The following is a 288,358-nucleotide window of genomic DNA, read 5'->3' as shown; positions in this document are numbered from 1 at the left end:
CAGTATTTTGTTGAGTTCCTAACATTAGCAGTACACTGGCACAGTCCCGAGTGAATTTAAAGACAGAATTTTCACAAATAGAAGCATGTTAGAAGAATCACGTAACAATGAGACAATCTATATTCTATGAAAGCAGAACACAACCTACCAGAGGGAATGAGAAAAAGGTAGGGGTGGAACCCAGCCCAGGGATCTTTTGCCAAGAGGAGAAAAATAAATAAATAAAGGCCAGAGAAGAAAATGCAGCAGGTGCGCACAGATTTGATACCTGGTCGACCGCAGTAGTTCCCAAAGTGCCACATTCCAATAGGCTTTTGGAGAATCGTGGTCAAATACATCTGTGAAATGATCAGCTAAACAAAGTTTAAAACGTCCCTTTTTACTACACCACGTTTTGACCCTTTGCCAAAGGGTTTTGTAACTTTCCAACAGGGGTCTTTGATGACAGAATTATATGTTCATATGTATGTGTGTGTATAATTTTTTTTTTTTTTTTGAGATGGAGTCTTGCTCTGTCACCCAGGTTGGAGTGCAGTGGCACAATCTTGGGTCACTGCAACTTCCACCTCCCAGGTTCAAGCAATTCTCCTGCCTCAGCCTCCCATGTAGCTGGGATTACAGGCATGCACCATCATACCTGGCTAATTTTTTTTTTAAGTAAATACAAGGTTTAACCATGTTGGCCAGGCTGGTCTTGAACTCCTGACCTCAAGTGATCCGCCGACGTCAGCCTCCCAAAGCGCTGGGATTACAGGCGTGAGGCACCGCGCCCAGCCGATGTGTATAGAATTTCAATGGACATGTCTAACATGAAACATATCATGGAAAAAATGTTAATCCAAACACAGCATTGTAATAGGGTGCTCTGAGGCTAGACCTCAGCTGCACTGAACGACTGGCAGCTCTGAAGCTGGAAGATGTCTCTGGGTCACTTTCTTCTGGGTCATCTTGACTGACAAGTGCATGTGAAAATGCTTAAGTGTCTACTCCCATTGATCTCAGAGCAGAAGAATGACACAAGATTCAAGCAGGTTTGTCAAGGATTTCAATTATTATGGGCCGGTGCTTCTCTGCAAAAATTATATTCATGAATGTTTTGGGATTCCTCCAGGAGAACCTAGCTACGGGGAGTTGCAGGGATGTGGGAATTCCAAGAAAGAAGACATGATATAGAGAATTCTGGAGGAGATAAGCGGACCCTAGCAAAATGGCCATGGATTAGGGTTATGAAGAAAAATAACCGATAACAAGCCTAAGCAATAGGAGAGGCCAAGGAATTTTAAGATCAGAAAATTTTAATTCTAAGAGCAGATATCAAGTTGTAAATTTTACTCTCTTTGCGGTAATTTCTAGAAAAGAGTACCTCTTCTTAGTTAAGTTTGTGAAAGATGACAGCTTTGAGATACCCACGGCTGATAATCTTAGAAAGAAAACCAGCTGATAGATGAAAAACCTGGTTCCTCCCAACCATCACACTTGTAACACTAACTTGCCTGTGTAATTGAGGTGATGTAATGAAGGGAAATCTAAGGGTACTCTGAATCACCCCCAAAACCACAGGCCGATTTTCTCTAGGAACTTCTCTTGCACTGTTAGCTAGATTCTTCTGTAAGGATTAAGTGAATATAAACACCTATATGGCACTAAAGCATAAGTAATCTGTCAACAATTTAGGCAAACAATGAGATACAGTGCACGGTACTCTGGGCAGAACTACTCATGATTAAGAGAGAGTGTACCTGAAAAAAATTTACACCAATACCAGCTAATGCAATAGGTTGCAAAAATGTGTTAAATTTCTCATCCCAACCTCAAAGAAATAACTGAAAATAAACAGGAAATTCAAAAGAAAAGGTGGTATTAAAATTCAGAGAACAAAATTATTTATCACTTGTAGTTGACCTTTTAAAATTTTTTTTTTTTTTAGTTTTGTAGAGAAAGGATCTTGCTGTGTTGCCCAACCTGGTCTCAACCCCCTGGCCTCAAGTGATCCTTCTGCCTCAGCCTCCTGAGTCCCTAGGGCTACAAGCATGAACCACTGCATCTGTCTCATGCACTAACCTTTCTTAGTGCAGAGATTTTCTTTGTTGATTGCTGTATATACCATCACCCGTATTAACACCTGCCCAAAGTAGGTGATCAATAATTATTAGTTGAATGAATGAATGAAGGTGAAATTATTACTGAGCATCTGCTACATATTAGGAGCTGCATAAATCACAGTGCCTATGGAAAGGTTGCTATTATCCCTGTTTTGCAGATGAGGAAACGTGACTTACAGAAGTAACTTTCCTAAATTCAAAACCTGGTAGGTGGCAAAGACAAATCCAGAATCCAGGTATGACCTAAATGCTTATGCTCTTTCCACCTCATTCCTATCAGACCCAATGTTTTTTTCTATAATAAATATTTTAATGTGTCCTTTACTGTCGTGACATCAATTCAGAGAACATATCTTTGCATACATAAGTTCTGAAAAATCAATGCAGTGTCCTTACTGTAAAATAAAACATAAAAGGAATGTAACTTAAGACAATGAATACTCAGGTATGATCACAGCAGAAGACAATGAAACAGATCCTCGCCCTCATCCATAGAATCTTCCTGACTGTAGATCTGAAATGCAGAATGATAGAAGTGATAGGTATTGGGTATTCAAACACCTGAGTGCACTGCCGTTGACTTGGTAACATTCCAAACAAAACAATATGCAATTTTCTTCATGTATGCTGTAGTTGAACTTCTGGAAAAGTCATTGTATATTAAAACAAAGTAAAAATACTGGACACAGAATACTACTTAAAAAAAAAAATACAGTAAGGTCTCACCATGTGGGCCAGGTTGGTCTTGAACTCCTGGACTCAAGCGATCCTTCCACCTTGGCCTCCCAAAGTGCTGGGATTACAGGCGTGAGCCACTACGTGCCTGGCCACAGAATATTTCTTTGTTGAACAGAACTAGCTCCTACCCACTCAATGCCAGAAGTGCCTGCTAGTCTGGTGAACAAAAAAATCTTCACACATTTTTACAATTCCACGGAGGAGACAGTGCCACCTTCTGCCTCACTGGTCTTCAAGAGCAATGAGAGGCCAAAGGAAGAGACTAAATACTTCTATTTGTACAAACTTACAAAGCACATGAGAAACTGTATAATATGTCTATAATGCGTAATGACCAAGCCATGATGTTTAGGGTGTCCAACACCCGGGACAATACATTTTTCTTAAGCATAGTCATCCTACTCTGCTATTGAACAGTGACTTTATTCCTTCTATCTTACTGTATGTTTGTACCCTTAACCAGCTTCTCTTCATCCTCCACCTCCTCCCCACTCACCTCTCTCAGCCTCTCTTTCCACTCTCTACCTCCAGGTGATCAAATTCATTAGCTGCCACATATAATTGAGAACAGGCAATATTTGTCTTTCCGCACCTGGTTGATTTAACTTAAAATAATGACCTCCAATTCCATCTATGTCGCTGCAAATGATATGATTTCATTCTTGTTTTATGGCTGAATACTCCGTTGTGTATGTATGTGAATACTATTACATATATTACATATATGTATACATACATATATACACACATATATGTCACATTTTCTTTATCAGTTCATCCATTCATGAACACTTAGATTGATTCTGTATCTTGTCTATTGTGAATAGTGCTGCAATAAACATGTGAGGATGGGTATCCTTTGACACATTGATTTCTTTTCTTTTGTGTAGATAGCCAATAATGGAATTGCTGGATGGAACGGTGATTCAACTTTTAGTTTTCTGAGAAAGTTTCAGACTGTTTTCCCTTTGTGGCTGGACTCATTGTATATACGAGTTCCCTTTTCTCTGCAAAAAGGAAGAGACTTTAATTCAAACTGCTCATCTGGGGTTGAGAGATCAGCAAAGGCTCCATAGTGAAGGCAAAATATAAGCTGAAGCTTGTAAACTCGGGAGGGTATCTCCAGGCCAGAAAGCTTAGAGCACTTTCAGACAGACCTCCTCACATACCCAATCCTGCTGATGGAGAACTGGAATACAGTAGAAAGTTTCAGGACATGTCCTATTGGTGTGGGGGAAATGTAATTAATGACGTGAATAGATTGTAATGACCTCAGCAGGAACTAGGGAAGCCACGTACTTACCTCAGGGCTCCATAAGGATTTTAGCAAGTGTATCCGACAAAACTGGGTCATTTGTGGTGGCGGTGGTGGTTGTTCTAAGCCTCCTTGTGAGCCTATTCTGTGATACGGTTCCTTGGTAACATTTTGAGCACCGGGTGGATTAGGCTAGAGATTCAGAAGAAAAATGATGCTAACAGTGTGGTCTGTGTTTTTTCTGTAGGAGCTAGACTGTGTGCCTCTGACATTTCTGGATCACATTTTTGGTTGGCTGATACCTTGGGCGATCTTAATCACGATGCTATGCTTAATAAATGTCTCTGTTTGATTTGAAGTCTCATCTCCTCTATTGAATCAACATAGCCCTGCATTTGTGCCTGCATGTGTCGGTGATGCTGTTCAAGCATCTGTCCAAATTAGTGCACTTAGCTTCATTTCCTTCCTTGGGGGAATCCTGTAATTTTTCTTACTATAGAGTTTATTAAGAGGCCTTAATTGTTTATATTCCCTGTTGCGAATGAGTCCCTTGGAGCTGTTAACAAATGACTCATAATAAGGTTGACTAGATGATCTCTAAACTTCCCTCCCAGTTCCAACATTCTATGATTTTATAAGTGGAACATTAATTTCTCTCATTTGTAGACAACTTAAATGTCACAGGCAGATATTGAGAACATAAAGTAGATCTTGGTGAACCATCACATACTTGTACATGCTGAATACAAGACAGAGTGGGAAGAGTGTTTAGGGACAAAGAAATTGTTCCAGGGCTTATGGTGATTAGACTTGGGTGGAACTTGAAAAGATTCTACAAAGTAGGTTTATCTTTTTAAGTGTTTGGTCCAGGGAAGAATGTCATGTATTGGAAAAGAGGCTTTAAAAAGTTCTTTTGGAAAAGCGAGATGAGGCTGAGGGCAGTGGCTCACACCTGTAATCCCAGCATTTTGGGAGGCTGAGGTGGGCGGATCACTTGAGTCCAGGAGTTCGAGACCAGCCTGGGCAACATGGTGAAACTCTATCTCTAAAAAATATATAAAAATTAGGCTGGGCACGGTGACTCACTCCTATAATCCTAGCACTTTGGGAGGCTGAAGTGGGTGGATCACGAGGTCAAGAGATGGAGACCATCTGGCCAACATGGTGAAATCCCATCTCTACTAAAAATACAAAAATTTTGTAATTTTGTACAATACAAAATGTGTGGTGGCATGCGCCTGTAGTCCCAACTACTCAGGAGACTGAGGCAGGAAAATCACTTGAACCCAGGAGGCAGAGGTTGCAGTGAACCTAGATCATGCCACCGCAATCCAGAGCAAGACTCCATGTCAAAAAAAAAAAATTTATATCTATCTATATATATACACATACACACATATATATACATATACATATATATAAATTAGCCAGGTATGCTGGTGCATACCTGTAGTTCCAGCTACTTGAGAGGCTGAGGTGGGAGGATCGCTCGAGTCTGGGAGGCAGAGGTTGCAGTGAGCTGAGATCGTGCCATTGCACTCTAGCCTAGGTGACAGATCAAAACCTCATTTCAAAAAAAAAAAAAAAAAGGCGGGATGATACAGAGAAGGAAAAGAAAGTACGAGTAGTAGACATTGACAATTATCTTCTATAAGTAAGACTTCTGGGGAGTCTAGGTAATTTTAAGCTTAAAAAAAAAAAAAAAAAGAACCCGAGATTGTTTTCAAGGCCCTCACAGTAAGCTAGCTGCCAGTAAGTCCATCATAGACCCTAAGACCGCCATCTTGGGGTCTGAAGAAGATGATCTATGAAAGAGGGTGCATGTTTGAAGCAACACACCATAGTTTCACAATATTGCCATTTTCTATTTTTATGAAACATATATTCTGACCTGTTACTTTGAGTTTTGTTATTGAAATATAAAACTATGTGTACCTTTTTGTCTTATAAAAATATATGTCACCATTTTCACAGGTCTACCCTCATTTCTCTCTCTCTTTTTTTTTTTTTTTTTTTTTTAGCAAATTCTCCCAGATCCTGATACTTCATTTCTGAGGACTCCATCTTTACCAAATCTTTCAATCCAAAGCAAATGAATACTGAAAATTCATGTATCCAAAGCAAATGAATACTGAAAATTCATCTCGAGATGATCTCTAAATGTAATTAAACAGAGATAATGTAATTAAAATTAGAGTCCTCTTCTCTAGCTCATCTTCACCAATCTGTACTGGATTTCTCTATCTTCTTCATTTCTGGCTTCACTTCCAATTTCTTCTTTCCTACATTCATCTTCAGTCCTGTCTGTTTCTATTTCATTTCTCTAAATGAACATTGGTCCATTCTGTTTCATGCTTTTTCATTCACCTCAGAAAATCTCCTTTTCCATTCATGTTCAGTTCGAGGAGGTTTGCATCATTGCCTGTCTCACCGCACTTCCATTTCAGGACCAGCCACATCTCTTCAGTGTTCTTTTGTGCCACATAACTTTACTCAGGGAGTTGTTTTTTATTACTTCAATTTATTCTATTATTTTCAGTAACCCCTCTCTCTTATCCTTTTCCCTCACAGATACACAGACACACACATCACAACCCAACCGCCACTGCCACCACACTCCTCATTGCCAGTCCCTTTGTCTCTCAATTCCATTTGTTATCCCAAAATAGAATATGTAAATCCCTCATTCTTACTCCAATTTCACTTTTATCTCTCCTCCTGCCTCGTAATTCAACTCCCTAACTCTTACATATCCATCTATTCTCCCCCTTTTCTCCTGTCAGGAGATCATTTCAGTAATGTTTATGAGAACAGATTGCTTATTTACCACTTCAGTGAAAACAAAACCCCCCAAACCACAATTCAAATGTTAGGACAGAAAACTGACTAAAGTGTTCTTATTCATTTAGCAAACATGCGCTGAGTGGTGTACTGAACTAGCTCCGCTTTTTGGAAAGAGAATTATCAGACATGACAATGACCCTCAAGGAACATTCTCCTTCTTTAAAAATCATAAAATCACAGACTAAATGTGATCGCTCTAGAATGTCTGAAATGGAGGAGCTGACAAGAGGTCTAAGATTTATATCTAATATGTTCTATGAAGGTCAAAATATTTCTAACAGAGGAGGCATCCTATAGCAAATGGGAGTTTTCATTAAAGATGCAAATATATATCCCACAATGAAGTCACTGAAGATAGAAAAGAAATGAAGTGAGGGCAGTGAGGTGGCTCATGCCTGTAAACCCAGCACTTTGGGAGACCAAGGCAAGAGGATCGCTTCAGCCCAGGAGTTCAAGGCCAGCCTGGGCAATATAGGGAGACTCTGCCTCTATTTTTAAAAAAGGAGGGGAGGGGAGAAGAGGGGTATGGGAGGTGGGGGAGGAGAGGTAGGAAGAGGAGGAGAGGAGGAGGGGGAGGAGAGGAGAAGGGGGAGGAGATGAGGAGGGGAGGAGGGGGAGGAGGGGGAGCAGGGGAGGAAGGGGAAGAGGGGGAGGGAGAGGGATGAGAAGGGAAAGTGAGGCAAGGAAAGGGAATGAAAGAATGCGGAAGAGGGGAAGGAGGAAAGGGGAGAAAAGGGAAGGGAAAGTGATGGAAGGAAAGGAGGGGAACAGGAGGGGAAGGAAAGGAAGGGGAAAGAAAGGGAAGGGAAGGAGAGGAAGGAGAAGGGGAAGAATGGGAAGGAAAGGAAGGGAAAGGAAAGGGAAGGAAAGGGGAAGGGGAAGGATAGGAAGGGAAGGGGGAAGAATCTAGGTAGGATGCTATGGATGGATAATGTAGCTTTTAGGAAAAGAAACAAACAAGCAAAAAAAAAAAAAAACCCTACAACTATACCTGAGTACTTTAGAATACAGAGCAACACACCCAAAATATCCTGATAATGAGTACTGGGACTTTGGACAACAAAATAGAAGGCTCAGTAATTATAGATGAGGAGGCTTTCAGTAACCCTATTTGCTGGAGCCAGAGCAGCTAGTTTCTATCTCTTCAATGCTAATCCTCCCAAGCCTCAGAGGCTGTTCCAAAAAGAAAGTATATTCACCATGATTAGCTTCTAGGGAGCCACTGTGACCGTGGGCTCTCAGAACTGAAAATAACTCAGCATTACACCTTTCCTTCTTCCTACGTGACAACCCATGCACAAACTGAAGTTTTATTCGTGAACTAGTTTCTGGAGAAGAAGCTGACATAATTACTCACAGATTATTCACAGGATAAAACTTCTCGGCGCTTCAAAAGGATTCTTGATACACTCATTCGTTTGAACATAGTTACTCTTCATACCTGGCATGGAAATCTGGCAAACTGAAAACTGGCTGTAAAAAGGATATTTCCAGTGAAACACAGAGCAAACCCTGCAGAGACTAACTTTCCTTCCCCAGAATTCCCGTGGCTCTGGATCTCACCCAGTTAACTTTTGTTGCTGGTACTGAAAATTTACCTCACCAAACTATCAACTGTAAGTTTCTACAGGAAGATTCTTGCAGTGTAAAGGGATCAGCGAGCAGAAGTATTCATCTGTTTACATTCTTCCATTGCAATTGACAAAATAAGAAAAAAAAAATGGACTCTATAAAAGAATCTGCAATAGCAAAAAATTAGAACATTGCACTAAGTGAAAAGAAAAAACACACTGTGTTAGATCATTCTCACACTGCTATAAAGACATACCCAAGACTGGGTAATTTATAAAGGAAAGAGGATTAATTGACTCACAGTTCTGCATGGCTGGGGAAGCCTCAGGAAACTTACAATCACGACAGAAGGTGAAGGGGAAGCAAGGCACCTTTTTCACAAGAGATCAAGGAGGAGAATGAATACAGGAGGAACTACCAAAACACTTCAAAACCTTCAGAGCTCATGAGAACTCAGTATCTTGAGAACAGCATGGGGGAAACCGCCCCCATGATCCAATTCCCTCCTCCTGATCTCTCCCTTGACATGTGGGGATTATGGGGGTTGTAATTCAAGATGAGATTTGCAGGGGGGCACAAAGCCTACCCATATCACAAACATTTAAAATAGATTTGTGGGACTGGTTCAGTGGCTCACATCTGCAATCCCAGCACTTTAGGAGGCTGAGGCAGGACGATTTCTTCAGGCAAGCAGTTTGAGACCAACCTGGACAACATAGCAAGACCCCACCTCTGCAAGAAAAGAGAATATTTGTGATAGAAAATAGAAGGAAACAGCATTCAGGGTGTCCCTCTGAAAATAAAGCAAGGCCCTGACTATAAAATAAGACATAAAATTATGCAATGATAAGACAACTCAGTGATAAGGAGAAGGGTTGAAATGGTCATGAAACAGGTAGAAATTTTTAAAAAGCAGAATGAGACAAGCCTGTGATGTGAATGACAAGCTTGAGTCAGTAGGCTGAAATACAGCAAAAAGAACACTGAACTTATGCTTGAGTCAATATCATGCTTTTAATTATGATAGCCTTAGAACAAGCTTTAATATCTGATTGAGTTATTCACCTTTTAGTCTTTTTTTCAAATGTTCAAACATAATTCCACACTTTCTTCCTTTCAATAAAATTTTTCCAGATCTAACAAATAAAATGCCACTGTAAATGTATGCAAACAAAATATATATTAATTTGATGAGAATGTCTATTTTTACTTGCATGGAGTCAACAAATTATGTGTTCTCATTTATTTAAGGCTGATGTCTTGTTCATCGACTAAGGTACTACCGGTTCTACATGTTTTTATTAAATATATTCCCATATACTGTCACTGTTCACCTCTTATTTGGAACTCCAAACCTACACTCTCTTAAAGGTGAAACACTAGGGTTACTTTTGTTAAAGTCAAAATGGCCCCATCACCTTTATAGTTAACATTGCTTTATAAATGTTCTGCAATAAACTAAGACTCTTAAAAAGCAATGTAAGTATAAATATTTAAAATAAGGAAATGACGTCTTAATGATGAGCAGATGCTTGGAATTCTACCTTCAAGAAAATCAACTCAACTTATGATAAGTAAGCTAAGAGTTTTGTAAGATGGTAAGTTACAGTAAGATTAAATAAAATTATGGCTGTAAAGTACCTGGACCAAATTGCAATGCTTCACTGTTTGTTAGGTTTTAGTGTTATTTCCTTAGCTATTCAAGCATATACTAGTGCACATTTGGGAGAGCATTTCCATGTGGCTGGAAGAGGAATTGATGGGCCATGGGCCATGGGCCATGCACATTTTCAACTCCACCAGATCCTGCCAAATGGCTCACCAATTTGCACCCCAATGAGTACTACGGTGTATACACACTCATGTGTCACTTAAAATGAGGACACGTTCAGAGAAATGTGTCATTTGATTATTTCGTCATTGTTTAAGCATCATAGGGCTTGCTTAAACAAATCTAGATGGTATGGCCTGCTGCAGACCTTAGGCTATATGGTATCATCTATTCCTTTTGCTCCTAAGGCTACAAACCTGTACCGATGTGAATGTAATGAACACTGTAGGCAACTGTAACACAGTGGTAAGTATTTGTGTATCTAAACATATCTAAGGTACAGTGCAAGGTACAGTAAAAAATATAGAATACAAGAAAAAACTAAGACTGGAAGTTGCTCTGGGTGAGTGAGTGAGTGCTGAGTGAATGGGAAGGCCTAGGACATCACTATACACTACTATAAACTTTATAGACACTGTACGCTTTTGCTACACTCTAGTTTAAAAACAGTTCTTTCCTCAATAATGAATTCAGCTCAGCTTACTGTAACTTTTTTACCTTATAAGCTTTTAAATTTTTTTAACTTTTTGACTCATAATAATAGCATAAAACATAAACACTGTACCGCTATACAAAAACTTTTTTCTTTATATTCTTATAAGCTTTTTTCCATTTTACCTTTTTGTTTTACTTTTTACCTTGAAACTTTTTTGTTAAAAACTAAGACACAAACACACCTATTAGCCTAGTCCTACACAGCGCTGGGATCATCAATGTCACTGTTTTCCACCTCCGCATCTAATCTCACTGGGAGGTCTTCAGGGGCAGTAACACACACGGAGCTGTCATCTCCTATGATAACAATGCCCTCTTCTAGAATACCTCCTGGAGGACCCGCCTGAGGCTATTTCACAGTTAGCTTTTTTATACATATAAGTAGAAGGAGTACACTCTAAAATAACAATAAAAAGTATAGTAAATACATAAACCGGTAATATAGTCTTTTATTATCAAGTAGTATGTACATAATTGTATGTGCTAGATTTTTATACTATTAGCAATGCAAGTCTGTTTACACCAGCGCCATTGCAAACACATGAGTAATGCATTGTGCTACAATGTCACTAGGTGACAGGAATTTTTCAGTTCCATTATAATCTTTTTTTAATTTTTTATTATTATTTTTTTAACAGAGTTTCACTCTTTCTGCCCAGGCTGGAGTGCCATGGCATGATCTCGGCTCACTGCAACTTCCACTTCCTGGGTTCAAGTGATTCTCCTGCCTCAGCCTCCTGAGTAGCTGGGATTACAGGTGCACACCATCACACCCAGCTAATTTTTTGTATTTTTAGTAGAGACCGGGTTTTACCATGTTGGCCGGGCTGGTCTTGAACTCCTGACCTCAGTTATCCACCTGCCTCAGCCTCTCAGAGTGCTGAGATTAGAGGCTTGAGCCACTGCACCCAGCCTCCATTATAATCTTGTTGGACCACTGTTGTATATGTTGTACATGTGACCTATCATTGATCAAAACATAGAGTGCCACAGGACTGTGTATGTTAAATAAATCACTTTACACATTAATTTTCAAGATCATATCACTCCAAAAAACGAGACAAACCTTTTTCTTGACAGCAGTTAAAAATCTATAGAATTCTCTATTTAAACAAAACTTTTGAACAGAGAAAATTATATTAACTGATTTTTTTTCTGCCAGAGATGAAAATTTACCTGTGTCTAGGATAACTCAATTGGACAAGAATAAGTGAAAAATACTAAAATGTGTACATTTTCTTGTAAAGTTTATCACAACTTACTAAGTGCTATATTATATGCTTAGTTCTATACATGTATACATGTATATATACACTGTAAATACTGCTATATATAAAGCCATATATATTTAGTAACATACAGTCTTTTCTCTTGTTGATGTACTTCGATCATTGATGAGCTCAATAAAAACTGAAGATAAAAGCTTAGAATCACCATAACAATTGTGTAGGGAGAGAAAATACAGGAAGAAATAGGAGAATGTAGCTTATAAAGTCATCAAGAAGGGGGACTATCATTGCCATCAGTATTTTCATGAAGAAACCATGAATACTATAGAAGGAATATAGAAATATACCACGGAAATTACTAACCCAGTAAGTAGTTGATTCAAATGTTGCCTAATAAATCCAAAACTTATTTAAACTCAATGCAATTTAAGTAAACTCATACTCCACTCAGCTAACACACAGCAGATTGTAATCCTGTCTCCTTGCCAAAAACAAAAGTTGGTCTCTGATCCTTCCATAAGGACTTTGGGTTTTACTATATAGCATTTCAGGATTAGAACTGATCAATGCAAAATTGCACCTGTGACCTAGGCCAGGGGCGGTGGCTCGTGCCTGTAATCCCAGCACTTTGGGAGACTGAGGAGGTCAGGAGTTCGAGACCAGCCTAGCCAACGTGGAAAACCCTGTCTCTACTAAAAACACAAAAATTAGCCAGGCATGGTGGCAGGTGCCTGTAATCCCACCTACTCAACAGGCTGTGGCAGGAGAATCGCTTAAACCCAGGACGTGAAGGTTGCAATGAGCCAAGATCACACGAAGGCACTCCAGTCTGGGTGACAGAGTGAGACTCTGTCTCAAAACAAGAAAAAAAAGAAAAGAAAAGAAAAGAAAAAAAATTGCACCTGTGACCTGCCAATTGCACCTGTGACCTGCCATATAAGTAACATAGAACATCGAGCCTGGAAACTGCCCACGCTAGAGCAATGTTTCTAGTGTGTTTGAAACAGGCAGTGGGCTAGTCTCGCAGGAGGCATCTGTGGCCAGTGGGCAATAGCAGAGCCTGGGTAAAAGGGTCTGAGAAATGAGTAAAATATGTTTAGACAGTAGCAGGAAGATAACCTTGAGCACAATAGAGGTCTCCAGTTAAAAAGAAGTAGAGTCAAGATTGGAACCTATGAACCCAGTTTCCATAGGAGTGCCCTGGTGAGCTGCACACTTGAAAGTCAGGCTCACTGAATAGTTCAAGTTCGGGGTCTGGGAAGAAAAGAAGAATCAAAGATGACTCTGAGGTCTGAGATAGGAAGAACAATGGTACTGCTAAGATAAACAGGGAATGTCAGGAGGTAGGCCTGGCTTCAGTTTCTTGATAAGGTTTCGCTTTCACTGGGGTGTAGGGAGGCTCAGACCTTAGAGAAGGGATTTGTCTATGCCTGAAGCAAGCTATTCTTAGAAGTCCAAGCTGGCTTAAACATCTACAAATCAGAATGGAGAGACTGTTGAGATGTTGGGAGACACGCCTGTGCAGGTAATGATAAGCCCACAGTAGAAAGAATACATAGGAATGATTGACTCGCTCTGTAATGAACAAACTCTGTACAAGAATCAGAACAAAAAGTACCACTGAGAAGATTATGCTGAATGTATAATTTTTAATAAGAACAGTTTTGTATAATTACTAGGCATGGAGAAATCATGTAGAAATTTTTAAAGTAGCAAATAAACATGTTGCTATTAAAATATGCTACTGGATCCTTAGCATAAATGAGTTATGACCATAGCACAAAAAAAAAAAGAGTGAGAACAAGCTGCAATTGACAGACAGAATCTAATTATCCAATCCCATAAAAGCAAACAGACAAGAACTGAAATGGTTTGAACACATACAAGGTCCTTTCCTGTATTTGTTTTGAAGTAGTTGCAAATTACTCAAACTCTTCCAGCAAAAAATGGCTCAAAGCACAACTGAGAAAGAAAGAAGAGATAAGATGAGAATGAGGTAATTATAAGGGAACAACTAGAAGTAAATTTGGGGTGGTTAGTTATTTGAGGTATGGTCAAGATATCTATATTAGACTTACATTTAAGACCCAGAAAGTGTCCTTAAGAGGTCTTTGTAATGGCCGGGCACAATGGCTCATGCCTGTAATCCCAGCACTTTGGGAGGCTGAGGTGGGCAGATCACCTGAGGTCAGGAGTTCGAGACCAGCCTGGCCAACATGGTGAAACCCTATCCCTGCTTAAAAATACAAAAATTAGCTGGGCATGATGGCAGGTGCCTGTAATCCCAGCTACTTGGGAGGCTGAGGCCAGAGAATCTCTTGAATCCGGAGGCGGAGGTTGCAGTGAGCCAAGATGGAGCCAATGTACTCCAGCCTCTGGCTCCAAAAAAAAAAAAAAAAAAAAAATTCTGTGCAATTCAAGAACTCAGAAAAGTCTCCTAACCTAACCGTAACCATACCAATCCCATGAAACTGTTGGCAGCAGATGCATCTGTCACATGTCTATGGTTGGTCATGCTGAGCTGTCTTAGTGCCCAGACTTGAACAAACTGCCTCTGCCTTTGGCCAGCATTTGGCCCTGTCTGTGGAGCTGTGCTGACCCCCTCTGTAAGGTAAAACAGCTACAGCCAACAGAACTACACACTCACTTAGGTATGTGAATCAGGAGTGTGAATGGAAACTAGTTACAAAGACTTCCGGAATTTCACAATTCAGGACTAAAGAGGCTCTGGATTTGCGGATAATTTAAAAATACCTATGAATCTAATTATCCATAACAAATGTAAAAGTAAAATTAAATGAAACAATGCTAATAGTTTGGAAATTAGACAGTAAGAATGGGAAAAATTTAAATCTTAGAGTTCTTGAAGTAAAAATATGACGGTCCCTAACTTATGATTGTTTGACTTAATTTTTTGACTTCACAATGGTACAAAAGCAATAGGCATTTTGTAGAAACCACACTTCAAGTAGTCAAACAACTAATTTGTTTTCCACTGTCAGTACAGTAAATTACATGAAATACTCAACACTTTATTATAAAATAGGCTTTGTATTAGATGATTTTGCCCAACTGTAGGCGAACGTAAATACTCTGAGCATATTTAAGGTAGCCTAGGCTAAGCTGTTAGGCGGGTTAGGTATATTTAATGCATTTTCAACTTAAGATATTTTCAACTTATGATGGGTTTATAAGGATGCACGCCTATCGTAAGTCAAACTGCATCTGTATAATAAAAATAGATTTTCCCTGGAATTTAATGCCCATCTCATAAATGTGCTCATTTCAAGAGAAAACAGTAAACTCAAGAAGGGAGCAAAAACAAATAGACCTTTACTAAGTATTTCAATGGATTCTAAAACACTGTAATTTTTCAATTCACAGAAGGAGTGTAATAGATCATGAAATAGATTGAAGGAACAGATAAAGGAAGCCCTGCCTTTCAGCTTGCAGAGAGGAAGAATTCACAAAATCAAGCCATGGCATTTTGCTTACAGAGCAATATTATAGGGTGTTTCATTCCTTACATACCATACATATCTCTTAACCAGAAAGTATAAATGTCAGCAATTATTCTATGTCTTATTGCTTTGAATCTCTTTAATTCAGACATAATTTAGAAAACAGAAAATCTTCACAGCCAATAAAATGATAAGAAGATTTTAGAAATCACCATCTACATTTCTTTTTCACCCTTCAAAAAATACACATTCCAACAGCAGGTATTCCTCTGTATATGATTCTAATGATTGAAATCCGTGGCAGCTAGTCTCAAACTCCTGAGCTCAGGTGATCCAGCCACTTTGGCTTCCCAAAGTGCTGAGATTACAGGCATGAGCCACCGCCCCAGCCCTCTTTCTCGTTTTAGCAGTATATTTTTCCCTCACTCCAACTATGTGGTAGAACTGTTAAGTATATTACACAGCCCAGTTAACTATAGGGGTGGGTATATGACCCAGACTAAGCCAATCATTATATAGCATTCTCCTGGCTGGAGCAGTTCATCCAAGGGATGGCATATGACCCAAGTCAGATCAATCAGATTCTTTTCCAAGGGTTTTATTATGCTAAAGTAGCAATTGAAAAACAGTGTCACAAAGTTTAGGACCATATACTCTGGAGTGAAACTTCCTGGATTCAAATATAATTTCCACTACTTAATAGCTGTGTAAGCTTAGATAAGCTATTACACTTTTCTGTATCTTAGCTTTCTTATTTGCAAAACAGGGAGATCACAATAATACCTACATCATAGTTCTGTTGTGAGGATGAATGTGTTAATACATGGAAGGACTTAAAATATTTCCTGTCACATAGTAAATACTTATTAAATGTTGTTGGCATTATTGTTGTATTATATATGCTACTGTCATATTTGTTGTACACTAGTGAATATTAGGGATTCTTACACTGGAATGATGTAAGATTTGAATCACCCCTAGAGCAAGGTTTCTCAACATTGGAACTCTTAATATTCAGGTCAACATAATTCTTTGTTGCAGGCAGTTGTCCCAAACATTGTAGGATATTTAGCAGCATTCCTAGTCTCTATCCATTAGATGCCAGTAGCATCATCCCAATTATGACAACTGAAAATGTCTCCAGACATGTTCAGATGTTTTCTGGGAGTCAAAATTGCTTTTGGTTGAGAACCACTGTGGCCATTTTACCTTCCTACCGGAGAGAGACCATTTACTCTAGGAAAGAATGAAGTCCATGTGTAAAGAACAACTGAAAAAAGAGATGGGGAAGATGTAGAGAGAATGAGTCCTTAGGGCAACTACATCTTTAGTTCCAGTTTCTGAATCCTCTAAACTCTTCTTGTTCTTGCACCTCACCTTCTGCTTTTCTTTATCCTTCTATTAAATTTTTTTTTTCTAAATTAATTTGCTCAGGATTCTATCACTTGCAATCAAAAGAAATCTGACTATTGGTGTATACAGCTTATCACTATATATATATATTCTGTGTCCCCTTAGGAATGTAAACACCATGAGAACAGAGGCTTTGTCTGCCACATCTGTTGCTGCATTTGCCGGATGTAGAACAGTGACTGACATATAAGAGGCACCAATTAAACATTTGTGGATGAGTTAATGAAGAAACTGTAAGTAGCTGGATGTTTTCATAGCTAAAAATTATGAAAGTGGGTATGTTGTATCTTATACGGGCAATTAAATAGTGTTAGAAGTCTTTTAATTGCAACCATCATTTCAGCGATGGTCAAATAACACGTGGAATACCATAATCAGGAATTATCACCTTAAGGATTGATTACTTAACATTGATCATGTGGCTGGGCAAGGTGGCTCATGCCTGTAATCCCAGTGCTTTTAGAAGGCTAAGGTGAGAGAATGGCTTGAGGCTGGGAGTTCGAGACCATCCTGGGCAACATAGTGAGACTCTGTCTCTGTCAAAAAATTTAAAAAAATTAGCTGGGAATGGTGGCCTGTGTGCCTGTGTCTTAGCTGCTCAGGAGGCTGAGGCAGGAGGTTTGCTTGAAGCCCAGGAGTTCAAGGCTACAGTGATCTACGACCACATGACTGCACTCCGGCCTGGGTGACAAAGTGAGATACTGTATCTAAAAAATAAATAATTAAATAAACATAACTTAAAAATAAATAAAAGCATATTATTTAATGAGTGTAAAAAAAAAAAAAAAGAAATCCGTGGCAAAAATAAAAAGTAAAATTGAGTTAAACAAAAATTTCATAAAACGTTGTTCTTCAACTTTGAAATTAGCCAGTCCTCAACCATGTAGGGTGTGAATCACAGGTCCTATAGAAAGGATGCTTGTGACAATATTTTATAGGCTTTATTAAGATGGAAACCTACATAAGCAACTTTCTACCTATGTAGTGAATATAAGAATATAAGAAAAAGCATGATTTCAACAGTGGCAGAAGCTTTGTAAATTATTCTGAATGTAATTTCTCGCCAACTTTTACCTCCCCATGGTTTTGTTGGAAATTTCGGAAGACTGGATTATTTCTGTGCCTTTGCTAATCAGAATACCATATAGAATAATTTAGCCGACTGGGTCTTTTGAAAATTATGGTGAAAATGAATCTAATTCAATTGAAACAGTTTGATGGATAATGGCTCTGTGGGGGTAGCCATTAGGGTAACGGTTATGAAATTCAAAATTAAATCAGTTCAATTCAGCAAATAATTATTAGTTTTTGATTATACTTTAAGTTCTGGAATACATGCACAGAACGTGCAAGTTTGTTACATAGGTACACACACGCTGTGCTGGTTTGCTGCACCCATCAACCCGTCATCTACATTAGATATTTCTCCTAATGCTATCCCTCTCCTAGCTCCCCATCCCCCAACATGCCCTGGTGTGTGATGTTCCCCTCCCTGTATCTGTGTGTTCTCAATGTTCATCTCCCACTTATGAGAACATGTGGTGTTTGGTTTTCTGTTCCTGTGTTAGTTTGTTGAGAATGATGGTTTCCAACTTCATCCACATCCCTGCAAAGGGCATGAACTCATCCTTTTTTATGGCTGCATTATATTTCATGGTGTACATGTGCCACGTTTTATTTATCCAGTCTATCACTGATGGGCATTTGGGCTGGTTCCAAATCTTTGCTATTGTAAATAGTGCTGCAATAAATATACGTTTGCATGTGTCTTTATAGAATGATTTATAATCCTTTGGGTATCTACCCCGTAATGAGACCGCTGGGTCAAATGGTATTTCTGGTTCTAGATCCTTGAGGAATTTCCACACCGTCTTCCAAAATGATTGAACTAATTTACAATCCCACCAACAGTGTAAAAGCGTTCCTATTTCTCCTACTCCTCTCCAGCATCTGTTGTTTCCTTTTTAATGATTGCCATTCTAACTGGCATGAGATGGTATCTCACTGTGGTTTTGATTTTCATTTCTCTAATGACCAGTGATGATGAGCCTTTTTTCATACGTTTGTTGGCCGCATGAATGTCTTCTTTTGAGAAGTGTCCATTCATATCCTTCACCCACTTTTTGATGGGGTTGTTTTTTTCTTGTAAAATTGTTTAAGCTCCTTGTAGATTCTGGATATTAGCCCTTTGTCAGATGAGTAGATTGCAAAAATGTTCTCCCATTCTGTAGGTTGCCTGTTCACTCTCATGATAGTTTCTTTTGCTGTGCAGAAGCTCTTTAGTTTAATTCGATCCCATTTGTCAACTTTGGCTTTCGTTGTCATTACTTTTGGTGTTTTAGTCATGAAGTCTTTGCCCATGCCTATGTCCTGAATGGCACCTAGGAATACAACTTACAAGGGATGTGAATAACCTCCTCAAGGAGAACTACAAACCACTGCTCAAGGAAGTAAGAGAGGACACAAACAAATGGAAAAACATTCTGTGCTCATGGATAGGAAGAACCAATATTGTGAAAATGGCCATACTGCCCAAGGTAATTTATAGATTTAATTCTATCCCTATCAAGCTATCATTGACTTTCTTCACAGAATGAGAAAAAGCTACTTTAAATTTCATATGGAACCAAAAAAGAGCCCACATAGCCAAGACAATCCTAAGCCAAAAGAACAAAGCTGGAGGCATCACGCTACAGGACTTCAAATCATACTACAGGGCTACAGTAACCAAAACAGCATGGTACTGGTAACAAAACAGACACACAGACCAATGCAACAGAACAGAGACCTCAGAAGTAACGCCACACATCTACAACCATCCAATCTTTGACAAACCTGACAAAAACAAGCAATGGGGAAAGGATTCCCTATTTAATAAATGGTATTGGGAAAACTGGCTAGCCATACGCAGAAAACTGAAACTGGACCCCCCACCCACCCACCTTACTTACACCTTATACAAAAATTAACTGAAGATTGATTAAAGACTTAAATGTAAAACCTAAAACCATTAAAACCCTAGAAAGAAATCTAGGCAATATTAACTTTATATGTAAAGTTGTAGAGGTGTTCTAAGTTTAGAGAGATACAAAGATGAATGAGATGAGTTTCTTTCTCTCAGAGTCTTCATAGCCTCCAGGTGAAGTCAGAAATGTAAACTCCATAATAAAGGTACAAATCTCAGTACTAGAGAATCTCAGTCTTCAGAAGAAATTTCCTATTGACTAGGGGATGAGAGAAAGCTTGCAGAGGAGGTAGCCTTTGGAGAAGACCTTTGACAGAAAGAGATGGAAGAGGGCCTCGTGTGGAAGCTCCTGCCTGTAATCCTAGCCCTCTAGGAGGCCAGGAGGGGTGGATCACTTGAGCACAGGCGTTCAAGACCAGCTTGGGTCATGTAGCAAAACTCTATTTCTACAAAAAAACAGAAAAATTAGCCGGCTGTGGTGGTATGTCCTTATAGTCTCAGCTACTTAGGAGGCTTGAGTGGGAGGATCACTTGAGCCTGGGAGATTGAGACTACAGTGAACCATGATCATGCTACTGCACCACAGAGCTTGGGCAATAGAGCAAGAAGACCCTGTCTCCAAAGAGAGAGAGAGACAGACAGACAGACAGACAGAGCAAAGAGAAGAGAAAAGTGAAAAGTGAGGAGTGAGGGTGCATTCCTGGAATGGCAGAGGATCAAGTGAGACAAACACACAGGGACAAAGTGGGAAATAAATCTGATCAGGGAGTGTGGCAATACTTGTGGAAAGTTATCAAACTACTAGATAAGGGCCGGCAACAAGGGAAGAGCACAGGCTTTTGAGCAGAGGAGTGATGTAATTAGATCTGTATTCCAGGCCAAGCATCCAGGCAGCCATGTGTGGGCTGAACAGCAGCCAGGAGTGACTGACTCAGGAGGCCAGTTCCAGAGATCATTTCAAGAGTCTAGCTAAGAGAATGTGAGAGCAATGGGAACAATGAGTGGGGTATGGCCAGAGGGAAATGAAATGAGGTGCTGGGTACAAAGTCAGATGGCAAACTGAAACAACAGGAGGTGGAGACCCTATTGGCTATAGGGATTGGAGGAAGGGATAGAAGCAATGAAGCTCAAAGTTACTTTCTTTAATTCAGTCTTACACAAAAGTTGCAAAAATTACTATAACTAATTCCCATAGTTCCTCATCCAAATATCTCAAAAGTCACATCTTATCCTATTTGCTGTATCATTCTGTCTCCCTTTCTCTTCTTCTCTTCTCCTTACACACATTATTATATACTTTTTCTGAAAAATTTCTTTGACTGAAGTTCTGAGCCTTGAGGTATTGAGAAACTTGTGACAAAAGTAATCAAAGGCTGGGTGTGGTGGCTCACACCTGTAATCCCAGCACGTTGGGAGGCCAAAGCGGGAGGATCACCTGAAGTCAGGAGTTTGAGACCCAACTGGCCAACATGGCGAAACCCCATCTCTACTAAAAGTACAAAAACTAGCTAGGCATGGTGGCATACACCTGTAATCCCAGCTACTCGAGAGGCTGAGGTGGGAGAATCGCTTGAACCCAGGAGACAGAGGTTGTAGTAAGCCGAGATTGTGTCACTGTATTACAGCCTGGGCAACAAACCAAGACTCTGCCTTAAAAAAAAAAAAAAAAAGTAATCGAGGGGGTGAATGTGAAGCAAGAAAAGTGGGATGAGTTGGGGATCATGTAGTGTAGAAGCCAGGAAGGAGCACAAAAATTCTGCAAACTCTTTCCTCATGTATATTTCAACAGTGAATGTTTCTCTGCTGACTAGAAATGATATTCCATTCTGACCAGTATGCAACTCCAAAAAAACACAGAGCAGCACCCTGACAGAGGGCAATGCCCAATCCCACTAGTTCAGCCAAACACATTCAGGTGATCAGGTATGGCAGCAGATCAACCTGGACATTAACCCAGACATTTGTCCTCCCTCCCATTCTGAATCTTTCATTCATTCATTCAATCATTCATTCAACAAATATTTATTAAGTGTTTGATATGTCACACACTGTTCTACACACTGGAAATTCAGCAGTAGACAAAATAGAGTCCATCATTTTCATGAAACTTACATGCCAGTGGAAAGAAAGAGACGGTAAACAAACAAAGAAATAAATCCTGAGATAAGGGCTATGAAAAACAACTGAGGTGGGTAAATGGTAGAGTGGCAGGTCAGGTTTAGGGAGTTACCTTAGATTAGGAGGTCCAGAAAGATTTGATAAAGTGATATTTACAATATCATTATTTTTAATATCAATTACAGTATCAATATCAATGTAAACCTATTTACAATAAATGGGTAAGTAAGTCATGTGGATACAAGCATAAAGAGAGCATTTCCAAAAGAAAGAACAGAGAGAGCAAAGGCCCTGAACTGGGAGCATAGTTAGTGGGTCTGGGCTACATCAAGGAGCTTCTATTAACTTGGACATATTCCTAAAGCAAATACCAAAATAATAAAACAAAGAATTATAGTTAATAAGTCAACAGAGGAGATCAAATGGAACATAATGTTCAATTAATCCCAAAGTAGGCAGAATAAGAGGAAAAGGGGAACAAAGAACAAATGACATAAATAAAAAACAAATAGCAAGATGATGAGCTCAAATATAACTATATCAATAATAACATTATATGTAAATGGTCTAAACATCCAATTAAAAGGCAGAGATTGTCATATTGGGTAAGACACACCTATAGGCTGCCTACAAGAAATACACTTGAAATGGAAACACACAAATGGATTCAAAGTTAGAAAATGGAAAAAGATATAGCCTAAGACTCTAATAAAAAGAGAGTTGAAGTGGCTACATTAATATGCAACAAAGTAGATCCCACAGACAAGATTATTTTGAGAGATAAAGTCATTTCATAAAGGATAAAGGATCAGTTCAACCAGAAGACATATCAATCCTAAATGTTTAGATTCCGTAATAACAGAGCTTCAAAATACATGAAGCAATTACTGATACAAATGCAAGAAGAAATATAGAAATTCACATTATAATCATGTATTTTTTGTGTGGTTGGTTTTTGTTATTTTGTTTTTTATAGAGATAGGGTCTTGCTATGTTACATAGGCTGTTCTCAACTTCTGGCCTCCCAAAGTGCTGGGATTACAGGTGTGAGCTACAATGCCACGCTTAGAATCTTATCTTTCAACACCTCTCTCTCAATAATTATTAGAACAACTAGACAGAAAATAAGCAATAATATAGTAGCCTTACTTTAATGCTATCAATAAACTTGACCTAACTGATGTTTATAGAATGCTCTATTAAAAAACAACAGAGTACACATTCTTCTCAAAAACACTCAAAACATTTACCAAAATTGCATATATATATCACCTGTATCATCCAGGCAACAATAGTTAATGATCAACATGGCAACCTCTTCTCTCTAGCTCAGAGAGAGTCACTTGCTTTTTGATCTATTTTCTTTTCACTTTCACAGGTAAACAAAGATAGTCACAAAGTACTTTAAACAAATACAATCACAGAGTTTCTACTATACTAAGAAAAACCCATGGTCCAGATCAAGACTACAGATCAGTGCCATCTTATTCTCCCAGATGTTGGTTAGCCAACAAAACATAGTTTGCTCTGCTCCTCCACTCAAAAGTGCTCTGTTGACTCTTAAACCATTCACTCTAAGTCAAAGTTTGAGTTTGCCCCATGTCTTAGTCCATTGGATTTGCTATAAAGGAACATTTGGGCTGGGGAATTTATAAAAGAAAGAGGTTCCTTTGGCTCACAGTTCTGCAGGCTGTACAGGAAGCATGACGCCAGCATCTGCTTTTGGTAAGGACTTTAGGGTGCTTCTACTCATGGTGGAAAGAAAAGGGGAGATAGCACGTACAGAGATCACATGGTGAGAAAGCAAGGGATGGAGGTACCAGGCTCTTTTTAACAATCAGTTCTCACAGGAACTAATAGAGTGAGAACTTGCTCAATACTGAAGGACAGCACCAAGCCCTTTATAAAGGATCCATCCCTAAGATCCTAATTATCTCCTACCAGGCCCCACCTCCAACACTGAGGATCAAAATTCAACATGAGATTTGGAGGAGACTAATATTCAAACAACATCACCACATATTGCTATGTTTTAGAAATTTTTCAGTGTTAACTGCTATGGAGTTCCAGCAGACACCATCCATTTGCTGTTATAAAATAATCATACTTAACACCATCAAATTAATAAAAATGCCATCTCGATGTAGAGTCCTCAGATTTAGCAAACAAAAATACAGGACAGAGGTCCAGTTAATTTTGAATTTCAGATTTTAAATAAACTTTTTTTTTTTTTTTTTTTTTTGAGACAGAGTGTCACTCCATCACCCAGACTGGAGTGCAGTGGCACAATCTCGGCTCACTGCAACCTCTACCTCCCAGGTTCAAGTAATTCTTGTGCCTCAGCCTCCCGAGTAGCTGGGATTACAGGCACGCACCACCATGCCCAGCTAATTTTTGTATTTTTAGTAGAGACGGGGTTTCACCATGTAGGCCAGGCTGGTCTCAAACTCCTGACCTCAAGTGATCCACACCCCATACTGTAATTATGTCCCCAATATCGCATGGAGCCTCATTATTTTAGATTACCTAGAAAGAGCAGTTGAGAACCACATGGTAAATTCTTGTGATGAAAAGTTAGGAGGCCATAGGGCCTATGTGTGGTGAAATAAGTATAGGATCTAAAACAAAACCAAAAGGACAGAAAGAAGAATGGTGAGAAGCGTAGAATGAGGTGCAACCGATATCTGACACAGGAATGATCTCTATGACTTTCTCCACGAGGTGGCTGTTCAGCCCCTGTATGAACACTGGTACAATTAGTCAGAGTACAAGAAGAAATAGAGACATCCACAGTATAATCAGATATTCCAATATCCCCATTCTCAATAATTAGCTCTTCAAGCCTACAAGCTACTATATTTGTCTTGAATCTTTCTGGAACTTCTACATGTGGTAATTAAAATAATCCTACTATTGCTATTTTTATGGCTGTATATTGCTTTCAAATGAGAGCTTTCAAAATGAAAGCTTTAATCTATAATCACACACCAAAGCTCTTGAGCAAAGGATACAATCTTTATTCATAAAACCGTTCCCTCAAGTAACCACTCTACATGGGTTAGAAATAGGGAGGGAGAAAAAAGGAGTGGGACAAAGGAGGAGGGAATGAGCAAGAAAATATGAATAAAATTGCTTTTGCCAGCAATGAACTTGTAGAGGCAAGGAAAATGGATATGCTTTAAGAATTCCTCAGGGCCAAGGCAATAGTTATCTTTGCCTTCTAAACCTCTAATTTGAGATCTCTTATAAAAAGAATAATGCCATACAGTCTTAAAATAGTAGTAGACTCATATAGCATCAAACACACCACAATGACTGCAACAACCAATCCTACTGAAAATGGAGGCATCGGAACATCATTTGGTTCCCTATATTCACATGAGACTATTCTTACATCTTGCAGGTCAAAGATAATTGACTCTAATTTAGAAGGAGGGACAGGAAAAACTCTTAGAGGAATGATATTGCACATCTTCCTTGCTAAATTATTTTAGCCTTTCCTGCAAAAACAGACAGGAAGTTCTTTTTCATAACTCACCCCTATAACTCCTATTGTAGTTCAAGTTGACATCCTTTGAGATCTATTAATATATTCCATAGAGAGAAAGAACAGCTAGTTACTATCTCCCGGACAGTCTTCATTCGGGCACTGAAAAATCCCGACTAAGTAACTCCATCAGCCTTCTTGCAGATTTAATCATTTCAGGTCTTGTGACCTTTGTTAATAAGTCCTATTTTTCAAGGCTTTGTTCATTTTTCATCAGTAGTTACACCGTTGCATAAAGATCAGGGCAAAAAGTGAAAAACTCAAATAATTCATTCCAACAAATGAAATGCTAATGCCGTTGCTATGTAGCAATGCTAGGTTCATTAGCTGCCTTTGCTTGGCATACCATCTGCAGATCTCCTCCGCTTATCCCACCAGCCTCGGGACATTTTAAAGAGTGGAATATGTCATAACCCATTTATTTTGACTCAATACCAAATGACATCTCTGTTTTCTGTAAGACAAAATAAAGCTTGTCACACTTGGCTAATAGTTCTTAATGAGGATTAGGTTCTTTCTCGTTCTTTTCTAACATTCTCCTAAGAGACACAATTTCAAATTGAGTAATTGTTTAATGGATAACTCTAAAGCAATTTGATGATGCAAAAACACAAATAGTGTTTAGTACAGATTCTAAATAATCACAACTGTTACTGTGAGCCAAATAGGCTGAATTTTCATTCTGAGGCATGTCAATAAATTAATTTCTTCTAAGCTTTGACAATTCTGGGCAAACTTGGGAAATAAAGCAAGTGAGTAAGTTTGTCCCTTCAAAGTCTTATTACCCATCTGTGTGTTCTCACCTCAACTCCTGAAATGTGAACCCCGACCTGTAGCAGGCTCTCAGAACACTCCTGCCCCTCTGGGTGTCAGGATTTCTCCAGCTGTACATTGTACCCCAACCCCATCACCACCCTGTGATTGACAGTCCTCTCTGAAACAGTGGCCCAGATAGTTGCCAAAATCTACCTCTCCTGTAATCTGTTCCCCAAAGACAGCTCTCTGCTAGATACTGAATAACTAGTCCAATCAATTTACTTGTTCTAGTGGCTTATATATATGTTTTTATATATGTTTGTTTTGAGATGGAGTCTCGCTCTGTCACCCAGGCTGGAGTGCAGTGGCGTGATCTTGGCTCACTGCAAGCTCCACCTCCTGGGTTCACGCCATTCTCCTGCCTCAGCCTCCCAAGTAGCTGGGACTACAGGTGCCCACCACCATGCCCAGCTAATTTTTTTGTATTTTTATTAGAGATGGGGTTTTGCCATGTTAGCCAGGATGGTCTCGATCTCCTGACCTTGTGATCCACACGCCTCGGCCTCCCAAAGTGCTGGGATTACAAGCATGAGCCACGGCACCCACCTGCTATTTTGTTTTTAGAGACAGGGTCTCTCTTTTTTTTCCCGAGGCTGGAGTGCAGTGGTGTAATCACAGTTCATGATAACTTTGAACTCCTGTGCTCAAGTGAAAGCAATCCTCCTGCCTCAGCCTCCTACGTGGCAAGGACTACAGGCACACACCACCATGCCCAGCCCAGTTTTCAATTTTAATTTTTTTTTTTTTGTAAAGACAGGATCTTGCTATTTTGCTCAGGCTGGTCTCAAACTCCTGGCCTCAAGTAATCCTCCTGCTTTGCCTCCCAAAGGGCTGGGATTACAGGTCTGAGCTACAGAGCTCAGTCAGCCTATAGATTCTTTAGGAGAAAATATTGTAATCTGAGAGAGGAATTTTAATTGGGGTAGGGGGGCAATCCTTTGATCATTAATAGAAACATTTAGGGCTAAGTTTTTAAAACTCATCTCATGAATCCACAAATTTAGCCTCATTTCCATCTTTTCCATAACTTCATCACATGCTATAGATATTCCTTTAGCACTTTGCAGAGCGGCCTCACATACACATAGGCCAATTTCCTCTTCCTTTTGCTACATGTACCATCATGTTGATTCATTGGCATTGAACTCATGGCCAACACCGCCGTAATTCTGAGTGAAGTTTATCTAACACATGTATTCTCTCCATAAGGCACATCACAGCCTCTTTGCACTTGGAAGCACTAGCGAGCTCTTCAGCGCTCTGCTTGGGGGCCATTCTAAACAGCAGAATCAATCAAAAAGGCATAAAAATGTGAAAACTTGACACTAAATAAACTTGACATGAAAAGGATACTCATGTACAGTATGAGAGTTGAAGCAAGCAAGAAGGCAGACTATGGCTTTGTTCAACTTCACCTAGGAATGTACGTATTAGGCAACTCACATTTTTTGCTGCTCTGGACATGACTGCAAATGACCACAAAACCTTGTAAGCATTGATTTGGGGATTATAAATAACCGCTATCAAGTAGGCAAATTCGCAAATATGCAATCAGCAAATAATGGGGATGCACTATATTAGCCTCATTTTATGAAGAAACAGAGGAAGACAGAATAATTTGCTAAAGGTAACATAGCTAGGAAAAAAAGTAGAAGTCAACCACAAGCCTTTGTGAATGCATCCTATACGTAAGCTATAATGCCATAGTGCTTTCCAGGCTTACACCTGTAAGCCCAGCACTTTGGGAGGCCAAGGAGGGTGGATCACAAGATCAGGAGTTTGAGAACAGACTGGCCAACACAGTGAAACCCCATTGCTACTAACAATACAAAAAATTTTAAAAAGCCAGGCATGATGGTGCGTGCCTGTCGTCCCAGCTACTTGTGAGGCTGAGGCAGGAGAATCATTTGAACCTAAGAGGTGGAGGTTGCAGTGAGCTGAGATAGCACCACTGCACTCCAGCTTGGGCAACAGAGTGAGACTTTGTCTCAAAAAAAAAAAAGACAACTTTCATCATCGTCAACACTGTCCTACTGAATGACATATTCTGTCTGGTCCTGCTGAAAAGTCAAACAAGCATTGGAAGCCACGAAACTTTATGTATCTCAGGAAACTGATCTCCTCTCTTAGAGACACATTCTAGGCTCTTCCTTCTCCACTCTATGGGACAGAAGAAACCTGCCTTCTGATCAATCTAAACTGCTTGTATAAGTTCAGAAATGGTATTGCAATGGATTAAGGGCTTTGGAGTCACAGCCTTGATTTTTAAATCAGCTCCCCGGTATACTGGTTGTGTGACCCTAATGCTCTCAGTATCCTCTGCAAAACCGGGATTACAATGCTGATTTCATATGATTGTCCTGAGGATTAAATAATAATAAGCAGAAGGAGTCCAATTCAGAACAAGCACCTGGAAATTAACATGCCTTACTCTTGAGAATTTGTTCTTCGGGGGCCTCCCAGAACCTATTCAGCAAAGGGACTTTTCACTGCTCTCGGTTTCTGCACACAGGCTCTGCAGCAAAAGCAAAAGCAAACAACTGGCACTTCTACCATCCTATGGTAATAACAGGCACATTGCCCTGTAAAACTCCACAACTCAGCTCCAACTACACTCCCCACTTTGTCAAGGGCAGTGTATATGCGTGATACATATATAGTAGTTCCAGGGTGGAAGTTCCAATATTCCATAGTCAGACACAGCTTGAAAACAAACGCAAAACCGCTTAGAATTAAAGCTCTAAGTCTGCCATGAACAGTTGCTTCTCAACTTCAACCTCTTTAAAAAGCACTTGTGTTTTGATTTTCAATTCTGGTTCACAAATCACTCCATCTGGTCTGGCCAATCGCGATGCACAAGAAGCACTGAATTTAGTGTATCTTATTTATATATATATGTAATCCCAGAAGATGTGTTAATGTAAAAATGAAACAAGTTTTGAAATGATGCAGGGGAAAAGATGGAAAGATTTCATGAATACTCCTCTAAGCCCAGAGGGTTTTTGGTTAAGATGGGAAACCTAAGTGCCTTCAAAGAAAGATCACAATATCTTAAGGTAGTGCCGAAGAAATTATTACTCATGGCAGACAAGATTAAAAGTAAGGATGATGATGCTAGTTTATGGAGGATTGCTTGAGCCCAGGAGTTTGAGGATGCAGTGAGCCATGATTGCACCCCTGCACTCCAGCCTGATGATGACAGAATGAGACCCTGTCTGGAAAAAAAAAAAAGAAAATACAGGAATAATATCAACCTCATAGCATTGTTGTCAAGATTGAACTTAGAAAATACATGTGCTATAAGATAGTTCTCAGTAAATCTCCATTTGTTCTTTCTAAAAGGAAGCATTGTTGATTAGCAATATGTTGTTGAGATGAATTTCTTCATCAAAGCATTTCAATCATTTATTCAACTTTTACTGACTACCTTCCATGTGCTACGCACTGTGCTAAACACTAAGTCAGAAATCCTCACTCTTCGTGTGTGTGTGCCTTAGGGCTGGGGAGTTGGTGATAGAGAAGGAACATGATAATATTTATGGATGTCTCTTCAGAGCTCTAGATCTTTTACTTTTTGATGCCATGAACTTGATGTATTAGCAAGGGCTCTACCCTTACAATGATCCCCAAAAGGAATCAGATACAACTTCTCCCATAAAACCTTCCCTCAGTATTTCAAGCAGAAGCAATCACTTTTTTACTCTTATTATGCCTCTTATTTACTCATTTAACAAAAATTTGTCCAGGCACAGTGGCTCATGGGTGTAATCCCAGCATTTTGGGAGGCCCTGGCAGGAGGATCCCTTGAACCCAGGAGTTCAAGACCAGCCCAGGCAACATAGTAAAGCCTTGTCTCTATAACAATCAATCAATCAATGTATTCACTTTTCCATTTTATAGAGTTATTGGACTCTTATTGGACTCATGTAACAACTAAAGATGTTACATGAAATAGATCTAGAGAAAAAAAACAGAAACCTAATTTTCCTCCCTTCCCTCCAGAACTGTCTCCATTGAGGAGGGAAATTAAGATACACACACAAATGTTTTAATTCCTTACAAGCGGTAAAGATACGAAAGGGGAAAACATCACTTCTCAGCATGATCAAAGGCAGTCTTGTGGAGGATGGACTTTATAGGATGAATGGGATTTCCATAAATAAACACAGTAAGAAATAGAAAACACATCTTTTGGTCTCAGCAGACACTTATGAAGCACTGCCTTGCTCTCTGTTCATGTTCACATCTCATCTCTTCATCTGGCTTCTTACCTCCTTGACAGCCGTGGAGACTGTGCATCACTTCTTTCTACTGCTCCCACATCACATGACTCTATGTACATGTATCAAGAGGTGGCTTTTTCTGTCCAGATTGGATATAATCAGTGGTCCTCTGTAGTTTGCAAAGTGTTCAGTTCATCTCTTCTACCCTGAAACTCTTTCTTCTCTGTGTGCATTTCAGGCAGGATGAGACAAACTCAAAGAATACCGAAAAGGTGAACATCTATTCTGCTTTTCAAGACCCCAGGGAAGAGAACCCCACAACACTCTGAAAGCTAAGAGTGCCCACATTTGTATCATGCAGCTGCCCCCGAATCTCAAAGATCTTAATAACGAATCAGGACACGTCTGTGAGCCAGTAACAGAATATGTCCACATTATAGATGTTACCTATATGCTTCTTCGCTCATCTTTGACATTCTTTGTGGCCTCTTCCTTCTCCTCAGTTTGACAGAATGCTATCCAGGGACCTTGTCCATCCCTGAACAGGAGATGGAGTTGTGGGCTTTGACACAGGCAACACAACTTACCTTCCTAGTTAGGATTTGCTTAGAGGGTCACAGCCAATCTGTTTGAGGGCTGTTTTCATTTCTAAGGCAATATCAAGATGTGAAGTTACTACAGCACTGAATTAGCATATGCTGTTGCAATTTTTTTTGGCACAAATGCAGTTTTTATGTAGCTAGAAAAGGTTATTACTATGGTTTTTGGAAGGGAAAAATAAATGTTTGGAGAAATAGGCCTGATATCATTTTTTAAAAATATGTGTGTTCTAAAAACTCCCAGCGACTATCTCACTGCAGAAAATATGACTCTGAATTTCCATGCATTTTGAACAAGGGCCACATCTGTGTATCAGCAGACGTAATGTAATGTCACGCAATTCACATGTATATGTTAGCATTGAAAAGCGTTTTTCACTGCTTCTGGGGATGCTCTAGGATTGTTGTTTTATTATTTTCTCACTTTCACATTGCTTTTTGGTTCCTACTGGGGAGGCTGGAGGTGAAAGCCGATTCGTAAGCCTTGGGAAAATCTTTTATTATGGAATACAATTCCTATTTCAAATGCATGTTCTTGTTTTAAGCAAAGATAGTATCTGTGAAAGCAAAAAGTGCATCTATAAAAGAAAAAAAAAGATAATGATATCATTGTATAAATAGAGACCAAGTTTCTAACAAAGTCAATGCAGTTCAGTAGGGAAACTGTACAGGAAAGACTCAAAGGTCAATGTGATTATTATCGTTATCATCATCATTATTATTTTATTTGAGACAGGGTCTCACTATGTTGCCCAGGCTGGTCTCAAACTCCTAAGCTCAAGCCATCTGCCCACCTTAGCCTCCCAAAGTGCTAAGATTACAGGCGTAAGCCACTGCCTCTGGCCAATGTGAGCATTTTTTCTGACCCCGTAACTACAACCGTAACTCTTAGTTTAAATGTGTTGCAGGTGGTGTTGGAAAGATATTGGTTCACACTGGTCATGAGTCTTGAATCTTTTCCAACATAATCATAAGTTCATAAGAGAAATTCTAGCCTTCTTTCCAAATACTGGAACTTAAAATGTATTTCCTTTGTCTATTAAAATAATCACTATCTGTTGGAGTTAGAAGAAAATTCAGGGCTGGGCATGGTGACTCACACCTGTAAACCTAGCACTTTGGGAGGCCGAGGTGGGCTGATCACTTGAGGTCAGGAGTTCAAGACCAGCCTGGCCAACATGGTGAAACCCTGTCTCTACTAAAACTACAAAAATTAGCTGGGCCTGGTGATGTGAACCTGTAATCTTAGCAACCTTGGAGGCTGAAGCAGGAGAAACACTTGAACCCAGGAGGTGGAGGTTGCAGTGAGCCAAGACCATGCCACTGCACTGTAGCCTGGGTAACAGAGAAAGAGAAAGGGAAAGGGAAAGGGAAAGGGAGGGAAGGAGGGAAGGAGGGAAGGAAAGAAGGAAGGAAGGAAGGAAGGAAGGAAGGAAGGAAGGAAGGAAGGAAGGAAGGAAGGAAGGAAGGAAGGAAGGAAGGAGGGAGGGAGGGAGGGAGGGAGGGAGGGAGGGAGGGAGGGAGGGAGGGAAGGAAGGAAGACAGGCAGGAAGGAAGGCAGGAAGGAAGGAAGGAAAGAAGGAAAAGGAAAGAAGGAAGTTAGTTTGTTCAGCTTGCCTGGGACAAATCTTGCTTTCTCAAGTTCTCATGGCTAATACAGTCCTTATAAGTGAAAGAGGGAGGCAGGAGAGGTAGAGTCAGAGTAATGCTATGTGAGAAAGACTCCACCAGCTAGTGCTGACTTTGAAGGCAAAAGGGAGCCATGAACCAAGAATGTGGCAACCTCTAGAAGCTGGAAAAGGTAAGGAAATATTTCTCCCCCAGTCTCACCCCTGCAAAGGAAGCATCCATACTGGCATGTTAATTTTAGCCCATTGAGACCCATTTTTTGTCTTTCTTTTTTAAAAGATGGGAGTCTCACTCTTCGCCCAGGCTGGAGTGCAATGGCACAATTATAGCTCACTGCAGACTCAAACTCCTAGGTTCAAGCAATCCTACCTCAGTCTCCTGAGTAGCTGGGACACCAGGTGCACATTGCCACACTCTGCTAATTTATTTATTTTTATTTTTTTGTAGAGATAGGCATCTCACTATGTTGCCCAGGCTGGTCTCAAACTCCTGGGGTCTCAAGGAATCTCCTACCTTGGGATTACAGGCATGAGTCATTGCACCTGACCTCCACTTTTGATTTCTGTAAATGTAAGATAATAAATTTGTGTTGTTTCAATCCACCAAGTGTTTAGTAATTTATTACAGCAAAAATAGGAAACTAATACACTATCCAAGTGTATATTCAGTTCAGTTTCTTCTTTGGCATATAGAAAGGAACTAAATATGCTTCCTCCGACAAGGTACAGAAAAGAAAAAACGCCATTGGTTATTTCCATCAGATGATACTCTGCAGAGGTCAAGAAAACCAGTCCTTAGGACATAAAATCCATTTATCTCCATCACTCAGTCTCTCTGCACCCACCCTAAACGGCACAGCACCCAGGCAGAAGGTATAAACCACCCTACATCAGTCAAGGGCCTACCAGGGAACAGATGCCTCATTCAAAGAGGGAACTTGGAGAGATTTGTTAAAGTGGCTCTGTGCAACATGGCAGGCAATATTAAGGGTACCCAAGAAAGGATGATGAAGTGCCCAGGGATGAGCCACAGAGGGAAACTGCACCTAGGACTAAAGAGATAGGAGTGGGAATAAGTAATAGAACTCAGTGAGATCTCATGCTGTGGGGTAGGGCTGCCCAGTAGGTGCCGCAGCCTTGGTAGAAGAATAGGGCCCCTGCCAACCTTAGATCATGGAGAGAGGGAACCAGGAGAATAAACACCCTGACTTCTCTCTTCCTACACTTGACTTCCTGGCAGTGCTTCCCATTGACTGAAATCTAATAGAAGTCAGAAGACAAACAAGAGTGGTTGATGTCATCTACAAAGGCCAGCCTCCCAGGGAAGACAGCAAGGTGGAGAAAGGAGAATTCTGAACCTAGATGATCAAAGAGAGAAAAATACAGTACCCAATTCCAAGTTCAATAGACCCTTATTTTCTCCTTTTCTAAGAGTAAGAGAAGTCAAATAGATTTGCTTGTTGTCCTATACAATGTACAAATCATGTGTTAAACAAAAAACAATCTCAAGAGGACTTACATATACCTCTTTATACTTTTATGACTCTATTACATGATTTCAGAAAAAAGCAGATCGCAATAAAACCTCCAGTAAAAAAATATTTGGTGCATTCAGAATTGACTTCATTAAAGAGCACTATCCTGAACTCTCCTTTAAAAATGTTGGTTAAAATCATAGCCAAGGACAAGATGCTGGCTGGATGCAGTACTGGTCAGACCCAGCAGGGCATTTCTTATGGTGCTGTGATTTACAGGATTATGATACTTTTTTTTTGATGGAGAAACATTAGAAAATTTACGAAAGAAGTTTTTACAGTTGGCCTTCTGATGTTGCAATAAGAAAGACAGGTTTCTATGGACTTAGCCCTCTTATGTTTACAGGAAATAAAAGACAGACAATGAAATAGTCTAAGGATCAAGAGTAAGTCCAAAGTAGAGGCAATAAAAGCTTAACCCACTTAACGGTGTATTAGTCTATGTTCATGCTGCTGATAAAGACATCCCCAAGACTGGGTAATTTATAAAGAAAAAGAGGTTTAGGCCAGGCGAGGGGGCTCACGCCTGTAATCCCAGCACTTTGGAAGGCTGAGGCAGGCAAATCATAAGGTCAGATTTCAAGACCAGCCTGGCCAACATGGTGAAACCCCATCTCTACTAAAAATACAAAAAATTAGCTGGATGTCATGGCACACATCTGTAATCACAGCTATTCAGGAGGCTGAGACAGGAGAATCACTTGAAACCGGGAGGTGGAGGTTGCAGTGAGCCGAGATCGTGCAACTGCGCTCCAGCCCTGGCGATGGTGTAAGACTCTGTTTCCAGAAAAAAAAGAGAGAGAGAGAGAGAAAGAGAAAAAGAAGTTTAATGGACTTATAGTTCCATGTGGCTAGAGAGGGAGGCCTCACAATCATGGTGGAAGGCAAAAGGCACGTCTTACGTGGTGGCAGGGAAGACAGAAAGCTTGTGCAGGGAAACTCCCCTTTATAAAAACCATCAGATCTCATGAGACTATTCACTGTTCACTATCATGAGAAGAGCGTGGGAAAGACCAGCCCCCATGATTCAATTAACTCCCACTGGGTCCCTCACATGACATGTGAGAATTGTGGGAGCTACAATTCAAGTTGGGATGTGGGTGGGGACACAGCCAAACTATATCACTTGGATTCTTAAACTGACTAGAAAACAGTTGTCCTTCCTAAAAATTTAATTTAGAGAACTCTTCAGTCAAAAGTCTCATTGCTCTAAAGAGACCCCATAACCTCTGGCCACCATTTCTGCACTCACGTCCACCCTAATGTATTTTATGTCACAGTATAGAGAATCGGATAGACCAAATTTGGAATCATCTCAGACTTCCACTTCCACTGAACATGGGTAATCCCTTCAGCATCACTGACCTGGACAAAGAGAAGTTGAAGGGATATATACGTGGAATCAGTTCATGCAACACCTTCATGCTGAAACACGAACCCTGATATGTAATTCTTATCTTTGCAGCACTTGGATGGAGACAGGAAGCTCAACTGCCTTCAATCCCCCCACCCATCCCTCCTAAGCGTTAACAGAAACCAGAGAGAAGCAGCACGATGATCAGCATGAGCCCTGAAGTCTCTTGGAGATTCTAGCCAGCTGGTGGCCCTAGTGATGAAAGAATCCATATTCTCAGGATGTGTGAACAGCCCACTTACGGGTTTTAACCAGTGAAAAAGGCGCAATGAAAATCAATAACAGGCTTAGAGACCTTGCAAATTACCCTTCAGTTCTCCAGCAGTTACTCATGCCCTTGGGATCAGGAGGATATAGCATGAGGTGCATTTATACATAGTTACAAAGAACTCAGCTGTGTTGGTAAAATTGCATGGTGTTAATGGAAGACGGAAGTTTGCTCCATATCCCAGGAGCCAAGTTTTCCCATTACCCAATTCCCTAGTTAACATTAGTTTCCACACTGACCATATTATCTCCATATACCCTTTCCATGTAGAAGAACTTCACTGTCATACAGATGCCTCTTTGAATATTACGAATGTTTCTTTAAACCTTGACTTGACAGCAATTCCACGAGGTATTAAATAACATCCAATACTTTGTGGAATGCCTCCATTCCCTATTGTCAAAATATTTGGAGAAGGTACTCACCATCCAAATATACAATGGAGTAAATGAGTCAGGAAAGAATGTTTTTTGTAATTAAAACATAAGGTGATATTAACATTAATATGTTCTGAAGGCGTCTGGACCTCCGTTTTCTCCCACACACATTGGCATAATTTCAGAGAGAATAACTTTTGACATTTAATCTACTTAGCAAAAATCTTAGTTTTCCTACTAAAGTTCTTTGTAGTTATCAGTGCTATTAACTTATTTATTTGTTTATTTTTGAGATAGAGTCTCACTCTCTCTTCCAGGCTGGAGAGAAGTAGCACTCATCTTGGTTCACTACAACCTCTGCCTCCCAGGTTCAAGTGATTCTCCTGCCTCGGCCTCCCTAATAGCTGGGATTACAGGCACCCACCATGCCCAGCTAATTTTTGGGTTTTCAGTAGAGACAGGGTTTCACCATGTTGGCCAGGCTGTTCTCAAACTCCCGACCTCAGGTGATCCGCCCGGCTTGACCTCTCAAAGTGCTGAGATTATAGGCGTGAGCCACTGCCTCCAGCCAATTTACTTACATTTATAGTTCTGTTTATCCTGGGTACATGACCAGCTACCTGCCCACTTTCAAGTTAAATTTTTTAAAATTCTGACTTACTGTAGCCAGTGAAGGTGAGTGGCTCTAATGTATACTAATTCTTGGGAAACACCTATAAAATATATGCATGGTCTGCCCTGTTCTCTTCCCCCTGGCATAGGTAGCAGGGATACCCCTGTAGCTGGGGTGAAGGTCCCCAACCCTGAGTCTCAGAGTGAGGACAACAGGAAGCAGAGACTTTGCTGCTCTGAGATGAACAACTAGTATCACCAAGAACCCGCTCTGCTCTCAGCCTATACTTTCTGTGGAAATTGACTAAACTCATCAGATTCACACACACACAAGATACCTGTGTGGCCCTAAGGTCCAAACCGCTTTCACAACAGTGTGTATTCCATAGCCCACATGGGTGCTTAAGGTGCTTGAGATTACTGGGGTCACTACCATGTCACAGCCACACCTCTCCTGATTGATAAAAGACAACTTTAAACTTACCACAATTTCTCTGTCTCACAATGAGTCAATTGACAATGAAATGGAGACAGTGTATTTTAATGAAGAAAACATGAGTTTTGTAATCACCTTGATTTGGTTGAAATCAAAAGAGTTTACCAGCTGGGAGCAGTTGCTCATGCCTGTAATCCCAGCACAGGAGGCCAAGGTGGTAGGATTACTTGAGCCCAGGAGTTTGAGATCAGCCTAAGCAACGTAGGGAGACCCTGTCTCTACAAAACATAAAAATAAATTAGCCAAGTGTGGTGGCATACAACTGTGGTCCCAGCTACTCAGGAGGCTGAGTTGGGAGGATTGCTTGAGCCAGGGAGGTCAAGCCTGCAGTGAGCTGTGATTACTGCACTGCACACGAGCCTGGATGACAGAGTAAAATCCTGTCTCAAAAAAATAAAATAAAAAGGGAGTTTATCACTTATTGCTTATATGATCTTATCAAGCCACATTTTGAACTTTACTTTCTCCAACTATCAAATGGAATACTACTATACATCTTACAGAGTGCAGCAAAAAATCAATGACATAATGTCAAGTAACAAGTTCAGGATAGGTAGTGACCATTACTGTCTATCCTTTTCTCCCACACTCAGACCCCTTCTGGTAATGAAATACCGGAAGAACTGACTAGATCAGGAGTGGACAAACTGTAGCACACAGGCCAAATCTGGCCCACTACCTGGTTTTGTAGATAAAGTGTTATTAGAATGTAGCTATACTCATTTATTTATACATTGGCTATGGCATTTTGTACACTACAAATCCAGAATTAGAGTAGGTGCAACAGAGACTGTATAGCCCGCAAAGCCTAAAATATTTACTCTCTGCATCTTTACAGAAAAACAAACAAAAAAGACTTGCTGATCCATTGACTAGATTCATTCATAACCTGGACAATTCAGTTTCTCATATGAATCTAACTCAGAGCTTCTTTGTCCTGAACAAGTCAATACTGTGATGTGTAATAGTTGTAGATGATATTTCCCCTCCAAACAGCTCACTGGAAACTTGCTCACTGCCTCAATGAGACTCTGCCCTAGATTTTACAGTCAATAGTAAAATGTACTAAAAGGCAGCCAAAAGGTTGCTCTATATCTAGCTCCTTGAATATCACAAATTAGCACTTGTGTATTCACTTAATAATTCATTCAACAAACATCTGCTTAGATGCCAGTTATACGCCAACAAACAGTGCTAGGCAATGAAGATAGGGAGATAAACAAGGGGCAGACTCCCACTCCAGAAGCTCACTGACTAGCAGAGTGGCAAATATGTAAATAAATAAATGCAACCCAATACAGTGAATTAGTCGCCAATAAGCATACAGGCATACGAATAGGTTAAAAGTATATACACATAAGCAAACTATAGCAAGAAGATGAAATGAAGTAATATCTGAGCAGAATAGATCAGATTTCTTGATACAAAGCATTCCAGTGTGAGAAGCTCTGCATATGTAGAAGCAAAAATCAAATGCAGCACCAACAAAGCATCTAGCAGACTTAAGCATAAGTGGAGCCTGCATTTTCCCTGCTCCTGCTGGAGACTTCAGATGGTACCTTGGTCAGTATCCTGCTGTGCTCCCCAGCTGTGACTTCTGGGCAATGTTTTGTGACATTTTTTTTTGACCTTGGAGTTTGCTGCTCAATAACACCACAACTTACCCTTGGTTAGATTTGACATGGTTCTTGTCTCTGAAATCTGGACTCACCCAGAGGTGTTCCTGCTGCTCTGTGTGGCTCAGAAACCCTCACCCCAAGCTTTGGACATTCTCCTGCCCTGCCCTGAGGCACTCACCCTCCTTTTCACTTCTGACCCAGATGTACCAATAAACTTTGTCCTGATTCCCATTATCCCAATCCCAACTGGATTCTGTTGAGTGAAGTTTTACAGAAAAAGATTTTTCCAAGGAGCAAATACAGACAGTTATTTTGGTTATATAGAACAGAATGTTTGAAGTTGCAGAGGTCTGAAAAAAACAAGTGTGTTTAGTAAACCCAAAAAGTTTTATATGGATGGTATATAGACTAAACGGTAGACAGTAGCAGAAGACAAAACTGAAAAATGGAAATGGCCAGATTATGGAGGTGTCTTGGTCCATTTGCATTGCTCTAAAGAATAACTGAGGCTAAGTTATTTATAAAGAGAAGAGATTTATTTGGCTTATGGTCCTGCAGGCTGTACAAGAAGCATGGCACCAACATCTGCTTCTGATGAAAGCCTCAGGAAGCTTCCACTTAAGAATGGAAGGCCAAAGGGAGCTGGTGTATGCAAATGACATGGTGAAAGAGAAAGTGCCAGAAAAAGAGGAGGTACTAGGCTCTTTTCAAAAACCAGCTTTTGCAGGAAGTGAGAACTCACTCACTCCCACAAGAATGGCACCAAGCCATTTATGAGGGACCCATCCCCATGACCTAAACACCTCCTACTGGGTCCCAGAACCAGTACTGGAGATCAAATTTTAACATGAGACGTGATGGGTTCAAATAAACCACATCGAACCATAGCAGAGGGCATTGGAAATCATCCAAAGGAACATGTACTTCATTCTGTGGCTAGTAGAGAATCACAGAAGAATTTTAAAAGGACAGTCATGTGATGGTATTTACATCTTAAAATACTATTTTAGAGATAATATGGTATATGGTGAGAGAAGGAGTGGACAGCCTTGAGGAAGAAAAAGCAGTTAGCTAGCCATTATCATAGCTCAGGTGAAAAATGAGAGCCTGCCAGCCACAGGGGCTGACATCCATAATCCCAGAACTTTGGGAGGCAAACATGGGAAGACCACTTGAGCCCAGGAGTTTGAGACCATCCTGGGCGACAAAGCAAGACCCCATCTCTTAAAAAAAAAAAAAAAAAAAAAAAAAAAGGTCAGGCATGCTGGTGTACACCTGTAGTCCCAACTACTTGGGAGGCTGAGGTGGGAGGATCACTTCAGCCCAGAAGTTCAAAGCTGCAGTGAGCCATGATCACACCACTGCACTTCAGGTTGAGCGACAGAGTGAGACCCTGTTGGAAGGAAGGAAAGATGGAGAAGGGGGAGGAAGAAAGGAAGAAAGAAAGAGAGGCAGGAGGACAGGAGAGGAGAGGAGAGGGGAGGAGAGGAGAGGAGAGGGGAGGAGAGGAGAGGAGAGGGGAAGGGAGGGCAGGGGAGGGGAGGGGAGGAGAGAGGAGAAGAGAGCCTAAACTTGAAGGAAAGAAGGAAATGATCTGATATGTATTTGGGAGGTATTTCAGGATCTACGTCTGCTTAGTGAGGGAAAAGAAAAGGTCTAGAATAGGGCTTTTCAAATTATCTTGGTGGAGTCCCATTTTTAGAATTTCTAACCCATTGTGGACCAATGCTTCTGTAAAGCAAATGGAAAAATGATCATGTGCTTGGATATTGATCAAATGTCAAGTTGCTTTAAAAGTTTCTTTTATGTTCAATTTCCGTACTTAATCTTGTTATGGTAATCTGTGGTCAAGCATTCATTTCAGAGCACATTTTTGGTAGCACTATTCTAGGAGGACTGCAGAGTTTCTGGCTTGATAACTAGATGAACAGTGATGACTTTAGCCAAGTGAAGGAGCAAACAAGTGGATTTGGGGGTTGAAGATGAGTTCCACTGTGGACATGTTATTCTCAATGTCCCAGAGGAATACAGACAGATAAATCCATAAAGCTGCTGGCAATTCAGCTTGTGTGCATTTCATTTGTAGAAGATTCTTCACATGGGGTATTTGGTGCTTCTTAAATGCATAAATGGAAACGAATTTCCCACTTGTTTGTCTGCCAGGTATGTATACTATGCCCATTAGAACAAGCAATGACAGAACATAGGGATACATAAAATATCCTCTCAGTGTTGAGAAATTTTACCACAATCAGAAAATCTTAATAAGACTTTTAAAACAGTGCATGACACGAAAACTTAACTTTTGCCCATACACACAAAAATGGTAAAAGGCAGTCATTTTTTCTCTCTACTCCATTATTCATCTTGCATTTATTCATACTTCATGTGTCTGCTATGACTTGAGTTCACTGGCTTCAGGTTCACTGAGAAATCACAGAGACTGGTCAAGCTATTTTGGTACAGAGCATAAATCTCAGTCCTCACAACTCAAGTACAAAAACCATGTAACATTTTCTACGTGTCATACTAAGTTTTACTTGTAATCTCTATTCTACATTGATATTGTCTGGATATTTGTCTCCTCCAAATCTCATGCTGAAATCTGATCCCCAGTGTTAAAGGTGGAGCCTAACGGAAGGTGTCTGGGTCGTGGCTGTGGATCCCTCATGAATGGCTTGGTGTGTCCTCATGGTAATGAGTGAGTTCTTGCTGTATTCGTTCCTGCAAGATTTGATTGTTAAAAAGAACCTGGCACCTCTTTTCTCTCTCACCATGTGACATGCCAACTTCTGTTTGCTTCCACCATGATTATAAGTACCTTAAAGCTTTTGCCAGAAGCAGATATGGGTTCCATGCTTCTTGTACAGCCTGCAGAACTGTGAGTCAAATAAACCTCTTTTCTGTATAAATTACCGAGTCTCAGGTATTCCTTAACATCAATGCAAATGGACTAAGGCACACCAGAAGAAGAAATATTAATCAGCCTGTACCCAAAGCTACATCATAATAACAGAGGGCTTACAGAGTGCTAACACGGTATGAGTGGTCTGCTTGTTGGTAAACAAATGTCCACCCTGCCCTCCACTCAGTTTCCCCAATCACTCTCATTCTCACGTCCCAATCACCCATCCATATTGTTCACTGCCATGATGCCCCATTCTCACCCCTCAGTCTCTCAGGTTGAGCTCTTTCTTGACCAGTTCTGAGCCCTCTTCCATGCCTCTTCAAGGACAGGAAACTCTATGAAACTAAGACCTTCCACTGTTATAGTGCTACTTTTTAGTGCTTGAGCAATCAATGTAGGGCTTCTTGCACCTTTCTATAAAACAATTCTTTCAACGATCTATAGCAGCAAATATCTCCCAAGAACCTATTGTGTTCCAGGCACTGTTCTAGACTCTTGGAAACTACAGTGAACAAAACAGACAAAAATCTCTGACCTCATGAACATGCATGCTGGGATGAGGAAATCAACAGTAAATAACAGGCATAACGATAAGTAAGAAATTATGTAGTGTATAAGAAGTGGGGAAGTGCTATGGAATAAAGTAGAGTGGGATGAAGAGGACTTAGGAATTCAGGGTTGGGTGGCTCCTTGAAATTCTAAATAGACTTGTAAAGATGGGGTCCATCAAGAAGGTGATATTGGAGCAAAGACTTGAAAGAGGTGAACAGTCAGGTGAGTAGTTGGAGGAAGGGCATTCCAGGCAGAAGGAACGGCAGGTGTAAAGGCCCAAAGGCAAGAGTAGCTCTGTTCAAAGAACAACAGGAAGGCCAACATGGCAGAGTGGAGTGAGCAAGGGTGGTAAAATCAAAGGATCCATTCAGGAAGGCAACAGAGAGGGGAAGATTGGGTTGGGCTTTTACTGAGAGAAATGGACAATTACTGAAGAAGTGACATAATTTATGTATTGATCATTTATTTCTTTATGATTTATTTGAGTCAGGGCCTCACTCCGTAGCCCCGGCTGGCTGGAGTGCAGTGGCACATTCATAGCTCACTACATCCTTGACCTCCTGGGCTCAAGTGATCCTCCCAACTCAGCCTCTTGAATAGCTGGAACTATAGGTGTGTGCCACCATGTCCAGCTGGTATTTTAAAAATTTTTTTGAGAGATGGGGTCTTGCTATGTTGCCCAAGCTGGCCTTGAACTCCTGGCCTCTAGGAATCCTCCTGCCTGAGTCTCCTGAATAGCTTGAATTACAAGAGTAAGTCACCGTGCCCGGCCCAATTTGACAGATTTGAAAAGGACTGCTCTAGTCATTATGTTAAGACCACACTAAGGAAAGAGGGTTGAAGCAAGGAGACCAGTTAGGAGCTCTTTCAGTAGCACTGGAGGTAGGGAAAAGTGTTTAGATTCTGGGTGTATTTGAAGTAGAACCATCAGAATTTCTTACAGGATTGGAGAAAGATGAGTTGAAGATGATGCCAAGGTTTTGTCCTGGACACTGGAGGGATGGAGTTACCATCAGCTTGATAGGGCCAACTGTAGACAAAGAGGTTTGTTGAGAATGATTAGGTGCTACTGATTTTTTCCTCCTGGGCCGTGGTTCTAACAATGGCTGTCTTCAGTGCTAAGTACAGTGACTACCACTTAGTAAGCAAAAAATATCTCTTGAGGGGCCAAAGCAGGAGGATCGCTTGAGCCTAGAGTTCAAGACCAGCCTGGGCAACTTAGGAATATCCTGTCCCTACAAAAGAATTTTTTAAAAAGTGGGCAGGCATGGTGGCACATGCCTGTAGTCCTAGCTACTTGGGAGACAGGTGGGAGGATTGCTTGAGTTCAGAAGTTTGAGGTTGCAGTGAGCTATGATCACACTATTGCACTCTAGCCTGGGTAACAGAGCTGGAGTAGACACCCTTTCTCAACCAATCCATCAATCAATGAAAAAAGAATATACCTGCTGAACAGACAAATGAGTGAGTGAATGATTAAATACAATCCCCACAAGGCAAGCAACCTGAGATTTTGCTGCTTTCTTGGGTTCTATCCAGGGAGTAGAGGGCAAAATTTCTCTGTTTTCAGATTTCTCAAAAATAATCAGAATTTATTTTTTATCTGATTTCATCCCCAGTGCAGGGTTTTTCAGTCTGGCATGTAGATAAAGTAACGATCCTGTTCTCAAAGACACATAGCTCAACTCTCCTGTTCCTCCCCAACTATTAATATCATTTTCCTTCCCTTTGTCTATTTTCAGGAATAAGAAAAATTGCCTAGCCATATATTCTTCTAAATTAAGAAATTTTATGCTTGGGTTTTAGCTTTTCGCCCTCCAAAGTTAAGACTTGTACTCCTGCACTCTTAGTTCATACCAACTTATCCAAATGTTGCAGGATGATATTTGAATGTATGAATCGGCAGCATACCACTGAGCGAATGAGGGGAAAGGCAAGAAATGCAAGGGAACAACAACAATGTAAAACACACCAGGTGGCCAGGTGCAGTGACTCACATCTTGTAATCCCAGCATTTCCAGAGGCCAAGGCAGAAGGATCACTTGAGTCCAGAAGTTCAAGATCAGCTTGGGCAACATAGGAAGACCCCATTTCCACAAAACAAAAATATATTAACCAAGTGTGGTGGCACATTACCTGTTGTCCCAGCTACTCAGGAGACTGAGGTGGGAAGATCACTTGAGCCCAGAAGGTTGAGGCTGTAGTGAGCTGTGATCATGCCATTGCGTTTCAGCCTGGGCAACAGAGTGAGACCTCATCTCAAACAATAATAAAATAAAACGCACCAGTTAATACATCAAAACATTGTGCCACTTCTTTTTTGATCATTTAGGAGGAAATGGATGTGCCCCTATAATAGGCAATGTCTACACAATCATCTTATAATTGTTATCAGCCCGCCCATTGATCCAGAGTAAATTAGTCTGATGATATTTAAGTAAAACAGATTCTGTCCATAAAATTATGCAAAATGGGCCGGGCGCGGTGGCTCAAGCCTGTAATCCCAGCACTTTGGGAGGCCGAGATGGGCGGGTCACGAGGTCAGGAGATCGAGACCATCCTGGCTAACACGGTGAAACCCCGTCTCTACTAAGAAATACAAAAAATAGCCGGGCGAGGTGGCAGCGCCTGTAGTCCCAGCTACTCGGGAGGCTGAGGCCGGAGAATGGCGGGAACCCGGGAGGCGGAGCTTGCAGTGAGCTGAGATCCGGCCACTGCACTCCAGCCTGGGCTACAGAGCGAGACTCCGTCTCAAAAAAAAAAAAAAAAAAATTATGCAAAATGTAACAATGTTGACGCTGGTCATACTGTGCAAGCTAATAATTAGACATTGTCTATGTCATTTTCTGAACTTTCAGAGAGAACATTAAAACAGTCAGACACTTGTTAATGGTAGAACATTTCCAGGGAAAATGGCTGGCAGGAGAATTGAGGAGCAAGGATCAACAGAACACAGTGATGAGAAGGAAACACGAAAGGAATTTTTCAGGAAACAGCAAAGAAATGGATCCTTCAACCACGGGAACAGAAAGTTTTATTTCTTTAAATTCTGCCAGTGTGTATATTCTAATTAATTCTTTTTTATAGGTTAATCTCCATCTATTGTTTTTGAAGATGCCAACTCCCTGTTAGCTCATTAAAGAACAATAGATTGCTTAACTTATGAGAGAGTTCCTAAAACCCTTGAAAATCCCCAAATTCATATACCATATATCATTTTCCCTATGCAATGCAGTAGCATACAACTGAAAAATTATATGTAAATGATTTAACTCTCACTCGATGATCAGTTTCTGTCCTACCTGAAATGCTTACTAAATTCATTTTACAAATTCTGCTTTTTAAAATTTTCATAAAGAACGTATGTCTGGCTTGATATCACAGATTCTAGTCACCCATAAATTTAACATTTTACTCTAACCAAAAAGGTCTATTTTCCGGCTAAGAACGAATACTTCTTTTTTAGTCTCCTTCCTTTACTTCATCAGCTCTTGAAGCTGTTGTCAGTTCAGGCAACATTTTCTGGCGGAGTAAAACAATTTTCATGCACACACGAGGTCATAAATTGAACCCCAGCCCACTTCCAAATGCACACATCCTAGGCTGCACATTGGTTTCTGGCTACATTAGTCTCAAAAGGATTCAGTCCTGTTCACTAGTATTTAGGATTCAAATTAATCTCAGCAAAAATTGACCGGGTGCAATGGCTCATGCCTGTAATCACAGCACTTTGGGAGGCTGAGGCAGGTGGATCACTTGAGGTCAAGAGTTTGAGACCAGCCTGGCCAACATGGCAAAATCCCATCTCTACTAAAAATATAAAAATTAGCCACACATGGTGGTGGGCACCTGTAATCCCAGCAACTCAGGAGGCTTAGGCACGAGAATCGCTTGAACCCCAGAGGCAGAGGTTGTAGTGAGCCAGGACTGTGACACCGTACTCCATCCTGGGTGACACAGACTCCATCTCAAGGAAAAAAAAAAAAAAAAAACTAAGAAAAAATTGAAAAATATTTCGTGTCATGAACTTCCAGATCACGTTTAAAGAGAGACAATCACAAACATTAAATTCATAAAGACAAAGGTTCTACTGTACTTTCTTCTAAAAACAGAGCAATTCATTTGAAGTAAGCTTACATGAAATCATAGTAGCACAGGCTCAATCTGAAGAGCTCTTTCTCTCATTCAACAAATATTGAAAATAATATCATAGGTATTATGAATCATGAAGAGATGATTTAGCTATGGCCTCTACCCCCTAAGAGTATATTGTCTGCCCTTAAATTATTCATTCAACAAATGTTTTTCAAGGAACTGCTCTATGTTAACCATTTTCATTGGTACTAAGCATAAAACAGTGAATAAGATAGGCAATGCCCCTGCTCTACTGCAGGAAGACAGACAACAAATAAAATAGTAGGTAGTGGTAAGTGCTGCAAGAAAATTATGGTAGGATATTGTCATCAAGAATGACCTAGGAGTACGATGTAAGCTCTGGGCTTTTCATATATGGCCTTTATTTTGTTGAGGTACATTTCTTCTAGATCTAATGTGTTGGATGTTCTTATCATGAAATAATGTTAAATTTTTTCCAATTTTTTTCTACATTTATTGAGATAATTATATGATTTTTATTCTTCATTCTGTTAATGTGGTGTATCACATTTATTGATTTGCATATATTGAACCATTCTTGCATTCCAGGGACAAACTCCAATTGATCATGACATATGATCTTTTCGATGTGCTGCTGAATTTGATTTGCATGTATTTTGTTGAGGGTTTTTATATGTATGTTCCTCAGGGATATCGGCCCTTAATTTTCTTGCAGTGTCCTTATCTGGTCTTGGTGTGGGGTTACCAACATACATATAGACATGTACACCACCAGAAATAAACCCAGGCATATATGAAAGCATTCCCTCCTGTTGAAGTTTCTGGAAGAGTCTGAGATAATTGGTATTAATTACTTAGATGTTTGTAAGATTGTATTTATGAAGTTATCTGGTCCTGCACTTTTCTTCATTGGGAAGTTTTTTGACTATTGATTCAATCTCCTTATTAATTATTGGTATGTTTAGATTTTCTGTTTCTTCATGATTTGGCTTTGCAGATTTCTAGAAATTTGTCCATTCCTTCTTAGGTTTTTTTTTTTTCCTTTTTTCTCAGTCAGGGTCTCACTCCTTTATCCAGGCTGGAGTGCAGTGGCACCATCATGGCTCACTGCAGCCTCGAACTCCTGGGCTTAAGCGATCCTCCTCCCTCAGCCTCTCAAGCAACTGGGGCTACAGACACATACCACCATGCCTGGCTAACTTTTTTATTATTATTTTTGTAGAGACAGTGTCCTGCTATGTTGTCTAGGCTGGTCTCAAACTCTTGGCCTCAAGCAAGCCTCCCACCTCAGGCCTCTAAAGTGCTGGGATTAGAGGCATAAGCCACCACTCCTGGGCCTGTTTCTTCTTGGTTATCCAATTTGTTGTCATAATTGTTTATCGTAGTCTCTCATGTGTCTGTTTTTCTGTGGTATTAGTTGTAATGTCTCCTCTTTCATTCATAATTTATTTGACTCATCTTTTTTTCCCGGTCAGTCTAAATAAAGATTTGTCAATTTTGTTCATCTTTTCAAGAAACTCTTAATTTAATTAATCTTTTATATTATCTTTCTAATCTCTATTTCATTTATTTCTACTCTGGTCTTCATTATTTCCTTCCTTCTGCCAACTTTGAGCTTAGTTCGCTCTTGCTGTTCTAGTTTCTTAAGATGTGAAATTGGATGTCCATACTACCTAAAGCAATCTATGGATTTAATGGAATCCCTATGAAAATTCCAATTGCACTTTTCACAGATATAGAAAACAATTCTAAAATTTGGAACCACAAAAGACACCAAATAGCCAAAGCAATTTTGAGAAGAACAAAACTGGAGGGATCACATTCCCTGATTTCCAACTATATTATGAAGCTTTCATAATCAAAACAATATGATACTGATGTGAAAACAGATATACAGTCCAATGGAAGAGAATAAAAAGCACAGAAATAAACCCATGTATATATGGCCAACTAATTTTTGACAAGGGTGCTGAGAATGCATAATAGTGAAAGAAAAACCTCTTCAATAAATGATGTTGGGACAACTGGATATCCATGTGCAGAAGAATGAAATTAGACCTGTATCTTACACCATAAACAAAAATTAACTGAAAATGCACGAAAGACTTAAGTGTAAGACCTGAAACTGTAGAAATAGTTGAAGAAAATACAGGGGGGAAGCTCCATGACATTAATCTGGGCAATGAGTTTTTGGATGTGACCCCCAAAAGCATAAGTAACCAAATCAAAATAGACCAGTGGGACTACATCAAATTGAAAAGCTCCTACACAGCAAAGGAAACAATCATCAAAGTGAAGAGACAACTGACTGAATGAGAGAAAATATTTGCAAGTGATACATCTAATAAGGGGCTAATATCCAAATTACATAAGGAACTCAAAAATTCAGTAACAAGAAAACAAACGGGCCAAAGAACTGACCAGACATATCTCAAAAGAAGACATACAAATGGCCAACAAGTACAAGAAAAAAATGATCAATATTACTAAGCATCAGAGCAACGCAACTCAAAACCACAGTGAATATCACCTCATACCTGTTTGAATGGCTATGATCAAACAGATGAAAGATAACAAGGTTTGGAGGAAAAGAAACCCTTGTATATTACCATATGATCCAGCCATCCCACTACTGAGCTTATATCCAAAGAAAATGACATCAGTATCTCAAAGAGATATATGCACACCCATAATCATTTTGGTATTATTTTCAATAGCCAAGATATGCAAACAGTCTAACCAGCAGTAGATGAATGGATAAAGAAAATGTTTAGGCCAGGTGTGGTAGCTCACACCTTGTAATCCCAGAACTTTGGGAGGCTGAGGTGGGAGGAACATTTGAGCTGAGGATTTCGAGACCAGCCCGGGGAAACACAATGAAACCGTGTCTCTACAAGGAGGAAAAAAAAAAATTAGCCAGGCATGATGGCACACACCTGTAGTCCCAACTACTCGAAAGATTGAGGTTGGAGGGTTGCTTGAGTCTGCAGTGAGCCATGATCATGCTAGTGTGCTCTAGCCTGGACATCAAAGCAAGACTCTATCTCAAAAAAAAAAAAAAAGAAAGAAAGAAAGAAAAGAAGAGAAAATGTCATATATATATTTTACATATATATTTACACACACACACATTATATATAGGAATATATCTATTATATAATATAATTCAGTCTTAGACAGAAAGTCTGCCATTTGTAACAACACAGATGAATCTGGAGAACATTATGCTAAGTGACGCAAGCCAGGCACAGAAAGATAAATACTATATGATCTTATTTATATGTGGACTCTTGTTTGTTTGTTTTTGTTTTTTCTGAGCCAGTCTCCCCCTGTCGCTCAGGCTGGAGTGCAATGGCGCAAAGTCTGCTCACTGCAACCTCCACGTTCTGGGCTCAAGGGATTAGCCTGTCTCAGTTTCCCGAGTAGCTGGGACTACAGGCATATGCCACCATGCCCAGTTAATTTTGGTATCTTTAGTAGTGATGGAATTTCACCATGTTGATCAGGCTGGTCTCGAACTCCTGACCTTAGGTGATCTGCCCGCCTTGGCCTCCCAAAGTGCTGGGATTACAGGCATGAGCCACTGCATATGGCCTATACGTGGACTCAAAAAAAATGTCAAACACATAGAAAGAGAGAGTAGAGTGGCAGTTATTAGGTTGTGGAGGAGGAGGTAAGGCAAAGATGTGAGTCAAAGGGTATAAATAAGTCTAGAGAACGAACATGCAGCAGGAGGGCCACAGTTAATAATACTGTATTGTCTACTGAAAACCTAGTATGAGAGCAGATGTTAGGTGCTCTTACCACACACACACACACACACACACACACACACACACACACACACACGAAGTGACTATGGAAGATGATGGATATGTTAAATAGCTTAGCTATAATAATTTCACTATACATATCATAAAATCATGTTGTACACCTTAAATTTACACAAAAAAGAAAAATGCAGATACCATTACAGAAGAGTATTAAAATCACTCATTATCCCAAATCAAGACATAGTATCCCATCACCTGTTGGTCTATTTACTTCCAATTCTGTTATTTTCCTATATATTTTTATGTATGTGTATGTGTGTATTTTCCTTAAAAATATATACTCATCCTGTATCTATTGGCTTGTAACCTAATTCCACTTCTTGGCTTTGCATTATGGTAGAAGTGTCTTCAAATGGCTCCATGTTTTGAAAACATAATTTGTAATGATGGAATCACATTCTCTTGTACCATAAATTGTTTAACCATTTTTTCAGCTGTTGGACCTTAATGCTCTTTACAATTTTTCACTATTTTAAATAATGCTAAAATGACTAACATCAACGTGGTACATAAATATTTAACCACAACTCTGATTATTCTGTAACATTTATGCATTCCTAGGAGGCCTTCGAGTAGGTTAAAAAAAAAAAAAAAAAAAACTCAGACTCTAAAAACACTCTAAGTTAAAAGTTGAACTCTACTACTAACTACAGCTGTGGTGTCCTTAGGCAGTTACTTAGCCTTTCTAAGCCTCAGGAATACATAAAAAGAGAGGACATTTCTATGTATGCATAGTTATGAGTACAAGCTTACAATTATGTTATATAATTAAATAAAATAAAAATAGTAAATAGATCATGCCAGTATCTGCATGCTGTACCAGTCCTTGTTTAAAATACCAGGACACCTATTCTTAGTGCAGTAGAAACACGAATAAATATGCATTCTAGGGGTTTTAGACATTTTCTTCAATGTGACATTTGTTTATGTGTTCAAATAGACCAGGAAAGGTGAGAAACCAGTGGTATGTTTCACCAAGTGCTGTTAATTGAGTGATTTTGCTAATTAATATACTACATCCTAACAGGGAATGAAGAGAGATGTTAATTGTCTTCTTCATTACAAAGATAGAGTTAAAGCCAAGAAATCCTTGAGAGATAAATAGCACTTAACCCCCTGAACTCTGGATGAGGAGGGAGATGGATGTTCGCTTTTGATCATTCCAGTCTTTTCATGATCTGAATCACTATTCCTTATGGCTTTAAGTCGTGGCTCTAATTAGTTATTCTCCCGGTTTACAAAGTGAAACATAAATCTAATCATATTTGTAAATTCCAACAAGCTTTCTGGGCCCATGCTATCTCAATAAAATAGTTTAAATGCCACCCACCTATTAAAAATGCTTTTCCTTATGCCAAAAATATTTGTACTATCAAAATTAAATTGTGTTTGAAAGGGTATTGTAAAGGCATAAATGTATAATATAATGCCATTATAAGTAATGGGATATATGGTAAGTTAGTTCATAACTAAGTAGGGAAAACTTAACCTATGTTAACTTCAAAGTAAAAACTAACAGGAGAGTATGATGATTATGAAAGGACAGTGTAGGTGGTATGTCTAACCAGAAAGAAATATTCAGAAGGATAATCCCCCACAAAAATTCCTCGCCTTGCCAAGGTGCCAAAATCAAAGCACAGCAAAGTGAACACTGGCCTTGATTTTTGTCCAAATGTATTAGTTCTCATACTGCTGATAAAGACATACCCAAGACTGAGTAATTTGTAAAGAAAAGAGGTTTAAAGGACTCTTTCCACAATCTAAGGAGGCTAGAGAGGCCTCACAATCACGGTGGAAGATGAAGGAAGAGCAAAGGCACATCTTACATGGCAGTGGCCAAGAGAGAATGAGAGCAGAGTGAAAGCGGAAACCCCTGATAAAACCATCAGATCTCATGAGACTTACTCACTACCGCAAGAACAGCATGGGAAAAACAGCCCCCATGATTCCATATCTCCCACCGGGTCCCTCCCACAACATGGGGGAATTGTGGGAGCTGCAATCCAAGATGAGATTTGGTTGAGGACACAGCAAAACCATATCACCAAACATCTAACACAATCACATGAAAGAAAACTGTTTCCTCAAAATTATATAATCCTTTTCATAAAATAGAGACATCTATGCAATAGGTAGGATGAGCTATGAACATTTTCTCTTGCCTGTGAAAGTCAGGTGGGATACCTGAGTTATAGATTTGCAGCTTAAGAACTCCCAATTTTCTATTCCAGGTTTAACCACAATGCCTTCTTCAAAAGTGCTGCTTAAATGAGTCAGCACATTTTCTAATTGGTTATTTGGTCTGCTGTAGTGATTGCTCTGCTAGACCATAAACCCTATGGGAACAGGAATGCGGCATCTGCCCCACCTGTCACTTCAGCATCTGGAGCAGCACAGGTGCTTAGTATATACATGCTGAATGAGTGAATGAGTTGGTTTGTATGTCTCCTTCACTCACCATCCGGCATAAGTTGGTGAGAAGCCAACTTCTACTTTTCGTTTCTCAAAGACTGCAAATTTATGGGCGGGCATGGTGGCTCATGCCTGTAATCTCAGCACTTTGGGAGGCCAAGATGAGAGGATTACTTGAGCGCAGAAGTTTGAGACCAGCCTGGACAACATACTGAGACCCCCATCACTATAAAAAATTAAAAATTAGCCACGTGTGGTGGTGCATGCCTGTAGTCCAAGCTACTTGGAAGGCTGTGGCTAGCGGATTGCTTGAGCCCAGGAGGTCGAGGCTGCAGTAAGCCATGATTACACCACTGCACTTTAGTCAGAGAGACAGTGGGAGACACTATCAAAAAAAAATACTGCAAATTTAGATTCCAATTTTCTGAAATTGCATCTTGAGTTTGCCTAGTACTGCTGCATTTTTTAATGGGCCCACAGTCTGCTTTTGAATGGAGGGAATCAAAAAGCTTCATGAGCATTTGGGGAAGCATTTTTACTGGTTTTTAAAAAATAGTACTAGGAATTCATGTAGCATGCTACATTTGTAGCACTTAATATGAATATCACAACATTATATGTTAACACGTACATATTTAATCAAACACACATAAGCTAACAACTCATTAATACAAACAAGTAGTTCCTTAAGTCTTTTGGGTTGCCACAATAAGACCTCTAGACTCCTGTGGGGTCCTAAGGAGTTTGGAATTACTGAGCCTTGCCTCCTCCCCAGGTGAGCTGATTTTCCTGGAAGCAGGCAGTACCATACCCACTCTTGCCTGATTTGTGGCTTTGGGGATCCAAGAGGCCCCAGTTGCAAGGATGTTTAAGTCAGGAAGATTGAATGGATTGGCTCCATGGAGTCTCTAGAGTTGCACACAGAGAAAAGAGAAACCCTAGGCTCCTCTTAAAAAAAAATTCAAGCCCCTACCACTTTAGCAGCAATGCATTTGCTTCACATTTTTCACAGTCTTGAATCTTGTATACCTAACAAGCAGAAAAACTAATGTGAATCCTAACACAACGAAACCATCATCTAATTTTATTTCTACCACTCTCTTGTGTCATGGAGATTCATTTACTGCCATGAATGATTTCATTGACGTCTTTCTGAATGCACCTACATTGGCCAAAATTGCTTAGTTACTTCATAAATATTCACTACTTTTATTTTTTAAATGTTTAACTTTATGAGTATACAAATAAATCACAGTATCATATTAGCTTGAAGAAAGACCCTGTTATGAATATTTAGCTTCAGCATGGGGAGAGCAGGAGTTTCTTGGATGTAGGACAGTGGAGAATCACATCTAGATTTTATTCTTATTTTCTCACTTTACTGTTCATGATGAAATGGCATATCGCAAAATCACTGAATGCCTATCTCAGGCTTATTAGGTTTCAAACACAATTAAGACTATTTCTACTTGTTTTTTTGTTTTGTTTTGTTTTGTTTTTTCGGTCCAGAGACAGGGTCTCACTGTCACCCAGGCTGGAGTGCAGTGGCTCAATCATCATTCACTGTAGCCTCGAACTCCTGGGCGCAAGCAATCCTCCCATCCCATCCTCCCTGGAAGCTGAGACTACAGGCACACACCACCATGCTCAGCTAATGCTTTTAAATTTTTGTAGAATGATGTCTTGCTATATTGCCCAGGCTAATCTTGAACGCCTTGGCTCAAGGGATCTTCCTGCCTTCGCCTCCCAAAGCTCTGGGATTTGGACACCACAGACTGCACTTGGCCTCCTATTTCTATTTATTTCATAAGAATAAAAGGGAGTCTGGAAAAACTTAAAACAGAGTCTTAAGAAAAAGTTTCTCAACAGAGTACTCTGTGCCTTCAAAGCTCACACAAGAACCTTCACGCCCAGTGAAACTACAGGACCAAAGAGCACAGCAAATGAAGCCGAACTTTTGCTCAACTGACCCACTTCTTCCCTGACCCCTCTTTTAGGTCCTAGAAACCTCCAGCACTCTTGTCTTTGAGTTTTTTTGTTTGGTTTTCTTTTTTGGAGAAAGAGTTTCCCTCTTGTTGCCCAGGCTGGAGTGCAATGGCGTGATCTCCACTCACTGCAACCTCTGTCTCTCAGATCCGAGCAATTCTCCTGTCTCAGCCTCCTGAGTACGTGGAATTACAGGCATCTGCCACCATGCCCAGCTAATTTTTGTATTTTTAGTAGAGACGGGGTTTCACCATGTTGGCTAGGCTGGTCTCGAACTCCTGACCTCACGTGATCCACCCGCCTCGGCCTCCCAAAGGGCTGGGATTACAGGCGTGAGTTACTGCGCCCGACCTCTGTCTGAGTTTTGTAAGTTCTCAATGTCAGCTTATTATATAGGCACTTTGTAGCCCAAGACTTCAGAGTTAGACAACCTATGTTCAAATGTTTATTCCTCATCACTCATATGAGTTTTGACAAATAACCAATCAATACCAGCTTTCCTCATCTGTAAGAAAGGGGACTAACACCTCATTAGAGTGTTCTGAATACTCAATAAGCAATAATATTAACGTCCCCCTTGGCTAAGGGACACAGGTATAAAGGATCCAAATACCTTATCTGGATAATGAAGGACAAGGCAAGGACTTTCTTGTCATTACTTGGGCACATGGAAATACAGATGTTCCTGGGAGCATGGAAACAATTCTATGCCACTCATTACAAGTTAAAGTCAGCAACAATGAAAAAACTAAAATTACAACTAATAACTAGGAGATATCTTTTGTTTAATTTTTCTAATTTTATTTTTTAAAACAGAGTCTCACTCTGTGGCCCAGGCTGGAGAGCAGTGGTGCAATCATAGCTCTCTGCACCCTCAAACTCTTGGGTTGAAACAAGTCTCCTACCTCAGCTTCCCAAGTAGCTGGGACTACAGGTGTCTGCCAGCATGATGACTAATTTTTACATTTTGTTTTTAAGAGACAGGGTCTCACTATGTTACCCAGGCTGTTCCTGGACCCCTGACTTCAAGGGATTCTCCTGCCTTGGCCTCCCAAAGTGTTGGGATTATGGACATGAGCCACCATGCCCAGCCAATGCTCCTTTTTTCCCCATCTTTTCTACTGCTCTACGAGTCGAGTTCACTATTAGCAACATACTGAATTTCTATCCTCTACATAATCCCATGTTGTTATAGGGAATTCGAAAATGGTATAAGACGGTTTTCAAAACAAATAGAAGATAAAGTTCACATACACTAGAAAAAAATAGCACTGACAATAAAGTGGCTAAGATTTTAGAACAAATTATACTCATTGGAAAGACCCTTTTGATTTTTACTTTTTTTCCTCCTGTTTGTTTTATTTAAATAGGATCTTGCTATGTTGCCCAGGCTGGTCTCGAGCTCCTAGTCTCAAGCAATCCTCCTGCCTTAACCTCCCAAAGTGCTAAGATTACAAGTGTCAGCCACCATGCCAAGCCTTGGTTTTAAAATTGGCTGCAAATGAAGCCAGAGTGTTTCAGTAAGAGAGAATGAGTATCCTAAGCAAGGAAAACATTATGGCCATAGACTCGGAAAGAAACAACATGGAATATTCTGGGACACTGGTGCAGAAGGAGTGGGGTCTAACTAGATACAGAGCAAGGGTCCTGTTGCAAGGTAGTGGGGACTGCACTCATGTACATTGGCTAGGGCAGTGTTATGAAGAACACTGAATGTTTGCATTTGATGCACCATTCATTAAGAAGAGGGAGCCTCTCGATATACTCAGCTACAGCAACAGAATAAACCAACATTTAATGAATTCTTCAATCTGCAGAAAGAGCCAGTGGCAGAAGAGGAAGAGTGGTGGGAAGATTTAGTAGTGGGGCTCCAATTTTTGAGCTTATAACTCATATATGCAAAGATATCCTGTTAAATTTGTTTGTTTGTTGTTTTGTTTTGTTTTGTTTTGAGACAGAGTCTCGCTGTGTCACCCAGGCTGGAGCGCAGTGGCGCAATCTCGGCTCACTGTAAGCTCTGCCTCCCAGGTTCACACCATTCTCCTGCCTCAACCTCCTGAGCAGCTGGACTACAGGCACCCACCAGCATGCCCGGCTAATTTTTTGTATTTTTAGTAGAGACGGGGTTTCACCGTGTTAGCCAAGATGGTCTCAATCTCCTGACCTGGTGATCACCCACCTCGGCCTCCCAAAGTGCTGGAATTACAGGTGTAAGCCACTATACCTGGCCTAAATTTGGTCTTTAATTTAGACTTTTTCCCGCACCCACAGGTTAGCAGGGAAAAAATTAACTAAATGTCTAATCTGGTTTAAAAGTAGGCCTATTTAATAATTTAAACAGCTCTTACATCTATTGCTTAGTATCTCCAGGATGAAGACACTCCATCTCTCAGATACTTTCCCTGCCTTCTGCTGTTCTTCCTAAGTTGATGTTCAGGTACGTGGAGGGAGGAGAGTGCCCTACCTGTTGGGAAGGGAGGGAAGGGCTTTGTGTCAGGCCTCAGGTACGCAATGGCCTGCATCCACTAATCTCAGAGCCAATGTCCTCTGTCCACCTACAGGTCGCTTGCTTACCTAAAATTTGCAGCTGAACTCTGCATCTAGTTTGCTGTGTGATCTCTCTGAGCCTATTTAGAACTGGGAAGACACCCCAGCCCACTTGGCCTTGTTTCTGATTTGCTCCAGCTACAAATTTGCAATCCACTTGCCAAGTGACCTGCCTACCCCTCAACTGTGCTTCCCAGTCCCTTCTCCCTACTATGTGGGCCAGTCACAAGCCATGGCTTATCAGCATTTGAACCAGGACAAAAATGAAAGTGGCTATGAAAAGGCACAAGAACCCTAAACCTCACACCCTCCCTCTGTCTGGTATGGCATGCCACATAGTTTACTTTGCCATGGCTGCACTCCAGGTTAGCTGCAGGTTAGTTCCAGGTAATAATTTAGCTGCATTGCAGGGCAGACCTGCCTGCTCTTAACTGCCTGAATCTAAACTAGAGAGAGAAGTATCTGGACCTAAATTATTTTTAAAGGAGAAATTATACAACTTTATTGAGCAACATTAAAGAAGACTAAATAAATGGCATAATATACTATGTTCATGAATTGGGAGACAGTATATAAAGACATTAATTGTTAACAAACTAGTTTATAGTTACAATGTAATCAAAATCAAAATACAACAGTTATTTTGTGAAACTTGACAACCTAATTCTAGAATTAAACCATCAATGAGATACTGTCAGAATCACCACATGAGCTAAACTTACAATGTCTGATAACAATAAGTGTTGACAAGGGTATGGAGGAATAGGATCACTGGTAGCAGTGTTCACTGGCACAACCATTAGAAAATATTTTAGCATTATCTACTAAGGTAGATAAACATGCGTTATGGCTTAATTTATGTTCCCCAAAAAGTAATGTTCAAGTCCTAACTTTGGGTATCAATGAATATAAACTTATTTGGAAATAGGGTCTTTGCAGATGTAATTAAATTAAAAAGAGATCACACTGGATTTGAATGGGCCCTAATTCAGTGACTGATATCCTTATAAAAGAGTAAATAAATGAAGTTTGGAGGCACCGACGCAGAGACACAGGCACACAGAGAAAAAGAAGGTCACATGAAGATAGGCTGAGATTGGAATGATGCTTCCACAAGCCAAGGAGTGCCAGAAGCTGGAAGAATAAAGGAAGGATTCCTCTCTAGAGCCTTCAAAGGGATCATGACCTTGCTGACATCTTAACTACAGACTTGTAACTTCCAGAATGTGAAAACATAAATAAATTTCTGGTTGCTTTAAGTCACATAGTTTGTGGTACTTTATTAAGGTAATTCTAAAAAACTAATACATGTCCTGTGACCCAGCAATTTCTCCTCTTGGATATTGATATGGTTTGGCTGTGTCCCCACCCAAATCTCATCTTGAATTGTAACTCCCACAATTCCCACATATCATGAGAGGAACCTGGTAGGAGGTAATTGAATCATGAGGGCAGGCCTTTCCCATGCTGTTCTCATGATAGTGAATATGTCTCATGAGATCTGATGGTTTTAAAAGTAGGAGTTTCCCTGCACAAGCTCTCTTCTCTTGTCTGCCTCCATGTGAGACATGCCTTTTACCTTCCACCATGATTGTGAGGCCTTCCCAGCCACGTGGAAAAGTAAGGCCATTAAAACTCTTTCTTTTGTAAATTGTGCAGTCTCAGGTATGTCTTTACCAGCAACATGAAAACAGACTAATACAGATATACTACATAGGAATCTGTGCTTGTGTATTCCTGGATACATTTTAAATAATATTCGCAGCACGTCATTGATAATAGTGCTAAATGGAAATAACCCAAATGCTCATTAACAGCAAGTGGATATGTTAATTACATTCATTCATTCAACACTATGCATGGAATGCTTACTATATACTAAGCACTGTTGTAAGCCTTTGTAGAACTTATATTCCAGTAGGGGTAAACAGACCATAAAAAAACATATATATTGATCAAATTATATACAACGGCAGAAGGTGATCAGAGCTATAGAAATAAAAATATAATACAAGGTAACAGGAATTAGAAGTGCCAGCTTCATGTAAATTTCAACATTACATTAGGTGGCCAGCTGTTATGAGCTGAATTGTTTCCACCTTTAGAGGGGACAGAATAGAATTCGTATTTGAAGCTGTAGTTAGCCCCTGGTGTGACTGTATTTGGAGACAGGTCCTTATAAAAGGTAAGCTAAAATAATGCCATTAGGATGGGCCCTATTCTGATCTGACTGGTTTCCTCATAATAAGAGGAGATTAGACCAGAGACACCAGGGATACTCACACAGAGGAGAGGCTGTGTGACGACACAGCCAGAAGGCAGCCAACTGCAAGCCAAGGAGAGAGGCCTCAGGAGAAACCAACCCCAATGGCACGTTGATCTTGAACTTGCAGCTTCCAGAACTGTGAGAACATAAATTCCTGTTGTTGAAGCCATCCTGTCTGCAGTATTTTATCATGGTAGCCCTACCAAACAAAGACATCAGGTTAGGTCTCACTAAGAAAAAAAGATTTGCGTAGGTATTTGAAAGAGAATCTGGGAGAAGAATGTTTGATGCAGAAAAAACACCGACAACAAAGGACTCTGAGTTAGGAGTCTGCCTTACACACTTGAGGAACAGCAACGAAGCCAGGTGTCTGAAAGCAAAGTTAAAGCGTGTGGAGAGTAGAGGGGCAGGAGGACATTAGTAAGACAACAGGCAACAGTCAGGGCGGTTAAGCATGTTATAATGAGGACTTCGGCTTTTGCTCTGAATGAAGCAGGGAACCATTTCAGGAAGATACGAAGGAATGATACGAAGGAAGATACGAAGCCTCATAAACTACTCATAGCAATGTAAATTACTACAACAATTTTGATTTGATGTGGGTTTTTAAAGGACCATTCTGATACCTCTCCCTCTTCCCTTCTTATCTTGAACAATTGAGTCCATAAGCCATTAGGTAACACAAAGCAAGGTAGGCATTGCTACCAGAAGGACAGGCGGATGGGCCAGGTGCGGAGGCTCATGCCTGTAATCTTAGCGCTTTGGGAGCCCGAGGCAGGCAAACCACCTGAGGTCAGGGATTCGAGACCAGCCTAACCAACATGGTGAAATCTCATCTCTACTAAAAATATAAAAATTAGCTGGGTGTGGTGGCATGCGCCTGTAGTCCCAGCTACTCAGGAGGCTGAGGCAGAGGAATTGCTTGAACCCAGGAGGTGGAGGTTGCAGTGAGCTGAGATTGCACCACTGGACTCCAGCCTGGGAAACAGAGCAAGACTCCATCTAAAAAAAAAAAAAAAAAGAATAGGTGGATGGACTTTTGGTGACCCAGACAGGTATCATAGCCCAAGTAGGGTGAAGAGAGCATGCATGCTGATCGGTAATCTGCCCAACCTGGGCTGCCAGAGGTGAAGTAGAACCAGGAAGGTTGCTTTGTGGAGGGTTGCCCTGGCATTGGGTCCAAGCAGGTGGGCACCACCACATGGGTGGCCCAGTATGAGGAAGTAGAGGCTGAAGGTCTGTAGAGGGAATCTGCAGAGAGAATCTCTATAGAGGAGTGGTCTGGTGCAGGGAATTAGAGCCCAAGCTGGATGAGGAGAGCATCTGTGTGTGGGAGAGGGGTGGGAGGGAGAGCAGCCCAGAAAGTGGAATTAAGCCCAAGTTGGGTAAGAAGGGTATTTATGAAGGGAGCAGGTGGAAATGCAGATGGAAAAGTGGTTACAAACAGTGAAATATATTAAAGATAATGGGAGCCAAGTTTCTCATGGTTACAGAAAAGAGTAAAAAACATGAAAGGGAGAAAATGATAATAAAGCCTGTTGTGTTAGAAGTAATTAGTACGGGCTCTTGGTTTTTAGTATATATGGTAATGGAAATAAACAAGGTATCTATGTGTGTGTTTATGTACATACATACATCCCCTAACTCTGTCCACTGAGACAACTAGGAACAGTGACACCCCAGTTGTAATGAGCACTCCTAGCACCCAGATCATGGGTTCTAAGTACTATATTTCACCATAAGGAATGGGGTGGGGGGATTCCTAGGAGAAATGGCTGATTCCACGGTTGGTGCAGGGAATGTGTAAAATGAATCTGGAGGCTGGGCATGGTAACTCATGCCTATAATCCCAGTACTTTGGGAGGCCTAGGCAAGTGGATCACTTGAACCCAGGAGTTCAAGACCAGCCTGAACAACATTGTGAGACCTCGTCTGTATAAAAAATACAAAAATTAGCTGGGGGTGGTGGCATGCATCTGCAGTCCCAGCTACTTGGGAGGCTGAGGTGGGAGAATGGCCTGAGCCTGAGAGGCAGAGGATGCAGTGAGATGAGATCACGCCATTGCTCTGTAGCCTGGGCAATAGAGCCAGACCCTGTCTCAAAAAAGAAAGAAAGGGGGGGAAAAAAACACACTTCAAGAAACAGTTAAAAAGAAAAAAAGAAATGAACATTTTCTTTTTTTTTTTTTTTTTTTTTTTTTTTTGAGACGGAGTCTTGCTCTGTCACCCAGGCTGGAGTGCAGTGGCGGGATCTCAGCTCACTGCAAGCTCCGCCTCCCGGATTTACGCCGTTCTCCTGCCTCAGCCTCCCGAGTAGCTGGGACTACAGGCGCCCGCCACCTCGCCCAGCTAGTTTTTTTGTATTTTTTAGTAGAGACGGGGTTTCACCGTGTTGGCCGGGATCGTCTCTCGATCTCCTGGCTTCGTGATCCGCCCGTCTCGGCCTCCCAAAGTGCTGGGATTACAGGCTTGAGCCACCGCACCCGGCCGAACATTTTCTTGTACTAGTAATCACAGAAGCATTAAAAGAATGACATCTTAAAGAGACATAGAAGCTAGCTTGAAGGGGTTCCCACTGGCCAAATATGGGACAATTTGAGTGTTATAATAAATGTAAGAATCAATAGCCCATTGAATAAAATAGGAAATCACAAGTCCATACAGATAAATTGATTAAAGTTTGATCATTGGGATATTAACATAGTTTTAAAGTTATTAATTGCAATAATCAACCCTGCAAAATCCTCGCTAATTGCAAATGGGAAAAGAGTGCACACTATCAGCAATGGAAGAAAATGAGATCATGTGTCAACTGAGAGAACACACCATTTCTGTGACATTCCTGACCAAGATTCCCACCCCACACTGCAGCCCCCTCCCCCCTGCCCACCACTGAGACAGAGTCTCACTCTGTCATTCATCTTGGAGGGCAGTGGCATGATCTCACCTCACTGCAACCTCCACCTCCCCAGGTTCAAGCAATTCTCCTGCCTCAGCCTCCTGAGTAGCTGGGATTATAGGCATGTGCCACCACGCACGGCTAATTTTTGTATTTTTAGTAGACAAAGGGTTTCACCATGTTGGCCAGGCTGGTCTCAAACTCCTGACCTCGTGATCTACCTGCCTCAGCCTCCCAAAGTGCTGGGATTACAGGCATGAGCCACCACGCCTGGCCCCTGACCAAGATCTATAATTCAAGTCTAATCATGGAGAAATATCAGAACCCCAAGTTAAGAGGTATTCTAGAAAACAACCTGCCTATAATCTTCAAAAGTGTCAAAGCTAGATGAATCAAAGAAAAAGAAACTGTTTCAGACTGAAAGAATCTAAAAAGATGTGACAAACAAATACAACCTGATTCTGTACTGAATCATTTCACTATAAAGATTATTACTAGAACAATGGGAAAAAAATTTTTTTGAGACTGGGTCTTGCTCTGTTGCCAAGGCTAGAGGTACAGTAGCACAATCACGGCTAACTGCAGCCTCGACCTCCAGGGCTCAAGCAATCCTCCTGCCTCAGCCCCCCAAGTAGCTGGGACTACAGGAGCACTACCACGCCTGGTTAATTTGTGTGGGGTTTTTTTTGTTGTTGTTTTTTAGAGATGGAGTTTTGCTATGTTGCCTAGGCTGGTTTCGAACTCCTGAGCTCAAGCAATCCACCCATCTCAGCCTCCAAAAATGCTGCGATTATAGGCATGAGCCACTGCACCTGGCCAGGAAAACATGAATGAGATCTGAGGACTAGTGGTTGTATTATGGTTACTTAGGAGAGTGTCCTTGTTGGTAGGAAATACTTGCTAAGATATTAGGGAGCATTGAGGCATAAGGATGGCAATGTATTCTCAAATGATTCAGGACAATACATGTCCATTGTACGTGCTTAAACCTTTCTATATGTTTGTCATGGTTTCAAAATAAGAAACTATTAACAATGAGAATTAAGAACAGATACTCAAAAACTTATACACAAATGTTCATAATAGTCAAAAGCTGGAAACAATCCATATGCCCATCAGTGGATGAATGGATAAATAAAATGTGGTGTGGACATATACTGAGGTATTATTCAGCCACAAAAAAATAATGAAGTACTGATACGTGCTACAACATCAATGAACCTCGAAAGCTTAAGTGAAGACCAGGCGCAGTGGCTCATGCCTATAATTCCAGCACTTTGGGAGGCTGAAACAGGCAGATTACTTGACCAGTTCAAGACCAGCCTGGGCAACACGGCGAAACCCCATCTCTATAAAAAAAAAAAAAAAAAAAAAAAAAATTAGCCAGCCATGTTGGTTCACAGTTATAGTCCCAGCTACTCTGACGGCTGAGGCAAGAGGATCACTTGATTCCAGGAGGCAGAGGTTGCAGTGAGCCGAGATCGCACCACTGCACTCCAGCCTGGGTGCCAGAGCGAGACTCTTGTCTCAAAAAAATAAATAAATAAAACTTTAATAAAAGAAAAAGGAAACATGATCAGTGAAAGAAATCACAAAGGTCACATATTGTCTAACTGTATTTAAATAAAGTACCCCGAATAACCCAAACCACAGAAGGAAAAAGCAACTGATAGTTGCCAGGGTCTGAGGGGAGCAGGAAATGAAGAGTGACTGCTCAGGGCTATAGGATCTTCCTTTCAGACGAAAATGTTTTTTAACTTGATAGAGGCTGTGATTATACAACATTGTGAATGTACTAAATGCCACTGGACTGTACAGGTTAAAATATCTAGTTTCATGTTTATTTCAGCTCAATGAAAAAATACTAAAAATAGGCTGGGCACGGTGGCTCATGCCTACAATCCCAGGACTTGAGGAGGCTGAGGTGGGTGGATCACCTGAGATCAGGAGTTCGAGACTAGCCTGGCCAACATGGCAAAATCCCATCTCTACTAAGAATACAAAAATTAGCTGGGTGTGGTGGCACATGCCTGTAATCTCAGCTACTCAGGAGGTTGAGGCAGGAGAATCGCTGGAACCCAGAAGGCAGAGGTTGCAGTGAGCCGAGATCGCACCACTGCACTCCAGACTGGGCAACAGAGTGAGACCCCATCTCAAAAAAATATCTTTTTAAATATATTTTTATATATAAATGTATGTATAGAAATATATTTCTGGCCAGATGTGGTGGCTCACGCCTGAAATTCCAGCACTTTGGGAGGCCAAAGTGGGTGGATCACAAGGTCAAGAGATCGAGACCATCCTGGACAACATGGTGAAACCCCGTGTCTACTAAAAATATAAATAACTGGGCATGGTGGTGCATGCCTGTAGTCCCAGCTACTCAGGAGGCTGAGGCAGGAGAATCACTTGAACCTGGGAGGTAGAAGTTGCAGTGAGCAGAGATTACACCACTGCACTCCAGCCTGATGACAGAGAGACTCCGTCTCACAAAAAAAACAAAACAAAACAAAACAAAAAAAACCCAAACATATTTCTATATTGAAATAACTCTGCGTAGTAGGTTATAAGGGTAGAAGTCAACTAAAACCCTACTGCAGAAAGCCAGTCCAAGTTCATGGGATGTTGGACCATGATGTTAACAATGGAGGTGGTAATGAGTTTAATTCTAAATACATTTTGATGATACAGTCATGTGAGCTGTGAAAGGAAGAAATTAAATCACTAGTAATTCCAAGGATTTTAGATGTAGCAACTGAAAGAATATAGTTGCCTTCAGCTGATATGGGAAGCCTGCGGCAGGAGCCAAGGAACTGGAGTTCAGTTTTGGCCAAGCTGAGTTTAAGATGATTATATAAGATCACTGAACAGAGATTTAAATAGGTATTTGGCTATACAAGTCAGGAATTTGAGAGAGAAGTTTGGGCTGTAGATACAAAATTTGGAACTTGTTAGTGTCGCAATAATAGTTAAAACTGTTACCCAGGATGAGAACATCAATGAAGTGAATGTAGACTCAGAAGAGAACAGGAATAGGGACTGAACCCTGGAACACACTCATATCAAAAAGTCTAAGAGAAGAGATGTTGGCAAAAGAGACTGAAAATTACTACCCAGTGAGGAAACCATGAACACACATGCTGTCCTGCAAGCTATGTGAAGAAAAGGTATCAAGGAGATGTGAAAGGAAATTCAATCTTGGGACCCCAAACTCATTAAGCCAAAGGAAAAAGTCACACTGGGAACTGGGTCACACAAACCTGCCCACCTCCTTTTGGTTCCTAAATAAGATGGCTACGAGATGAAAAGCTACATGCCTCCCCCATATTTTGCCCACAAGGAAATTCCTAGTGAACTGCAAGATCTTTTAAGCTGTTTCTGTTAAAATTTCACCATGGCAATGTAAATTGACATCTTATCCTTACAGGTACAATCACCTCCAGCCCACCAGACACAAATGCATATCTGATTGCTCCCCTGTCCCATTTTGTCTATGTCATCTTACGTAAAAGGCAGATTCCCTGCATTTTCCCTCTGCCCCATTTATCTATGTCATCTTACGTTAAAAAAAAGAAAATGCAGAGTCACTGAACCAAAGGCAGGAATGACTATTTTTCCCTATCCCCCTTTTACATGATAATTGTATACTTCTCAATATCCCGCCCTTTCCCCTTTAAATTTGGAGTCCTCAGTATCATGTTTGGAGAAACGCATAGATCTATCTCCTGGGCATGCATCCTTAACTTTGGCAAATGAACCTCCTAAAATGACTGAAACTTGTCTCGTCATTTATCTCAATTGACATCAGACTGTGTAATACTTGATGTCACATCCTGCTGATGGCTCACATCAGATGATAGAATTTTGAAGGTATGTTATTAGGAGCAAACACATTTGGGGTCCTTATGGGTACTTTTGTGAAATTACCGTGTTACAGTTTTGAAATAGTCCTCTTTATTTCTTATGTTCTTGATCTTGAAGTATACTGTCAGATATTAATATAGCCATATCAGACAATAACTTTATTAGAGCTAGTGCTTGTATAGCTTTTACTTTCAATTCTTTAACTTTCAACCTATCAGTATCTTCACATTTAAAATGTGTTTCTTGGCCAGGTGTAGTGGCTTATGCCGATAATCACAGCACTTTGGGAGGCTGAGGCAGGAGAATCACTTAAGGCCAGGAGCTTGACACCAGCCTGGACAACATACCAAGACTGCATCTCTGCAAAAAACCTAAAAATTAGCTGAGCATGGTGGTGCATGACCGTGATCCCAGCACTTTGGGAAGCCAATGCAAGAGGATCGCTTAAGACCAGTAGCTTGACACCAGCCTGGGCAACATACCAAGACTGCCTCTCTACAAAAAATTGAAAAATTAGCTGGGCATGGTGATGCATGCCTGTGATCCCAGCACTTGGGAGGCTGAGGTAGAAGTATCAAGTGAGCCCAGGAGTTGAAGGCTTTAGTGAGCAATGATCACACCACTGCACGGCAGCCTGGGTGACAGAACAAGACATAGTCTCTTAAAAAAAAAAAAAATAAAGTGTGTCTCTTGTAAACAGCATATAGTTGGGTGATGCTTTGTTATTCGGGCTGACACAATCTGATAATGGAGTATTAATTCCTTTTGCACTTAATACAATTAATTATTGATACAGTTTCAGTTTACCATCTTGCTATTGGTTTACCAGTTATATCTTCGGTTCTTTGTTCCTTTGCTCAACCTTTTCTGCCTTCTTTTGGATTAAAAATTTTGTTTTTATTTTACTTTTACTTTTTGGCTATACATTTCTTTATTTTGTTCAATGGTTAGGCTTGACATTATTATATGTATCCTTATTTGTTGGCCTTGAATTATTTTATCACTTCATGCATAGAAAAACTATAGTTTCACTCACCTGTGCCCTGTGCACTGCTGGTATCATATATTTTACCTTTATATAAATTACATAATGCATTTTTACCATTGCATTTTTGTCATTGCTTAAAATAGCCAGTAGTCTTCCAAATATGTTCAAGTTACCTTTATGCTACTTTCCATTCATTCCGGTACACCTGTTATTCAACAGATGGGAGTATTTCCCATTTAGCCTAAAATATTTTCTATATTATTCCTTGTAGTATTGGATCTGCTGACAAAGAATTCTCTCAGCTCATGTTTTTCTAAATCTTTATCTTCATTTTGAATTTTATTTTGGCTGGGTATAGAATTTTGGATGGGCAGGGGTTTGGGGCTTTTCTTAATTTGTACTTTGAAGAAGCAATGTCACCGTGTTCTGACTTCCATTGCTTCTGATGAGAGGTTTATTTCATTCATTGGTTGTTCCCCAGCATAAAATGTATCTTTTCTCCTCTGGCTGCTTTTAAGATTTTTTCTTTGCCTTTCAGCAATTTAATGATTTGCCAGGGTGTAGTTTTCCTTCTATTTGTCCAGACTGGGGTTGGATGAACATCTTGACTCTGTTAGTATGTTTCATCCATTTTGGAAAACATTCAGCCATTAATCTCTTTTTTGAGACAGGGTCTCTCCCTGTTGCCCAGGTTCAGGGGCAAGAAACCATTGCCCCTGAGCCATTGGTTTGCTTTGCCCAAACCATTGAACAAAGTATAGAGTGCAGTGGCAGGACCATAGCTCACTGCAACCCTGACTTCCTAGATTCAAGTGATTCTACCACCTCAGCCTCCTGAGTAGCTGGTGTGCACCACTATGCTTGGCTAATTTGTTGTAGACAGGGTTTTGCCGTATTGCCCAGGCCAAGCCATTATCTCTTTGAGTATTTATTCTCTTTCTCCTCCCTTACCCACCACCCTGGGGATTTCAGTCACATGTATTAAACCATTTGTTACTGTCCTTTGCGTCTCAAATGCTATTTTCTTCCATCTCTTTTCAGTCTGTTTCAGTTTAGATCATTTCTATTCTCTATCTTCAAGTTTACTGGTCCTTTCTGCTGCTGTGTCCAGTTTGCTGTTAAGCCCAATGAATAAATCCTTAACTTTAGATGTTGCTTATTTTAGTCCTATAGTGTCAATTTGGTTTTTTTACTAACATTTCATAGTTTTTAAAACTCTCCATGTTTTCATTCATTCATCTCATTTTTTCTATTTTCTTTAAAGTATTTATAATTGTTCAAGTCTTTAATCTGTTCATTCTAACATCTGGATCATCTGAGAGTCAACTTCTCTTAACTGTATTTCCTCTTGGCTATTTTCTCATCATTGTTTACACGTCTCATACATTGCTTTAATTGTATCTCAGACATTATTATTTAAAACTTAAATAATATTTTCCCCTGGAGAGGACATACACTTTCTTCTGTCTGGCAATCAGGGTGAGGAACTGATTACTTTGATCCAATCAGGAACTGCGCTGGGTTGAGGCTGGGTTGCCACTTTATTTTTGGTTCACTCCTGGTTTCAGTTTGTGTGTGTGCGTGTGTTTGTGTGTATGTGTGTGTGACGGAGTCTTGCTCTGTCGCCCAGGCTGGAGTGCAGTGGCACGAAATAGGCTCACCGCAAGCTCCGCCTCCCGGGTTCACGCCATTCTCCTGCCTCAGCCTCCCAAGTAGCTGGGACTACAGGCGCCCGCCACCACGCCCAGCTAATTTTTTGTATTTTTAGTAGAGATGGGGTTTCACCGTGTTATCCAGGATGGTTTCGATTCCTGACCTCATGATCCACCCGCCTCGGCCACCCAAAGTGCTGGGATTACAGGCGTGAGCCACCGCGCCCAGCCCAGTTTCAAATATCTTAAAGGCAAGATTTGCCATGTTTATCAATCTTTATTTTCCAGCTCTTTCCTCAGCTTCCCACAGCTACTCAAACTCAGCAAAATTCTGAGAGAGGGGAAAAATAGGAATGAGGAAGAACTAGCAGTGCATTTGAAGTTTCTCTGTGTTCTAATCTGTCACCAGCCTACCCACAATCGTTTAGAGTTCTCCTGGTATCTCATTACCCCCAGAAAGTCCTCTGACTGTGGCAGATCAAATAATTGGCCTGTCCGTGTCCTAATTTGTTAATTTGCCGTGGGATGAAATTGGCTACAGCTTTCTCTCACCTAAAAAAGGCTTGTCCTTCTCTGGAATGCAGTTCTGTCAGAGGTTTTTGAACCAGAGCAACTTCATCTTGAGTAGGGGTTGGGTAAAATAAGGCTGAGACCTGCTGGGCTGTATTCCCAGGAAGTTAAGACACTCTCAGTCACAGGATGAGACAGGAGGTAGGCACAAGATACAGGTCATAAAGACCTTGCTGATAAAAAAGGTGAAGTAAAGCAGCAGCCAAATGCCAGCAAAACCAAGATGGCAACAAGAGCGACCTCTGGTCATCCTCACTGCTACACTCCCAGCAGTGCCATGACTGTTTACAAATGCCATGGCAACGTGAGGAAGTTACGCTATATGGTCTAAAAAGGGAAAGCATGAATAATCCACCCCTTATTTGGCATATAGTCAAGAAATAACCATAAAAATGGACAACCAGCAGCCCTCGGGGCTGCTCTGCCTATAGGGCAACCATTCTTTTATTCCCTTACTTTCCTAATAAACTTGCTTTCACTTTACGGACTCTCCCTCAATTCTTTAATGCTTGAGATCCGAGAACCCTCTTGTGTGGTCTGGATTGGAACCCCTTTCCACTAACATCATTCTAAGGACGACGGAAGGGACAATACTAAGGAAACCCCAACCCAAAGGCTCATTTTGGGTAAGTGGTGGCATCCAGTAACAGTTCCTTTACATTTCTTTGAAATATTTAGATTTTATACTTACGCATTTTATTATGGCAGAAATGATTGTCTATCGCAAACTTTTTCATCCTAACTAGAAGATATTTTTGACCAATATCTTAACTCTCCTTTCTCTCCCAATTTTCTTCCTATCACACTGGAAACACAGGTGTTTTTATACACCTCCTTCTTGCCAATTCCAGATGCCTAGCTAAGCATTAATCACGAATACTGGTATTTTCTACATATTTTATAAGTACTCTATGACCTGAATCCCTGGTTTAGCAATTAATATGCCAAAAAATAAAAAGATTACTGCAAAAAGAATTTAGTAACTTCCTTTCCAACAAGTAGGTAGGTTTACAAGACAATTTTGACTATAAAGGCCTATATTGAAAGTCAAAAACTGATCTTATTTCTATTCCTTTAACAAACCTTAATTCTTTTTTTTTTTTAGACGGAGTTTCACTCTTGTTGTCCAGCTGGAGTGAAATAGCACGATCTCGGCTCACCACACTCTCCACCTCCTTAGTTTAAGCCATTCTCCTGCCTCAGCCTCCCGAGTAGCTGGGATTACAGGCACCCACCACCATGCCTGGCTAAGTTTTGTATTTTTAGTAGAGACAGGGTTTGCCATGCTGGGCAGGCTGGTCTCAAACTCCTGATCTCAGGTGATTCATGTGCCTAAGCCTCCCAAAGTGCTGGGATTACAGGCATAAGCCACCACGCCCGGCCATTTTTTTTTTTTTTTTTTTTTTTTTTTGTATTTTTAGTAGAGATGGGGTTTCTCCATGTTGGTCAGGCTGGTCTCAAACTCCCGACCTCAGGTGATCCGCCCACCTCGGCCTCCCAAAGTGCTGGGATTACAGGCATGAGCCACCACGTCCCCAGAAGATACATGCCCCAAGCCAATTAGGGCCACATTTATGTATGTACTTGGGAAAGCAAAACAAATCAAATTACACATTTTAAGACATTAGCTCTGTACACTATAATCTTGTGTGGCGTGATAATGACAGTGGGAATTTGAGAATGGGGGAGGGGTTGAGAGAGGAGAAAGGAAGAAACTGGTCAGGCAGTTAGGGTGGGTCCTCGGTTGAATTCTTTCAAACAGAAGAACAGCTTGCAGGCACAGATAAGAGAACTTTCACAGGGGGGCTTGCCTAAGACGTGCCCACAGCCATACAGATAAAGGCTACACAAATGACTTGCCCAGATATGCCCACAATGGAAAATTCTGTCCCCTAACACATGCACAGTAAGGCAAACAAAACAATATGGAGTAACTGAAGCTAGGAGGTGGAGCTACCAGAAACTCACACCTTATGCAAATGAGATGCCCCGCCCTCATTGGTGTTTTTTTTTTTTTATAAAAAGCCTTTGCATTTAACTGTAAAAATGGCAACCAACTTCCAGGTGCCCTCTCCGTGGCAGAGAGCTTTCTTCTTTTGCGTATTTAACTTTTGCTCCAACCTCACCCTTTGTGTCATGGCTCCTTAATTCTCTTGCTCGTGAGACAAAGAACTCTGGGTGATACCTCATGAGGAGAGACTGCTACATTGTGGTACTCTGGCCAGACTGTAATAGGGGCAAATACAAAGGGCCACTTTAGTGACAGATTCTTCAGAAAGCTTCTATAAACTCACATTAATTACTCACCCTTAAAAAAAAATGAACGTTTGTTTGTGGTTATACTGAGTTGACTAGTGTCCCTCCAAAATTAATGTCCACCAGGAAGATCAGAAAATGACTGTATTTAAAAATAAATTCTTTGTAGGTGTAATTAAGCTAAAATGGGGTCATCCTGGATTAGGGTGGGCTCTGAATCTAATGACTAGTGTCCTTTGAAGGACGGAGAGATTTGGCCCGTAGCTCACAACTGTAACTCCAGCACTTTGGGAGGCTGAGGCAAGAGGATCACTTGAGCCTAGGAGTTCAAGACTAGCCTGGGCAACTCAGTGAGACCCCATCTGTATAAAAAATTAAACTAGCTGGGTGTGGTGGTGTACATCTGTGGTCCCAGCTACTTGGGAGACTGAGGTGAGAGGATCACTTGAGCCCAGGAGTTCAAGGCTACAGTGAGTTATGATCCCACCACTGCACACTCCAGCCTGGGCCACAGAGCGAGACGACATGAGAAGGAGGAAGAAGGAAGAAGAGGAGGAGGAATAAGGAAGAAGAGGAGGAGGAGGAGGAACAAGGAAGAAGAAGGTGAGGAGGAAGAAGAGGAGGAGGAGGAAGAGGAAGACTTGAAGACACACAGAGATACAGAGTGAAGAGGGCCAGGTAAAGATGAAGGGAGATATTGGAGTGATACATCTGCAGCCAGGGGACACCAAGAACTGCCAGCCACCTCTAGAAGCCAGGAGACAAGCCTAGAACAAAGTCTCTCTTCGAGTTCCTGGAAAGAATCAACCCTGCCAACACCTTGACTTAGGACTTCCAGCCTCAAGAACTGTTAGAGAATCCATTTCTGTTGTTTTAGGCCACTCAGTTTTTGTTAATTTGTTATGGCTGCCCCAGGAAACTAATAGAGTAGTTAATTCTCTCCTTTAAAATGACCCAGGGGAAGAAAAGCAACAAAAAGTTCTGATTGTTATTTTTTTCTTATCTCTCTGATACTGATAATGACTTGTCATGTGCAGAAAGAATTGTTTGTGTATTTTGTCACATGTATCTGAAGAGGATAATCGAACCTCTAACTAGGAAAACAAAAATAGTCAACGGCAATAGCAAAATGCCATTGGCTACAAGACTCATGACAATAAGAAAAATGTTCCAAAATATGTGATAAAGGTGATGATTTCACAAGGAGATTAGCTGGTTGATCAATGTGCAGAGCTTGAGAGAGCAACATGGAGTCAAGTGAACAAGTTGTTGAATTAGAGATAATGTAAATCTGGGTTATGCAGGTTGTCTCACACCTCTAATCCCAGCACTTTGGGAGGCCAAGGTGAGCAGATCACTGGAGGTCAGGACTTCGAGACAAGCCTGGCCAACATGGTGAAACCCCATCTCTACCAAAAATACAAAACTTATCCAGGCCTTGTGGCATGGGCCTGTAGTCCCAGCTACTCAGGAGGCTAAGACAGAAGAATCACTTGAGCCTGGGAGGCTGAGGTTGCAGTGAGCTGAGATCACACCACTGCACTCCAGCCTGGACAACAGCGAAAGACCCTGCCATACACACCCACACCCACACACACACATGGAAATTATGGTTTAGAAGTCATACAACTGGAGGCTACAAGATTCTGACCCTCCCTAAACTGCCCCTCAGATCAGTGCTTGAGATATTTTGCAGACCCTGTACTTGATGGATCAAGTACACCACCCAGATCAATAAACTGGCTCATCTGATCTTGTGGCCCCGACCAGGGAACTGACTCCGTATAAGAGGACAGCTTCAATTCTCTATGATTTCATCTCTGACCCAACCAATCAGCACTTCCAACTCACTGGCCTTCCCCCTACCCTAAAGAACTCTAATCCCCGAATCCTCAGGGAGACTGATCTGAGTAATAATAAAACTCTGATCTCCTGCACAGCTGGCTCTGCATGAATTACTCTTTCTCTTTGCAATTCCCCTGTCTTGATAAATTGGCTCTGTCTAGGCAGCGGGCAAGGTAAACCCATTGGGTGGTTACACAATTACTATTACAATGATACCATTTATTGACCATTGTGTGCTGGACACTGCTAATTGCTTTACATCATCTAATTTAAAACCCCATTTGGTTGCTATTATGACTCCAATGTTCAAATGAGCAGAAGTGAAGCTTTGAAAATTTAAGTAATTTGATGCATGTCACACAGGCAAGTGGCCAAGGATTTGGATTCAGTCTGCAGGATCTCAAAAGCCATGCTCTAAGTCTAAGCTTCTATGCATCTCTCATTTCAAGGAAAAAAGAGTGCACTAGAGTATTGGGTTAGATGAAAATTCAGAATTCTTCTAATTTTCTTTGGAGGCTCTTATAAATGATTTATACGATCCTTTCCTAAATATTTCCAAAGTGACATTTGATTTGATAGTTGATTTTTAATTTCTGGTTCTTTTATAAATAGAGGAATATGTACTTACTATGGAGTATATCCAGAGTGCTTGGTGGGTTCTTTCTTTTTTTTTTTTTTTTTTTTTTGAGATGGAGTCTTGCTCTGTCACCCAGGCTGGAGTGCAGTGGCACAATCTCAACTCACTGCAACTCCACCTCCTGGGTTCACGCCATTCTCCTGCCTCAGCCTCCTGATTAGCTGGGACTACAGGCACCTGCCACCATGCCCGGCTAATTTCTTTTTGTATTTTTAGTAGAGACAGGGTTTCACCATGTTAGCCAGCATGGCTACGATCTCCTGACCTGGTGATCCGCCCGCCTCGGCCTCCTAAAGGGCTAGGATTACAGGCATGAGCCACCGCGCCCAGCTGGTGGGTCCATTCTTAAAGAGAGTTAGAGGGGCAGAGTGAAGCTTCTCCAGAAACATTAAGTGAAGAATGACAAATTAATCAAGCATTTGTAACCACATCCTTTAATGAGAGAAAAGTTTTTCAAGAAACAACTGCCTTACTGCAAGGCAAGGAGAGTCATTAATTTAATAATTACAAAGCAGCAATTTTGGGCCAGGCACAGTGGCTCATGCCTTTAATTGTTGCACTTTGGGAAGCTGATGAAGGAGGACTGCTTGATCCCAAGTTCAAGACCAGCCTGGGGAACATAGCAAGTCCCCTATCTCTATTAAAAAAAAAAAAAGGATAAAGTAATAAAAATTGGCTGGGTGTGGTGAGTGCCTATAGTCCTAGCTTTTAGGGAGACTGAGATGGGAGGATCCATTGAGCCCAGGAGTTTGGGACCAGCCCATAGAGAAGCCTCATCTCAAAAACAAAAAAAAAAAAGAAAAAAAAACAGCAATTTTTGAAAACATTATTGTAGAAATCAGATACTCTTGCTAACAGGTTTCGGTTTGTTTTGGTCTGAAAAAGGAAAGTACGAAGACACGAGGCTTAGTTTGGATTCCTTTAAACATTCTTATCTTTTTAAAAGGAGAATTGTCCAATTAAAGTTGGAAAAATTACAAAGTACAATTATATATCCTTCTGCTGAGCGTGAGACCTCCTTCTGTCCGCTACGGATTTCCCCTAGATGCTGTCATCCCTGATTGTGGATCACAAGTCCTAGTGGTTCACTTTGATTCAGAGCCTCAACTCACCAGGCGTTGAAATCTGCCACCATCCAGCTCTGACAAAGGGACATTAACAGCTGAGTGCTGTCAGTGTGCTGATGGTCTTATTGCCAACACCATTTCCTCATTTCTCGAGTGGTATCATAGCCCATTTTATAGGAGCAATGGATAGAAATGGATCCCAAGGCACTAAGATAATATCCTGGACCAAAACTTCTAATAACTTTTTTTTTTTTGAGACAGGGTCTCACTCTGTCGCCCAGGCTAAAGTGCAGTGGTATGATCATGGCTTACTGCAGCCTCGGTCTCCCGGGCTCCAGGAATCCTCCTGACTCAGCTTCCCTGGTAGCTGGGACTATAGGCACCCATCACCATGGCCCAACTAATTTTCATGATTTCTCGTAGAGACGGGGTCTCATTATGTTGCCCAGGCTGCTCTAGAACTCCTGGGCTTAAATGATCCTCCCACCTCGGTCTCCCAAAGTGCTGGGATTACAGGCATGAGCCACTGCACCAGGCTGAACAGAACTTCCATTGCCAAATGTTATAATGCCCAATTCTCTCTTGGGCTTTTTCCAGAGTTGCAACTACAATGATACCTATGCAATTAAGCAATTCTGTTGGCATGAATTTCTACCATTCTTCTGTGTTTAAAGAGATGATGAAATTGGTTGTCTGAAGTCATGTGCAAGGCCAGTACTTAACAATCACTCTACAAATAAACTCCTCAGTGTTTGTGATAAAGTTAAGTAAGGGACATATTGAAGAAGACAAGTTTCTGCCTCATGGTTGCTTACACTTTGAGACAGACTTCTAATAGAACCCTTCTGCCTGGAAGCACAGAGTAAGAAATCTCCAGACAATTAAAAGCCTGTAGTGGCTGGGTACAGTGGGTTTACACCTGTAATCCCAGCACCTTGGGAGGCCACGGCTAGAGGATCACTTGAGGTCAGGAGTTCAAGACCACCCTTACCAACATGGTAAAATCCCATCTCTACAAAAAAAAAAAAAAAAATACAAAAATTAGCCAGGAGTGATGGCAGGCACTTTATCCCAGCTCCTTGGGAGGCTGAGGCAGGAGAATCACTTGAATCTGGGAGGCGGAGGTTGCAGTGAGCTCAGATCGCGCCACTGCACTCCAGCCTGGGCAGCAGAGCAAGACTCTGTCTCAAAAGAGAGAAAGCTAATAGTGAATCACAGTGATCTGCAAGTTTTCAAACATGATAATACTGAGGTCTCTTTTCTGTTGGTGCTTCTTAAGCTGCTTGCTGCTTTGATCATCTGAAGCTGCTAATGAAGGCTTTATCTCACATTTTGAATTCGTACCTGCTCTTTTGACATTTATTGCTGCTGATGTAAAAGATATTTCACCAATAATACAGGCTTGCTCTGCTTTATGGTCATTTGTATGTCTAAGAATTCATCACACTCTAAGAGCAGAGAGTAGTAATTTAAAATAAGGCAAAATAATATGGCTGGTGATGAACTATTCATCTCTGCTAAACACATTTTAATAAATATCCCTGTATTAGCTAACAACTATAAAAGGAAACATTTAAGATTAAGAAGAGCGTATGTGAAAGGCCCTATCTTCCTATTACTATAGCACCACTCATATTTGTAGGGTTTGAGACAGAGTCTTGCTCTGTCACCCAGGCTGGAGTGCAGTGGTGCCATCATAGCTCACTGCGACCTCCAACCCCTGGGCTCAAACGATCCTCCCTCCTTGGCCTCCCCAGTAGCTAGGACTACAGGGGCACACCACCATACCTGGCTAATAATTTTTCTTTTTTAGTACAGACAAGGTTTCACTATGCTGCCCAGGCTGGTCATGAATTTTTTAGCTCAAGCTATCCTATGGCCTCAGCTCCCCAAAGTCCTGGGACTACAGGCATGAGCCACCACATCCAGCTCTTTGTGTAGGCTTTTATTTGAAACAAAATTCCTTCTATATTGGTCATTAGGACACTTTCAGCTGCATAAAATAAAACACAGCTCAGAATGGCATAAACAATAAAGACACTTGTCACAACGATTGAAGTCTAGAGGTAGACCTTCCACAGAGCTGCTTAACTTAGCAGTGATGATATCATCAAACATCCAACGCTTTCTTTTCTAGGGTGACCAACTTGTCCCAGTTTTCTGGGACTTTCCTGGTTTTAGCACTTCAAATAAGATGTCCCGAGAACCCCCTTAGTCCGAGATAAACCTGGATGGTTGGTCACCCCATGAGTCCTTTCACCCTCAGGGTGCTAGCTTTGGTCCTGGGGCCTGTGCTCTCATTGCTAAAAATGACTACATCAGCTCGCGTTCTCTACATTGAAATTCATTCAGAGACAGAAAAGGCTATTTCTCTTTCTGGACCTCTATTTTAAAGCATTAAACTGTCCTAGAAACTGTCCAACAGATTTCCCCAGACGTCCCATTGGCCGGAACTATCTGACGTCCCCCTTTCCTCAACCAGACACTGGCTGAGGAAAGGGAATTGACAGGACAGGTGTATCCTAATCAAGATTCAACTGCCTGGGGATGTGGACGTCATCTCCCCCAAGCAGTGATGGGGAGAACAAGAAAAAGAGGTCAAGGCACAAGGATCGCTTGAGACCAGGAGTTCGAGAACAGCCTGGATAATACAGTAAGATCTCGGCCTCTAGAAAAAATACAAACATTAGCCAGCCATGGTGGTGCATGCCTATAGTCTTAGCTACTGGGGGGCTGAGGCAGAAGGATTGCTTGAGTACAGGAGTTCGAGGCTGCCATGAGCTATGATGGTACCACTGCACTGCAGCCTGAGCGACAGAGCAAGACACTATCATAAGGAAAGAAAAACAAAGAAAGGTGATAGTGGGTGATGATGGATTTGGACATTGTCCATGCAGCAGATATTGTTGGTTGCCTATGAGTTCCATCTTTTTAGTTTTGTCTGCCTCTCCATCCCTGTTGATTCCTTGGGGTAAGGAGAATTCTTTCCTGTTCATGTTTTAGGATGCCTGGGATGGATGCGGGGCGGGATGGGGGTGGCGGGAAGGAAAGGGCCTTTACATAATTTGGAAAGCCTTCTCTGGTTATTCTGAGATTTTTTTTTCTCCTCTCTGCATCATGATCATAAGCCCCAGTAACACAAGCTAGACTCCCATGCCTTCAGATAAACGGTGCTGGTATTTCCGGAGTCTCATTTCTCTAGAATATTAGATTCCAGCATTGAAGACCTGAGATTTTTTTATAAATGAAAAGCTGTCTGGATCTACCTTTACCTACCTATGAAATGTCACCAATTAACCTGGTATCAAAGCAGAGTGCAGTGGGTATGTAGCCGGCGTCTTCTGTATGACCTGGTGCTCATTAGGTAAGCTACTTAATGTTTACATCATACCAAGCTACTCAATGAAAACCTCCCTAGCACAACCACCAATTTATCCATAAGGTGCCCCTCACTGGGGGGAATGTTTCACCTTGCCTTCCAGAGCCAGCAAGACTCATTTAGAATTCATTTTCAATTTTCTCCCAGATTCTCCATCACCAAAACATTGGATTTAAGCCTTAATGCTCCCAAGCTGCAGCATTTCAAAGACAGACTGAAGTAGCATGTGAGTTCCAGGTTAAAAAACAAAAAAACAGAAACACAAAACAAAACAAAAACCAAAGGTGTCAAACATTAAAGCGAGCCATTTTTCTGCCTAAACTGGTAGACATCTTTGTGAGACTTAAAAATGACTGAAGCAACACCTTCAATATTTTCAATGAACTGCAATCCAATGACCCCGTGAGTTGCTTTTTCGGTATGTCTGTACTGAAGATTTTTATCTCCACACATTGTCCCTCTACCGAGGACCTTACTGCCACATCTGCCATATCACATCAACAGTAGTGAACGTCCTTTGCAAATGCAAATATTTGTAAAATATTCTCAGAGTAGGTGGGGACAGAGTTCACTGATAGTTTAGGATAATTACAGGGGCTCTATGCGCAAATGTCAACACAGAAAAAAATTAGCAGAAAATGGGGCAAAGTGACAATACAAATGGCCAGATTCCCTATTATCACTTGCTGTACATCTCACAAGACAGCTGATTCCCCGCTCTGTACGGGTTCCAGCATCCAGTGATTTATTGGGTAATTCAGCATTTGCTAGTATGTCTTGTGCTAATTAAATGCATCGCACTCTATTCAGAAATGTCACAATTGATTTGTCTTCTGCAAGCACTGACTTTATTTCAATCTTCTGAAAAAGATTTTATGAGCCCCAGATAACTTATCCTGGCACATTCATCTCCCAGGGTAGCTTCTAGGAGTGGGGGCAGTAAGAGAGGAAACCCCCAGCGAACATTTAATACAAATACCTCTGCGGACATCTTATTTATCCGTCATATGCCATGTATCTGAGTAACAGCGTAGGTATGGCAAAATTACAAACTGCTACATTAGCCTATAAAAGCATTTAAACATGACAGAAGTTAATGTGAAATGATATTGGCAGAACTTATTGGATGCTGTTAGATCAATCCCAGAAAACATGTACTTCGAAAGTGGGTTATTTATTATGGGGTGTTTACTTATTCACAAATTGATTTTGATGAAATTTAGCTATTAACTAACTTGCATACAAGAGGAAATCTCATAATGTCATTTCAGGGGCGTGGGTGGGGAGAAAATACAATTTAGTGAACATTTTAGGAGATGTAACACATCTCACAGTCGCATAGAATAACAAAGGTCGAGGAAGACGAAACAACTAGCTATTTTTTTTTTTTTTTAACTCCAGGTGGTTTTCTGCTACTTCACTTCACCTTGTGAACCTAGTTGCAGCCTCCAGGTTCGGTGTGTTCTTTAAGGACCAGCTACAGGAAAAATATCCAGCTTAGTCCAGGGGAAATTAAAATTCAGCCTCAAGCAGCCACTGCTTATGAATTGATAATCGTGCCACAGAAAAGGAAAGATGATCACATATGTCCCATTGGAAAAGAGTGATTACTGCAAATACGAGACAAGGAAAAGATTACTCAAAGAAGAGCCGCTATGCAGCCTTCAGCAGGGAAATTTTAGGAGTCATATTCCTGGAAATCAGTAACTCAGTAGCATGGATTAATCCATGTGTCTATTTATGTTAATATTTGTGTTTGAGTGCAAAACTGCATCCCTGCATAGTAATAATATCAACTTTCAGAGTCCATTTGGTCTTCTATTAAAGACATGCTTTTCCTGTGAAACTAACTAGAATGCCAACCATGATGGCAGAGCTCTTCAGAGTTCAAGTAGGTGTCCTATTAAAATGGCCATTGCCTTTTAGTTCCTATGTATTATAGAGAAAGTCAATATGTGAGACTAATTAAGTTATTCAGAGGTCCTTAGAATCAGCTATCCTGGCCAGCTTCTAAAATAGTGCAATTAAATATTTTTCAAGTCACTCCATGAGATTTGGTTTGTGAATAACTAAATAATCCACAAATGTCTATTGGAAAATTCTTCTGCAAAAATACAAAAGCAAAGTATAAGGTAACAGTTTACTAATTTTGCATGCCTCTCGACTTTAAAGTATACTATTCTTTTCATTTAATAGAAAAACCAAGATGCAGATGCCTTAAGTGACCACACTTCATACTTAAAAGTATACAGACAGGTGCAAAATGGCAGAACTGAAATGAAAAAAACAGCCTTCCAACTCTCATTTCTACCTCTCTATACCATAGCACAGTGGAAACTATTGTAGGTCACTATATAAACAAAAAGCATTGTCAAGAAAGATGGGCCAGGTGCGGTGGCTCATGCTTGTAATCCCAACACTTTGGGAGGCCAAGGTGGGCTGATCACTTGAGGTCAGGAGTTCGAGACCAGCCTGGCCAATATGACAAAACACCATCTCTACTAAAAATACAAAAATTAGCCAGGCACGGTGGCGTGTGCTCATAGTTCAGCTACTCGGGAGGCAGAGGCAGGAGAATCGCTTGAGCCCAGGAGGCAGAGGTTGTAGTAAGCCAAGTTCTAGCCACTGCACTCCAGCCTGGGCAACAGAGCGAGACTCCATCTGGAAGGAAGGAAGGAAGGAAGGAAGGAAGGAAGGAAGGAAGGAAGGAAGGAAGGAAGGAAGGAAGGAAGGAAGGGAGGGAGGGAGGGAGGGAGGGAGGGAGGGAGGGAGGGAGGGAGGGAGGGAGAGAGAGAGGGAGAGAGAAAAAGAATTAACCTAATTCTAAATTAGTTTAATATCATAACTTCTTTTTAACAATTTTTTTTTTTTTTTTAGAGATGGGGTCTCGTCATGTTGCCCAGGCTGGTCTCAAACTCCTAAGCTCAAGTAATTCTCCCATCTCAGCCTCCCAAAGTCCTGGGATTACAGGCATGAGCCACCATGCCGAGGCTAATATACTATCTTCTTAAACACCAAGGTGTAGTGGACGATGGGCTGTGCTGCCCAGATCTCCCCATCAGAATTGAAGGCCTCACTCCACAACTGCTGGAAATGTTGGTGACAGAATCCCCAGCACTGATCCTTTTCCAGGAACTGCCCTTAATCAAAGGTGTCATGCCTTCCAGAGGGAAGCCCATTTCCAGTGACTGCCCCAAAGAGGAGTGGAAAGTCTTGACTCCTTGCCTCAAGGTGGGGTGACACTGAAGACATCTCAGTTTAAAAGTCTCCGTGGGAATCACTGAGGTCTCTATTATGGCTGTGTTGCAACTAGACTTCTCCATTGATCCCGTTTAGCTTCCCTACCTCCCTTACATGTAAATTTCCTAATAAACCTCCTGGAAGCTCATCTCCATCTGAGAACCTGTCTACCATTGAATGGGGCCTCTGAAAATAAGCATCAGATTGAGCCCAAAAGTCAAAGAATTTCACATTTTGAGTGCACTAGAAATAAGAATGCAAATATGTTTTTGAAATAATATTTTACTAATTATTATCTCCCTATTTTTGGTTACATATGATTCACACTTATTTTGTTAATCACTCATTCTAAAATTAGATGTAATAATTATTTGAGTTGTAGGTTCACGGTAAAAAAAAACAACTCATACAGATTGTAACAAATTAAAAACATTAATAGGTTTGAGAGTTTAGATATACATTTCTTTTGAGATGGGGTCTTTCTATGTTGCCCAGGCTGGTCTTAAACTCCTGGGCTCAGGTGATCCTCCAGCCTCAACCTCCCCAAGTGCTGGGATTACAGCCATGTGCCACCATACCTTGCAAAACATATGCTTTTATTACCCAAAAAAAAAACATGAAAAGCAGCTGGGCGCAGTGGCTAATGACTGTAATCCCAAAACTTTGGAAGGCTGAGGTGGGTGGATCATCTGAGGTCAGGAGTTTCAGACCAGCCTGACCAATATAGTGAAACCCTATCTCTACTAAAAATACAAAAATTAGCCAGGCAAGGTGGTGCACACCTGTAGTCCCAGCTACTTGGGAGGCTGAGACAGGAGAACTGCTTGAACCCAGGAGGCAGAGATTTCAGCGAGTCGAGATCCTGCCATTGCACTCTAGCCTGGGTGACAGAGTGAGACTCTGTATTAGAAAAAAAAAAAAAAAATTGAAAAGTGATTTTAATCAAAGTTTATAAAAATTATAAAACATAAATTTTAAAAAAATACCTTTCTTTAAACTCAGCATTGTAATAAGAGTTTACTCAGAGGTTTGGGGAAAATGTGCAAATAAATAAGACAGCAAATTAAATAATTATCCAAATGATAGTGGAGACATAAAGCACCAGTAGGTTCTTAAAAAATGAATTTTTAAATCAATCTACAGATTACAGTTCTACAAAAGATAATCAGGTAAATAAACCCCCAAATGCATTTGTGGAAATTCAATACTCATTAATGATAACAAAGAAACGTTTACCAAAGTAAGAATAGAAGAGACTTCCTTAATCTGACAATGTCTCTCCAAAATCTACAGTTAATTCTGAAATATTCAAATCTTTCGCCAAGTTGAGAAAAAGACAAAGATGCTAGTAGCAATTTTATTGAAAATCATATAGGTCTAGCTAGTGTAATAAGGCAAGAAAAATAAAATATGCATTAGAATTAGAAAGCAAAAAAAATTGTTCATTATTTGTAGTTAAAATGATTTTCACAGACAACATGTAAAAGAAAGAATGATTATTAGAAATAGCAAATAAATTCAGTGAAGTCGCTGGTTCCAAGATCAGTGTATAAAAATCAAGTGTATTTCTAAAGATCAGCAACAAAAAATAGAGTCTAAATAATTATGCCATTTAAAATAGCATCAACAAACATAACAAGTTGGAGATAAATCTGAGAAAAGGTGTGTAAAATTTTGATACTGAAAATTGTAAGATGCTATTGGGAGAAATTAAATAGGATTTAAGTCAATGGATAAATGTATTTATGGTTTGCAAGAGCAATATTATGAAGGTTTCAGTTAATGAAGCTAAATACATACCTTCCTTATGATCTAGCCATTCCACTCCCAGATATTTATGGAAAAAAATAAAAACATATCCACAGAAACACATTCATGAATGCTCATACCAGCTTTACTTATAATAGCCAAAAACCAGAAATAACTGAAATATTCATTAATAGCAAAGTGAATAAACACATTGTGGTACGTTTATACATTGGAATTCTAATGAGCAATAAAAAAAGAACAAACCAATGATAGACACACGAGAAGGATACATCTCAAAAACATGATGAATAGAAAAACAGACATAAGAGCAAATACTTTGGGTGCAGTGGTTCACACCTGTAATCCTAGCACTTTGGGAGGCTGAGACGGGTGGATCCCTTGGGCCCAGAAGTTCGAGACCAGCCTGGGCAACATACAGAGATCCTGTTTCTACGAAATCATTTAAAAATGTAGCTGAATGTGGTGGCACACACCTGTGGTCCTAGCTACTTGGGAGGTTGAAGTACAAGGATTTCTTGACCCATGAGTTCAAGACTGGAGGAAGCAATGATTGTGCTACTGCATTCCAGCCGGGCAACAGACAGGTTTTTATATATTTTTATGTTTTTATTTCAATAGCTTTTGGGGTATAAGTGGTTTTTTGTTACATGGATCAATTGTGTAATGTAAAGTTTAAGGAGGATTTTTTTTTGGTTTTTTTTTTTTTTTTTTTTTGGAGACAGAGTCTCACTCTGTTGCCCAGGCTGGAGTGATACAATCTTGGCTCACTGCAACCTCCACCTCCCAGGTTCAAACGATTCTCCTACCTCAGCCTCCCAAGAAGCTGGGATTACAGGCACATGCTACCATGCCCGGCTAATTTTTTTTTTTTTGAAACGGAGTCTCGCTCTGTTGCCCAGGCTGGAGTGCAGTGGCGCAATCTCGGCTCACTGCAAGCTCCGCCTCCCGGGTTCATGCCATTCTCCTGCCTCAGCCTCCTGAGTAACTGGGACTATAGGCGCCTGCCACCACGCCCAGCTAATTTTTTTTTGTATTTTTAGTAGAGACAGGGTTTCACCGTGTTAGCCAGGATGGTCTCGATCTCCTGACCTTGCGATCTGCCCGCCTCGGCCTCCCAAATTGCTGGGATTACAGGCATGAGCCACCGTGCCCGGCCTAATTTTTGTATTTTTAATAGAGATGGGGTTTTACCGTGTTGGCCAGGATGGTCTCCAACTCCTGGCCTCAAGTGATCTACCTGCCTTGGCCTTCCAAAGTTCTGGGATTACAGGTGTGAGCCACTCGCCCGGCCTGAAGTCTGAGGTTTTAGTGCACCTGTCACCTACAGGTCTTTTCAGACACTGTCTCAAAACTTAAAAGAATAAATACTACAAATTTCCATTTATATAAAATTCTAGAACAGGCAAAACTGATCTGTAGCGACAAAGCAGATCAATTTATGCCTGGGGCTGGTATAGAGAGGAGCCAGGTAGGGAAGAGAGCTTTTTGGTGTGATGGAAATGTTCTTTAACTTGATTGTCAAGATGATGACACAGCCATATACGATTTTCAAAACTCAAACTTCACACTTAAAATGGGTGCAATAAATTGTATTTCAAAAGTCAAAATTTTAAAAAATTACCATTTATAGGCATGCACAGAATGAGAACTCATTCTACATAAACTCAGTATACTCAGAAGGTATATAGCAATGTGCTACCTCCAGGAACAAAGAGATCTTGCAAATTTTAGATGGATATTTAAAACTCTGTATCAGGATTCTAGCAAAAAGTAGAAAGAGATGACATACTAAAATTAGGTCATTTGAGGAAATTTAATAAAGGGATTATTTAAAAGACACAAGCAGAGTGTAAGAAAACCATAAGAGAAAGTGCAGTAGCAGAGGGCTAACAGCCCCAAGACCACAGGCACAAGGAAGGAAGTGGCCACCAGGATAAAGAAGAGTCCTGTAGGCCGGGTGCAGCGGCTCATGCCTGCAATCCCAGCGCTTTGGGAGGCCAAGGTGGGAGGATCACTTGAGTCGAGGACTTCAAGACCAGTCTAGGCAACATAGTGAGACCTCATCTCTAAGGGAAAAAAAAAAAAAAAAGTTTTAAAAGCTAGCCAGGCGTGATGGTGCATGACTATGGTCCCAGCTACTTGGGAGGCTGAGGCTGGAGGATAGCTTAGGTCCAGGAGATCGAGGTTGCAAGGAGCCATGACGGTGCCACTGCACTCCAGCCTCCAGAGTAGAGCAAAACTCTGTCTCAATTAAAAAAGGAGTCTTGTAGAGAGTATCACCTGAATAGGATCTTTAGGAGGCAGGCAGCCAGCTAGAAATGACATGCAGGGAGAGGTTGGGGGAGGAGAGAGAAATATCCAGACTCACTGTCTCCACTCCCTCCTGTCTCCTGCTCTGCCTCCCACTTTGCTGAACACACCTGGAAGCCAGAAGGAAGGTGCTCGGTGATGTCCATACAGACCAGCCTCTTGGGTACCAAGTAAAGACAGAAGCGTGAATGCGGAGAGGCAAGTAGAACATAAACAGCATAACTTCCAACTCCTTCTATCCTCTCACTGCCCCCCGCCCCAGTTTTCATTTTGGTAGGTAAAGAGTGGGCTCAGGAATTTGATACTTTTTTTTTTTTTTCCTTCTTCTTGGTGGAGACAAGGTCTCCCTGTGTTGCCCAGGCTGGTCTCAAACTCCTGGCTGCAAGCAATGCTCCTTTCTCGGTCTCCCAAAGTGCTGGGATTACAGATGTGAGCCACAGCACACCACCAGGAATTTAAACCTTTAAATGCTATGTAGGTCAAGTCCAACAGAGCTTAAGGAAAAAAAGAGAGTAAAACAAAAATAAAATAAAATAATAAAAGTGATGTGGGTGATCCTGACGACAAGTACATGCCCTTGGATCACTTCACAAAACTTCTGCTCTGAGTTCACCATCAGCACTTAAAATTTATAATATGTCTACCTGGACACCAAGTCTCATGAGTATCTAATTTTCACTATACTTACTGTAGATTCCATTCGCCTAAGAATAGAAAAAGGCATTGAGTATTTATAAATCATGCTTTCTGGGTGTCTGATGGAATCAATACCGCAGGCAAAGGCACTTCATTGACTGTTGGACGCCTAGAAAATTAAAGTATTGTATCTGGAACACATGGAAAGATAAAAGTAGGTTCTTTCCTCTCCAGGAGTTAAGGAGCTTATAGCTCAGGTCTTTACCCTTGAAGCCTCCAGTAAGGAAGCCCCGAAGGTCACAAGAAACATGGAAATCATCAATGTCAAGCTACTCAACTGTTCAACATAAGATGACAGAATCATCAGATAGTCACAGGCAGGGACATTTTCCCATAAATACAGCAGCTGTTAGGAAAAGAGATCAGCTTTCCTCAAAGCCACCCTTTATCTTTTGGAGGAGGGTCTCGAAATAACTAGAAGAGCGACAGGCATTTGTGTTCAGGTTCTAGGGAGAAAAGTTCAAGACTTTTCCCTAGAGGCAAGTCACATGACCCACACGTAAAACTCTCCAGATTCATTTCTCTCACAGTGAAGTGAGAAAAATTCAGTAAACTTTAACATCAGCACAGACGCAATCCCATTTTCACAGATGTGTATTTTGATAGTACAAAAAGTTCTGTTTTTACTTTAAAGTACTCTTACAAGGAAAAAATAGAACTGAGATGGTAAGTTCTGTAAAGAATGAACTTTGAATGTATTTTTATCTCAAATTCACGTAAAAACAGTATGATGCATACCTCATATGATAAGACCGTTCCTAACTCATCTAGAACGCTTCCATTTTCATGTAAATACCAAAGTAGGTACATAACTTTTTTGTAAAGAGTACATAAACATGTTCATCGCTAAAATGACATAAAATCTAAGCACAGTTTTGGTAAAAATGATATCTCTAAAATGTCTCTAATTTTTCCCACAATAAGACATCAACCCTACTTTTTTGTTTAAAGAAGAGTGGTTATTATAAATTCCACCCTCTAATTCCTTTTTGTTCTCTTGATCAGTATTTGATGCAATTCTACTATCAGAGTATCTGTTTTTATAGACAAGGACTATGAGAGACACAGCAACTTCTCGAGTCAAGGAACTTTGAATATGGAACCACAATTAACCAAACAGAAATACATGGGTCAATTTCTATGAAGTCAGTGCAAAGTAATTTCTGCCATGTAGCTATAAAGGATGTTTCTATAAAATCTTCTCTAGAATTCAGTAGGGAAATGAGAGTAACTGTCTCCCCTTAGCTTCTCCACTCTGCCTCATTCTAGACCTGCTGCTAACATTTGGGGAATAGAGGGTTAAGTTGACAAATGTAGATAGATATATTTGTTTAAATATTTTCACATTAAAAATCCAGCTAAAAATCTACAAAATTGTTTATTGTTTCCCCTTTACAAATATATCTTAATAAAAAACAATATATTAAGCTATGAATTTTATGTAACTAAAAATCAATAAAACAGCAGGTGACTGAATTTATTTTTGTATATGTCAGAATATTTTGTCAAAGCATCAGTGATGAGTAATAACAATGACATATATTTCACAAATTATAATTTCATAGTTTCTTTGCCTTTCCACAAAAATCAATAATTATGCTATTATAATGAAAATATTTACATAATTTTTGTTCAATTATCAGTCATCACCTAAAGAATTTTTAAATTTTTTAATTGTGTCCAAAACTGGAGCATATTTTATCCAAAAGGTAAATATAAATGTGAAAAATCAAATATTTGTATGTTCTCTTTAAAAAGGTGTTTTCTTCTATAATAGAGATTAAAATCAAGGGACAATATACATTATAATTAATGTATATAACAATTTTAATTAGCTAAATTTAAACATTTAGTTGTTGAAAATTTGAATCAATCTCATTAAATATACTCAAAAACGCAACTACTTGTAATTCTAGACTTCAATGTTCACTTAATTGCCATTGTAAAGAATTTGTATCCGCTTTACACTCCTAAGCCTACATATATGTAGAAACTATTTTTGTTGTTACTGTTTTGTTTTGTTTTGTTTTGTTTTGTTTTGTTTGGCATGTCAGGATCTCACTCTATTTCCCAGGATGGATTGTAGTGGTGTGATCATAGCTCACTGCAGCCTCAATCTCCTAGGCTCAGGGGATCCTCTCACCCCCACCTCAGCCGGAGTAGCTGGGACTACAGGCATGTGCCACCACACCCAGTTAATTTTTTATTTTTTTGCGACAGTCTTGCTGTGTTGCCCAGGCTAGAGTGCAGTGGCATGATCTCAGCTCACCGCAACCTCCGCCTCCTGGGTTCAAGCGACTCTCCTGCCTCGGCCTCTCAAGTAGCTGGGATTACAGGCACACACCACCACACCAGGCTAATTTTGTTTATTTTTTATAGAGCTGAGGTCTCACTTTGTTGTCCAGGCTGGTGTTGAACTCCTGGGCTCAAGCGATCAGCCCACCTCGACCTCCCAAACTGCTGGGATTACAGGCGTGAGCTGGGAGTGAGCCACCGCTCCCGGACTATATGTAGAAACTTAAGAATGACATGAATCATTTAATGCAACAAAACGCTCCTCTGCAAATACCTGCCTCTCTTGTAAATTCCACACTGTTCAGTACATCCAGAACCATGAGTGGGGAAAGGAAGGAAAGCTGAAAACTAACTCCTTGGTTCTACTGAGGTTCAGATTTTAGCTTTGAGTTCTCAGTTTTTAGGTTCTACTTGCTATACAAGAATCTATTGGGTGTATAGCGTTTGAGAGGAAAGCTTTGATAATTAATTCATTTGTCTTCCCATTAATTAGGTACATCCGCTATTCAAAGCCCAGTCCCAATGGCTGGACGCAGTGGCTCACACCTGCAATCCCAGCACTTTGGGAGGCCAATGTGGGCAGATCACAAGGTCAGCAGTTCAAGACCAGCCTGGCCTACATGGTGAAACCCCATCTCTACTAAAAATGCAAACATTGGCCGGGCATGGTGGCACACGCCTGTAATCCCAGCTACTCAGGAGGCTGAGGCAGGAAAATAGCTTGAACCCAGGAGGTAGAGGTTGCTGTGAGCCAAGATCACGCCATTGCAGTCCGGCCTGGGCAACAAAGCTAGATCCTGTCTCAAAAAAAAAAAAAAAAAAAAAAGTGGGGGGTGGATTTTTAGTTAATTGTCCTCTAGTACTGAGGCTGAATAGAAAGGAATTTTAAATGTTCTCACCATAAAGAAATGATAAATATTTGAGGTGATAGATAAGCTAATTAGCCTGATTTGCTCATTCCACAATGCATACATGTATAGAAACATCACATTGTACCCTGTAAGTATATTTAATTCTCGTTTGTCAATTGAAACCAAAACAAAGAAGACTTAGGTTCAATTTCACCCGGAGTAGATGAAAATGGTGCTTCCTTTACATCTCAGGCCTTAGCTGTATCCTTGCATTTTTTCTCTTAAGCATGGGAATATCTTGAGTCAGGTCTTCCACCCACATTGAGTATCTTTTTCTTTAAAAAAAAAAAAAAAAAAAAAAAAAAAAAAAAAAAAAAAAAACATGGTCTGGTTCTGTTGCCCAGGCTACAGTAGAGTGCAGTGATGTGATCTCAGCTCACTGCAGCCTCAACCTCCCAGGCTGAAGCGATCCTCCCACCTCAGCCTCCTGAGTACCTGGGACTATGGGACTACAGGGGTGTGCCATCACGCCCAGCTAATATTTGTATTTGTAGTACAGACTGGATTTCGCCATGTTGTCCAGGCTGGTCTCAAACTCATGACCTCAAGAGATTGCCTGCCTTGGCCTCCCAAAGTGCTAGGATTATAGGCATGAGCCACTGTGCCTGACCCTCTAGTGAGTATTCTAAAGAAAAAGCTTTTCTCTAGTTTTTAAACATAAACAAAAGCAGAAAGTGAATAAGCCCACTTTAAAAAATAATATTTAGTCCATGCTGTGCAGCATGCAGCTAAGCACTCTGCTCCTGTGTTGCTCAGAAAGACCCCTACGAAGGCAGCGAGGCGGCATCATCATCACCACCTCCACTCCACACGTGAGCACAACTTGGCAGTGCACCCACCTGCCCCAGGTCTCACAGCCAGTTAGGGCTTGGCCTAGACTTCAGATGAGGTCTGCTAGTTTCAGAACTCCTTGTCCTTATCATTCCCTTTTTTGCTTGCTGAACATACCTGTACCTACTGTGTTGATTCTAACAACTTTCCTCCATTAACTTCAGTTCTAAGTCAACTTCTTTTTTTTTTTTTTTTTTTTTTTTTTTTTTTTTTTTTTTTGAGATAGGGTCTGGCTCTGTTACTCAGGCTGGAGTGCAGTGCAGTCATAGCTCAATGTGGCTTTGAAGTCCCAGGCTCAAATGATCCTCCTTCCCCATCCTAGAACTACAGGCATGCACCACTACCAATACACTCAGCTATTTTTTTTAATTTTGTGTAGAGATGGGGTCTCGCTATGTTGCCCAAGCTGGTCTCAACCATTCCTGGGCTCAAGCAGTCCCCCTAACACAGCCTCCAAAAGTGCTGGGATTACAGGTGTGACCCACTAAACCTGGCCCTATCTCAACTCTTAACCCATTCCAATTATTCTTTTTGTTAATTTTTAATTCAGATACAATATTTAAGCCTATTAAAAATAAATACAACCTTGTCTGATATATACTGCTTTAAAAAATGAAATTTTTCCATACCATAACATTTTAAGCATATTTCAATAGAAATTAACAAGGAATTTAAACAGATATAAACATTTTTTTTCAGAGAACTCATTGGTTCATATCTCATAACATCAAGGAATGACTTTGAAGATTAATGGAATTAACTTTAAAAAGTGATGAAATTTTCATAAGGTGGAGAGTCTCATAAGATATAAAACAAACTTAAATACAATTTAATGAATTTTACAAGTGAAATTTTAGAGCCATCTGAAACTACCCTTAGTCTATCAAGTTCTTTGGCAAAGAAACGGATGTGTTAAAGAAACCTTACTAAACTTAACTTACCTATTAAAAGGCTTCTTTTAATAAGGAACCTTATTTCAAAAGAGGGCCAATGTTCAAAACCACTGTAAGCTAACGTTATGTCAATTTTTTGGACTTGTACATGACTTTCTGCACCTTGGCTCAACCAGTGGTTTTAACCTAGCCCAGATGGTTGACCTTTATTTGAAACGGACACAATCATCCAAAGAAGTTCTTGATTCAGAGATGACTCATTGATGACCGCTGTTCATGAGCACTGCCCAGTACAGATGTACACCTGCTTCATGATTAACCTCTGTCATGGTCTCAGTTGACGTGGAGACTGAGAAAATGATTAATGAGTCAAGGATTTGTTTTTCCTTTGCTACTTATAGTGTCTGCACTAAGGGAGAATGCTATCACAACCAGAATGTAGACAAATGATGAACGGATGTTGCTTAGTTATGACGATAGCATTTTGCAGGAAGTTCTGAAGCTATGGGAAAATGAATATGAAACAGAAATTAAGTTTTAGAAAGAAAAAGAATCAAAAATAAAAGGAGAAGAAGGAGGCCAGGCATGGTGGCTCACACCTGTAATCCCAGCACTTTGGGAAGCTGAGGTGGGCAGATCACCTGACATGAGGAGTTTGAGACCAGCCTGACCAACATGGTGAAACACCGTCTCTACTAAAAATACAAAATTAGCCTGGAATGGTGGTGCATGCCTATAATCCCAGCTACTCAGGAGGCTGAAGCAGGAGAATCACTTGAACCTGGGAGGTGAGGTTGCAGTGAGTCAAGATCAGGCCACTGCACTCCAGCCTGGGCAACAAGAATGAAACTCCATCTCAAAAAAAAAAAAAAAAAAAAAAAAAAAAAGGCCGGGCGCGGTGGCTCAAGCCTGTAATCCCAGCACTTTGGGAGGCCGAGACGGGTGGATCACAAGGTCAGGAGATCGAGACCATCATGGCTAACCCAGTGAAACCCGTCTCTACTAAAAAATACAAAAAACTAGCCGGGCGAGGTGGCATGCGCCTGTAGTCCCAGCTACTCGGGAGGCTGAGGCAGGAGAATGGCATAAACCCGGGAGGCGGAGCTTGCAGTGAGCTGCACTCCAGCCTGGGCGACACAGCGAGACTCCGTCTCAAAAAATATATAAAAATAAATAAATAAAAAACCTTGACCTTGACCTTTAAGAGAAAGAATAAAACTTCACAGACATTAAACAAAATCAGAAAAGTTGCTAGATGACAAAGTAATAGTAATAAAATCTACAATCCAAAGAGTTTTGAGGCCATCAACTAAAATTAAGGAATTTTCAATCATATTTTGAGCAGCTGTGATTTGCTTAACCAAATCTCATGAATCATCACCATCATCTTCTGGAAGCATCTACTAAATGTCCATTGAGCATGACTGTTTAGGTCCCGTTTATTTGGTGTATATGTGCCTTTGCAGCGATTACATGTTCTTAGTTTTCACCTAACATATTACTTTGTTACACATTTAGTGCATAATAGTTTGCTAGTTTTGTTAGGCTGACAAAGATCATCAGTTCTACGAACATAGAAGAGGAAAACTTTATCAGAAATGGTCCAAAACATGTTACTTAGTAGTTGTTCAAATGAATACATCTTGATAACATACATTAAGGCATAGATTATCAAGATGGCAATAAGGAAAGGGGGTCACTGAGTTTAACTTGCTCCCTGTAAAGGGAATGGTCAGCTTTACTCTCATCTCTTGGGGTGCTGCAGGGAAGAGTAGGGGATGTAACTGCATTTCTAGTAGTAGTTGAGACAGAAACAGCTCAGTGTTCTGGGGGAGAAGAAGGCTCCAAGCAGGGTCTCAGCCAACTTAATGACACCCTGTGGGCTGGGTGCTAGGGCTCACACCTTTAATCCCAGCACTCTGGGAGGCCAAGGCAGGAGGATCACTTGATGCCAAATGTTCAAGACTATCCTGGGCAAAATAGTGAGACTCCTGTCTCCACAAAATATTTAAAAATTAGCCGGGTTTGGTGGGATGCACCTGTAGTCCCAGCTATGTGCAGGCTCAGGTGGGAGGATCACTTGAGTCCAGGAGGTCGAGACTGCACTGAGCCATGTTCACACCACTGTACTCCCGCCTGGGAGACAGAGCTAGACCCTGTTTCTTAATAAATAGCACCTTGTATGTGCACACCTGAGATAAATAGAAACCATGGGCTGAGGTAAAGGAAGGTATAAAGGAAGGTGAAGTTGTAGAGAGCCTTGAATAGAAATGGTATTAAGGTCACTGTGGAAAGCTACATGGTAGGGAGAGGCGTTGGTACTGGATTAAATATTCCAGAATGGGATGCTCTTCTTCTCTGCTGACATTCTTATTTTCTAGGCATGGAAATCCCAGTGGGAAAAGAGAATTTGAACACAGAAATTAGCATAGTTGGAACCCTGTAAAACTAGACCAATACACATTGAAGTTAGAAAATCTGAACAGGAAAGAATAGCAAGCAAAGCCAACGCAATCCTGTAACCATAAAGTGCATTCAATTTTTTCTTTTTTTTTTTTGAGACAGAGTCTTGCTCTGTCACCCAGGCTGGAGTGCAGTGGCGTGATCTTGGCTCACTGCAAGCTCTGCCTCCTGGGTTCACGCCATTCTCCTGCCTCAGCCTCCCAAGTAGCTGGGACTACAGGCACCCGCCACCACGCCCGGCTAATTTTTTGTATTTTTAGTAGAGACGGGGTTTCACCATGTTAGCCAGGATGGTCTTGATCTCCTGACCTCTTGATCTGCCCGCCTCGGCCTCCCAAAGTGCTGGGATTACTGGCGTGAGCCACCGTGCCCAGCCAAAGTACATTCAATTTAAGCCAGATGACTTTACTATTAGTCTTGCCTCCCTCCTCTAACTGACTGTATGACCACTCAGGGCAAGTCGCCTTGATGACTTTTACTTGAGGGCCTATAGACACAGCATAGAACAGCATGCACCTAATTGCAGAGATATTAACAAATTGGTCCTGCCTGTGAATCCACATAACTCTCATTAATGGCTTAAGTAGCCATCCTAAAATCACTGTTTGAAGACCACAGAAGGAGCTCACAGAGGCCTGCAGTGCTCAACCCCACCATGGAGTTCCCAGTATCAGAACAAGGTTGATTGGACAATGTCTGCAAAGATAGAGACGAGGTTCCTAAGGTCCAGAAAGGTGCCCGTGAGTGGTTAGTTCATCTATGGCAAAATCTCAGCAAGAACTGGGAAGAAAGGGAATGTGGTCTCCAGCCGAGCTGATGTCTAGTAATTGGTCTCTAAGAAGCAACAATTACTTTTCAGGTGTCCTAGCAATGAAGTCCTAAATGCATGCTGTAGTCTAAAAATGTCCCAACTATTTGTTATCTGCAAACCCATTACTTGCAAATAGCCCCTCGCTTTTGGCCCTAAAACACTGAGATTCACCTCCTTCCTGTTAAATATCTAAAAAAGAACAATGGAGCAGAATATGACTAACCCATCAGTCAGTTCACTTCTGTGACTATTTCCCCAGACCCTTTGTCCCCTCTCAGTCAGCATTAACTATACAGTCCAATTAAACCTCGCACCAGTCGTCCACAGGGATTCTTTTCATAGAAAAATGCAATTCTCTCCAAGATTCTCAGCATTACCTAATGGCCTGCATAGAATCAGTGTGATGGTCTCTGGCTGGTTCCCGGGGGACAAATTGATCACCATGGCAATCATCAGAGGCTCTCGCCCTGTAGAGGGGCAAGGTAAAATTCACAGAGCCGTGGAGGAAGCAGATCTGATTAACTCAGAAGGGTTACCTCCTTGGAGTAGGCTGCTGCTGTCCATTAGGCTGCTCCCACACACACGCGCAGAGCCCGTGCCAAAACGTGGAATGAGGCATATGGTTGGAAACTGAGTGGGGAAGGCATGCCAACTGCTGATGCACCCAGCTGGCTGCCTCTGCTCTGGTGGTCTGAGTGAGCACTCTGCAAATAAAGACCTGCTCAGCCCCAGGAAAGGGTCCTGACAGATATCCGAAGAAATGGAGCTGGGTTGAAATCAGTGAATCACCAGCAACACAGTCTGAGAAAAATCCAAGAAGCATGATCCCACGAAAACGATGAAAAGAAAGCAATAGAAACCTAAACACTGTTATCATTATGAATTGTTAGATTTTACAGTAATTCTGCAGACACCATGTTAAAGGACAAACTCTTTAAATATTTTTTTTCTGCTATATTGACCCTAAGTAAATTGGTGACTTTGGTTTGAGACATCCTCTGAAAAGATGAAAATATAAAGGGGGCTGGGCACAGTGGCTCACACCTGTAATCCCAGCCCTTTGGGAGGCCTGGGGGCGGGGTGTGGATCACTTGAGGTTAGGAGTTCAAGACCAGCCTGGCCAACATGGTGAAACCCTGTCTCTACTAAAAATACAAAAATTAGCTGGGCATGGTGGCACATGCTGATAGTACCAGCTACTCGAGAGGTTGAGGCAGGAGAATTGCTCAAACATGGGAGGCGGAGGTTACAGTGAGCCAAGATCAGGCCACTGCACTCCAGCCTGGCAACAGAGCTAGACTCTGTCTCCAAAAAAGGAAAGGAAATATAAAGCGGGAAATCTGTAAGAGAAAATATACCTCTATTGTATAATTTTTATAATACAACATATATGTCCAGGGTGCCAAAAAGAGACCAAATTATAGTTTCTTACTATTGTGTGAAATTGGCATGTTCTCACTGAATAAAGCTGGGATGAAATTGTTCCAGGCAGAAGTTAAGGTTTGCATTCCCATTATTACCTATCGTAAGGCTCAGACATACTATTTATTATTTTGTGTATTCAAAGGCCTTCAAAGTTTGCATTCACAATGATTACTTTCCTTTTGTGTCGAGAATAATCTAAGAACAGTTCTCTACAGATGATCAAGGGAGAGAAATATTTTCTAAGCCCTCAAGGAAATTTCCCACCTTTGTAAGGTCAGAGGTTGACATATAGCCCCTATATGTCAGAAAGACTTGGGCTAACAGTCAGATCACTTCTCAGGGGGGCTCAACACAGTCAGCTCTGGGTAGAGAGACGGTCCCTTACAGGACTTTAATGAGTTTGCTGCAAATCCGCACTGAACCCAAGCATGGTCTGATTTCACAATTAGAAGTTGGGATTGTCTGTTCTCTTAGTCTTCTGTCACTTTTTTGTACTGTGTGTTAATAGGTCCTTCAAACTCTTTTTAACCAACCCCATAAATAGACTGCAATTAAGAAATGTCAGTGATGCAATACTGTATAGGATAAATCACATTTCAGACCTGTGAAAATGAGACTCATTTTTTTTCTTTTGCAGAAAACCACTATCTTGGGTTAAATTAACTTTTGTTAAAATACATGTGGATTTGACGTGGTGTTTTGTAGAAATTTTCTTTGTATTAAAACAATCAGCAGCCTCTTCCCTGCTGTGATAGTATAGATTTGACCTATTTAGTTAACCTGAGTCTCAGTCCCCTCAATCCTTGGTGAAATTGAAATGTGTGTCTAGCCCTAAGGTTCACATTGAGGATCATATGCTTAGCATGCAATAATCTCTCAAAAAATGAGTTACTTATCTCTCCCTTCCCTCCCATTCATAAGCAATGTTTTTATCAAGACTTTGTGTTTAATATTCTTAAATAACAAAATTCTCTTTTAGTTCTATTTGCTATTTCATGAAAACAAAATGCAAAAGAAAATAATAGTGTTTAAACCCTTGGACCTGGCTGGGTGCGGTGGCTCACGCCTGTAACGTCAGCACTTTGGAAGGCCTAGGAGGGAGGATTCCTTGAGCCCAGGCATTCAAAAACAACCTAGACAGCATAGTGAAACCTCCTCTCTACAAGAAAAAGCAAAAAAATTAGCCAGCCGGGCGCCGTGGCTCACAACTATAATTCCAACACTTTGGGAGGCCAAGGCAGGTGGATCACTTGAGGTCAGGAGTTTGAGACCAGCTTGATCAACATGGTGAAACCCCGTCTCTACTAAAAATACAAAAATTAGCCGGGCATGGTGGTGTGCACCTGTAGTCCCAGCTACTTGGGAGGCTGAGGCAGGAGAATCACTTGAACCCAGAAGGCGGAAGTTGCAGTTACCCAAGATTGTGTCACTGCACTATAGCCTGGGCAACAGAGGGAGACTCTGTCTCAAAAAAAAAAAAAAAAATTAGCCAGCCATGATGGCACAAGTCTGTAGTGCCAGCTACTTGGGAGGCTGAGGTGGGAGAATCACCTGGGCCCAAGAGGTTGAAGCTGCAGTGAGCCAGGATTGCACCACTGTACTCCAGCCCGGGACAGAGCAAGGCCCTGTCTCAAAAAAAAAAAAAAAAAAAAAAAAAAAAAGAAAAGAAAAAGAAAAAGGGGGGGGAAGAAGAAAGGAAGGAGAAGGAAGGAAAGGAAGAAAGGAAGGAAAAAAAAAGAAAAGAAATAAACTCTTGGAAACATAATTTAGTGAATCCTTCGGAAATTGATTAGAGAGACTGAGACAGAGCACACTCATCTACATACCTCCTTGCAGATACATTTCTCTTTCAAATCAACTCAATGTCCTTTTTCACTTTAAATCTTCTCGTTCGTTCTTGTCCTCAAATCAGGATGTGCAGGGAAGTCCTAAAACAAGGTGCCACCAAAAGCAAGAGCAGCAGGCAGCCATGGAAGCATTTCACTAGAAGAGGCCTGTTGTTACTCGTCAGGGCAGCAGGGGTGTAACCCTTGGATTGAGGCACACCTGGGTTCAATTTCCACGTCTACCATATTCAGCTGCAGGATACCCTGCAAGGTGTTCAAACTTGCTGAGTCAGTTTTGTTAATTGCACCACAGGTTTTACAACCCTGCCTAGTAGCATTGTCAAAGACCCAGGGGGCTTTGCAGTGATGCTAATAAAACTTAATCGCCAGGACTGCCCACTTACATGGGTCTCTCCCAAGGTCCTATACCTCATCCTGTATTTGTCCTTTTTTTTCATTCTCTTGTTTTTTTTTTTTTTGGTTTTTTTTTTTTTTTTTTGACGGAGGGGGTGGGTATTTGCTTTTGAGACAGGGTCTCACTCTATTGCCCAGGCTGGAGTGCAGTGGTCATGGCTCACTTGCAGCCTCAATCCTTCTACATCAGCCTCCCAAGTAGCTGGGATCACAGGCACATACCACCATGCTCAGCTAATTTTGTTGTTGTTGTTTTGTTTTGTAAAGACAGGGTCTCACCGTGTTGCCAAGGCTGGTGTCAAACTCCTAGGCTCAAGCAATCCACCCATTCTGAGTTCCCAAAGTGCTGGGATTACAGGTACAAGTCGCCACACCTGGGCTTTATTCCTTTTCTTAACCCAAGCTCCCCAAATCATACAAACTTCAGGCCCTACAAATCCCAGATGCGCCCTTGTCAGATGATTAAAAAGGATAATAAATACAAGGTAACTGGCCCGTAGTCATTGTCCAATAAGCGATATTATTGTCACCAGATTCACAGGTTATAGGTTTGGATCTGTCTCTGGGTAAATGTAGAGAAGGCAACCACATAATGGCATTGCTTACAGGTTATACAAAATTTAACCCATCCTCTAATATGCCACACCTGAGCCTGCTGAGATGCCTGGCCCAAGCTCTAGCAACACTTGAGGTTTAAGCCTTAATTACACATGGCCAGGCATGGTGGCTCACGCATGTAATCCCAGGTCAGGAGTTCGAGACCAGCCTGGCCAACATGGCAAAACCCAGCCTCTACTAAAAATACAAAAAAAAAAAAAAATAGGCGGGCGTGGTGGCAGGTGCCTGTAAGCCGAGCTACACGGGAGGCTGAGGCAGGAGAATCGCTTGAACCCAGGAGGTGCAGGTTGCAGTGAGCCGAGATTATGCCATTGCACTCCAACCTGAGTGACAAGAGCAAGACTCCATCGCAAAAAAAAATTTTTTTTAAAAGCCTTAATTATACACATGTAACCTCATTTAGGTGCATTAGGAAGCTAGGCTGCAAATGAACAGATCACACGATGGGTCAACTTAAATATGGAAAAAGAATTGTAAAAGCAAAGAGCAGAAACATGGGCTGAGCTCAGTGGCTCATGCCTGTAATCCCAACATTTTGGGAGACCAAGGTGGGAGAAGCACTTGAGCCCAGGAGTTCAAGACTAGCCTGGGCAACATATTAAGATTCCCGTCTCTACAAAAAAATGTTAAAATTAGCCTACATGGTGGTGAGCATCTGTGGTCCCAGCTACAAGGGAGGCTGAGAAGGGAGGCTCCCTGGAGCCCAGGTGTTAGAGGCTGCAGTAAGCTAGGATCATGCCACTATACTCCAACCTGGGTGAGAGAGTTCCTGTCTCAAAAAACAAACAAACAAACAAACAAACAAACCACACACACAATAGCACTTGCAAGCGTTCTGGGGGAGCCTCATCTTGGAGGGCAGGGTGGGGACGCGGGGGCTAGAGAGCAATAGCCGAGTGTGAAGCACTGCATTGGCTCAGTGTGGCTGTTCGTCCACATGCAGTCTATCATCCAACTGCATCAGAGCTGAACAGGGCCCAATCCTCCCATAGACCTGAAGTTTGAAAAACTTACATTTCTCTTATTTGAGTTCCTTCTCTCTTTTTTTTTTTTAATGTTTATTTATTTATTTATTTAATTTTTGAGACAGAGTCTCACTCTGTCGCCCAGGCTGGAGTGCAGTGGCGCAATCTCGGCTCACTACAAGCTCTGCCTCCCCGGTTCATGCCATTCTCCTGCCTCAGCCTCCGGAGTAGCTGGGACTATAGGCGCCCGCCACCACACCTGGCTAATTTTTTGTATTTTCAGCAGAGATGGGGTTTCACCGTGTTAGCCAGGATGGTCTCGATCTCCTGACCTCGTGATTCGCCCACCTCAGCCTCCCAAAGTGCTGGGATTACAGGCATGAGCCACCGAGCCCGGCCTTATTTGAGTTCCTTTCTTAGAAACTGACCAGGCCTTCCGGATGGTATCAGGAAAGTGAGGCTTTCCGGATCACGGCACCCAGACAATGAGATGCACCTGCGGCCTGTTGATCACCTCCTCTTCCCTACCCCTCCTGTTTTCCTTCCCCGTGATATAAACCCCTGCCTTTAGTCGAAGGGACTGGGGAGTGGAGTAGAAAGGGTCTTAAGGTTTCACCTCCTGTGTCTCTCTAACTAATGTCACCTGTAGTAAAGCCTTTCTTCCCTGGCAATGCTCCTTGTCTCAGCAATTAGCTTTCTGTGTGGTGAGCACCAAACCTAGAAAGAATCCCTGGCATTCAGCAACAGAACCACCTAAGGAACCTCACTGAAAACCTCAGAGGCCCACTGAATCAGGACCTCGGAGGTGAAGCTCAGGACTCTGCTTTTTCAACAAGCTCCCCACCAACTGATTTTGAATTCCATTTGGTTTAAGAGCCCCTGCTTATGGGTTGAACCTGAAATAAAGAACTGATCAAATCGTTTTCAGGATCCCATGTAAATTCCAGTTGGCTCAGCAAAAATCCAATTTTTTTTTTTTTTTTTTTTGAGACAGGGTCTCACTTTGTCACCCAGGCTGGAGTGCAGTGGTGCAATCTTGGCTCACTGCAGCCTCAACCTGCTGGGACTACAGGTGCATGTCACCATGCCCAGCTAACATTTTTGTGTTTTTTGTAGAGATGTGGTTTCGTCATGTTGAGCAGGCTGATCTCGCACCCCTGAGCTCAGGTGATCAGGCCTCCCAGAGTGCTAGGATCACGGAAGTGACCCACCACGCATGGCCAGAAGTCCAATTTTCAACTCACAGTTCAACCCCTCCCCTCTCTTCCACAGTAAGGGGCAAGTGTCTGGCTTGTGTATTTTCTTTCCTTCCTTGCTTCCTTTCCCCTTTAAACTCTGTTGGATTTGATCTTTTCTTTCACATTTTCTCTGTGTGTGTGTGTGTGTTTGTGTGTATGTGTGACAAAATCTTGCTGTGTCACCCAGGCTGGAGTGCAGTGGTGTGATCCGGGCTCACTGCAACCTCCACCTATTGGATTCAAGAGATTTTCCTGCCTTAGCTTCCTGGGTAGCTAGGATTACAGGTGTGTGCCTCCACACCCAGCTAATTTTTGTATTTTTAGAAGAGACGGGGCTTCACCACCTTGGCCAGGCTGGTCTTGAACTCCTGGCCTCAAGTGATCCGCCCACCTTGGCCTCCCAGAGTGCTGGGATTATAGGCATGAGCCACCACACCCGGCCACATTTTCTTTCTTAATAGATCTACCACAATTGTAGCTGAAGAACATGCTATTCAGACATACGTCATGATTTCAGCAAGATCAGGTGTATGAGACGGTCTAATGTTAGCTGAATGTGTATCTGTTGCACAGAGAGATACTACCCTCCTGAAGAAAGTAGATAACAGCCATGAAACCTCAACTAAGGTTTCTAGTGGGATGACAAGATGCTGCTTTCTGGGGATGTCCTGTTCAACCCTGTTATCGGTAGCTTGGATGGAGACCTAGGATACGTGCTTACCTTACCTAGAAAGATGCAGACCTAGGACTACGCAGATGATACAAATCTAGAAGGAATAATTACCCAGAAATGGATAATGATCAAGTTGCAAAGTAACCCTCACAGGCTGGCATAAGAACCAAAAACAAGTAAGATCATGGAATTGACAGAAGCACGAATGAAAAGGAAAAACATCAGGATGGTTTTTGTTTGTTTGTTTGTTTGTTCATTTTTGAGACAGCATCTTGCTCAGTCACCCAGGCTGGAGTGTAGTGGCGTGATCTTGGCTCACTGCAACCTCTGCCTCCTGGGTTAAAGAAATCCTCCCACTTCAGCCTCCTAAGTAGCTGGGATTACAGGCACACATCACCACACCCAGCTAATTTTTTTGTATTTTCAGTGGAGACAAGGTTTCACCACGTTAGCCAGGCTGATCTCAAACTCCTGACCTCAAGTGATCTGTCCGCCTTGGTCTCCCAAGGTGCTAGGATTACAGGCGTGAGCCACTGTGCCTGGCTGAGGATGCTTTTTTAAATGTCATTGCAAAAATTGTTTGAGCCTTACTGGTACTGCAATTCATATATATGTGATTTTTCAGTTCTTGAAAGGGAAATAATCCTACTCTATTCTATGCTGGTCAAACCACTGTTTTATTTTGAACAGATTCACCTCTGAGCATGACATTTTAAAAGGAGACATCCTCAGGTTACCATGGAGCCAAAAGTGGATTTCAAGCATGATGAAGAATCCATAAACTACTATGTTTAGCTTGGGGATGGGGGACGGGAACTTGTCTTTCTTCAAACAATAGACTGTCCATAGTCTTACTGGGTTGATGCTATGTAAGATCATGGGTATATGGACGTCCTAAGAAGGCATACCACATTACATGTTAGAAAAGACAATGAAACCCATTCAATATCTCCAGAAATGCAATAGAGAATTCAGAATAGAAGTGAGTTCCCCGTTGTGGAGGTAATCAAGCACAGACTGAATGATGACTCAGCCAGAATTCTTACCCCGTGGATTCTTTCTACTGAGAGTGTTTGGGGAAGGGAGTGAATAAATCTGAGATGCTTTCAGCACCATAGAAAGGTTTCTATTATTTGCTTTTATGCTAGCTAGCTCAGGTTTCTGGCAGCAAGTTGAAACAGCAGAGTGAGTAGAAAGCAATGAGGAATAGAGGCCAGGCGCGGTGGCTCATACCTGTAATCCCAACACTTTGAGAGGCTGTGGCCAGGAGATCACCTGAGGTTGGGAGTTTGAGACCAGCCTGGCCAACGTGGTGAAACCTCATCTCTACTACAAATATGAAAATTAACTGGGTGTCGTCGTGCATGCCTGTAATCCCAGCTACTCAGGAGGCTGTGGCAGGAGAATCGCTTGAACCGGGGAGGCAGAGGTTGCAGTGAGCAGAGATTGCACCACTGAACTCCAGCCTGGGCAATAGAACAAGACTCTGTCTCAAAAATAAATAAATAAACAAATAAAATTTGAGGGAAAAGCAATGAGGAGTAGAAAGAAAAACCAAGAGGGGAAATGCAGACATTCCAATAAATATGGATGGAGCATGTACTAAGCGCCAGATGCTGCTCTAGACACTGGAGATACAGCAGGGGAGAAGAAAACCAAGCCAAATGCCCCCACCTTCACAGAGCTTACATTCTATAAGGAGAGCATTATGAGAGGGAGTTGGGTAATTTTCTCCTGCAAAGGAACACAGAATAAAGTAAAAGAAAACGTGAGGAGGGAAAGGAAAGGCTAATTGTGCCAAGAAGGACTTATTAGAATGAGGATGTTTCAGCCTAGAGAAATCCCAAGATTGCTTATTCGTGAAATCTATTCCTCATCAAGATTTGACTGGCTTCTCCAAAGCATTGCAGTCTATTCATTCAGAGAGGGCAGCACCTTTCTGCCCCACCCTCTTTGTAAACAGCCCCCAAATGACCGTCTAACTCCATCAATATTGACTGCTTTCCAGGGGTCACCACTTACCAGATGTTCCATCCATCACCGCAAACAAGTTCCCCCTGACATATTGATTATTTCATTTTTCTTGTCTTTTAGCCAGAACCTCCTTTCTAATTAATGTATCTATTGTTGGTTCTATCAGTGTGTACATCTTGGACATGCACAATCTTGTACTGTCTACCCGAATTACATATGCAGCTCCCTGATTCTTGAGGCGGCTGTTTCCGATCTCTGCCTAAATGATCTTGAACCCCGGTCCTGTTTGCCTTGCATTAGGAGAGACGTAAATTACCTTTCTAAGCCCCAAGTCCAGGATTGCTTCAGTTTACATTTGTATTTTTTTAAAAGTAGGATGTGTCTTCATCACCTACAAGCATCTTTAATGGTGAATGGCTCCAGCTCTAAGAGTCTTAAATTATCAGATAAAACCTCCGACTCTCTCTCTGCTTTATGTCTAGTTTCTGCTAAATGCTGCTCACCTCCAGGAATAGAGCTACTGGACTCTGGAGGTCAACTGTAAGGGTGTTGGAGTTAATAAGCTCAGCAAGTCACTGTACATTGATCTTTACTTTCCTAGTGCACTCATATTTCTCTCCCTGGAATTAGATGCTCAGCTATCTGCCAGGGGACCTCTTTCCAGATACCCTCTGATTTGAACCAGCGGAAGGTTCCTCATCAGGAGGTTATGGAAGAATAACAACCCACATAGCTCATACGGTACTCTGCTGTTGGTGAAGGTTGCTGCATTTTTGCCAACCGGTCAAACCAATACTTCAATCATCAATGATTACTATCATTTGGCTTATGTCCTTGAAGGGGAAAAATAGCTACTGTGATTCTCTCCTTCATAAAGGCTTCTATGCAGTAAGTGGCTGGGATTAAATTATACAATCACTTCATCTATCTGTTGGAAAGCCTGTCACCCTTATACCACATGTGCCAACTTTTCCCATTAGCAGAGGGGCTCAGAACTGCGAGACGCGGCAAAGGGAGCCTTATGATGCTGGGTAATATAATTCTAAATACCATCAAGCCCATAAAATGGAGAGTAAGTGATAAATAATTTACATTTATCAGAACGACTGAATCTTATTACAAGTTCAGCAATATGATATCCTCCCTCACAGCACAGACCTGGATGGGGAAAGGGATCAGAATTTCAATGGTTTGCCAGGGTCGGAACGAATTCCTGTTTCAAGACCTATGAACTTGATGTGAACCTGGTGGGCCTTTGTTTAGCAATCCCTAGAAAAACTGGTGCTCATCTTATAACAAGGGGGTCAGCATGTGACGAAGGAAATCTAATACAACAGGATAATCAGCACAAAAGAAATCTAATATAACAGGATAAATGTGATAACATATGGCTATAAGTAGCAGGGTTAAAATGCCATTGCTGTTTCCATTATTTTCTCCATTCCAAATCTACCAGGATAAAGCAGGGCAATCTGTTCGTTTCTTTATTCCTAATTCATTTTTTTCATTCACTCATCCGTTTATTTGTTCACAGTTTTAAACACCTAGAGTGTGTAAAATACTCTATTAGGAACTGTGGGAGATGCAACCATGAATAGGTAGGATTCCCACCTTCTAGCAGTTTCCATTCAAATACAGCATTCTGGACTAAACCTTAGGAAGCAGAACTTCATTATTTATTGATTGGTTGATTGATTGAGACAGAGTCTCACTCTGTTACCCAGGCTTGAGGGCACTGGTGCCTTCTCAGCTCACTGCTACCTCTGCCTCCTGGACTCAGGTGATCCTCTGACCTCAGCCTCCCAAGTAGCTGGGACTACAGGCATATGCTACCATGCCCCAGCTAATTGTTTTTGTTTTTGTTTTTGTTTTTGTTTGGAGAGATGGGATTTCATCACATTGTCCAATGTGGTTTCAAACTCCTGGGCTCAAGTGATCCTCCCACCTCAGCCTCTCAAAGTTCTGGAATTACAGGAGAATTCGAATTTAAGAAAGGAAAAGTGGCCGGGTGTGGTGGCTCATGCCTGTAATCCCAGCACTTTGGGAGGCCAAGGCAGGTGGATCACGAGGTCAGGAGTTCGAGACCAGCCTAGCCAACAATATTTAGCTGCAAAATTTTGCTTTTAGTCTCTAGCTGCAAAATTTCAGTGACAGGGGACAGAGGCACGGGCATGGCCCCCTTTCTTCCAGCTGTGACATCAGGAACTTTCAGACACAAGAAGGAGGCACTGCTTTTCCACTCACGGTGACTTAGAAGTTTATCCCCTTCTCCAGGTTTTGTCTCTGCAGCCCTGCTTGGACAAAACCAAGATGTTAAATTAGCAAAGTGAATTAGCAAGTTTCTCAAAATTACCCAAAGACACCAGCCTATTTTGTGCCTCTGAATCTGTTCTTGAATTGCTCACTCTGCCTGGAAATTGCTCACTTTGCCACCCAAACCCTTTTCTCCTCTGGAACACAACCTTATCTTTCAAAACCAGTTCAAACACCATCTCCTCAAGAAGAGGAATTAAAATAATTAAATAATAATTAAATCAAATATAATTAAGTTATTATTATTATTAAGGCAGAGTTTCATTCTGTTGCCGGGCTGGAGTGCAGTGGCTCCATCACAGCTCACTGCAGCCTCGACTTTCTGGGCTCAAACAATCCTCCCACCTCAGCCTCCCGAGCAGTTGAGACCATCTGTATACTCCACCACATCTAGCTAAATTTTAAATTTTTCTGTAGAGAGGGGTTCCACTATGTTGCCCAGGCTGGTCTCGATATCCTGGGCTTAAGCAATCTTCCCGCTTTGGTCTCTCAAAGTGCTTGGATTCTAGGCATTAGCCACCGTGCCTGGTCTCCCATCATGATCCTTTCTACTTCCCATTCTGCTCAGCAGAATTACCTCTTCCCTCGGCCACTCATCTTTACTCCTACTGCTGCTGTAACAAATTACCACAAACCTAATGACTTAACAGGTTTGGAGTGCAATGGTGTCATCTCGCCACACCTAACAATTCTAGAGGTCAGAAGTCCTAAAATCACAGTGTTGGCAGGACTGTGTTCCTTCTAAAAGCCTTTGAAGAAAAATGTGTTTCTTTGCTTTTTCCACCTTCTGGAGGCTGCCTGTATTCCCAGGCTTATGGTTCCTTCCTCAAATCACTCTCATCTCTGTTACCAAGTTTCGTCTCCCTCTCCACAGCAACTCTCTTGCCTCTCTCTTTCACTTATTGGAACCTTTCTGATGATATTGAACCCGCCAAAATAATCCAAGATAATCTCTCCTTCTTGAGATCTGCATCTCAAAGTCCCTTCTCCCATGTAAAGTTGCATATTCCCAGGCTCTGGAGATTAGGACGTGGACATCTCTGGGGGACCATTATTCTGTCTACCCATTGTGAGCCCAACTTTCCATTTAGAAATGTCCGTATCAGCTGCATAACACTAAGGGATGGTTTGTTTACAGAAGTCACCCTCAAAGGCTAATATTGGCTGGGCATGGTGGTTCACACCTGTAATCCCAGCACTTTGGGAGGCCGAGGTGGGTGGATTATTTGAGCTCAGGAGTTCGAGACCAGCCTGACCAACACAGTAAAACTCCATCTCTACTAAAAATACAAAAATTAGCCAGGTGTGGTGACACACACCTGTAATCCCAGCTACTTGGGAGGCTAAAGCAGGATAATTGCTTGAACCTGGGAGGCAGAGGTTGCAGTGAGCCAAGATCGCATCACTGCACTGCAGCGTGGGCAACAGAGCGAGGCTCCAGCTCCAAAAAGGAAAACAAAAGAAAAGACTATTATCCCCCAGAGGGAGGTATCTTGGGTCTTCAAGTTGCTTCTCCAGGGCCTAGAATGTTGCCTATGACTCAGCAGATGTTCAATAAATTAAACTGAATATTTATGGGAAAGAAAACTAAGAAAAAAAGAGAGCAAGGACAATTTTCCTGCCAGGCTATTATTTGACAAGCAAATAAAATCAACAGGCCAAAGTAAATGGTTGGAAGAAAAAGCACAATGAAACTCATAATTTTGTCATAATGTTTCATAGATAATCACAAAACAACAAAATCTAACCTGTCTAGATTAGGGGTCAGCAAACTGCAGCCTGTGGCTCCCTGAGGTCAGGAGTTTGAGACCAGCCTGGCCAACACAGTGAAACCCTGCCTCTACTAATAATACAAAAATTAGCTGGGTGTGGTGGCACACGCCTGTAATCCCAGCTACTCAGGAGGCTGAGGCAGGAGAATCACTTGAATCCAGGAGGCGGGAGGCAGAGGCTGCAGTAAGCTGAGATCGCGCCATTGTACTCCAGCCTGGGCGACAAGTGCTAAACTCCATCTCAAAAAAAAAAAAAAAAACCGTTTTACTGAAACACGGTGCGGTCCATTTGTAGTATACTGGCTGTGGCTGCTTTCGCACTATAATGGCAGAGTTGTATAGTTTTGTTGGAGACTCTACGCCCTGCAAGCCTGAAATGTTTACTGTCTGGCACTTTACATAAGACGTTGGTTGACGACTGGTCTAGATAATTAGAAAGGTTAAATAAGAATTATTTTTCGGGTTAGACGGGTAACATGCCAATGTCGTAACAAGGTTCACAGGGTGGCATATCTCACACATGCATGTAAACACCCGATGGTCGTGCTCATGAACTACAAAAGGATCATTAAATAAGAATTTTGGCTAGGTGCAGTGGCTCACGCCTGTAATTCCAGGACTTTGGGAGGGCAAGGTGGGTGGATCACTGGAGGTCAGGAGTTTGAGACCAGCCTGGCCAACATGATGAAATTCCGTCTCTATTAAAAATACGAAAATTAGCCAGGCATAGTGGCACATGCCTGTAATCCCAGCTACTCAGAAGGTAGAGGTGGGAGAATCACTTGAACCCGGGAGGCGGAGGTTGCAGTGAGTCAAGATCGCACCACGGGACCTGGGTGACAAGGCGAGACTCTGTCTCAAAAAAAGGTCAGAATTTTGTTTAAAGCAGGTTAGATTAAACATTCTGAAAGCTGAATTCATGGGTTCACATGCTTGGTGTGACAAAAACAAACAAAAAAAAATACCCCAAAAATCAGAAAGCTGAATTCATGTATTTCACTATCATGGATATTGATGGATTGTCCATCTCTTTGGTGGGGCATCTCTTACCCAGTAGATTAGTGGGCTGACATTTTAATCCACAGTCATGAAATTATAAAGCTGATCAGTTTATTTATTTTGAATATCTTGATAGCTAGGATAAGAGAGTGGTATATCCATTTCTTATTCAAAGATCAAACTTTAAATATCCTAACTCCTTCATTGTGAACATGGACCAAATCATCATGTCAGGGGCAACTTTCCTGTTAGCATTCAGGGTGCATCATTTCCTTCCTACTTGCCTCTTCTGAATGTATTCACAGACACTAAAAAGAAAGAGTCACTCTCTTTTCTTTGATAGAAATCAACTTGTTTGGCCAAGTGCAGTGCTATTGCTTGTAATCCCAGCACTTTGGGAGGCCAAGGCAGGAGGATCACTGAGCCCAGGAGGTCAAGACCAACCTGGGCAACATAGTGAGAACCCATCTCTACAAAAAGATACAAAATCAGCCAGGCATGGTGGCGCATGATTGCAGTCTCAGCTACTCAGGAGGCTGAGGTGGGAGGATGACTTGAGCCTGGGAGGTCAAGATTATGGTGAGCCACGATCGTGCCACTGCACTCTAGTCTAGGTGACACAGCAAGATTCTATATCCAAAATAAAAAAAAAAAAACAGAGGGAAAAATTAGCGTGTTTGTAAGAGTAAATGTATTTAGTGAGAATGAGGAGAAAAATCAATAAATAGGCTTCTTCCCCCCCAATACCACCTTCTAACCAAAATGGCTTTGTAGTAGTTTAGTGGTCTTTGTATGAAGTTAGAACTTTTAGTATGTTGGACTGAGGGAAAATATTTACTGATCAAGTCACTTTTTCCACATCACTTTAAATAGCACCTTCTTAATTTCAAAAAAAAAATAAGATTGAACACCAGAAACCACTATTAAAAACTAGTAATATTTAACCTAGTTTCTAATTTTCAAAAATTGAAATTAAGAGTCTTGGATTATAATTCCACTTTTGCCACTTACTTTGTGAGCTGAAACAAGACACACACATTTCCATGGCCTCAATTTCGCCATATGTCAAAATGATTATAACAATAGTTTCCCCACCTAATTCATAGAACTGCTGTTTTGATAAAATGAGGTAATGTTCGTGAATTTGTGAAAGCACTCCAGAAGTGAAAGGTATTATTATTATCTGATTATGGTCTTAATGTCTTCCTAAATTGTCTACGGTATTAAAAATGTTAGGGTCATAAACATCTAAAATAATGTTCCACAGTTAACTGTGAAATTCTCCTTGTGAATTTCATAGTTTAGATTTTATTTTGATGTAATAAATGAGCATAATTAACTTTTATTGTGTACATTATTTGTGAGAATGTTTTAACGCCTTAAGTATAGCCATATATCTCTGCATTACACAAGGATTACCAAACTGAAAAATGCTGTCTTTAAAAATGGCATGATTTCATTTGGAGATCTGAGTTTGCTTTTATGGCTGAGATTAATAAAATGTTGCTGTTTAAAATGAAACTATTTTCTTTCTAGCACTTCATATTTTCGCTTGGTTAAAGAAACAGCAGTAGCATGATTAGATGTCAGTAATTAAATATCTCTGTAGAACAGTATCTTAATAGGATATATTTAGAACACAGCCATACCAAAAACATTCAATTACATAGATACAGCTTTAATATTTAACAGCTTGTTTCTTAACTACCAAACCTTCTGGTGAGCTGATGTTGACTATGTATAAAGGAAAGCAAGCCGTTTAGTGTCAAATTAAGAGAAGTGAAAAATATTATAATGGTATTTTTTATGTCTTGCTAGTCTCATATTCAGCCAAGTATAATGTTTTTATTTAATACATTTAACTATCAATTCATCTCTCTTATTTTTAGCAATAGGAGCCTTCAATTTTCTCTAAACAAAATGAAGGTCTATCCAGGGACCGGAGAAGAAAAAAAAAAAAAAAAAAAAGCACTTCACTCAAGCACAATGAGGAAACAGACATGTGTGAGAAGTAACAGACACTAAGCCAGGGCCCAGTAAAATTCTCTAAAACTAAAATGTCGAAACCACTGGTAAGTGATCTAAGGAAGTGGAAAAGAAAGTTACCTTATACTTCTCTTAGAGATAGTAATGTGTTTCTCCATTATATCATGTTAAGTATAAGTTTGTAAATAGACAGAATTATTCCTAATGTATCATACACTTTGTTGTTGTTGTTGTTGTTATTTTGAGACAGGGTATGACTCTGTTGCCCAGGCTGGAGTGCAGTGGCTGGCACGATCACACATAGCTCACTGCAGCCTTGATCTCCTGGGCTCAAGCGATCCTCCTGCCTCCATCTCCTGAGAAGCTGGGACTACAGGTGTGCACCACCATGCCCAACTCATTGTTTTACTTTTTGTAAACATGGAGTCTCATTTTTTTTGCCCAGGCTGGTCTTGAACTCCTGGCTCATGTGATCCTCCCACCTCAGCCTCCCAGAGTGCTGAGATTATAGGCATAAGCCTGGCCTACACTTTGTGTTTTTTTTAAAGAACTTACCATTCTCCCAAAATTTTTATTTTGATTCCATTTTCACAACTCTTTACTATAGTTGTGGGCCTCTGAATAAGGAGGTTAGGATTCCATTCTTTTTACTAAGAACATAAAGAACTGTCCTTTCACTATACAGCTATAGGAAGTGTGTATAGTGTCCTTTTCACTATACAGCTATAGGAAGGGTGATCTTTGGCCATCCACAAGGGTAAACAGGTGGCTCATACTATCTCTAGGTTTCCATGGCCATAATGACAAAGATCGTTCAGAGAACAAATGTGCATCGAACACTAATTCATTTCTCCGGTGGTGGAAGAACACAGCAGTCTGTCAGATACAGTAGACATAACTGACTCTGCAGCTAAACTGATGCAGGAGAGGTGAGCCCCAAAACTGGGGCTTAGCCTGGGAGGGATTTTAGCTTCACTCAGGAAAGAATTCAAGGTGAACCAGTGGTCTTAGCAACTTTTTTTTTTTTTCTTGAGACGGAGTCTCTTTCTGTCACCCAGGCTGGAGTGCAATGGTGCTATCTCAGCTCACTGCAACCTCCACCTCCCAGGTTCAAGCGATTCTGCTGCCTCAGACTCCTGAGTAGCTGGGATTACAGGCACGTGCCACCACACCCAGCTAATTTATGTATTTTTAGTACAGAGAGGGTTTCACCATGTTGGTTAGGCTGGTCTTGAATTCCTGACCTCGTGATCTGCCTGCCTCAGGCTCCCAAAGTGCTGGGATTACAGGGGTCTTAATGACCTTAATTGGACCAGCAGTGCACAAGAGCAGCAGAGGCACTGCTCCCTGCAGAGCAGGGCTACCTCATAGGCGGCGTGCCCAGAGTAGCAGCTCAGAGGCAGTTCTACAGTCTGATTTATACCTACTTTTCAATTATATGCAAATTAAGGAGCAATTATGCAGAAATTTCTAGAAAAGGGGTGGTAACATTTGGGTCATTATGTCATTGCCATGAAAAGGGGCAGTCACTTCTGGGTGCTGCCACAGCAATGGTAAGCTGCCATGGCAATGTAAACTGCCATGGCACACTGGTGGGTGTGCCTTATGGAAAGCTGCCTCTGCTCTGTCCCTGAGTCTTGCTCTGTTGCCCAGGCCGGAGTGCAATGATGTGATCTTGGCTCCCTACAACCTCCGCCCTCCGCCTCCTGGGTTCAACCAATTCTCGTGCCTCTGCCTCCCAAGAATCTGGGATTACAGGCACACACCACCATGACTGACTAATGTTGTTCTATTTTTAGTAGATATGGGGTTTCACCATGTTGGCCAGGCTGGTCTCAAACTCCTGGCATCAAGTAATCTGCCCACCTGAGCCTCCCAAAGTGCTGGGATTACAGGCGTGAGCCACCATGCCCGACCTGTCCCTGTTTTAACTCAACTCCTCAATTTGGCCCAGTGTCAGAACCCTGTCTTCAGAGAGTCAAGTCCCACTTCCTGAGGCAAGTCCTGGCTCCTACCGCAAAACTTTAAGGGCTCAAGGTCTAGTGGCACCACTTGTTCACTGGGTGACTCTGGGCAAGGTGCTAAGTATCCAAATCACAGCCTCTTACCTGTGATATGAGAGCTAATACTGGTACCTACATCCTGGAAATGTCAGAATGTTTAAGCCTAGTATTTAGTTAGTGTCCAATAAGTATGAGAAGAACAAAGATGAAACATTGCTAGAGAAAGATCAAACGGGGGAGATTGTGTATATAGAGAGAGTGCCTGTCAGATTACAACAAATCCTTTTGCAGAGAGGTGGGTAGGAGGGAAATGCAGAAAGAGATGAACTTTACCATGAACTTTACCATAGTTACATAGAACAGCAAAATGTGACAATCCCAGCCAGGATGTGGTTCCCTCAGCTCGGTTCTAGTTTAGGGGGTTACCTAAAAGTAAGAAGTTTTCCACTTAACCGCAATGTGCCTCATCTCGACCTCTGATCCTTAAAATATGGGTTCATGGTCTGGCCTTTTGAACTTAATTATGACAACAATATTCACCAATGCAGACCTGGAGCAGACTCTAAACATGTGAACAATTGTGTTCAAGCCTCATTAATCTGGTTATTAATGAGTGCTTGGTAAAACTGTGTTGGGTAGTTGAAATTCCCGAGAATCTTGCATTTATTATGTGCCATTATCTGTGGAGCATCAGGTACCTTGCATAGAGGTGGGGGACCGAAGGGGCAGCTTGCATTACTTCTAGTAAATGAGGACACTGGGGCCCCAAGTGAGATGCTGCCAAGTGACTGCTTTGTGGAAGCAGCAAATTGTCAGGAAAAAAAAAAAAAAAAACGAGCAACGTAGCAGAGAATCACTCCCTCTGTTCTGCTCTATTCTCTATCCAAGATCATAATCAATATCCTTTCACACCGAGTGGCCTATCAATAGCTGGAATAGGAAAAAAATACTTTATTTCAGATTCATCTTTCAAGAACCTCCAGCACAGGAGATTTTGATAAAGAAGAGCAGTAAATATTCTCTGGGCCGTGGAACTGAAAGAGGACAAACACTGTTCTCGTTCAGTCTGTTAGAAGGGGGAATTAAAGCCTTCGCTAGAAGCAATATTTCTATGAAATCCTCCCTGATCATTTCCACCAGAGTCTACCCTGATCAAAAGCCACACTATTTAAAAAGAAATAAGAGTGGATATCACCGAGACTAATGTGAGCATGGAAGGGGAAGTGCACAGGAGAATAAGTCAGAGAGATAGCATTAAAATGCCTTTTCATACTCGACACAGAAGAAACCTTATCTTCAAAAAAATAAAAGAGGCTGATGAATATATGAGCCACTGATACCCTGCTAGATCTTAGATTCCATCTTGGAGGGAGAAAGGAATTTCATTGTGGTGTTTTGAAAAGAAACCTACAGAGAATGAAGAAGTATCTTCACTTAAAGATTGGACAGCATGATACCACATTCTGAGAAGTTGTCTCCTGTCAGAAGTCATCATACCTTTGCTGATTTTTATGGGATTCGACACAAACTGAAGGGGGGATTGCAAATAAAGTCTCTCTCTCTCTCTCTCTCTCTCTCTCTCTCTCTCTCTCTCTCTCAGTCTCTCTCTCTCAAAATCGCTCTACCTCTAGTTTAAAAACAATGCAAAGAGTGAAAATGTTGCCTCCATCACAAAGTGGAGTGCTGAGTTTTCATTTTTGTTTTTGTTTTTTTGAGACAGAGTCTTGCTCTGTCACCCAAACTGGAGTGCAGTGGTGTGATCATGGCTCACTCCAACCTGGACCCCCTGGGCTCAATCAATCATCCTGCCCCGACCTCCCTAGTAGCTGGGACTACAGGCATGCGCCACCATGCACCACTAATTTTTTGTAGAGATAGGGCCTCACTATGCTGCCTAAGCTACTCTCGAACTCCTGGACTCAAGCAATCCTCCCGCCTTGCCCTTCCAAAGTGCTGAGATTACAGGCCTGAGCCACCACACCAACCCAGAGTGCTGTTTTTAAGTTAGTAGTTACTTCAAAGTCATGAGGGTCAAAGAATAATGAAGGAAGATACATTAGAAAACACTTCACATCTATAGCATAGCAGTGAAATGGCTATCAACCCAACAGAAATGAACAAGCTGAAAATAGCTTCATTCATTTTAAAATAATTTAAATCCAACTCACTGAAAATAATGAAATCAGTTGTCCACACATAGAAAAATTAGGGCAGTGAAATGGACCATGTTGAAGCGCCATTCTCTTACTCTGATATCTTTGGATCACCCTAGTCTAGGGCTCCTCAGCCTCAGCACTTCTGACATTTTGGGCTGGGTGAGTGTTTGTTATGGGGTGCTATCCTGTGCATTGTAGGATGTTTAGCAGCATTTTTGAACTTTTACCACTAGACGCTAGTAGCACCCTCCACCCAACTTAAGACACCAAAAATGTCTCTAGAATTGTCAACTGTTCCCGGGGCAGGGTGGAGAGGCACAAATTAACCCCTGGTTGAGAACCACTGCCTTAGAGCAGGGGTCCCCAACTCCTGAGACCACAGATCAGTACCAGTTCCTGTTAGGAACCAGGCCACATAGCAGGAGGTGAGTGGCTGATGAGTGAGAGAAGCTTCATCTGTATTTACAGCCACTCCCCATTGCTCACATTACCTCCTGAGCTCCACTTCCTGATAGAACAGCAGCAGCATTAGATTCTTACAGGTGCGTGAACCTATTGTGAACTATGCATGTGAGGGATTGAGGTTGCGCGCTCCTCATAAGAGTCTAATGCCTGATGACCTGTCACTGTCTCCCACCACCCCCACGTGGGACTGTCTAGTTGCAGGAAAACGAGCTCAGGTCTCCCGCTGATGCTACATTATGGTGAGTATATAATAATAATAGAAATAAAGTACACAACGAATGTAATGCACTTGAATCAGTCTGAAAGCATTCCTTGTCTCTCCCCACCCAAATTGTCTTCCACAAAACTGGTCCCTGGTGCCAAAAGGTTGGGGACTGCTGCACTAGAGCTGATTCTGGTTTTCACTGCTGGGCACTCCACTATCCACTCAGATAGCCCAAAAGACACAGCTGCTATCACCACCAACTTCTCGAATATCTCAGGATTCACCTCCGAATGTGCTAACCCATCCTATCCTTAGCCAATCACCCTAAGCATTATTTCTCCCTACGTGGTCCCTCCACAGACCATTTTGTTTTCTCAGGCATTTGGCTGACAATTTCACTGCCATAGATGAAATGTTTGTGTCCCTCCCAAAATTCATAGGTTGAAGCTTAATCCCCAAGGTGATCGAGTCTTGATGATCATGGTATGAGAGTGAAGCCTTCAGGAATGGGATTAGTGTCCTTATCAAGGAGACCCCGGAGAGCTGCCTCACTTCTTCCACCATGTAAAGACCCAGCAAGAGGATGGCCATCTAAGAATAAGGACACTGAATTGGCCAGAGCCTTGACCTTGGACTTTCCAGCCTCTAGAACTGCAAGAAATAAATTTCTGCTATTAATAAGCCACTCCGTCTATGAGACTTTGTTAGAGCAGCCCAAACAGATCAAGACATCCACCAAAATGCTTTCAGGGTCACTATTTAGAAGGTGTGGCTCACAAGGGGGAAAGAGCACTTATTGCAAAGTTGGACAGCCCTGGGTTCAAATCCTGCCCCTGCCACTTAGCAGCGATGAGATACTTTTTTTTGGCAAGTCATTTTCCTTCCTGACTCTTGGCTTCCTATATGAAAACAATTAGAATTATTATAACTTCCCTATAGAAATGTTGCTGCTTAAATGATACTGTGTGTAAAGACCCTATAAGCAGCTGGAGGTACTGTTTTCACCAGAAATTGAAAATATATTGCTTCCAATTTGAAAGGAACATCAAAGGGCCAGTTGGAGCTGAAGCAGTATTCGACAAACTAGGACAAGAATCAAAATTGACGGCACTGAGACGTAAGGGGTGGTCAGGAGAAGCAGGCAGGAACACAGTGGGCACAGATCACTTGGATTTTGCAAGCAGCTGAATGATTATGACGGTCAGGGCCAGGAAATACCAAATTATGAAAGTACAAAGATGGAAATAAAAGTACGTGTGCCTAAAATAAACACAAATGAATCAAGCGGTGATCAATCCTTTTTTTGCTTCATTGTGTTTCACTAGCTGACTAATTTCACCTTATTGATTTTCTTACTAATTTCGAAGTGGTCTCCTGTTTGGAAAAGAACTCCTCATTTCTTTCAGGTTAATTTGTATCTGCTCAGATTGGTTCATCACTTAAACAATCAAAATATATTATTAGTGCAGTGTGACATTTCTATAGCATCTATTTTTGTATTACAAGAAAAAAAAAGGTGCCTACCAAATGTCTTTGCCAGATATAAAGTTATTCTAGCCTTCATTTTTAAAGGGATAGTGTTAAAAACTCAACTAATTTAAGGAATTAGATTTCAAAAAAATAATTAACAAAATGCATTGCATTGTTAAATCCATTTTTAAAGTGGACTTCTTTATGTCTAGAATAGCACACTAATGATAATGGGGCAAGGTTTGAAGATACATGCAATCTTCAATACAATCGTCCCTTTGAATCCAATATTAGTATAAAATTTCATTGTTGCTTAATTAGGGTATAAGATGGTAGGTCAATATATCCTTTTACTGTAACAACGGTCAAGAGAAAAATTATTGTATAGCATCAAAATAATAAAGCAGTAGCTGACAATTGCATTTTTCTACCCGATGCATTCCTAATAGTTCCATACAATCACTATTAGACCAAGCCTCGGTGAGGAATGTCGGGAAAATTAAAACAGACAGCCATCTCTTTAAGGCACTTGGAACAATTTAGTTTGACTTAATAGGGTCTTTCTCTGGGAGTCAGAAGAGACGTATAAGCAGTTCCACCAACATTTTCGGATCTTATTTGTGTTAGAAATGGCAGCTGCTTTTGATCATGTTGGTCACGGAGTCCTTTCATTTGCCTTGCACATAAGGTTGGGCTCCTACCTGATAATATCTTGTTTCTCTACTCTCTTACATGTTTCTCTGCCTTTGTTTCAGTTTAAACAAATGAGCATCTGGCAATAATCCATCGAATTGTGTACTTCCTGCAGTCAGCATTCTGCGCACGTGTCTTCAGCCCTGGCACTTCAGTTCCTGCGTGTATCTCCCTCTGTGTCTGTTTTTAGGTGTCATGTATGTTATCTCTGCTATACCCAGCTTTATCACTCTATTTTTGAATAGCTACAAAGGAGGTCTTGCCTCTATAAAAATTACAAATGAAGACAACTTCTTTTTCATGTTAATAGAAGAGAAATCCTAGACATTTTATGATCAAATGCCACCTCTGTTTTAAATGTGTAGAAAAACAAAGAACTTCACTTTTATTGCATTGTCTGTTTCATTTTTGAAAACAGTTTAGGGTGCATAGCTCGACCATGAAACTTCCCATAGCAACAAGGCATATGAAAGAATATGGCTTCCTTTTACATTTTCTAGGATAAATGGCTGTGAGCTACTTTGATTCTTGCTTTTAAAATGTATTCCCATAATATTCACAAGTAGGACACACCCCAAAATTGACTGTGTGTGCCTCAAAACCAACTGGGTAAATTATTTCTATTTTCTCACTTCAATTTTAATTATGACTAGTGTTAGGTACTGAATCTCAAGGGAGTAAAATTCTTTTTCTATGTACTCACATGAGATACGACCTAACACTTTGGGAGGCTGAGATGGATGAATCACCTGAGGTCAGGAGTTCAAGACCAGCCTGGCCAACATGGCAAAACCTCATCTCTACTAAAAATACAAAAAAATTAGCTGGGCATGGTGGCGGGTGCCTGTAATCCCAGCTACTCAGGAGGTTGAGGCACGAGAATCGCTTGAACCCAGGAAGCAGAGGTTGCAGTAAGCCGAGATTGCACCACAGAACTCTAGCCTGGGCAACAGAGCGAGACTGTCTCAATTAAAAAAAAAAAAAGAAGTTATCAACATGATTAAGGAACCAGTGCCTGCATGCTCGCTCTCTCTCTCTCTCTCTCTCTCTCTCTCTCTCACACACACACACACACACACACACACACACACACAGCTATATGACCTGCAGAATCTGAATCATGACTGGGATTTGGTAAAGGAGTGAAAGAGGGAGTGAGGTAATATGACTGTATGCTGGGAATATTGTAGCATTGTTGATGGTGAAGTTCCTTAAACTTGGGAAAGTTCAGAAGTTCTGAAACCTCAGCGCTCAATGTTGTTTCTGTTTGCCCCGCCTCATTAAATATCTTACCTCCTATGAGCTCAAAAGCCTCACCAACTGCAGTAAGGGAGTAACCTGGACTAATTTCACATTTTCTAAAGCCTCAAAAGCCACCGATCTGCTGGTGGAAGACTCCTGTGATCAACAGTGTGCCCAGGATATCCACACTCAACATTCATACAACCTGATGTTCTTTTGAAGAACAGTTGCTGCAAAGCAGTGCCTGGATGATGATGTTTTAAAATGAATAGTTGCATTCATGATGGAGGAGATAAGGAAGAGTAAGCCCAAATTTTCAATATTTGTGAATTTAAAAAATATGTTTGCTTTCTTCAAATGGAAGGGAATAATAATAGATCTAGAGGGTGATGCCATGGAAATCTGGCACCAAATTTCTGTGTTTGTAGAAATGCATACCTCGCACCATCCCTGTTTACATAGTTCTGGTTTACATTAGCAAAGGTACCTGTTACATATTTGTTGATGCTCTCTTACCTTACCTTGTGTTGTTGATGCTGTTTTGTTTTTACATGAAGAACCACAGAAGTATGAGGTTCTGTTTCATGTGTCTCATGAAACATCTGTTTATTTAAACATGGAAGTCTGCAAAGAAATAGAGAGGGAGCATGAAAATGCATACAATAGCGTAGAGAGATTCATTATATATCAAGATACGCATGTTTTGGCCGGGCATGGTGGCTCACGCCTATAATCCCAGCATTTTGGGAGGTCAAGGCAGGTGGATCACTTGAGGTCAGGAGTTGATGCAGATTTGTAGCCTAGAAGCAACAGACTGTAGCATCTAGCCCAGGTGTGTGGTAGGCTACACCATCCAGGTTTGTGTAAGTATATTACAGTGTTCACACAATGATGAAATTGCCTAATGACATATTTCTCAGAACCCATCCCCATCATTAAGTGATGCATAATTGTATATAACATTTAACTTTTCATGTCCATAAATTAGTAATCTGTACTTTTAACAGCTACCCAGATGACACACACAAATCACCCAGTAACTTCCTTGAGAAAATATATAAAGCAAATGTGCTTGTGCGTTGTGTTGAAAAAGTGGTTACGAAGACTATTCATGGCTCCCAAGAATAGAATTTTAAAAATAAAAATAAAGAAAATGAAGCAAAAAAAAAAAAAAAGAAAAGAAAAGATAGGACCAGCTAGAAGCTTAATTTCAAAAAATGTACTGGAAGCAGAGAATCGAAAAACTGTAAAAGCTGTTATCTTCAATGGTAGCAATAGCAAGTCTCCCGGTGAGTTTTTTTTTTTTTTCTTTGAGACAGAATCTTGCTCTGTCACCAGGGTGGAGTGCAGTGGTGCGATCTCAACTAACCACAACCTCTGACTCCCTAGTTTAAGTGATTCTCCTGCCTCAGCCTCCCAAGTAGTTGGGATTACAGGCACAAGCCATCACGCCCAGCTAATTTTTGTATTTTTAGTAGAGACAGGTTTCACCATGTTGGCCAGGATGGTCTCGATCTCCTGACCTCATGATCAGCCCGCCTTGGCCTCCCACATGCTGGAATTACAGGTGTGAGCCACTGCACCTGGCCCTCCTGGTGAGATTTTTAAAAGAAAAGTAATCAATATCTAAGCACACATCAATCACTCTTATAGCACAGTCCTATTGCTCACATAGCACAGTGTGAATTACACAGTGTAGCAGACTTGTGTTGTTGTTGTTTTTTTCATTTTGTCTTATTTTGCTTTTTTGGTTGCCTACACCACCTGGGCCTTTTCCTATACTTGGGCAATAAGCATCATTTGGGAACTTGTAGGAGACAAAGTCCACATTCTCCTATAGAAGCCCCATAATACCAAATCCCTTGCAGGTACGCACTGGGTCTATAGGCACCCTTGATCTATCAATACATAAACTCTTCACTCAGAATTGAGAACCAAATGACTCAAACTTTTTGGTGGCAAAGGCAGTAGCATCCAATTTCCAGAGACGATAATGGCAGACTAGACCTAAGGATTTACAAATTTAAGAGTAACATGAATTCACATTCAAAAATGTCCTCAATCACCATGTGTCACTACAGCAAAGACCACATTAATTTGTGAGCATCATCAGGAGTACAAATTAGAACATGAAAAGAAGCTGGAAAGTAAAGTACATGTTCAACTTTTTTTTTTTTTTTTTTTGTAGAGATGGAGTTTCACCATGTTGCCCAGTCTGGTCTCCATCTTCTGGGCTCAGGTGATCCACCTGACTCAGCTTCCCAAAGTGCTGGGATTACAGACATGAACCACCATGCCTGATCCGTGGATGTTCAACATTTCTGCTAAGAAATGTTGTTTCCTATGTAAGAATAAATTGCATTGATAGTGTCTGAGATGGATCTGACTAGTTAATTCTGCAGTTCTCCTACCTAAGTTCTTTGCTCCTCTTTTTCCCTGTGCCCTGAAGCAGTATTCATCTCTAACGTTGACAGGGATGCTACCACATTCACAGCATTGGGTAAAGTGGCCTTTTGTTTCCAGGATGTAGAGAAAGAGATATCCAGAAGTGTTTTCCTGGAGCCTATGTGGCATTAACAGCATAGCATTCATTGGTATGAATGGCTGTTTGCCTAAGAGCAGCAGTGGCAGTGAAAATGAAAATGAAAATGTGGACTGGGTGCGGTGGCTCATGTCTGTTACCCCAGAACTTTGGGAGGTCAAGGTGGGTGGATCACTTGAGGTCAAGAGTTTGAGACTAGCCTGGCCAACATGATAAACCCATCTTTACCAAAAAATGCAAAAATTAACTGGGCGTGGTGGTGAGTGCCTGCAGTCCCAGCTAGTCGAAAGGCTGAGATAGGAGAATCACTTGAACCTGGGGGGTGGAGGCTGCAGTGAGCTGAGATTGTGCCACTGTGCTTTAGCCTAGGTGACAGAGTGAGATCCTGCCTGAAAAAAAAAAGGAGAGAGAGAGAGAGAGAGAGAAAGAAAGAAAGAAAGAAAGAAAGAAAGAAAGAAAGAAAGAAAGAAAGAGGGAGGAAGGGAGAAAGGGGGGGAGAGAGAGAAAGAGAGAAAGAAAGAAAGAGAAAGAGACAGAGAAACAGAGGAAGGGGGGAGAGAGAGAGAAAGAAAGAAAGAAAAAAGAAAGAAGAAAGAGAAAGAAAGAAAAAATGAAAATGCTCTTTTTTAAAAAGAGAGATGGGATTTCGCTGTGTTGTCCAGGCTGCTTTTGAACTCCTGAGCTGAGCTCAAGTGACTCTACCACCTCAGACCTCCCAAAGTACTGAAATTACAGGCATGAGCCACCATACTGGGCCCCTGGACTGGCTCTGTTGTCCTGTGTTGCTTAGTCTCCTTTCCCCCTTATTTATGGCCTTGTTACCTGCCTTCCTGACAGTTCTTGTTATTGGATATCCATTCATAAAAATGGCTGCTTTACAACTTAAATCCACCTGGGTTTTACACAAGTTCCATAACCCATCCCAATAGAGCACAGGAACTATTGAATTTGCTAAATCATAAGGTCCAAGAGACAGTATTACTTCTACTGCAGCTTTGATCAGCTAGAAAGTTTCTCTTTCCTTCTCCTCCTGGTAAACATGAGGGAAGAAAGAAAGCTTTCCTGAATTTTTTCCAGTGTTTCTGTAAGAAGCCCTAGCCTTCATCTGTAGCCATTTTGTCTAGTTAATTGTTCCCATCTGAAACAGTACTAACTTCTCTCATCTTCCCAGGTGAGCCAAAGAGTTACAGCCTGAGTAGGCACCTTAGCCTGAACCCAAGTTGCAAGAGAAGCAGCAATGCTACATTTTTAGGTATCTGCATTTCAAAGAGAAACAAGGCTGGGATTTTTTTTTTTTTTTTTTTTTTTTTTAAACGGAGTCTCTCTTTTGCCCAGGCTGGAGGGCAGTGGTGCAGTCTCACCTTACTGCAACCTTGGCCTCCAGGGTTCAAGAAATTCTTGTGCCTCAGCCTCCCAAGTAGCTGCAATTACAGGTGTGCACCACCACACCCAGCTAATTTTTGTATTTTTAGTAGAGACGGAATTTCACCATGTTGGCCAGGTGGTCTTGAACTCCTGGTCTCCAGTGATCCGCCTGCCTCGGCCTCCCAAAATGCTGGCATTACAGGTGTGAGCCACCACATCCTGCCAAGGCTGGGAATTTAAAGAGGTCTCAAGATCATAAAGGCAGACAAACCCAAGCTATCCAGCTTCTGGCTAGATTTTATTTACACACAAGAGGATAGGATAAGAAGGAGACTTTCTCAGGAGAGGAGGGAACCACTGCCTCCTACCCTTTTAGGAACAGGAGAAATCACTTTCCTTGTTCTTGCCTTCTCCTGTAGGACAATTGACCTGACTCTCATCACATTACCTCAGGGGTAAGACTGAAGCTAGGGGTACCAGCGCACTTGTTACATTTACTATGCGGTGTTTGATATGAAATCTATCTCTGATCCAGAACTCTGCATGCATGTATTTAGGACACATTTTATAAAGAGAAATATTAACAACCTGGCAATAAGATAGAGGCAGAGTTTCTCAAAGTGCATTTGCAGACCTCTTGCATGAAAACCATCAGAGGCATTTGGGGTGAGGGTGAGGATAGGAGGGGTAGAGTCATCTGTTTTGGTTTTTGTTCTTTTGTTTCTTTGTGGGGCCTCCCTCTGTCTCCCAGCCTGTGGTACAGTTTCACAATAGCGACCCACTGTAGCCTTGACCTGTGCGGCTCAAGCAATCCCCCTGCCTCAGCCCACTGAGTAACTGGAACTATAGGCATGCACCACTGTGCCTGGCTAATTTTTGTATTTTTTGTGGAGATGGGGGTGGCGAAGTGGGGGAGTGGGTCTCACTTTGTTACCCTGGCTGGTCTCAAATTTGGGGTCTCAAGCAATTCTCCTGCCTTGGCCTACCAAAGTGCTCGGATTATAGGCATAAGCCACTGCCCCAGCCAGGGGTCATGATTTTTTTTTTTTTTTTTTCTTTTTGAAATGGAGTCTTCCTCTGTCACCCAGGCTGGAGTGCAGTGGCGCGATCTTGGCTCACTGCAACCTCCACCCACCCCCCGCCCCCTGGGTTCAAGCGATTCTTGTGCCTTAGCCTCCCGAGTAGCTGGGATTACCAGCATGTGCCACCATGCCAGGCTAATTTTTTTTTTTTTTTTTTTGTAGAAAAGAAGTTTCACCCTGTTGGCCAGGTGGTCTCAAACTCCTGACCTCAGGTGGTCCACCTGCCTCGGCCTCCCAGAGTGCTGGGATTACAGACATGAGCCACTTCACTCGGCCAAGAGGTCATGATTTTTGACTGGTAAAATTACTAAGCCTTATCCTAAATCAATGCATCAGAATCTCTTGGCGTGGAACCCACTGATACGCATTTTAACCCGTAGGCCCAGGTGATCCTATGCCCACCCTTTTTGCTATGGTATCCTTTTTCTGAAAAGTCACTGTTCCCCTGGGTTAGTATAAATATTCACTAAAAGGTATTGTGCTCAGTTTGAATGTGCTTGATAATTTTTAACAATGATAAACTTCTGTTTAACTCTGGGTTAAACAGAAAACATTTTCACTTCAATCCTGCTTATTGAACAACTTTCCTAGATGCATTAACTCTTTTCTTAGAAGGTAGAAAATATTCTTTAGTTCGTTCTCATGAATCTAGGGTCAGTCAGTGTTTGAGGACAAGCATTCAAAACTCCAATTCTTTCACTGGAGCATGGAGACAGAGGCACTGTGAGGCTCGTTGGCCTACTAGCATGGGGCCACAGTTATGTTTTATTATGGTTTTTTTTTTTTTTTTTTTTTTGAGATGGAGTCTCACTCTGTCGCCCAGACTAGATGGAGTGCAGTACAGTGGCACAATCTCAGCTCACTGCAACCTCCGCCACTAAGGTTCAATAGATTTTCTTGCTTCATTCAGCCTCCCAAGTAGCTGGGATTACAGGCGTGCACCACCACGCCTGGCTAATTTTTGTATTTTTAGTAAAGACAGGGTTTCACTATGTTACACAGGCTGGTCTCGAATTCCTGGCCTCAGGGGATCCGCCCGCCTCGGCCTCTCAAAGTGCTGGGATTACAGGCGTGAGCCAGCACAACTGGCCTATGTTTTCTAATCAGAATAGCTTGCTTCCTTATAACTTTTCTCCCAAAAGAAATTTGAATTACAGTATAATAATAGCAATTTGATCTGCTTCATATTTATGTTATATAATACTTTTACACTATTATAATCCATAAAATTTACTGTATGCCCAGTATAATTTTCCAGTAAACAGATTGAGTGGAGTTTATCAAGACTCTCACTTAGCAGAATTTGACCTGTACATCTTTAAAATTATAGTTTTTATGAGCAATATTTGAAAGTTCTGAGCAATATTTTTTAAAGTCATATTTATTTATTTATTTATTTATTTATTTATTTTTTATTTTTTGAGACGGAGTCTTACTCTGTCACCCAAGCTGGAGTGCAGTGGCGCGATCTCAGCTCACTGCAACCTCTCCCTCCCAGGTTCAAGCAATTCTCCTGTCCTAGCCTCCCAAGTAGCTGGGATTGTAGGCATGCACCACCACGTCTGACTGATTTTTGTATTTTTTGGTAGAGACAAGGTTTCACCATGTTGGCCAGGCTAGTCTTAAACTCTTGACCTCGAGTGATCCACCCACCTCAGCCTGCCAAATTGCTGGGATTATATGCATGAAGAAAGTCATGTTAAAGTATAAGGAAATACAGACAAATATAATGTCTTTTACATTGTTTTAGAACAAAATTAAGCTTCTAATGTGTGCCATTTTTACCAATTCTTGCTTGTTGTGGTTTTTGGAGAACAATATCTTCCGCCATAAATTCTTAAATAAAGTCCAAGAAAAGTACTGTGTGATGAATGAATCTACTTTTCTTTTCTTTTTTTTTTTTCTTTTTGAGATGGAGTCTCGCTCTGTTGCCCAGGCTGGAGTGCAGTGGCCAGATCTCAGCTCACTGCAAGCTCCGTCTCCCGGGTTTACGCCATTCTCCTGCCTCAGCCTCCCGAGTAGCTGGGACTACAGGCGCCCGCCACCTCTCCTGGCTAGTTTTTTTGTATTTTTTTTAGTAGAGACGGGGTTTCACCGTGTTAGCCAGGATGGTCTCGATCTCCTGACCTTGTGATCCGTCTGTCTCGGCCTCCCAAAGTGCTGGGATTACAGGCTTGAGCCACAGCGCCCGGCCGAATCTACTTTTCTTTAGTAAATTATTCCACGATAACCTCCTTTGTAAACCAGTACGTACTCTTTACTTTTCACCAGAAATTACACACCCTAGAGTAATTTAGACTAACAAATACTTGTGCTTCTATTAAGGTTTTTATTTCTAATCTCTTCCCAATTTATAGAGGAATAAAGTTATTGATGCCATCTTATGTGAGGACCAGGTGATTCTAATTCGCTGAAGAGTGAGCGTGTCTGCCAGACAGAGTTGCTGAAGAGAGACTGTGATATTATGAAATATACATTTGGTCTTCAACCCTGTTTCCTGCCATGCAACTCCTGAAATCCTTGGAATCTCCAAAGTGATGTCTTTTTTTTTTTTTTTTTTTTTCCTGAGATGGAGTCTTGCTTTGTTGCCAAGGCTGGAGTGCAGTGGCGTGATCTCGGCTCACTGCAACCTCCACCTCCCAGGGTCTAGTGATTCTCCTGTCCCAGCCTCCCAAATTGAATGGGATTACAGTCACACGCCACCAAGCCCGGCTGATTTTTGTATTTTTAGTAGAGACGGGGTTTCGCCATGTTGGGCAGGCTGGTCTCAAACTCCTGACCTGAAGTGATCTGCCCGCCTTGGCCTCCCAAATTGCTGGGATTACAGGCGTGAACCACTGCGCACAGCCAGATGGGTTTTATTTGCCCCTATATATCGTGACTTACTTTCCAATCTGATTCTGCCATAACATTATGAGACAAGGAAAAAAACCAAAATATTTAACCTCACTATATATTTCCTTGCCATATCTTGAAATTGCCCTGCAGGAAAAAAAAAAAAAAAGAGAGAGAGAGAGAAATTGCCCTGCAGAGTCTCCTGTGGGAAGAATCCCCTTTTGTTTTCCTTCCTTCCTTCCTTTCCAGGTCCAGGAGATAATCAACTAAAAGCCAGGCACCCTTTTAGGTCTGATAAGAAACATTTTACAACCTGCTCTCTCTGAAGTCGGCTGAGAGCTTCCTCTGCACAATAAAACTTGGTCTCCACAATCCTTTATCTTAACCTGAACATTTCCTTTCTCTTGATCCCAGGTCTTCAGATGAACTCAACCAATTGTCAACCAGAAAATGTTTACATCGACCTCTGTCCTGGAAGCCCCCCACTTTGAGTTGTCTCGCCTTTCTGAACCAAACCAATGTATTTTTTTATTTAATTACCGTTTCATGCCTCCCTAAAATATATAAAACCAGGCTGTGCCCTGACCACCTAGGGCTCATGTTCTCAGAGCCTCCTGAGGGTTGTGTCACAGGCCATGGTCATTCATATTTGGCTCAGAATAAATCTCTTCAAATGTTTTACAGAGTTTTACTCTTTTCGTTGACACTGTACCTTGCTTCTCCATTCCTAATTCCAAATTACGTGAAGAAACGCCTCTAAATAAAAGCAAGCCATTTCCTATGCATACATGCTTGGACAGTGCAGCTTCGCAATGGCAGCTGGAGTCCCTGAGATAGCTCCCAGCTCACACTCACAGAGCGTCTCCTGCAGAGCTGATCCAGGGCAAAGGGAAACAGATTGCCTCTCTCAGTCTTCCAGATTCCAACAGTGATCGCTGGCCCTTCCGAGTTATGCTTCGTGGGAGTGACATGCTCTGAGCAATGATCCTTGTTATTACAGATTGTCTCCTTTGGATGAAAAGAAATGGTCAAAATTTGGCTGGAAGAAACATGATGAGGCTTTTTTTTGTGGCCACACAGTCCTCTGTCTTGAATGAGCAGCTAAAAGAAGGGATAAATATTCTTATGTAAATGATTTGTTTGAATTACACCCCCAAATAAACAGAAGTGATTATTGATTAACGTAAACTGGATAAGAAAGCTAACACCTCATTTATGGAATAGACAGCTATTTACACAGCCTGACTTTAAAAGTATTGAAAGATTCTCTAACTTGAAAATACTTTATGCTGGCATGGTGCAGGGGCTCATGCTTGTAATCCCAGCCCTTTGGGAGGCAGAGGCGGGCAGATGACCTGAGGTCAGGAGTTCAAGACCAGTCTGGTCAACATGGTGAAACCCCATCTCTATTAAAAATACAAAAATTAGTCGGGCGTGGTGGCGCTTGCCCGTAATCCCAGCTGCTCTGGAGGCTGAGACAGGAGAATCACTTGAACCCGGGAGGCAGAGACTGCCATGAGCCAAGATTGTGTCCTTGTACTGCAACCTGGGCAACAGAGTGAGACTCCGTCTCAAAAATAAAAACAAAAAACGACTTTATCCCACTGGGCATGGTGGCTCACACCTATTATCCCAGCACTTTGGGAGGCTGAGGCAGTTGCATGACTTGAGGTCAGAAGTTCGAGACCAGCCTGATCAACATGGTGAAACCCCATCTCTACTAAAAATACAAAAATAAGCCAGGTGTGGTGGTGCATGCCTGTAATTCCAGCTACTTGGGAGACTGAGGCAGGAGAATCGCTTGAACACAGGAGACAGAGGTTGCATTTGGCCGAGATCGTGCCACCACACTCCGGCCTGGGCAACAGAGTGAGGCTCCATCTCAAAAAAAAAAAAAACTTTATCCCAAGTTTCCATCACAGTATCTGAAACCCATACCATCAGACAAATCACTACTTTGAATGAAGGCAGTATATATCTCTAAGTGTGTACTCCATAGAGCATTAATCTATGTCATACTAAGAAAAAACCATACACACAGACAGATGTTCATTAACGTCCACGAATGTAAAGAAATCCCAGATTTAAAGAAATAGTTGTATTTACTGTAGAACTTACTGGTGTTTGGAAAAACTAAGCATTACAAATCTCCAAAAAATGTGACATAACAGGCAGTATTTTTCAAACTTGATTGGCAATGAGTTACTGTTTTACAATGCATCTTACGAGATTGCTTTTACTCAGATTTAAAAAGGCGTCTTTCCCAGGTGACTGAGAGTATGTATCATAATCTGACGGGGTTACTATAACAAAAACAGAATAAATGGGGTGGCTTATAAACAAAAACATTTATTGCTCACAATTCTGGAGACCTGAAAGCCCAAGATCGAAGGCACCAGCAGATTTGGTGTCTGTTGGGAGCTCATTCTCTGGTTCATAGGTGGCACTTTCTCAGTGTCACCTGCCATGGTGGAAGGAGCTAGCTAGCTCTTTGGAGTTTCTTTTATAAAGGCACCAATTCCATATATGAGAGGGCTCTATTCTCATGACCTAGTCACATCCCAACATCTCCGCCTTCTAATACGATTGCACTGGGGACTAGGTTTCAATGTATAAATTTCAGGGTGGGGTGACACGATTATTCAGAGCATGGCAGTATGCAAATGTCCTAACTAGATGGGAAACTCCTGAATCCATTATCCTGCATAAATAATTTAGCACAATTTTTTTTTTTTTTTTTTTTTTTTGGTAGCTATGGGGATCTCACTTCCAACTACTTGCCTCAGGTGGTTCTCCTGCCTCAGCCTCCCAAAGTGCTGGGATTACAGGTGTAAGGATTGTTTTTTTTTTCATCAAAAAACTTGAAACTTGCAGCGACAAGGGATTTTCATGTTGGTGTGATTGAGGGAGAATAGTGATCCTAGTGAGTGCTAGGGCATGGACAAGGAAAATTGCTGAGCAGCTGAACTCATGTACAGCACTACCCAGTAACAATCACAAGAAACCCCAGAGTGAGGAGAGCGTGTGATGGAGAGCACAGAGCATGTGTGAGAATCATCAAAAAGACAGAAATGGAAGTGCATTGGGAAAATGGTGGGAGATATTAAAGGCTTTTATTTTTCCTTCCTTTTTTTTTTTTTTTTTTTTTTTTTGAGATGGAATCTTGTTCTGTCACCAGGCTGGAGTGCAATGGCTTGACTCACTGCAACTTCCACCTCCTGGATTCAAGCAATTCCTCTACCTCAGCCTGCCTAGTAGCTGGGACTACAGGAGTGCACCACCACACCTGGCTAATTTTTTGTATTGTACTAGAGACGGGGTTTCACCATGTTGGCCAGGATGGTCTCGAACTCCTGACCTTGTGATCTGCCCACCTTGGCCTCCCAAAGTGCTGGGTTTACAGGCATGAGCCACCGTGACTGGCTGGCTTTTTTTTTTTTTTTTTTAAATAGAGACAAGGTATTGCTTCATTTCCCAGGCTGGAGTGCAGTGGGGTTATCATAACTCATTGCAGCCTCAAACTCCCAGACTCAAGCAATCTTCCCACCTCAGCCTCCTAAGTAGCTGGGACTACAGGTTTGCACCACTGTGCCCAGCTAATTTTTTAAACAATTATTTTTCTAGAGACAGGGTCTTACTATGTTGCCCAGGCTGGTCTCGAACTCCTGGCTCAAGCGATCCTCCTGTCTCAGCCTCCCAAAGAAGTGCTGGGATTACAGACATAAGCCACCGCGCCCAGTCTAAAGACATTTTTTTGTGTGTGGAAATCTTTTGCGTAGAACTACCTTTACCAGAAAAGTAAAATCCACCATTTTTCATTTCCAGAGGCAGCCAGCCATTATGGGCAGCTTCTAAGGAAGTCGTCCAAAGGTGATTCTTCCTGCAGCACACCGTAAATGGATGTAATTACAGTGTGCAAAATAGTGGAGACCTTCAGAAACACGGAGTTACAGCCTAACACTCAATACCCTGTGACTCTCCAGTGCTCTGAAGTTTAACAACCACATTTTAATTCCCCTGCTTCTCTGTGGAAAATGGGTTAATTTCCTTATTTTAAAACCATTACTTAAAAGCACACAATTTTTAATTCTGTATTTGGAATTTATTCTTATGCGAGCGTTTCAGATTTGCCTCCAAGGAAAAGCACCTATAATAGAACCCCCATAAAATATTAATTTCTTCTGTAAAGTGAAGTTTTAGTGAAGACCCCGAATTTATATGTAAACACTATTCCAATTTTAAAATTAAGTTTATCAATTTAAAGGGATTAGGGATTCACTTGATCCTAAAAGGACTTTCCAACATCACCTCTCAGTATAACTGAATAAATTCAAAAGAAAGTGGTGATAGCGCTTTTATTTTGGGAGATGAGCAGATCATGTCAGTATCATAATTCAACGAAGACACGAAACACACATGGACTGTTATTTTGAACTGCATCCTTTTCCAAATGAAGGGAAAATGCGTCTTGCTGTAGCAAGAGGGTTTTTTTTCTTCTTCCCACCTAAAGTCACGTTTTCCACCTTAATACTCACATTCGATTAAATATTTTCATGTGAGGTTTCTATCGCCTGTCAAAAGGCGCAATTTGCCTGTGATATGATGTGCTAACATATTTACACCTTATCATCTGTTAATTAGTGTGACAGCCTGAGACTTTTTTTTTTTTTTTTTAATTTACGGCAGCCCTTGGTGTCTAGGCTTAGGTTAAAAGTGCAGGCTGACATAACTGCTATCCTGTTACACTTACTTGGTGTTCTCTGGATGCTGACAGAAATATTTTTTATGCTGATAAGCCAGGCTGTCCTGTTATCTAAAAGAGGAAAGAAGGCAAGCAAAAAAGTTAGGGAAATAAACGTTTCTATGATTGCACCCATGCCGGAAGGAAAGCAATAATCCCATCTCTGAGGGGTCCAAATGATATCTTATTCCTACAAGATTTCATGTAAAATATTGAATTTGCCTGATGTCCAAACAAAATTAGGCTGTCTTCTCTTACTATAATAAATAATGTGAGTAATAATAGCTTGTCCTTTTAAATAAGTCCCTGATTAATTTCAAATCCTGTCTTTTCCAACTTTTTCTCTCCTTGCCTTTCTGTCTATCCCCCCTACCAATTAGGAAGTTGTCTTTAAATAAGGCTGGTTAAGGGTTTTGAATGTGAATAGTACCACAGGAATCACTAGGCACAGGTGCAACTACAAGGTCAGGTGTGAGCCATTAAGAACCACATTAGGTGTTCATGCAATTCATTAGCAAAGCGCAACTCTCAAGCCAGGCAAAGGGAACTTATCCAATCTGCTAATCAGGTACAGGAATTCTATGGCAACACTCAGCAGCTCGTGGTAGCATTTCAACAGAGCACGACATAAACAACTGTCTCAGAGCAGGCACGTATTAGCCACCGGCATCTCCATTCTGAGACCTTTGCCAATGTTATTACTGGAACACAAAACTAGAGGCAGAGAGAAATGTGCCAAAATTAGCTGCAAAATAAGACACAACCAATATTCCTTTTCAAACCATTGATATCAAAATACTCAAAGGAATAAAGCAAGTTATTTAACATCATTGTCTTTATTCAGTGACTTACTATTTGGAGAGAAAGACAAAGCCAGGACTGCCTTGCATTTTCTTCTCTTCTTCATTTCCACTCCACTCTCTGACAGTCACATGCCTTCTTATCCCAAATCATCATTGGTTCCGGGACTCTAGTTCTCAGGTTTCCTTCTGTTGAATGACCTGAGTCAAGATGTTTCACTGGGAGAGCCCAAGCAGTATTAAGATGGAGGATCTATTATCCATGGTATTCCTCGGATCAGAAATGAGGTTCTGAAGGTTCAATGGGACTTGCGGTGGATCCCATAGATCCTGAAGTCTTGGTGCTTAGGCTCTTAGTCTTCTCCTCTTCTAACTTCAACAGGGAAGCCAGTGTGGCCAGAACTGCCCCTATCGAGGTCTTACCCTCTTTGCAGAACTTCCCCAGCCCACACCGTGCCTGCAAAAATAGAGTCATTCTGTTTTTACAATATAGAGGTGCACCAGTAAACCCTTGGGATCTCTAACTTAAGGAGCAGAGGAGTGAGCCAGGAAGTCTTCTCAATCATTCAAAATCTGCCAAACATGGCCAGGTGCCATGGCTAGCACCTGTAATCCCAGCACCGAGATGCAAAGGTGGGAGGATCGCTTGAGCCCAGGAGCTGAAGACCAGCCTAGGCAGTGTAGTGAGACCCCCACCATTACCCCCCACAACCAAACAAAAATCTGACAAACAGAACAGTCTTTCAATAGGTAATTACTTACTGTAGAAACTAGCCCTTTGGGAATTTTTATCCCGAAAAAGCTTAGACGAAGTGTATTGATTTGTTATAGCATCTAACCAGCATACTATGTGTTGAAAACTGTTGTTGATTCTAGCGCTTGAAGGAACTTTTATAAGTGACTTTTGTCTTATGTTCCGTGTCTGAAAAGTACCACTGTTAACTTTAAAGACAAGTTACACTTGAACAAAACTGTATTAAGAAAAATGGCATTTGCTGTCACTTTGCAGGTCTGATTTCCAAGGGTAACACTTTCCCACTATTCTGTATCCTGCCTGCAGGAGGTGGTAGTGGTGAAGGGCCTGCAATCTGGGTGTCTCTAAAAATAACAAGAATAATTAACATAGGCTGGGTGCAGTGGCTCACGCCTGTAATCCCAGCACTTTGGGAGGCCGAGGCAGATGAATCACCTGAGGTCAGGAGTTCAAGACCAGACTGGCCAACATGGTGAAACCCCATTTCTATTAAAAATACAAAAATTAGCTGGGCATGGTGGCACACACCTGTAATCCCAGCCTCTCGGGAGGATGAGGCAGGAGAATCGCTTGAACTCAGGATGCGGAGGTTGTAGTGAGCCGAGATCATGCGACTGCACTCCAGCCTGGGTGACAGTGAGACTCCATCTCAAAAAATAATAAAAATAATAATAATTAACAGAAAATTCAGGAGGGTGGCTGCCTGCAGTGGGGAGGTGAGAAACGTGGGAGTGGCGGAGATATGCAAAGAACATCAATGGCATTGACGATGCTGGGTTGGGTTCACAGCTGTTTACCTTATTACTAGGCCTTATAAATTACGTAATATATATTGCATTATTCTTCCGTATCAATTTTTTAAAAAAACTGTGTGCTTGCACTCAAGAGCTGCCAAAATTATGATCCTTAGATTAAAAAAATAGTCTTTTTTTCTTTTCCTTTTTTTGAGACAGGGTCTTGCTTTGTCACCCAGACTGGAGTGCAGTGGGGCAATAATAGCTCACTATAGCCTCAAACCCCTGGGATCCAGCCATCCTCCCACCTCAGCCTTCCAAGTAGCTGGGACTATAGCATGCAACACCACGCCTGGTTAATTATTTTGTTTTGTTATTGTTATTGTTGAGATGGAGGCTCGCTCTGTCACCCAGGCTGAAATGCAGTGGTGTGATTTTGGCTCACTGCAACCTCCACCTCCCAGGTTCAAGCAATTCCCCTGCCTCAGCCTCCCAAGTAGCTGGGATTATAGGCATGTGCCACCATGCCCAGCTAATTTTTGTATTTTTAGTAGGAATGTGGTTTTGCCATGTTGGCCAACCTAGTCTTGAACTCCTAACCTCAGGTGATCTGCCCACCTTGGCCTCCCAGAGTGCTGAGATTACAGGCATGAGCCACTGCACCTAGCCCAGCTAATTATTTTATTTTTTGTAGAGATGAGGTTTTGCTATGTTGCCCAGGCTAGTTTCCAACTCATGGGCTCAAGCCATCCTCCCGTCTCGGCCCCCCAAAGTGCTAGGATCACAGGTGTGAGTCACCACACCCAGCCAAAGATAGTTCCTTATGAAAATGACCCAATCATCCTTACATCCCATTACCATCTAAATATCAGAATAATGAAATACTCTATTTTTAAACAGTTTAAGGAATCTTAAGAAAAAGAATGCCAAAGCCTAATATGAAAATTTTCCTATTACATCTGTTCCTATTAACACGTATTCTAACCTTAATCTCACACATATGCTGTGATTATGAAGTGCTTTCTGACTCACCCTGCTTCTATAAAACCTCTCTCTGAGACTTCAGGCTCTTTGCATTAAAAGCCCTTTTGAGTTCGCTTATTTCTCTGCAGATGGTGATTTTTAAAAATCCCAGTGAATGTCCTTTGCCTACTTCCAAGAGGAAAGGGTTGGACACTAGATTGTTTTTAAGATCTTCTTCTGGCTCTAAACATCTCTGATTCTGTGATAACCAAGAAGAGTGTTAGCTTTTCCTTCCAGCTTTCCTATTATGAAAGCATCTCATTCCTTCTCTGCACAATTGAAGAGAAAAAAGAATGCTTGAGATTAGGAACACCTTTGCTTTCTGACTCCTCACTTCTTTCTGTCTGATATGAGTCAAGTTTCCTTACTCACCAGAACACCTCCCACTGTGTCCCTCCACCTACACACTGGCCTCCCCTCCACACACCCATGCAGGCACACTTGCGTACACACGCACACACATACACCAGTATATAAGGAGCCTGGCTTCACAGGGTCTCCAGGTGAGTTTCCACTTTGCTTCTGCTGATCTGTGCCTAACAATCTTGTCTAGATAACAGCTAATGTCTATTGATCCCTTTGCTATGCCCTGTGCTAAACGTTTCACTTAGATTACGGTGTTGTTTTGTTTTGTTTTAAGAGACAGGATCTCATTCTGTTGCCCAGGTTGGAGCGCCATGGTGTGATCATAGCTCTCTCCAGCCTGGAACTCCTGGGCTCAAGCCACCCTCTTACTTTAGCCTCCGAGTAGCTGAAACAATAGGAGCCTGCCACCACGCCCAGCTAATTTTTTTTTTTTTTTAAGAGATGAGGTTTCACTATGTTGCCCAGGCTGGTCTCAAACTCCTGATCTTGAGTGATCCTCCTTCCTGAGCCTCCCAAATAACTGGGATTGGATTATTGAGCAGTTCTTAGAGTTTGAGTTTTAGAGTCTGCTCGTCCTAGACTTACTGTCTTAGTCCGTTCTCATGCTACTATAAAGTACTGCCCGAGACTGGGTAATTTAGACAGGAAAGAGGTTTAATTGACCCACAGTTCCGTGGGACTGGGGAGGCCTCAGGAAACTTACAATCTTGGTGAAGGAGAAGCAAACACGTCCTTCTTCACATGGTGGCAGGATGGAGAATTGCTGAGCAAAAGGGAGAAAAGCCCCTCATAAAACCATCAGGTGTTGTGAGAATTCACTCACTATCACAACAACAGCAGCATGGGGGTAACTGCCCCCATGATTCAGTTACCTCCCATCAGGTCCCTCCCATGACTCATGGGGATTCTGGGAACTACAATTCAAGATGAGATGTGGGTGGGGACACAACCAGACCATATCAATTTGATTCTTGACTTAGCCATTTATTAGCCATGAGTCCTTGAGCAAAAGGACCACATCTCTGGGCATCAGTAAAATGGGGATTATGTGCCTCTAAACCTTTAAAATGTTTACAAAGCACTACTAGAATAGAGACTAGCACAGACTGTCAACAAATGATAGTTATTTTTGTCACTATTATTATTGTTATTGCCACTATATTGACTGAGATTCCTAAATCATTGCACCTAGACTCTGGGTCCAGGGCACTGATAACTTGGTTTCCTGCCAGCAGTCATGGTGTTGGATCCCTTCTCCTGACCTGGGTTTCTGGCAGATGCTCCCTGCACGGTGATTGCTTAGGCTACCACACCCTGAGTCCCACCTACCCTCCTGTCTAAAAGCACTATTTTTTTCTTTCTAAGATGGAGTCTCGCTCTGTCCCCCAGGCTCCAGTGCAGTGGCATGATCTTGGCTCACTGCAACTTCCACCTCCAGGTTCAAGTGATTCTCCTGCCTCAGCCTCCCAAGTAGCTGGGATTACAGGTGTGGAACCACCACATCTGGCTAATTTTTGTATTTTTAGTACAGACAGGGTTTCACTATGTTGGCCAGGCTGGTGTTGAACTCCTGACCACAGGTGATCTGCCCATCTCAGCCTCTCAAAGTGCTGGGATTACAGGTGTGAGCCACTGCCCCCCACCCTTTTTTTTTTCTTATTGGAACCTCGCTCTGTTGCCCAGGGTAGAGTGCAGTGGTGCGATCTCAGCTCACTGCAACCTCCATCTCCTGGGTTCAAGCAAGTCTCCTGCTTCAGCCTCCCAAGTAGCTGGCATTACAGCCACATGCCATCACACCTGGCCAAGTTTTGTATTTTTAATAGAGATGGGGTTTTGCCATGTTGGCCAGGCTGGTCTCGCACTCTTGACCTCAGTTAAAAGCACATTATTTACTCAATTCTGTTTCCTATTTCTGACTTCTCTGTACTTAAATCCTAATTACCCTCTCTTGTCTAGCAAACTCCAGTGTTGTTCTAAAGACCCCAAATAAGACACTTTCATATTGTGTGTCATTTAATTCACACACCAACCCTACGAAGGTACAGGGTTTCTGCCATCCTCAACACTGGTTTCCAGGCAGCTTCTTCAATTCTCATCGTCTCCCAGTGGGGTGGGATATGCACCTAATCTTCTTAGTCGTAGGGCCATGCCTAGCTGTAAGAGATGCTGGGCAATGTCATCTTTAACTGGGAGGCCATGAACCTCACTAAATCAGTAGTGTGACAGAAAAGGGAAAAGGATCTTTGAGGCAACCTGGAGTTGGCCAGGGCGATGTAATAATATCCCCATTTTATATGAAGATGCCATGACTCAGAGATATTAAGAGGTCCCATAGCCAGAAAAGAGAGGAGCCAGAAACTGAAGTCAGGTCTATCTGACTACAGAGCTATTTTCCAATGGACTGATCTACACTGCCTGGTCCCCTGTGTTCACTGAGAATCCACGTGGTGCAGCACACCCTGGCAGGAGATTCATTCCAAAGACAAGACTCTGATATTTCCCCTTTATTCTAGCTAGGAGATTGAATCAAACTCTTTGGTTATTTTAGCTGCAACATAATTTTTATATATTGTATGTATGATTTTTATTTTTATATATAATTTGACATATCCTAGATATTTTTATATATCCTAGATATTTTTATATATCCTGGTAATATTTACTAAGTAAGTGACACAATTTTACAAACTACACATGCAGAGGAGTTCTTTAGTAACTAAAGCTGCAAAGGCATGTGTTCCTTACATAGTACAATCAAAAGCAGGAGTTGTTTGTTTGTTTGTTTGTTTTTTTAAGAGACAGGGTATCTACTCTGTTGCCCAGGCTGGGATGTAGTGGCACAATCACGGGTCACTGCAGCCTTGACCTTTCAGGTTCAAGAGATCCTCCCACCTAAACCTCCCATGTAGCTAGGAACACAGGTGCGTGCCACCATGCCTGCCTAATGTCCAATTTTTCAATTTTGTAGTGACAGGCTCTTCCTGTGTTTCCCAGGCTGCTCTTGAACTCCTGGACTCAAGTGATCCTCCTACCTCAGCCTCCCAAAGCACTGGGATTACAGGCATGAGCAACTGTACCTGGCCTCAAAACAGTATTAAACAAAGTTTCTGATTAGAATTTTTAACTAACTCCATGGCAGAAAATTTTTTTTGGAAGACCTTCAAATGAAAACAAATTATTCATATTACTTAAAGAAAAAAAGTCGACGACTTTGATTTATAAATTCAAGTTATCCTTGCAATGTTTGGTTCCAGACCACATTGTTTTTCAACACCGAGAACACCACCATTTGGCGTTCTTCACAGATACACATGGTTGAGCTTCCAGTTAATAAATAGCTTCCCGGCCATCTTTTTGAGGGTTTAATTCCTTCTGTTTAATTCATCCAGCTCTCAACACTGTGTTTATTAGAGACCAATAATCACATTATTGTGTGCTAATAGATGCCTCTAGTATTTAAATAATTCTCCCAAGGATTTGGAAGTCATCCTGGGACCTATTTAATATTAGTTATTAATGGCTGGCTAAAGAAAGGCAGTTTTCAATTTGCATATAGATTCTTTGAATTCTCTTACTAGGACAAATACCATATTAATTAGGGTAGGCTATCTGCTGTAACAAATAATCCCCAAATCTTAGTGACATGACAATAAAACTACATTTTTCTTTCTTTTCTTTTCTTTTTTCTTTTCTTTTTTTTTTTTTTTTTTTTTTTTTTTTTTTTTTGAGACAGAGTCTTGCTCTGTTGCCCAGGCTGGAGTGCAGTGGTGCAATCTTGGCTCACTACAGCTTCTGCCTCTTGGGTTCAAGTGATTCTCTTGCCTCAGCCTCCCGAGTAGCTGGGATTACAGGTGTGCACCACCAAGCCTGGCCTATGTTTTTTATTTATAACATTTATATTTATATCAGATGTTAGGGTTGGTAGGAGGGTTCTACTTCACACAGCTTTTCAACTATAGCCCCCTGCCCTCCTGCGGCTGCATTCCACAGGTCCTAGAGAATTCTCTTTAGCCAGCCCACAGATGAACAAAGAGAGGAAGGATGGTTGTTGATGGGTCGGTTCTGGAAGGAACATGTCTACTTCTCCCACATCCTATTGGCTGGAATGTGGTGGCAGGAACACACCTAACTGCCAGGAAGACTGGGAAATGTAGTGTAGCCGTGTGTCCAGGAGGAGTGGGAAATGGGTTCAGTGAGCAAAGTCACCAAATATCATTAAGTCTCTGTCGCAAATACCAAAAGAAATTGCTAAGCTAAAAAAATACGTAGTCTGAGCACAGTTGCAAATACCAAAAGAAATTACTAAGCTAAAAAAATATATAGGCTGGGATTACGCCTGTAATCCCAGCACTTTGGGAGGCCAAGGTGGATGGATCACTTGAGACCAGGAGTTCAAGACCAGCCTAGCTAACATGGTGAAACCCCGTCTCTACTAAAAATACAAAAATTATCTGGGCATGGTGGCACACGCCTGTAATCCCAGCTATACAGGAGACTGAGGCAGGAGAATTGCTTGAACCCGGGAGGCAGAGGTTGCAGTGAGCCGAGATCATGCCTTGTACTTCAGCCTCAGTGTCTCAAAAATATATATATATATATAAGCAAATATTAGTGAGTGCAATAGGCGTTCTAATTCGAGTTATTGTTGGTTATCTACACAGCCATCTAAAGTCAAATATTTCTTATTGTGGCAAAATATACGTAACATAAAATTTACTATTTTAACCTTTTTTTTTTTTTTTGGTTTTAGTCATTTTGAAGTACAGTTCAATATGGGTACATTCACATTGTTGTACAAGTATGCACACTGCTGCTCTCCAGAACTTTTTTTTATCATCCCAGACAGATAACAGCTCCTCATTTTCTCCTTCCCTCAGCCCCTGGTAACCACCCTTCTTTCTATCTCTATAAAGGTACTACTTAAGGTATCTCATAGAAGTGAAACAATGCAATGTCTGCTCTGTGTCTGGCTTATATCACATAGCAAAATGTCTTCTAGGTTCATCTAAGCTCCAGCATTATCAGAATTTTATTCTTTTTTATTTTATTTTATTTTATTTTATTTTATTTTATTTAGACGGATTTTTGCTCTTGTTGCCCAGGCTGGAGTGCAATGGTGTGATTTTGGCTCACTGCAATCTCTGCCTCCTGGGTTCCAGTGATTCTCCTGCCTCAGCCTCCCGAGTAGCTGGGATTACAGGTGCCCACCATCACGCCTGGCTAATTTTTTGTATTTTCGGTAGAGATGGGAGTTCACCATGTTGGCCAGGCTGATCTCGAACTCCTGACCTCAGGTGATCCACCCACCTCAGCCTCCCCAAGTGCTGGGATTACAGGCGTGAGCCACTGTGCCCGGCCCAGAATGTTATTCTTTTTTTTAAGGTTAAATACTATTCTATTGTGCCTATATGCCACTTTTTTTTTTTAATCTGCTTATCTATTGGACATTTGGGTTGCTTCCACTGTTTGGCTATTGTGAATAATGCTATAAAACACTGAGCTCCTGCGTTTACTTCTTGGGTAGAATTCCACCAAGAAGTGAAATTGCTGGATCACCGGGCAATTATGATGGACTTTTTTTTGAGGAAATGCTTCCCCATTATCCACAGCAGCTATGAAGTCAAAATAGTTTTTAAGACAAACTTGTAGTTGGCTTCTACAAAAGGTTGTAAAAACTTACAGATGAAGACATAGTTCCGGATGAAAGGTTCACTCAGTTGCCGGTTATGTGTTCTCAGTTTGGCCCTTTAAGATCTAGAATGAGGTTAGGCACGGTGGCTGACGCCTGTAATCACAGCACTTTGGGAGGCCGAGGTGGGCGGATCACGAGGTCAAGAGATGGAGACCATCCTGGCCCACATGGTGAAACCCTCGTCTCTACTAAAAATACAAAAATTAGCTGGGCGTGGTGGCGTGTGCCTGTAGTCCCAGCTACTCGGGAGGCTGAGTCAGGAAAACACTTGAACCTGGGAGGCGGAGGTTGCAGTGAGCTGAGACTGCCCTCCAGCCTGGCGACAGAGACTCCATCTCAAAAAAAAAAAAAAAAAAAAAAAAAAAAAACAACTAGAATGATTTAAATTTCTTTTCCTTTGCTTCTAAGTGAAATAATAATATACGTTGAATAGTTAGTTGTATTTTCTGGGGGATACAAAGAATAGGAATTTGATAGAAAAAGATCTGTGTGTTGAAAGTTCTGTTCTAGTTCTCTTGCGACATTAGTATCTAATAGATGTCCTCTAAATGATAGGAATGGCTTATCACACCATGACGCAAAATTAAACCAAGAAAATCTCTGCAGCACTGTAAATTTCAGCTTCCAATTAACAATTAAAACCTAAAAGCAACATTACTGATAGAATTGACATCACAGGTCCTGCATTTTTTTCCTGCTGCTTATCTGATAATTACCTGGATTATTTTCTGTTGTGTCCTCCCCAGATTGTTTCTATAGACTACTTTTGTGTAAATATTTAAAACAACTAAATAGGGTTATGAAAACCTGGGTGTTTTCTAGAAGTTTAACCCAAACAGCAGGGGCTTTGGATGTTTGCTTTTGATTTCATTCTTTTTGCCAATTTACTGTTCCTGGGTACAGGTACTGTCAAAATTCAAAGATACTATGAAAATGAAAAGCAAGCACTGTAGAAATGAGAGTGCATTTGAACTAAACCTTTAACTGAGACATTGATTTGGAAACCCGGTTCCTTAATAATGTGATTTTCAACTTTGCTATTTCATCACAGACATACGACAGTACATTGATATTCTCGGTTTCAAAAATTATTTCCAAGTTAAGCTTCTCTAGGAAGAAAGTCTGAAAAATAAAGTTGGGCATACGCTTGTTGCCAGATAATCCTATTTGACAGCAGAACATCATCAAGGACCCTTTTCACCCATTCTTGTCCGCCTATCCCAGGGCTAGTAGATTTTGAGGCCAGTAATGAAGAGTGTTTATTTTACTTTCTAAAACATACTATAGCATCTGGTGCTTAACTAACAAGAGTGCTTAGTGAAATAGGATTACAGTATGTACACAGATGCTATATGCTAAAAAGTTTTCCATTCTTGCGCATTGGATTTACATGATTTTATCTACTGTTCTTTGTGTTTGTTTTTGTTTTTGCTTTTGGAGATAGAGACTCACTCTGTCTCTCAGGCTGGAGTGCAGTGGTGTGATCTTGGCTCACTGCAACCACCACCTCCCAGATTTAATCGATTCTCCTGTCTCAGCCTCCCAAGTAGCTGAGACTACAGGCGCACAGCACCACACTTGGCTAATTTTTTTTTTTTTTTTTTTTTTTTTTTTTTAGTAGAGACAGGGTTTTACCGTCTTGGCCAGGCTGATCTTGAACTCCTGACCCTGTGCCTTGTGATCCACGTTCCTTGGCCTCCCAAAGTACTGGGATTACAGGCGTGAGACACTGTACCCGGCCTGTAGTTTCTTCTTTTTTTTTAGGGGAGATGGGTTTTCACCATGTTGGCCAGGCTGGTCTCAAACTTCTGACTTCCTCGGCCTCCTAAACTGTTGGGATTAGAGGCGTGAGCCACAACACCTGGCCTCTGCCTTTCTTTGAACACACCTATACACAATAGTTTGAGAAAGTTCCTGAAATAAATCTGCTAATATTAATTTGAAGTTTCTTTGTAGCTGCTTCCTTCAAAAGAGAAATAATATCTCTTTACCACTATCTTTTTAAGGAGTAAAGCCACAGAAATAAGAGCCTGCATTTGAAATCCATCACAAATCTTACTCAGTGGATTTAATGTGGGCAGTGGAGAATTTAGTAACTTCGATAAAGAAAAACTAAAGTTTCTTTTTCTTTTTCTTTTCTTTTTTTTTTTTTTTTTTTTTTTTTTGGAGACAGGGTCTCTCTTTGTCACTGGATTCAAGTGCAGTGGCGTGATCTCAGCTCACTGTACTCTCCACCTCCCAGGTTCAAGCAATTCTCATGCCTCAGCTTCCTGAGTGGCTCGGACTACAGGCGTGCACCACCACACCCGTCTAACTTTTGTATTTTTAGTAGAGACGGTGTTTTACCATGTTGGCCAGGCTGGTCTCCAATTTCTGGCCTCAACTGATCTGCCCACCTTGGCCCCCCAAAGTGGCGGGACTGTAGGCATGAGCCACTGCGCCTGGCCTGAAGTCATTTTTTAACAAGGACTTCATGTATCATTTAACATCTGGCAGCATGGACTACTAAAATACGTAACATTATAAATAATGGACTTTGGAGCCTCTCCTTAACACCCACTGTCAGGTACACATTTATACGGCTCCACGCTTGTAGCACACACGAAGTGGGAACCAGCACTGAGATCACTCCAGAAGCCGCCCTGGATCCGTCTCCTCATTATAGAATCTCAGTGTGAGCCCAAGCCATTGCTACTAATATCCAGGCACTCATGCCTCTGCAGTTCTTAACCCCTCCATTTATTCTTGTCTCTTCTACTCTTAGACCTTATTTTTATCCCTTTACTGTTTCTAGGATTTACCCAGCCACCCTCCTTGAAAACCAATTTTTTCCTCGATATCTTCTCCCTGACTGTCCTTTACCAACCAACCCCTTTTCTAAATAACATCTTGTACTTTTACCCTTAAAAAACAAAAAACAGACAAGACCTGTATATCCTTTTCTTCTCCTTTTTTCTGATTTAAATGAATTAATTTATTTCTATTAATCTCCTATCAAAGTGCCCCATTCGCTCCTGGTGCGATGGCTCATGCCTGTAATCTCAACACTTTGGGAGGTCAAGGTGGGTGGACCACTTGAGGTCAGGAGTTTGAGACCAACCTGGCCAACATGGTGAAACCCCATCTCTACTAAAATTACACAAAATTAGCTGAGCCTGGTGGCGCATGCCTGTAATCCCAGCTACTCAGGAGGCTGAGGCAGGAGAATCCCTTGACACCAGGAGGTGGAGGCTGCAGTGAGGCAAGATTGCACCACTGTACTCCAGCCTGGGCAACAGAGCAAGACTCTGTCTCAAAAACAAACAAACAAAAGTTCCCCATTCTCTACTAAGAAGGCATAGTGTAGTGACTGATATCAACTAATCTGGGTCCCTAGTCCTATCCTTGAACAAGTCGCTTGTCTAAGTCTGTTTTCTTGTCTATAATTGGAGGGAAATAGCTACTGCCACATGCAGGCTGCTCAAATCTTAAACAAAATACCATACACCCGTTACAAAACCTGACAGAGTTGGCCCCCATAAGCATCATCTATTATTATTATTATTAAATCTCTACTTTCCTTTGAAATGACATCTGTAGCTTCTGACCGTCTGCATACCTATTCTCTTTTTTCTCAGGATTCAGGATAAAATTAATTGACTAGGCCGTGTGCTTTGGCTCGTGCCTGTAATCCTAACACGTTGGGAGGCTGAGGTGGGAGGATCCTTTGAGCTCAGCTGTTTGAGACCAGGCTGGCCATCATAGCGAGACCTCCATCTCTACAAAAATTACAAATATTAGCTGAGTGTGGTGGTGCTCACCTGTAGTCCCTGCTGCTCAGGAGGCTCAGGAGGATCCCTCTAGGAGTTCAAGGCTGCAGTGAGCTATGACTACACCACTGTACTCCAGCCTGGGCAACAGAGCCATTTCAAAATAGTAATAATAATTGATTACGGTGTAATATTGTTGGGGTTCAGAAAATGATACCCCAAAATGAAGGCCTTAGAAGCAGCTCTCTCTAACCTCATGTCCTCCTGCCTCTGGCCCCTCATTCTAGAAACTAGAATCCCTTTTCCGCAAGGTGAGTCACAGAAGCCAGAACCTCCATATCCCCAAAGCCAAGCCTAAAACCTAAAAGTTTGACTCTACGCGACCCCTGCCTTTCTGTGTCAAAACTGGCCGTAAAGAAATTCTCTGGCCTGCTCTGTTTGACTGTAGGTCATAAGACCTCCATTCCAGAAAGGGTCCTGCTCTATACCCAGAAGGAAGGAACACTGCACAGAAAAGCCAAAAAGAATCTAAACAGACAGGGCTGGCTCACTGAGTCTATTGGCATTAGAGCAGACCCTTTTTATGCCATCGTAGTATCTATTAGGTTGGTGCAGAAATAATTGTGGTTTTTGCCATTAAAAACCGCAATTACTTTTGCACCAGCTGAATACATGGAGGTTCATACTTTGTTGAACCTAAGCAAAAAAAAAAATGGACCGTTTCCCTTGCATCTTTGGGTTTTCATTCTGAAGGCTCCTGTTTCACATAAAGCTATGATCAAGTATATTCGTATGCCTTTTCTGCTGCGAAACTGCCTTTTGTCAGTTGATTTTCAGCAAACCTTCAGAGGATGAAGAAGACGTTTGCCCTTGGCCCCCTACAATACCTAAAGGTATGACTCTTCATTGTGGCAGCTGCTCCAAGCATCATGTTTTGCCAGCAGACTCACACATACTCACTAAGTTTATTTCAGTCACAGCAAGCACCAGGGCCAGTTCAAGTGCTCTAGCACCGCACTCTAATTCTAAAGAGAAGGAAACGCGGCCCCAGGGCAGGAAACAGTGACAAGTGGGAACACAAAACCAAAGTTCTCCCTTTGCAGCATGAGGATCCAGAACCCACTGTGACATCAAATTGCCAGCGCGCCACCTCCGATTTATTCTTGGGGAAAACTAAAAGAGCTACGGAATGCTCCCTTGTTCCAGGCTGTTCTATGGAGAACTAGGATCTGGGGAAAATGCAACAGTTTCTTTCCGTTTGGGGATCCAGCCCCGAATTTTTTTCATTCAGCCAAACGACAGTCAGTCAGACAGCGCCTGCAGGAGGGTGTGGCTAGGCAGAGACCAGCGGGAAACGGCCCAGGACCAGGGTGGGGCGTGGCGAGGGTTTGAAGGGTGTGTCCTACGAAGAGGCAGGGCGTGGCAAGGACCCACGGGGCGTGTCCTAGGACCCGGTGAGGGCGTGACCTCGGGCCAGGGGCGGGGAGAGAACCAAAGGCGAAGTGGGAGGGAAGAGGGGAGACTTAAAAGGCCCGGGACGTTGGCCTGGCGGAAGTTCCCAGGGGAGAAGACAGCGCGTTGTACCCGAGGTAAGGCTCCCAGGAGTCAGAGCAGGAGCCGGAACTATAGGCCCAGTAGGAAGAGTGGGGCCCGACGGCGGAGGCCGCGCGGCCGGGGTTCGCTGCAGAGTTCCGCGCGAGGGTCCTGCCGGAAGGAAGGATTTTCAAGCCACTGGCGCGTGGGCCCTGCCGCCTCTCCCTAAGTGCTTGAGGGACGTTGCGAAGAGCGCCAGTTCCTTGCGGCTCTAGCTCCCTTTGACTCGACAGCAATGCCCGGGGCCGTCATCGGTTAGCTGTGCTGGGTGGGAGCGGCTATTCCCTGCTAAGCCTCCTTTAATAAGCTTTTTTTTTTTTTTTTTTTGATTCGGAGTCTCGCTTTGCTGCCCAGGCTACAGTGCATTTGGTGCGATCACAGCTCACTGCAGTCTCGACCTTCTGAGCTCAAGGGAACTTCCTGCCTCAGCCTCCTGAGCCTCCGGAGTAGCTGCGACTACAGGCACGTGCCACCATGCCCGGTTAATTTTTGTATTTTTTGTAGACAGTGTCTCTCCATGTTGCCCAGGCTGGTTTTGAACTCCTGGGCTCAATCAGTCTGCCTGCCTCGGCCTCCCAAAGTGCTGGCATTACAGGTCTATATTTTTTGGCAGTTTGTAAAAGCTGATCACCTGCGGTCATATGTCTGAGTCCTGTGCACTCTTGCTTAATCCACTCTGCAGCCCGGTGAAGGATTCTAGTGATAACGACAAACCTAAGGGTACAGAAAGATTAGGCCACTGCTGGGAAGTTTACAGATGGAAACAAAGTTTAAAGGTGGAGTCTTTCTGACTCCACAGCCTGTGTGCTCTTACTCTTAGACCACCTCATTCTTTGTATATCACAAGTCAACAGGAACTAAAGGTATACCCTTACATAGGCAGTAAGAGGGGTTGCTGATTTAAAGAACTTTGGACCCAGAAGGAGTGGAGCCCTATTCTAGTTCTGGTTCCAGCTCAGTGACTTTCGACAAGTTGGTTTTCTTTTGCTTTTTTTTTTTTTAGACGGAGTCTCATCCTTGCCCAGGCTGGAGTGCAGTGGCGCGATCTTGGCTCACTGCAACGCTCCTGGGATCAAGCGATTCTCCTGCCTCAGTCTCCTGAGTGGCTGGGACTACAGGCGTGCGCCACCACACACAGCTAATTTTTGTATTTTTGGTAGAAACGGGGTTTCACCATATTGGCCAGGCTGATCCTGAACTCCTGACCTCGTGATTCACCCACCTTGGCCCCCCAAAGTGCTGGGATTACAGGACTAAGCCACCGCGCCCAGCCTCTTTTGCTTTTTAAGACTAGGTCTCACTCTTTCACCGAAGCTGGAGTGCAGTGGTGCTATCACAGCTCACTGCAACCTTCACTTCCCCGGTTCAAGTGATCCTCCCAGCTCAGTCTCCCGCAGGTGCACCCCACCGTGCCCAGCTAGTTTTTATTTTCTACTTTATTTTTTGTGTTTTTGGTAGAGATGGGGTTCTGCCATTTTGCCCATGTTGGTGTCAAACTCCTGGGCTCAAGTGATCTGGCTGCCTCAGCCTCCCATAGTGCTAGGATTACGGGTGTGAGCCACTGTGCCTGGCCTGCCTATGTTTTCTAGACACAGTAAGGTAAGTGGTCTCAGGCCAGGCACGGTGGCTCACACCTGTAATCGCGGCACTTTGGGAGGGTGAGGCAGGTGGATCGCTTGAGGCCAGGAGTTTGAGACCAGCCTGGCCAACATGGTGAAACCCCTTTTCTACAAAAAGTTAGCCGGGCATGGTGGTGGGTGTGCCTGTAATCCCAGCTACTCGAGAGGCTGAGGCAGGAGAATTGCTCGAACCTGGGAGGCAGAGGTGGCTGTGAGCTGAGATCACACCACTGCACTCCAGCCTGGGTGACAGAGTACAACTCTGTCTCAAAAAACAAAGAAAAAAAAAAGTTAAGTGGTCTCTGAGTCTCTAGTGGATCTAATAATCTATGGATTTATGAAGATAAGATCCTGATTTTACCATTTAAGGATATTTTAGGCCAGTTTTTTTCCGTTTTAATTGGACAGCCCTCAAACCAGAATAGATTCAGAGGTCTTCCAATTTTGGGTCATATTTGCTGCTGAAATTACAAGGTAGTCAGGAAGAGTCTGTTTATTCAATCAAAAATCAGTAAATGTGTATTTTAGAGGTCAGCAGGGGAGGATCCAGCCAGAAGGTGGCTAGTGAGACCGGAGGAAAATCAGGACAGTGGCTCTTCTGGAAGGACTTACAGAAAGATCAGTTTCACTGGGCAAATTTCCCCTTCCCTGTGAAGGACAGAAAATACCTTGAATATGGCTAAAGTGAGAAGCATTTCTGGAAAAAAAAAAATGCAATTTAATATCCTTTGAAGTGTCAGTAAATTTTGAGCCAAATAGAAGCAGAGAGCAAGAGAACACAAAAATAGATCATTTAGAATCTGGAGAAGTACATGACCGTACTCAGTGCCAGGGCTTGGCCATAGCATCCCTGTGACTATTTTAAGTTGAGTAAGCAGCCCTGATGCAAGGGTTTTAGAGATTGCTCTCGGATTTAAGCTTAAAGACAAAATGATGAACTGTATACCATGAGAGGAGCTTGGTAAACGTCCACCTTTGCTTCCATGTGCTTTGAAGTGTTCATACAGGAGGAATGTTTATCCTCAAATACCTTCTTTTTAAAATATTTATCTGTTTATTTATTTTTGTAGAGATGGGGGTCTTGTTTTGTTGCCCAGGCTGGTCTTGAACACCTGGGCTCAAGTGATCTTCCCACCTCTGCCTTCCAAACTGTTGAGATTACAGGCGTGAGCCACGGCACCCAGCCAACTTCAAATCTATTAAATACCCTAGTAAGCCATATAGTAACAACACTGAGAATTTCTGATCAAGCTCTAGTCTGCTCAGTATCCCTAGGAACTTGACTGAGATAGTTGTTGAATATTTTTTCATACATCGAATGTGGCTTTGTTCTGTTTTCTTTAGCTATTCTTTCTAGTGTATTTACAGTGGTCCAGGTTTTCCTAATAAGATTTCTTTTTTTTTTTTTTTTTTTTTGTGGCAGGGTCTCACTCTATTGCCCAGATTGGAGTGTAGTGGCGCTATCTTGGCTCACTGCAACCTCTGCCTCCCAGGTTTAAGTGATTCTCCTGCCTCAACCTCCCAAGTAGCTGGAACTACAGGCACACACTACCATGCCCAGCTAATTTTTTTGTATTTTTGGTAGAGGCGGAGTTTCATCATGTTGATCAGGCTGGTCTTGAACTCCTGACCTCAGGTGATACACTTGCCTCAGCCTCTCGAAGTACTGGGATTACAGGCATGAGCCACTAAGCCCGGCCCTTAATAACACTTTTATAACAAAAGGCTTCTCATTCATAGACATCATCTCTTAATAAAAAAAAAAAAAAAAAAAGAAAGAATAAGAAAAATAAAATATCTGGTTCCATTTGGCATAAACTGGCTCTGTGGTTCTACCTATTTTGTCAAAACAATAACCGCCTGAGTACAAATACCTCTCTGCCTGCTCAGCGTGAGAGCTGTGTCAGCCGTTTCCCTGTCTCCTTCCAGGCAGGTATGTCCATGTGACTTGTTTAGCTAATGAAACACAAGTGGAGTGACCTGTGTCACTTCCAGGTAAAAGTGTGTTAAGAGCCAGTGAAAGATGTGTCACAATCACTTTCCCTCCACCACAGTGACCATCCAGATAGAGGCAGCAGTCTCAGCCCGGGTCATAGAAAGAGGACAATAAGCAGAGCCCCCTGCCTTCCTGTGTTAGACATATATGATGAGCTAGAAATAAACTTTTGTTGTGTTCAGACCCTGAGATTTGGGGATTTGTGTGTTACTGTGGCCTAGCCTGGTCAAGCCTGCGTAATGAGTATTATCAGATAAGCTGCCTGGGGATTTCTGGCTCTGGTTTACCAGATACCTTGGGAGCTGCGGGGAGGGCCCTGAAAGAGGCTTGTCCTATGAATCATGCTCCTTTTACTGTGTGGGAGATGGCAGGTGTGCTGTTCCCATCATGCTCCAGTCTGCTTTGTGATTTTAATCAAAAGTGGCAAAAATGACATTTAGATGTTTAATTACATTCTGTAAGGGCAGACCGAGTTAAAGTGTAAAATAGGTTAAGGTTCTATGCCTGGAAGGGATAGGAATCAAGGCTTTCATTTTTACTTTGAAAAACACAATTTATATATTTTTAACAATTTTCAGTGCACTTCCAAGTTTTCCAATACAGAGGAATGTTCGTGGGTGAGTTGTGAAAAGATGATTCTTCCCAAATGCAGTTATCAGTGGATGCATTTCAGAAATTATTTTGTCACTGAAGGACATTTGAAATGAATCATCCATACTTACCATTGACTAACACATTTTTTTCAGGCAGCTTCAAAGAGTACTTTAAATGTGATTTCCTGGCTATCTGATTTCGAATCTAAGAGTATCAGACTTAGGTTTTGCTCTTAATGTCCCGGGGGCAGTGTGTTCACTCTTTTATTCTGAGTTAAACAGAAGGCAAGCAGGGAGCATTGTGCTTTGGGCAGAGCTGTGCTGCATTCTTAGGGGACGCTGGCTATAAATCCAGTCTCCCTAGAGGTTAACAATCAAAGTTCTCCCCCTCTCATACTCAGGCGAGTGATATGATGATGATAAATTGCTTGGACATGACTGCCTCAAGCACTAGTGTGATGAATTATGTTGTTCAGGACATGACTGAAGATCTCCTATTGTCAGTCCGCAATGCTAAGTATTGGCAATATTCATAAATAGCCTTTTGCCAGTGGTGGTCTCTGCTTTACATATTAAATTCTCTGTTTTCACAGATTGTGGTTCTTAGTCATCTCTGTCCTCCACTGAATTCACTTACATAATCAGCCTTTTTTCCCTGTTCCTACTCATTAAAAGGGTGGGATGTCCTCACTTGTATATGGTAAACATTGAGTTCTTTCTTCACAGAAACTGTTAAAAGAATAATTATTAGTTCTTTTCACTAAATTCAGAGTAATAGCAGCTTATCTTGCAATGGTTTAATTGGGTAATTATTTGGTGTCTGAAAAGCACTTTGAAGAGAATGTTGGTAAATATTGTAAATTTCATGCTCTTTTGTGTAACTGAAAGCCCATTGCGACCACCAAATCCTTGTGTTATTGTGTACCCACAAAATTTCTTTCCTGATGTGGCTTACTATTTTCAAAATTATTTGTGTTGATTTTTAAAAATATTTTTAAAATTTTCATAAATTTTCAAAGTTATCTTATGTTTATGCCTTCACAGTTCAACATGTCTCATCTCCTACATTCCTTGCGTATCTAAAAGGTTAAAAATATCAGTCTTGCTCTCTAACAGTTTGGAGGACAGATAAAGCCAGACCATGTAATTGAGTAATTGAAATAAAGATTTATTTGGTCAGAGCCCATACCCTGAGCTGTCATCTGATTGTCATCAGAATTTGTTTAAAAGTGTTAGGTTGGCCAGGCACGGTGGCTCATGCCTGTAATCCTGGCACTTTGAGAGGCCAAGGCGGGAGGATTGCTTGAGCTCAGGAGTTCAAGACCAGCCTGGGCAACATAGTGAGACCCCATCTCTATTAAATAAGTAAATAAATAAAGCATTAGGTTGACTTGGCATGTGCCTGGCCAGCTCTTTTGACAGATTTTCTTCTCACTTTATGAATTCAGAGCCTGCAGGCCAGGCACAGTGTCTCACGCCTGTAATCCTAGCACTTTGGGAGACCAAGGCGGGCGGATCACCTGAGGTCAGGAGTTCGATACCAGCCTGGCCAACATGGTGAAACCCCATCTCTACTAAAAATACAAAAATTAGCCAGGTACATGCCTGTAATTCCAGCTACTCAGGAGTCTGAGGCAGGAGAATCACTTGAACCCAAGAGGTGAAGGTTGTAGTGAGCCAAGATAGTGCCACTGCATACCAGTCTGGGTGACAGAGTGAGACTGTCTCAAAAAAAAAAAAAAAAAAAAAAAATCAGAGCCCCCAGGTGTCATTAAGGGCCATTTCTGTAGCTTAGATTAGATGACCTTCAGTACTCACTATATTTGTTTTCCTAGGACTGCCATCACAAAATACCACAAACTGGGTGACTTAAACAACAGACATTTATTTTCTCACAGTTCTGGCAGCTGGAAGTCCCAGATCAAGGTGTCAGCAGGGTTGGCGTCTTCTGAGGTCTCTCTCTTTGGCTTGCAGATGGCAGTCTTCCCTCTGTGCATGTCTGTGTACTAATCTTTTATAGGGACACCAGTCCTATTGGATTGGAACCTACCCTAACAACCCCATTTTAATTACTTGTGTAAAGATTATCTGCAAATACAACCACATCCTAAGGTGCTGAGGGTTAGGGCTACAACATACAAATTTTGCGGGGAGACACATTTGAGCCCAAAATGCTTCCCTGCAATAGTAATGGTCTGTTTGGAAACTGCTGTTTTTGGAGTTATTTTCTTTGTTAAATTTGACCTTCCAAGTGACGACTACACATCTTTGGAGAATGTCCTCGGTTCAGGAACTTCTTTTTAACTAACATTACTTGGAGGAGAGCTTAATGCTTGTGACTTTAAACATTTATGAATTAGGTAAAAAAGGGAAGCAATATTATTAAATGAATTGGATAGAGTTCATCAAGCAGTTAAGAAAAAAATGTACATAATCAAGCGTACCTTGCAGTCTGAACCACAAACATCCAAATATTTGCTATAACAACTCGCAGATATTTTTACCAAAAAATTTCCTCTCCGAATCAGAAACTTACTATGATGAGTTCATGTACTTAGGTGTACCATCAAAAAGGGCAAGAGGATCTCTAGAATATGCTGTGGTCCTATCTGCTCTTTCTATAAAGAGGTATCTTGTGCTTATCTTGCTTAAATATGTTGTGTCTTATAATTGTCACGATATTATCAACTGAAAACAGAAAGGTCTCTGAGAAGAGATGTGAGCCTAAGAAGCTAAAAAAGCTCTTTTCTTTTCTTTTTCTTTTTCTTTTTTTGTGAGACAGAGTCTCGCTGTGTTGCCAGGCTGGAGTGCAGTGGCATAATCTAGGCTCACTGCAACCTCCGCCTCCCGAGTTCAAGCGATTCTCCCGCCTCAGCCTCCCGAGTAGCTGGGACTACAGGCATGTGCTACCACGCCCAGCTAACTTTTATATTTTTAGTAGAGACAGAGTTTCATCATGTTGGCCAGGATGGTCTCAGTCTCTTGACCTCATGATCTACCCGCCTCAGCCTCCCAAAGTGCTGGGATTACAGGCATGAGCCACCACACCCAGCCTCTTTCCTTTTTTTTGAGACAGTGTCTTGCTCTGTCACCCAGGCTTGAGTGTGGTGGTGATCATAGCTCACTTGAGCTTCTGGGCTAAAGTGATCTTCCTGAGTAAGCTGGATTACAGGTGCTCAGCACCATGCCTGGTTAATTTTTTTTTTGGACAGAGGACCTACAGGGAACTTTATTCTTTTGCTTTTGTTTTCACTGGGGTGCTACCCTTTGGGAAGACCAGGTTGGCTCCTGGCACAGGGATACGCCTGGTTAATTTTAAAAAAATTGTTTGTAGAGATGGAGTCTCACTCTGTTGCCCAGGCTGGTCTCCAACTCCAAGGCTCAAGTGATCCTCCCGCCTTGGCCTCCCAAAATGCTGGGATTACAGGCATGAGCCTCCACACCCAGCTAGCAAAGCTCTTATATTCAAAGAAATATTGGGGAATGTGAAGGCACAGAAGGCCTCAGTTTGACATTATCTGTCCATATCTATAATGCATACTATCTTTTATTCTGATGAGCTTTTACAATGTTCCTTCAGAATAGAATAATAGGGGTTTTTTTTTATCCTTAAAAGAATCTTTTGTAGTAAATTGGTAGTCAGAAATATTAGAGGGTCATTACGTGGGTATATAAGAGTATATAGGTAAAACTTGGGGTTTTGAATGGGCTGTAAAACACTTTTCCCTTTAAAACTGTTTTAAGTGGAAATGTATTGTTGAAGCTATGTGATAGATGCGTAGGGGTTCACTCTACTACACTCTCTACATTTGTGAATTTTTGAGAATGTCCATGTTAAAAAGTTTAAATAAAAGTTATTTTTTAAAAAGGAGAATAAATGAATGAAATATATGGCCTCCTGTGATGCAAACTTCGATACCTACATAAGGGACAGATTAAATGAGGTATGCATGCCTATGTTAGACAATAGTAAGTTGCGTATGGTTTTAATTACCAATCCCTCTGTAGAAAAGTATTGTTGAGGCTGGGTGTGGTGGCTTATGCCTGTAATCCTGGCTACTCAGGAGGCTGAGGCAGGAGAATGGCTTGAACCTGGGAGGCGGAGGTTGCAGTGAGCTGAGAGCACACCACTGCACTCTAGCCTGGGTGACAGAGTGAGTGAGATTCCGTCTCAAAAAAAAAAAATTATTATTGAAACCCTTATCCAAGAGTAGCTGGAAGAGCATCTTTCCTAGTTTTGGCCTAGATTATTTGAGACATGTTTTTATTTATCCTTCTCTGACATATGACATGTCTATTACTTCCATGAGTCAGTGCCTTTCTCCTAGTTAGCGTTTCCCAGGCTCTCAGGCTGCAGTATCTCCAAGTTCAGTCTTTGATTTCAGAGCCTATTAGCCATGTTGCAAATTCAGTGAACACAGAAACTTACAAAGAGGCCACTTGCCTCCGATGCACCGATGAACCACGCGTGGCTAGTGCCTTCTGCCCAATACCTTCTCTAAAAACATTCCCTGCTGTTGGAGGAAGGATCCTACAGGCTGACACCAAGGAAGCCACGCTCTCTCCTGGGTGTTCTTCAGAGGACACTGCCTCCTGAGGGGATGGCATGGCCAAAGACCATCCAAGTCCTCTCAGCCTCCATATCTAGGATTAGAAGTTGTCCTGGGCCTGTGAGTCTTGCTCACATTTCTGCATAAGTGTCAGGCCTAATGTAAATGATTCCCTTTTGCTTCGGTGCTGCTTTGAGTTTGCCCCGTTATCATTTAGTAAAGTGCATCTTCAAGAGTGTTCCTCTTTCTCTTGTGTGCCAAATATTTCGGAGCAGCTCAGTGCATAAGTGGTAAAGAATTTGCTATTTCAAATACTGACATTACTGAGACTTTGACTTGCAGCCATAGTTGATCTTGAATGTTTGGGGGTGGGGAGAAGGCTCTTACAAATAGATGCGCAATGCATGCCACCGCCCCTACCTTTTTTTTTTTTTTTTTTTTTTTTTTTTGAGAGAGAGTTGGTTTGTCGCGAGGCTGGAGTGTAGCAGTGTGATCTCCGCTAACTTCAACCTCCACCTCCCAGGTTCAAGCGATTCTTGTGCCTCAGCTTCCTGAATAGTTGAGATTAAAGGCGTGTGCCACAATGCCTGTCTAAGTTTTTGTATTTTTACTAGAGACGTATTTTCACCATGTTGGTCAGGCTGGTGCAGGGCTCCTTGTTGATGTTCATTCCTCCCAAGTGTTATCTTTTCATTCTTTTCCTGTTACTGTAGTTGGATAGAGAGATCAAAATATTTCAAGCTAAAAGTTCAAGTTTAAAATATTCTCCATGAGGATTCTACGTAGTTCTATTTGTGTATTGAATTTAATTATTAGATTTGTTATATATATTAAAGAACACATACAGTTTCTTAGCAGTAGAAACATTTCATGGACCGTTGCTGCTAGTTATTGTTGCCATGGTGAGGTCAAAAGGCTTAATTTTAAAATTCTTTCTCTTTTATTTTGATAGACCATCAAGATTGTAAAAGATTTTTTTTTCTTTTTTTCTTTTTTTTTTTTTTTTTTGAGACAGGGTCTCCCTCTATTGCCTCAGCTGGAGTGCAGTGGTGCGATCTTGGCTCACTGTAACCTCTGCCTCCTGGGTTCAAGCAATTCTCATGCCTCAGCCTCCCGAGGAACTGGGATTACAGGGGTGCGCCACCATGCCCAGCTAATTTTTGTATTTTTAGTAGAGACAGGGTTTTGCCATGTTGGCCAGGAGTGCTGGGATTACAGGCATGAGACACCATACCTGACCTTTTTTTCTATTTTTTTTGAGTCAGAGTCTTGCTCTGTCGCCCAGACTGGAGTGCAGTGGTGCCATCATAGCTCACTGCAGCCTTGAACTACTGGGCTCAAGTGATCGTCCCACCTCAGCCTCTCAAATACCTGAGACTACAGGTGCATGCCACCACACCTAATTTTTTTTTTTTTTTTAACTTTTTTAGAGATAAGTTCTCACTATGTTGCTCAGTTCAATGTCTTGAACTCTTGGCCTCAAGTGATCCTCCGGCCACAACCTCCCAAAGCGCTAAGATTACAGGTGTAAGCCCCTGCACTAAGCCTGTAAAATATTTTTTATGTGGAATTTTCGTAATGCATTATGTAGTGACACCAGTTTTTTTGTTAACCTGTTTTCACTTCTCTGTTTTTATTTTTGTGTTAGTAATACTTTGGTCAAAATAGGTTTACATTCATTATTACTATATTACATAACGATTTCACATTAGCATTAAGGACAATTTTTTATAAGTTGTTTCTATACAAAGAATGATGTATTAAATTTTAGAGTTTTTATCTGTAAATATTGGAAAGCTTTGTAAGTGGCTATACTATCTCTGACTATAAGGTCTTGGTCCATATTCTTTACACTATACATCGTATTTATATATATGCCTGCATATATTCATGCCTGCATATTGGGCAGAACCACCTGTGAACCAGACCCTAGTCTTCTCTTCCTCTGTCAACTGATCATAGGGAACTCCCCATGAGGCCCTTGGTGCAGGCTGGGGAGAGAAGGCAGGAGTGGAGACCATGGGCATTTGAGCTACTTCCTCATGTAGCTTACTTGTGTCTTCAGGACCTGTTCGAGCCCGATCACTTATATACCACTTCCATTTGATGATGGAATGCTGCTGTGCCCACCCTGTTTTCTGGCTAGGTGGGTCAGAAAGCACCCAGTTCATGATAAGCAGTTCAGGCCACATGGTGACTTGATGACCCATAGTTAAACGTTCTGTTTCTACCAAAGCCCAGTAACAGGCCAAGAGCTGTCTCCCAAAAGGACATTAGTTATCTGCAGAGGATGGCAGGGCCTTGCTCCAAAATCTTTGAAGCCTCTGCTGTGATTCCCTATGGGGGCCTGCCAAAGGCTCCAAACAGCATCCCTATCTGCCACTGACACCCCAAGCACTGTTGGATCTGCTGGGTCATATGGCCCAATTGGCGGGGCAGCTAGCACAGTAACCTGGACCTGTTGCAGAGACTTCTCCTGTTCTGGACCCCATTCAAAACTGGCAGCCTTTCAGGTCACTTGGTAAACGGGCTGGAGTTTAAAAAGGATGGAGTTCTTTAGTTCGTTTTGGGGTTTCTAGAGTTGAGTGCTTAATCTGATGACATCCAAAAATGCTAAGTACTCTACTTCTAATAGTATGGAGAATGCTGATAGTCCTTAGTGTGAACTGTTTAAAGAGTTATGCAAAAGAGATGCATTTGACACTCCTGATTCACCACTCGTGAGGGGCAAGGGGTTTAGTGACTCCGTACATAATACCTTTGACCATATGTGGAGAATAAAGGAATATAATAAAGTTGGTTGGTTACTACTAAGTTCACTGGACAAAGTAAAGGAAGCAAAGGATAAATGAGTTCAGGGATTCGAACTTCCAGCTCCAGAAGCACATACTGAGCCTCAAGGCTTCTAAGATTGCCCTGAGGGAGAGTCTTATCTCCCGTAGACAAAGGGCTCAAATTGTGGAAAATCAGACACAAGCTTTTATCATGTGAGTGGCTGACCTGCAATGAAAGGTGGAGCTCAGTCTCATTAGATGTCTGCTGTCAAAGTGAGGGCATTGACTGGAAAAGAATGGGACCCAGCAACTTGGAATGGGGACGTGTGGGAAGACCCAGATGAAATTGGGGACACTGAGCTTGTAAACTCTTATGAGCCTTTTTTTTTTTTTTTTTTTTTTTTTACCAGAGGAAACAGCTTCCCCATCCCCAGTGGTGGCAACATTCCCTCTTCCACCCATGCTGCCAACAGCCTTTCCCCTTTGTCTGAGGAGATTAACCATACACTACCTGAGGCAACAGTGATGATGGCCTCTCCTGAGGCAGTTGCCAGGCAAGACAATGTTGATTCTCCTCAGGACCCACTCCCAAAACCCATTTGCTTCTAGATATATAACTAGATTAAGGCCCCAGCAGGCCCCTAGTGATGAGGTTCAGAGTATGACCCACAAGGAGGTGCACTACACTCCAAAAGAATTGCTTTAGTTTTCTGATTCATATAGGCAGAAATCTGGAGAACAAGCATGGGAATGGATATTAAGGGTGTGAGACAAGGGTGGATGGAACATAAAGTTGAGTCAGGCTGAACTTACTGATTTGGGCCCACTAAGCAGGGATTCTGCATTTAATGTTGCAACTCAGGGAGTTAGAAAAGGTTCTAATAGTTTATTTGTTTGGTTAGCTGAAATGTGGAACAAAAGATGACCCACTGTGTGTGAGCTAGAAATGCCAGATTTCCCTTGGTTTAATGTAGAGGAAGCGATCCAAGGGCTTAGGGAGATTAAGATGCTAGAGTGGATTAGTCACTTTAGACCTACCCATTCCAGCTGGGAGGGCCCAGAAGATGTCCTTCACCAATACCTTGTGAAAAAGATTTGTGAGAGGAGCACCTGCATCCTTGAAGAGCTCTGTGATTGCTCTTCTTTGTGTGCCAGATCTTACAGTGGGAACCACAGTCAGTCAACTACAAAATTTAAATGCAGTGGGAATAATTGGATCCCAAGGTGGCAGAGGCCAAGTGGCGACACTCAACCATCAAAGACAAGGTGGGCATCGTTTCCATAATGGACAGCAGAAGCAAAGAGGCGGAGGTTGCAGTGAGCCAAGATTGCACCACTGCACTGTAGCCTGGGTGACAGAGTGAGTGAGACTCCATCTAAAAAAAAAGAAAATTATTGTTGAAACCCTTATCCATGAGTAGCTGGAAGAGCATCTTTTAATAGAGTTTTAGCTCAGGTCTGACTGACAGTGGGTCCAGTGGGTCCCAGGACTCATCATGTGGTCATTTCCCTAGTGCCAGAATGCATAATTGGCATAAACATACTTAGCACCTGGCAGAATCCCCACAGTGGCTCCCTGACTGGTAGAGTGAGGGCTACTATGCTGGGAAAGACCAAATAGAAGCCATTAGAGCTGCCTCCACCTAGAAAAATAGTAAATCAAAAACAGTATCACATCCCTGGAGGGACTGCAGAGATTAGTGCCACCATGAAGGACTTGAAAGACACAAGGGTAGTGATTCCCACCAGATCCCTGTTCAACTCTCCTATTTGGCCTGTGCAGAAGATAGACGGATCTTGGAGAATGACAGTGGGTTATTGTAAGCTTAACCAAGTGGTGACTCCCAAGAGCCCCTGGTAAACCACTGGTGTAAGTCCAAGAGTCCAAAAGATGAAGAACTTGGAGTCTAATGTTTGAGGACAGAAAGCCTCCAGCATGGGAGAAAGATGAAGTCCAGAAGGCTCAGCAAGCCTGTTGTTTCATCTTCTCCTGCCTGCTTTACTCTAGCCGCACTGGCAGCTGCTTAGATGGTGCCCACTCAGATTGAAGCTGGGTCTGCCACTCCCTGTCCACTGACTCAAATGTTAATCTCCTTTGCCAACACCCTCACAGACATACTCAGGAACTATACATTGCATCCTTCAATCCAATCAAGTCGACACTCAGTATTAACCATCATAAGGTTTAAGAGTTAAAATTGGATAATAGGCCGGGCATGGTGGCTCACGCCTGTAGTCCCAGCATTTTGAGAGGCCAAGGCGGGTGGATCACTTGAGATCAGGAGTTCGAGACCAGCCTGGCCAACATTACAAAACCCTGTCTCTACTAAAAATACAAAAAAAAGTAGCCGGATGTGGTGGTGCGCTCCTGTAATCCCAGCTACTCGGGAGGCTGAGGGAGGAGAATCGCTTGAACCCAGGAGCAGAGGTTGCAGTGAGCCAAGATTGTGCCACTGCACTCCAGCCTGCGCAACAGAGTGAGACTCCATCTCAAAAATAAATAAATAAAATTGGATAATAGCTTTCTCTGCCTAATTAGAAGTCAAAGCTATATATCTGATGTGTTGGGAGGGTTATTACCCCCAGAAAAGGAGTTAGTTCTTTAACAGATGAAATAAAATGAATTTGTTACAAGACATTGTGGAGATGTTGCTAAGCCCTTTAATTTTTGGAAACTCAGTATAATTTTCATCAGTTCTTGTGAAACTTGATTTATGCTTGTATCATCTTCCAGAGTGTTTGCTATGCCTGTGTACTACCTTTACCACTAATTACTTATAGTTTTTCTTTAAACCAATCCACTTTTTTACTTTAGCTCCATCCTAAGCAATAATATCTATGAAATCACAGGCTTGCAATGTTTATTGCTTTCTTTTTTCTAAAACACATTAAAATAAATAAAAACTTGTTTAAAAAAGTTTCAAATGCCCATATATCACCTAAAATCAGTTTGAACCACCAGTGGGATATATATAATTTATATAAATACACACACACACACACACACCACCCAGGCTGGAGTGCAGTGGTGTGATCTCGGCTCATTGCAACCTCCACCTCTCAGGCTCAAGCAGTTCTCTTGCCTCAGCCTCCCGAGTAGCTAGGACTACAGGTGTGCACAACCACGCTCAGCTAATTTTTGTATTTTTAGTAGAGGTGGGGTTTTACTATGTTGGTCAGGCTGGTCCTGAACTCCTGACATCAAGTAATCCATCTGCCTAAGCCTCCCAAAGTGCTGAGATTTACAGGCGTGAACTACTGCGCCCAGCTATGACTTTTTGTTTTCTCTCGTCTTCCTCCTCCTCCTCCTCCTTCCTCTTCTTCTTCCTTCTTCTCCTGCTGCTGCTGCTGGTTCTCCTTCTCCTTCCTCTTCCTCTTCTTCTTCTACTTCTGCTTCTTCCTCATTTATTATTATTGTTATTATTATTTTGAGACAGTGTCTTGCTCTGTCACCCAGGCTGGAGTGCGGTGGCATGATCTTGGCTCACTGCAACCTTTGCCACCCAGGTTCAAGTGATTCTTCTGCCTCAGCCTCCCAAGTAGGTGGGATTACAGGCATGCCCTCACACCTGGCTCATTTTTGTACTTTTTTAGAGATGGAGTTTCACCATATTGCCCAGGCTGATCTCAAACTCCTGACCTCAAGTGATCTGCCTGCCTCAGCCTCCCAAATTACTGGGATTACAGGCGTGAGCCACTGTGTCCAGCGATTTCTTCTTATTTTTTATAATAGAGGTGAGGTCTCACTATGTTGCCCAGGTGGGGTCTCACTATGTGGCCCAGGCAGATCTTGAATTCCTGAGCTCAGGTGATTCTTCTGCCTCAGCCTCCCAAAGTGCTGGGATTATAGACGTGAGCCACTGCACCTGGCCAGGTTATTGATTTTTTTTTTTTAAACACATATTTCACCATCCACTAAAGAATAAAATTATTCCTGGTTAAGTGGGCACAAAAGTTTCAGAGTAGTTTCTGTAGTTGTGTTGTGATTATTGGAAACTAAAAACTGTGTGTATATATATAGATACACACATATATACATATATATTTTATATATATACACACACACACACATATATACGTATATGCCTAGATAGTGGATTTTATAAACTTTTGTTTGGGCTATAGCCAACCGTTTTCAGTTGCTTAGGCAGTCAGCATCGTGTATCTGAGGGCTACTATAAAGACAACATTATTTTTATGCTTGTGCCTCTATTCTTACTCACAAGCAGTATGAAGAATGGTAATAAATAATTAACAATCTGGAACTTCTGGGTTGTGAGGTATTTTTATTTCATGCATCTGTTTGTAATAATCTGTTGTTTATACTAAGTTTATAGTAAAGTAAATACTAGAATATGGTTCATTTAAGTATGGTTTGCCTAATGGGACATCAGAAAAAGAATTCATATCGAGAAAGATATCAATAGGTTTCACATTCCTTGTAACAAGATGGCCTGTCTGCTTTTCTACTATACATATATCCCCACCTCGTTGAATGTTGAAACAGATGTGAACAAATGGAGAAGCTTTTGGGGAGGTCATTTACAGCCCGTGTAGCGTCTCTTCACATACACTCATACAACTTGTATCTGGAAGGAAGCTCAGAAATCACTTTGTTCAACTCCTTTGTTTTATTAATGAGAAAACTGAGGTCCTCAGACTAAGTGGCCCAAATACATGCTCCTGGAATATCAGCTTTGTCACATTTTTGCAGTTGGTGAAGTTTTAGTTTTTCTTCCTCTTGGGGAAATAGTGATATGTTCAGAAAGCATTATGTCATCCCATCTGTGTCCATTTTTTTGTAGGGGAGTCAATTTTTGGGGGGACAATGAAATAACATCCACTTTTATTTTAAATTACAGAAATTCCATGGTCACCCAACTCCACTTCTAAGCCATTTTTGAAATACAGTAAGTGAACATTAATTTTTGGTGGCACAGAAGATACTTTATAACTACTGTTATTTGTATAAATACAAAATTAACCTGCCGAGCACGGTGGCTCATGCCTGTAATCCCAATACTTTGGTAGGCTGAGGTGGGTGGATTGCTTGAGGCCAGGAGTTCGAGACCAGCCTGGGCAACATGGCAAAACTCCATCTCTACTAAAAATACAAAAAATTAGCCAGGCGTGGTGATGCATGCCTGTAATCCCAGATACTTAGGAGGTTGAGGCATGAGAATTGCTTGAACCTGGGAGGCAGAGGTTGCAGTGAGCCAAGATCAGGCCATTGCACTTCAGCCTGGGTAACAGAGTGAGACTGCCTCAAAAAAAAAAAAAAAATTAACCTATTGAATTAGAGAATTAGCCTATTGAATCAGGAATTATTTATGTTTCTAATATACTTAAACAAGAGAGAAAAACATATTTTTCTAAGCAATGTCAAGATATACATAATAAATATAATTTCCATTTTTATGGCAAGTAAGTATACATACATTTAAACATACCAAGTTCTTGATTTTTAATCTATAATTATGTCTAATAACAATAAATAATAGAACAATAAATACCAATATATAATAAACTGATTAATAAGTACTATATGGTAATGAAATAATAAAAACTGGTAATCGAATGTAATAAAAGAACATTTTCATATTAATGCATAATGAAAACTGCATGAAATAAGTTACCTAAAGAATAAGCTGGCCAGGTGCAGTGGTTCATGCCTGTGATCCCAGTACTTTGAGAAGCCGAGGCAGGTGAATCACTTATGCCTAGGAGTTGAAGACCAGCCCGGGAGACATGGTGAAACCCTGTCTCTACAAAACATACACAAATTATCTGGGCATGGTGATACACACCTGTAGCCCCAGCTATTAGGGAGCCTGCAGTAGAAGGATCACTTGAGCCTGGGAGTCGGGGGTTGCAGTGAGCTATAATCATGCCACTGCACTCCAGTCTGGGTGACAGAGAGAGACCCTGTCTCACAACAAAACAAAATACAAAGAACAAGTAGAGCTGTTCTCCTGAAGCATCAGACCAAGGGCCAGAAAAAAAGAAACTTCTGTGCAGAAAAGCACTGCCCAGGCCCTAATAGTTTCTTTGGTTTGCTTTCTATAGTTGCAACCGTGGCATAAAACGATTATCATGTGTCAATGACAAACAAATTAACAGGTACAGTGACACATGCCTGTAATCCCAACTCTTTGGGAGACCGAGTCAGGAGGATCATTTGAGCCCAGGAGTTTGAAACCAGCCTGGGCAACATATCAATACCTCATCTCTACTAAAAATAAAAAAATGAGTGAAGTGAGATGGCATATTTCTGTGGTCCCAGCTACTCAGGAGGCTGAGTGAGGTGGATCACTTGTACCTGGGAGGCTGAAGCTGCAGTGAGCCATGATCATGCCACTGCACTCTAGCCTGGGCAACAGAGTGAGACCCTCTCAAAAAATGAAAAGAGCAAGCCAAGAAGTAAAGGTTTAACTTCATCTGATACCTAAAGAAGAACTCAAGAATAGCATAGCAAGTGCCACAGAGACTTTACCTATGAAGTTAAAAATAATTTCAAAGGAAGGACAGCTAATTTTGTTTTTGTAATAGGTTTATACTGGATTGCTCCACAGCTTGCTGGTAAAAGTCACTTTGAGCACTTAGAGAACACATCTTTATCCTTAGTGTGTTCCAATTTAAAAAGTGTTATTACTTTTTTTTTTGGAAACCGAGCCTCCAAGTAGTTCTGAGGTCTCCCAGGCCAACAGAAACTGAGACAGGGAAAATGAGCAACCATTATCCCCAGAATGCTGTGATTTGCCATAACCAAGAAGGCAAGTGAGTTTTCACAGTACAAAAGATATTGCCAGTTGTTAATTCTTCTGTTAATGCTACCAGAGAGTATATATTCTAAATCTGTTCACCTGTGTTTTCAGACTCAAAGCAGCTCTACAACATGTACATTCTTTCCAGTCAAGTCCATTTATCCATCCATCCATAAACATTTACAGAATCCTGCTATGGGCCATCCATTGTGCTAAATGCTGTCTGTAACACTGTTCTCACTTAAACATTGAGCAGAGATGATTCTTTAAGAGTTATGATAATCCTTTTGTAGTTCTCCCGTGGTGTCCCCAGAGAATGCCAGGAGATTAGAGGCCCCTCAAAAGAACACAATATCCTGCCAGTCTCTGCAGTGTGCCTCATTTGTCATTGACACGGGATAGTCATTTTACACCATTGTTGCAACTATGAAAAGCAAACCAAGGAGACTCTTGGAAGCTAGGCAATGCTTTCGGCATAGGAGTTTCCTTTTTTCCAGCTCTTGGTCTCAGGCTTCAGAAGAACAGCTCTGCTCATTCTTCTGTCAGCAATAAAGAACAAGGTCCCACCTTCCATTCTCTCCACTGAAAGCAGTAGAGGTACCCACAGAGGAGAAGAATTCCATGCATTACCTGTTCTTGCTCCCTTCTTGGATAGGGCTGTGGCTGTGTCCATTGCTAGTGTCTGGTGGCTGATATGGTTTGGCTGCGTCCCCATCCAAATCTCATCTTGAATTGTAGCCCCCATAATTTCCCCTGTTGTGGGAGGGACATGGTGGGAGATAATTGAATAATGGGGGCAGTTTCCTGTATGCTGTTCTCGTAGTAGTGAATAAGTCTCACGAGATCTGATGATTTTATAAGGGATTTCCTCTTTCACTTGGCTCTCTCATTCTGTCTTGCCTGCTGCCATGATTGTGAGACCTTTCTAGCCACGTGCAATTGAGTCCATTAAACCTGTTTCTTTAAATAAATTACCCAGTCTCGGTTATGTCTTTATCAGCAGCGTGAAAACAGCCTTCCTTCTTCCCAGAGTCCGTGAGTTAGTGAATACAAAGACTAGACCAGTTACATGCGCTTCATTTCTGCCTCATAGTCATTGTCTTTGATACATTTAACCCTTTAGTTGATTATTAAGCATTTCTTCTTTAGGAAAGCCTTGTTTAGTTACTCTCACTGCTATGTAATGCCAGTTACTTCAAAGTACTTTGTTTTTGTTTTGTTGAGACAGAGTCTCACTCTGTCACCCAGGCTGGAGTGCAGTGGTGCGATCTTGGCTCACTGCAATCTCCGCCCCCAGGTTCAAGCGATTCTCCAGCCTCAGCCTCCCCAGTAACTGGGACTACAGGTGCACGCCACCACAGCCAGCTAATTTTTGTATTTTTAGTAGAGACGATATTTCACCATGTTGGCCAGGCTAGTCTCAACTCCCAGCCTCAGGTGATCCACCCGCCTTGGCCTCCCAAAGTGCTGGGATTACAGGCATCTGCCACCATGCAGGGCCCTCAAAGTACATTGTTTATCATGTGTATTCATTCCATTTACCTACCTGCTGTATAAAATTTGTTATAAACCTGATTAAATTGCAAACTCCTTGAAGACAGGCACCATGTCTGCTTTTCCTATCTCTACAGCAGAGAGGGTCTGACCCAATTTATTACTGTTGTATGAACTGTCAGCAAAAAAAAAGAAAAAACAAAAGAAACCCTAATATCTTGTGGAAGAACCTTATATTCAATTAAGGATTGTAGGAAGACCTGACTGCAAAGTGGATTGACCTTTTGAGAACTGAAATGCTTTACTGCTGCCCAGCACTTTTTTTTTAAGCTCTCATATCACAACAACTTGGCTCCATCACTATTAATCTTATATGGTAATGCAGTGACAATGAGATGATTTCTCTGGAGAATCTATGCTAATACTATTAAAATGCTCTTACAATGTCAAAATGATTGCAGTGTATGCATGTGGGGACTGTGCTTATGCGATTATGATATTATAGTGATGGGCGATTACCATAGGAAACTACTAATTCAACCCTGCAGGGACTTGTATTATGAAGCCATTATAACATGAGATTATAATGACACAATAACTTGGATGCACATTTGTGATGTGAAAACCAAAAGCTAATTTGAATGCAAGTCATATTTCCATTAAATTGTAATTAAACACTGAAAGCAATGCGTGTTTAAATTTGAGACGGAGACATGCAATCCATAAATGAAAGTTGTGGGGAAGGAGTACATGGCGAGTGTAAGCTTAGAATAGTGTCAAGGTACCATTTGCAACTCTGCCCTTTGGTATTTACTGGGTGTGAAAGCTGTCACCAAAGGTGCTTCTCCAGATTTTCTCCCTCTCTGCTGGTCCTCTAAAGCAGCCAAAAACAGTACCAAGACACAAGAAGTGTGGGTCCAATTTCCGTTCCTATCACAACCGCTAACATTGACAGCCTTTTTGTTTCATTTTTGAAGTAGCCATGAAGCACCTTACCTCCCTTAATACAAGAGACTAAAGCAAGTTTTTTCCATGAAAAATAACCTTTTTTTTATGCAACAAAATTACTCCATATTCAAAATCAGACAGAACAGATAAGTGCAAAGGGAAAAAAGATTTTTAAAAATCTTTAAAAATTCTACTCCCAGAGATGACCTGTATTAGCATCTCTGGGTATTTTCTTTCAGACTGTTCTCCATGCATAGTATCAATGTATTTTTCTTCAAAAATTTGCATTCTACAGCACTTTTAAAACCTACTTAGTGATTCTTCTCACCCCTTCCAGTTGCAAGATCTATTTCTTATCCAAGAGATTGCAGTTGATAAGTTTTGTTTGTTTTTTGAAGGTCAGCTCGAGCTGGACGATTTCACATGTCACTTGGACAAGTATATTTTACTATTAGAGAATCATACTTGGAAAGGTTTATACTCTGCATATGTCAGTTACAGGATGGGTCTATAGTAAATTCTTCAGATTCTACTAGCAGTACTATCGCTACTCCACATTTGTCTCTGTTTAAGGAATCAGTGGGGCCTTTGAGAAATCATAGGGCTCTAATTTGTTCTCAAACTGGTAATTATTGTATGGTTTAGATAACTATAGATTATTTTTTAAAAACTAGGAACGTTTAGGAACTACGGAACTTGTTAGCTACACCCCTGCATCTGCTAGTTTAGATGTTCTCAGGTTACACAGCAGCTCGTATATATTCCCTCCTAATTATGACTCAAAGTAGTTACAGCTCCTTTGTTTAAATATAGTTGAGTTTTTGCTATTAAGTATTTGCTTTGCACTTAGATATGCTGTATATTTCAGAGTTATTTATTTGTTTGTTTACTTATTTGAGACCGAGTTTTGCTGTCCTTACCCAGGCTAGGATGCAATGGCGCAATCTCGGCTCACCACAACCTCCACCTTCCGGGTTCAAGCGAGTCTCCCGCCTTAGCCTCCCGAGTGGCCGGGATTACAGGCATGCACCACTATGCCTGGCTAATTTTGTATTTTTAGTAAAGATGGAGTTTTTCCATGTTGGTCAGGCTGGTCTCGAACTCCCAACCTCAGGTGATTTGCCCTCCGTGGTCTCCCAAAGTGCTGGGATTACAGGTGGGGGCCGCTGCGCCCGGCCCAGAGTTATTTTTATTACCCCTGTTGCAATGACCAAATGAAGAAGACAATTTAAATTACTAGAGTCTTATTTTTCTAATTAGGAAAAGGAAAGCAGACTGCAGTTAAAGGGCTTGCTTCGTGTCATGCAGTGAACAGTGGAATTGAGATTAGGTCTTCTGGTCCTGGGTTAACATAGCTTCTTTTTTAGGCTAAGACGTGATGTCACTTTGGGTTAATACTTCTGTATTAATGGAGACAAGAATAACTATTTTTGATGTTCATAGTAAATACTTAGATAGCTTAGGAAAACGAATGTTGGACAAGTTGAGAGACTGGGTTCTAATTTCTTCCAAAGATTAAGGATTCCATTTTAGCATCTAAAATTGAAGTCATCAAATTAAACGATCTCCATCGTTTATTCCAGCTCAAAAATTCTAAAATCAAATAGTATTGAACATTAATTAAAATGCAAATATTTTCATTTTAAGCATTATACATTTTAATATTTAATAATATATTTTACCTACTTTAAAAACCATTAATCTAAATTCAAAACCAGTCCTTACTTGGATGACTTGTAATAATTTGACACTTTTTAGCAGTAGATTTGTAATTTGACTCAAACTTTCTTTTTTTGAGAAATTTATTAAATTATTAAAGTCACAGATATAAAGTTGATTGAAAAGAGATGAAAATTACAGTCTTTTTTTTTTTTTTTTTAGAGTCTCACTCTGTTTCCCAGGCATCCTACTGCAACCTCCACCTCCCAGGTTCAAGAGATTCTCCTGCCTTAGCCTCCCGATTAGCTGGGATTACAGGCATCCGCCACCATGCCTGGCTAATTTTTGTAATTTTGATAGAGATGGGTTTCACCATGTTGGCCAGGCTGGTCTCAAACTCCTCACCTCAGGTGATCTGCCCACTTCAGCCTCCCAAAGTGCTGGGATTACAGGCATGAGCCGCTGTGCCTGGCCAAAAATTACAGTCATTTGATATATCAGCAATATTGTTAAAGTACAGTTAAAACTACAGTGAAAGGAGATTTTTACTTACATAATTATATAAATATATAGATAAATCATTGTGTCAAATAATATTTTATTTTATTTATTTATTTATTTTTTGAGATGGAATCTCGCTGTGTCGCCCAGGCTGGAGTGCAGTGGCTCGATCTCGGCTCACTGCAAGCTCTGCCTCCTGGGTTTACGCCATTCTTCTGCCTCAGCCTCCCGAGTAGCTGGGACTACAGGCGCCCGCCACCACGCCCGGCTAATTTTTTTGTCTTTTTAGTAGAGACGGGGTTTCACTGTGTTAGCCAGGATGGTCTCGATCTCCTGACCTCTTGATCCACCCGCCTCAGCCTCCCAAAGTGTAATATTTTAAGTACATGATTTTCTGTGAATTCTTAGGAAGCAGGTGATAGCAATGATTGAGGTGCTAAATTAAGCTATGGTGCTAGACAAACCTTTCTAAATATTTTAATGCAGCTTATTTTTATGGGGAAAATATATAAGCAAATTAAATTTAAGCAAATTAAATATAATTAAATTGCTTTTTACTTTCATATATAATTTTATATATAAATGAGTTAATTAAAATTTGTTATTTGATGGTAGAGATTTTTTCTATTTTTATGTGACTTTTTCTCTAGAGAACTTAGAATTCAGTTAGAGTATTTTCTTGGCCATCTCAAAGACTGGGAAAGAGTGATTATTGCTCTATGACACATGTAGTCGTTACAGATTTGCCCTTGACCCCATTGTAGTAAATCAGCTTTCAGGAGTGGAAATCTACTGTTTGTTACCTTACTTTTAGTACATCAAATACTAGTCTTTCCCCAAAACACTTCTCTGTCAGGTGCCACACTCTCTTAGGACTAGGCAAAATTTCTTACTTTGAGTTCTTTCCTAGACCATTAATAAAGGCTACCTCTAAAGCAATTTTTCTCAAACTTGGAGTTCCACAAACTCTCAACAAAATTTTGATTTTGTCTTTTCGTTTTTATAATCATCAAACCATTTTAAGCATATTCTGAATCAATATACCTGTTTTATAACCATATATTGCCCTAGGGTTTCATTATATGCATTTCCATTACTTTTTAAGACTTGAGTGATACCAAATTACTACCTAAAATAACATTTATCTTTTTCATGACTTTTTTTTTTTTTTTTTTTTCCAAACTGGAGTCTCTGTTTTACTGGAAGCCATGGCCGTATTTCCTAGGACTTTTTTTTTTTTTTTTTTCTGAGATGAAGTCTCGCTCTTGCTGCCCAGGCTGGAGTGCACTGGCATGATCTTGGCTCGCTGCAACCTCTGTCTCCCGGGTTCAAGCAATTCTCCTGCCTCAGCCTCCTGAGTACCTGGAATTACAGGCGCCTGCCAATACGCCCGGCTAATTTTTGTATTTTTAGTAGAGATGAGGTTTCCCCATGTTGGCCAGGCTAGTCTCAAACTCCTGACCTCAAGCAATCCGCCCACCTCGGCCTCCCAAAGTGCTGGAATTACAGGTGTGAGCCGTCACGCCCAGCCTTTTCCTAGGACTTTTTGAGAGGTGGTTGGATTGAGAGAGCAGTGGATAATCTGTCAAAGTGGTTTACTTACTTTATTTATTTCCTTTATAAGAAGTACAGTTGGTTTACAAATTAAATCATATATGATGGCTGCATGTGTATTTGTTTTTCTGAGTCTGACTTTAGGGTTTGTTTATACCAGTATCCTAAGGGTAGAACTAAGAGTTAAGACTTGTTGTGAGTTTTCTAGTCTTGGCAATTTTTCCAGCCCTGCGATTTGTACTGTCTTCCACATAATCTACTCTGTACTCTTTTTTTTTTTTTTTTTTTTTTTGAGACAGGGTCTCGTTCTGTTGCCCAGGCTGGAGTGCAGTGATCCAATCTCAGCACACGTAGCCTTTGGCTCCCGGGTTCAAGCGATTCTCCTGCCTCAGCCTCCTGAGTAGCTGGGATTACAGGCATGTACTACCATGCCTGGCTAATTTTTGTATTTTTAGTAGAGATGGGGTTTCACCATGTAGGCCAGGCTGGTCTCAAACTCCTGGCCTCAAGTGATTCACCCACCTCAGCCTCCCAAAGTGCTGGGATTACAGGCGTGAGCCACCGTGCCCGGCCACATAATCTACTCTTAACATTACCTCCTTAAGATTGATGCCTGCCGGGCATGGTGGTCATGCCTGTAACCCCAGCACTTTGGGAGGCCGAGGTGGGTGGATCACAAGGTCAGGAGATTGAGACCATCCTGGCTAATATGGTGAAACCCCGTCTCTACTGAAAATACAAAAAATTAGCCGGGCGTGTGGCATGTGCCTATGGTCCCAGCTACTTGGGAGACTGAAGCAGGACAATCGCTTGAACCTGGGAGGCAGAGGTTGCAATGAGCTGAAATTGTGCCATTGCACTCCAGCCTGGGCGACAGAGCGAGTCTCCGTCTTGAAAAAAAAGGAAAAAAAAAGACTGATGCTCACTCATCTCTCAAACTGAGGGAAAACTGGAGACAGAGGGAAGAACTCAGCCAAGCTCCTGATAAACCACTTACTTAAAGCTAAGAGATTATCATGATAAATGATAATTGGGATTATCATGATAAATTGGGATTATTGTCCTGTGTTCTTTTATAAGAAACAGGCGATGCATATTTTTTTTCTTTTTTTTTTGAGACCAAGTCTCACTCTTGTCACCTAGGCTGGAGTGCAATGGCGCAATCTCAGCTAACTGCAACCTCTGCCTCTCGGGTTCAAGTAATTCTCCTGCCTCAGCCTCCCGAGTAGCTGGGATTACAGGCAGGTGCCACCATGCCCGGCTAATTTTTGTATTTTTAGTAGAGACGGGGTTTCACCATGTTGGCCAAGCTGGTCTTGAACTCCTGACCTCAGGTGATCCGCCCATCTCGGTTCCCAAACTGCTGGGATTACAGGTGTGAGCCACTGCGCCCAGTCAATGCACATTTTCTTTGGCGCACATTTTAGATGTTTATTAATAAGTGTTGGTCGACTCCCAAAGGAGAAATCTCAGAGGCCATGGTTGTTATCCCATTTTTAAAGGTCTCCCACGGGATGCTTACGGAACCTATAGCAGTGGACTCTGCCTTTAATGAAAGTGAAATATAGCTCATCATCCTTGTCTCAATAATAACCCCATTTCCTCATTGGTGAAATGGGAACAATGATAATAAATGTGGATTTCGTCTCAAAGTACATCCGATGGTCCGGTCTTCCACTGTTTTTGATGACTCACCTTCTGTTGATCCCTTACCTATTTCACCGGGACATTAGGAGATTTAATTAAAGTGTGTAGAGGATCTAAGCTCTTCAGAGAAACACACAGCATTATTATGGTAGATAACACTTCTGATCTTCCATAATCTCTTGAAGGTAATGAAACCAGCAATATAGAAAGCTGACGCTTTAATATAGTCAGGGTTTTATGAAGACACATCCATACAAATACTTCATTAGTAGTGGTCACCGTTGTGGGATTGAGAGTTCAGAATTCAATTCCTAGGAACTTTCTAATTGTTCTAAACATTTTGATGTAACTTTTTTCCTGTCAATACACACATTCGAGAGATCAGTTAAGTATTCAGGTCATGCTGGTTTTACTCAACTTTGAAGGCTTTTCTATTTTGTTTTCAAACTATGATTATTATAAGTTGGAGCAGGGGGGAAAAGAGTATTTATCCAGGTCTGTGTTTTCCCTGACAGACAGTCCTGCTTTTAAGATCCCTGAGGAACAAGGAAAATTACTTTTGTTTCCTGACTCACCTCCTGGTCTCCGGTTTCTCCAGCTTTCAACCTGTACTCCAACTGTCTACTTAATGATCACCCTAATATAGTTCTCATCCTCTGGGTCAGGCCCTTGTGTCACTATTTTTCACTGTAAGCTAATGTGCAACCTACAATGAGCCTTTATGGGATGCTTTAAAGTCTGGAAGCATGATTCTCATTGCTCATACCATCAGAATGTCTCTGTGACATGCCACCTTCTCCAGGAAGCCTTCTCATTCCTCCAGTATCAGTGAACGTTGTCCATACCAATCTCACAGGGCACTTGCTTTGTACCTGTATCCGTCCATTTTCATGCTCCTGATAAAGACATACCTAAGAATGGGTAATTTATAAAGAAACGAAGTTTAATTGACTCACTGTTCCACATGGCTGGGGAGGCCTCATGATCATGGCAGAAGGGAAGGAGGAGCAAAGTCACATCTTACATGGCAGCAGGGAAGAAAGAACTCGTGCAGGGGAACTCCTCTTTATAAAACCATCAGATCTCATGAGACTTAAACACTATCACGAGAACAGCATGAGAAAGACCCACCCCCATGATTCAGTTCAGTCAGATTCAGATTCAGTCAGACCTCCCCTGGGTCTCTCCATGACACATGGGAATTGTGGGAGCTACAATTCAAGATAAGATTTGGGTGAGGACATGACCAAGCCATATCAGTACCTCTCTCCTAGCATTTACTGCACTCTGCTTTGTATCATAAATATCCTATTAATATATAAAACAATGAGTGTCTCATTACTTACCATGTATGTGCCAGGCACCGTGTTGGTGGCTCCTCTCTTAGGGCCAGGATTGTTTCTTTTTCATCTTTGTTTTCCTGCAAATCTTCTGTTGGAGTTAGTAGATCCTCAGCAAACATTTGCTACATTACATTGAAATGTATGCAGGTGAAATTAGCACATGTTTGGAAAGCTGATTTCCTTGCATTCCCTTCCTATGCCCTGAGAACTTAAGACCCAAGTTGCCCCCTCAGATCTGTAAATCAAAGCAGCTTTTCTTAATATTTCAGGAAGCTTAAAGATCATTGGTCACAAACCTATAAAAAGGACATAATGCCAATGAAAACATAGGTTTGCTTGTGGCTGAAATTACATTCCATCAATGTGGAATTGAAGGGTGGATAGAACGGAACTAAATATTTGCTCATTGGTTGAGCAGACATTTATTGAGCATCTTACTCTGTGCAATCGCTGTTTGTATTAGTTCGTTCTCACACTGCTATAAAGATACTACCCAAGTCTGGGTAATTTGTAATAGCAAGAGGTTTAATTGACTCATAGTTCCGCATGGCTGGGGAGGCCTCAGGAAACGTACAATTATGGTGGAAGGGGAGTCAGCCATGTCTTACATGGCAGCAGGAGAGACAGAGGGTGAGTAAGAGCAGGGAAAACTGCATCATAAAACCAGAAGATCTCATGAGAACCCACTCACTATCATGAGAACAGCATGGGGAAAACCGTCCCCATGATCCAGTCACCTCCCATCTCTTCCCTCTCTCAATATGTAGGGATGATGGAGATTACAATTTGAGATGAGATTTGGGTGGGGACACAGAGCCAAACCATATCACTGTTATAGCTTAGAGTTGCATATACTGTTCCAAATATGGGAATGGAGTTAGTTATCAAAACAAAGTCTAGTTACAAGTACAGCTCTCCCTTTCATTGGTTATGTTGTCGAGTTTCCCAGCCAGGTGTCCAGGCCAGCAGCAGACCAGAGCAAGGCAAGGGCTAGAGTCAGAATGGAAGTCTCTGAGCTCCCTGCTAGTGTCTGTCAGACCTTTTTCTGTTATAACTACCATTTTTTTTTACACCAAACAGGCTAGGTTAGACCATCTAAAAACATGTACCTGCACTGCTTGTTTGTTTGTTTGAGACAGAATCTTGCTCTGTCACCCAGGTTGCAGTGCAGTGGCACCATCTCAGCTCACTGCAACCTCCGCCTCCCCTGTTCAAGTGATTCTTGTGACTCAGCCTCCCAAGTAGCTGGGATTACAAGCAGATGGCACCACGCCCAGCTAATTTTTGTATTGTTAGTAGAGATGGGGTCTTGCCATGTTGGCCAGGCTGGTCTCAAACTCCTGGCCTCAAGTGATCCACCTGTCTCTGCCTCCTGAAGTGCTGGAATTACAGGCACCTGGCCTGATTCTTTTAAACTCTGGATTAGCAAAACATAGTATTGTTATTTGTGCAACTGAATCACACAGCCTTTCTGTGATTCAAAGTTTATTTAAAAATTAAATGGCCTTAGAAAGAAATTCCTGCGGATGGTCGATACATTTAAAACATTTGCCTAAGAGCCATTATTCAGGTTTACTTTTCATAAAGGAAGACTTACGGCCATGAATCACCTGCAGCAATTTTACTAAGTATTTTTAGTTTTCTGATTTTCAGTTGACTTCCACCAATGCAGATAGGAAATGTCTTTGGAGATGAAGTCACTTGCTGTTAGTTTTTATATGCTCAAGATTCTGGCTCTTACACTACTCTCCCCTTATCCATGGTTTTGCTTTTTGTGGTTTCAGTTACCCGTAGTCAACCGCAGTCTGAAAATATTAAGATATCTTAAGACGCAGAGAGAGAGAGAGAGGAGAGAAACCGCATTCACGTAAGTTTTATTCCAGCATATTGTTATAGTTCTTCTATATTATTATTAGTTATTGTTGTTAATCTTTTACTGTGCCTAATTTACAAATTAAAGTTTATCATAAGCATGTATATATGGGGAAAAAAACATAGTCTCTACAGGGTTAGGTACTATTTGCAGTTTTATGCATCCACTGGGGTCCCTGGAACAGATTTTCTGTGGATAAAAGGGCACTACTGTGGATAGTAAGGGAAAGTTAAAAAAACAAAAACAAACAAAAAAGTCCAAAACAAACAAACAAACAAAAAAGGCTGTGTATTCCTATGTGGTTGGGTAAAGAAGAATAATCTAAAATAGCACATTTGCTGCCAGGCACAGTGACTCAATGTCTGTAATCCTGGCACTTTGGGAGGCTGAGGCAGGTGCGTCACCTGAGGTCAGGAGTTCGAGACCAGCCTGGCCAACATGGTGAAACCCCCTCTCTACTAAAAATACAAAAATTAGCCAGGTGTGGTGGATGGGTGCCTGTAATCCCAATTACTCAGGAGGCTGAGGCAAGGGAATTGCTTGAACCTGGAAGACGGAGGTTGCAGTGTGCAATTGCACTCCAGCCTGGGTGACGTGAGTAAAACTCCGTCTCAAAAAGTAATAATAGTAAAATAAAATAGTATATTTGCTGCCTTCTGATAACTTGGAGTGTGAAGATACAGGAAAGTTGAAAAGTTGAAAAAACAAACCTGGCTTCAAAATCCAGAGCCCAAATACTTTTGGAAAAACATTTTCCATGCTTTTTAATAATTTTTAGCTATTCCGATTTGAGAAAATAATGTGATATTCCATAAAAGGGCTGTGCTGTGATCTCAGAATTATCTATTGTCAGAAATATATTGAATAAAGATTCCAGGAAAATGGCCAGGCATGGTGGCTCATGTCTGTAATCCCAGCACTTTGGGAGGCAGAGGAGGGCAGATCACTTTAGGTCAGGAGTTTGAGACCAGCCTGGCCAACACAGCAAAACCCCATCTCTACTAAAAATACAAAAATTAACCGAGTGTGGTGGCAGACACCTGTATCCCAGCTACTTGGAAGGCCGAGGCAGGAGAATCACTTGAACTCGGGAGGTGGAAGTTGCAGTGAGCCAAGATCAAGCCACTGTACTCCAGCCTGAGTGACAGAGCAAAACTCCATCTCAAAACAAAAAAGATTCCAGGAAAATGTTTAGCTCTTTTTTTTTTTTAAATAACTTTTACCCTCTATTAACTACACATTTATGTTGTTCTTTTCTAGTGCTAATTCCACTTCTATTTATAATTTCTTTGCTTCTGCTTTATTTTTTATTTTCTTACTTTATTATATGCTTCCTTTGTGTAAGTTTCCTCAAACCCTTTGTGGATAAAGCTGGACTAAAACAAGCAAGCATCTAGATGTACCATATTAAATACATATTATGTACCAGGCACTGCAGGGAACTGAGGACTGAGAGGCAAAGAAGATGTGACTCACCCCAGCGAACTCCAAGTCTGATGGAAAAGACATAAAACAGAAGAAGGTAGCTGGGTGCGATGGCTAATGCCTATAATCTCAGTACTTTGGGGGCCAAGGTGGGAGGATCCCTTGAGTCCAGGAGTTCAAAACCAGCCTGGACAACATAGGGAGACCCCTTTCTCTATAGAAAATTAAAAAAATAGTTGGGTGTGGCAACATGCACTTGTAGTCCCAACTACTCAGGAGGCTGAGGTAGGAGGTACACTTGAGCCCAGGAGTTTGAGGCTGCAGTGAGCTATGATCATACCGCTGCACCCCAGCCTGAGTGACAGAGTGAGACCCTGTCTCTTAAAAAAAAAAAAAAGGCCAAAAATAAAAAATCAGAAGAAGTGCATTATTAAGGTGAAACTTGAGGTGCTATGACAGTACCTAGAATTGACATCTTACCTGTATTGCTTGAGCAACAAGGAGGAACCACAGGACAGTCTTCTAGTTAGGAAGAGTACTGAAGGCTGAGTAGAAGTTGGCCAGGATTGGGAAAGGGTCAGGGAGGAGAGTGGGAGTGGGTTGGATTCACAAGCTGAGAGCAGAGGCAGAAACCTGCTCAGAGACCTTGGGACGGGAGAAGATGTAAAGTCCAGGAAAGGGCAGGCGAGCGCACAGTGGGTTCACAGGGTACTATCAGACTCTATGTTCAGATTTGTTTTTTAAGGTTAGAAGACTCAGGGAGAGACATGTTCATGTCTGCATTTTAGACATAGGCTAAATGCTTCCTAAGGTGGACTGGAAAGTGGAGAGATTGCTGAGAAGCTTTTACTGGAATCCATCTGTGAGGTGATGGTGGTTCCTGCTAAGATCGTGACTGTGAGAGGGAAGGGGAAGAGATGAACCGAAGAGCTATTAAAGTGGTGGAATTTACAGGATTTAGAAACTGAGTGGGTGTGGGTGAGGCAGGAGTCTTGGATGAAATCTGAGTTTGTTTTGTTTTCTTGTTTGTTCATTTCTGAGATTGTGAACATGACTCACTACAGCCTCGAGCCCAGGCTCAAATGATCCTTCTGCCTCCGCGTCCTGTGTAGCTGGGACCACAGGTGCGTGCCAACACCCCTGACTAATTTTTGAATTTTTTTTTCTAGAGACGAGGTCTCACTTTGTCACCCAAGCTGATCACGAACTCCTGGCTCAAGCAGTCCTCCTGCCTCAGCCTCCCAAAGTGGTGCTGGTATTACAGCATGAGCCACCATGCCTGGCCTTTTTTTTTTTTTTTTTTAAATTTAAATAGGAGCATTTGTAGATGTTGCATCAGAGAGAATGTGGAAAATGTAGACATGTCATGTAAATTACCAAGTGCTGGGCTTTTAATTATCCAATAAGGTTGCTATCTATTTTGTCATTGTCGGCTAAACTAGTCTAATTAATCTTAACAGAACTCTGTGTGAAGTGCTGTTCGTAGTCAATATTTGCCTTTCTCTAAGCAGATTCAGGTTGGAATTGCAGCCTTTCAGTCCAAGGGCAAGTTTCTTAACTTTTCTTGGCCTCACTTTCCTCATAGAATATCAAGCCAGCAATACATTCATGAGAATTTGAGATGAGAGATGTAAAGTGCTTTAAGCAACACATAGGGGCTTAGTCAATGAACACAAGGCATGATTGTTGGTTCCCAGCCTCCAAGTGAGGCCAAGGGACTCTTATCTATCTTTGTATCTCCCATAGACCTTATCTGCCTCACATAGCATCTTACACTTATTAACTGTTTAATACGTATTTATCAAATCCATAGTAACTTTTTATTTCATCTTATTGAGGCTGTTTGCCCTCCATTAAAAAGGTTTCCTGGGAGGAAGCAGTGGCTCACGCCTATAATCCCAGCACTTTGGGAGGTCGAGGCAGGCAGATCACTTGAGGTCAGGAGTTCAAGACCAGCCTGGCCAACAGAGTGAAACCCCATGTCTTCTAAAAATACAAAAATGAGTTCGGTGTGGTGGTGGGTGCCTGTAATCCCAGCGACTTGGGAGGCTGAAGCAGGAGAGTCACTTGAATCCGGAAAGTGGAGGTTTCAGTGAGCCCAGATTGTGCCACTGCACTCTAGCCTGGGCGACAGAGCGAGGCTCCATCTCAAAAAAACAAAAAATAATTCTTATGGTTCTATTCTTTAAAAAGATTTTTTTCTGTGGTTCTATTTTTTTGGTTTATCTGTACTTAAAATGTATTGTTCTTGATTCTCTCTTTTTTTTTTTTTTTTTTTTAACTTACAAATGATGACTCGCACTTCCTAATTTCTGATTAGGAAGTTCCCTTCATGACACCCCCGCCTCCATTTCCACTGCTAACCCCACACGTGAGTGTGTTCAAATGAGATCTTGTTCCTGGTCTGGCTTAAGTGTGATAAAAATTATTCAGGCCATGGAGCTTTTTCCAGAATTGTCACTGGGCTTCAAGACTTCCACCAAAGTCAAAATCAGTCAGCTATGGACTACCTCAAACAGCTTGAATTGAATTAAAATGAACCATAGTGCTAGAAAGGCGTGTAATTTGATCTGAAATATTGCGCAGGAACAATATCAAATCTCAGGCAAGACAGGCAATTAGCAACTTTGTGATAATAAAGAATCTGAAATAGCTCTTGACTTCATAACTCTTTGCCTGCCTGTGTGTTTTGGTTGGGGGATTCAAAATCTATATTTTACTATTTTACCTGTGACATTAGTATAAGCATCTGATGGATTTACACTAGTAGCATTGATCTTTTCCCATCTTACTACCTTTTATTGATTATAAATGTCATAAACATTAAAAACTGGAAAATACATTAAATTGTAATGAAAGAAAAAAAAAAGATCTATCTTCACTCCTGCTCAAAGATAAGCTTAACATTTTAGTATCTCTGTCTGTTAAGGCCTACTTATATGTAGATACATACACTCCATATAAATTTTTATCATACGTAAAATACTTAAACTAGTTTTGTGTTTTGCTTTCTCGGGTAATAAAAGCATTTTTCTTTATTTTCCTTATTTTTTTCTTTACATCAAAGAGCATACAGAATGTAAGAGCATTTTTCTATGTCATTAAATATTTTTTGCAAATATAATTGAACGGTTGCATAATGTTCCATCCTGTTTATATGTAAACATTCCTATGTTATAAGACATTTTGTTGCCATTCTATATAATGCCACAATGGACTCTTTGAGCATAAATCTTTTTTACACATGTCTAAATATTCCCTTAAGACAGATTCCCACCAGCGGAGTAACATTTTTAAGACTCAGGATACTTACTGCTAAATTACTTTTCAGACAAGTTGGGCAAATTTGTACTTTTGCCAGCGTTGTGGCTAGGAGGTTTTCATATCTCCACACTCACTACAGTCTTCCTGTTTTCACAAACAAGTCAATGAATGGGCTGGATTTGTTGTAACCGTCTCTCAAGTGATGCTTTCTATGGGATTCCCACAATATCACTACTGCTAACTTTTAAGGACTAAGTTACCATTTTAAATGGAAAGATTTTTTCTTGAATGTGAAGCTGGATATCTAGAAATAAAAAATTGCAATTGGTTATTTGGTGTTTCTTGCATTGCTGGTTATAAGTTCCTTAAATATTATACAGATACTATTTTTATTATTTAGCATTTATCCCATGATAAAACTGGAATCATGTATGCCTGATACGGATTGACTGTGTCTCCACCCACATCTCACCTTGAATTGTAATAATCCCTACGTGTCAAGGGTGGGGCCAGGTGGAGATAATTGAATCACGGGGTGGTTTCGCCCATACTGTTTTCCTGGTAGTGAATAAATCTCAGGAGCTCTGCTGGTTTTTTAAATGGGAGTTCCCCTGAGCAAGCTCTCTTGCCTGCTGCCATGTAAGTCATGGCTTTGTTCCTCATTCGCCTTCCGCCATGACTGTGAGACTTCCCCAGCCATATAGAATCGTGAGTCCATTAAACCTCTTTCCTTTATAAATTACCCACTCTCAGTTATGTCTGTATCAGCAGCATGAGAACAGACTAATACAGTCCTTCTCCCCCACCATGTTTTGGGGCTTATCTGGGGATAGTAATTCCTAATAAATACTTTACTTCTTTGGTATTTGGACTTTTGGACAGCTTTTTGAAATTTGAACAGTTTTCTATCATGTTGTACCCTCTGGAATTTATGAAAGTAAAGTACACTGTGCTTCAGGTTTAGTTTGTAGAAGTGAGAATTTTATGTACGTAGCTTCTATTCTCTTCATTTCTCACTAAGAAGTCAAAATTTAAACCAGACTTCCTGTTTGTCTGGACATAAAAGAAAAAGTAATTATTTGTAGAGTAATTTAATCTAGTGGGTCTTAGGGCATAGCTCTCCATATTATATGCCCAATTTCCTTGCAAACTTCAAAAAAGGAAAAAACTTGATTGGAATTTTAGAGTTAGAGCACATTGTACTTTATTCACTTTGGAATAAACCGTTTGGCTCTTTCATTCTTTAAGGTTTAAACTAGGTACTATACTTTCCTTCTCTCTATTCAGTTCAATTGAGTCTCACTGATGCAAACTAAACACTAGATACTGTATAACTATTGGGGATAAAGGAGACCTTCTGCTCACGCCACCTCTAGCCTGACGAAGCCCCTGATGAAGTCAAAGGAAGACAAATCCATGCCATGCTGGGATATACTGTGGAACCTCATGATGTATTCATTATGAGTCCTCATCTCCACCACACCCCAGCTAGTAAGTTACTTAGATAAACCAAATCTATGCACAAATGAACTATTAAAAATTAGTTCTCCTAGCGCTTGAACCCGGGAGGTTGTAGTGAGCTGAGATTGCGCCACTGCACTCCAGACTGGGCGACAGAGCAAGACTCTGTCTGGGGGGGGAAAAAATTAGCTCTCCTGTAAGCATTCCTGTGTCCTTAATATCAGTTTCTGTTCCTGCCTTGCATCTCCGCGTCTTTTTCTTTGTCTCTGGCCGAATGCTGTAAATGCTCATAAATATCAAGTAATATGATGCAAAGAGATTGCAAACTAAAACTGAATACCTTAAAGATGCAGTTTGTCATGAAGCTGCTGAAAGAGATACTGGAGAAATGCCAAAATACCTCTGAAGCCAAAGTCTGGCTGTGTGACTGTGGAGCATTTAAAAGCATCTCATGACTTAGTTTCCTCACTTGAAAACTGGAATAATACCGCCTGATTAACCACATAAGATTTGAAATAAAAAGCAAGTAAAATGATACCTAAAAGCACCACTTAAATAATAAAGTACCAGACCGGGCGCGGTGGCTCAGGCCTGTAATCCCAGCATTTTGGGAGGCCGAAGCGGGCAGATCACGAGGTCAGGAGTTCGAGACCAGCCTGGCCAACATAGTGAAACATCGTCTCTACTAAAAATACAAAAAAAATAGCCGGTTGTGGTGGCACGTGCCTGTAATCCCAGCTACTTGAGAGACTGAGGCAGGAAAATTGTTTGAATCCGGGAGTTAGACCCTTAACAGCCCAAGTACTTCAGAATAGAAGAAGCTGCATAACAACCAGTTAATAGAGGACCTTGGTAAAAAAAATGATAGTCTTCAAAAATATTTTTGCAGAACTTTTTTCATCACTGGGGTATAAAAGTCAGGAAAAGAATGTCGTCTCACATAATTTTGTCAGAAAAATGACCTTCCCTCCCCACCAAATCTAACACTCAGCTAATTCTTTGTTCTAACCATTAGGGCATATTTATAATGATGACTTATTTTGATTTTTTTAGCATAAAATCTTAAGCCCTTTAAAAATGACATATTATTCGGTGTTGGTCTCTATATTTTGATTATCTACTGCTATGTAACAAACCACCTACCCCTTCAGGGTGCTCTAACAGAATAACATAGCCTGGATGTCTTACAAAAAAACAGAAATTTGGCCAGGCGCGGTGGCTCACGACTGTAATCTCAGCACTTTGGGAGGCCAAGGCGGGTGGATCACGAGGTCAGGAGTTCGAGACCAGCCTGGCCAGCATGGTGAAACCCCGTCTATATTAAAAATACAAAAAATTATCTGGGCATGATGGCGTGCACATGTAATCCCAGCTACTCAGGAGGCTAAGGCAGGAGAATCGCTTGAACCCAGGAGGCAAAGGTTGCAGTGAGCTGAGATCACGCCACTGTACTCCAGCCTGGGTGACAAAGTGAGACTCCATCTCAAAAAAACAAAACAGAAATTTATTTCTCATCATTCTGGAGGCTGAGAAGTCTAAGATTGAAGCCCTGGCAGATCTGGTGTCTGGTGAGGGCCTGCATCCTGGTTTGCAGATGGTCATCTTGCTGTATCTTCACATGGTGGAAGGAAGGAGGGAGCTCTTTGGGGTCTTTTTTATAAAGGGACTAATTCCATTTATGAAGTCTCTACCTTCATGAGTTGATCACCTCTCAAAGGCCCCACCTGCTAATACAGTTACCGGGGATTAGGATTTCAACATAGGAATTTTGGAGGGACACACACATTTATAGCCATCCCTAAGCCAGAGGTTGCGAACAACCACCATTTTATTGTCCCTCATCATTCTGTGGGTTGGTCAGACTCTGCTAGTTGCATTTAGCTGGGTCGGACATCATTTGGGATCTTGGCTGGACTAGAATGTCCAGGGTAACTCACTTACCTGCTACTTTCACATGGACAGCTACAAGGCTGAGATGAATGGGGGCCCTGGGATGGCTGGGGCCTCTCTCTTTCTCTCCGTATTGTCTCAAGGCCCCTTCTTCTCCATGTAGGAAGGTAGCCAGACTTCTTACATTGCAACTCAAGGTTTCCGAAGGTACAAAAGCAGAAGCTGCTTCCAATGATATGGGTCCCAAACTGGCTTGGCATCACCTTCTTCACATTCTGTTGGTTAAAGTGATTCACAGGCCAGCTCAGGTACAGGGTGGAAGGGGGCTACACAAGGATTTGAATATTGGAAAGTACTGAAGGTCATCATGGAGACTTAACCCACTGTAGGAAGCACATTCATTGAAAACGTCATTTCCAGTACTGCTTATCCATGGATAATGAGGACCCCCTGTAGCTGTAGTCACTTTGGTGCATCATTTCCAAAAACCTAATGAGTTGTAATGTCAATTGCAGCTGTCAATCTACTTTTAATAATCACAGGCCTCAAATGAAGAAATTCATTTACAGGATAAGCAAATTACAGCTTCAGTTTGGTTCATAAACTTCAGCCCCTTATTGCTTATTTTTTGAAAGAACAAGTTTACGCTGATTTGTCCAAGGATACTCAGCAAATATTTGGAAAATAATTCAAAGTTTGATGTATAATCATAATCCTATCGCTTCTTGGCCTTTTGGCTAAGATCAAGTGTAGTGTCTGTTCTTATCAGTTTAATCATAATCCTGAACATTTGTATAGTATTTATTATTATTATTATTTTGACATGGAGTCTCACTCTGTTGCCCAGGCTGGAGTGTAATGGAACGGCCTCAGCTCACTGCAACCTCTGCCTCCGGGGTTCAAACGATTCTCCTGCCTCAGCCTCCTGAGTACCTGGGACGACAGACGCATGCCAGCATACCCAGCTGATTTTTGTATTTTTAGTAGAGACAGGATTTCACTGTGTTGGCCAGGCTGGTCTCAAACTCCTGACCTCATGATCCGCCCGCTTCAGCCTCCCCAAGTGCTGGGATTACAGTCCTGAACCACCATGCCCGGTCTGGTACTTTATTATTTAAGTGGTGCTTTTAGGTATCATTTTACTTGCTTTTTATTTCAAATCTTATGTGGTTAATCAGGCAGGTATTATTCCAGTTTTCAAGTGAGGAAACTAAATCATGAGAAGCTTTTAAATGCTGCACAGTCACCCAGCCAGAAAACATTGGAGCCAGGATGCCAAGTTTGGGTTCTTTTTTTTTTTTAAGACAGGGTTTTACTTTGTTGCCCAGGTTGGAGTGCAGTGGTGTGATCGAGGCTCACTGCAGCCTCAGCCTCAACCTCGCAGGCTCAAGGGATCTTCCCACCTCAGCCTCCAGAGTAGCTTGGACCACAAGAGTGCCCCACCATGCCCAGCTAATTTTGTGGAAACAAGGTGTTACTATGTTGCCCAGGCTGGTCTCAGACTCCTAGACTCAAGCAATTGTCCCACCTCAGCCTCTCAAAGTCCTGGAATTACAGGCTTGAGCTGCTGTGCCTGGCATTGGGGTTTTCTTAAAACCAGCCCTCCGTCCCAGAGTTCTCTCTCTCTCTCTTATTTTTTTTTTTTTTTTTTTTTTTGATACAGGGTCTCATTCTGTCATCCAGATTGAAGTGTAGTGGTGTGATTTTGGCTCACTGCGGCCTCTGTCTGCCAGGCTCAAGCAATCCTCCCACCTCAGCCTCTCAAGTAGCTGGGACTATAGGCACACAGCACCATGCCTGTCTAATTTTTTTGTTTTTAGTAGAGATGGGCTTGCCATGTTGCACAGGCTGGTATCAAACTCCTGAGCTCAAGCAATCCTTGATTGCCTTGGCCTCCCAGAGTGCTGGGATTACAGGCATGTGCTACCATGCTGGGCCTGGAGTTCTCTTTTAAACTTTGAAGAATGTGAAATGGAAATTCATTCTGTCTTTATAGATAGATAGATAGATAGATAGATAGATAGAGAGATAGAGAGATGTCCGTCTGCACATGCATATAAAATATACATTTTATTTTATTTTTTATTAGAGATGGGGTTTCACCATGTTGGCCAGGCTAGTCTTGAACTCCTGACCTCAAATGATCTACCCATCTCGGCTTCCCAAAGTGCTGGGACTACAGGCATGAGCTACTGTGCCCAGCCTAAAATATACATTTAAAAATCCATTCTGAAAGTATAGCTTTCATTGTTAGTTAATGATCTATAGACGGTCAATAATACCCATTTCAAGTTAAAGGAATCACAGACGCGTGGATGCCATCTGGAAGTTACCTGGTCAACCCCTTCATTTCACAGACGGGAAAAACGTGTGTGGAGTGGTTAACTAAGTTGCCCAAACCCACACAGCTATTTAGTGAAGAGCCATGGATTCTTGCCTCTGAACCCATCATTTTACCAGCTAGACCACAGCATCTCAACAATAGCCTTCCAGATGAAACTGTGAGAGGAATATAGATATTTTCCATGTTTAAAACATCTGTCTATGGTTTGCCAGAACTTAAAAGTAATACAAATTTTAAGCACTTTACTGATCAAATACAGCTAAGAACCAGTTGTGCAACCGGCTCGAAGTATTGCTATTTCTGGGAGGCAAGCTATGACTGGGGTTCCATGGGACAGAAAATCCCCTCTAGAAAAAGCACAGGACGGGCTTCAACATGGACGGTTCTTTATGAAGAAAAGCAAGTGATAACCGTTGTATTCCAGTAGCTTGGTGTATGTTTCACTGTCAGGAATATGTGTTGCTAGCAAAATCAAGAATTTTACATCAAACATTCTCAAGGCATTGAGTGTGGAACCTTCTGAGAATGAAAAGGGCAGAGATGAGATCTCCGTTTTTCAAATTAAGTAAAATTTAAAGGTCAGTTATTCCGACAGTGTCTTGACAATAATATTGCACTTGTCCCAACTCTAGGATGTTACTATAGTGAGTAATGTTGCATTTCGATCTGGGTTGAAATACTCTTTTCTTCCTCCCTCTCCCTTTTCCTCCCACATTTCCTTTTTTTTTTTTTTTTTCTTCTGGAGTCAGAGTTTTGCTCTTGTTGCTCAGGTTAGAGTGCAATGGCACGATTTCGGCTTGCTGCAACCTCTGCCTCCCGGGTTCAAGTGATTCTCCTGCCTCAGCCTCACGAGTAGCTGGGATTACAGGCGCCTGCCACCGCAGCTGACTAATTTTTGTATTTTTAGTAGAGATGGGGTTTTACTCTGTTGGCCAGGCTGGTCTTGAACTCCTGACCTCAGATGATATGCCTGCCTCAGCCTCCCAAAGTGCTGGGATTACAGGCGTGAGCCACCGTGCCCAGCCCCATTTTAAACAAACAAAAAAAAAACCATGTTTTCAGTTGGCCACTAAACAGAGAAATTTGGGAAGCCAGTGGTACTAGTTACAAGTTTGTAGACCACAGTCTACACAAAGGCCATCTACTCAACCCTGGTGACTTGAGGTTGACTGACCCATGTTAAATTGAAGAGTTAATGAAGCCACAAGCTGATTTTTTCATTCAAGGAGCCCGATGTATTTCCTGGGTTTTTGAATGGCTTCAATGGCTTTACTTACCGGTTTAAGATGAATGGCTCATATCAAGGAATGCAGGATGGCGAAAGCCTGAGCTGACACAGAGGAGGGGACTTTTCCCAGGCTGACCTGTCTGCAGAGGCCTTTTCCCAGCTCTGTCACTTGCTGGGTGCATCACTGCCATAGTCCTTGTAATTGTTTAGAATTTGTAAATTTCCTCATGTTTTCTTCTTACATTCTTAGTCAATATGAAAAAAAAAAAAAAAAGGTTGGGAATGAAACCCAACATTTTCCTCCAACGACAAGCTTCTCATTTGTATCGCTGAGCAGTTTTGCTTTATTTATGTCACAGTTTAAAGAACTTGCTGTGTCCCATTATTGCTCTGTATCCTGAAGTGGTGGGATTTCTTTCTCTTCATTCAGGCATGGTTATTGATTCTTTTGACAGTGTTTAATATTAAAAGTTATAAATCCACATGCAGTAGGGCCATTACGCCATAAATATCTGAGAAAGTAGAAGCGTGGTGACGGTGTCCAAGGAGGAACTCCTGGTGTCACTATTGGTCAGCGTCCAGGCCCAGGCGGCTTCAAAGAAGACATGTTGCAGGTCTGAACCTGTATGCACAATGGAAGTATTCAAACAAGCTTTAAAAAAAAAAAAAAAAAAAAAGGATGCATTTAAAAAATATTTTTGTCACAAATCAAATGTCAGTGTTAAGTGCAGTGTTTCTAGAGTGCAGCCACGCTCTGTGATATAACACTTCAAAAAATAGAACTGCTCATCTATTTGGGCCAGACAGCACTTTTTTCTTAGAAGTCCATTTATTTGGAGGATACTTTTATAGTACCAGCAAGTCCAGTTAGAAAGTTCCATCTGCTCTGCCTCCTATTGCTTCTGGTTTCTTGCCATCTCCACTGGTGTCATCTCAGACAAGACACTACCTGATTTTTTTCTGGATAATAGCGACATCCTATGGGACTCCCTGCAGGTACAGCGGGTCCCCTCTCTTCCTCCATTCGTATATGGCTGCCAGGCTCTTCACTTCATATTGTCTGCATAAGTCCCTGAAATGCCTTCCCCCCTTTTTTTTTGTCAGTTAGGGTTTGTTCAGAGCCACAAAACTATTCGGTTGGTGCAAAATTAATTGCAGTTTTTACCATTACTTTCAATGGCAAAGACTGTGATTACATTAGCACCAACCTAATACTGTGAGTAAAATGAAACAAAGGATGTATGATAAGAATGAGACCTTTTGTGGTTGGGGGAGGAGTTGAGAAAGGCAACTGAAAACTGATCCACCAAAACTCAATTTTCTTATTTGACTATTGCCTTTTTTTTTTTTTTTTTTTTTTTGGAGGGGGATGGGGTCTCGCTCTGTTGTCCAGGTTAGAGTGCAGTGGCACAATCTTGGCTCACTGCAACCTCCACCTCCCAGGTTGAAACAATTCTCCTGCCTCAGCCTCCCGAGTAGCTGTGATGACAGGCGTGTGCCACCATGCCTGGCTAATTGTTGTATTTTTTTATGGAGACAGGGTTTCACCATGCTGGCCAGGCTGGTCTCAAACTCCTGGCCTCAAGTGATCTGCCAGCCTCGACCTCCCAAAGTGTTCGGATTGCAGGCATGAGCCACTGTGCCTGACCTAATTTGACCATTGCATTTAAAATTGTTAGACAAGTACCTTCAGCCAGGTTGAGGGCTGAGTATAACAGAGTCGGGGTGGGAGAAGAGCCTATGTTTATGAAATAAGGACGGTGTATTGCAGTGAAGAGAAGCTCTCCTCATTCACAGGTAAAATAGAGTTCTGGAAAGTCCTACCCTCTGAAATTCAAAATGCCACTGAAAAATATATTCAATCTACATAGACAGAATCATCTTAAGTATAATGGCAAGGGTGAAATAGCTGTGAGGAACTCTCAGTGAAACTAAACTAAAATTGCCCCCAAACTACCGTCTTGCACACCAAATCTTCAACAATTAGGTGAATTGTCTAAATATTTTATGGAAATTGATTCATGTATAGATTTTTAAAATGTGCATATTTTAAACATACATATTTTAAGTAAGACAAATTCTATTTATCATTTCTGGCTTTCAGCTGTGCTGGAGGACTGTCCTCTGATTCTCTTCTCTTGTCCCTTTTTTTTTTTTTTTTTGTCTTTAAAGTCTTCTGTTCTTTTGCAGTTCTAGATCCATCAGAATTAGAAAGGTTGTTCCCCTTAGCTAGGCTGTAATAGTAATTGCAGTCTATCCTCAGTCTCTCACATTGTTCAGATTTCACATTTGAAGTGCAACCGAACTTTTGACCCATGTGTTTATAGCTCTAGCTACCCACTTTCTCACTAGCTTCTGTGCCGGTGTATGTGACGCTTAAGCTTCTCAGGCATACTCTGGAAAATGCCAGAAGCTTGCTTTGTTTATTGGTAGTCACTCTGTTTGCACCATTGGGTATAGCTGCTCTCATCGTTCCTTACCTTCCTCCTTGTTCTGTGAACTCTGTTCTCTATGGGGGAAGGCCGTGAATAGCCCCTTGCCTGCATGTTGAGAAGAAGCAACTTCCAGGCTGAATGCAGACAGAAAAGGGTTCCCTCACTGCACAGGAAGCGTATATTTGAGATACACACTCCACCCCACTCAAAGACATTCTAGCTTAGAGCAATGTTGGCTACAGTTTGTTCTTTAATCGTTGCTTATCCTTTGAGTGGAGGTTACATTGTGTGTGATCATAGGAAGTGCCAGCCAGTTCTGCCTGAGAGCATTAGAGGAATTTCCCAGAAGGCATGACATTTCTTAAGTGATTTTCTTTTTTTTTTTTTTTTTTGTTTTTCAGAAAGACTCACAGCTTGTGAGCTTGAAACGTACCAACATTGCTCTTTCAAATATACATCAATTAAATATGCAGTTTGATACTTTTCTAGCAAAAGTGACAGCATTTTAGCTCAGTTTCTGCCCCTCTGTAACTCTCTGGAACATGTCTGTAAGATGGTCAGCCAGAAGGAAAGAAACGGCAAATTAACCCATATGGAAGCTTGCATCTATTATTAATGGTACTGCAATTTCATCAACGGAAGGTATGAACTGCATACTCCTTGTTCTCAGTAGCAGGGAATAAGACATTGAACAGTAAATTCCTATCCATCATTAGTGGAAAATATTGCCCTGTATAGTGCCTGGCAGCTGTATGGTGATTCTCTGAACAGACACTGGCTGCTTTTCTCCTAGCCACTGTTTGAATTGCCTAGCTGATAGAAGCTTGGCTTCCAGAAGGGCACTATCAAGCAAAATCAATGGCCATGTTAGCCACAGTCCTAAGTTCTGTCCAAAAGTCTAAATCCATCATTTATGCCTTATGAGCCAATATATCTCAAACACCTGAGTTCCAGGTAATTGCAGTGGCTTGCTATAAATTGGCTTACAATTCTGTCACCCTCTGACCTCTGATGTTGTTTTCACCTTGTCTTACGTGTGTACTATACCCTTCACAGATTTTCCCGTTGTTCCCCCAAATCACCTCCCCTCTCATCAGCCACTTCCTCTGAAAAGAAATAACCTAGGAAATACATGAATAGTTCCTAGAATTCGCAGAACAAAGCTACTATTTGTTGAATATGGGCTGTGCGCCAAACGCGTTTACGGGTATTTTTACCTGTGGTACCTAATTTATTTTGATGACAGTCTGTGAAATGTGCTTGGTTATTTTAATTTACAGATGACAGAAATGGAAGTCAAAGAAGGCTTTTAAGGGATATGGGGGAAATGATGACTTCAGAACGTCGTTTGAAGGAACAGTTTGAGGGCTTAGAAACACGTGATGCTCCTTTTGTTCAGTTCCCAGAGTATGGGACTCAAGCCCTGACTTTGCTCTTGGCCACGCAGGAGTTTGCCCTCACTATTTTCAGTAGCTCTTGTTCCTTTATAAACCCTTCATTTAGGAAATGTACTTAAAAAAAATTTTTTTTTGAGACATAATCTTGCTCTGTTTCCCAGACTGGAGTGTAGTGGCACGATCTTGGCTCAATGCAACCTCCGCCTCCTGGGTTCAAGCAATTCTTCTGCCTCAGCCTCCCAAGTAGCTAGGATTACAGGCACGCTCCACCATGCTCAGCAAATTTTCGCACTTTTAGTAGAGACAGGGTTTCACCATATTGGCCAGGCTGGTCTCAAACTCCTGGCCTTATGTGATCCTCCCACCTCAGCCTCCCAAAGTGCTGGGATTATAGGCATGAGCCACTGCACCTGGCCATTTAATTTTTAATTTAAACAGATTTTTAAAAAGGAAATGTACTTGTAAAGGAAAGCACTGGAATTGGGGTTCTTGGTGTCACTGATAGACATTGGTGAACACTTAATTTGTGCTACAAATGAAAGCAAATCGAGGATAGCGAGGGCTTTGCTCTTTTTAGAGATAGCCGATTTCAATTTCAATGAATCACAATCGCTTTCATGATGGCTGAGAATCTTTGCTTTTCAGTATTTTTGAAGTGTGTTTCTGTGTGCCCTAGACAATCAAGCATTCAAAGTGAAGAGGTTCATTTATTTTTGTTATTTCATTATTCAACCTAAGTGTGCTCCTCGGTTGTTTTGGGGAGGGCCATATTCTATGAAGTCATGTGAGTCAGAGATCTTGTCTTTTGTATCTTCATGGCTGTAATTTCTGGCACATAATGGACCTTCAGCAGGAATTTGTTTGCTTGGGTAGTGGATGAACAGTAGAAAGATGAGTTGTGGCCAGGCGCGGTGGCTCACACCTGTAATCTAAGCACTTTGGGAGGCCGAGGCAGGCAGAGCACCTGAGGTCAGGAGTTCAAGACCAGCCTGGCCAACATAGGGAAACCCCGTCTCTACTAAAAATACAGAAATTAGCCAGGCTTGGTGGCACATGCCTGTAGTCCCAGCTACTCGGGAGGCTAAGGCAGGAGAATCCCTTGAACCTGGGAGGCGGAGGTGGAGGTTGTAGTGAGCTGAGATCGCACCACTGCACTCCAACCTGGGCAACAGAGCAGGACAATCTCTCAAAAAGAAAAAAAAAAAAAAGGAGGAAAGATCAGTTGCTTCAGGATATTTAATTTAGCTAAAAAGTGACAAATGAAACAGTACTGATACGTGGTTAGTTTGGATGTAAGTTATTGATTCTGAATAATTTTTTAAAATTACAATTACTGTTGATTTAGCCAAGAATGCACAGCTATGACCAAGAGATACAATTAAGTTAAAGAAAAATGAACTAAATATCAAAGAATAATTCCAGTAGATAAGGTTAGGACTAACTCAGGCAGAGGACTCCCAGTGGAAGGGGTGGGAGGCAGTGAACACCACACATGTCACTTAGATCTGCAGTGGGGATAGATGCTGACGTCGGCAGGATCGTAAGTGAGATTGCATCTCTAGTTTTATTGATTTGCCTTCGTACATGGGTATACGTTCACAGCCTCCCACCCCTTACGGACAAGAGTTTATGTGTGTGTTAAATTTTCTGATTGTAGTTGTTTGTTTGTTTTTAGAAAAAAAAATCCTCCTTTTAGAACATTTCTTGGTGGTACCATCAGAAATGTCCTCCTTAAGTGGAAAAGTCCAAACAGTTTTGGGCCTTGTAGAGCCAAGCAAACTGGGCCGCACCCTGACCCACGAACACTTGGCCATGACCTTTGACTGCTGTTACTGTCCACCTCCCCCGTGCCAGGAAGCTATTGCCAAAGAACCGATCATGATGAAAAATTTATATTGGATTCAGAAAAACGCCTATTCCCATAAAGAAAACCTTCAGTTGAATCAGGAGACAGAAGCCATAAAGGAAGAACTGTTATATTTTAAAGCTAATGGTGGAGGGGCTTTGGTGGAAAACACAACCACTGGGATTAGCCGAGACACACAGACGTTGAAGAGGCTTGCAGAAGAGACTGGCGTCCATATCATATCCGGAGCCGGGTTTTATGTGGATGCAACTCACTCCTCAGAGACCAGAGCCATGTCAGTGGAGCAGGTAAAAAACCTAAGTTCTTTGACAATATTTGTTCATAAATTCGGAACAGCCAGAACCTTGGAAATGCCCTGGGTTCAGAGGTAGCTGGGCATGCTACAGAAATTTGGTAGCTAGCCAAGACATCTGCCAATTGGGACCCCAATTAGTAATACTGTATTTCATAAAGAAAGTGCCAATTTTGCAAGCAAGCCTTGTGGTAAAGAAAAAAGAAAATAATAATAATAAGTGTCAAGAAGAGATCTCAATGCACTGGTCGTTGGAAAATCCAACATGGTAATAGTTAGATTTGTGTATATCGTATCTGTCCTCAGTATTGGCACCACAGTCTATTTGTAAACCTCACTTTTCCATCTTCAGTTATGCTACCTCGATTTCTTTCACCCAGGATTTTATAATAACCAGCAATGAAGATTCACTGTAGGGTGAAACTTGGCAGGCAGAGACTTGGCACATTTGTGAGTATGTTTCACTCTCCTTTCACAAAACAGGAGAGGTGGAAGAAAATTCATTTCCCTGTGTTTTGACATAATATGGTCTTAAACAAGAATGGGTAGAAGGAAGTAAATTGTTTAGGGATAAAAAGAATAAGCTGCAAAACTTTTTTTTGCACCTGTATGTGTTCTCTGTCTAAACACACATGTATCTATTTATACATATTTACACATATATGTATATATTCATATGTATCTTCTATTACCTGCATGACAAGCATAGGGTGTCAGCTCAGTCTTTGCAAAAGATCGCTTACTCTCTAGAATATTTTGTATTTCAAAATTTTATCCGCATTATTTTCCAACCAGGACTTTATTTTTTTAAATATATTTATGTTATTTAAAGACTATGCTGATGATGAGTATTATACATTCTTCCAACCACTCTTCGTGGTAACTATGCATATGAACCAAAAAGTGCCATAGTAGTATAGTGTGCTGTGAATTTTCTATGCTGTCTATGATAAAAGACTGAATGAATAGGAGAGAATTAAAGCATTTCTTGAAGCCTTGTGCGGTGATGCGAGCCTGTAGTCCTAGCTACTTGGAAGCCTGAGATGGGAGGATCCCTTGATCTCAGGAGCTCAAGTCCAGCCTGAGTAACATGGTGAGACCTCTGCCTCTTTAAAAAAAAAAAAAAAAAGAAGAAGAAGAAAGAAAAAGAATGACTTGATACATGGGACATAGATTCGATTCATTGGCGGTCTTTCTATATTCAAGATGCTGCTCCCCAGGTTAAGTTATAGATTTCCTTCACTCTCAATGTACTCTCATTAAGTCACTTTGTCCCCCTCCAGCTTCCTAAAGCTATACGTTTCTTGTTAAATAATCACAGTGTAATATTATCTAATCCTGGATTTAGTGTAACTTGTTGATTTGTGATTTGGCCAGCAAAATGCTTTTTTCATTGATTGATAACTATTGAATACATTTTTAAAAGAATGAATGACTAAATAAATAAATTCATTCACATACTATGGTGGATCGATTTTGATAAATTTCACAACCTATAAAATATGTTCCTTCTCACTCTTCCTTAGCTTACAGATGTCCTTATGAATGAAATTCTCCATGGAGCTGATGGAACCAGTATTAAGTGTGGCGTTATTGGAGAAATTGGTTGTTCCTGGCCTTTGACTGAGAGTGAAAAAAAGGTTCTCCAGGCCACAGCTCATGCCCAGGCTCAGCTTGGTTGTCCTGTTATTATCCATCCTGGACGGAGCTCCAGGGCACCATTTCAGATTATCCGAATATTGCAAGAAGCAGGTGCAGACATCTCTAAAACAGTCATGTCACATCTGGATAGGTAAGCAGGCTATCTTACAAATGGATGCAAACTACCATATAATTAATACATGATCAAATTAAGAATCTACAGTAATCAGTCAATGTAATACTAATCACGTAGAGAAAACCACTAACTATATGGAAGCTAATATTTATAAAGTTTTACAACTGACATTAATAGAAGTCAGTGCTGCCATTTTTGTGTCTCTCTGTGTCAGATAGTATCCTAGGTATTTTGCCTAAGGTATTTTGCATAAGTCATTTTGTTTAATTTATTCAATCCTTTATAACTCATAATAGGTGTCACCGTCTCCTTCATTTCTTTGTCTCATGGGATGATATCAAAGTAGCTGCCAATTCCACTTGCTCAGTGTTTACTAGTGGTTGGAGTAATAAAGTTGTCACAAATATAAAGGGAGGGAAAGTCAATGATTTCACCCAGAGAAGAAAACCACAAATATAAATGTTCACATTTGTGTCACTTGTGGTTTGAATCATCTGAATTTTGGAAAATGCAATTATAAAAAATAATAGTAATAAGCATAGCATGTGTTGGGTGGTATTATGTATTAGTTTCCTATTGCTGTTGTAACAAATTATAACAAACTGGGTGCCCCTAAACAACAGAAATTTAGTCTCTCAAAGTTCTGGAGGCCAGAAGTATGAAATGAAACATTGTCGGGGCCGTGCTTCCTCCAAAGGCTGCAGGGAGAATCTTTCCTTGCTTCTTCCATAGCCTGAGATCCAGCTGTTCCATGGTTCGTGGCTGCATAACTACAGCTTTTGCCTCTGTCTTCGCATAGCCTTTTCCTCACTGTCTATGTCTTCTCCTCTGTTTGTTACGACAACAGTTGCCATTGGATTTATGGCCCATCCGGATAATCCAGAATGATCTCATCTCAGATCATTTACTTAATTATATCTGCAAAGACCTTTTCCCCAAATAATGTCACTTTCAGAGGTTCCGAGAGTTAGAATCTTGTTGGAGTTCACCATTTAATCCCTACATATTATTTTAGATGCATAGGGGACAGTAAAGCAAATGACTAAATGAAGAAATGCCAGCTGCTGTTAATTTTATGAACAAGTCTAACAGGGTTGCTAAGGCTACTCATTAGCCTTAAATTGAATTTATTACAGAATTAATACAGCACCAGTGAGACTAAAAATATATTACAGGTACTTCTATCTTGCCTATTGGAGTAAAGCCATATTCACATATTGATAAATCCTGATTATCAGACCGGACACATTGCTACTTAATAAACTAACAGTCCTACAAAATGTATTGATAAAATGCCTCTCCTTATGAGGCTGCAGTGAACCATGATCACACCACTACATTCCAGCCTAGGCAACAGAGCAAGACCCTGTTTCAAGGAAAAAAAAAAAAAAAATTCTTCTACTTAATAAAAGCTATTGTAAAATCATGTACAGGAAATATAAACAAGTGTAGTTATAGCAGAACAGAGAAGTCAGCATTAATGGGGAAACTGAGGCATAATAGGATAAAGGCAATTCTCCTGGCAACCGGGTTGTTATCAAGATCCATACTTGGCTATCTTCAGGAATCTTCTGGTTGCACTGATAAGATAGAGGCGGGCTTCTGTAATGGTCACAGGGGCAATGCGTCAGGCTGTGAAAACTAGACTCTTTGGACCCAGTGAGAACTTTAAATTCTGACTCTCGTTGGTGTAAGATCTTAGACAACTTAATTGAATTTAAAACAATGTATTTTATAATGTTGCCTTGTATGATATGGGATATATGTGGCACATTTATTCAGTAAGGATGATACTTTTTAAACATTGTGAAGTATGTCATACCTTCAAAAATGTATTATGCTAATATTTTTAAATTTTATAAAATGTTTTAGATTCCTAAAAGCATTGCGTTCTGCAGTTATTACACAGTATAAGTGTTTTATGTGTCTATTAGAACATAATTGTTTATCATGTTCAAATATTCTGCATTTCTACTAATTTAAATATGTGTGTGTGTGTGTGTGTGTGTGTGTGTGTGTGTGTGTGTGTGTATATGGAGAGAGAGAGAGAGAGAGAATGAGAGTCTCTCTGTTGCCCAGGCTGGAGTGCAGTGGCATGATTTTGGCTCACTGCAGCCTCCATCTCCCAAGTTCAAGTGATCCTCCCACCTCAGCCTCCCAAGAAGCTGGGACTACAGGCATGTGCCTCCACACCTGGCTAATTTTTATATTTTTTGTAGAGATGGGTTCTTTCCCTGTTGCCCAGGCTGGTCTCAAACTCCTGAGCTCAAGCAAGTCACTCACCTTGGCCTCCCAAAGTTCTGGGACTATAGGCATGAGCCATTGTACCTGGTCACAAATTTCTTTTAATTGCATGCTTGGCATTCCTTGGGATTCCTGAACGTAAGGATGTATCTTTCATTGTTTCTGAAAAGCCTCGGCCATTATCTCTTTAAATATTGTTTCACTCACATGTTGTTTATCATCTGTATCCCAAACTCCAGTTTGGTATATGTAGGGCTTTCTTACCTGTACTCTGTATCTCTTAACATCTGTTTGATATTTCCATCCACATGCATCACTGAGCTGTAATGTCTTCAGTTCGATCTTCTTATTTACTACTTCTCTTTCCAACAGAATCAATCTGTTGCTTAGCCAATTTATTTGCTTTATAATATTGAGAACTGTATAGTTTTTTCTGTTACCTACTAAGTTCTGGTTGGTTACTTTTCAAATCTGCTTGGTTAATTTTGATAATTTATTTTCCTTTCAACATGGTTTCAATTCAACCTTTAAAAAAATATTAAACATACAATATATAACTTGTAATTGATAAATCTAATTTCTGCTGCCTTTTTTTACTCTGATGTAGTTTACTAGTTCTTCTGGCTGTCATTGGTATGAGGTTATTTCCTTATGTTTTAGAGTAGAATTTTTTGTTGTGAGATCAGACTTCTTAGAAATTATTATGAATGTTAAGTTGGTTTCCCCTTACCCCTGTTTTTTGTTTTTTTTTTTTTTTTGGTTATTTATTTTTTATTTCTGGTAGGCAGTTGTGGCACTACCTATATGGGAAACTTTATACTACATTTTTTAATTGTGGTAAAATGTGCATAACATAAAATGTATCATCTTTTAAACATTTTGAAATGTACAGTTCAGTAATGTTTAGTGTATTCACTCCCCATGGCCTGTGACAAACGCCATTCTACTTTCTGTCTCTGTGAATTTGACTACTCTAGGTACCTCTCTAGGTAGACGGAATCACATAACGCTTTTTGGGACTGTTTAAACTAAATTTTAGACTTGAGAGACTTAGACCCACACAGGTGCTATGAATTCTGACCCCTCAGCTCGGCAAGTGCAGGAGTGGGGCTATGGATTCTCAAGGGAGACTTTTTCTCAACTTACCTTCCTTTCACTAGAAGCCAAAACTGAGAAAGATATATACAGATACCCCTTGACTTAAAAATGGGTTATGTTCCAATAAAGCCATGGTAAGTCAAAAATATTGTAAGCTGAAAGTGCATTTAATATACCTAACCTACTGAACACCACAGCTTAATGTAGCCTACCTTAAACATGCTCAGAACACTTATATTAGCCTACAGTTCTGCAGAATCATCTAACGCAAAGACTATTTTGTAATAAGGTGTTGAACAGCTCATGTAATTTATTGAATACTGTACTGAAAGTGGAAAACAGAATGTTTCTCTGGGTACTTGAAGTACGGTTTCTAGTGAATGTGTATTGCATTCACGCCATTGTAAAGTCCAAAAAGCATTAAGGCAAACTAACCAGGGACCATCTGTAATCTCCAAAAACTGTTTGTGAACCAAGTTTTTACCTACTTCATCCTCAAGGGTGTGTTGCCTTCCATATAAAGGGAGTAGCCCTTTATATGTCTCCAGTCTGATCTCCCACTTGATTCAAGTCCAAGCTCTGTCTTACTTGGCTCATTAATACCTTTTAGGCAAATGCTAGCTCTAGGTCTCTCCTTATTCCTCATTTTTTCAGTTCTCTTGTTGTCTCTGTCCCCTGAGCAAGTAAGTGTTACTTTCCCACCAGCTAAACCAAGCATTTCAAAATGGGGTGGGTTTTTTTTTCCCTCTCTTCAATATAATGTAGTATTTTACATGCATTCTGCTGGAAAGGTTTTCTGTGAACATCTAGTCTGCCATACTGCTTGAAACTGGCTCAAGATGATTCGTAAAGAAGAATCTTTCTATCTCCATCTATTTACAGTTAGACATGTATGTAAGTTAGAAAATTATGCTTGGCACAAATAGAAAACAAGCTTTCATTGGAAAATGTGAAATAAACCTTTGCTTCTACCACAGTAGTATTTCTCTGCTCATAAAATCAAACAATATATAAATTGCAAATGTTTTCTTTATTGCCTAGTGATATACATATATGTATACACTACACCTATATATACACATATGTATATATTTATATATATACACACACATATGTATTTTTTTTCTGTTAAACAATAAAGATACATTACCAGATTTCCATTTGGCTGCAGTTTCAGTATATCTCTCTAGAATGACTCAGAACAGAATGGAAAGGTTGACCTGACATCAGACAAACTCAGAACATTCTAGAAAATTCTGAGACCATCGCTAGAGCAGCCATCCATTCCGTACCTATCTGATGGATTATTCAGGGTTCCAGTGCATGAAAAAGACATACATGAAAGTATGAGCATTTTGGTAGGGAGGCAGCTAGGGAACATGACTTTAGAAGAAGCAGTGCATTTGGAAAAACATACCGAATAAAGTAACAGAAAAAAATAATCAGGGAGGCAGATGCAGGCATCGTTAGCTCTTTGAAGTGGCTGTTCACAGCAAGACAGTGGCCATGCTGAAGTCTGACTAGGTCAGCCTCTCACAGACTCTCTGAGGTCTGCAGGGCTGTGCATACAATCTGAGCCGTACTGAAAGGCCAAGGACTTCAGCTTTCTGTAATGGGGACAAATCACAAAGGGCATGTATTTCATGCAACGAAATGCACAGAAGCCTCACAAAACAGACGCGCATCCCCAACACAAGGCCTCCAAAAAATAAAAACCAAGACAAAATGGCAAATCATTTCATTTCCCCCATCATGCCTTTTCAGACATGAAAAAACAAAACAAGGCTCTGAAGCTACCCTGTGACTGGGAGATAATCAGGCAGTGGCTCTGCTTCAGAGCCCTCCAGAATGCTGGGACTCTCCAATGGAGCTCACCCTCAGTCTTACCTACCCATGACCAGTTTATTTTTCCCCTTTACAGTAGTATTTCCGTCATCTGAGTATACACAGTGAAATATTACAGTATGCCCCCAATCACAGGTAAATATTTTTGAAGATGTACAGTCTTCATTAGGATTCATGCATTTTTGTGGGTGCACACACACACATACACACATTGCGACAACAACAACAAATTGCTACATGGCTATCCAAAAGGGGCATTTGGGACCCCGAAAGGGAAGAGTTAATGAATGGCCATCACCTTAGGAGACCTCTGAACTACATTGTTGTCATGTGACCATTGGTAACCTGCTTAAGGTCATTTACTAGGAGATAACAGCTTGACAAGATAAATCTGCTTCTGTGTCTAGGCCCTCCCCTAACCATCTGTTCCCTTTAAGAAACGTGGGCCTGTTGGCTGCTGTGAATTTAACCCTAGGGAACATTGCAGGGGACCGCCCTTGATGGTTACAGCCACCCAAAGTCAACATGTATTGGAAAAGAGCACCGGCACTTAAGGGTTCCTGCTTGATCTTAATCTATGAAGGCTTTCTGCCTTTCAATCATTTATTATAATTTTACTACCTGTTAAAACTCTACCCACATGTCCAGGTGACGTGTAATGATAGCACTGCCTTGGCCTCCGGTCTAATGTAGGCTAGATGCAATTGAAAAAAAACCCCACATATATCCTTTTTGCCATTCATCTTCAAGGAGATTTTATCGTTAATGGACTATTAGAGTAGCTGTAGGTACTTTTATGACAACAAAATTATTTACCAATGAAAGCTGAGTAAAACAGCATGGCTGGCAGGTATTTGGGTAGCAACTAGTTACTGATTAAATTTTTTACCCCTCTAGAGGGGCAATAGACAGGTGCGGTGCCTGACTCTTTTTTCTGCTCGGTTATCTATTTAACAAGCCAAAGGGCTTTGATAGAAATCCAGGGCCTAGAGTTTGATTAAGGGCACAATGATAATTAAGTGAAGGAAAATAGCACATCACTGTCTGAAAAGTCCTGACTGAGGAAGGTAGAGGAATTGACCTAAGGGTTTCTGAAAGACAAGAGGGAAAGGTTTAGGGAACTGGCCAACAGCACATTTTATTCCATTTGTTTCTGATCATTTGTGCCAAACTGGCCAAACTCTTGGAAGGATATAATTTTGATATTTTTTTTCATGCTCTTAATTAGGTGAAATAAGAGAGTGGGATATCACATCATTCATTCATTCCGCAAATATTTGCGTGTCTAGTTACCATATACCAGATGCTGGGCTGTAGCCTGAAGAACAGCCCACTCTCTGTCTTCAAAGTCATTATTTAATTATAATTATGGTGATTGTTAACCTTAAGGTTTTCTGTGAAAAGCCACAAAAAATAATTATGTGGTTTCCTTGGAACTTACACAATTTAATTCCTGTGAATATTCGTGAATTAATGGGAAGTCATTCAAAAACAATTCCAAGCAAATGTTTGACAAACTGAAATTGAGCAAAACATCTTGATATAGTTAAGTAGTACAGTGGTGTTTAAGAACAATTGGAATGCTATGTGCATGTATTTGTTTGTAACAACTAAAATCCTGTGAATATGGCACTGAGTTTCTTTTATTCTCACAAACAATTTTTTTTTTTAATTTTTGAGAATAAAAGAGACAGGGACTTGCTGTTTCCCAAATTAATTTTGAACTCCTGCCTCAAGCGATCCTCCTGCCTCGGCCTCCCAGAATGCTGGGGTTACAGGCGTGAGCCACTGAGCCGACCAGAAAAATGATTTTTAACCCTAAAGTGTTATGCAAATTTTCCCCACCCCTGCCCTAATTATTGCTTACTATGTATTTTCTCTCAACATGTAGAACCTATGGAAGGAAGAAAGGGAAAGGGGGAGGGAGGGAGGCAGAAAGGAAGGAAGGGGAGGGAGGGAGAAAGAAAGGAGAGAAAGAAGGAAAAAAAGGAGAGAGAGAGAAATCCAGGCAAACATTTGACAAAGTGAAATGCACCAGAATTCTTTATATTCATAAATAGTGCCAAATAAAATGCAATAAAGTTATGGTGATAATTAATAATTAATTGTGGAGTATCCCAAATTATACTATTTTGGGCAGACCTGCCTTCCAGGTGAAAGAGAAGCGCTGGCCATGTGTTCTATGCAGTACATTCTACCCACCAAAGCCTTCCACTAGTAATTTTTTTCTAAAGCATTTTTTCATGACTCTGACACCATTCCCATGAAATGTGACATTTTAACAAATAGGATTGCCATGTCTATGAGATTTATCTTCACTCTCCTCAATACCATCATTCCCTGAACCGTGTATCGCCTTACATGAAAAACGCAGCCTCTTTTGTGCTATGTGGTAGCTGAAGAGTTCATATGGTGAAAAGCTCTTCCTGGGATGTATAAACTGTGAAATGCATTCTAAAATAAAGTTTTAATTACACTTTGTAATTTGGAGCCAACTTCTGGGTTTAGTCTAATTTAAACAAGGGTTTTTCTCTCTTGCAGCCATCTGTTCCTTTTGCTTAAGCCTACACTTAAGTCATAATATTGAAAGGGTGACGTCATTCCTTCCTATGATGTCATTAAACATTTCTTTAGCGACCCAAGCAGTCAGAGAACTGAATGAAATGGTGGGGGGAGATGCTTGTTAAAATGTAGATAATAGTAAACTGAATTTTTAAATTATATTTCATTCCCAGTTATTCTCCAATATCAAAAATATTGTTCAATAAATGTCATGCCTTCATGCAAAAAGAATCCCATAAAAAATAAATCTTTAAAATACCTACATATTTGGGCATAAACTAGTATATTAATGCAAACGTACTCATTTATGGCTTGAGTCTGGATCAAACTAAAATTCTTGGCAAATTGTTAGTGGAAGTAGCAAATTATATGTTTTTAATCATAGGCAATGTTTAGACCACACATTAAAAACTTACATCATCTCTATTTACTTTCTATTTTTGACATTTAAATTTAGTTTTAATTAATTGAGATCAGTTAAATTCCATCAATTAAGAATTTCTCAGATCTGGTAGTTGCCGTGGAGCTGTCGTTAGCAGTGTAAGGTAGACATGAATAATGTTTTAAATTCTGTTAATATCAAATCAGAGTATAGTAAATTAGGTTATAATCACTCGATTTTGGTAATTTGCTTTTTTTAAATATTGCATTATAAACATTTTAACATTAATTTTAGGTTATTGAGTATATATTTCTAGTTGAGTTTAGTAATTATTTTAAGTAGTTGTTGAAAAACTTTAAAAACATAAGAATTCCACATAGTTGTACAAATATTCATTGGTTCTAAATTGATAAACTCAAGGGGGAGGAGGACAAAGATTTTTTGGAATTACTTTTTTTTTTTTTTTTTTCCCCTGAGACGATGTCTTGCTCTCTTATCCACGCTGGCGTGCAGTGGTGCGATCTCAGCTCGCTGCAACCTCCACTTCCCAGGTTCAAGTGATTCTCATGCCCCAGCCTCATAAGTAGCTGAGATTACAAGCATGCACTACCACGCTCAGCCAATTTTGTATTTTTAGTAGAGACGAGGTTTTGCCATGTTGGCCAGGCTGGTCTCAAACTCTCGACCTCAAGTGATCCATCCGTCTCAGCCTCCCAAAGTGCTGGGATTACAGGTGTGAGCCCATCGTGCCCGGCCTGGAATTACTTTTTTGGGAAACAGTTTTTAATGATCAGTCATTGAAATTCAACAATGTTTTCAATAAATCAGTTGTATATATAAGAATTTTATTGTTATTTTATTTGTATGCCAGTTTTTAAAACATAGTTGATCAAGTTTCTAAGTTTTATCAGGGAATGCAATTTATGATTCTTCAGATGTCAGTGCCTGAGCTAGCTCCACGACCCCACATAGAGCTGCCCTCACAGGCCCACCACCTGCCCAAGGAATTCACAGAATCAAATGGCTGATGAGTTACAATCAAATCAAAGCTCAGCACAATGGAAAGGGCATAGATTAGGAGCTGGAATACCTGCATTGTTGATCACTTTAAAGAAGACCCATATTTTAGTTTCTTTATTCGTGCAATGACATTAATATGTGACATAACTATTTCACCAGTCTATTGTGAATTTCACAACCTGCTCCTCGTTCTTGTTATTTAATGGTGCCAACATCTAATCAGTTGCCCAAGCAAGACAGGCTTGTGATTCTCCTCCTGCATGGCTGTCCCTGTGGTGCCTATGCCTCATCCTTCACTCTTGCTGCTGTACTACATAATCTGGCTAATAGCAGCGCTATTTACCCAGCTGTTAGCCTAAAGACCTCCAAATACAAACTCTCCTATCCACTCCTCTGGTGTTCTCTGAATTCAGCCCGTCATTTATCATTTGAATTATTGTAAGTCTCCAAACACGAATCCCTCCCTTAGTTTTGGTCCCAGATCTAGCCTTCACAATCCACCAGATCTTTCCAAAGGCAAATCTAATTATATCCCTGGTCCTGACTTAAAACCCTCCAATGGGTCACCTTTGCCTCAGGCAAAGGTCTTGGTCTTCTGGTTCCCTCACCTCCCTCCAGCTTCTCTCTCGTTATTCCTAGTATGCACACAGTCTCCGGGCCAAAGCCACACTGACCATGTCTTTGAGTGCCCTGTATTGGTTGTCCTTATATGCATCTCACGCATGCTATTCTCTCTGCTATGAATGTTCTATTTCCCCTTATCTACTAGGCAGAATCTTTCTTCAAAATGCAATTCACCAGGGGTTTTCTCCTCTATGAAGCTTTTCCAGAACCAGCCAAGCACTGTTTGATAGCTCCTTTTTGCCAACCTAGTTCCTAGTAGCACTTTTACCATGACACTTGGTAAATTCTGTACAGCAAGTATTTGTTTCCGTGTCTGTTTTCCGTAGTAGATACTGAACTGCTTCCAAGACGGGACTGGTGTTATTTGTGTTTGTTTTCCCAGCTCATGGCTGATTGCAAGTAACAATTTCTTATTAAATGGAGGGATGGATAGATGGATGGATGATTCCCCTCTCTTCTCCCCTCCTGTCTGATAAACTACACCCTTATATTCAGGAACAGCAAGCTCCTTTTTTGCCTCTCAGCCGGTAGTTCTCTGGATTTTTTTTTTTTTTTTTTTTTTTTTTGAAACAAAATCTCACACCGTCGCCCAGGCTAGAGTGCAGTAGCGTGATCTTGGCTCACTGCAGCCTTTGCCTCCTGGGTTCCAGAAATTCTCCTACCTCAGCCTCCCAAGTAGCTGGGATTACAGGCACCTGCCACCACGCCTGGCTAATTTTTGTATTTTTAGTAGAGACAAGGTCTCACCATGTTGGACAGGCTGGTCTCAAACTCCTAACCTCAGGTGATCCACTCGCCTTGGCCCCCGAAGTGCTGGGATTATAGGCATAAGCCATATGCCCAGCCTCTCTGGATTGTTCATCTGGAACCCTACCAACATTTGTCTAAATAGTGTCCTTTAAGGCTTAACTCAAATGAATCAAAGTGAATCAAATGAAAAAAATTAATTGCCTCATTCTTCTTTTGTAATACTTTGTATTTATTTGTACTTAAATGTTTGTAACACATTTAACTATAATTATTGGCTTAAATATCTACCTTCTGTGGACTTTAAGTTCCTTGAGACAGCATCTTAAATTTCTTACTTGTGTCTATATTCCTAACACAGAGAATAGCACAAGATAGCTGATAGTAGATGTTCACTGAATTAATTTATGGAGGTGTGTTTCAATGTGTGAAATGAAATAATGTACCTGAGAGTTATTTGAAACTGTAAAGCCCAAGACAAATGGTAGGTGCTTTCGTTATCTTGATCCTACCCACGGATCAAATTCTTTCCTCTGCTCCTTAGTTCTTTCTACCTAGGGAGTCCACAGACCCTTGTCTAAATTATCACTTCATACAGACTTCCTTTCTCCCACACAGAGTATATTTTGACATTAAACTAAACCCCTCAGCATATGGATAAGATCTAGAATATAAAAGGGGGTTGAAAATAGAATCACCTGTCTTGCATTGTAGTACCAGCCTTAAGAAACTGGGTAAATGATAACTGTATTCTGAAAATAAAGAGCCAAATCACTTTGGACACCTTTTTTTTTTTTTAGCTGATGGCAATATATTTTCCCTAAATTTATGCCCGTTTTTATATACAGAAAAGTTACTTATTAGTTGAGCAAAAGTATAAAATATGCAGCAGAAGAAATGATATCATATGAATGACATGAACAAGTACTTGATACAAAAATCTCATTTTCGTTCTGGGAAATCCCAAGATATTTTGTAAATGACATTGAAATCATTTCATCCACCTTGAAGGTGGAACGTTTCTTCAGTGTGAAATGCAGTAGCTCTTCTGTGCGTCACAATCACTTCACTGACTCTTCAGGGGAAGAAGCGAAAACTACCTACCTTAAAAGCTGGGAGAGATTGGAGTAAGAAACAATAGAATCATTCATGGATGGCCGGGTGCGGTGTCTCACACCTGTAATCCCAGCACTTTGGGAGGCCGAGGCAGGCAAATCAGCTGCCGGATCAGCTGAGGTCAGGAGTTCGAGAGCAGCCTGGCCAACATGATGGAACCCCACCTCTCCTAAAAATACAAAATTAACTGGGTGTGGTTGGGGGCGCCTGGAGTCCCAGCTACTCGGGAGGCTGAGGCAGGAGAATCCCTTGAACCCAGGAGGTGGAAGCTGCGGTGAGCCAAGATCGCGCCACTGCACTCCAGCCTGTACGACAGAGTGAGAGTCCGTCTCAAAAAAATAAAATAAAATAAAATGAAAAACAACTCTCAAGAATTATTCATGGATATGGAATGCAGAATGAAGAAAACTGGCTGAGGTTAGCACCTCCACTCTTCCAAGACGTGCTGTGAGATCACTGGTGACTAGGAGGGGCAGGACGTCTGTTTAACCCTCATCTGCTGGACGGCACACAGAGTTCATTTCCCCGTGGTAGCATACTGACATTTGGGGTCAATCCTCTCCAAGTGAAAAAGAAATTCACTTGCATAAATGCAACTTCAGTAGCACTTTGGCAGTCCCTGGAAGCCATCCAGCTGAATGTCAGTTTCACATAGGTAAGTCACCTTGTTAGACCTACATAGTACAAGGTGCTTGTTCCTAGATGTCATTGTGATGGTGAGTGTGTCTCCAGAGTGTGAGTGCCTTGGAGGAGGAAGGGAGCTGCCTGGTGCCTGGGGCGTTCACACCCCGGAGGGGCAGCCTGGTCTAAGAACAGGCCTCTGAACACAAAAGCAGTTTGGGTTTTTTTGAAGCTCTTTCAATTTGAGACCTGAGTTTATCTTTTCTGAGACTTAAAGTCCTCATCTGTAAGATGGGGACAGTCACACCTTCCTGATAGAGCTTCTGTAAGGATTAAACAAGCTGGGGTGATATTAAATACCTGATGCCTATCAGGTGTTGATTTTCTTATTTCCCATCCCACCCCTCAGTAATATCTCATACCACATTCTACTTATTTACAGGACTTTCCTTTGAAAAATATGTGTGATCATACACTATTTTCTTCCCCTGGATTTTGCAATCAGTTTGCTTTGTCAATAAGAATAATTTAAATGAATTAATCCCCTTTATTTTTATTTTATTTATTTATTTATTTATTTATTTGGAGTTGTGTCTCGCTTGCTCTGTCACCTAGGCTAGAGTGCAGTGGCTTGATGACTCACTGTAGCCTCGACTTCCCGAGCTCCAACAATCCTCCCACCTCAGTCTCCCAAGTAGCTGGGACCATGGGCGTGCACCACCCTCACCTGGCTGATGTGTGTATTTTTGTTAGAAATCGGGTTTTGCCACGTTGCCCAGGCTGCTCTGGAATTCCTGAGCTCAAGTGACCCTGCCACCTCGGCCTCCCAAAGTGCTGGGTTTACAGGCATGAGCCACCGTGCGCAGCTCATTTCTTTATGTTTTTTTTTTTTTTTTTTTTTTTTTTTGAGACGGAGTCTCTCTCTGTCGCCCAGGCTGGAGTGCAGTGGCGGGATCTCAGCTCACTGCAAGCTCCGCCTCCCGGGTTCCCGCCATTCTCCTGCCTCAGCCTCCCGAGTAGCTGGGACTACAGGCGCCCGCCACCTCGCCCGGCTAGCTTTTTGTATTTTTTAGTAGAGACGGGGTTTCACCGTGTTAGCCGGGATGGTCTCGATCTCCTGACGTCGTGATCCGCCCGTCTCGGCCTTCCAAAGTGCTGGGATTACAGGCTTGAGCCACCGCGCCCGGCCTGAATTCATTTCTTAATTGCCTTCACATTAATATTTAGTTACCCACAGGTGGTCATATCAATAAATGTCAGTTAAAAAATCAGAAAAAAAAAACTGTATATATATGTATGTATGTCTTGGTTTTTTAATGACAGCAAATTTCTCTTCCCCTCTTTTTCTTTCTATTTTTTTATTTTCGTTGTAGAGACAGGGTCTCTCTGTGTTTGGTCTCAAACTCCTGGGCTCAAGCAACCCTCCCAGAGGCTCGGCCTCCCAAAGTGCTGGGATTACAGGCATGAGCCACTCACTGCATCTGGCCTTGCCCCTCTTTTTCAACTGCATTTTCCTGATGTCTAAAATATCAGCCTAATTGCTTCCTTTCTGAAGCAATCTCCCCCTTGCATGTGACCGTGACATTTTTAAGAATGTTTTTACAGAGGAAACAGCTTCCCCAAAATCACACCCCTTTACATAAGATTTTCAACGGGATAAGAATTCACAGGAATTCCTTTTTTTTTTTTTTTTTTTTTTTGAGACAAGGTCTCACTCTGTCCCAGGCTGGAGTGTAGCAGTGCGACCATAGCTCACTGCAACCTCGAACTCCTGGGTTCAAATGATCCTCCCACCTCAGCCTCCTGAGCAACTGGAACCACAGGCACACACCACCATGCCCTGCTAATTTTTAAAGTTTGTTGTAGAGACAGGGTCTTGCTTTGTTTCCAAGGCTAGTCTCAAACTCCTGGGCTCAAGGGATCCTTCCACCTTGGCTTCCCAAAGTGCTGAGATTACAGGAGTGAGCCAGGGTGCCCCGCCAGGAGTTACTTTTGAAACTTACATGTGTGGATGAATCTTATGGAACAGTGTTAGTCTTCCCCTAGAAAGACATCTCGGCCGGGCGCCGTGGCTCAAGCCTGTAATCCCAGCATTTTGGGAGGCCGAGACGGGGGGATCACGAGGTCAGGAGATCGAGACCATCCTGGCTAACACGGTGAAACCCCGTCTCTACTAAAAAATACAAAAAACTAGCCGGGTGCGGTGGCGGGCGCCTGTAGTCCCAACTACTCGGGAGGCTGAGGCAGGAGAATGGCGTGAACCCGGGAGGCGGAGCTTGCAGTGAGCTGAGATCCGGCCACTGCACTCCAGCCTGGGCGGCAGAGCGAGACTCCGTCTCAAAAAAAAAAAAAGAAAGACATCTCTGCTTATGGTGAGATTCTTCAGTTAACGTTTACAACGTAGGTAACATTTATATTTCATTGCCTCTGGAGAATTGGGTCCCTACAGTCCCCATTCCTCTTTAATTTTTAATTTGTTTATATTTCATTTTTTAGAGGCAGGGGCTCACTCTGTCACCCAAGCTGGAGTGTAGTGGTGTCATCATAGGTCACTGCAGCCTTGAACTCCTGGGCTCAAGCAATCCTCCCCACTCAGCCATCCAAGTAGCTGGGACCACAGGCATGAGCCATCATGCCTGTCACCTCCCCATTCCTCTTTTATTTTATTTTATTTTATTTTTATTTTTATTTTTTGAGACAGAGTCTCACTCTGTCACCCAAGCTGTAGTGCAGTGGCATGATCTCGGCTCACTGCAACCTCTGCCTTCCAGGTTCAAGCGATTTTCCTGCCTCATCCTCCTGAGCAGCTGGGACTGCAGGCACGTGCCACCACACCAGCAAATTTTTGTATTTTCGGTACAGTCAGGGTTTCACCATACTGGCCAGGCTGGTTTCGAACTCCTGACCTCAAGCGATCCACCTGCCTCAGCCTCTCAAAGTGCTGGAATTACAGGTGTGAGCCACCACGCTCAGCCCCATTCCTCTTCTAGATGAGGCTTTTGCAAGACCACATGGAGAGAGATCACATAATGCCTCATGGGCCACTGTAAGGCCTTGGCTTTTACTTTTGAGGGAAATAGAAAGCCATTGGTGGGTTCTGAGCAGAAGAGAAACCTAGTCTGACTTAGGTGTGGAGTTGGCACTTTAATCGCAGTATGTAGAATAGACTGTAATAGAGCCAAGGTGAAAGCTGAGAGAACAATTTGGTATCTATGGCAGCGATCCTGCAAGAGACCAGGATAATTTGGGTCTGGAGGGTAGTATGGGAGGTGATGGTAGGTCTGGATTCTGGTTGTATTTTGAAGACTGAGCCCAAATGCTATCCTAATAGGTTAAACGTAGAATGTCAGAGGGAAAAAGCAGTCAAGAATGATCGAGGTTTTTGGCCTGAGCAGCTAGAATGGAGTTGTTGTCAACAGAGATAGGGAAGGGTGTTGGAGCAGCCAGTTTGGGGGGCAGAAGAAAGGTCCAGTTTGGGACATGCTAAGGTTGAAGTCACTATTAGGTATCCAAGTAGAGATGGCAAGCGGGCAGTTGCATTTCAGGTCTGGCTTCAGGAGGGAGGTCTGATCTGGTGATGGAAGTTGCCTCTGTGCCCCTTAATATTTGAAATATTCATTTCTTTTTTTCTTTTCTATTTTTTTTCTTTTTTTTTTTTTTGTTGTTGTTGTTGAGACGGAGTCTCCCTCTGTTGCCCAGGCTGGAGTGCAGTAGTGTGATCTTGGCTCACTGCAACCTCCACCTCCCAGGTTGAAGCAATTCTCCTACCTCAGCCTCCCGAGTAGCTGGGAATACAGGCACAAGCCACCATGCTTGGCTAATTTTTGTATTTTTAGTAGAGATAGGGTTTCACCATGTTGGCCAGGCTGATCTTGAACTCATGACTTCAAGTGATCCGCCCACCTTGGCCTCCCAATGTGCTGGGATTACAGGCGTGAGCCCCCATGCCCCGCCAATATTTGTAATATTCATTTCTTAATTGACTTCACACTAGTGTTTGGTTATCCGGAGGGGGTCATATCACTATATGTCAGTTTAAAAAAATGAATAACTACATAGACACACACACACACACACACACACACACACACCCCATAGTAAGAAAGTAAGCAGTTGTCATGATTCCCATAGTTCCTTTCTCTTTGATCATGTCATTCAAATTGTCTGAAATAACGGTAAAGATTTAATCCTGCTTACTATATATAGTTACCCTCTGACTTAGCAATTAAAAATCTCCACAAGTGAATCCCTTCTTCCCTTTCTGGGATTTTCACTTTCTTTCCCCCATACTACCCTTTGATGGTAAATTCTCCATTTTCCAAGTGCAGTTCAAGGGCACCATGGGGAGGAAATCAAATTTCAAATTAAAAACTAAAGCACACTCTGTGCACATTCAGTCATTGTAATTCTGGAAAATGTCCTTTGAGTAAAAAACAATATTTAGCAATAGGAGAAACTCCACAGTACGGTGGTTTAGAGAGTCAGTTCTAACTTTGAGATAAATTTAAATTCTAGCACATCACCTTGAGTGAGTATCTAATTGCTCAAGTCCCAGTTTCTCGGTCTTTAAAATTGAGACCTGCTGGGATTATGGAGAGTATTAAATGAGATAATCCATGTAATGCACTTCACACAATGTCAGACACATAGTAAGTTCTCATTGTCAACAAGATGATAATGATGCTGAGTGACTTTACTTTTTATTTTCAGCTGGAGCTGAGGCTAAAGATTTTTCTAAGGCTTTACATTTACCATGGACTTTTCACTAAGTATATGCCTCAATATAGCACTGAAAATTTAGAAAAGTGATTCTCAAGGCATTGGGCCAAAGGAAACAAAAAGACATTAGGAGCAGAAACAAGAGTATGATCCAACCTGTAATTGGTGGCTCCATTTCCCTCCTGACTCCTCCCCTCCCCCAGTACCCTGCCCATATTGGATAATTAACACACTGAATTTACTCAAAAGGAAAAAATACTAAACTTACCTCTTCCCGCTTATGTTACTTTAATTGTGTATATTTTGGTTTTTTTTCAAGTATGGTTCTTTGGGGAAAACAGAATATGTTTTCTATAGAAAAACACATATTCTTTCAGCCTAGTAATTTTGGAAGCAAAAGATGGTCTCCATGGTAAGAAGATGGAAAATGAGTAGTATTAATAGAAGATAGCACAGAACTAATGTACATCTTATAGTATAAAGGAAAGATGTTTTAGCCTCCCTGCCTAAAACAACATCGTGAACTCTAAGTTCTGCTAACTTGGTGAATAAAATGAAAAGGAGCCAGCCAGGGGATGATAGCTCAGAATGAAAGTCAATAGTCAACTCCCATAAATCTCACAGGAAAGGCGACACCTCCCGCGCCCATGGTACACGGAGGTTTAACTGGTTCTCCTGTGGTTTGTAAGGAAAGCTTTGACTGGGCGTGGGGGCTCACAACTGTAATCCCAGGACTTTGGGAGGCCAAGACAGGTGGATCACCTGAGGTCAGGAGTTCGAGACCAGCCTGGCCAACATGGCGAAACCCTGTCTTTACTAAAAATACAAAAATTAGCCGGGAGTGGTGGCACATGCCTGTAGTCCCAGCTACATGGGAGGCTGAAGCAGGAGAATCACTTGGACCTGGGAGGTGGAGGTTGCAGTGAGCTGAGATCATGCCACTATACTCCAGCCTGGGTGACAGAGGGAGACTCCACCTCAAAAAAAAAAAAAAAAAAAAAAAGCTTTGAAAATTCTTCTGACCTCTTAGAAGTAGATTCATAGACACATAATAGTGCTTTCTTTTTTTTTCTTTTTCTTTTTCTTTTCTTTCTTTCTTTCTTTTTTTTTTTTTTTTTTTTTTTTTTTGTATTTTTAGTAGAGATGGGTTTTCACCATGTTGGCCAGGCTGGTCTCAAACTCCTGGCCTCAAATGATCCACCTACTTTGGCCTCTCAGAGCTCTAGGATAACAGGTGTGAGCCACCATGCCCAGCCAGATATTAGTGCTTTTTGTTTTCTGAGATGGAGTCTTGCTCTGTCACCCAGGCTGGAATGCAGTGGCACAATCTCAGCTCACTGCAACCTCCACCTTCCGGTTTCAAGCGATTCTCATGCCTCAGCCTCCCGGGTGGCTGGGATTACAGGTGCCTGCCACCACCCCCAAATAATTTTTGTTTTGTTTTTGTTTTTTGAGATGGAGTCTCACTCTGTTGCCCAGGCTGGATTGCAATGGTGTAATCTCAGCTCACTGCAACCTCCGTCTCCTGGGTTCAAGCAGTTCTCCTGCCTCAGCCTCCCAAGTAACTGGGATTACAGGCACCCACCACTATGCCCAGCTTAATTTTTAGTATTTTTAGTAGAGACGAGGTTTCACCATGTTGGCCAAGCTGGTCTTGAACTCCTGACCTCAGGTGATCCACCCACCTCGGCCTCCCAAAATGCTGGGATTACAGGTGTGAGCCACCACACCTGGCCATTTTTGTCTTTTTAGTAGAGATGTGGTTTTACCATGTTGGCTAGACTTGTCTGGAACACCTGACCTCAAGTGATCCACCCACCTTGGCCTCACAAAGTGCTGGGATTGAGCCACCACGCCCTGCCACAAAATAGTGCTTTAATCCTTACATCGTGGAGTTGCCAAAGTAATAGAAATATCAGCATGAATTAAAAGCCAATAAGACAATGACTGTCTAATGTTCTCAACTCATCTCCAGACCAATTTCGGATCCCAAACGATCCCTTATAAATCTGTAGGTCCTTCATTCCTTTCATGCAGTGTCTAATGGGGTATATTTTTCCTTCATTCCCTCCATGCAGTGCCTTCCTTCCCTTCATGAAATGTCTAATGGGGTATATTTTTCTTTCACATTGTTTTGCATATTGTTCTTCTGCTAGGATGTTTTTATTCCTTCTTAGCTCTCTGTGTGATTGGATCTCTACAATGGTATTTTGGGGTTACCTTAGTGCATCTCTTTTTACTTGTTATAATGTAAATTTCTTGAGATAATCTACTCTTGCTCTGTACTCTACTCTTCTCTGTAGCCTGTACTTGTCTTACATTTCTCTCCTTTCCCATTCATTTACATAATCTTACATCCTAAAATAGATATATTCTTTATATGATAGCTATTGAAATGAGAAGATATCCATAAAATTTATCATAAAATAATAAATTTTATTTAAAAAATAAGCACTCCAGAACATAAATATCTGTATGAGTATTGTGCCTTAAAGAAGTTGTTGGAACGGCATTCTTTAAAGGCTTTAGAATTAATTTTAGAACCACTTTACAATCTTCATGAGAAAATCACCCTGCTACCACAAGGCAAAGCCTCATGTGTTACCCAGATTAGCATTACTCACCTAATTCGCCAGACCTGAGGGCAGATTTCCTTTGATAGTTTTCACACTTCATAGCAGTCCTTAGAGGATGAAAATTTACTCCATTAAGGATTCTCAAAATAGTGTGGGGGGGCATATTCTGAACTCAGTTCTGAGGGAGAATTCCAAACTTGCTTTGGAATAATGGAAGCATCATTAAACTAAGTCTGTAGTACCCAAGTGCTTTAGAGGGGAAAACCCCCTTTTAGATGAGTAAGTTCTGTTATTTCTGGTAACAAATTGAACTTACTATTTTATACTCACATCATTAAGAGCCATTTCAGAAGTTTCTGTTACTTGACTTCAACTATGTTCTTGTACATAGTGTGCTTAAAACTTCTAGTATGTACATGTGGAAAATGGGCTCTTCATAATAACAATATATCTGTTGTATTGTTTCTAGGACTATACTTGATAAGAAGGAGCTCTTGGAGTTTGCTCAACTTGGCTGCTACTTGGAATATGACCTCTTCGGTACTGAACTACTTCATTACCAACTCTGCCCAGATATTGACATGCCTGATGATAACAAAAGAATTAGAAGGTAAATATGGTAAAGTCTCTCATAGCATTCCCTTTCCCTAGTCCTTTTTGATTGTCATATCTAGGGAAGTATTAGCAAAGATTCAGAAAACAGTAAGCAGGCTGAACCACAGACTTGCAGAGAAAAATATATCTATGCTGTTTCAGGGAGAAAATCTCTCTATATTATTTTAAGGAGAAAATGAGTCATCCTAAGTAGGCTAAAGCTTAGCAGAGCCTTAGAAGTTCAGTGCAGATGGGCAGCTGACAGGAAACACAGATAATACCCAACCCCTGCCATGAAAATCAGAGAACAAAAGACATTTTCCTCTTTTTATCTCTAATGAAATAAGCTGTTCCTCTCTCAGGTTGACCACACTAAAGCCATAACTTCCTACCAGTAATATTTGAAATGCTTTATTAAAAGTTTTCATTAAAAAGGTGATTTCAAGTTAAATGCTAAAAGTGTAAGGTCTAAAGACTAAACATCATGTAAAATGAATGCAACCTTCCAAAATTGTATAATGTGTGATGCTAGCAGATAATTGTAGGAGTCATTCTTTGTAATCAAGTAGAAAATTTTTGGTGTCAACAATAGCTACCTAGTTTTGTCTTGGTCACATGGTGATATGAAGGTTGAATGAACCAAGTTAGAAAATCTAGGAGGAGAAATAAATTGGAGATTGACAAGGAAGACTTTCGTTTGGGAATATCTAAGTGTTGCTATCCAGTGAAGCCCTAAGATATGGTTTGTATGTGATAGTTGAACTGTGGGAATGAATGACATCACTCAGAGAAGAGGATAAGGACAGAGATCTGGGGACAGAGACATTTAAGGAATGGAGTAGGAACCGTCACTCAAGAAAAGGTTGAGAAGAAGTTTTCAAAGTGATAACATGAGAGATATATGTTGTTATGGAAGTCAGTAGAGAGGAAGACTCAGGGCAGAAGGGCTTGGATGCCGGTAATAAGTGACAAATATCAAGGGAAATAAAGACTGAAAAGCATCTATTGGATTTCACAATGAGGAGGCTGACATTTTATAAACAGTAAGTGCAGTCTCAGTGGAAAAGGCTTGAGGAATGAGTGGGCCGTGAGGAAGAGGAGAGAGAATGCTGAGGTGACTCAAGAAGTGGCAGCGGAGGGAAGCAAGGAGTTGAGGCTGGAGTTAGAACACAACAAAGAATCAAGGGAAGTTTCTAGTAAGAGTTGAGAAATGTTTATGTGACTAAGAGCAAGAGCAGAGAGAGGGCCAGAGAGAATGAGTCCAGGGAAGTGGTGCCCATTCCACAGGGTTACTACAGAATTGACATGAAATAATGTATTCCAAGTTTTTATCTGAGTGTCTGGTACAGAATATGGAAGTGTTCAATAGATGTTGATTTTTAGAAACTCTGGATAGATAAGAAATATAGAGCAAGGTTCCTAAGGCGACAAATAGATGGAATCTGGGAAACAAATAGAATGTTGGTTGAAAGGATGCTTTCTCCATTGAAATGAGAGGGCGTGACACAGCAATGGGGTGAATGCAAATAAAAGTCTTAGTGAGGGAAACAGGAGACTGAGGACACATGTCCTTTAGTGTCTCTGTGAGGTGGACATGGTTATCTCCTGAGAAAAAAAGAGTGGATTTAGGGCAGGACCATGTAGAGCAGGAGGAAGGCTAGGAATGGCTGTCGGGTCAATGAGAGAGACCTTGACATGGGTGTGTTATGTGCGGGACATAGTTGAGTCTAGAAATCATGATTGCATGCCTGTGCATTGGCACCAATGCACATGATTTGGTGATTATTTTCCAAAAGCAAAAATGTTTTGCGTTTTGGTAGTGGAACCAGAGAAGTTGTGTGCATACAAGCAGAAAATAGGAATAATTCAAGAGATTGAGGGCCGGGTGCAGTGGCTCAAGCCTGTAATCCCAGCATTTTGGGAGGCCTAGATGGGCAGATCACGAGGTCAGGAGATCGAGACCATCCTGGCTAACACGGTGAAACCCCGTCTCTACTAAAAAAAATACAAAAAACTAGCCGGGCGAGGTGGTGCGCGCCTGTAGTCCCAGCTACCCGGGAGGCTGAGGCAGGAGAATGGCGTAAACCCGGGAGGCGGAGCTTGCAGTGAGCTGAGATCCGGCCACTGCACTCCAGCCTGGGCGACAGAGCGAGACTCCATCTCAAAAAAAAAAAAAAAAGAGATTGAGGGTTGGGATTCTGTCTGAAAGAGATGGATAACAAAGGAGGGGTTGAGATGAGGGTCATGGGATCCAAGCTAGAGGGAAGAAAGCGTAGAGAGGCATGGGCAGATAGACAGGAAAGCATAGCAGGGCAAATAACTGGACTGCAGGCTTTAATGAAGTAGGTGGAGCATATATATGCTCAAATATATATATTATATATGTATATACACACACACATACATTAGAAGAAATGAGTGGAAAAAGTAGAAAGAGGTAACATGATCAGAGTAGGAAACTGAAGATTGAGATATTCAGACAAGAACTAGAATAGAATCATGAGAACAGAAAAGTGATTGCAATGGAAGTAGCAAAGCTGGAATTGAGAAGTTATGTCCAGGAACCATGAGATTCAAGTGTCGATAGTTGAATAAGGCACACTGGGTTGAGGGGAAGATCTTGACCCCATGGTCATAGTTGGGACATCCTGAGGATCTTTCCCTGGGAAGTCGACATTTATGTCCTTATGCCTTCTGCTGTCTCCATGTTCTGGCATTCTGCCTTGATCACCTCATTAATGGTACTATGCTTCAAGTTTAGTATCATCAGGGAAAGCTAGTTAATCAATGTTGCTCTAGTTAGGTAAGATGGCAACACGCAACTCTACATGAGCAAATGACTTCACCTGCCTTGACCAATGAAGCTCTGTCTTTTCTTTTAATACTCAGATCAGTTATTTGACAAGTAGATGTATTGATTCTTTGTTTATTTTTGTTTTATTGTTTTAATTTACTTGCCAAGGAACCCGATTCAATACAGGTGAACCTGTTTCCCTAAAGCCCTAGTAGTTAGTTTATACTCAGAGGAGACTATTCCTTCCCTAAAGGCATCTGGAATTTAAAATAGGGCAGTGCATTCAGTCATTCTCATCTTTCATAATCTCAGAAACATGATTTTCTGATCAATGCCCTCAACGCATGTTCTATTTCTTCTTTTTTTTTTTTTTCTCTTTTTTTGAGACTGAGTCTGGCTCGGTCGCCCAGGCTGGAGTGCAGTGGCCGGATCTCAGCTCACTGCAAGGTCCGCCTCCCGAGTTCCCGCCATTCTCCTTCCTCAGCCTCCCGAGTAGCTGGGACTACAGGCGCCCGCCACCACGCCTGGCGAATTTTTTGTATTTTCAGTAGAGATGGGGTTTCACCGTGTTAGCCAGGATGGTCTCGATCTCCTGACCTTGTGATCTGGCCGCCTCAGCCTCCCAAAGTCTTGGGATTACAGGCGTGAGCCACGGCGCCCGGCCTCAAGACATATTTTCTAAATCATCTTGGAAATGGGAACTTTGCACTCTGGATTGGCTTCCTTTTCCCAAGCCCCTTTGTGGTAGTAAGGTGCATATTTTGCACACCTGTGTCTTACATGAGGCTCCCAGACCTTCTAGAACAAGAAAAAGATCTGTAAAGGGGCATATATGAAGGAGATAGGAGGGTCAGATGACCAATGGCTCCCCCAGCATTCCTTCTTGGCTCCTTTTGGCCATTTGTTTATCCTTTACTGTGCTAAATATAGCCATTCTGGATGTATGGAAATGATAAAAATTATTATAATATCAATGTGTGTATATGTATATAATGCATGTGTGCTATTCCATACATATGTATATGTATGTGTGCTTAATCTTCCTTAAATTAAACCATGCATTATCACTTGACCCAAGGACAGCCCATGTTAAGCACTGAATGCCCTTTTGGGTTGCAAGTGCTCCAGTACCCCACTGTCTTGCACACTTGGTTTTCATCATGCATCATCAGTCCCTTTCTGAGCCATTGTAGTCTTAAACCTCTGAAGGCATGAACACAGAAGCACGCTTCTGCCTACCTCTGGTGTTCAGCACCAGAAATTCTGCGTCTAACACCTGTTTTCAATCTTCTGCTCCATTTCTCAAATCTTATTATATCTCTGCCTTTTCACACTTTGTAGTCTCTCTCTAATATTTGTTTGCAAACACTAACTCATTTGTATTTCTATAATTACCGTGATTTTTTGTCTTCTCGTCTGTAGTGGCTCCCCCTTTTCTGGCAGCATCTCTGTAATTCCTGTTCTTCCATAAAATGGCACAACAGGAGAGATGATCTTTTAGTGTAAGCGGGACGGGGCAGGTTTTCTGGATGGTCAGGATATAATTGTGTGTCCAGAGCCATAACGTTATCTTTCTCCTGAGATAAGTAGTCTCCAGATTCTTGACTTGACGGGCTCTAAGGATTCCCGGTCTGAAGTAGGAGTATGTTGTCCTCTGTGCTCTTTCATTCTACTTCACTATTTGGTAACATCAAGGTCTGACACAAGACATCTTAGAGGAATTTCTTTATCCACACAATCTGCCTTTGTAGTATGAGAAATTCTATTTCTCAGATAAGAAACATAGGCAAAAATTTTGGAAAATTCCCAGAAAATATCAGGGAGAAAGTGTTTCCTGAAACCTCCTATACCGTGATACTTCTTTGCAGTTGTGGATCAAGGTTTGTCACACTAAGGTTCAGCATTGTGTATGCATTCTGTCAAATCTTTCTCTGTTTGTTTTTTTTTTTTTATGTGATCATATAACTTATCTTAGATAATTCCCCTAAACTGAGTGTGTTCCAAAAGTAACTGCAGATCAGAACTTTAGGATATTATACACATTTCAATGAGGCAAAAAATTGTAGTGGCACAAAAGTCGTTCCATGCGCTTACAGGACAGGCATGGCTCTTCTCTGCTGGTGCTTGCATTCCTTTGACCTGCAGATACAAAGTCTATTCTTCCATTATCACTTATTTTAAAATATATGTTCTCGGAGGGCAGGGCTTTGTGCCTGAGTTTGTGTGTGTGTGTGTAGTGCCCCACGTTTTGCTCACTGTAGTAATTAAATATGACTCATGTACTAGGACACCAAGAAATGCTTTTGAAACAAAAAAGATACCTTTCAAATAATCAGCCTCTGGGGGAAGGCACTGTCCATCCGTCTAGATCCACTTTAGAACCTAAATGCTGAAAAAACTATTCAGAGAATCCCAGAGAAGAGCCATTGTCTGCGAGTGGCATCTTCCGCCATCAAAGACCCATGGAAGTCACGACAGACACTGCCCAGAGTCCAGACACGTACAGATGGTAGCTGTCAGGAGGTGACTCACACTACAGATTCCAGCATTTCACACAGCAAAGAGGATTTCATTTTTAGAGAATAGTCAGGGAGCTGTTCCTTAGTCCACTGACTACAAATTTAAAGGAATAGCTTATTATTTTAGCAATCTTGCTGACACGGAAAGAAGATGGAATACATTTGTATTGGTCAGTTGAATCCAGTCCTCAGAGACCACAACTAAATCAAAATTCCCATAGACTTCAAAGGGACAAATGGTTAAAATACTGACCAACCTTTTTTCAGTGACTTTGTAGCTTACCAAATGCCCCTCACTTGCAGATCCACTGATTTTGCTCTCAGAATATTTTACTTGTAGTGAGATTCCTTTTGTTTCCCTATTTTAATCACAAATAGTCCTTGATATTGATTTGCTAGATAAAAGGAGAGAGCAAGAATGAGATCTGAAAAATGGGCCCACAGAGAGAGGCATTTGAGAGAGGACTGCTGAATACAAATCCAGAACAAAGTTATTTAGCGAAATGCCAAAGTGGTCATTCATCCAAACTGGCACATCCTATTAGAAGCTATCTTTAATGCGGTATTGCCAGGCATTGTCATAAATATCACGGGTTAGAAATTTCTGTGTGCATGGAATAAGGATATGTTCCTACTAGGATGCAGCAATATTTTTATCATCACCACACAATATTTATTAAAGTTCTCTCAGTACACACGCCACGGTAGAAGGCAGTATCTTTACGATAAGCACAATAGGTTAATGAGTAAAAAGTCAAAAGCACCCTGAAAAGCGAAAATGAAAGACAAATGACATCTAATGAGTTAACGTTCTTCACAGGGTGCGTCTCCTGGTGGAGGAGGGTTATGAAGATCGAATTCTGGTAGCACATGACATACATACGAAAACCCGGCTGATGAAATATGGAGGTCATGGCTATTCTCATATACTCACCAACGTTGTTCCTAAAATGTTACTGAGAGGTATAACTGAGAATGTGCTCGATAAGATTCTAATAGAGAACCCTAAGCAATGGCTAACTTTCAAATAGGATGGTTGCTTATGAATTCGCACCTTGCGTGTAAAACTGGCGGAGAACATTCAGTGATTTCCAGTCCACTGAGAGCTATTAATCAGTTACCTAGGACTAATGACAGATCATTTCCTTCTGACGAGAAGTAGGAGGGTTTGCCTTCTCTGAGACCAGCTATTACACCTGTGCCTCTAGGGAGTTACTCAGCCTAATTGAGCCCTATTATTTTGCCTTAACAAAATAAATACAGAAGTACCTATTTCTAAACAATGATTTAAAGTCTATATCCCCTAAGCTGAGTTGTTGTTTTTCTCCCTAATCTACCAGCTGCACTACTTCAGAAAATGTAAAGTGTTGCTAGTTGAATTATTCCCTTCTTGAGCGATCTAATGTTTCTTGTAATATTGATGATCCTACTAATTATCCTGCTGTTCTTTAATTAATGCTTAATGAATAATATGGCACTTTAAAATAGCTTCTTCAACAAGGGAAGTTAAATTTTGAGACTTTTTCCCCAAAGGATACTGACTGTAATACGATTACCAATTCACAATGATAAAAATATTTTGAAAGGTTAATTTTATGCTGTCCACCTATCTATATATTCTTCTAATAAAATGGTTTTGATATCTTTGGCTTTCTGGTATCTATTTTTGCCGTAAATTTTGCTGTTTTGCAATCTTTGTATAAGAACACATAACACTACTGAATTATAAAAATTCAATCATAAAAGTCAAAATATATTACATAATATAGTTTAATGAATCATTACATTTATAATAACAAAGGCCACAATTTAATTAACTGATAAGATATAATGCAAAAAAAAGGAGAAATGTTTGCCTTATATATATTCCCTTTATTTCCTTTACCTTGTGGTTTTCCTTGGACCTAAACAGAGAAAATAATGCTTATTTATCTGAAGAAAAGGTCAGATCTATTGGAAATGACAGCCTGATACTAGAGCCTCCTCTTTAAAAGGTATCCAGCCCTGATATTTTGTGTAAATAAAGCATTTTTAAAAACTCTTAGTTAAAACACTTAGGTGATGGCCACTGCTGCTTATAAATTCATCTTTTGGTTGAATCTTCACTATGCTATTTGGCACCTAAAAATATTCTCCAAACCCTTGCTGCCAATTCCTCTTTGATAAATATATAGTTAATTCGAAATAAAATCCATTGTGATTCATTTATGAGTTATCTTACATATCACAAAGGCCAATTAGAATTTGTCCTTATTCTTGATGAAAAGTTTGTTTTTAATCATAGAAATCGTGACAGTTACTCAGACGCAGGCATTTCAACAGAGCTAACACCACCTTCAGATAGGCACACCATGCATAACTCTTGGGAAGTTGAGCTTTGCTAAATAAAAGATATTTTGGCTGATCAGAGATGTTCAAGCTTTCTGTGTATTGGAACAGAAAGTAACAAAGAGGAATGAGCCAGGAGAACAAATTAATTCCTTTAAATAAAAAAAAATGCAAGTGTCCTTCACCAGTAAAGGAAGCAAATTTTAAAAATTTCTGTTTTTGAAATCTACTTGTCAAAGAGTTTTCAAAGGCAATGAAAGGGGAGCAGATTTTTCACTGTAATAGTGGAAGTTGTGTGATAGTTAGGAGATATCAACATGCATTTTTCATCTTTTCCTTAGATGAAAGAGATGGCTTTTGGCAGTGTGTTCTAACCAGCAAGAAAAGATTTGTATTACTCTCCAAATCTACTGTACTGTCAGCTTCAGTCCACCTGAGAAAAAAGAAAAAAAATTGATAGCTCAAATGCGTATAATTCATAAACACTGCAAAGGAGAGCCACTTGGTGTCTGCAGTCCTCATATTAACAATCTGTCACAGAATGCAGTTAAAGTATTGATTGGCATATGGTAATACAACAACCATAGCCTTAACTTACAGACCTGTAAAATAAAGGGCATTTTTACCGAATACAATTAATTTTCTAGATAACTCTTAAAGAGAAGTTGTTTTAACTGTTTTTGCTACTTCATATATTGTCGTTCAAAATATATTTTAACCCAAAATAAGTTAAATAATTTATGCATGTTTGTGTGTGTATATATGCATATACTTCTTTATATTAAAATTTTGAGGCTATACAGCCACTGTGCCCTATGGAATAAAGCCATATATATATGTTTTATATGTATATGTTTTATATGTATATAAAACATTTCATCTAACATATATATGTGTGTGTGAGTATATGTGTGCATGTTTAGCAGATATTTGTATAAAATATAAACACTGTTGTCATATTGGTTATATGTGAAATTGTTAATTTTGAAATAACCTCAGGCCACAGACTTGTAGTAACCGTTTGAAGGCCTCACCTAGTGTCCCCTTGGTGACGTATGCAGCAGCTCAAATTAAACCTTTGTGCATTGGGTTATGAATAATCTTTTGTTCCAAAGATGGCAAAAGCCTCGGCTTGATTTGATACTACAGAATAAATTTCTCTGACTTTCCCAGTGAATCTAAATGTATTCAGTTGACAAAATGGACACATAAGGGCTTTTTCTAAATACCGTACATAATTACACATTTTCACACTTAGAGGGTAATCCTATGATACACTGTCAATCTCTATTTTTAAAGACTATCACCAGAAAAGAGAGAAAAGAAAATTCATATAAGAAAAAGAAAATGTGAAAATGATCATAGGCTTGGGAATTCCCTCAAATCCAGAAAATTCCAGGTTAAGGCTTGAAGTAGAATCATTCCCACGTCTAGCTCTAAAGTTAACAAGAGTACAAGGCAAACAATTTCTTTGGGGACAAGCAGCATTATTTCAATTAGACCTTCTCCTGCAGAGTAAAAATCATTCTTCCCCACGCTATGAATGGACTCCAAGTATCATAATAAGCAGGTAAACTCACAAGAACCAAAGCCGACATATGGATAAAAGCAGCAAGATCACAGTACACCAAAGTATCATATATATTGAAGAAATAATTCAATGTCTTAGATTTGTCTATAAAAATTTGTGATCTATATAGGACTTCATTCACATGGACACTAACGATAAGGAGTATTTGCTTTGGCGGTAGTGGATCACACATCTGCTTATCTTGCTTTGATATTTTTTACATAATGTTTCTGAGTGATACAGATGTGAGTCAGGTAGCATTTGATTTCCCCACATATACACAACCGAGGTGCCCTGCCATTGGCATCCCCTGGGATCCTTGATTCACTGACGTTAGCCATACGCATCCAGTGTTCAAACTCAGAATGATAAGCTTAGTCTCTGCATTATCAGTCAGCATAAATAATAAATCCAGAAAACGTGCTGTATTTGTTGTTGTTCCCTCCATGGGCTTTCCCGCCATCTAATTTGATATAGACTTCATCTCCCGGCTCCAAATGAAGAACCACACTGTTACTGGCATAGTCGTAATTCTGATCAGCATCCTGGGCAATTGCACTAGCACGCACCTATGTGAAACAGACAAGAATTAGGATGCGTAAATGAGAATTCTCAAGTTTTCTTTTTGCCATTCATGCAGCATCACAAGCTGACTTGCTGCCATAGCACAGAATTTAGCGTAGGAAAGTCCCTGTTGACCTCAGAGCTTTATGAGAATAGTGCTATGGCAGTTTCAGCTACATTGGTAAGGAGGAGGACAGAAAGGGACAAAATAGTGCTTCAGTGGGGACAATTCTGGCAGTCTTCTCTAACTCCACATTCTAAACTATGCATACAATTTGTCATCTTCCTGTATCACTTGTTTTTCTAACTCCTTCAATCCCTATGCCCAATCACATTTTGAAATGAAACTAATAGTATTTTTTTGCGTTTTAGTTTAAGCCAAATAGCAATATTCTAATCAGCTGTTTATGAGTACAGAAGTTCAAGTCTTAAGTTCAGCTGTTCACCACAATTATTAGAAAACTGAGGTATGTAATAGCTAAAAATACCCAGGAAAATACCAACTCCTCTACTACTTACAAAGAAAAAAAAGAAAAAGTCTTTTGATTTTGGGCTTTCCAAATCTAATTCATGTAAAGCCCCCTTTACCAGGCTGCTTCAGAAGCTCATTTATACGTCTTTGATTATAACACCCAAGTTTTCAGAGCTCCTTTTTCCATCGTGTCTTTTTATTACTTAACTATGACATGTGCATTTAAATCAACAATTTAACCTCAACATATCTAAAACTTAAAGAAGGGACTAAATTTTCATGTTCTGAGGCCTCTCACGTTTCAAGAATTTTTGAATGATTTCATTGAATATCCACTTACACTTAGGAGATTCTAAATATGTGGCTTGATTTGAGGACAGAGGCTGCTTATAATCTGCCCATGGTAAGCCTGTGATCTCATTAGTGAGTTGATAGACATTTACAAACAGTCAAATTGCTTATCTCATGCATTGTGGACATTCTGTCAGATCCTTAGCTCAAATTAGGCTTCATGTTCATTTAGATATATTTTGATTCTGCCTTGGAAAATCTTTCAACAGGCAGACTTAGATTTGATTTATTTCAGTAAAGCAACTACTTTGTGGCTTGTTTCATTTCTATTCCACTATAATGATATTTCCCTGAATAACATCGCAAGTGATTTAGTGGTTTTGTAAACCTGCACTATGTAATAATGCATGATTTGGGGTACAATATGCTGGATTTTATCACTTGGAAAAATGAGAGAAATGAGACAGAAGTTCAGAATTTCCAAAATTTAAATGATGGGTTTTCCAATTAAATTTTCATGTGATATGTTCTCACATTAATGCTGAAACGTTAAAAAAAGGAGAAGGCTCTTTAACACTGCTGAACCTGTAAAGTCATTTGAGTAGTATCTTTAAAATGTCTTTCTGGGTATCATATAGCAAAAGGAGAAAATGACCTAAAGGATTTAGAATTGCTTAGCACTGTACTAATAGGCACTAATATAATGAAAACAATATACCATGTAATTATGCTTGGAAGCCTTGACTCCAAAGTATATGCCAATTTAGTAAAGTGGTCCGTTTTGACCATTAAATAATAATGCAGTTTGACTTCATAATATTTTCTAAAAATTAATCATGAGTTTGTAGGAGTTGAATGCTTTGATTCATTTATTTCATCTACCCATTAATTCCCAGGGAAACAAATCTACAAGAAGGATATTGGTATTATGACTTGTGTTTTTTCTCATCTGTGGATTTTTAATGGGTGAAAAAATTTAAAAACAAAATATTAATAAGCTATATTAGTAATACATTAGTTATCAACCCATAATATACTCCTCAGCTATTACTAAAAACCAGACACATTTTATTCAGTGCTTTGGGTGTTTAGGACATATTCTATGGTTATTGGGCTTTAACATGGTTTTCTACATGAAGGTATTGGAGAAACAGGACATACTAAAATTATGTGATTTAGACACAATAATCCTTTTAAAAATATAATGCCATTTTTATTCTCCAGGGTGTAACCATAAAACCAAGTAAACATCACCATTTTCATTCAGCAGGTGTAACCACAAAAACCTACGAATGCATTAGAGTGATTCCACAGACTGAAAGGTTACCCTCACAGTTTACACCACCTTTGTTGGATCAAGCCAGTGTGATTGCTCTTTAATGAAGGTAATTCTCTAAGATTTTAACCTATACTGTACTGTAAGACTGTCCCAATTAAATAATTGCCATACTCCAGTGTACTTGGCATGATTTTGGTATGCCTGCTCACCTGATCATACTCTAAAGATGAAACAGGACTTGAAATTTCAAGCTCTAGTATCCAGCTCAGTGACTTCAACAATTCTTTCAAGCCATCAAACTATTGAGGAAGGTAATGTGTTCACCCTGGAGGCTATTTCCAGATTCCTAAGTGTACACTGATTTCAACATTCTGTCTGGGAATACAATCCATCCTTTCTTCAGCGCAATCGACCGATTTCTACCTAAATTTACTCTAATATCTTTTCTTATTACAAGATAACTATTTAGATTCTGCTTTATCTTTAGTTCATATTTCTTTAACCCTAAAAAGATTATTAATTTGACATGTCATTGATCTCTCTAATAAGTGAATACCAACCCACAAACCACTCATCCTTTTAAAAATATTTCGTGTGCATTAGTGCCATAACTCATAAATTTTTAAGAGTACCAACTGGTCTTTAATTATTTTATGCTTTTAACCCTGAAACAGTTTTAGTTTTCATTACAGTGGCTTATTTATTATAGTGGCATTAGAGTGATTGTATTCAAATAGCAATTTTTCTTCATGTTTTCTGCTAAGAGGATTACAAACATTAAAGAGATTTCCTCCTTTCAAATGTAAAGCTATCTGAGTCGAACTTTTACCTTTAATATGCACTGTCATGGGCTTTCAACAAAGGTAGGATTAAATTTAGGTTGATGGCTTCATGGAGAGTATGAGAGCTGCGGTCCTTTTAGGGGTATGTTTCTGTGTCTGCAATAGGTTGTGTAGTTTTAGCATTATCTTATTAGTGAGGATCTATCGTTAGAGATAATATTTATGGTGACATTTGTAATTTAATTAATTGCCACTGATGTTCTCATAATTTCATTTGCATTGCACTTCTGTGGAATCATAAACAAAAGGTTAAGTGGCACATCAGGTTAATTTACCAGTCTTTGATGTTTCCATCTGTGATCTTACATTCTACACAAAGCATAACTAAAATGGCTCTCATAAGGTTATGGTCCAGAAGCATTTCTCTCTCTTAGTTTAATTTTTAGTTTAATTTTTGTGCTTCTCAAAATCCACTTAATCCATAGAACGTTACGCTGACATGGATCTCTGAGTTTCTGTTTTATGAAAACAAATTAGGTCAGCTCAGAGAGGGAGCCTGCCATTCTAAGAAGTGATCAGACCCAGAATATAATCGAAAAGAAAGAGTGAAGTGTTATTTAAAATTAATGAAAAGATTTTATAAGATTTCTCATTTGTAACTGCCTGCAGACTGGACTTGACAAAATAGTTCTAGTCTAGAGATAAAATTCCTTAACGGTAGTAGTGTAGTAACCATTTTCCAAAATAGTCCACACTGAACTAAGAAAACAATGTTGTTTACCACTATAGATTTATTTTTCTGAATTACCTGTTGCATACCTTTTGCAGAAGCAGCAGCTTAATATTACCAATGAAAAGCATTATGCATTATAAGGTCAGCTGTTTTACCTTATTCTTTTTCCTGATCTTCATGGAATGTATGTGCTAGCATGACACAAAGGAAGATTTTACACCCCAAACAATGAAATAATTTTAAAAACAAAATGCACATAGAACACCTACTTGGTGTTATTTTCTTGGAATCAGTGTAATATACACAGGCTCAGCAGTCTAGACGTTAACATTTAAACTAATTTAAATTTATTAATCCCTGCTTTTTTCATGCAATTGCAATTTCCAGATATTTAAAGATATGAGCATTTTTATACATTTGCTGATAAAATTGGAATCATTTCATTTTAATTGATACCTCTAAAAATCATCTCTTCAGCCCGATTGTATTTTCCAGACCTGACCTTTGAGTCAGAAGAGAGCCAATTTGCAAATAAAGGGGTGTCTCATGGCTGCCTGCTGAGGGGCTGTTCATAAGCCTTTTTGTGAGGGTGATTCAATAGCTCCATTCTGGTGCAGTGAGTCATGCCCGTTTTAGCCATTTGCCTATAACTGTTTTACTGCCCTGTGAATAATTTTTATTTATCTTGATATTATTTTCATGCATAACAACTGTAATAAACAACCCTGTCAGTGCCTCCTGGTGGCCATTTTTCCTCTTTTTGTTCTATGTGTCCTGAGGGTCCCTTAGCTATTTGTAGGATAGGGTAGGGAACAGGACGTTTTCTGTCTTTCTCTCTTACGCATTTAAGACATCTTTTTTTTTGTTTGTTTGGCCTTTCACTTTTGAAAGAATTCTGACCCTGAATTAGGTCTTCCGAATCCTGCTTGAATGGTGCTTAACAGAAACCTGGGTGATAGCTAAGAATCTCTGAATGTCCAGGGGGCGAGTTACCTAAAGCCCAATAGACCTCGTTTAAGTCAAAGTTGCAGCAGGAGAGGAGGTCTCTTGATGGCGATGCCAGGGTCGCGGGCCATCCCCTATGCCACTCAGTAAGCAAAGTTAAAACCCAGAAACTCAGCCCCAACCGCAGGCTACAGGCTGCAAGGCCTCGCCCCAGTGGCTACTGATTCAGCGTGCACAGAAGGTCCCATTACACTTTTAGATAGTTGCAAATATTATTTTCCTCCTCTCACTAAAAGATCAAACAAGCTTCGGTTTTGCAATGACCTCGAATTTCTCCACAGTAAAGTGGCCCCAGCAGAATACTGCAGACCCATGCGTAGCCCTTGCAGCGGCGCCGACTGGCTCAGGGAATCAAATCCTCTTGGCCGGCTGGTCCAGAGGGTGATAGACTCGAGGCTGGGCTCGAACCGGTCGCCCCCGCAAGCCACCTGCCCGAGCGTCCTCTGACTCTATAGAGAGTTTGGGTTCTGAGTCTAGCTGCGCGCTGTGTTTCACTGCATGAACCCCCGAATCTCAACTATTCTTTTTGTTATCAGCACGCCTTGCCTCTCCCCTCCGCTATTTTTTGGCTGAAAACGAAACTGGAGTTTGCGCCTTGAAATTGACTATATCTGAGTTTCACTGCCTGGGACGCCGCAAGGACTTGGCGACCGCGGGCCCCACAGTCGCTCCTCCGTTGTGGCTGCGCCCGGCTTGGACTCACTCCTTCGGGGCCCTTGTTTCTCCCTCGGGCCTTTGTCTACCACCCCCGAGTCGGTCACCCTGCCACGCCCATTCCGGACTCCCCCAGCCCTCTCCACTCCCCAGAAAGCCCGTAAGCGACCAGCGCACGAGCTGTCCCGGGGACCCAGCTCCCGGCTTCCCGCCCCTCGAGGGTTGCGCTCGCAGGCGCGCGCACCGATCGAGGGTCCCAGACTCCGGAACCGCCCTCTCCAGGCCGCTGGGCGCCCTCCTGCGCGCACGACCCCCGCCTCTCCAGCGTGGGACGGCGTCCCCCCTCGCCGTCGCTCCGGGAAGCCGGGCCGCTGCGCCCTTCCTCCTCGGGCTCCCACCCCCATTTCCGGGGTCTCCTCCCTCTCTCCCGCACCTTCCCGCGCTCCCTCCCCGCCCTCCCCGCCGCCCGCTGGCGTTCACCTGGTTGTTTTTGCAGAGATCAGCCCACATGCTGGTGCCGTCCCCTCCACGCATCAGGACGTGGTAGGTGAAGAAGTAGATGCCCGGGATGGAGCAGGTGAACTTGCCGGTGGTGGGGTCGTAGTGGTTTCCGAGGTTGGTGACCACGTCGTCGAACTTGAGCACCTCGTAGCCTTCGTGCTGCCGCTTGAGGCCGGCGTAGAAGGCGATCTTGGGCACCGTGCTGTAGGTGGCGGCGCTGATGGCCCCGGCCGCGTTCAGGCCGGGCGCCCCGGGCGGGCCCGGCAGGCCTTGGCGGCCCGGCTCGCCCTTCTCGCCCGGGGGCCCCATGGGGCCCGGCGGCCCGGGCTCTCCGGGGGGCCCGCGCGGACCAGCCTTCCCGGGTCGGCCGGCCTCGCCTTTGGGGCCCTGGATGAAGGTGGGCAGGGACTGCATGAGGCCGCGGTCGGGCGTGGCAGCGGTGCTGGGCGCCTTGGTGCCCCCGTAGGGGTCGCAGACCATGCGGCAGGTGCCCAGCATCTCGTAGTGCGCCGACGTGCCGGCCGAGCTCACCAGCACCGGGATGAGGATCACCAGCAGCAGCACCATCACCACCCCCAGCGCCCCGGCGGCGATCAGGCGCCTCCTGCTGCCCACCAGCCGGCTCAGCGCGGGGCGATCCTCTTGTCTGCTTTTGGACAGAATTTTGAAGGTTGGGCGGGGACCTCTTCAGAGCCGAAAACAACCCCCTGCGAACCCCAACTCCCCTGGGCGGGCGCGCGCCGGCCGCTGCTGCCGACTCCTGCTCCCCCCGCGGAGGCTGCGGCTGGGGAGGGAGCGCGGGCGCCCAGTGACTTGAGCCGAAGTCCCGAGCCTGGGGTGGGGGTCGGGGGAGGGGTGCGCGGGGCGCCCTCGCCTCCCGCGAGCTCCTTCGCACCTGTGGCTGCAGCGGGCTCCGGCGCGGCCACCGGGAGGGCAGAGCCAGCCGCCGCCTCCTGCGCTCGCCCGGGCCGCTCACACTTTTATGCCGCCGCCGCCTGCGATCGACTTTTCCGTTTTTGCAGACTGCGCCAGTTCGCACCAACTTTCCGTCTGAAGTTGCCTTTTTCTGCCTCCTCCTCCTCTTCTTTCGCTCGCTCAGTTCGCCCGTCCGCTGCCTTTTTTTTTTAATTGCCTCCTTTCTCTCTTCCTCCTTTGCCACCACCACAACTCGAATAGACGCGCACCCCAAAGCCCCGCGTGGGCCCGGGCGTCCCCCGGGTGCGCCCAGCGGCGGCGGCGGCGGGCACTGTCGGCTCGGCGAGGCTCGGGGCTGGGGTGGAGGAGCGAGCGAGCAGCGGCGAGCGCCTCACGGCCGGGAGCGGAGCGAGAGAGAGACTGAAAGCAGAATTCTGCCTGGGTACCACCTGCCAGGAGAAGAGGAGGCTGACAAACGCGCGCCGGAGCAATTTATAGGCACCCAAGGCACAGAGGAAGGGGAGCCGCTTTGGCATCTCATTGCAGCATCTGCTCTGCTCATCCCACTCAGAGAGAGTTTGGCATTACTCTGACAATGTGGGATTTTTTTTTTCGGCCTCTCTTTTTTTCTCTCTCTGCACATGGATGAACAGTGAGATTCTGAATACTCCCTTGCTGAACCAAGCGATGGCAGGTCCTGCTGGACCCACCTGGGGGAGAGAGACAGCTGTGCGACAGCTTTCAGGGCTCAAGGGTCACACCTAAGTCCCAGATTTCCCCACTGCCAGCAGCCCCAGTTGGAGGGTGGAGGTGAAGGTTGAAAGGAGGGTGGCTGAGTTGACAATGTTTCTTTGCTGGCTCCTCTACAATCAGTGCTTCAGGTGTTTCTCAAAATGCCACTTTTAACAGAAGGAGGGCCTTTTAGAATTTTCCAGATGCTAGATGTGATTTTCTTTTAACCTGATGGTTTTCCTCCTCTGCCTTCTAAATGAATAAGATGTTACCCCAAGAACAGCGAGGTATGTTGAAAAGCCAAATAACATTTCTGAATGATTTAAAATGAACATGTCCACCGCATCTGGGGGAGGGGGGGTTGGTCCTTTTTACAAATGCTGCACCGTGGTGAGTGCATACATATGTACTCTACTTACAGGCTTACAGTTCTAGCAATCTTTCAGGGGATACTGCCAATGGACCTGAAGTTGCATTTACTTAAAGTCGCTAAATGTACGAGAAATAATCACTTGTTAAAATGGCGTCAAAAGATCAAGCAAGGAGCATTTACACAAGTGCTGGGCAACGTCTTTTCCTAGGATATGGAAAGAGTTCTTATAAGCTCCATAGCAGATTTCCCAAATGTACATTGAGGGAGGGAAGAAATAGGAGAAATACAAGAAACAAGAGCCTCCATTCTCAGTGGGTGAGCTGCAGAACAGGATGGTTTATCATATTACTGGAAAGCTCCCAGTAGATATCAGGCAAGTCATCCCACCAACAAATACATAAGACACACAAGAATGGCTTTAAATAAATAAGTAGAATTGATTCCTAAATCATACTTCTGCATTCAGGAGCAACAGATGTCAATCAAACGTAGGTGACATTTGCTTGTCAATACGAGGATGATGGCTGGGAAGACGGTGACTTATTACATCAGGGTGAGAATGTGAAATGAGAAGCAGGAACAAATAAGACTCCAGCAAGCAAACAATAACATCCTGGGTGATGATCAAGCAGCCTGTGATCTAGTCTGCGGGTGTCACAGCATGGACTTCTCCTTTCCTCCCTGTGCCTCAACCTCCCCGCCCCCCAGCCTACTCCAGTCCCCCCCACCAATTTAATTCTTTCTTTTCTTCTTCTCTGTTCCACAACAAAATACGGTCAAATGAGCAGACAGAAGGAAACAAAGATTCATTGATTCTTTTAAGAGAAATGTCAGTAGCTCTTTCAAGCCTTGCCTGGGAGAATCAACCCTAAGAGGTGTGCTGTGTGGCCCAGTGGGGTGGGTGTCTCCACCTCCTGGTTACTGACAGAGCCACACTGCTCCTGGAATTGGAAAACAGTCCTTCCCACTTCTCAAGCCTTTAACTTTTATTTTAGGGTAGTGGTTTTATAAATGTGCGCCTATTGCTTGGGCATAATTGTACACATATTTCCATAATAGTTTCGTTCACATGAGCTGCCTTATTTTCAAATTTTTAAGCAGCAAACACATAGTAAGTTCTTCCTGGCCACAATATTTACTTTCCTAACACCCTCTGGATTGCTTCTTAAAAGTCACCTTCCTTTTGGAGGACAAAATGGTGAGGTTTGCTGCCAGCACTGGCGGGGGGGAGGGGGGGCGGGTAGGGTATTAAAACTCTGATGCACCAAATTATCAAATTTCATAAGGCCTCTCTATTGCTACGAAGAGTTCTGTAGGTGACACAAAAGGAGTTTTTTAAAGGTAGAGATTCATGGAGAAGTTCTCATCAAAACCTCAAGCTATGTGGAGTTTTCCCATTGACTAATGCTTAAGATATATTAGAGTCAAATGCTCATAAAATGTTCATCAATGCTCATAAAATATTACAGTTGAAATGGACCCTCTGTTCATGCAGATGATGAGACCGAAATGAGCTTCCAGGAGGATCAGCACCATTCAACGGGCTTGCTGCTTGCACTCCCCTCTGCACAATATGGATACATCCCATCCCAGCCTGAGACTGGTCATACTAGTTCTAGTAACTGAGGCTTTCCTCCTTCTACTTTCTCTGACGCCAAAGCAAGTTTGATTTTGCAAGTGAGTGCCCTCACATTTTAAAGCTCTGCTAAAATTTAGAAAGGCACTCAGCAGTCATCATTCATGACGAAAGCATTCCCTCCCAGGCCACATGGCTGACCCCAGACTTTCTATTAACTGCACAAGCCTGGGCAACGCATGGATATTTGACTTTGTAGTGAAGCAGATTTAAATTTTTGGTCTCCTTCCTCTCCTCTAGAAGTGTCTCACTGTGCACTTTGGGGGAACATTTTGGTTCCCTCATGATTTTCAAGGACGACTTGGTAGTAAACGAACTTATGGCTGGTTTTTGCCACTTTCTACTGCTTGAATTTCCCAGAAGGTTCTCTGCAAAGTTACTCACGCTTCAGCTCTTGTTCCGACAGTTTGGATAAACCATCTGATATGGCACATTACTCATCATCTTTATATGTATATAATAATAGAAAACGTGTCAATTAAAAAAATATTTGATTTTCTTCAGTCCTCATTAAAGAACCAAGTTTTCTCTCATATTTGATAAGAATCTTGGAAGTATGCCCTGGAATCTCATTTCTGCAGCATCTCCCAACCGTCTCTCAAGTAAACACCAGGCTCCCTACTCCCAGTTCCACCTGTACCTGGGCCTTGCAGACCCTCCGGACGATGAAGTCCAATCCAGAAAGCCGTGATCGTAGTTGGATCACAATCCTGTGATTTTCATCTTTCCCACATCATTTCTGTTGCTTTCAGAAAGCTGAGCAGATCCTAAGCACACGACTCCCACACAGACGTGCACGGCCCTCCATTAATCATTATTGAGTATCTACGGACAGCACAGCCCTACGCTGGGCTCTTACCAGGCAAACAAATATTTAGTCATGAAAATGATTTCCAAATCCAGCAGCACTTAAGCAGAAATAGCATTTCTTAGAACAGGAAAAAACAAAACAAATTAACAAACCCAAGGACTGTCTAGAGAATCAGACATAAAAAATACAAAAAAAAAAATTGGAACTAGATCTACTGTTTATCTTTAATTTTGTGGTCTCCAAATTGCATTTCAGAACATATACTCCTTTGACTGAAGAATTGTACATTTCTAACTAGAAAGGGTCTGCCTGGAGTTATGTAGGGAAGCCGTATGTCCTGATGGCTTTGGAATCAGATGGGTCTTAATTTGAATCCTAGCTTCCTCATTTAGGAGCTGTGAAAGTTACTTAATCTCCCAGAGGCTCAATTTCCTTTCCTGTAAAGTGGAAATAACACTAATACCTAAATTATAGGGTTGTTGTGAAGATTAAGTGAGTTAATGCGTATAATTACAATGGTACCCAATTTATAATAAGAGCCCAATAACTGCCAACTGTCAACTTAGCATATTGTAGGACTACTGAGTAGTGTATGCCTATGAATTGAATGGAAGAATGCAAGGCTTAGTAAAGGAAGCTGAAACCAAAGGGACTGACTTAAGACAAGTGGCATAAAATGAACAGTAAGTATGATAGACTTGGATAAAACAGACGGGAACACGAAAGTTCTCTAGGAGAGTTGCCGAGGTGTACTCTCCTGTAATATCAAGCAAAACAAAACTCAAAACAAGGATCACATTACCCTTCTCCAAAGTAAGAAGACAAAGTTTTATATCAAGGTCATTTGAATTCATTGTACTTTGATAGCCCAAGTTTTCAGATGTAAGACCTAGTTGGATGTATTAACGTGTGTTTTTTGGTCCTCTAGGAATTCCCCAAGTCAACAAGTTGCAAGTGTATTTAAAAATTATTGTGGTCGTTATTAAGGAACTGTTTCTGTGGATAACAATTCTCAAAGAAGCAAACATACCTTTGTTTTGTTGTTTGTTGTTTTTTTGGGTTTGTTTTATTTATTTATTTATTTATTTTTTTGAGACAGGGTCCCACTCCATCCCTCAGGATGGAGTGCAGTGGCACAATCTCGGCTCACTGCAACCTCTGCCTCCCAGGTTCGAGGGATTCTCATGCCTCAGTCTCCTGAATAGCTGGGATTACAGGCATGCACCCCCCGTACCAGCTAATTTTTGTGTATATATATAATTTTTTTTTAAGTAGAGACAGGGTTTTGCAATGTTGCCCAGCCTGGTCTCGAACTCCTGGCCTCAAATTATCCACCTACCTCGGTCTCCCTAAGTGTTGGGATTAGAGGAGTGAACCACTGTGCCCGGCCCTGCTTTGTACATGAACTAGAGGAGCAGTCCCTCTGAAAGACACCTAAGTCATAGTCACAACTGTAGGGAATTTTCAACACGAAACTTTCCATAGAAGGCAATTTGGAAAGCTAGCTTGGCAGGTGTATTGTCAAAAATTATTGAACCGCCAAATGGAGATGGTTACCAGCACGTTACATAAGACTCAGTGTACAATGTATGGCTTCATATTGGTCCATACTTCTATCAGTCAAGAGAAGGATGAAATCTCAAGTATGGATGTGACACTTTATACCTGCCATGGGTAGAATGTTCAATCCGTATGAACTTACTTGATGTAGAATTAAAGGAAAAGTTACCAAGAATGAGATCTGAGAGCTTAGCATGTCCTCCTAAGCTATGGCCATGATAACTCATCATACAAGGAAAATAAGTGAATTCAAAGAACTAAAAGCAGCTGCCATTAGATTACAGGGAACTTTCAAACAAAAGATACATCATAGGAAGTCAGGTGAGAAGCTGTCAACCGGGCAGGCAGTGATAAGAATCGTAGTTGTCTTATTGTACTGTTTTGTTTTGTTCAAAAAACCTAAAGCATCATGCATTTTGAAATCAGAGTTTGCAGAGAACCCCCAGCAGAGCCAGGACGTGCCAAGAGTGACTGATATTTCTAGAATCTGAATCTGGCTCTTGAAGTAATAAGGCCGGAGGAGACGTGAACATCAAGAGAAAGTGTATTCAGCTCCATTCCTATGTCAATGTAGCTTCAGAGCAAGTCACCTTCAACGAGGAGCAGCACATCCTGTAAACAAATACCGTGCCCCTTGGGTACTTATGTGCAAATAGACATATCAGCTTTTCCCTAATGCAGGCAGTCTCTTGGGGGTAGTTCTATAACATGTAAAAATAGATATAATTTGAAACCATAATCCTGAGAGTAAATTGTGAAGGTATTTTAGATTTGTAATAAGTTGCAGGAGGAGAAGAGAGAAGACAAAAGTAACCTATCGTAAGTGGCTGTATGTTCCATATAAGTAATTGTATCCCTCAGTGTTTCCCATTGAAAGTAGCTGTAATAATTCATGCTTTAATTCATTAATCAGTAACTTAGTCTCAGGCTCTGGAAAGTGGAAAAAGTTCATAAAAGTTGGTCCTACTTAGATGGAAATTTGGAGTTTTCGTTTTTCCCGAATTAGTCAACGTACAAGTAGAAATCCTTACACCTGCCAATACCCACAAAGGTGTCTATGTTTTCACACAGGCCCGTCTAATTACATATCAGCAGTTAAGATGTTTCTCCCCATTCTAGCCGCGTCTAAGATGCTAATGATCCTGGGAGTTTTAGCAGCCTGCTGCTGCAGTGTTTGAACCATTCCAGTAAGCAGCAACTTTGCAGGGACAAGGACAGAGGTAAGGTTTGTTTGTTTGGTTGGTTGGTTGGTTTTTGTTTTGTTATCAGTGGGCACCTTTGTGAAAAAAAGTTAAAACGATCAATTACATTAGGGGATTAACTGAACATGTCTATTATCCAATAGGATATCCATTATCCATTATGTATTTACATTTGTGTGTATGCCTTCCATTATGCATATGTATATTATTTCTTTTACATTTACTGTTAAGAATTTGTTTTTGTAGGTGAGCAGAGGGTCTCAGTGGCTACATAATGAGGGTCAGATATTGAGTACCCATGATGGTTTCTTTTTGTCCAAAGCCCCAGTACATAGGAACATTGTTCTGTAATGACACAGACAACCGACTGGCCCTCTGCCCATGTTCCCCCGGAATGAGGGTGGCATTCAACCTCAGTGGCAGTTTTTGTAAAAGTTCTTGAACAGAAAAGAGAAAAAAAAATCAGAGCGAATTAAAAGGGATTTTAGGAGAAGTGTCCTCAACAAAAATCACGCACTGGGCCAAGCACGGTGGCTCATGCTTGTAATCCCGGCACTTTTCGAGGCCAAGGTGGGAGGGTCACTTGAGTCCAGGAGTTCGAGATCAGCCTGGGCAACATAGGGAGACTTCATCTCTATGAAAAATAAAATAAACAATTAGCCAGGCCTGGTGCTGTGATGGTGTCACTGCACTCGAGCCTGCGCAACAAATTGAGACCCTCTCTGTCCCAAAAATAAAACACTTTTTAAAAAAATCATGCACTGAGTCTAAACTACACAATCAAGCTTTCCTTCAGAAATTCTGAAAGAGCCAGACGGCCCTAATCCAATGCTTTAATCTAATGTTTGACTGCACTGGTTAGAATGAATTCTCTGGGTATATCCAGTCTATTGTCTTCTCATTCATGTGTAACATTTAATTCCATTTTATTTAAAGCATGGAAGAAGAGAAGTGGACTTTGCTGACCATTTCCCTTCCTCCAGCCTCTCTGACTGTCTCACACAGGTGTCGGTGGTCATCTTCCTTTATCAATTGCTCACAGCCTGTGCCCACTCAGCTCAGAAACAATGATATCCTTCCTTGTGGTCCACGTTGTCAGAAAGTCTGACTCCGTGGTGCCAGGCCCCGCACCATGGGTGCAAAACTTCTCTAAATTCCCAGGTTTCATTTTCATAACTGGCCTTCTCTTCTACTCCATTGTTCAGTTACCGGGTATTCGCACCTTAAATGGCCTTGTCATTTCTCATTTTGCCTTCCCCCTTGACTCTTTCAACCCACCTCCTCTCTCTCTCTCTCTCTCTCTTTTTTATTTTTATTTTTTAGACAGTGTCTCATTTTGCAGTCTAGGCTGGAATGCAGTGGCATGATCATGGCTCACGCGGCCTCCAGCATCCAGGTTCAGGCAATCCTCTCATCTCAGCCTCCCAAGTAGCTGGAACCACAGGTACTTGCCTCTTCACCAGGCAATTTTTTTTTTTTTTTTTAAGGGATGAGGTTTCACTGTTACCCAAGCTGGTCTCAAGCTCCTGGCCTCAAGTGATCCTCCCGCCTCCACCTCCCAAAGTGCTACAATTACAGACGTCAGTTACCACGCCCCACTCTCACTCCTACCACGCCCCACTCTCACTCCTCCTGATCTTAACCTTCTTTCAAGACCCTGTTGCAAAGTCACCTCCTTCCCCTATCTCTCCACCCTTAGCCCCGAACTGCCAACCACTGGATCTTTCTTCCCTGTGCTCCCAAGCACATTGAATGCCTCCTCCTGAAACACTTACCTCATTCTCTTTTTGCCATACAACCTCTTCCTTTTTCCTGTTATTGAGAGAAATAGAAAGTTTCTTATTCTCTAGTCTCCAACCCCGCCCTCTCTCCCACACCCGGGCACTAAGGACACATTCACTAGGGCTAAAAACATGTTCGTTTATTTGAATGGCTGAATGGGGAATGAGCAGCCCAGCTTGCCGACTATTCTATACATTTAACAAATGTAGATGTAGTGAACAATCCTGGACTGAAAATTAGACATTTCTATGACCCACCTTCCCTATAGGACTGGACACTCTTTCAACTCTGCCAGAATGGTTAGATTAAGAACCAGCTTAGTGTCAATTCTTTACAAAAGAAGTAAAGATAAGAACAGAGAGACAACCTGCACAAGAGTTGAAGTTTAGAATGTATTAGGGCCTTGGATGTCACACCTTGTGTGTGATGGGAAGGGATGCTTGCAGATCCGCTGATATTCGGAACTGGTTCTAGTAGTTTCAATATACGATTAGATTTGTTTAACTATTGTATTTTCAAAATGCCTCACACCGTGTGTGGTGAAAGCAGAAATTGCACTGTGGTCACTGGAAGAGAACATGACTTTCTCACAGATTTCTGCCCAAGATGGTAGCCATATGAACCACCTGAATTATGTACCTCAGTGGATATTCTATGAGGTTCTTCACCTCGTCTCTTTAAGGTTTGTGGACAAGTATTTTGTCTATATCCTAGACATATAAAATAGGTTGTTTTTTTTTTTAATAAAAATAAGAGACCTATAGTTATGTGATGGAAAGAATGGCCATGGAAAAGAAAGAATTGTACCAGAAGTGCTATGTCATAGCAATATGTGCTATGCTATATAGGAAATAAAAATACTGTCTGAGTTTCCCAATAGCCAAGGCAAAAAGGGAAACACTACAAGTTACCCTTATCTTATGATTTTTTAAAATAAACATTCCAGTTTTTCATGAGATGGGAGATTTTTTTCCTATCACAAAATTCTGGGAAGAACTTATCAAGTGAGGGATATAAAATAATATCATGGATACTAATTAAAGGTGGCTTTATAGAAAATAAAGAAATGCTTCTCAATGAGGAACTAAAGCAGTTCAAGTCTTACCCAGTTCACCATTTCCTAGAACACCTTGAAATTCATTCAAAGAAAGCTGACATGTTGAATAACAGGCAATTACTACCCCAAGAAAATGCACAATTAGCAAGAACAGAATGGATGGGATAGATTGAAGAGCAGAGACGGAAGTCTCCACCAGAAGGAGTGACAACTCGTTTTCAAATCAAAAGCAAAAGTGCAGTAAATGCTATCACTGGAGTGATGAAACTCAGCTAGAACGAATGCAAATACATTCCACATTTCTGTTTCTTTTCAGTAAGTAATTTGAAAAGATCAGTCAAATGTGTGTGACTAGCTACAGGAAAAAAAAAAAAATTAAACAATTTGGCAGATTTGTTCCCAAGTCATGCCTACAATATTTTGACCCATGAATTACTATAGATATAAAAATGTTACTACTTGTATTATAAAAACACAACCTTGAGCAAATAGGAAGTTAACAAAATCACACTGAAATCTTCAATTTTGAAAACAGAAAATGATTGTCAACACTATTTGATAATGATATTCATAACCGCTGGGAACTACTCTAATAAAAAACTAACAATTATATGCACCCTCTTTGAATTTGCAAGCACTGATCTACTTACTGCAAATATAAAAGCCATTTCCCCCTCACATTTAATTTGTAACTTAGAATATTTATTTCAACCCCAGTAACTCCTTAATTTGCCCTATAGTAAGTCATTGCATAATTACTCAAAATCTCCAAAATACAGACAAGTATATGCAAGGAAAAGGCATCACGGTATTCTTGAGACAGCCAATGACTTTTCTGAAGTTTTTTCTTTTTCTTTTTCTTTTTTTTTTTTTTTTTGAGACGGAGTCTGGCTGTGTCGCCCAGGCTGGAGTGCAGTGGCGCGATCTCAGCTCACTGCAAGGTCTGTCTCCCAGGTTCACACCATTCTCCTGCCTCAGCCTGCCGAGTAGCTGGCTAATTTTTTGTCTTTTTTAGTAAAGACAGGGTTTCACCATGTTAGCCAGGATGGTCTCGATCTTCTGACCTCATGATCCGCCCACCTCAGCCTCCCTGTGCTGGGATTACAGGCGTGAGCCACCGCGCCCGGCCATCTTCTGAAGATTTTTGAGCATTCAGTATAGTAAGAATTTTAATGATCTTCAGCTCCTCTTAGATCTAGACACAAATATGGAAATGTGTATTGTGCAATGCAAATGAACTGGAAATGGGTTCGGTGGAAGGTACTGCCATCCCTGTGATGGTTGCATTAACACCCAGGACCAAAAACTGCTCAAAAGGTAACACTCTTCCGTCATTAAAAGAGAACAGGCAAACTGCTCTAACAAAATAATAAACTAGGTGTCCAAACAGGGGAAGTAAATACTTTTACATAACACAAGAGAGAATGGAGCTAGGGAGAAAAAAATGCAGGAATGTGCCAGGCATAGTGGCTTATACCTGTAATCCCAGCACTTTGGGAGATCGAGGCAAGAGGATAGTGTGAGTCCAGGAGTTCAAGACCAGCCTGGATAACACAATGAGACTCTGTCTCTACAGAAATTTTTTTTTTTTTTAATTAACCAGGCATAGTGGCATGTGACTGTAGTCCCAACTACTTGGGAGACTGACGTGGGAGGATTGCGTGAGTTTGGGAGGTTGAGGCTGCAATGAGCTACGATTGTGCCACTGTACTCCATCCTGGGTGACATTCAAGTTCCGTCTCAAAAAAAAAGAAATGCAAGAATAAATATGGGTACTTTACATTAGTAAAGGAGAATCTAAATGAGAGAGAAAAATAATTTGGCTGCTTTATTTGAGGGCTTTTATAGACAAGCTTTCTCAGAATAACTCAAGTTTCAAACATGGCAGCATATTCAAGTTCATTGTTTGAGTCCCGTCATGGTCATGGAAAGATTGAAAAATTGGAAGCTCTTTGAAACAACAGTTACACTATTTTTCAGTGCAATTAAAAATAATGAGTAGGGAGGCCAGGTGCGGTGGCTCACGCCTGTAATCCCAGTACTTTGGGAGGCCGAGGTGGGTGGATCACCTGAGACCAAGAGTTCGAGACCAGCCTGGCCAACATGGCAAAACCCCATCTCTACTAAAAATACAAAAAATTAGCCAGGCATGGTGGCACACGCCTGTAATCCCAGTGCTTTGGGAGGCCAAGGTGGGCAGATCTCTTGAGCTCAGGAGTTCGAGACCAACCTGGCCAACATGGTGAAATCCCATCTCTACTAAAAATACAAATTAGCCAGGCATGGTGACATGTGCCTGTAGTACCAGCTACTCAGGAGGCTGAGGCAGGAGAATCACTTGAAGCCAGGAGGCAGAGGTTGCAGTGAGCTGAGATTGCACCACTGCACTCCAGCCTGGATGGCAGCAGGAGCCTCCATCTCAAAAAAGAAAAAAAAAAAAAAAGAAGGAAAGAAAGAAGAAAGAGAGAAATAAAGAAAATAACCAGAAGGGAGGCATGAGAGGAAATGTGGAAGTCTGCCATGCTATTGTGTGCCAGTTTCTTGCACCAACTCAAAATCTACTGTCATCTTTAATGAGCGCCCTGGTGGCATGAGAAACCATGGTCGTTTTTACTCATCAGAAACTTGATGGATGTGTGCTCTGAGTGGAGGGCTGGGAGTGGGCAACTCCAAATTAAAATCTCCACTGTTTTGTTAACCAGGAGATTCATTTTGGCTATCATCCTCTTTATATACTCCTCCCTTTGTTTCCTAATTATTAATTTTGGAATCATTCGTAATTTAATTTTTTAACCACAAATGCAATCATTTTAATTATTCACATGTGTAATTTTTTTTTTTTGACAGAGTCTTGCTCTGTCTCAAGGCCAGAGTGCAGTGGCACAATCTTGGCTCACTGCAACCTCCACCTCCCCAGTTCAAGTGATTCTCCTGCCTTAGCCTCCTGAGTACCCTGGAATACAGGCGCTGCCACCACACCCAGCTGATTTTTGTATTTTTTAGTAGAGACGGGGTTTCACCATGTGGGCCAGGATGATCTCGATCTCCTGATCTCGTGATCCACCCACTTCAGCCTCCCAAAGGGCTGGGATTACAGGCGTGAGCCACCATGCCTGGCCTCACATTTGTAATCTTTTAAAATTTAAAGTAGGAGAAAGTTTATACTGAGTTCTCTGAAATGAACTGGCCTCTTTGTGGTAGATAGCCTGTTTTAAGGGGACTTGGAGTCTTTGGGAGGAATTTTGCTGCGATCCTAGAGTCCGAGATAGTGGGATGATTGAGGATATGTTCATGGACTTAAATAAAATGTACACGATTGGAGTTGGAAAAATCTTTTTGGATGAACTATTCATGAAAGTGAAAAATGATAGGATTTTTCTCAGTAACAGAAAATTTGGGGCTATGGGAGGATAACATAAATGCCATCGCTGATTCTGGCAATAAGACCTTGTTCAAGTAAATGGGATTCTTTGAAGGGAGGGCCTCAGGTTCGAGGGCTGTTAGTTTTATTTCGTTTTTCATAATGATGAAGCAGCAAAATCATAAAAATATTTCTTAAGTCTGTTAAAGAAAGAATCAGCAAAGAAGCCAGCCTCCTTTCAGTTCTCAAATTACTCAGTTTTGGATAGAAAAAATCTGTATTCAGGGGTTGGATATATTTGCAACAAAACATATCTTCTTCCCTTTTATATGTCCCAGAACATCTATACCAGCACCTGTGCACCAAGCAAGGCCACAATAAGTGTTTTTTTCCAAATGAGTAAAAAGAAATAGCATGTTTGTATAAAGCTAAGATCAAAGCATTTGCAGTTCTTATGGTACAATGAAGGGTCTAGATCAGCCACTAAAGGGACACCTTCATCTAGTACCCTGGATCCTTGTGGAGGTCGTGGCCCCACTCAGAGTGACTCCTTGTTCTCCAGGTTCATTGGGAAGACTCTGGGATGGGCGACCGGTAACCATGTTGTCCTTTGTCCTTGAAGACCCAGTTGCCACATTTTCACCAGCCACATTTGACCAAGTGAACCCTTGTCCCGACGTGGGCCGATCAGATTCTCTTTCCTGATTTTTGAGACTTGGAACAAAAAGACATAGAAACTTAGCCAGGTGCAGTGGCTCACGCCTATAATTCCAGCACTTTGGGAGGCCGAGGTGGGTGGATCTTGTGAGGTCAGGAATTCTAGACCAGCCTGGCCAACATGGCAAAATCCCATCTCCACTGAAAACACAAAAATTAGCCAGGCATGGTGGCGGACGCCTGTAGTCCCAGCTACTAGGGAGGCTGAGGCAAGAAAATCGCTTGAGCCTAGGAGGTGGAGGTTGCAGTGAGCCAAGATCGTGCCACTGCACTCCATCCTGGGTGGCGGAGTGAGTGAGACTCTCTCAAAAAAAAAAAAAAAAACACATGGAAACTGAAGACCACTGGCAGCTCCATAGAGGAAAGGCCACAAGAGCCTCCTGTCAAAGTCATCAGAGCTGCCCTTGGTTCTTCCAGTTGTCCTTTTGATCTCGTGGGGTATTTATATCTCCCAATAAGGCCCACCACTACCTTCCTATTCCACCTTAAAAAAAGAAGAAAAATCTACCTTGAGCAGGTTTATGTTGCTTACAGCTGAAAGAACCTTAACAAATATAACCAGGTTGGGGCTCTAAAAGAGGGGATTTAAGCTTTCTCCTATAGCATGTCCAAGAGAACTTCCTACGATAAGGGAAATGTTCTATATATGCCGTCCAATAAGTTACCCACTGGTCACATGTGGCTATTGAACACTTAAAATGTAGCTACTGCAAGAGAGAATCTGAATTTTATATTGTATTTCATGTTAATTAAGTTGAATTTAAATAACCATAAGTGGGCCAGGCACAGTGGTTCATGCCTGTAGTCCCAGCACTTTGGGAGGCCAAGGCGGGTGGATCACTTGAGGTCAGGAGTTTGAGACCAGTCTGGGCAACATGGTGAAACCCCGTCTCTATTAAAAATGCAAAAATTAGACCGGCATGGTGGCGTACTCCTATAATCCCAGCTACTGGGGAGGCTGAGGCAGGAGAATCACTAGAACCTCGGAGGTGGAGGTTGCAATGAGCCAAGGTCGCGCTACTGCACTCCAGCCTGGGCAACCAGAGCGAAACTCCATCTAAAATAAAGAAAGAAATAACCATAAGCGACCAGTGGTTATGTGTTAGATGATGCAGTATGATGAGGATGATATGAATTCATTTTCTCTACTATAGGACAGAACAAGAGAAAATGGATTTAAGAGGAAGCAATGAGGCTATGTATTGGCCGGGAGCCAAATCACTGGAAAAGAGGATCAGGAAAGGTTCCTGGAGGCCCCCGGCATGCTCAGAAGTGGCCATTGAGCAGAACGGTGTATTCTTTTGTTTGGGCTGCCTTAACAAAGTATCACAGGCTGGGTGGCTTCACTCCAGATATTAATTTTCTCGCTATTCTGGAGACTGTAAGTCTGAGGCCGAGGTGTCAGCAGCTTGGTTTATTCTAAGGCCCATCTCCCGGGCTTGTAGATGTCCATCTTCTCCCCGTGTCTTCCTTCACGTGGTTTTCCATCTGTGCATGTCTGTGTCCTGATCTCTTCTTAGAAGGTACCCATATGACCTCATTTTACTTGAATTACCTCTTTAAAGACCCTGTCTCCAAACACAGTCACATTTTCGGGTACTGGGGGTTAGGGCTTCGATGTGTGCATTTGGGAGAGACACAATTTAGCCGTTAACAAGTGGTGTAGGTGTGAATATACCTGAGAGAAGAAGGAACGATGAAAATTCCAGTCACAGCATGGCCCGGAACTTGCAGTCTCCTGAGACCAGAGACCTGTTCGGTATTTTCCAATCTGAGTGTGGCTGTGCCTCGTGCATTTTAATTGTGGCATCAGATGAGCCGTAGATATGGCATAGCTCCTTTCTAGGTTACCATTTCCAGGGAGTTTAATGAGTGTGACTTAGTTCATGTAACTAAGAGATTTCAATGCCAGTTTTGACTCAGTCCATTCTTCCTTTGAAATCATCTCCAATTTTGTATTTCTCCTGCTACAATTGCAATTTAAAGCAGCCCTTTATGACCACGTACACGGGGCCTCAGAATAGCTTCCTGCACAGTCACCTGGCCTTTTAGTTTATCCCAATTCTCATTCATTCTATGTACCGAGTTCAGATTCTTCTACCCGTGAGACCATGTTCATGATTCCTCCCATTTCCCTGAAACTTCAAAGGACTCTCTCAACCCAGTTGTCTGAAGATGAATCCCAAATCCCTAACTTCTCATTAATTGTACTTTATCACCTACCTATATGACTTTATTTAGTCTTTGACTTCTGACTGTAATTTCTATTGCTATGACTTTAGATATCACCCTACATAGGACATTCATTTCTGTTGCTACTGAAAACAAAACAAAACAAAACCTTCTATGACCCCCAGATCTATTTTCATACTTTCCACGACATTTCTCACATGTGTCAAGGCTCAGGTTCTTGTTTATGCTACTCATCTAGAATGCCTCCAAGAGCTCCAGGTCTCAAGGCACTTATTCATCACAAGAAAACTTTTCATTCATTCATTCATTTATTATTGTTTGTAGAGAGAGGGTCTTGCTATGTTGCCCAGGCTGGTCTCGAACTCCTGGTCTCAAGCAATCCTCCCACCTTGGCCTCTCAAAGTGTGGGGATTACAGACGTGAGCCACTGCACTTGACTAAAAAGAAAGCTTTCATTCAAATGTTACTTTCTCAGAAATGTCTTCCCTGGTCATTCTGTGTGAAATAGTGCTCCATCAGCCAAAATCCTGTAACACTGCTTTCTTTTTCTTTATGATGTATGGGCTGAATTGTACCTCCTCACCGCAAATTTGTATGTTGAGGTCCCAACCTCTAGTTAGCTCAGGATGTGATCGTATTTGGAGAAAGGGTCTTTAGAGAGGTAATTAGGGTCAAATACGGTCATACGGGTACCCTCCTAAGAAGAAGAGATTAGGACCCAGACACGCACAGAGGGAAAACCGTGTGAAGACACAGGGAGAAGGTGGCCGTCTGCAAGCCAGGGACAGGGACTTTACAAGAAAGCAACCTGCAGACACCTCAATCCCAGACTCACAGCCTCCAGAAGGGAGGTGAGGTGGTGAGAGGGTCTTTTCTTATTTATTTTTATTCTTTATTTTAGTTATTATTATTTTTCTATAGCCCAATCTTGGAAGTAAAGAGATAGGGTCTTTAGACTGTATTTGGCACACCATTCTATGTGCCCAGCGCTGCCCATCCCTGTCTCCTTCTAGGGTTTAGTAAAGGAAGCCCATCTGCCTGCAGCTATAATCTACATTCTCCAACCTAGACTTTGTTGACCATAGGGTCTTTAGAGAGGTGATCTTTAAATTAAAATGAGGTCATTCTTGTGGGCCCTGATCTGGTATGGCTGGTGTCCTTATAAGAAAGAGGCCATTAGCGCACATGCATATGCACAGAGGAGAGGCCATGTGAAGACGCAATGAAAAGACTATCTACACACCAGGAAGAGAGCCCTGGAACAGACCTTCCCTCGTGACTCTCAGAAGAACCCAACCCTGCCGGCACCTTGATCTCCAACTTCCAGCCTCCAGAGCTGAGAGAAAATTAATTTCTTTTTTTCTTTCTTTCTTTCTTTCTTTTTTTCTTTTTTTCTTTTCTTTTTTTTTTTTTTTTTTTTTTTTTTGAGACAGAGTCTCACTCTGTCGCCCAGGCTAGAGTGCAGTGGCGCAATCTTGGCTCACTGCAACCTCCGACTCCCAGGTTCAGGTAATTCTTGTGCCTCAGCCTCCCCAGTAGCTGGGATTACTGGCTCATGCCACCATGCCCAGCGAATTTTTGTATTTTTAGTAGAGATGGGGTTTTGCCGTGTTGCCCAGGTTGGTCTCCAACTTCTGACCTCAAGGGATCCGCCCACCTTGGCCTCCGAAAGTGCTGGGGTTACAGGCATGAGCCACTGCGCCCAGCTGAGAAAATTCATTTCTGTTGTTCAAGTTACCCAGTCCATGTTACTTTGCTATGGCAGCCTGAGCAAAGTAACACAGCTGTATATACCACTATCTAACTTTTTTTTTTTTTTTGAAGGGGGGTCTATAATCCCTCACTAGAAATTAAGTTCAGAAGGGCAGTAACATAGTTTTGTTCACTGCAGTGTCTCCTTATCTAGAGCAATGCCTGGCAGGCAGAAGGTGCTCAGTGAATGGGTTTTCGAAGACCATTCTTTGTGGCCAGCTCTGCCCATCCCCTGCCTCATTCCGGGGTTTAGAAAAGGAAGCTCATCTGCCTGCCTCTATAAACTACAACATCCAACCTAGCCTTTGTTGGCCATAGATGTAGTGCTTTGGTCTCTATTGGCTTTATCTCATTTCTCAATTGGCGTAGAACTTGGGCAAGGAGGAAGGGTGCTAGTTCTTAGTACTCTTGCTCCCTAACACCCTGCAGTATCTTGCCAATGGCAGACACTCAGTGAATATTTTCCTAAATAAGGTCCTATTTACATGTTTCCTGACAATCTCATGCATGCAATATTTTGATTCCCAGCTAGCATCCCAGCTTCTAAAGGGGAGAGTTGTCCCTAAGGCCTGAAATTCTGCCCACTTGTAGTAGGGGTTCAATACATTTTTAATATATGAATGACACATATACCCATTCTGTGGGGCCCTTGGGGAATATTAATTGAGCTTCCAGCAGCTCCCTTCTCTGAGGATTATCTCACTTCCCTGTCTCTTCATTTCTCCTCCACAGCGTGCAAAGCACGGAGGGAAAGTAGGAGTGTTTGTACCATGAGGCTCTGCACACCCCTCATCTTGGCTATAGTAGACTGGACCACAGATGGACACTGTACCGTGCAGATTACTTCTTCCAGGAACTTGGACTGAGACCAAGAGACTCACGGCATCCTCTTCTGGCTGTAAGACTTATATTTTTATATTTAGGCAATGGAAGAGGGGCAGCAGATGCCTACCTTGTGGAACAGAGCAATGAAGGCAGTTCACAGAGAAAGAAGACTAGGCAGTCGGGCAGAGGGGAGTGGGCTTGGGAGCTTCCTGGAGCCAATGTCCATCTCTGCTCTTTTTTTCCACTCGATGCTCCTGAGTCCCTGCCGTCAACTTCCACTTCTTTGCTTAAACTGGTTTGAGTTTGTTTCTGCTGTTTGAAAAAACAACAACAAAACCCCAAACAAAACAAACATCAAACAAAAACCAAAATAAAACCATTAACTCACTCATCCCTGTGATCATATTTGGAGACATAGGGGTGATTTCCTTCAGAAAACAAAGCATAAAAACCCTGCCCTCCTCCTCTACCTCTCCAATTACGTATTAAAGCCCATTTGCTCCACAGTAATGTAGGAGCTGCTCCCACACATCAGCTCATGTTCAGTGTTGGACAGCATTTCTTTGCAATTCTTTCCAAATCAAAGATAGTACACCTGTGCTCCCAAATCTACCAGGAACACTTAATGTTTTTAAATCCATCTCTTTCTAAATTGCCTCATAAATTCTTGCTGTTCTCAGGATCACCTTTCTCAACTGTACTAGCTGAGATCAACTCAGGTGGTTACCCTAACAGTTCCAAGATGCTCAATCAGAAATGCTAAACAAAGATCTTTCTGGGAAGAAGGGTGTTCAAAGTGTGTGTGTGTGTGTGTGTGTGTGTGTGTGTGTGTGTGTGTGTGTGTGTTTCTGTTTGCAGCAACACTGTTCAAGGAGAAAATAGGGAGGAAACAAATCCTTGTGCATTAAATTCCGATTGCAGTGAAAGAACAAAATTGTCGGACACCTCTTCAAGGACCTCCACCTGTCTTCATTAGTTTCTTATTGATAACCAGTGAGAAGGCAGTTGCTGTGGATCAAGTCAGATGGTGGCTTAGACCAGGAGGTGTTGGTGGAGACAGAGTGGGCCCAATGAGAGCAAGAATCAGAGACAGAAAAGGAAGAAACAGGTAATAGATGAGGGAATCAAACCTAGCAATGATAAATTCAGTGAGGAAAATGAGAGCTGGGGCATTGTCCTCTGGGAGGACTGACAGGTAAACCGGGACCTGGAGAATCTGGGGAGAGAAAAAGATTCCAGGATGGGGGAACAACTTCATGTAAGGCCCTTGATTTTTAACAGGACTGGCCGGCTCTAGAAGCAGAAGGAAGGTACCTATGATTGGCACAGAGCGAAGCGAACAGGAGGAGGGGTCACAGAAGGAAGGGAGCAACACCCCAAGGTCCCTGGAGGCTCTGGTCATTGTAGCCAGTCAAAGGGCTCTTTTTTTCCTGTTTACATAGGATTTTTCCTTTAAAAAAAAATGGGCTGGGCACGGTGGTTCATGTCTCTAACCCCAGCACTTGGGGAGGCTGAGGCTGGTGGATTGCCTGAGGTCAGGAGTTCCAGACCAGCCTGGTCAACATAGTGAAACCCGATCTCTATTAAAAATACAAAAATTAGCCAGACTTGGTGTTGTGCACCTGTAATCCCAGCTTCTCAGGAGGCTGAGGCAGGAGAATCACTTGAACCTGAGAGGCAGAGGCTGCAGTGAGCCGAGATCACGCCACTACGCTCCAGCCTGGGTGACACAGGGAGTCTCTGTCTCAAAAAAAAAAAAAAAAAAAAAACAAAAAAAATTAATAGACTATTGTTAAGAGCGGTTTGAGGTTTCCAGAAAAATAGAGCAGAGAGTACAGAGTTCCCAGGTATCTTCTCCCCTTCTTCTGCCTCAGTTTCCCCTATTATTAAAGATGTTAATCTTTGCATTAGTGGGCACATTTATTACAATTGGGGAATCAATACTGACACATTATTATAAACTCTATAATTTACATTAGGGTTCACTCTTTCATTGAAGGGATCTTAGTGCTTAGTGTAGGTGGAGGATGGGACTAACTTGGTCTGATGTAGAATTTTGGAAGACCCAGGTTCACAAAAGCTGTTGTTACGGGCTGGATTATATTCCCCACCCCCTACCAAAAAAAAAAAAAAATTACTATACTGAAGTCCTAACCCGCAGTATCTCAGAATATGTGAAGTTATTTGGATAATCGGGTCACTGGAGATGTAATTAAGATGAGGTCCCACTGGAGTGGGGTGGGCTGTAATCCGATATGACCCGTGTCTTTATAAAAGGGAGAAATAGGAACACAGGCATATACAGAGAAGACACCAAATAAACCCGAAGATGGACATGCACAAGCCCTGCAGAGAGGCCCCGAACAGGTCTTTCCGTCACTGCCCTTGGAAGAAACCAGCCCTGCTGGTCAAGAAAACACCTTGAATTATGGGGTTCAACCTCCAGAACCATGAGACAATCCATTTTTGGTGTTTAAGCCCCCCAGTCTGTGGTGCTTTGTTATGGCAGCCCTAGTAAACTCATAACAGCTGTGAAGACGTGTAGGCAAACCTGCTGAGGGCCTGGAGTGCTGGCTCACACCTGTAATCCCAGCATTTTGGGAGTCTGAGGTGGGAGGATCGCTTGAGGTCAGGAGTTCAAGACAGGGCCTCACTGTGTCACCCAGGCTGGAGTGCAGTGGTGCAATCACAGCTCACTGCAGCCCTGGCCGTCTGGGCTCAAGTGTTCCCCCTGCCTCAGCCTACTGAGTAATGGGATGACAGGTATGTGCCACCATGCCCAGCTAATTTTTTACAAAGAAGTTTTAGTAGGGATGAGGTTGAGTAGAGTAGAAGTAGGTTTCCTAGGATGGTCTCAAACTCCTGGCCTCAAGAGATCCTACCAACCAGCTTCCCAAAGTGCTGGAATTACAGGCATTAGCCACTGCACCTGGCCTCCAAATTTATTTTTGGAGTAAAAAGAAACAGCTGCAAGCAAATAAATATATTTTTTCTTACCATTCTCACTAGAGAAGTCTCTAGGGGCACCTAGTTCTCTAGGTGGGTAGGCACCAGGGAACTGTATTCTCTAGAGAACTGTTTAATCTTGTGTATAGCGTTTGTACAGCAAAAAATATACCCTATTACCAGAAGTTGAGTCTACAGAGTAGTAAGTGAAAATGAATAGTGGTTATCTTTATTCTACACAGGTGATACGGTTTGGCTTTGTATCCCCACCCAAATCTCATCACCAATTGTAATCCCCAGGTGTTGAGGTGATTGGAGCACGCGGGCAGTTTCACCCATGCTGTTCTTGTTATAGTGAAGGAGTTCTCACGAGATCTGATGGTTTTATAAATGGCAGTTTGCCTGGGTTTCTTTTTTCTCCTGCTACCTTGTGAAGAAGGTGTCTGCTTCCTAGTCCGTCATGATTGTAAGCTTCCCGAGGCCTCCCCAGCCATGTGGAACTGTGAGTAAATTCAACCTCTTTCCTTTGTAAATTACCCAGCCTCGGGTAGTATGTTGATAGCAGTGTGAAAACGGACTAATACAACAGGTTTAAAAGCACGTTTATGAGATATTTAAGAATAACACTCTCTGTTGCAGGGAGTAAACTGAGTTATTTACAGTGGATCTCACCTGTGATGCTAGGATTATTTGGAAAGAAGGAACACAGCCTCCCTTGAGCAACTTAAGCAAAGTGGCGTAGAGCATAAAAACACACATGGGCTAGAGCAAAAACCATTCGGAAGTGAGGCGTGTTCAAAGATAGACTTTCTGCTGGCTTTATCATCTGGTCTGTATGTTCTCTCCTAAGTACGGCTGCTTGTTTCCCTGATTCTCAGTTCTCCTGTCGGTCCTAACTGACCCTGCCTTTATGTATTCCTTGATTCCAGAGAGAATTCATCTCCTTTGTTTAGTTCATTACCACAGCGACTTTGGGAAGAGTCCTTTGTATGAGGCCATGTCAGGTCATTGGACAGGTTTACGGCCAGGCTGTCTAGGGCACTTTGTGGGACTCTGTGGGTTGTGCCCAGGGGCTCTGGGCTGTCTGTGGGCCCCCCAACAAGCCTCTGGTCCAGTCAGTGGCTGCTCTTGCAGAAGGAATGGCTGAGTTGTCTGTGACCGTATGGGGTGCCTTGCTTTCGTATTCTGTTTACGTGAATCTCAGTTATCACCTGTGTTCTTCGAAGCTCATCAGTCTGAAATGGCATAAGAGTGGGAAGAAAACAAAAGCAGGGAGGCGGGGCATTGCTGGAACAACAATAATCTCTTCATTGGTTATTTTCATATCTATTAACTTTACTTTGCAAATTTCATCTGCACATCGGATATGCAAAACTGAATCTTGTTTGAAAACTTCAAGTATTCAATAACTTAAAATTTGAAAGCTTCAAATACTCAAATAACTTAAATGCAACATCTTTTTTTTTCTTTTTTTCTTTCTTTTTTTTTTTTTTTTTTTTTTTTTAAAAAAAAAAGACAGTGTCTCACTCTGTCCCTCAAGCTGGAGTGCAGTGGCGTGATCTCAGGTGACTGCAACCTCCACCTCCCAGGTTCAAGCGATTCTTCCACCTCAGCCTCCTGAGTAGCTGGCATTACAGGCGCCTGCCACCACACTTGGCTAATTTTTTTTTTTTTTTTTTTTTGTAAAGTAGAGATGGGGTTTCACCACATTGGCCAGGCTGGTCTTGAACTCCTGGCCTCAGGTGATCCACTCGCCTCGGCCTCACAAAGTGCTGGGATTATAGGCATGAGCCACTGCACCCAACCCCAGTAGTAATTTTTAAATATCTATCTTGTCAACAAATGCCTGATAGCAAATATAAAATGTTACAGTGGACAGGCTGTTCAAAGATTGTGAAGAAAACCGTCTTTTTAAGAAACTGACAATGAAACTGACATCTCTAGTTCCCTTACCACATAAATAAAAGCCCTTAGTACAGAAGTATCTTTTTGGGGGGAGAAAAAAAAAAAAAAGCTTAAATAGCAAATGAGAGCACTGCATTGGCTCACGATTGGAGGAAAATGGAAAGTTTTCAGGAACAATTAAAATAACTCTGTCCCACCCCTGCCCTTTCCACTGAAGAAGGACATGCTGTCATTACACCTCAGACAGACACCATTGCCCCAGTCCCTTGGGCTCATCGGAAGGTAGGCAAGGAGGGAACAGCCTGTCTCCTGATAAACAAGTGCAGAGGGTTCCAAAGATCATCCTGAAGAGCCTGATTTATTTTCCAACAACTTTTAATAAACCCAAGGTCTACAGGGCTCACAGTAAAAAAAGAAAAAGAAAAAAAAGATAGTGTACAAACCAAAGCATTGGGATTTTAAGAATTATAAAAACATTTAGTCATTAAAAAGCATAGACAGTACTTGATAGATATATAAATATTTTATACATAAAATCTTCTTGGTTATTGGAAAGGAAAAAGGTGCCAAACTTGGAAAATGGCAGCTTCTACCAAATGTGTGAACGAGGAGAAAAGCTGGTTTGCTTCTCAGTGCCTTTGTGAATCTTATTTTCACGAGGGAAAGCCTGCCCTGTTTCTCTTTTCACGATACACTTAGCAGCCCTGCAGCCAGATTTTTTAGAGAGGAATGAGGGAGATTGGTGAGAAGCAAAGTATGAGTTTTCCAGCCATTTGGCTGGCACTACGCTTTTTAAAGTGGGTTATACCACTTCATATTTCCCAAGTCACCCATCTAAAAAGGAACAAGTATTTGGTGGTTTTTTTTTCCAAAAGAATAAAAATAGCAGGTGGATTTTAACTTGATCTTTGATAGTTAGACTTTGATCTTAGATGTCCATTATTATGTTTGAAAAATCACCCGATATAAACTAGAAGTCGTGATTTTGTCTCCTTTCCTTCCTGTTTAGCTTGGATCTCTTTGGCAGAAACTCTTCTATTCCCCTCGGCTCGTGCAACAACATATGCCAGTTATGGTGTTTCCTCTGTATTTCCTGGTTGTCAGAAGCAATGTTGGTAGACTACATCTTCAAGCATCAGTGTTGTGTTAAGGGAAGGGTTGTTGACGGCAAAAAGTAAGCTCCCTCTGCCGGTTGATGGCTCCCTCTGCAGAAACGAATATCTGAATGTCCATTTCGAGACCACATTCTTTCTTCTTCCTACCCAGACAGAAAAGCCTTTGTTATTGGAGGTAAAGACTGTCTATGAACCTGAGACCTGGAAGAGCCCAACAGAGAAAGCTGGAGTGGATTTATCTGAGGATACTCCCTGAGGTTTTACATGCAAACCCTGAGATTCTGGACAGTGTTAAATGATAAGGCTTATCACTCTGAAAGGGACAGATGGTGGACCTACCCTGAAATAGCTTTTCTGGAAGAGTAACACATGGTAAATTGCATTAATTGCAATAATTGCTTTTTATGCCTTGATAAAAACTGCCAAAGACCTTCAAAGATCTTCTAATCATGGCAAATGAGCACAGTTCCCCCTTAGCAGTGACAGAGCTACAGCACTACGGCTTGGGGTTCTGCAGAGAGGCTGCAGAATTAAGACCATAGGAACCTGCAGACTTAGGAAAGAGATGGGCAGGTGAGGCCCTGGGTATAGCACAAGGTGGAGGAGTATCTAGTCCCATTTTGGGGCCAAGTTATGGGTATTTCTTGTATAACATGCGTTTGGTTAATTCACTAGTCATGGGGGGAGGCTGGGGTGGGCGGATCACGAGGTCAAGAGATCGAGACCATCCTGGCCAACATGGTGAAACCCCGTCTCTACTAAAAATACAAAAATTAGCTGGCATGGTGGCACACGCCTGTAGTCCCAGCTACTCACAAGGCTGAGGCAGGAGAATTGCTTGAACCTGGGAGGTGGAGGTTGCAGTGAGCTGAGATCATGCCACTGCACTCCAGCCTGGTGACAGAGTGAGGCTCTGTCTCAAAAAAAAGTCATGGTACATAAGGATTTAGGGAGGCTCCTCGCTTAGCATGAACTGCAGGTGAGGATTACGTTGGTGTCTTGTCTTCCTTCTTTGAAACTCAAAAGAATAGCAGGGGGGTGGTGGAGGGTAGACTTTCCTACTACATTTCTGTGATTTCCGTCTGACACAAACTAACCATGTAACACAAGGAGGATTTCTATTTAACAAAGCTTTCCAGTTTTTTTCCTTTGAAATGATTTGGTTATGCGTCCCCTCCAAATCTCATGTTGAAATGTGATCGCCAGTGTCGGAGGTGGGGCTAGTGGGAGGTGTTTGGGTCTGGGGGGGGTGGATTCCTCATGAATGGCTTGATGCCCTCCTCATGGTAATGAGCGAGTTTTTACTCTGTTAGTTCACACAATAACCGGTGCTTTAAAAGAGCCTGGCTTCTCTCTTGCTCCCACTCTTGCCATGTGACATGCCTGCTCCCCCTTCATCTACCACTAAGCTTCCTGAACCCTCACCAGAAGCCAAACAGATGCTGGCACCGTGCTTGCACAGCTTGAAGAAGCATGAGCCAAATAAACCTCTTTTCTTTATAAATTACCCCGCCTCAGGTACTTCTTTATAGCAATGCAAATGGAGTAAGACATGCTTCTATGAAGATTTTTACGTCTTTGCTTTATTGTACCTCCTTTATGTTGAGTCAAGCTTCTGCTTTGTGCATGGAATCAGTCTATGACTTTGGATATTTTCCATTATTTTAATCTTCCAGGAATATTTATATCTTTTTTCTTTTCATTCACCCTGCCAACAAATGCAGGAAACTTTATGGAGAAGACACTAGATTTCAGGCACTCTACTAGTGTGGGCTACTTCCCATGGTATGTGGGATAAAAAGATTACTTATCACTAACATTTTTTTGTTGTTGTTCCAGACAGTATTTGAAGCACTTTTGGTATATCTCATTTAATCCTCACAGTAAACTTTTGCGGTTATTATTATCCCTATTTTGCAAGTGAGAAACCAGCAGCCCAGACAGATTACGTAGTTTTTTCAAGGCCACACAACTCCTAAGTGGCAGAGCGAAAACTTGAAACTTTCAGACACCTTGTTTTTCATGGTGTGTACATTGAAGGACTATCACTGTTGGGGGCGGGGGGGGGAGTGAACTTGTAAGTTAGCAAACAATTTCCATCCAGGATGACAAGGGTCCTATTGTACATATGCAATGTGTTAGGGCAGGGGATATCATTTGCATGTGTGTCCCTGCCCAGATCTCATGTTGAAATGTAGTCCCCAGTGTTGGAGGTGGGGCGTGGTGGGAGGTGATTGGATTTCTCATGAATGGTTTAGCACCGTCCCTTTGCTGCTGTCCTTGTGATGGTGAGTTCTCTCGATGTGGTCGTTTAAACGTGTGTGGTACCTCCCTCCTACTTCCATTGTTGCTGCTCTGGCCATGTGACCTGCCTGCTCCTCCTTTGCCTTCCACCGTGATTGTAAGTTTCCTGAGGCCTCCCCAGAAGCTGAGTAGATGCCAACATCATGCTTCCTGTACAGCCTGTGGAGCTGTGAGCCAATTAAACCTCTCTTCTTTCTTATTTTACATTAAGTTCTGGAATACATGTGCTGAACGTGTAGGTTTGTTACATAGGTACATATATGCCATGGTGGTTTGCTGCACCTATCAACCCCATCATCTAGGTTTTAAGCCCTGCATGCATTAGGTATTTGTCCTAATGCTCTCCCTCCCCTTCCCACCACCCACCCCAATAGGCCCCAGTGTGTGATGTTCCCCTCCCTGTGTCCATGTGTTCTCATTGTTCAACTCCCACTTATGAGTGAGAACATGTGGTGTCTGATTTTCTGTTCCTTTGTTAGTTTGCTAAGGATGATGGTTTCCAGCTTCATCCATGTCCCTGCTAAACCTCTTTTCTTTGTAAATTACCAGTCTCAGGTATTTCTTTATAGCAATGCCAGAAAGAACTAATACAGCAGGTGTCAGCAGTTTTCTCCTGTCAAGTGCCACATAATTAATATTTAGGCTTTGTGGGCCAAACAGTCCCTGATGCAACCACGTAACTCTACATACTAGTAAGAAAGCAACCACAAACAATCTGTAAGTGAATAAGGTGGCTGTATTCCAATAAAACTTTATAAAAACAGGTGGTAGGCTGGATTTGACCCACAGGACTGTAGTTTGTCAACCTCTGTTCTAGGGGATTACAAGGAATAGAAAAACCAATTCTGCCTGAATATGAGAAACAGACATTTGAATTAATCCCTGGATATCAGGCCACAAGGGAGAAAGCCATTCCAAGCAGAGAGAAATGTGTTTATAACTGGGGAACTCTGAAAATTGATATTTGTGGAAAATATGAAATGTGAGTGACAAGGAATGTATAGGACAATGGCAGGATCCAAGTTTGGAAAGGGGGATTTGTGCCTAGGTTAACAAATCATATATTGATTGTATGACAACCACTTAGTAAGTGCAGTTTACGTGGGGCTTTTTGATTTCTTCTGTGAACAACTTGTTTCTCTCCTCCTGATACAACTTTGCTATTTTCCTCTTAATTAGTGACATACAAAATGCCTTCATGTGCAATTGTATCAGCAAGACAAGAGGATAAACCGTAAGGGGTCTGCCAGCAACATAGGGATAAATACAGTTGATGAAACATGGTATTTCAAAGATACTGGACTGAAACATTCTAGGAGATACTCTGATAGACAATGAGGACAAATTTTTGTCTTTTGTAAAACCCCGTGGGTATAATTTTGCCATTAGCCAAGATGGATGTTTCAATGTTGAGACATGAGAAATCTTTGAAACACCAAGGCATAACATGAATGCTGCAGGGAAAATGAAGTTGATTTTTTTTTTTTTTTTTTTTTTTTTGCTGTAAGTCAACTAAAGTTGCTTATGACAGATTGCTGATGAAACATGGTTTTGATAATGCTCACAGACAGTTGTCCAAGTTACTAAGTTTATTAGAATTCCTGCATAGGTGGGAAAGTTGTTGAGTGTGGTCTTGGATTTTAGTCTCTAAAGTCAAGTGATATCCCTAGGGCTGTATCTGGGACAGCTTCACTATAGGAGAAAAAATAGAGGCTGGAAGATCCATCCATTTCCCTCAAGATGTGGGCATGTTCTCTTCATGCAATCAGGAGATTCCCTTAGTTCTAACATTCCCCATCTGGAAAAAATAAATTTCAACTGATGCACTGAGATAAAATAGATGATATTCCTTAGCTGAGTGCCAAGCCAAGACAAGCTGCAAGTTTTTAAGAGAAAACCAAAAAGAAGTATAAGATTCTTAAGCCCCTACCCACATTGAAGGACTAAAAGGAGCAATCGGGGTGCTAGGTGTCCCCTTCTACCACACCCACCCTAGGAGCAGATGGAGAGGCTCTGCCCTGCACTTCAAGCCCAGTGGGGTTCCATCAGGACCCCACAGTTAGAGTGGCATGGTGGGGCCCAGTGGCCCCGTATCTGACTCCAACTCCTGAGAGAGGAAAGCAGGCTGGCAAGTGGAAGGGGGAACAGTTGAGCTGGGGACTCCCTCCTCCATGAGAGTTTGCTGGAGCAGAGGATGCACCAAGGTTTCTTGCAGACTGGAAATGGATCGTTTGAGAAGGTGCTGATGGGCTGGTCTTAATCCAGTCTAAGATGGCCACACACAATGTGAAGGGACTTCATTGCAAAGAGGATGGCGGCGAGGTTCAGATTCACAGAGGCTAAGAAAGGAGCCTTTTACAGACCAGAGGGAAGAGAAATTCATTCTCCCTCACTAGGGGATGATGGGGTTTGGTTCTATGTCCCACCAAAATCTCATCTCAGATTATAATCCCCATGTGTCAGGGGAGGGACCTGGTGGGAGGTGATTGGATCCTGGGGGAAGGTCCCCCTTGGTGTTCTCGTGATGGTGGGATCTCATGAAATCTGATGGTTTAAAAGTGTGGCACTTGTACTTTTGCACTCACTGTGCCCTGCTGCCATGTAAGATGTACCTTGCTTCCCCTTTGCCTTCTGCCCTGATTGTAAGTTTCCTGAGGTCTCCCCAGTCATGCAGAACTGTGACCCAATTAAAACTCTTCTTTATAAATTACCTAGTCTCAGCTCACTGCAACCTCCCCCTTCCGGGTTTAAGTGACTCTTGTGCCTCAGCCTCCCAAGTAGCTGGGATTATAGGCACTCGCCACCACACCCAGCTAATTTTTATATTTTCAGTAGATACAAGGTTTTGCCATGTTGGCCAGACTGGTCTCAGACTCCTGGCCTCAAGTGATCTATCCACCTTAGCCCCCTAAAGTGTTGGGATTACAGGCGTGAGCCATGGTGCCTGGCCTCAGGTAGTTCTTTATAGCAGTGTGAAAACAGACAAATACAGGGAGACTGTGGGTAGGAGATGCCCAACCCTGGAAACATCTCCAAGAAACCCATACACATGTCTACAAGAGAAAGGAAGCATTAAACATCTGCCAGGCCCAGAAAGCATGAAGCCAAGCTTTGACAGCACTGGTCAGATAAGTTTCCTGCCCTACCCTCCATGCCCCTCTTTGAGGCTTGTCACTTCTCTCTGCCCCCTTTGTGGAGGTGTTGGAAACTGCACTGAGCAACATGGGAAGGAAAAGAAGAGCAAAGTAGGGAAATAGCAGAAACTGATCACAGCCTTAATCTAGTCTAAGATGGTCTTAATCCAGTCTAAGATGGTCTTAATCCAGTCTAAAATGGTCTTAATCCAGTCTAAGATGGCCACACACAATGTGAAGGGACAGCTTCCTGGGCCTGAGTTAAGAAAAGGAGGAGAAATGTCTACTTTGATCAACTTAAAGTGTTGGCACCGGGCCAGGCATTGGGACCCATGCCTGTAATCCTAGCAGTTTGGGAGGCCAAGGCGGGTGGATCACCTGAGGTCAGAAGTTCAATACCAGCCTGGCCAACATGGTGAAACCCCATTTCTACTAAAAATACAAGAATTAGCCGGGCATGGTGGTGCATGCCTGTAATCCCAGCTGCTTGGGAGACTAAGGCAGGAAAATCACTCGAACCCAGGAGGCAGAGGTTGCAGTGAGCCAAGATCGAGCCACTGCACTCCAGCCTGGGCAACAAAGTGAGACTCAGTCTCAAAAAAAAGAGTGTTGACTCCGACATCCAATCAGTAAACTGGCACAGTGTGTTATGACCCAGGCATGAGTAGAGAAGGCACAAAGCCTGACAACCGTGATGTCCAGAGTAAGAAATTAAGCAGCCCCACTGAGGAAATTTACATAAAAGGGAAATGAAGTTGCTTTGGTTTTGCGTCTGTTGGTTTTGGGCCTGGTTGCCCCCGGATCCATTTTTTACTGTCTTCTCCCACAGAATCTTGGGCTGTGGTAGCTGAATTCTAAGTTAACTCTCCAAAATCCCCAACCCCTAAGGTACTCTATAATATCCTGCCCTTGGTACGGGCAGGCTTTCTGAAAATGATGGGAGAGTCACCCCCTTGATTAGGTTGTGTCAGACTCTAAGTAGACTGGAGAGGGAGAACCTCTTGCAGGCTTTGAAGATGTGAGCTTCTGTGCTGTGGGAGGGCCATGTGCCTAGAATCTGTTCATGGCCTCTTGAGGCTTCTCTAGACCCCAAAGTCAGCAGGAAACTCAGTCCTATGACCACAGGAGGATTAATCCTGCCAACAGCATGAATGCGTGTGTAAGAAGAGCAAAGCCGCCCAGCCTGCCCAACACGTTGATTTCAACATAACAGCATCTGAGTAGGGGAGGCCTGCTAACCCAGGCCTGACTTCCCAGGGAAATAGGACGTAATAATATGTTCTAAGCCTCGACATTTGTAGTAACCTGTTACACAGATAGAAAGCTAATGAGAGCTGGGCGCAGTGACTCATGCTTTGTAATACTAGTGCTTTGGGAGACCAAGGTGGGAGAATTGCTTGAGGCCAGGAGCTTGAGACCAGCCTGGGCAACATAGCAAGACCCCTGTCTGTCGCTACAAAAATAAAAACAAATTAGCTGGGCATGTTGGCACATGCCTGTAGTCCCAGCTCCTTGGGAAGCTGAAGTGGGAGGATCTCTTGAGCCAGAAGTCCGAGGCTGCAGTGACCCATTATCACTCCACTGCACTCCAGCCTGGGCAACAGAACAAGACCTCATCTCTCAAAGGTAAACATAGGAGGGAAAACAAAGAGGCTGGTTCTGGGAGGCTGCTTCCCAGGTTCCCATGTCTGGGGGCCTCTTTGAGGGAGATTGAGGGGGAAGAATCCAGGAGATATCCCCCCCAACCCTCTGCTGTGGATGGCCTCCAGGACAGTCACTGGGGTTTCCTGATGGTTCTGGCTTCTATCAGGTGACCAGGTCAAAACTGTCTCTCCCAACCATCTGTCTTCTCCTTTCTCAGTATCTCATGGTTTGAAATACTGAAAGATGCCTACAGGAAGATAAGAGAAGTAGAAATACCAAGTGGAGAAGGAGGAATGGAGGAGAAGCTCATCACATCTTTTTCCTGACTCCAGTCTCCAGTAATCCCATCTCCGTCCCTCTGTCCCTCTTGTTCACCAATGTTGCCCATTTCTGGCTCATCTTACCATCCGCTGCTTACTTCCTCCATAGTTCTATATTTGGGCACCTCACTTTATGCATTAAACTCCTTTTTTAAAAACTCAAATGGTTTCTGATTCCTGGTTAGATCCCAACCATAAGAGCATCCTATGAGTCATGCATCTCTCTATATTTGCGAGCATGTAAATATATATGACATTTCAATATATGTGTGCATGAATAAACCTGTGTGTGTGTATATATATAACTTTGTTTTAGTTAAACAATCACCCAAAGCACATTCAGTGGTCTTCTGCCACTTAATGCTTTAGCTCATGAATAAATTGCTAAAGGAAAATGCTTGCTTGCACTTAGTAAAACAGGTTAAATGCTTTGCTAGACAGATCGTTTACCTAATTGAGAATCCCAAATCCAGCTTTGCCATCTAATCCATGACGCCACAAATCTTTGTGTCCTTGGTCCTCTGAGCCAGGAGCTGATCCAGTTCCAGGGACTCTGAAGAATAACTCTACTTCCTCCTCCTTCACTGTTATCTCACGCATTCAATAGGTACTTGGCATCACTTGCCTAAATCTACAAAGCCCAGAATTAGCAAGCACTGAAAACAAGCATATGCTGAGTGTCCTGGTCACTCGAAAACATATTTTATCCATAGTTATTCGGAAACCCATTCATTTGGTCACATTGGCACATTCTGATGTAGAGATACTTCCTCAAAGGAGTGAATTCCTAGACTGTTACAGAATATAAACTTTCTTGCCCTTTATATGGTATGCCATTTATGGCTGGAGTTTGCAGGAAAATGTTGAGGAAGGGATGCTCAAATGCAAAGGCTCAACCCACAAAAGTAGAGCTGCTGTTTCAGCTCTTTATCTAACATTTGGGTATGAATATGCATTAAAGAGCCAGTTAGTAGCCTGGGTTGTGGATTAGTGCCCTAGGTGGGCCCTGTTTTCTCACAGAGGTAACACTGTTTTATGAGTGCTGACTTGATCCTTAGAGGTAACTTGTTGCCTCACCCATCAGTAGCCCAATGGTAGCCTTATGCAAACAGAAGGAGAGAACAATTCAGCGCAATAGAACTCACAGTCAGGAGCCAGGAATAAACCTGCATGATGGAGGCTCAGTAGAGGTACCTTCTCAGATGCAAGTTGAAAAAAAAATTTGTTTTCAGTTTAATTGGCATGATTAACACTTTCTCCATCACTCTCTCAAGCCTCAAAAAATCAAATAATTAAGCTCTGGGCCAGGCACGGTGGCTCTTGCCTGTAATCCCAGCACTTTGGAAAGCCAAGGCAGGTGGATCACTTGAGATCAGGAGTTTGAAACCAGCCTGGCCAACATGGCAAAACCCTGTTTCTACTAAAAATACAAAAATTAGCCATGCATCGTGACGCATGCCTGTAGTCCCAGCTACTAGGGAGGCTGAGTCAGGAGAATCGCTTGAACCTAGGAGGTAGAAGTTACAGTGAGCAGAGATCATGCCACTGCACTCCAGCCTGGGTGACAGACTCCATCTCAAAAAAAAAAAATTTAATTTTAAAAATCCAGCTCTGATTTGGAGGGTTTGCCTGCTTCCGTGGTGTAAATGTCAGTGTGTAAGCCTCTAGCATTAATCAGTAAGCTGGAAGCTTGATGTGGGGATGTGTGTATCTGCTATACAAACAGCTGCGTCCCCAAACTTTCTACAGTTGATCCTGGTCAGTTTACCCAATGTTGCTAACCCTGCTGCATATTCAGCCACTGCCATTACTCACCTTGGGCCATGGTAGATGTTTGGTTACAAACCAACAAGCAGGGCCATGGTAGATGTTAGTTACAAACCAACAAGCAATGTAGAGCATTTGCCCTTCTATCTTTTGATTTCAAGATCATGGTGATGCTGTGGACAGAAAAAACAATGGATTCTAATGTGAGCCAGCTGATTGTTCAGAATGTTGCCTTTTGATGAATACCTGTGTCTGTGGCCATGCTGTGTGAATGACAAAGGAGCATAGTTTTGACATAAATGTTGATGTTTTCCTTCAGCTTAATGAGTGAAAAAGGAAAGTAAAACAACAAAGGAAATGGATATACGAATTTCACTCATTTGTCAATGATATGAGTGGCTACTTTGCTGATTTAGGTAATAACTTTTATTAATTTCAGTGGTTTTGGGGGAAGGGGTAGAGGTCAGTTACATGAATAAGTTCTTCAGTGGCTATTTCTGAGATTCTGGTGCACTCATCACCCGAGCAGTGTACACTGTACCCAGTGTGTAGACTTTTATCCCTCACCCACTTCCCACCCTTTACCCCCAAGTCAGCAAAGCCCATTGTATCGTTCTTATGTTTTTGCATCCTGATAGCTTAGCTCCCATGTATGAGTGAGAACATACCATGTTTGGTTTTCTCTTCCTGAGTTACTTCACTTAGAATAATGGTTTCCAATTCCATCCAGTTTGCTGTGAACGTCATTATTTCATTCCTTTTTAGAGCTGAGTAGTATTCCATGGTGTGTGTGTGTGTGTATTAGGCCATGGTAGATGGCCCTCCCCCCCACACACATACATATACATATGGACCACATTTACTTTATGCACTCATTGATGGGTATTTGGGCTAGTTCCATATTTTTGCAAGTGTGAATTGTGTTGCTATGAATATGCATGTGCAAGTATCTTTTCTGTATATTGACTTCTTTTCCTCTGGGTAGATACCCAGGAGTGGGATTACTGAATCAAATGGTAGATTTACTTTTAGTTCTCTAAGGAATCTCCACACTGTTTCCCATAGACATTGTACTAGTTTACATTCCACCAACAGTGTAAAAGTGTTTGCTTTTCACCACATCTACTCCAACATGTATTTTTTAAATTATGGCCATTCTTGCAGGAGTGAGGTGGTATCTCATTGTGGTTTTGATTTGCATTTCCCTCATCATTAGTGACGTTGAGCATTTTTTCATGTCAGCCATTTGTAGATCTTTTGAGAATTGTCTATTCATATCCTCAGCCCACTTTTTGATGGGATTGTTTTGTTCTTGCTGATTTGAGTTCCTTGTAAATTCTGGGCATTAGTCCTTTGTCAGATGCATAGATTGTGAAGATTTTCTCCCACTCTGTGAGTTGTCTGTTTATTTTGCTGATTATGTCTTTCACTGTGCAGAAGCTTTGCAGTTTAATTAAGTCCCATCTATTTATCTTTGTTCTTGTTGGATTTCCTTTTGGGTTCTTGGTCATGAAGTCTTTGCCTAAGCTAATTTCTAGAAGGGATTTTCCAGTGTTATCTTCTAGAATTTTATGGTTTTGGGTCTTAGATTTAGTCTTTGATTTATCTCGAGTTGATTCTTGTATAGGGTGAGAGATGAGAATCCAGTTTCATTCTACATGTGGCTTGCCAATTATCCCAGCACCATTTGTTGAATAGGGTATCCTTTTCCCACTTTATGTTTTGATTTGCTTTGTCAGAGATCAGTTGACTGTATTTGGCTTTATATCTGTGTTCTCTATTCTGTTCCACTGTTCTATATTCCTATTTTTATATCAGTACTATGGCGTTTTGGTGATTATGGCCTTATAGCATAAAGTTGGGTAATGTAATACCTCCAGATCTGGTGGGTATTTTTTGTTTTTTGCTTAGTCTTGCTTTGGCCATGTGGGCTCTTTTTTGGTTCCATATGAATGTTAGGATTGTTTTTTCTAGTTCTGCTAAGAAAGCTGGTGGTATTTTGATAAGAATTACATTGAATTTGTAAACCGCTTTTGGCAGTATGGTCATTTTCACAATATTGATTCTACCCATCCATGAGCATGGGATGTGTTTCCATTTGTTTGTATCATCTGTGATTTCTTTCAGCAGTGTTCTGTAGTTTTCCTTGTAGAGGTCATTGATGTCCTTGATTAAGTATATTCCCCTAAGTATTTTAATTGTTGTTGCAGCTATTGTAAAAGGGGTTGAGTTCTTGATTTGATTCTCGACTTGGTTACTGTTGGTGTATAGCAGAGCTACTGATTTGTGCACATTAATAATGTATCCTGAAACTTTGCTGAATTCATTTACCAGTTCTAGGAGCTTTTTGGATGAGTCTTTGGGGTTTTCTAGGTATACAATCATGTCATAAACAAACAGTGACATTTTGACTTCCTCTTAACCAGTTTGGATGCCCTTTATTTCTTTCTATTGTTTGATTGCTCTGGCTAGGACTTCCAGTACCAAGTGGTGAGAGTGGGTGTCCGTGTCTTGTTCCAGTTCTCAGGGGGTTGCTTTCGACTTTTCCCAACTCAGTATAAATGCTGACTGTTGGTTTGTCATGGATGGCTTTTATAACCTTAAAGTGTGTCCCTTCTATGCCAGTTTTGCTGAGGGTTTTAATCATAAAGGGATGCTGGATTTTGTCAAATGCTTTTTTCAAATGCTTTTTCTGCATCTGACAGAGATGATAATGTGATTTTTGTTTTTAATTCTGTTTGTGTGGTGTATCACATTTATTGTGGATGTTAAATCATCCCTGTATCCCTGGTATGAAACCCACTTGATCATGGTAGATTATCTTTTTGATGTGCTGTTGTATTCTGGTAGCTAGTATTTTGTTAAGATTTTTTCCATTTATGTTCATCAGGGATATTGATCTGTAGTTTTCTTTCTTTGTTATGTCTTTCTCTGTTTTTGGTATTAGGGTGATACTGGCTTCATAGATTTCGGGAGGGTTCTCTCTTTCTGTATCTTTTGAAATAGCATCAGTAGGATTGGTACCAGTTCTTCTTTGAATGTCTGACAGAATTCAGCTGTGAATCTGTCTGGTCCTGAGCTTTTTTTTTTTGTTGGTAACTTTTTAATTACCATTTCAATCTCACTGCTTGTTGATCTGTTCAGAGTTTCTATTTCTTCCTGGTTTAATCTAGGAGGGTTGCATATTTCCAGTAATTTATCCATCTCCTCTAGGTTTTCTAGTTTATGCACATAAAGGTGAACATTTATAGTAGCCTTGAATGATCTTTGGTATTTCTGTGGTATCAGTTATAATATCACCCATTTCATTTCTAATTGAGCTTATTTGGATCTTCTCTCTTTTCTTGGTTAATCTCACTAACAGTCTATCAGTTTTATTTATCTTTTCAAAGAACCAGCTTTTTGTTTCATTCATCTTTTGTTTTTTTTGTTGTTGTTGTTTCAATTTCATTTAGTTCTGCTCTGATCTTGGTTATTTCTTTTCTTCTGCTGGGTTTCAGTTTGATTTTTATTTGTCTAGTTCCGTGAGGTGTCACCTTAGATTGTTCATTTGTGCTCTTTGAGACTTTTTGATGTAGGCATTTAATGCTATGAACTTTCCTCTTAGCACTGCTTTTACTGTATCCCAGAAGTTTTAATAGGTTATGTCACTATTCAGTTCAAATAATTTTTTAATTTCCATCTGGATTTCATTTTTGACCCAACAATTGTTCAGGAGCAGGTTAATTTCCATGTATTTGCACAGTTTTGAGGGTGTCTTTTGGAGTTGTTTTCCAATTTTGTTCTACTGTGGTCTGAGAAAGTACTTGATATAATTTCAATTTTTAAAAATGTGTTGCAACTTGTTTTGTGGCCTATCATATGTTCTATCTTGGAGAATGTTCCATGTGCTGATGAATAGAAAGCATATTCTGCAGTCATTGGGTAGAATATTCTGTAAATATCTGTTTAGTTCATTTGTTTTAGGGTATAGTTTAAGTCCATTGTTTCTGTGTTGAATTTCTGTCTCGATGACTGTCCAGTGCTGTCAGTGGAGTATTAAAGTCCCCCACTATTACTGTGTTGCTGCCTTTCTCATTTCTTAGGTCTGATACTAATTGTTTTATAAATTTTGGAGCTGCAGTGTTAGGTGCATATGTATTTAGGATTGTGATGTTTTCCTGTTGGACTAGTCCTTTTATCATTATATAATGTCCCTCTTTGTCTTTTTAAACTGCTGTTCCTTTAAGATTTGTCTAAGAATAGCTACTCCTGGTCGATTTTGGTGTCCATTTGCACGGAATGTCTTTTTCCACCCATTTACCTTGAGTTTATGTGAGTCCTTATGTGTCAGGTGAGTCACTTGAAGACAGCAGATACTTGGTTAGTGAGTTCTTACCCATTCTGCCATTCTGTATCTTTTAAGTGGAGCATTTAGATCATTTACATTCAATGTTAGTATTGAGATGTGAGGTACTATTCTATTCACTATGCTATTTGTTGCCTGAATACCTTTTTTTCTTTTTTTTCATTGTGTTTTTTCTTTTTTTCTTTTTTTTTTCATTGTGTTTTTCCTTTTTTTCTTTTTTTTTTCATTGTGTTTTTTATAGGTCCTGTGAGATTTATGCTTTAAGGAGATTCTATTTTGGTGTTTTTCAAGGATTTGTTTCAAGATTTAGAGCTCCTTTTAGTAGTTCTTGTAGTACTGGCTTGGTAGTGGCGAATTCTCTCAGCATTTGTTTGTCTGAAAAAGACTATCTTTTCTTTATGAAGCGTAGTTTTGCTGGATACAAAATTATTGGCTGATACTTGTTTTGTTTAAGGAGGCTAAAGATAGGACCCCAATCCCTTCTAGCTTGTAAGATTTCTCCTGAGAAATCTGCTGTTAATCTGACAGGTTTTCCTTTATGGGTTCCTGATGCTTTTGCCTCACAGAACTTAAGGCCTTTTCCTTTCTCTTGACCTTAGATAACCTGATGACCGTATGCCTAAGACCGTATGATCTTTTTGTGATGAATTTCCCAGGCATTGTTTGAGCTTCTCCTATATTGGATGTCTAGATCTCTAGCAAGGCCAGGGAAGTTTTCCTCAATTTTTCTCTCAAATATGTTTTCCAAACTTCTAGATTTTTCTTCCTAGGGAACACCAATTCTTAGGTTTTTGGTTTTTGGTTGTTTAACATAATTTCAAACTTACGGAGGCTTTGTTCATTGTTTAAAATTATTTTGTCTTTGTCTTTGTTGGATTGGGTTAATTCAAAAGCCTTGTCTTCGAGTTCTGAAGTTCTTTCTTCTACTTGTTCCATTCTATTGCTAAGACTTTCCAATGATTTTTGCATTTCTCTAAGTGTGTCCTTGCTTTCCAGAAGTTGTGACTTTTTAAATTTATGCTATCTGTTACACTAGAGATATTCTCATGCATATCCTGTATCGTTTTTAAAATTTCTTTAAGTTTGACTTCACTTTTCTCTGGTGCCTTTTTGATTGGCTTAATAATTGACCTTCTGAATTCTTTTTCTGGCAATTCAGAGATTTCATGATGGTTTGGATCCACTGCTGGTGAGCTAGTGTGATCTTTGGCTGTGTTAAAGAATCTTGTTTTGCCATATTACCAGAATTGCTTTCCTGGTTCCTTCTCATTTGGGTAGACTATATCGGGGGAAGATCTGGGACTTCAGATTATTTTGTCCCACAGAGTGCCCCCTTGATGTGGTGCTCTCCCCTTTCCCTTATGGATAGGGCTTCTGAGAGCCAAACTGCAGCGATTGTTATTTCTCTTTTGGATCTGGCCACCCAGCAGAGCTACTGAGCTCTGGGCTGGTACTGGGGAGCGTCTGCAAAGAGTCCTGTGATGTTGATCTGTCTTCAGGGCTCTAAGGCATGGATACCAGTACCTACTCTGGTGAAGGTAGCAGGGCAGTGAAGTGGATTCTGTGAGGGTCCTTGGTTGTATTTTTGCTAAGTGTTCTGGTTTTGTATTGGCCTCCAATCAGGAATTGGCACTTTCAAAAGCACATCAGTTGTGGTAGTATAGGGGACCCTAGAGCTCCCAAGAGATTATGTCCTTTGTCTTTGCCTAGCAGGAGAGGTAGAGAAAGATCATCAGGTGGGGGCAGGAATAAGTGTGTCTGAGTTCAGACTATCCTTGAGTAGGGCTTGCTGTGGCTGCTGTGGGGGATGGGGATGTGGTTCCCAGGCCAATGGAGTTATGTTCCCAGGGGGATTATGGCCGTCTCTGCTGCATCACACAGGTCACCAAAGAAGTGAGGGAAAGCAGGCAGCCACACACAGGCCTCACCCAGCTCTCAACAGCCTGCAGCCAAAAGGCCAGTCTCCTCTCTTTCCAACCATGCCCCACCAACAGCACCAAGTTTATTTCCAGGTAGCCAGTGAGTAGGGCTGAGAACTTGCCCCAGGATACAAGTCTCCCAGCTCCAAAAGAAAGCAGACTCACAGTTCCTCAGTTGTCCCATGGAGGCTGCAGCAGCAATCCACCTCCTTCAGAGGGTCTGTGGATTCTCTTAGCTTTCCTGGTATGTTCCTACAGTAGTCCTTGGAGCAAAAGTTCAAGATGTAGGTCTCCACACACTGCTCTGTCCATCAAAGTGGGAGATGCAGAGAAGTCCTGCCTCCTATTCTGCCATTTCTCTCCCTTTGATGTTCTTACCCTCTCAGGTAATAATTTTTGAATACTAGAATACTGCCTCATGCTTCTGTGCTATATGCAACGTAGCAGCTACACACACAACAACATTTTTTGTGTTGTGTGTGTAGGATTAACATTTTCTCCATCACTTTAAGCCTGGAAAATCAATAAATAATAAATGAAGCTCTGATTTGGAGGGTTGTCCCATTTCTGTGGTGTAAATCTAGTGTGTAACCCTACAGCATTCATCACTAAGCTGAAAGCTTGATGCGGGGAAGACAGACCCTTATCTGCTATGCGCACAACTGTATCCCCTAGACGTTGTACAGCTTATGGTACATGCAAGATGCTCAACAGGAATGTATTGAAAGAATGAATAAATCCTCTCTATCCTGCCTCTTCTGAAATGAACAGAAAACAGAAGGTCCTAACTTTTTGGGAATTACTTCATTAAAATTCCTTGGTTTAGAGAGGTGGTTACTTTTTGTTCCTATTTTGTGACTGAGGTCTAGCAATTCCACAGAGGGCTGAGAGGGCTTCCCAACATCCTTTCCTTCCTTGGTCAGTAACAGGGATGGTTGAGGGAAAGAAGTGAATCAGAAAATCCAAATTATATTTCTGCCACTTCGCTCAGAATAAATTCCCAGTTGAAGGTGGACTCCTATAATAAGAAAGAGATTAGCTATCCATTCTACGTTTTCTTTCTTCCTCCTCACGTTTTTATTAGTCACACTTTGTCTTCATTCCTTATCTTTGTCCTGGTCCTGAGTGAATGCTGCCTGCTTGAGCTATTTTCTGAAATGTCACTTTGCAGGTAAGGCTTTCCTTGGCCACCATATTTAAACGTATGCATCTCACATCACCATAATCCCTTTACCTTTCTTTAGTTTTCTCTGAAACACTCTGCATACTATATATTTAATATATAGAAATTGTATTTATTATTTCTCCAAAACGCTGTACATACTGTATATGTTTATGGGTTCATTTTCTGCCTCGCCCTACCAGAATGTAAGCTCCGTGAGGAGAGATTGTTTGTTGTTGGCTATTTGATTTACAGTATCTCCAGTTCCTCAAACAATAGACACTAAATGCATAAGCCAATGCATTGAGCACCTACTTTGAACCACAAACTGTTCTGAGAGAGAGTGGTAAACAAGAAAGACAAAATTTCTACCCTTAAAATTTACATTTTAGAAATCTGCAACTTACATAAGACCATAACTCATCAATCATTTATGTGAACATGACAACATACAGCATACTTACATAAGACCATAACTCATCCATGATATGGGTGTATACCATAACATACTTAAGCATACCATACTTATACTTGTTAAGTATACAATAACATACATACATACAACAATTTACGTAAGACCATAACTCATCAATGATTTACATGAATTTTTTTTTTGTTTAGTGGCCAAATCATTGATGAGTTATAGTCTTATGTAAGTTGGAGGTAAGGTACAGGCTGATTAGCCGAATCCTAAACTCATGGAAGGCCTCTGATATGGTTTGAATCTCTGTCCCAACCCAAATCTCATGATGCATTATAATCCAGAAGGTTGAAGCTGGGACCTGGTGGGACATAGTTGATCATGGGGGAGGTTTCTCGTGGTTTTACACCATCCCCCTTGGTGCTGTATTCACTATGCTGAGTTCTCATGAGACTTGGTTGTTTAAAAGTGTGTGGAACCTCCCACCTCGTGTCTTCTTGCTCCTGCTCTGGCCATGTGAAGTGCTCATTCCCCCTTTGTCCTCGGCCCTGATTTTAAGTTTCCTCAGGCCTCCCTAGAAGCCTAGCAGATGTCAGCATCATGCTTCCTGTACAGCTTTGCAGAACCCTGGGCCAATTAAACCTACTTTTTAAAATACATTTCCCAGTCTCAGGCATTTCTTTTTCTTTTTTAAATTGAGACAGGGTCTCATTTTATCACCCAGCTTGGAGTAGAGTGGCACAAGCTTGGCTCACTGCAACCACTGCCTCCCAGGCTCAAGTGATCCTCCCACCTTAGCCTCCAGAGTGTCTGGGACCACAGATATGCACCACCACACCTGGTTATTGATTTTTTTTTTTTTTTTTTTTTTTGTATTTTTAGTAGAGACAGGTTTCACCATGTTGCCCAGGCTGGTCTTGATCTCCTGAGCTCAAGTGATTTCTGCCCACCACTCCCCCACTAGGCCTCCCAAAGTGCTGAGATTACAGATACAAGCCATCACACCCAGCCTTCAGGCATTTCTTTATAGCAATTTGAGAATGGACTAATGCAGCCTTACTTACCCATTTCCCATTTAGAAAAAGTACAGCTCACTGCCAACACTCATTTAATTTTACAGAACACACTCTGAAGTTAAAGTAAATCTGACTGATTTTCAATGTGAAAATGAAATATAAAAACATGGCCGGGCGTGGTGGCTCACACCTGTAATCCCAGCACTTTGGGAGGCCGAGACAGGCGGATCACGAGGTCAGGAGATCGAGACTATCCTGGCTAACACGGTGAAACCCCGTCTCTACTAAAAATACAAAAAAAATTAGCCGGGCGTAGTGGTGGGCGCCTGTAGTCCCAGCTACTCGGGAGACTGAGGCAGGAGAATAGCGTGAACCTGGGAGGCGGAGCTTGCAGTAAGCTGAGATCGTGCCACTGCACTGCAGCCTGGGCGACTGAGCAAGACTCCGTTTCAAAAAAATAAAATAAAATAAAAAAGTTATAATGGGTTGTTAGTTTACTTACTGAGTTTTGAGGAGTCTTTATATAACGTGGATACCCATTATCAGATATATGCTTTGCAAATATTTTCTCCTGGTCTGTGGCTTGTCTTTTTTTCCTCTCAATGTATTTTGAAGAGCAGATGCTTTAAATTTTTGAGGAAGTTCAGTTTATCATTGCAATAGCCCCAAGTTGGAAAGAACCCAAATGTCCATCAACAGGTAATGATAAATAAATAGTGGTACATAGGTACAATGAAATACGGTAATTAAGAGGAATAAACTACTGATGCATGCAACAGTACACCAGATAATCTCAAAATAATTATCGGAGTGAAATAAACCAGACAAAATGAGTGTGTATTATATGATTCTACTTATAGAAAACCCTAAACAAATTCAAAGTAATCAATAGTTTATAGATACAGAAAGCACATCTGTTTGGGGAAAGGTGGCAGGGAAGGGTAAAAGAAAGGATTCTGCGAAAGTGCATGAGGGAACTTTTGGTAGTGAAGGTGTGTTCACTCTCCTGAGTATGGAGGTGGTTTCACGGCATGTACAAACACAAAACTTATCACCTTCGATGCTTGGACTTTGTGCAGTTTATTATTCGTCAAGTACAGCTCTGGAAAGCTGTTAGAAAACAGAATAAGTCTACTTACTAGTCTGTGTTTTTATTAACTTTAGGGGGATTTTCCTTGTTTTTTTTTTTTTTTTTTTTTTTTGGAGACAGTTTTACTCTTGTTGCCCAGGCTGGAGTGCAGTGGTGCAGTCTTGGCTCACTGCGACTCCACCTCCCAGGTTCGAGTGATTCTCCTGCCTCAGCTCCCGAGTAGCTGGGATTACAGGCGCCCACCACCACACCCAGGTAACTTTTGTATTTTTAGTAGAGATGGGGTTTCACCATGTTGGCCAGGCTGGTTTCGAAATCCTGACCTCAGGTGGTCCACCTGCCTCAGCCTCCCAAAGTGTTGGGATTAGAGGCGTGAACCCCTGCACCCGGCTGCTTGTAAAGTGTTGGGATTAGAGGCGTGAGCCCCTGCACCCGGCTGCTTGTTTCTTACATGTGAGGGAAGCCGCACTAGATATTGACAAAATGCTTGGAGAGGTTGGGGGTGGCAGCCAGGCAGAAGAGGAACACTTGGGGGAAGTATAAAGAACAGGATTTATTTGCCACACAGCAGTCATTCTTGCTCCTGCCCTTTAGCTGTTTATGAAGTGCAAACACATCCTTACAGAGTGTGCACGGTTCCTGGCTTGCTTTTACAAGGCTTTGTTGTTGTTTCTTAATTCCAAAGTATGACATGGATTGGGATTTTTTTTTCCTTACCTCCCTTGTTAAAATAGAAATAAAACAACCATTAGTAATTTTCAGAGGGTTCCATTCTGAAAAATTTATCAGCAGACAATTGAATTTTTTTGAGATGGGGTTTTGTCATGTTGGCCAGGTTGGTCTTGAACTCCTGACATCAGGTGATTCACCTGCCTCGGCCTCCCAAAGTGCTGGTATTACAGGCATGAACCATCGCACGCGGCTTTTTTTTTTTTTTTTTTTTTTTGAGACAAGGTCTCACTCTGTCACCCAGGCTGGAGTGCAGTGGCGCAGGGAATACAGCGGTACACCACCTTGCCAGGCTAATTCGAATAAAAAAAATTTTTTGTAGAAACAAAGTCTGACTAAATTGTCCAGGCTGGTCTCAAACTCCTGGGCTCAAGCAATCTGCCTGCCGCAGCCTCCCTAAGTATTGGAATTACAGGCATAAGCCACTGCGCCCAGCATGAAGTACTTTTTACATGTATATATGTGTGTGTGTATGTATTATGTAAGTAATATATCTCACATGAGCATATATAAAATATATATACATATTTTATATGTATGTAACATACATTGAAATGTATATACATACAAATGTGTATTAAATATATTTTATGTGTATGTGTATGTATTTAATATGTACTACGTGTTTTAAACATGTATACATAAACATTTGTGTATATAAACAAGGTTTGAAATGTTCAATGTGAATGATAGTAATTAGTGGTGAACCGACTTTAAGATTCTATTTTGAGCTCTGTATTGCTTGAGTTAGGCATACTGCATTTTTGGTAAACAAACATAGTTCTTAGTTACTATGAAGAAGGAGATAAGGGGCAGGAAGTCAACTGAACAGGAAGAAGAGCATTTCCGGAACTGGGAGTTCTCATGGGAATAGTCTGAAGTGGGAGGGGCTTGGTGTGAAACAAAACGAACAAGGAAGCAACACACAAAAAAACCAACAGTGGAACATGAGGGAGTGTTCAGAGATGAGCGGGGAGGGCAGAGAGAGATCCTAATTCGATAGGACCTTGCAGGCTGCCTGAAACATTTAGGACTTCATCCAAGTTTGAGGCAGAGAAGTGTCCTGTCATGAGAAAATCACTATCTTTAAAGTCTAGAGAGGTGACTGCTGTTTTTTTAGAGGTATAGTCACAGGAAAATTATCATTTTTAGTAAACTTGAGAGAACAACAATCCAGAACATATTGGGGTTTCCGCTAAAATGAGGTGTGTTCTTCAGTTCCAATGAACGGCCTCTCGGCAGTCAGTATTTTCGCCCAGGCTGGTATCTGCCGCTGAAGGGGAGTCTGGCCATTGCTTTGGGTCCTGTCACCCTCAGAAGAGGACGTAGATGTACCCATACATGTATATTCTCGTACAACATGGAGATCAAGCTTTGATCAGTTACGAAAGGAGAGTTCCTCATTTAAGATAGGCAGACAGAATGAGAGAGAGAGAAAGGGAGGGGGGTGGGGAGAGAGAGGAATTGGGGCATGGGGAGGGAGGCAGGGAGGGGGTGGGGGAAGGGGGGAGGAAGAGGAAAGGGAGGTAGGGGTGGAGAGGGAGGCAGAGAGAGGGAAGTGGGGCATGGGGAGGGAGGCAAAGAGGGAGGTGAGTAGTGGGGGACTGGGGAAGGAGGCAGAGAGAGGTGAGAGGGGGTACACAGAAAGGCAGAGAGGGAGGCAGGGAGGCAGAGAGAGGGAAAGAGTGTGAGGGAGGAGGCGGAGATAAAGGGGGAGAGGCAAAGAGAGGTGGAGTGGGAGAAAGACACACACACAGGGAAAGAGTGAGGGGGAAGAGGCAGAGAGAAGTGGAGTGAGGGGAAGAGAGACAGGCCAAAGAGAGAAGAGGGAGGGAGAGGAGAGAGGAAGAAAGAAATGGAGAGACAAAGAATTGCAGAACCAAGCACAGCTGAATGGAGTTCATATGGAACAGAAGGCAGACAAAAAAGAATAGAGAAGGAAAGAAGAGAGGGAAGGAGGGCGGAAAAAGAGAAGAGAAAATGAAGCGAGAAGAGTCAACAGCAGCAGACCTGGGCGAATCCCTCCAGGCTCAGCCTCGCTGTAATTATTTAGCTCAGTGAGTTTAGGCACCAGCATCAGCCCCTAGAGGGCTCGGCCAAGACCCTTCACTGTGACCAATTAGTTTCACTGCATCCCCTGCTCTGCCTCAGTCATTTTTCATCACCTCGGGTCATGGGCTTCAGGTTTTCACACCTTGGGTTATTTTTCTATGAAATGGGAGCAGTGATATTTTTTGACCTCATGGGACTGGACTGCATTTTAAAAATGTGCATAATTTACTTGAAGCAAGAATGACAATATATAAAAGAGAATTCTCAATTCAGAGTGAATTTTTTTGCCTTTTCTAATTTGTCAATAAAGATTAACTAAGGCTCCACTTCTGTGTTCAAAAAAGCCCAATTCCAAGTTCAAAGCTGTGGAGGAGACAAAGAAGTAGATATTGAAAAGCGTCCCTTTTCATCAAAATTCACAACTTCTCGTCTTCAAATGACAATGTTAAGAAAATGAAGAGGCAGGCCACAGATTGGAGAATCATAATACATCTCTCTCTCTTTTTTTTTTTTTTTTTTTTTTGGAAAAGAGAGAGTCTCGCTCTGTCACCCAGGCTGGAGTGCAGTGTGCGATCCTGGCTCACTGCAACCTCTGCCTCTCAGGTTCAAGCGATTCTCCTGCCTCAGCCTCCCAAGTAGCTGGGATTACAGGTGTGTGCCACCATGCCCAGCTAATTTTTTTTTTTTATTTTTAGTAGAGACAGGGTTTCACCATGTTGGCCAGGCTGGTCTCGAACTCCTGGCCTCAGATGATCCACCCACCTTGGAGTGGAACCCTATTGTGAACTGTGCGTGCCCGGGATCTAGGTTGTATGCTCCATATGAGAATCTAATGCCTGATGATCTGAGGTAGAACAGTTTCATCCTAGAACCATCCCCTACCACCAACAGTCTGTGGAAAAAGTGTCTTCCACAAAATCAGGCCCTGGTGCAAAAAAGATTGGGGACTGCTGCCCTACAATACTATTCCTAGGTGTTTACCCAAGAGAAATAAATATGTCCACAACAAAGATTTATTTATGAATAGGTAAAGCAGCTTCACTGATAATGGCCCCAAACTGGAAACAAAAATGGCCGCCATCAATTGAATGTCTACACACATTATGCTATGTTCTCACAAGCCGAGAAAAGACAATGAACGGCTGATACAGGAAACGTGGGTGAATCTCAGAAGCATTGTGCTGAGTAAAGGAAGCAGACACAAAATTCTACACTCTGTAAGACTGATTGATATAAAACTCAGAAAACAGAAATCCAATCCAATTCATAGTGACAAAATAGGTTAGCAGTTTCCTAGGGCTGAGGAGTAGGGGATGTTGCCTGGAAAGGACCAAAAAGGAACTTTTGTGGTGATGGAATGTACCTTGATTGTGGTAATGGTTACACGGATGTGCACATTTGTTAAAACTTACGGAAATGTATAAATTGGGTATATTATTTTATTGTATATAAAGTATACCTCAATAAAACTGATTTAATTTTCTAAAAAAAAAAGCTTACATCAAGGGGCTAGCAAGACTAAGAATCATTGCATCCTTAGGGCATTTTATTCCAAATTATATTAATTTGAGGAGGGGGAGAATTTTCTAGTAGGGGATCTTAAAGCCTGTTCTAATATTAACATGCTTTCTATATTAATGTTACCATCAATCATATCTCAATCTATAAAGTGACAAAGATGCTAAGTAAATCAAGCTGCATACCAAGTCCCTCTAGTGACATCTTGACTATTCTTTATAATGTCATCTGCCTTCAGACAAATCAGATTTTGTCCTAAGAGGTACTATTCATAATATTGGTGCCATCGGTTTTACATTTATTGTGTGTACTGGCTAAGAGCAAGGTTTTTTTAAGCTTAAGAGACTCACGTGACATTTGAAAAATATCTGAGATGAAAAATATAGTAGATGAATAATTTCCTTAATCAGTATAATCACCAGGAAATTGATTATCACAGTTTATAACTGGTTCGTAGGAATATTTTTTTAAGGCCTTGGACTGCTGACAAATTAAATGTGTTACCAATGATCGTTTATGTTATAAAAAAGAAGAGAATAATCAAAAGCTACTTTTTCATATCCCTTCTGCTCAAATTCCTTCCAATTACTGTCACTCATTCTTTTGTGGAATTTCTTGCCATTACCTTTTCATGACACGCTTGAGCTCTGGTGTACCCATAAGAGCAAGAATTGTTGCACAAATGCAGAATGCTCTGGTTATAGCAGAATAACACAGACTTTGCTTATGCAAGAATGACAACATTTCCTTGCTGCCTTGATCTTTGCAAAATGCTTCTTGTCTGGTTCATCCTAGAGGTGCAAGGTTTATAACTGTCAACTGATACCTGTGGAAAAGTCTCCTTTAGGTTGTTGTTTTGTTGTTGTTTGTTTTTGTTTTGTCTTTTTGAGATGGAGTCTCACTCTATCGCTCAGGCTGGGGAGCAGTGGGCCAATCTCAGCTCACTGCAACCTCTGCCTCCCAGGTTCAAGCAATTCTCTAACAGCCTCCCAAGTAGCTGGGATTACCCACCACCATGCCCGGCTAATTTTTGTATTTTGAGGAGAGATGGGGTTTCACCATGTTGGCTGGCTGGTCTTGAACTCCTGACTTTGTGATCCACCCACCTCAGCCTCCCAAAATGTTGGGGTTACAGATGTGAGCCACCATGCCTGGCCACCTTTGCTGTTAAGATAAATCTAGTTGCAGGGGAATCTAGGCATCTCATTTTCCACTTTGTTTTTATTTGTCATTATTAGGGAAACTAAATGATAAGGATGATTTAAAAGTCTTCCAGAGTTAACCAATGCCAATTGCCTGCCTGATGTGGACAGTGAGATTTTTTGGTCTGATGTCTACCTTCTGGCATCTCATTTTGGATCATCTTCAGTAACAGGCTTCATTCTTGCTTGAGCCATCCCCATTGCACCCTTAGAAGGAAAACAACCGGCCGGGCGCGGCGGCTCACGCCTGTAATCCTAGCGCTTTGGGAGGCCGAGGCCGGCGGATCACGAAGTCAGGAGATCGAGACCATCCTGGCTAAGACAGTGAAACCCTGTCTCTACTAAAAATACAAAAAATTAGCCAGGCGTGGTTGTGGGCACCTGTAGTCCCAGCTGCTTAGGAGGCTGAGGCAGGAGAATGGCGTGAACCTGGGAGGCGGAGCTTGCAGTGAGCAGAGACTGCACCACTACACTTCAGCCTGGGCGACCGAGCAAGACTCCATCTCAAAAAACAAACAAACAAACAAAACAGAAAAAAAGAAAAGGAACCAACCAACAAGATCTGTTGTGTAATAGGCACTGTAGAACAAGTTTTAATAGGCACTGTAGAATGAGTTTTAACAGGCACTGTAGAACAAGTTTTAATAGGCACTGTAGAACGAGTTTTAATTCTCCAAACCTCCCTACAAGGTAGCGATTAATTCTTGTCATTTCCATTTTTGCAGAAAACAAAACAAAGAGAGGTCATGTCATTTCCCCAAGGACACACAGCTAATGATTAAAAAAGGTAGGAGTCAAATGTAATTTGTCTGACTTCACAGTCACCAAAGTGTACTACTTCTCTTATTGGAAACCTTGGTGCCTATTTATTCAGACGTCAAAGACAGTCCAACTCTGTTGAGTGGGAGGGAGATTTCGCACAGAGAATAAGGATAGACTCAACCCAAAACCAAAAGTCAATCTGGTAGAGAGTAGAAAGATAGTTACCAGAGGCTGGGAAGGGTAGCAGGGGGTAGGGAGAAGTGGGGATAGTTAACAGCTACAAGTAAACCCTGAAAGAATTAATAATACCTTAGTATTTGATAGCACAACAGGGAGACTATAGTCAAAATAATTTAATTGTGCATTTAAAAATAACTGAAAGAAGCCGGGCACGGTGGCTCAAGCCTGTAATCCCAGCACTTTGGGAGGCTGAGACGGGCGGATCACAAGGTCAGGAGATCGAGACCATCCTGGCTAACACGGTGAAACCCCGTCTCTACTAAAAAATACAAAAAACTAGCCGGGCGAGGTGGCGGGCGCCTGTGGTCCCAGCTACTCCGGAGGCTGAGGCAGGAGAATGGCGTAAACCCGGGAGGCGGAGCTTGCAGTGAGCTGAGATCCGGCCACTGCACTCCAGCCTGGGCGACAGAGCCAGACTCAGTCTCAAAAAAAAAAAATAAATAAAAATAAAAATAAAAATAAAAAATAAAAATAACTGAAAGAGTATAATTGGGTTATTTATAACACAAAGGACAAATGTTTGTGGGGATGGGTACCCCATCTTCCATGGTGTGATTATTAAACATTACATGCCTGGATCAAAAGATCTCATGTACCCCATAAATATATATACCTATGTACTCACAGTTTTTTAAAAAAGTCAATTTGGGATATAATTTTGAGCTTATACTGCAAGAAAATTAAAATAAGAATAGTAGTTGCGCATGTGAATCCTTTACTAAAACTCTATAATAATTTTCAACAATTTTGATCCAAATAAATTCATTTTTAAGAGCTAATCAGACAACATTTGGAGGGCAGATAGATAGTATCTTACAAAATTTAGATTGTACATTTTTGACCCAGTATTTCCACTTCTCAGATCTGTCTTACAGTAAAACTTGCTCAAGTATTGAAATATGTGTGTACAGAAACATTCTTGGCAAAAGCGATTGTCGGAGCAAAAACAGAAAGAATCCAACAAGCCATAATTGGAGATTGGTTAAGAATCTTTTGCTACATTTATTCAATGGCATTACAATGTAAATTTAAAAGAAAGAGATAGCGTTCTACCATGTCAGAAGCTATCCAAAATATATTATGTAGAGACATATATGATGCATAACAATATGTATGCTATTTTTGTAAAAATAAAAAGATATATTTGCATATGCATAGAAAAACCAGGAAAGATACAGGCTAATTGTTAACAAGGGTTATCTCTATAGGAAAATATTCATGAGATGAATATAAGGTAGGAGGATAATATTTTGTCATCTTATGCACTCTTAGATGTCTGCAATAAAAATGTGTGTGTGTGTTTTAAATAAAAGCAAAGTAGGCCAGGCACAGTGGCTCATGCCTATAATACCAGCACTGTGGAAGGCTGAGGCAGGCGGATCACTTTGAGTTCACAAGTTCAAGGCCAGCATGGGCAACATGGCAAAACCCCATCTCTAATAAAAGTACAAACAAACAAAAAAATTAGGCGTGGCAGCACACACTTGTGGTCCCAGCTACTCAGGAGGCTTGAGCCTGGGAGGCAGAGGCTGCCGTGAGCTGTGATCACGCCACTGCATTCCAGCCTGGGGGACAGAATGAGACTCTGTTTCAAAAAAGTAAAAATAATAAATAAAAGCAAAGTAGGCCAGGTGAGGTGGCTCACACCTGTAATCCTAGCACTTTGGAAGGCCGAGGCAGGCAGATCACTTGCTGCCAGGGATTTGAGACAAGCCTGGCCAACACGATGAAACCCCATCTCTACTAAAAATAAGAAAATCAGCCAGGTGTGGTGGCATGGGCATGTAATTCCAGCTATTCAGGAGGCTGAGGCAGGAGAATCGCTTGAACCCGGGAGGTAGAGGTTGCAGTGAGCTGAAATTGTGCCACAGCACTTCAACCTGGGCAACAGAGTGAGACTTCGTCTCTAAATAAATAAATAAATGCAAAGTATTTGAACATATAATGCTCTTTACATTTTTAGAATATATTCAGGTATATGTATTCATTGTTTAATTTTCATTTTAATTTTTTCATTTCAAAAGCTTTAAGGGTATAAGTGGTTTTTGGTTCCATGGATCAATTGTAGAGTGGTGAAGTCTGAGATTGTAGTGTACCCGTCACTCAAGTCATATACGTTGTACCCAAGATGGAGATTTTTTATCCTTCCTACTCCTCCCACCCTCCCTGTATATTCATTTTTAAAAACTGAATGAATAAATCAAGATATTAACAGTGGTTATCCCTGGAGGGTGAGACCAAGATTTATTTTTAATTTTGTGCTGTATGTTTTTATATTTAAAAGTTTTCCCTCGTGAATGTAGATTGATTTTAGAGTCATAATAAACTATATGAGTCCCTGGGGAGAAATATTCTCCTATCTGGAACTTGGCTCTATCAACATCCCAAATAGACTGAGAGAGTAGGATGATTTAGCTTGTTGGGCAAAACAACATATTTACAACTTAAAATACTTGGTTCTACCAAACAAAACAGTGTTTTGGTTTTCTGAACACATATAGGTATGTTCTTGTGTCTCGAATGGCTTGGAAATATCAGTTCCCAAGGCCTGTATCAGTTGTCCTGTAACAGTCGTTAAGCTCTTGACTGCAAGTAACAGAAGTTCCAACAAAATGTGGCTTAAATAATAATATTATCTCATATTAGAAAAACATCTCAAGATGGTTCTAGAGTGGGTTAATTCAGTGACTCAGTGTCATCATGAGAGACCCAGAATTTTTCTTTCAACCCTGATTTGCTTGGGAATATACTAAAACCAATCCATCAACAAGGACTAATCTACAAGAGTGAATAGTAGACAATATGGTTGCATAGGAGAATTAGGATAGGATTGGAAATACAAATGTATTTAGATACAAAAAGATATAGGTCACTGTGAAGCTGGAACTGTCCTGATGAGTATGTGTAAGGGAGCTGGCTTCCCTGCACTGTAAGGATTGATTTCATGGGGGACAGATTGGATTCAAGGAAACAAATTGGGAAGATATAACAGTGTCCTTGGCAGCTAGGGGACTGAATTAGGTGGTGATAAGGGGAACAGAAGGGAGTGGTAAGATGAGATGAATTTTATAGGGAACATGGACAGAACTTGGCTAGATATGGAGGGGAAAAGATGGGAATAATTAGTAGATAAAGTTTTCGTTCTTGGTGGCCTCAAGGATGTGAATAAAAGTGACAAGATTTGGGGTACAACAATTTTTATTCACAGGTGATCATGGGTTTTTTCATAACCATGTTGAAATAGAGATCACAATGAGACATTCCAGTAGAAATGACCACTAGGCACCTGTAATCCCAGCTACTCAGGAGGCTGAGGCAGGAGAATCACTTGAACCCAGGAGGCAGAGGTTGCAGTAAGCTGAGATTGCACCACTGCACTCCAGTCTGGGTGACAGAGCAAGACTCTCAAAGAAAAGAAATGACCACTAGGCAATTGGAGATAAAGACCAGCCTTTTAAGATAATCATTCCACATTTACCAGTTCCAAATGTGGAGATATGACCTCAAAACAGTGTGAATACTTTCTCCACAACTACAACTTGCACAAAGTACAAAGGTCATAAACTCACAAACTTAAAAAAATATATATGTGTGGTTCAGTCCACAGGCACAATATGTTTCCAATCCTATTAATTTCTCATTTAGCCATTCCCTCCTGAAGAGGATATAGGATATGGGCTAAGAAGATTATTTCTCTGCGGAGTTCATTTTATGTTTTCAGATACCATCATCATCCAGGAGGATTTATTTATTGCCAAATTAAAGTTGAGCTATATTGGGTGTTGCACAGAGATAACAGCACAGATATGGTCTCTGGCTTTGAGACTCTTACTTATACAAATGGGTAAAGTATTCACAGGCAGAATAAATAAAATTCTAAACAATGGACAAGTAGGAAGTATGCACATCGTGTACAGGTTGAAAGTATTGGAGAGGAGAATGAAGAGAGAGTATTAGAGAATTACAGAGAACATTCCATAATTATACAAAATAGTAAAAAAGGCAGTGCAGTGTGAGAATAAGGTGGTCATGGGACCCCCGCCCTGTCACTGAATCACTGAACTATTGCATGGTCTTCAGCAAATCAGTTAAATTCATGGAGTTTTCATCTCTCCATCTGCCAAACACCACTGGCATCTGTTTGAGGAGAAATTTACCTGTTTGCTTATTCAACAAACACTGACTGAATTTCCTCCATATCACAGTCCCTGTGGTTGGATCTAGAAATGTAAAAATGAGCATAACATAACCCTTACCTTTGGAGAAAGTTAGTAAAAAACATTTACTAGGAGGGAAATGTATCAGTTGGTATGCTCTTGACTGCAAGTAACAGAAGTTCCAACAAAATGTGGCTTAAATATTATTATCTTGCATTAAACAGTCTTAAGATATAGAGGGTTCTAGAGTTGGTTGATTCAGTGGCCCAGTGTCATCATGAGAGACTCAGATTTTTCTGTCTTTCAACCCTGATAGGTTCAGTATGTTGGCTCGTCTTCACACTTGTGGATAAAAATGGCTGCCACAGCTCCAGCCATCAAATCCTGATGCAACTGAAGATTGAAACTGTGAGGATTAATAGAAGTGATGCATATACAATGCATAGTTTTTGGCACCTAGAAATTGCTTAATGGATTTTAGCTTTCATTTACTTTTGATATTATCTGATACTATCTTGCTCTAAAGAAATTTCTTTTATTGGATTGCTAGAGCTTCCATAACAAAGTGTTATGGTTTGGCTGTGTCTCCACCCAAATCTCATCTTGAATTGTAGTTCCCATAATCCCTACATGTTGTGGGAGGGACCAGGTGGAAACAATTTAATCATGAGGGTGGTTACTCATGCTGTTCCCATATAGTTCTTATGAGATCAGATGGTTTTATAAGAGGCTATTCCCCTTTTGCTCAGCAATTCTTGCTGCCACCATGTGAAGAAGGATGTGTTTGCTTTCATTTTTGCCATGATTGTAAGTTTCCTGAGGCCTCTCCGGCCTTGCAGAACTGTAAGTCAATTAAACCTCTTTCCTTTGTAAATTACTCAGTCTCGGGTATGTCATTATTAGCAGAGTGAGAACAGATTAATACAAAAGTGTCAAAAACTGAGTGGCTTAAGCAATAAAAATTTATTATCTCATAGTTCTGGAGGCTATAAGTCTGAGATCAAGGTGATGGCAGGGTTAGTTCTGTCGGAGGGCTGAGAAGGAAGGATCTGTCTTAACCTCTCTCTGGCTTTAGATTCATCTTCTCCCTGTGTCTCTTCCCATTATCTTCTCTATTTGTATGTCTCTCTTTTTAATAACATTAAAAAAATAAGAACATCAGTCATATTGGATCAGTTGCTCACCTTATTCCATTATGACTTTATCTTAACTAAATATATCTGCAGTCACCGTATTTCCAAATAAGGTCACATTATAAAGTTCCAGTGCTGAGGACTTCAACATATGAATTTTTGGGGAGGCATACTTCACCCTAAGAGCACTACTCATTTATGTGCTTTAGTTCACGTGTCTGTTTACTCAAGATTTTAAAAATTTTAAAATAATCTTTCCAGAGAGAGAAAATAGGTGAGGAAATAAGAACTTGGCCAAGTGTTCAGTGTACTGGGTCTCCTTTCTATGTAGCACATTCCCTTTCTCTGACTACGGGTGGATTTCTGATCCACTTGGAGGTGAAGGCTGTTGTGGAAATTGTGCATATACTGAGCTATTTCTATAAATAATTAAGTTATCTTCCTTGGTTTTGTTTCTGTCACTCTTTTCCCTTCTGACTTCATTTCAATTATTTTCTTGCTCTTTTTAAGAAAAAGGGGGAAAATCCTATTGTATGTATTTGCATTTCTTCCCACAATGGGGGAAAATACCAATGGCCAGGAGCTTGTGAGTGCATTTTTGTCTTGTTGCCATCCTTTTCTTCTATGAGAGACTGTGGCTGGAAGTTGGCCATGGTTTATGTAGTCCACCAACCAAAGCAAAACATACCTTTTACCAACTTTCAGGCTCTTCTGGATGCAGGAAGGATTTGTAAGCTATGAAAAGTTGAGTGAGCACTCTCGGCTGCTTTTGGGAAACACAAAGATCATCTGGATGGTCATTTAGGACCACAGTCACTCTGCCCCTGGCCTGGAGGGAAACTGGAGGGGAGGGAGCCCTGGGAGCTGGAAAGAGATGGAAACTGAGAGGAGACCTAACAAAGACTCCTGGTCATCAGGTGGATTGCAGCCTTCTTCATTATGCCAAGCTGAGAAGCTGTCTGGTCTTGGCTTCTTCATTTACCCCAGCTCCTGGCTACCTTCCTCTTCCTTTGTCTTTCTCATCCACCAAACCTCTTACTGTTTGTGAACTGAAGCTTTTTAATTTTGTAACTCAGAGCCCTCCAACCCAGAGCCATTTCCACCAGTGCACACTGGCACTTTACACCCACTCGGTGGGATGGAGAACTTGGCACCTACCCTGCTGTTGGATAAAAATGATCAGGTTGGTTCACGGTGATTACTCACAGATGCTTGATTCACGGTGATATGAACAATTTTTAATTTCAAACTAAGCTGTCTGAAAACCAAATTAAAGACTTTTCGTTTCTTTTTTAATGCTTACCATTAATATTTTTAAAGGAGAAAATGAAAAAAAAAAAGTTTTAACATCTCCAA

The 288,358-nt window shown here is 41.5% G+C and overlaps 2 protein-coding genes, 1 long non-coding RNA gene, 1 other non-coding gene and 1 pseudogene across 21 annotated transcripts in view; 3 read left to right on the top strand and 2 right to left on the bottom strand.

Moving 5' to 3' along the window:
- Positions 1 to 6,286, top strand: part of LOC139356118 (uncharacterized) — an 18,182-nt gene extending 11,896 nt beyond the window's left edge. The window contains exons 2-3 of the long non-coding RNA XR_011607512.1: positions 2,261 to 2,338; positions 6,117 to 6,286. This is a non-coding gene — a long non-coding RNA (uncharacterized lncRNA). The remainder of the gene's footprint in view (positions 1 to 2,260; positions 2,339 to 6,116) is intronic.
- A 102,547-nt stretch (positions 6,287 to 108,833) lies between these two features.
- LOC112426255 (small nucleolar RNA U13) lies at positions 108,834 to 108,938 on the bottom strand. Its single transcript, XR_003017510.2, has one exon. It is a non-coding gene; the product is annotated as a small nucleolar RNA U13 (small nucleolar RNA).
- Positions 108,939 to 146,776: 37,838 nt separating this feature from the next.
- Positions 146,777 to 287,129, top strand: LOC105488210 (phosphotriesterase related). Of its 18 annotated transcripts, XR_011608232.1 has the most exons (13): positions 146,777 to 146,863; positions 147,204 to 147,329; positions 176,094 to 176,176; positions 177,612 to 177,704; positions 178,649 to 178,731; positions 182,159 to 182,362; positions 193,302 to 193,780; positions 195,312 to 195,577; positions 215,586 to 215,726; positions 227,516 to 227,633; positions 238,349 to 238,449; positions 250,026 to 250,191; positions 255,979 to 259,860. XR_011608232.1 is itself a non-coding variant. In XM_071070439.1 (10 exons), the coding sequence occupies exons 7-10, from the start codon at positions 193,505 to 193,507 to the stop codon at positions 222,052 to 222,054; spliced, it is 894 nt and encodes a 297-aa protein (XP_070926540.1). In that variant the 5' UTR covers positions 146,777 to 146,863; positions 147,204 to 147,329; positions 176,094 to 176,176; positions 177,612 to 177,704; positions 178,649 to 178,731; positions 182,159 to 182,362; positions 193,481 to 193,504; the 3' UTR covers positions 222,055 to 222,671. The 18 variants fall into 18 exon arrangements, 12 of the variants coding, with proteins under 12 accessions (XP_070926540.1, XP_070926533.1, XP_070926538.1 ...); XR_011608234.1 differs by lacking the exons at positions 238,349 to 238,449; positions 250,026 to 250,191; positions 255,979 to 259,860 and adding exons at positions 281,436 to 281,497; positions 286,186 to 287,129; XR_011608233.1 differs by lacking the exon at positions 238,349 to 238,449 and having other exon boundaries at positions 255,979 to 259,861.
- Positions 184,940 to 185,092, top strand: LOC112427797 (U2 spliceosomal RNA; annotated as a pseudogene).
- On the bottom strand, positions 222,776 to 232,763 carry LOC105488209 (complement C1q like 3). The gene is made up of 2 exons (XM_011752073.3): positions 231,182 to 232,763; positions 222,776 to 225,490 (listed from the first exon to the last, which is right to left on the bottom strand). Exons 1-2 carry the CDS (start codon positions 231,767 to 231,769, stop codon positions 225,311 to 225,313), a joined length of 768 nt encoding a protein of 255 aa, XP_011750375.1. The 5' UTR covers positions 231,770 to 232,763; the 3' UTR covers positions 222,776 to 225,310.
- Positions 287,130 to 288,358: the final 1,229 nt, after the last annotated feature.

This window comes from Macaca nemestrina, chromosome 9 (assembly GCF_043159975.1).
Source record: "Macaca nemestrina isolate mMacNem1 chromosome 9, mMacNem.hap1, whole genome shotgun sequence".
NCBI classification, from domain to species: domain Eukaryota; kingdom Metazoa; phylum Chordata; class Mammalia; order Primates; family Cercopithecidae; genus Macaca; species Macaca nemestrina.
The sequence above is the reverse complement of the archived record's forward strand: the minus strand, read 5'-3'. Positions and strand labels throughout refer to the sequence as shown.

Coding starts and splice junctions, on each gene's coding strand:
- LOC105488210 (XM_071070433.1), top strand. CDS start 182,293: ATGCTGGGATATACTGTGGAACCTCATGATGTATTCATTATGAGTCCT. Junction 182,363..193,301: donor TCTCCACCACACCCCAGCTA/GTAAGTTACTTA, acceptor GTTTGTTTTTAG/AAAAAAAAATCCTCCTTTTA. Junction 215,727..221,843: donor GATAACAAAAGAATTAGAAG/GTAAATATGGTA, acceptor CGTTCTTCACAG/GGTGCGTCTCCTGGTGGAGG.
- LOC105488209 (XM_011752073.3), bottom strand. CDS start 231,769: ATGGTGCTGCTGCTGGTGATCCTCATCCCGGTGCTGGTGAGCTCGGCC. Junction 225,491..231,181: donor ATCTCTGCAAAAACAACCAG/GTGAACGCCAGC, acceptor TGTTTCACATAG/GTGCGTGCTAGTGCAATTGC.